The sequence below is a fragment of the Rhinolophus sinicus genome, chromosome 15 (genome assembly GCF_057876585.1).
Source record: "Rhinolophus sinicus isolate RSI-liver-muscle chromosome 15, RSI-T2T, whole genome shotgun sequence".
NCBI classification, from domain to species: domain Eukaryota; kingdom Metazoa; phylum Chordata; class Mammalia; order Chiroptera; family Rhinolophidae; genus Rhinolophus; species Rhinolophus sinicus.
The window spans coordinates 94,994,378-95,264,210 of NC_142515.1; the positions used below are offsets into that span (position 1 = coordinate 94,994,378).

Here is a 269,833-nt window from a genome sequence, read left to right on the forward strand (position 1 = left end):
TATAGCCCCATGCCGCCCAACTGTGACTGCGGGTAAATTAACCTCCCTGTTACATTTTCCCCAGCTAGAAAATGGTTGCAAGGATTTAAGGAAAAGCACTTAATAAGTTGCCTAACCTCTCTGTGTGCCTTTCCCCAACTAGAAAATGGATATAAAGATTTAATATAAAGCACTTAATTCCTCCCCTAATGCTGAATAAGCTCCCTACAAACATTATTAATTCTTGTTATAACCTGCAGAGTCACTTCCTTCTTTCTTAAATTATTTTAAAACTTTCCATTTTTAAAATGTAGCATATATTAAGAAAGTCAAGTAACTCACAAACTGAACCCATCTGTGTAATCACAATACTGTTTCCAGTCCTCCAGAAGCCACCCCGGGGCCCTGCCAGTCACTACCTCCTGCAAAGGCAACCGCTGATCACCTTCTGGTATCATAGATTAATTAATTATCCCTGTTCTACAACTTCATACAAAGGTGTCTGCCCTTTTTCACCGGGCATAAAGCTTATTTATTTATTTATTTATTCATTCATACTGTTGCACTTACCAATAGTTAATTCCTTATTATGGTTAGATGGACCAGTTTGAACCACTCACCCATTGATGGATATTTGGGTTGCTTTCAATTTTTGGCCATGATGAATAAAGCTGTTATGAACATTTGTCTACATGTCTTTGTGGGTTTTTATTTTCTTTCTTTTTTTTAAGTAGTTTTATTTTTCTTGGGTAAATACCTAGGAGTACAATGGCTGGGTCATACGGTAGGTGCCCATTTGACTTTATGAGACACTCCCAGACCTTCTTGCAAATGGTTGTGTCATCTTACATTTCCACCAGCAGTGGAGGAGAGTCCCATTTGCCCTAGATCCTTGACAACACTTGGTACTGTTTTTCTTTTTTTATTTTTATTTTTATTTTTTTTAAGATTATTATTGGGGAAGGAGAACAGGACTTTATTGGGGAACAGTGTGTACTTCCAGGCCTTTTTTTTTTTTCGAAGTCAAGTTGTTGTCCTTTCAATCTTAGTTGTGGAGGGTGTCATTCAGCTTCAAGTTGTTGTCCTCAGTTTTAGTTGTGGAGGGCGCAGCTCAGCTCCAGGTCCGGTTGCCGTTGCTAGTTGCAGGGGGTGCAGCCCACGAGTCGAACTGGCAACCTTGTGGTTGAGAGCTCACTGGCCCATGTGGGAATGGAACCGGCAGCCTTCGGAGTTAGGAGCACGGAGCTCCAACTGCCTGAGCCACCAGGCCAGCCCCTGTCTTTCTTTTTAGTTTTAGCTATTCTGGCGAGTATGTAGTGGTATTTCATTGAGTTTTTTTTTTTTTTTTTTAATTTCGGATGATCCTTTTTATTTAGAAACCCTGCCCCTCTTTGTTTTGATCAAAAGTCACATAGCCTTTCTTCAGCTTATTAAAAAATATTCTACCTAAATTATAGTTGTGTTTTTTAAATAACAAATAAATATATTGCCAGCTAGTAAAGATCTGGGGTACTGGGTGTTGTATGCCAACTTTCATCATTGTTTCTCTACAAACGCTGCTGCTGCCATCGGTGTCCTTATGCTCCCTCTTGCCGAAGCCATCAATTCTTCAGTGTCAGCATTTAATTTATGTTACTCATTTCATTGCTTTTCAGCCCTTATTAGCATTTGAAGATATCGTACTTGCCATCCGTCCTTCGAGATAACCACTGAGACTGACTCCTTTCACAATGACTGAGGCTTCTTGAGTCAAAAGTTTTTTTCTGGGTCCTGAGGATGTGGTTTGTTTATAAGTCTCTTATCTACTGAAACCGTATTTGTAAATGAAATACTAGTGGAATTTAAGTTCCATTGTTTTCTCCACAGGCTCAACTACAGAATATTTTTGTACATGTTTTGGTTCTTGCTACACAAGAGATGTAACAATGGAAGGCGGGGCCCACCCGGTGGCTCAGGTGGTTGGTTCTCCTAATGCCGAAGGCTGTCGGTTTGGTTGCCGTCCAAGGGATGGTGGGCTGCGCCCCCTGCAACTAACAACAGCAACTGGACCTGGAGCTGAGTAGCGCCCTCCACAACTAAGATTGGAAAGATAACAGCTTGACTTGGAAAAAGTCCTGGAAATACACATTGTTCCCCAATAAAATCCCATTCCCCTTCCCTAATAAAATCTTTTAAAAAAAACCACAACAATGGAAGGCAGTTCCCACTCTGTGCTAAGTCTATGAGTGTGCAACTTTGCAGAAGGATCTATATATCTATCCAATACATCAACTCCAACCACACTTGGATTCATAGAGTTTGGGTATTTCTGCACTGCAGCTGTTGTAACAGTTTCCCATGGGTGGTCAAAGGCATGCTCCCAAGTCCAGATCTTCATGGTGCCAGCAGACTGAGAGATACATGGGCCGCACAAAGAAGCAAACAGCGGTATTCCATTGAGTTTTAATTTGCATTTCGCTGATGACTTCGTTGTTTTATCTGTTGCATGGTATCCCCTCCTGTGACCCTACCATAGTGTTTATGCAGTCCTCTGTTGGTGGCCATGTATGTCTCCCTCATTTTTCACAGTAACTATCAAAGCTGCAGGTCACACTCTTTGGCATGGACTTCCAATGCACACATGCCTGTGATGGCAAAGAGGAATCGCACAGGATGGACACCATTTGGATTTTATTTAATCCTTCTGCCAGATAACATTCTGACCCACAGCATCTGCTTACCCGGCTTGATGTTAACCAAACTCAAGTTCTTGCCAATGTGATGAATGAAACATGGCATAATCATTTAGTCTGTTCACTGGCATACAGTCAGCAAGCGCTCAATATCTATTTGACGAATGAATGGGTGGATCGATGAATGAAAGACGACTGCTCCTTTTGCACCAAACACATCAGGAGGGTCTTGCCTGAGCCTATTTGGGAAACAAAGGTTGAGGCCCCACCCCCTCCGCAGCCTGCCCCCGCCCCGGGCCCCGCCCCAGCCCGCGTGGGGCTCCCATTGGAGAGGACGCGCAGAGCAGGCCAGGAGGGCGGGGCCCGGCCCGGGGCGGGGCGCTGCAGCGGGCCGAGCCTCCCGCCCTCCCGGGCTGGGGTCGCGCTGGCTCGGACTCCCCTCCCCGCCTGCCTTGGCCATGGAGGACGAGCGGAAGGACGGAGCCTACGGTAGGAGCCGCCTCTGGCCCGCGGCCGCCTCTGCTGTTGTGGGGACCTTGGGGAAGGGGGATGTCTGATATCTTAAACACCCGCGTTGTAGTTGGGGCTCGCGTGATTCCCGGGCCTGCATCCCTCTCTGCGCCGAGCCCACCTCCCGTTTTCCCGCCAGGTCGCCCCGTGTCCTCTACCTGGAGCCCCTGCTCTCCCTCGGGCTGATGGGCCGGGATGCATGGCGCATGCTCCTCCCGGGGAGGTCCGTTATCTGGGCGGCTCAGATGCCAGGTGGGGGAGGGGATGCGCGGCGACCGGGGCCCCGAAAAGGAGCTGGGCCCCAAACTCCTCCAACCCCTCTCCTCTTCCAGTCCTTTTTGTCCATTTCTTCCTCCTACTCACATCTCCTTGGAAGTCGCTGTCCTGGGGTTTCGGCCCGTTGGGGAAACTGAGGCAAGACTGGGCAGACTGAATGCAAGGGAGGGAACCCATCAGGTCTCCAGAGCACCTCCGCTGAGGAGGCAGGTAGAAAGCCGGAAACAATTGGGAAACTTTCCTCACCCTGTGCAAGCGGTTGGGGGGTGCCTGCTGCCATTTTGCGGGATCCAGGCGACCGGGACCCCCCTCCCGCGAATCTTTCATGGCGGCCTTCTCGTCGCGGCCCAGGGAGTGGGGCCAGGATGAGGCCCCTCTCCAACCACACCCTCCTGTGCGTTTTTCTCCCTTTTTCTCACGGCGGGGGGAGGGGTACGGCCCTCAGTTTCCTTCTCCATTTTGGGTCCCCACGGATGAGCTGGGCACGGGCCCCACGAGACACTGCCCTAGGGCAAAGGGGCCCTGCGACCCCTTCTTGAGTGACAGGAACTTCCTGGAAACTGTGAGATTGCGTGGCTTTGGGGAACGTGCCGGAAACCGCTCAAAAATAAAGAAAAACCTGCTAGAGCTGTGCCTCCCCCACAGGGAACTGTCGCCTCAAGAGGCTGCAGACAGAGACAGTTGGAGGAGGCTGCGACCCTCCCTGCCCAGAGGCCAGGGACCTGGCTATTGCCCAGCCACTGCTCTCCTTGCTTGAAGCTACATACCAGCCTCCTGAGGGGCCCCCTTGTTCTTGGTTTTGGCTCAAGCCCCAGACCCTGTGACTGCTCATGCTGTGCATCCCTTGGGTGTGGCCAGCTGTCTCTGATCTAGAAATTTCAGCCTGCAGTCCAGGTCAGGCCCTGCCTGCTTGTGGGCAGCACCTGAGGGATCTTTCTTTGGTCTACATGAGGCTGGACTGGGGTGAGGATGGAGGACAGAGCGGACAATGATGTGATTCATTCAGCCTTGAATTTGGCCAAAGGGAGCCAGCCATGGATGGGCCTGAGCAAACCCAGGCCCTGCCTGGCTCACACCCGAGACAGGGGACCTCTATGCCCAGCACACCTGGTGCTGGGTGCTGGGAGCACATTCCATCAACAAGTATTTATTGAGCATCTCACAGGTAGGGTCTAGACACTGCGAACACAGCAGTGAACAAAGCAGAATCCTTGACCTCAGAGACAAGGGAATAAATATGTAATTGTAGGTTGTTGTTAGTGCTGTGGAGCACAGAACGGGACACCATATATGTGGGGGAAATCATCTGGTGTTATTTTAGGTGACGAAAAGCTGGAGGTTGAGTCGATGGCTGTGGGAAAATTTGGGAGAAGTGTATTTCAGGCAGGGGGAACAGGAAACAAACCATACAGTTGCTTAATCATTTCTATAAGACTCAGAGGAGCCTCCAGTGAATGCTGTAGCTGAATTTTGCAGCCAGGCCCTCACCTCTCCCAGGGAAGGCCATATGGCTTGTGTCTTCAAAGTGGGTGAAGGTCTTGCTTAGCTTATAAATAGTTCATTCTCATCAGAATAAAAAACCTGGGCCCCTTGGGCTGCCCCATGAAGACCCTACCAGATAATGAGGCCCTTTCCTTTAGGAACAGTGTGCAAAAGTGGCTCCCATATCTTTCCCTTGTACCCCAATGTCTTCCATGAATTTACAGGTAACATATGGCAGACATAGGCTCAAATCCTGGCTCTAACACTTACGCGTGGTGTGGCCCTAAGCATGTTGGTGACCTTTCTGAAACTCTGTATCCTCATGTGTAGGGTAGGGTGTGATGGGAAGCATTTTGCCCGATTTCTGGCAAGCTCCAGGTGCTCAAGAAGCCTCTGGGGCTGGTAATACTGGGGACATAGATTTTCTGTGACCTGATAGAGAAGCAGCCTTGTCAGGACATAGAATGTGCCGGGCCTGGGCAGGGCAGGAAGCTCCCTTTTCAGCAGACATTATGTCTACAGGAAGGCAGCGGCTCCAAGAGTGATGGGGGCAGCGATGAGCGTGCCCTTCCTTCCCACCCTTGGCACAAGCAGCATGGGATAAGATTCTAGAACCTAAAACAATACACTGATGGGGGGAGGCTGGAAAAAAGTAATGGTACTCGTTTAAAAAAACGGATTCCATGGCCCAATTCACGAGAGTCTAACTCAGCCAACAATGGGGTTCTGGCATCTGATTAAAAAAAAAAAAATGTTAGGAGAGGGTATTTACTTCTTAATTACAACTTTTTAAAAAAGAGATAATATATAATACATTCACATGCTTCAAAATACAAAAGATACAAAAGACTTTATTGCTTTATCCTGAAAAGTCACCTTGTTTCGCTCCCAGCTCCACACTCCCTTCCTGGCATCCATCAGTACTACATCTTGTGTTTTCTTCCAAATGGAATCCAGGTCTTAGACCTTTGCATGCAAATATGTACATATTCCTTATTTCATGGCTGTTTTATTTTCTTATTTACTTATTTAACAAAACTTGGCAAATCCCTAGTGTGCTAGCTTCATGAGGCAGGAATGCATGCCTTTTGGTTTAGAGGTGTATTCACAGTGTGCTCAACAAATATTTATTGAATGAAAGGTGTTTGTTCCACGTGTTGCTTTTTTCCCCCCTTAATATATGTTGGAGATGATCTCCCATGTCAGTTCCTGGAAAGCTTCCTTAATCGTCCCCCGCCCCCCCCCGCCCCCCCCCACTCCGGTTCAAGCCGTTGTTTCTCAGTCTAGTCGTGTAGGACACAGCTCCCTGGCCCATGCTGGTATTATGAGCCTTGTGCTCCCCCCGTCATGGACGGGCGGTTCACAGCAGCTCCCTCACGGCAGCTCACCGCAGTTCTCGCTGGCTGCTGGCCCCTCATGGCAGTGCACGGTAGCCCACGGCAGCACACAGCATCCCGCCGCAGCACACAGCATCCCACCGCAGCACACAGCAGCCCGCACCAACCTCTGGCTGTTCACGCCAGCCCAGCTCCAGGGAAAGCTGTTGTTCACAATCTTAGCTGTAGAGGGCGCAGCTCACTGGCCTATGTGGGAATCGAACCAGTGACTTTGGTGTTAGGAGCACCGCGGTCCACCTGGCCGGCCCCTTAATCACTTTTGACAGCTGCATCAAATAGTGCATTTGTGAGTGGACCATCTTATCTTTAACCAATCGAGAGGAATATTTTAAACATTTTATTGAAGCAGAAAATTCGTACATAAAAGATACAGGTCCTAAATTTATGAGGCTCCAGGAGTTTTCACACCCATGTAACCAGCACCCAGCTCAGGAGAAAAATATTACCTGCACCCCAGGAGCCCCTCATGCCCAAGGAGGGCCTATCAGTATTATTTTATTTTTTGTGGTAAAATACATAACAAAATTTACCACGTTAATTGTCTTTAAGTATATAACTCAGTAGTGTTAAACATATTCGCATTGTTGGGCTGTGGCCTGTTTTTGTAAAACCAGCGGACGAAAAATGACGCTTATATCAGTAAATGGTTGTTTTTTTAAAAAAAGCATATAAATAGAGATAATATGTGAACCACAAAGCTTAAAATCTTTAATATTTGGCCCTCAACAACAACTACAACAACAAAAAAAATTGCAGATTTTTGGTAAGAGTCCTCCCATCACCCCAGAAAGTTCTCTTATGCCCTTGCCCCAGAAATCCTCAAAGGGAGGGTTATTTTTAAATAGGATTTTTAAACTCTTATATAAACAAAATTAATATATTCTCCGTGTGGGGGCTGAAGATTAAAAATAAGCCCTCAACTGCACACAGGATTTTAGTCTCCCATCTGAAAGAACCCATTACAAACCCTCAGCCAGCTGTCCTCATCCTAGAGGTAACAACCAAGAAGTCTCCAGAGCTTACTGTACTAATTGTGTGTGTGTGTGTGTGTGTGTGTGTGGCATTTGTATCCTTTTAAAGCTTCTGGGGCTGGTTTAATGAAAAACCATACTGTTTCCAGAGTAGGATACTATGCTGCCTTGTAAAAAGATGAAGTAGGTCTAACCTCTCCAATGGGAAACAATGTGCCATTATGCTAGTCTGTAAAGTAGCAAAATGGGAAAAAGTATGTATGACAAAACTGGGGGATAAATAGCTACAAATCTGCTTATGTATGTGAACTGTAGACAGTGTCTGGAAGGAGAAAGGGAAATCAGGGAGGAACTGCCTCCAGGGAGAGGAAGTAAGGGCTCCAGGCCAGGGGTGAGAGGAAGAGTGATTTCTCTTCCTCTGAATTCTTGCTGTGGTATAAGGTGTTTCTTTTTTGTTTTTTGTTAATCTTGATAAGCATATAGGTTACTTAATATAAACAAGTTCATTTATAACTTCCTTCAGCAAACATTGTACAGGCACCATGTACCAGATTCTGTTCTAGATGCTGGAGACACAGCAGGCACTGCACTTGTGGAGCTATAAAGAGCCTTGTGCACCATGGGAAGGACTTTGGATTTTATTCTGAGAATGATGGGAGCTATTGAGAGTTCTGAGCAGAGCAGGGACCTGGTTGGCTTAGGTGTTCATATGTGCCCCTGGCCTTTAGGGACTACAATGGCAGAAACCAGGAGACCAGGACAGAGGCGATAGCACTAGTTGAGGGACGTGAATTACCAGGTACTAAGATGCTAAATAAATGAACACATCTACCAAAAAGCTAACCGTAGAGTTTTGACTCTCAGCCAGGTTTTGGAACCCAGCATTGGCTCAGTTCCAGTGCCAGCTCCATTCTTCCTAGTACTGTGCTATCTTTAAGTTTCATATCCCTGAACCTTTCATAGCTATGCCTTTCATATACCCGAAAATCAGTTTCTTTATTCACAAAATGGGGTGAACAACAGTGTTGGCTCCCTCTGGGAGCTGCCTCAAGGGTTCAGTGAACTGATGTAGGTACAGCACTTAGCTCAGAGCTTGGTCCGTGGTAAATACGCAGTTAATCAGTTATTCATTGAGCATAGAGTTCAAGAGCATGGTGTCAGGAGCAGAGTTCAAATCCTAGCTCCTGCTGGCTGTATGATTTTAGGCAAGTCATGAAGCATTTCTGTGCCTCAGTTTCTATATTGTGCCATTTGCCCTCAGCACTTTGTAAGGATGACATGAGTTTCTAGAAATAAATGTCTGGTTGGTGCCTAGCACACACTAGGTACTCTATCTTTTGTTCTTAGCATTATGACCAGTAGAATTGCTTCCAGCTTTCCCACTCAGATGCTGTCCCCAAACTTTTTGTCAAAGGGACGCACCTGGGCAGCTGGGAAGCCCATTCCTCAGGAACATACTTCTGGGAAAGAGGTAGGGGAGGCTCAAGCCAGGCTGGCTGTGTGGCCAGGTCTTGAGCTGCTGCAGGCCTTGGAGACTTGGCCATTCTCCGGAAGCCACGTGGGCTGGGTGGCACTTGATGTCCTGGCACCAGCCTTGTGACTAGGTAGCCTGTGTTGATTCCCTTATCGCCTATGCCCGCCACGTTGGGTGAGCTGGCTGTCGTGCCCAGCCAAGCCAGAACCCAACGGCCACCTCCCCACTCCACCCCTGCTCTCAGCCAGGCCTACTGGCCCAACTTTTCCACATGTCCCTCCTACCATTGTCATATCTTTAGCTCTGCCTCTTCCAGTATCTGCCAAAGGAAATGCCTGGATTGGAGCCAGAGGGCCTTGGTTTGAGTCACAGCTTTGTCCCTCATCAGCTATGTGGTCTGGGCAAGCGGTCTCAGTTTGCCCCCTTTGTCAAATGGAACCACACTCCTGGTTAGTGTTTGTTGAAGCCTTGTACCCCAGACCTGTGCTAAGTGCTTTTTGAGTATCAAGTTCTGGCAACACCTACAAAGCAAATGCAAGTATTAGTCCCATTCTCCTGATAGGATAACGGCAGCCTGGGGAGGAAAAGGGCTTAATTGGTTTTCCCAACCGTATTGCAGGGGAATGAATGACATGCCTTACCATTTCTGGTTGTTACAAGGAGAGCACATGAAACATACTGGCACAGACTTGGATTCAGCAAATGTTGGTTCATGGCTTAGAGATCAGGAGGCGGCAAATTCCATAAAAGGCCAGAGAATAAAAATGTTCAGCTTTGCAGGCTACATACAGTCTCTATCACTGCTACTCAAGTCTGCCATTGTAGTGTGAAAGCAGCCAGACAGTATGAAGAGAAGCATGGCTGTGTGCCATGAAAACTTGATTGATGGCCACTGATATTTGAATTGCACATAATTTTCATATGACAAAATAGTCTTCTTCTTTTGATGTTTTTCAGCCATTTAAAAGTGTAAAGACCCTTTGTGGCTCTGGGTCATATGAAAACAAGCAGCGGGTGGATTTGCTCTTCTGGTGACATTTTGTCGACCCCTGGCCTAGATGGTAAAAACACTGTGATAGGCAGAATAATGGTCTTCCCCAAAGATGTCCACGTCCGAATTCCTGGAATTTGTGACTATGTTGCTTTACATGGCAAAAGGGAATTTGCAGAAGAGATTAAATTAAGGATTTTGAGGTATAGAGACTATCCTGGATTATCCAAGTAGGCCAAGGACAGTGGTCCTTCTAAAAAAAAGAGGGAGGTCGGTTTGGAAGATGGAGGAAGAGGCCATGAGCCAAGGAAAGAGGGCTGCTTTTAGAAGCGCAAGAGGAAGAGTCGGGGAAAGAGAATCTACAGAAGGAATGCAGCCCCGCCAACACCTTGATTTTCATTTTAGCCCAGTGAGATGCACTTTGGATATCTGACCTCTGGAACCTGAAGATGATAAATTTGTTACAGCAGCCACAAGAAACTCATACAGACACTGAGTCAGAAGTTGGTGGCCTGGCTCTATGTTCACCATCTTTGTGGCTATCTGCATGTTATGTCTCTCTGGGCCTCAGTTTCCTCATCTGTCAAATGGGGGTATAATGATAGGCTTAACCTCACAAAGTTGCTCTAAGGATGAACTGAGTTCAACTGTGTAACATTTTAGAAGTGTGCCTGGCACATGGCAAACAGGTCAGTAAATGGAGGCATTCGTACTTTTCTTATTACCTTGCAGCAAGGTTGCAAAGATTTCAGCAGGTTCCCATTGTGCAGGGCTTGGATCAGGCTCATCAGAAACCATCAGTAATTGCCTCACCCCTCCCTCTATCTCCACCTACTAATGTTAGTGAGAACTAGTGGAACCCATTGGATGACAGTACCAGTATCCGTCCCCTCTTGTATTTCCTAAGTGCCCACCAGGCCAGACCTGAGCCACACCTATGCCAGGTGCCCCTCTGCGTCTTTAGTTCCATCTTCCTGAGAGATAACTCAAGTTCACACAGCAAGGTCATGGCTCAGCTGTCCCATAGGCAGCCACCAATTTCCCTGAGAGCTGTCTGAGACTTCCCCAAGGGTCTTCCCTTCCCCAGCCTGGCCTTGTCATGCTCCTACTCAAACACCCTCAGTGGCTCCCACTCACGACCACTTGTTGCTAGGTGACGGGGCCAGCTGCTTCCCCTCCATGAGCCTTGGTTTCCTCTGCTATAAAATGGGTTGATGATAGGACCTCCAGAGTGGTGAAGAGCAGGGAGTCCGTGTCTAAAAGGTCCTCCTCTGTTAGCACCAGCCATTGTGTGACTGCTCCCATTCTGCCATTCAGCTGACACAAGAAGTTTTCAGTGCTCCCTTATCTCTCATCCACCTGCCTTACCGGTCTCACCTCCTTTTAGATGGTAGAAATATGCTCCTGTGTTTTCCCTTCATATTTGTAATCATTTGAGTTTTTATATATTTGCATGACTAATCTATGTGGAATTGTTTGGCTCTGTGTGCCTTTATTTTCTTCCAAATGCACAGTCAAGCCTACTGACTGGTTTATCTGTTTCTTGCCAACTGGAAATTTCACATTTGCCATGTATTAAATTCTTTTATGTATAAAATTCACAAATTAAGTTTTAAAATATGCACACCTGGAAAACTCTAAGCTACATTTTCATTTTCAGTCTTAGCTATGCAGTTAACCATGTGGGGATTAGGGGTGCCGACCCCCTGTGCAGTCAAAAATCTGTATAACTTTTGACTCCCCCAAAACTTAATATCCTACTGTTGACCAGAAGCGTTACCAATAACAAGCAGTCAATTGACACATATTTTGAATGTTATATGCATTATATACTAAATTCTTCAATAAAGTAAGCTAGAGAAAAAAATGTTACTAAGAAAATCATAAGGAAAACAAAATACATTTACCGTACTGTATGTATTTATCGAAAAATATCCATGTATAAGTGGACCAGCACAGTTCAAACCTGTGTTGCTCAGGGGTCAACTATATATACATGAATTACACATTGTGGTTACTCATTCAACAAACACTTCTTGAGTGCCTGTTCTATGCCAGGCACTGGAAACAAAGCCACAAACAAAACAGATATAAATTCCTACTCTGGCATGGGAGCAGACAGTGATCAACGTGCAAATGTATGACGGGTCAGATGGTGATAAGAAACAAAATAAAATAAGGTGATATAGGATGGAGGGGAAAGGGTGCTGTTTTAGATAGAATGGTCAGAGAAGGCCTCTCTGAGGAGGTGCTGTTTGAGTGGAGTCCTAAAGGAGGTGGAGCCACATGGACATCTTGGGGAAGAGCTTTCTAGGTGGAGGGAACAAGTGCAAAGGTCCTGAGGTGAGACCCTGTCTGGTGAGTCCGCGGTATAACCAGGAGGCCAGTGAGGCTGGAATGGAATGAGCAAAGGGGTAAGAGGGAGAAGGTGACAGCAGTGAAGGGCCAGGGCAGAGATGGCAGGGCCTTGTGGGCCATGGTGAGTTGGGCTTCGCTGAATGAGGTAGCAGCCATGGGGCTTCTGGGCAGAGGAGGGACCAGCCGACTCAGGTTTTTAAAGACGCCTCTGGCCGCAGTGGGAGGAACAGACAGTGTGGGGTAAGGGTGGGAGCTGGGAGACAAGGGTGGGGGCCAAGGAGGGAGTGAGAAATGGTTGGATTCTTGGTAGATGCTGAAGTCAGAGCTGATGTTAAGCAGAGTCCCGGGTTTCTGGCCTGAGTATTCTGGATAACAGAGCTGCCATTTCTGAGTCGAGACAGGTTGGAGGATGATCAGGGAGGGGCTCAGCTGTGGCATGCTGTGTGAGACACCCGTGAGGACCCCGTGTGGGGCACTGGGAGGTAGGTGTCACAGGGGAGTGCAGCTGGGGCGGGAGGGGGTGAGGGGGGGGCCAGGCCCCAGGGAGCGACATTTGGGAATCATCAGGATGGAGGATGGAGATAGTGGTTGAAGTCCTGAGTGCAGGAATGTCCTCAAGGGACCTAGTGTATCTGGAAAAAGAAGCTTCGGCCTGGGCACTGCTCAGAATGGGTGGGGTGGGACTAGCTGGCCTTTCAGCTGTCAGGGGAAAGGCAGGGACTTTGGAAACCGCAGGATTTCTTTAGGAGGCTTGGTCACTCAAGGGCATAGCTTGGAGCCTGGAGCCTGGCCTGTTTGCTGAAGTCTGGGCCAGGGGTCAGGTGTGGCCTCTACAACTAGAGGCCACTGTGGGGAGGTGGCCTTTCTCTAGAGATGAACGGAATTAGTGATCAGAGTGGGGTGGAGGTGGGGTGTGTTGCCTGACTCTGAGGTAGCAGCTGTAATTATTAAGCACCAACTGTATATGACCACACTGTATAATCCCATGCTAACTGTATGCCCCACACTGAATGTGTATTCCTGTTGACTATACCCTCATGCCGACAGCATATAGTTGACTGTACTGCATACAACTGGCTCCAGTGGCTTTTGGGAGATGCAGTCAATTGAGGGAATATATAGTTTACATGGGGGTGGATGGTTGGCATGTGGGGTACAGCCAACTGAAGTGCACCCTCTGCCAACTGTACATCCCTACACCTGTACAACTCCATGCTAATTGTATACCTCCCACCAGCTGTATACCCCCACCCCTACTGTATGCCCCACACTGATTAAACATCCCCATGGCAATTATCTACCACCACGTCATCCATATGACTACACTGATTATATAACGCCACCCTGACTATGCCCCATACTGGAGGTACCCCCATACCTACTGCATACTCCTACATCAGTTGAACACCCCTAAACTGATAATACAGTTGAAATACATCCATTCCAACTGTAAACTCCATGCCAACTGTGTACCTTCTGGCATCCCATGCCTGGTCTTTGACAAGTGTTGGTTTTATACTTTAGCCCCATTTCACAGTTGAGGAAACTGAGGCTCAGGGAAGGCAAGCTCCCGGCCTAAGGGTCCTCTAGCTCAATGGGGCAGAAGGAGCATTTGCACCCAGGGCCACCCAGTAGGATGTCGACTCCACAAGGACAGACTCACACGACTGAGTCTGATTTGCCACTCCAGCTGTGGGCCTGCTCCCCGTAGGTGCTCAATAAATACTTGTTCTATAAAACACTGGCTTCAGGATCCATTCTCACATTATGAGAGTGTGTAGGGATGATAAGCTCGTTCGGGTGTGTAGCCTTGGGGTCTACAAAGGGACTCCCTAGGGCAGTGCCAGGCCAGGATGTGGTATGGGGGCTGCTAGCCCCAGTTTGTTGGTTTTCAAGAGACTGGCCATGTGGTTTTTATATAGACTCTCCCAGGGTTTAACTGTTGCAGCCCTAAATAAAATACATTCATTTAATTTTTAAAAAAGTGCAGCCCTAAATAAAATACATTCACTGGTTTGAGAATTTTCAGCTCAAATACTCTACAAATGGGTGTTTGGGGCCAGCCACCAGCCAATTGACCTCCCTGGGCCTCATCCATATCTGGAGAGGGGGGGATATTAGGCACCCTTTCAGGGTTGAGAGGTGTGCTAAGCTGTGTGGCCTGGTGGGTGGGGAGGCAGGCCCAGGCCCCAGAGTGAAGTCACAGGGTTCCCCGGGCGCGGGGTGGGCAGGGGGCGGGCAGGGCTAAATTCGGCTCAGGAGTGAGTGGCGGGAGCAGCTGCCGCCCCACCCGGCTTCTCTTCCCACCTCCCTCTATCCTGGCCTACCCTAGGCAGCCGCTGGGCTGGGGCCGGTCAGACCGGTTTGGGCCGCCCCGCCCGGCTCTTTGCTGGGAGGAGCCGCGGCAAGTTGGTCCTTCGGTCCCTCCCTTGGGACGCCCGACCAGCCAGACCTCAGGGCCGAGGGGGCGCGGGAACAGGCGGGCTGCCGCCGGGGCTGGGCTCCCGCAGGGATGGGGGGCGAACGACAGCATTACTACGGAAAGCACGGTAGGTAGTCCTCCCGTACCGGGGCCTGGCCATTGGGAGGGGGCAGCAGAAATGTCGATTTCTGTCTGTAGTACCCCTACCATCACCTGCCAGCACCCCTCACCCAAAGGGCCTGCCCTCGAGTTCCCCTCCTGTGGGGATACCACTTTGGACCCTTTTCTCTCCTCCTGGCTCTCAGGAGGCCCCCATTCCAGCCCCCTCCGCAGTGGGTGGCCTCCAGCTGATGAATCCAATTATCAACTTCTACCCCATCCCTGACTTGCTCTGCTAGGGGCTTGGATGTGCTCGCCTGGAGGATGAGTGAGGCAGAAAATCCGCAGGGTTTCTGAAACTTACTTCTGGGACCAAAGATACCCCTAGGGGCATCTGGGAGAGGGTGGCCTCCCAGTCCCTTGGTTCACCCAGCTCAATCTTGCTGTTTTTCAGGAACTCCACAGAAGTATGATCCCACCTTCAAAGGACCCATTTACAACAGGTAAGGGCTTTAGGTTTCTGTGTATGTGTGGGGTGTGTCTGGTAATACTGCCCCCCCCTTTTTCTTCACACCTCCCCTTCTGTTCTCCAACAAACTGGTGATAAATGTTTGTGATTTGATTATCGCAATGTTTGAGATAAAAGGACTAATTTCTTTAATATACAAAGAATCCTTACAAATGTTTTGTGTATGCGCGCACGCGTGTGTGTTTTAATTCAGGCAAAAGACTAGAAAACATAATTTCTAAAACAAGAAATTGGTAGACAATGAAGTTATGGAAAAATGCTCAAACTTACTGGAAAGTAAAGGAATGCAATTTAAAAGAGCCAAATAGAATTTCCCATCACAGATTAGCAAAGATTTAAATATGTTGACACATGCTCCGCTCTGAAATTAATTGTTGCAGTTTTTTGGAGGAAATTTGGAAACATGAAGATTTTAAATGTGCAACTTTTTGTTCTAAAGATTAAAATTCTAGGAAGAAAATTCTCCATAAACCTTGCACACACTGACAAAAATGCATGAAATAGCTATCTTTTGGAAAATAGCAAAAATCCAACCATCTGAATGTCTGTCCTTTGGAACTAATTAGCTAAGTTACAGTGGATCCTTAGGTTGTCATATTACACAGCTGTTAATATGTACAAGAGTCCTAAGTAATGATATGGATTCCTAAATGTATTAAGCAAAAAAAGCAAAACAGAACAGTGGCTGTATCATATCACACTTGAGTTAACAAAAAAATTTTTTTTTAAACATTTGTACCTAATAGCCCAAAGGACACAAGAAATCATTAGCAGAGGTTACTTATGGGCAGGTATATGTGAAAGGGAGAATTATTTCTGTATTGTACACATTCCCATGTGGTTTTAATTTTTATTGTGTTCATATTTAATCTTATAAAAATAGCTTCAATTTTTAAAAACTATTTAATGCTGGGAAAGATGTGGGGAAATGGGCACTGTGAATCAAGAGAGCTGGACATTGCTGCAAACTTCTTTGAGGACAGTGTAGCATTAGGTATTAAAATTTAAAATGCATGTGCACTTTGATACAGCATTCGCACCTCTCAGGGACGCGTGTCCAAATAACACATGGATGTGAGTACGTGTGCAGGATACAATGGGTCCATGATATGCAGGGCACTAAGGCTCCCACCCTGACTGACACTGTCCCTTGTTCCCCAGGGGCTGCACAGACATCATTTGCTGTGTGTTCCTCCTCCTGGCCATCGTGGGCTACGTGGCTGTAGGGATCATAGGTGCGTAGACAGGCCTTGGAGTTCCAGTGTGGGAGGGCAAGCCACAGCCTCTGGGCAGGAGTGGGGCTGGTGCTGAGGAGTGGTAGCGCCTCAGTGTCCCTGGATCTCTCCACAGCTTGGACCCATGGGGACCCTCGAAAGGTAATCTACCCTACTGATAGCCGAGGCGAGTTCTGTGGGCAGAAGGGCACGAAAAATGCGTAAGTCTGCCTCCTTGGGCCCTAGTGGATCTGGGGAGGAGTGGGCTTTGTGAGCTCTAGGGAAATGGTTCTAGGTCCATTACTCCAGTCAGCAAGTGTTTATAAAACTCCCACCATCCCCAGCCACTTTTCTAGGCCTTGGGGACACAACATTAAGTGAGACATTAAGAGCCTTGTCCTATGGCGGCCCACGTTTTAGGGGAGAGACAGAGAGGAGACAGTATTGGATCTGATATCAGGTGGCCATGAACAGATGAGGTAAAAGAGGAAGTTCTTTTATCTCACCTGTAAAAGTGAGGGCTGCATCTCTTCCTTGCTGTGTGAGCTAGGGCAAGTGTCTCAACCTCTCTGGGCCCCATTTCCCCCATCTCTAAAATGGGTATCATAACAGTGCCATCCGCATTGGGTTATTGTGATGGTTAGATGAAACTATAGGTGTGCAGAGCTTAGAATAGCAACTGGCATGGAGTTGCTACTGCTGTGATTATTGTTATTATTGTTTTCATTCAGATATTTCATATGGGGTGGTTAAGACAGCTTGACAATTTCCATCTCCTTTCCCCAACCCCAGGAACAAACCTTACCTATTTTATTTCAACATTGTGAAGTGTGCCAGCCCCCTGGTCCTGCTGGAATTTCAGTGTCCCACCCCCCAGGTAACTTGTCCCCTTCCTGTTCCCCTCTCTATCCCCAATTTCTATCACCAGCTCCTTTTCCCCCTGTAGTGATGGCTTCTCTCCCAGAGTTTTCTTTTTCCCCATTGAATTGGAGATGGAACTTCTGTTCTGAGTGGGGACACCCACTTAACCCTGTCTCCTGTCCCCGCCCCCCCCCCCCCCAAGATCTGCGTGGAGAAGTGCCCCGACCGATACCTCACCTACCTGAACGCTTACAAATCCCAGGACTTTGAGTATTACAAGCAGTTCTGCGTGCCTGGCTTCCTGAAGGACAAGGTGAGGAGAGCCCAGGCAGGGCCAGGTAGAGAGTGCTGACCTGGAGAAATAACCACCCCTCTCTTGGCAGAGTGTGGCTGAGGTGCTTCGGGATGGCGACTGCCCTGCTGTCCTCACTCCCAGCACACCCTGTGAGTCCGGGGTCCTGTGAGCTTGGGTGGGGTATGGGGGGGGTTTCAGGGATTCCACTTGACTGCTGTCCCACCCCCTGCTCCGTGCAGTGGCCCGGCGATGCTTCCCAGCCATCCACGCCCACAAGGGGGTCCTCATGGTGGGCAATGAGACGACCTATGAGGATGGGCACGGGACTCGGAAAAACATCACAGAGCTGGTGGAAGGCGCCAAGTGAGGACTGTGGCCCACCATACTGGTTGCACTTTCCTGGGTGGGACAAGGCATCCCCTGGGACTGGCCCGATCAGGGAGGGGGTTTGACACTACCCTTGTCCACCTCACCCTAGGAAGGCCAACGGGGTCCTGGAGGCGCGGCAGCTGGCCATGCGGATATTTGAAGATTACACAGTCTCCTGGTACTGGATTATCATGTAAGTAGTGAGAGACGGTGGCCTTCCCCGGGCTAGGCAGTCTGAGGCTGGTGAGAGGGTGGGGCCTGCTCATGCCCCCATTTTATCTCCCAGAGGCCTGGTCATCGCCATGGTGATGAGTCTCCTGTTCGTCGTGCTGCTCCGCTTCCTGGCTGGCATTATGGTCTGGGTGATGATTGTCATGGTGATTTTGGTGCTGGGCTACGGTGCGTCTCCCCCTCCTTGCCCCCCCCACCATAGTCTGCAAAATGCCCATGCCCTTTGACCTGGCAGTGGCTCATCAAGAATCTTCTCCTAAGCCACCAGACAACCTCTGGTGAAGATTCGTGAAGATATTCATTTCAGTGTTGTTTATGACAGGAGACACTGAGAAACAGTCTCAGTGCTCATTGCTGGGGTGGGGTGGGGTGGGTTAAACGATAGTCTTCCAAACTAGGGTGTGGATCAGTATTTTATCAACACCAAAGGCATTCCCAAGGAGGCTACTTAGCACAGTAGCTAAAGATGTGTGCTCTGGCACCAGAAAGCTGGGGTTCAGTTGCTGTTTCTGCCAATTCCTTGCTCTGTGACCTTGGGCTAGTGACTCCTTGCGCCTCAATTTCTTCTTCTGTAAAATGGGGATAATTAGTATTTACCAGTTAGGAGGCTTAATGAAAAGAAGATAGTGTGAGGAGGAGATGGGGGGGGGCCTTGGAGAGGTGAGGCCTCTGGTATCCAGAGGCCAAGCTCAAAACCCAGTGCTTTATATTCTGATTATTCATTTAAACTTTACAAGGGGAAAGATGCCTGATATGCAACCCAATCTGAGGACACAGCCATTAAAATATTCATGTTAATAGTGGTTTCTAGCTGGGTACTGGCATTTTACTCGTAGCTGACTAGGCTCTTAACTTTATCTGTATTTTATAATTTTCTTCTATAAAGAGCTAAAGGGAATGCTAAAAATCCCTAATGCTACCCCACTGGATATTAACACCCATGTCCTCCCTCCCTACCCATGAATCATTGTTACAAGGTGGCAAGGGGGTCAGGAGAAAGCCTCAGGCCACACATCAAACATGTATTGAGTGTCTACTGTGTCCTGGGTAGTTTTCTAGGTCCTGGGCTTATAGCAATGAATAAAACAGGACAAATCATTGCTCCTGTGGAACTTATATTCCGGGCATGGGGAAGGTAGACAAGAAACAAACCAGAAAACCCTCTCGGACTCTAAAGCTGGAAGAGGGATAAGAAGTTGGCATGTGAGAGGGTTAGATTCTAAAAAGAGGAAGGTTTCTGGAAGAACTCTTGAGAAGGTGACTTTTCAGCAGAGACTGGAGGATGTGAAAGGTCTAGTCAGGGAGAGAATGTACCAGGCCATGGGAACAGCAAGTACAAAGGCCCTGAGGCAGGAGCAAGTAATGGTAGCCTCTCTCAGCCTCCATTTTGGCTTCTGTTAAATTGGGGTGGTTGTACCTGCTGTGCAACGTTGGGGAAGCAGTCAGGAGGCTGAGGTCAGTCACAGCATGGTGATTCCCCTGTGCAGGAATATTTCACTGCTACGTGGAGTACTCCCGACTGCGTGGGAAGGCTGGCTCCGACATCTCCCTGATGGACCTCGGCTTTCAGACAGACCTCCGAGTGTACCTGCACTTGCAGCAGACCTGGCTGGCCTTCAGTGAGTCCCAACCCCCCAGTCCTGTCGCCAGTGAGGCCTGGGAGGGAATGGGGAGCCCAGGCAGCTGGCAGACTCAGACACACCCTGCCCCCTGCAGTGATAATTCTGACCATCCTCGAGGTTATCATCATCTTGCTGCTCATCTTTCTACGGAAGAGAATTCTCATCGCCATTGCACTCATCAAAGAAGCCAGCAGGTGGGTGCCAGGGCTCTGGCTGGGTTGGTCCCAGGGCTGCTCAAGCCCTGATGCCCGTGTCTGTTCCTCCCCAGGGCTGTGGGATACGTGATGTGCTCCATGCTGTATCCACTGGTCACCTTCTTCTTGCTGTGCCTTTGCATCGCCTACTGGGCCAGCACTGCTGTGTATCCACCATCAGACCCCGACCCCCGACCCCGGGGATGGCTAAGAACCAAACTTGCCCAAAAGTGACCTGCAGCTTGGGGGCAGGGCCAAAACCTGGTGGGGGAAAGGGTCCTTTCCCACAAGTCCCCGGGGTCCCTAATCTCTGACCTCGGGTTCCTTAACGAGCCTCCAGCTTCCTGTCCACTTCCAATGAAGCCATTTATAAGATCTTTGGTGATGTCAACACCTGCCCAGTTGTTGGGAAAACCTGCAACCCTGAGGTGGGTGTCCAGAGATGGGGGGTGGCTGTTTCCCCAGCAGCCCATAGAGGATCTGAAACCTTTCATCCCTATTTGGGGACCATTCAATAAACATTTGGGGCCCGTTGTCTATCCTGTGCTGGATATGGGGGCAGGGAGGGAAAGAGATCCAACTTGGCAGTTGTCCCATCCCTGAGTGCTGGACCACCTGCCTTTTTCCCCCTTGACCTTATTTTCTGCCCCACACCCCTCTCTTAACTCAGTGATGGCCAGTTCTTGCTTTTAGAGCCCCTTCCTTGCTTTCCACAAACCCCTAACCTAACACCTGTGGTCCACATACTGATCTCTGCCACTCCTGTCCTGTCCACATAGTCATTCCACTGACACGTGACCCCACCCCGATCCCCAAAATAGCCTATCCTGCCTGACTGACACTCATTGAGTCCATGATCCCTAGGCTTGCTTCTAGAACCCCCCTTTTATAAGCTGCAATCCTGAGCCCCCAACCCCTTAACTCTGATCCCCATGACTCCTGACCCACCCCATGTTGTAGCTGACCCAGACCTGACGCCCAGAGCCCACTCCGAACCCCAGGTTCCTGGGTTGTGACTGGACTCTGTGTCCCTCCCACAGACCTTCCCCTCCTCCAATGAATCCCGCCTGTGCCCTGGTGCCCACTGCCAGTTTGCCTTCTATGGGGGTGAGTCAGGTTACCACCGGGCCCTGCTGGGCCTGCAGATCTTCAATGCCTTCATGTTCTTCTGGCTGGCCAACTTCGTGCTGGCTCTGGGCCAGGTCACCTTAGCGGGGGCCTTCGCCTCCTACTACTGGGCCCTGCACAAGCCAGATGACCTGCCTGCCTTCCCGCTCTTCTCTGCCTTCAGCCGGGCGCTCAGGTGGGACCAGTGGGCTGGGAGTGAGGGCGAGATGGAGTGAAGGAGGCCTGGCCCAGTCACTGACAATGCCCTTGGCCCACAGGTACCACACAGGCTCCCTGGCCTTTGGTGCCCTCATTCTGGCCATTGTACAGATCATCCGAGTGATGCTGGAGTACTTGGATCAGCGCCTAAAAGGTGAGGTGCACATGCTGTTGGCTTTGGCCTTAAATTGGGGAGTTGTGGCTCAAAGGCAGATTAAGATTGGGGGTCTAATGTGGTGGGATAGTGATTGGTTTCTGACGATGGAGAGGAGCAGGGAACTTAAGAGCTTGGGTGATTGGTTCCCATCTTGGAGGCGCTACTGAAAGCCCATTGGGTGGAGTTCTTATCAAGCCACAGGGACCAATGGGCGTGGGCCAGCTCACGTTCCTGAAAAGAGGGTTGGGATGGGATTTGTTTGCACAGAGGGGGGTGGGGCTAAGACTGCTTTCTTTTTTATAAGGGAGGGGCTGTGGGGCTGGGATTAGTTGTGCTATAGGTTGGGGCCAAGGAGTGCAAAGATTGTCTTCTGCATGGGAGGCGGGGCCAGAGCAGCAATGTGGGTTGTGATTGGTTCCTGTCTTGGAGGCTGGGCTGACAGGCTTCAAGAGTGGGTCCCTCATTGGGGGCACGACCTCCTGGGTCCTGGATCAGGATGTCTCCTCTCCCTGTCTCTTTGAGAAGGTGGACTCTGGGAGTTCTGGACTGTGCAGCAAGTACACATAAAGGGGAGGGGGGGGTCTCCCCTCATCTCCGTGTCCCTCCATTCTCTCCCAGCTGCGGACAACAAGTTTGCCAAGTTCCTTATGACCTGTCTCAAATGCTGCTTCTGGTGTTTGGAGAAGTTCATCAAGTTCCTCAACAGGAATGCTTACATCATGGTGAGTCTGTTTGGGACCCAGAACCAACCCACCGACTCCTGCTGGCTGGGAGGAGCCCTCATTCTCACCCAGGGGGCCTGATCCTTCTTCCCTCCTACCTCCTTCCAGATTGCCATCTATGGCACCAACTTCTGCACCTCAGCCAGGAACGCCTTTTTCCTGCTCATGAGAAACATCATCAGGTCAGGGAACACACCATCGCACCGCTTCCCTCTTCCCCTGGTCCCCGAGCCAGCATTCACACCAGCTCTTTACCTGTCCCCGCAGAGTGGCTGTCCTGGACAAAGTTACAGACTTCCTCTTCCTGTTGGGCAAACTTCTGGTTGTGGGTAGTGTGGGTGAGTGTTGCTCACCCAACCTGTGGTGCTGTGGCGTCCTCATGTCTTCTTCTGGGGTGGGTGGAGTCGTCTCGGGGATGCTACTTCCTTGAGCTAGAACTCACAACCATCTCGGTTTCCAACCCCTCTCCAGGAATCCTGGCTTTCTTCTTCTTCACCCATCGTATTAGGATCGTGCAAGACACAGCACCGCCTCTCAATTATTACTGGGTCCCTATACTGGTATGGACCTTTGGGTATGGGCAGAGGCGGGGGGAGAAGGTGTTGGGACTCACTGGTCTCCTTTGACTGGACAGATGTGGGCAGTCAGAAGTAGGGGATTGGTTGTTTAGTGAGCCCACAACCATTTATTAAGCGCCTACTATGTACCGTGCATAGGGGGAGAACGGGCTTCCCTCTACTGGCCTTATAGTCGAGAGGTAAATAGACATTAATCAATAATGATATGGGTAAATGTGTGACTGCAAACTGGTACACGCCACAGGGCAGAATTAGGGAACTGTTGGAACCTGTGGTGGAGGATTTGGACAGGTCTGGGAGTCCAGGCAGTGTCACTGTGGAAGCGATGTGAGATCTAAGATCTGAAGGAGATGTAGGCAACATCCAGGCAGAGGGAACATGGGCAGAGTCCCTAAGGCAGGACCATGCCAGGGCCAGTGAGGAAACCAGTGTGGCTGGTGTGGAGAGAGTGAAGTGGGGAGGCGGTAGAGGGGTTAGATCAGCACTTTGAGAAGCATTATATCTGAGTGCAGGCCTTGGAGCCCTATGACCTACATTTTTATCTCTTTTTGCTAGCTTTAGGATGTGGAACTTTGGGCAGTTTATTTAATCTCTCTAAGGTCCCCTCGTTTCAGTTAGTAAATGTGTATCAGGTACCTACCAAGGCCCTGTGAGTCACCAAATTGCTGGGACATAGCAATAATCAGGACAGACACAGTCTAGTGGGGATGGGGGCAAAACCTGGAATGCCCTAAACTTCCATAAAATGCAGCCAGATGAGGCCTCGGCGGAGGGGTACTCAGTACTAGGAGAGCAGAAAACGGTCTAGACATCAGAGGCGGCTTCTTGGAGGAGGTGGTACCTGAGGACTTGATTTTTGAGCTTAAAGCAGAACAATGAAGAGGCATAATCCACTAGACCAAGTCAGGGCAATATCACGTGCCCAGGCCCTGGGGTTAAAGAGAGTAAGGAATGTCCTGTGGATGGTAGGGCCCTGCCCCTGGGTGAGGAGTTAGGTGGTTATCCTAAGGCTTCTCAGTAGAGGAATGATGTGATCCTTTCCTCGGAGGGACTGGGTGGGTGGGGGTTGCTCTGAGAGGAGCTGGGATAGAAACAGCTCCTGTCCCATCACCCAGACAGTGATTATCGGCTCCTACCTGATTGCCCATGGCTTCTTCAGCGTCTACGGCATGTGTGTGGACACGTTGTTCCTCTGCTTCTGTGAGTGACCTTCACCCTGACCCTTGCTGGGTCTTGACTCACTTCTCCCCTCTGGGCAGAACGTCTTTCCCATGGGTCCATGTAGTCACCTGCCTGGGGCCCCTAGCTTCCCAGGGACTAGTTGTTCCTCGTCCTAGGGCCCTGGCATGCCCTCTCAGCTTCCTCCCTGCGCTCAGAGCTGCTCCATCCTATTGTCCCCTGGTCCAGGCTGCAGCTACAATGCTCTGCCCCTGGACCCTTGGCTTCCGAGTTTCCGGCTTTGTTGGGGGGGCAATGTGTGGCTGCCACTAACTCTGGTCTCTCCATCTGTGTTTTTTTTCTCTCTCTTTTCTCGTCCTCTCCTCCATGCCTGCTGGCTTCCCTGTTCTTCCTTGCCTCCCTCTTCCCCTCCCTTCCTGACCACCCTATTTTCCCCCTGCTGGTTCCTGGGGGGAGCCCAGGTGAGGACCTGGAAAGGAATGACGGCTCTCAGGAGCGACCCTACTTCATGTCGCCTGAGTTGAGAGACATCCTGTTGAAGGGGAGTGCGGAGGAGGGGAAGCGAGTGGAAGTCGAGGAGTAGAGAAGGAGGGAGGCCTGCTCCTTGCTTCCTTCCTGTAGACTGGGGGTGCATGCGGGGCTTCCTTGCCTGGGAGTGTGGGGAGCGTGTATATGTCCCGTTGCCGAGCCCACTATAGTCCGCTCCGCCAGCCCCAGTATGTCTTGCTTCCTAACCCTTTGGGACTTCTCTGTGGCCCCGCCTGCCCATGCTGTGTCCCCAGAAGCCCCTGCCTGTGGCCTTCCCTCATGCCACCTGCTCTGGGGTCTCTCTCCGCAGTGGAGGACCTGGAGAGGAATGATGGCTCGGCCGAGAGGCCTTACTTCATGTCTTCCAACCTCAAGAAGCTTTTGAACAAGACCAACAAGAAGGTGGAATCCTAAAGGCCCTGTCTTCCCCCACCTCCCTGGAAAGTCTCATTCTGGGTGCTTGGCAGCTGGGTCAGAACCCCTAGCCCATTGGGCTAACCTGAAGTCCTGTCACTGCCGTCCCCCATCATCCAATTACACCAGTTTCCAGGTACGTGGAGGATTTGTGGCATCTCTTCCCCATGCCAAGGGGCAGTCAGACTTTTCTTGGCGGCCCCCTCAAGACTGCACGAGTCACTCCAGCCCTCACTGGCCTGGATGGGGAGAAGTCCCATGAGGGTGTCTGGCATATGATGTAGCCGAACCTCTGTGGGCTGTTTCAAGCTTCCTGTTCTGTCTCATGGGTCAACTGGCATTTCTTTGCGGGAGCAGTGGTCACAGTAAGCTCCAGTTCCGAAAGGCTCTGTTCACTTGTGTCTGCTCAAGCCAGGACTGACAGGACTGTGCCCCTTCTCCATAGCTGAACAACTGGCTCACAGGTCGCCACATGCATTTCTTTATTATTTTTTTAAGCTGGACATGCATTAAAGTGTATATTAGCTTTTTTCTGTCTGTCTCAACAGCTGAGATGGGGCCACAGAGGAGTGCCTTCTGTTTATCTGGCATGGCGGGTGGGAGTGCGTGCCCAGGTGGGGGTGTCTCCTGGCAGGCGAGGCAGCAGCAGGCCTTGCTGATGGGATATGAGGAGTGAGAGAGACTATTCTGGGACCGCTGCGGGGAGCTGGAGGGAGGAGACTGCTAATAGCCGACTAATGGAAACCTGCTGGCAGCTAGAAGAGCTGGGCTGAAGTCTGCCCCCGCCCCGCCCCGCCTCCAGTTACTGACACAGCTCTCTTTGTAAGAGAGGAAAGAAACTGAATCCACCCAAGGGATGATTTCAGGGGAAGGGGTGTGGGGCAGATGCCACAGGCACACAGGCCCCCCTGCCCAGGCACCTCATCTTGAGGATCCTTTTGCCAAATTTGCTGAGCTTGGGACCTGGTCTCCTGGTTCCCCCTTCAGCATATCCTAAAGCCCCCGATTTCATGTCTTTGCTCATCAGCACCGTCCAGGATTCCGGAGAGGGAGAAATCCCTGCCTGGGGTCTCTGTACTGTGCCTGTTGTCAGACCTCCCACCCCCGTTCTGTCCACACACCCCTGCGTGTAACTGCATTCCAACCACTAATAAAGTGCCTATTGTACAGAGCCTGAGCCTGGAGTGTTTGTGGGGGCAGTGGGAGGCTGGGAGGGGAAACCCCGGCTTTGACTGCTCTGGGATTCTAGAGCTGGGGCGACTGTCCCCAGGGGAAGGAGGGGCAGGAAGCCCTGTCTGCTGGCCCCTGTCTCCGCCTGAATTCCATCATGCAGGCGGCTCAGGTTTCTCATGAACAAATGCCCTTTATTAGGTTCTGGTGCCTACACTCCAGAAGGCGGCCTTGGCCTCTCCACCTCCCGCCCCCCCTCCTCTCAGTCACATGGTCTGGACACGTGGTCCCAGGCTTGCTTTGTCCCCTGGCCCAGGCACCTGAGATGCCACAGTCTAGTCTAGCCGCTTTGGACTTGGAAAGCAGCGCCCAGCCCGGCTGCCTGGAGGCCCGCTGCTGCCCCCTGGTGCCAGCTATGGGTCACTCACCTTTGGGATGGCTACCCCACCATATTAACTGCCTTTCTACCCTATATATCTCCGCCCCTGGAATTTTTTTCTTAACTAGCCACCATGTTTTGAGTACTTCCTATATGCTTTCCATACCCTACTTCTATTACTCTCTCCATTAATTAAGTGAGGCAGGGAGGTTGAGCGACATCTCTAAATGTTGCCCAGTAGGAAAGGGGCCTAGACGGTATTTCAGCCCCGGTCTCCTTGACCCCAAAGCCCATACCCAGTGTCTTGTGTATATACTTTTCCTTACCCTAGCTCCTCTTAGCCCCGACTCCAAAACAGCTCCTAAGCCTGCCCACTTCTCCCCATATTTTCAGCTCACAGCCCCCTTTATCACTCACCGGGACCAGTGCAGCCCTCCCCTGGTCCCTAGCTCCTGCCATTAAGCGCCTTGCCTCCACTGTTCCCACAGGTGCAGGAGGGCACCTGTGGACACTTGAGTTCACGCCTCTTCTCTGATGAAGAACCCTCCATGGCTCCCACCTTACTCAGAGTGCAAGCCAGTCTTCACTACAGGGCCCTGCCCAATCTGCCCCATCACCTCCGCGCTGACTCATTCAGCCACCCTGGCCCAGGGCTAGTGACTGAAATGCTCTCCAGCTGGCTGTTTGCAAGGCTAGCTCCTCATCCTTCCATTTCCAGCTCAGGGATCACCTCGTCTAGGAAGCCTGTGCTCATCTAAAGTTGGCCTCTCTTGGTGATGACCACATCACCCTGTTTAGTTTTTCATGGCACCTGTCACAATCTCCAATTATTTATTTGTGTTTCCACACTTACTGTCAGTCTCCCCACTCAAAATGTCAGTTCAAAAAGGACTCAGATCTTGCCTCTTCTTTACCCTCTTATCCCAGGGCAGCAGGATAGAGTACACAGCAGGCACTCAGTATACAGGCAAGGGACAACTGAAGTAAAGGACTTAGCCCAGTCCTGGGCCCTGGGGAAGTGCACGGTGTTAGTGGTTGTTATGAGCATACAGCAGCCTTTAAGTTCCCAGTCTTTTATGCAGGCTCAAAGCCTGGCTGCTGTGTGCAAAGACTGTGACAAAGTAAGGAGCGCTGAGACCAACGAGGAGGCCACTGCACTAGTCTGGGTACATGCTGATGGTAAACTAGACTCAGGTGGTCTTGGATGAAAAGCATGCTGCTTTGGGATATAATGTGAAGATGGAACAGACCTGATTGATTATATGTGGAATGTGAAAGAAGAGCGAAAGAAACAGAAGGCAGGGCTGCAAGGGAGCAAGCTCAGCAGAATCCTGCAGAGGGCATCAAATCCTGCAGGGAGCTCTGGAGGGTGAGTTACCTCTCCAAGATGTTCTACACGGGTAAGTCCTTGACTAAAGGCGGAATCTTTAAGCTCCCAGGCATTTCTCATTCTCTAAATGTGCAACAAAGGTGCATTGGCAACAAGGTCCAGAGCCCAGGGTAGTGCCCTGAGAGTGGCAAGTGCAGGCTGTCATGCAAAAACATGCAAAACTCTGGTAATGACGCAAAGAAACTAAAGCAGATCCAAAGGGATCTGGATAGGACAGTGTGCTCTACAGGTAGGTGGACTTTGGACCTGCTGAATGCAGTATGGGAAGCTGTCATGTAGATGGTTAGATGTGCGTGTCTGGATTTCAGGGGGAAGTATCAGACGGGAGACATGCAATCGAGAATGCTCAGTGTTTTGATGGTCTTTCATGGTCTGTCGTGGGGTTGGTTGAGATCACCTGGGGAGTGAATATAGAGAGAGGCGAGGTCTGAGCCCTGGGGAAAGGAGAAAAGTGGGTGCAGGGGAGAACCAGAGAGGGACATCTGGGGCGAAGCGGAAGGCAGGTAATGTAGCACAAGTGCTCGTGGCTGTAGTGGCAGAAGAATATGGACACGAATGACTATTTTATCATGAAAGAAAGAAGGAAGGTCATTAGCTGAGAATGGAGCGTGGGGAGATGGAAGCTGTGGGAAGAAAGGAGGTATGAGATATCATCTAGTTGCATGGGAGAGCACCACATGAACGAGAAGTGTTAGGGAGGCTGTGGGGTTTTTTTCTTCTTCCTTTTTTTCCCAAACTCACCTAGGTGTGAGGTGCAAATAGAGAGTTAAATTTAGCTGGGGTTGGCGGAGAGGAGCAGAGACGTGAGGGTGGTGCAAGGGAGTGGTGCAGGATGGGTCGTACCCCTCCACTGCCCCAAACCCTTCCACAGCTTTCAGCACACCCAGGGTGAAAGCCACTGTCTGCATTGGGTCCACAGGGCCTTGTAGAAACTATCTGCCTTTTCCTAAATGTCCCTTCCTCCCATCTTCTGTCACTTGCCCCATTCCAGCCCCTGGAGCCTCCTTGCTGCTCCTTCCACAAGTATAGTCCACCACTGGGGCTTTGCACTGGCTATTCCCTGTGTTTGGAAGGCTTTCTCCTAGCAATTTGCTTGTCCTCTGTCCCTCAGCTCCCCATACTTTCCTGTGCACTGTCTGACTTCAAATTGCACCTGCCCCAGCCCTGCACACCCCTCACCTCACTTTTGTCCATTGCACTTACCACAACGGGACATATATTCCTTGCTTACTGTTTGTTGCCTGCCTCCCCCTCCAGGTCAGCTCCACGAGGGCAGGGTTATATATTGGTTGTTTCACTGTGTCCCTAGCAGGTGCTCCTGGTGGCATGGTCTTCCAGGCCAGCTCCTCCCACCCTCCTGCATGGTCTGGGAATTACCAGCAGGCTTTACCAAAGCTCTTTTCTGCTTGGGTTGGCCAGCATTCATTTCTGTGGTTTGCAACTCTGAGAGGTACAGATCCAGAATGATTCAGGATGAACCCAGACCAGGGGAAGGGGCACCACTGACCTTTTAGAAAGGAGGCATGCAGAGCACAGATGTGCTGGCCAGGTATAGGATGGCTGAAAACTCAAAGTGGTCCAGGCAACTAATAGACACATAGAAGGCCATGCTGTGTTTCCAATTCTGCAACTTTCTAGAATAGGTAAAGCTAATCTTGGTGATGTAAGAAGAGAATTGGATAGGAAGGGCAGAAAGGAACTTCCGGGGGTGATGACAGTATTCCTTATATTGATTGGGGTGGTGCTTACCCCGATGTATACTATAAAAACATTTGCCAAGCTATACACTTAGGATTGTGTATATTATACCTTATTCTTTTTAAGTTGGTTAAAAGAAGTGGGGCGTTCCCTTTTGGCGCATCTATCTGTAAGGTTGGACTGACTTGGGCACAGAGTGGGGCAGTGTGGTGGGTGACTCATGCACTCACTCACTTGCTGTTTCGAGTGCCCTGAGCTGGGCACTTCACATAGTAGACATATAGGAGTGAACAAGAACCTTGTTTACTGGTCTCAGAGTTTACCATCTAGCAAGGGAGATGGATAATATCAATATATACGTGGTGATAAACACTTTGAAGAAAATAAAGCAGTGTAATTGTATATTGCTCTTTAAGAAATGGTGGTCAGGGCAGGCAGGCCTCTCTGAGGTGACACTCGAGCAGAGAGCTGAGAGGAGGAAGTTCTGAGTATGGAGGGAAGAGTGTTTCAGGCAGACGGAACAGCCAGTGCAAAGGCCCTGAGGTGGGAGGGTGCTTGAATGAATGACTGTAATAAGGTGTGAAAGGACACAGCAAAGGACACAGCTGTATATCCTGGACTTACATCCTCCCAGGCCAGTAGCCCCAGCAGAAAGAACTTTCAGATGATCAGAGGCAAATCCCCGATCTGCCATTCCTTTGGCCCATTTTAGTGAACTGTCATCTCCGAACCAGTCATTGGACCAGGGGAGCTGTGGGTTTCATGAGCCAGACCCAGGTGGAGGCTGGGAGGCAGGAACAAAGAGGAAGAGAGGTGGTTCCCCAAAGTCAGGTCTCGGTTCTCAGAACAAGGAGGTCCAGCAGGCAAGTCACAGGTAGCTGCTCTGTGGGATGACAGAGCAGGAACTAGGGCAGCAGCAAGGGTCCTGGCAGGTGAGGATGATGACCTGAAGGTGATTGGGGTCCCACACGTGGCCCAAATGATAGCATCACTGTGTGGCTGTGTATTTTTTTCCCCCACAAGTCTCAACTTCCTGGAGCTCAAATGATGTGGCCACAACCTAACTTTCACTCCATTTTTTTCTTTTAATTTCTTAAAATTGTCATAAAATACACATAAAGTTTATCACTTTAACTTTTTTTTTTTTTTAAGGAGGGTGCAGCTCAGTGGCCCATGCAGGGATCAAACTGGCAACGTTGGTGTTATCAGCGTCACACTCTAACCACTGAGCTAACCGGCCACCCCTCACTAAACCATTTTTAAGTGTAGTTTAGTGGTATTAAGCACATTCAGTCTATTGTACAACCATCACCACCATACATCTCCAAAACTCTTTCATCTCCCCTAAGTGAAACTCCCCACTAAACAACTGCTCATTCCTTCTCCGCACCCGCCACTCTACTTCCTGTCCCGATGGATTTGACTCCTCTAGGAACCTCCTTTAAGTGGAATCATACAGTAGCTGTCCTTTTGTGACTGGTTTATTTCACTTCACATAATGCCTTCAATGTTCACCCATGTTGGAAGGAAGGATTTCCTTCCTTTTTAAAGCTGAATAATATTCCATTGTATGAATATACATTGGTTATCCCTTTACCCACTGATGGACACTTGGATTGCTTCCACTTTTTGGCTATTGGAATAATACTACGAACATGGGAGTGCAAACATCTCTTTCAGACCCTGCTTTTAATTGCTGGGTCATATGGTAATTCCATGTTTAATTTTTTTGAGGAAACACCATACCATTTCTCACTCCATCTTTTGGTTTAGTTTTCTTTGGGGCTGGTTTCATTCTCTGTCAAGTTCTTTCATCAAAGTATACCTCCTATCCCTCTAACCATACCTTACATTTCTCTGGCTTCAAGATCATTTCTCTGGCTTCTCTTACCCTAAAGTCCCAGGCCTAGTACTCACTGGCTCTGACTGACCAGATTTTGTCACTACTAAGCTACTCACTGTGGCCAAGTCATGGGCCTAATTTTGGAGTCAGGCAGTGGGGACCTGCCAACGGAACTACATATTTAGCAAGCTAGAAGGATGGTTCCCCCAAAACACTGTGGTCAACACATGTCTACTCTACTAAGAGGGTGGGAAGGCAGCTGACCTGGCTCAGAAAGCTTTCAAGGGGAGTTCTTGGGTGTGATCAAGGGAGTTGGGGGCAGGGCTGAAGTGGTAGAAATCTCTGAAGACAATGAGTGGAAGATGTTCATGAGGACATCAAAGTCCTACGGATGGCAAAAACTGTTTAGAGGGACTGCAAGAGGAGGGGACAAACCTTAATCTTCAACCAATGAAAGGGAAGGTGTAATAGGGAAGAGACGGTTATAGCTGGACGACAGGGGGTGTCAGTTAAGGCAAGGAGGTGACAGAATGGTTGTACATGCAGGGTTGTTAACCATGTCGTAATGGAAAGGCAAAGGTAGGAGGCTGGGTTAGGGTGGAGATACAGGGACGAGAGGACAGCTAGCCTCTTAGGTCTCCAACTTGTATGGTGACCAAGGAGAGAACACAGACAAGAAGCATGATAAATGCAGTGTCAGAAGTTGGGCTGAAAACCTCTTATCCAGCAGCTCCTGGTGAGTGCGGTAGGGTAGGGGTCGGCCCAGACAGACTGCACTTTTAAGGAAGTTGTGGTTTCCTCCACTTTAACTGCAACTCAGTGGATCCTCTGGATTTGATGGGCCATAAGTCCAGTACGTAAGAGTCACAACCATTAACTCTCCAGCATTCACTCCAGGCTGGTTACTCCAGCAAAGCTGAGGTTGAAAAACTCTCCAGATCTGTCCAGGGCTCCTCCATGGAGATTGTGGTTTGATCCAAAGTCGGCTTGAAATCAGGATCGTACCTGCCCCTTACTGTGCTTATTGCCCCTCTGATAGGGGTTGTCTTACAAGGTAAGATCCTTGAAAGCAAGTTCTTCATAAACGTTAACTGTGGGCCCCTCCCAAGAAAAGTTTTGTACTTGAGTCAGAAAACTAGAAACCTTCCCTGTTCTGCCACTTGGTAGCGCTGTTGGCTTAGTCAAGCTACTCTGCTTCGGATCCTGTTCCCTCCGGTCAGACACTGGTGATCTCTAACTTTAGTGTTAAAGTCAGTTGTCACCTTTATTATTAGTGACCTCGAACAATCTAAACTTACTTTAATCAACTGTCTGAATACATGCGCCATTAATTTTACCAAGCTTTTCTTCAATCTCAAGCTCTATTTGTTTAAGAAAGATCTCCAAGTTATGAAGGGAAATAAGATGCGAAATACAATTAAGCATCTCTGGGAGTAAAACATCTCTGGAGAGACAAAAAAACTTTACAATGGCTGCCAAGGAGGAGAGTGTCTGGGGGAGGAAGACTGTTTTCTCACACCCTTTTATATCACGTGAATAGATGATCCGTTCAAAATCCTAACTAGTGTAAATAAAAAAGAAATGCAGGTAGAGCATGCCCCCATTTCTGTAATATTTTTACACCTTACTTTTTAAATAATAGCAATCAATTGGGGACACTTGTTCTGCACAAAGAATTTTGTCAAGTGCTTTTTAAAAATATAATCATTTTGTGGATAAGGAAGGATAAGGAAACGGAGGCTTAGTCCTTGGCCAGGGGACTCAAACCTAGGGCAGGCACTGGATCTTGCATCCTTTACAAATTAGCTGCGCCGTCCCAACGTTTTTGCTAGGAAGACCCGCTAGTAGGCTGTAAGTTTTGAACGACTTCTCATCTCTTTCAGGTAGAAAACCTTTTCAACAACTCCTTGTTCCGGATCTCGGCAGCGTCTGAATCACAACCTCGCACCTGCCAACTTGCCTAGCAACGTCTGTCGAGCGCCAGCCAAATCCTGACACTGGAGGGGCGCGGGGCTTAGTTTAGGCACAAGTTGTATACATTGGGGATCTCACAAGGGGTCCGGGAGGATTCACCGACACGAGGCTTGCAAAGAAACGTTGCTCGGTCTATAGGACCTTTAGTAATGAGACCCAAGCTGTTGGCCGAGCGTCTGAGTCGCAGCACCGGTTCTCCAAAGAAGGGGCCGTGAATCCTCGTGTCAGGTCTCCTGCTTGACTGTGCCTCAGTTTCGCCATCTGTGAAACGGGCTGGAAGATCAGACTAGATAGGCTCTAACCTTCGGAGGCTCCAGGCCCGGCCGTGCCTTGTACAGGTAGGTACCTTGGGTCTTCACTTATCGCGGGTGATGAGAGGAGTGGGATGGAAGCTCCGTGGGTCGGCCTCCTTTCGAGGCCACACCTCCTCGACCGAGATCCGGCCACTAGGAGGACGCTAACTGGAGAGCCTCTCCGAGCCGTTTCCGCCAACGTACTCATGACGACGGGTGTGAGATGGCGGCCGCGCAGGCGCGAAAACTGGAAGGTGCAGGAGGCTCCGCCCTTCGCCCCGCATCACGTGATAATGGCGTCTTAAAACCGCCCTTGAAAAAAAAAGAGCCGACGTTGTCACAAGATACAGGCCGACCAATACGACAAAGGGAAAGAGAAAAGTCCTTGTCACGTGGCCCAGGATCAAGCAAGGCTTCGAAACGGGAGACGTCTCGATGCCACGTGACAAGCTAAACAACGTCTACGCTCCTGTCACGTGACTAGAGCCCGCCTCCTAATTCTCTTTTCGTCCCTCCCTCCGTCGTCGGCTAGGCCTGCGTCGAGCAGCAACGCGGCGGCGGGGGGGCGGGGCTCCGATCTGTCACGTGGTCCCGCACCTCCCCGGCGCGCGCCCGACCGCCCGCTCGCCCCCGGCCCCGGCTCCTCCTCCTCCTCTTCTCGCCATTGCAGTTGGACTCAGCAGCCCGGTGCGCACCGCGTGGCTTTTGGGGGGAGACCCCGGCGGGCTGTGGTAGGAGGGCGGCGGCGGCTGCGGTCCGGGAAGGGGACGCCAACAAGGTAAGCTCCAATGTGGCGGCGGCTGGGCCTGCTCCCGCCTTTGCCCCTCCCCCTCCCGTCTTCCCCCTCAGCGCGGTCCTGGCTGAGGTGTCGTGGTGACAAGGCCGGAGGAGCCCCGCGCTCCCCGCCTCTCCCCGGTCCCCTCGCCCTAGCGCCTGGTTCATTCCCCTCTCGCCAGCCTCGCTCCCGCGCTCGGCCGTTACTCTCTCCCATTGTGCCGAGGAAACAAAATGGCGGCATCGGCGGCGAGGACCCGGTGCGCGCGCATCCGTCCCCCCCTCGCGGCCCCTCGTCCCGCGGCAGCGCCTCGCGCCGGGGGTGCGCGCGCACCGGGCCCCCAGCCGCAGCCTCCCCCGGGCCGGGCTTTGTCTGTGGCGGCGCCCCGCGTGCGCGCACGTGCTGGGAGCACACACCCCCTTCGGGCCTGGAGCATCCAGGCCCGCGCGGCAGGGGCCACCCCTCCTCCTCACCCCCTCTTCCTCTTTGTCCCACTCCCGCCCCGGGTTTCAGGAGGGTCCCAGGTTCCGGAGGCGGGAAACGTGGCCTCCTTTGTCTTTACACGGCGCGGAGAGGCGGACCCCCTCCCTGGAACTCTGTCCCTACGCGGATTACAGAGGAGGCCTTTCTGGGTTCATTGGGTTCCCAAGTCTGTTCAGCCAGGCCTCCCCCATATCAGGATCTAAACTTGAGGGAGGGTTTGAGATTTCCCTTTTTTTTAGTACAGGTGCTTCATTGATGTTGAGCTTTTTCCACATTGCTTAGGATTTGCATCCTCTCCCAAAATGGTGGTATGGTGCTATATTTGAGTGCACCGTAATCTGCAAGTTTGGGACCCAAACATGAGTGTTAAAAACTCTCTTCTACCTTATTTCCTCAAGTAGTTGAATGACTGAGATTGTGCCCAGGTTAATCCTCCACCTGGATGAATTCGGGTCGTACAGTGATCAGCATGCTCTCCCCCAACTCAGTGTCTAAACTTGGGGAGAGTAAGCCATCTCTTCACAGTATTTTCAAAATTTATTTAAAGTTGCTTGGGATTCTGCTTAGGGGGCGTTAATTTCTGTGATAAGCTTCTCTCTTCTGGATTCACGTATTCCATATTGTGAATCTATTTCTGATGGCTTAGGAGTCTTTCCTTTTTACTAGTGGTCTGGTGGCATATTTGGGGTCCACGGGAAAACACAAGGTGTCACCTGAAAGTTAAGATTCAAATTTAGTCTCTCTTTCCTTCAGGTGTCTGGTTGGGAATCTCCAGGGATTGCTCACAGTGCTGCAACTGTGCATTGTATGTGATGCTTTGTGTGTGGTCTCGTGGGATGTACAGACAGCAGCCGCTCAGGCTGTGAATGAAGTGTGGGAACCAGAGGCTGGCTCATTCACAGCTGGAAAAAGGAAAATAAGATAAGGCTGTAGGGCACAGGCAGGTGCTACTATCCCTGTTCCTCCTCCTGGGGTCTTTGCTCCTGAGCTGTCTCTTGACCATGTGGGCGGTTCCGGGTCCCTGCCATTTGCCAGTGGAATCTGTGCAGACCCTAGTGTTGTCTGGAGCTGATTGGAGGCTGGCAGTTACTGCCAGGCTTGGCCTTGACAGCACTGGACACTGACCTACCAGTTTCCCTACCCTCCAGGAGCTTGAGCAAGCCTGGGAATCACTCTCTTTCTGGAGTGGAGTGGTGTCGAATTGTTTGCACTTTTGTTTTTCAGGATTGAACTCATCCAATGCCTACAGGCAAAAATTCCGTTAGCTCCTTCTAGTATACTTAAGAAGGCTTTGTTTGTTTGTTTGTTTGTTTTTTTGGAGACCCAGAGTCCTGGGAATGAGGAATTTAAGGCTTTCTTATTTTCTTAAATTCTTTCTGTCAAAAAAACCCACAGTGGGAAGAGTGGCTGCTAATATTCATATGTCATATATGAGGTGTTGGTTTTCGTGCTCCCCTGGTTAAGTTCCCTAGGTAAGGACAGGTGCAGTCTGTGGTGATGAAAGTCTGTAAGTCTCTTCTCTGGGTAAACAGTAGGTGGCATCTTGTCTGTCTTTAGGCTTCAGCGAGGTGTGAGGGTTGGAAATGTTCTCGCTTCTGAATAAGGCTTTAGAAGTTTTATTTGAGCTGGGACATCTCCCTCTTAATTACTTCTCTGACCCCCCCCCCCCCATCCCCAGTTACTCTTGATTTCACCTTTTATGGCTCAGAGGAATGATTCCTTTTCCCAAGAAACTTGGGTTTATACCTCCTTGAACTTGACCTGCTACATTTTGTCAGTAAGTTTATTAACCTTGTGCAGTTTTGAACGATATGTAAATGTCACATTCTAGTATTAGCATATATGGCCTATGAAATGGTGACATTTTATTCACATCATGCTTTGATTGAACCTTCACAGGAATTAGGATTTTCTAGACTCTCTATATTGGATGCAAAGTCCTGAGAGAGGAAGATTTGAGTTTTTGTTCCCCAGCGGAAGGGTTTGGAATGTGAGGCAGATGGTGGTTTGACATGAGTCTATACACAATTCGTTAGTGAAGGGTGTCGGGTCCTGAAGGGATGGAGCTGACTTCAGTTTCCTGCAGCAGCAGCATCTGACAATTTCTGCTGAAACAACTAGCTTCCCTCTTTGATTTGTTGTTTAGGATAAGTTGGTGCTGCCTCTTTTTGATGCTAGCAGGGTTGTAGAAATAATAGTGAAAGCCAGCCAGGCAAGTGTTTGCTAGGGAGCCTTGTAATTTTTAAAAATGGTTTCTTGCCATATTTATGCTCTGTTAAACCCCAGTGGAATTTTTCTAAGACAGCACGTTATAGGTGATCCCATTATAAGTTGCAGTTGGGAATTCAGACAGACTTTTAGCATCTGCTGTTTTTAGATGTCTTGAGCAAGCAATGTCCAGTTGAAATTTTTTTCTCTTGTCATTGAATGTCCATATAATGAAGAAATTGAAAATGTACCCACTAGTTTTAACAGGAAAATGAGTTTACTGTCTCGGCTGTTTCCTTGGGGGCCATATGTGATCACCAAGGAGCATTTAGTCACAGAGTTAAATGCGCATCCTTTTATTAGAGTTTAAGTTTGCTCCGTACTATTTTTATAATCTTGGGTGATCAGTGAGAAGTAGTGCTGTTGGCAGTTTGAGGTCCATGGCAATTTTTCTCGAACATTCCAAACAGCCTTCCTTCTTATTTTCAGTAGGATTGTGGTTCAAACTCAAGGGTAAGGCCTTAACTGGGATAATCTTCCAGGCCACTTGTTCTTCTGCTGTTTGCCTTTCAACTGATTTATTACTTTGTGTGTGTGTGTGTGGTGGTTAAAGAATGACATTTTGCAGGTTAGGTTTTCCTCTCAGTGGTACACGTGGATTTTTTTTGCAGGTTGATAAATCCTTTGTGTTCATAATTTAAAAAAACTGTCTGAATGTCAACAATATGGAAATACCAGCCTGGCCCCAGGGCTCATAGCGGTACTTAATAAATATTTGTCCTGTGAGTGACCTGTGCAGAATGCTTACAGGAGGGGATAATAGCTGCCCAGTAAACAGGGAGGTCTGTGGGCTGCCCAGCGAGAGCTCAACAATGACCACAGCTTCACAGAGCGGATGTGTGAGCTGACAGGGTTGGAGAGAAGGTGAATTGAGTTGAATTTGATGAAGTTACTTGAGTTTGTTTTTTAAAATCTAAGGCTTCAGCTCTGGAAAAACACTTTGGCAGTTTCTCACAAAACTAACAGGCAACTACCATATGACCCAGCAATTTGACTCTTGGGTGTTTATCCCAAAGGTGAGAAGATTTATGTTCACACAAAAACTGATGCACAAATACTCATAGCAGCTTTATTTGTATAATACTAGCCAAGAACTGGAATGTCCTTCAGCAGGTGAATGGTTAAACAAACCAAGGTACATCCATACCATGGAATACTACTTAGCAATAAAAAAGAACCAACTGTTGATACACAACTTGGATGAATCTTGAGGCAGTTATGCGGCATGAAACAAACCAATCATGAAGGGTTACATACTACAATTCCCCTTACCTAACATCCTTGGAATGCCAAAATCATAGAAATCGGGAATGGGGTAGTGTTTGTTAGGGGTTAGGCATGGGGGACAGTTGGAAGGTGAATGTGACTATACAGGGTAACAGGAGGGATCCTTTTGCCAATCGTCGGGATGTTACTGTATGAGTGAGTATCAGTATGGTGGTTATGACGTTGTACTCTAGTCTGCAAAAGGTTAACAGTGGGGGAAACTGGGTGAAGAGTACACTTAATCTCTGGTATTTCTTACAACAGGTGAAGTTACAATTATCTCAAAGTGGAAAGTTTTCATTTAAAAGTTCCCACTAAAATAATTTACGTCTGAGTGATAATGACTTTCGACAAGCAGGTTTTTTTTCTTAACTAGGGGGAAAACTGCTTTGAGAAAAGTAAAGAAGTTCAGTTGTATGCTACATTAGAAAATCCTCCAAGGCTTCCCACTGAGGATAGATGGATGGGTTGCCTGTTTCCCCAGCAGGTGTGGAAGATTTCCTGTGCTGGCTTCTTTCACCTCCTTGTTACCTGAACAGCATATTGGAAAGAGGGTTTGGTAATTCCCGCTTGGAGTCATGTTAAACCTTCTCCCTTATATCTAGGGTTTCCTGGCGGGAATTCGCTCCCGTTCTTGGGAATTGGTTCTTTACCATTCCTGAATCCTGAGATACAAACTGTTTTCTGTTCTCCACGATGAATCGTTTTCACAAAGTAGCGGCCGACACTACCAACCACCTGGGTTCAAAGAGCGGATTTTCCCGATTTCCCGACCAATTTTTCTCGGGATTTGGGAATGGGAAAGTGAAAAAAATTCCCTATAACAGGCAGGAATTCCCTCCCAGAAACCCCAGTTATATCCTCTCTCAGGCAAATTTTAAAACATTTCTATTGGTTCATCCAAGAGTAATTGAAATTACTCCTATGATAAATTGCATAAGTAGTTCTACAGTTGAAAAAGCATTTTCCCACATTGTCACCTTTAATCATTATTTGCATCTATGAGGCATTGGTTGTGTTTTCATGTCATTTGTGATCCAGCTCCAAAAAGGCAAGTGATTTGCTGGAGGTCCCACAGCTGCCAGATTGGGGAGCCCAGGTGAATGCAAACCTGGGGCTTCTGCTCTAAGACCTGTGGGTGTTCCACAATGCCAGGGGGTTTTGGGGGGGTGGAATATTGGGGAACAGTGTGTTTCTCCAGGACCCATCAGCTCCAAGTCGTTGTCCTTCAATCTAGTTGTGGAGGGCGCAGCTCAGCTCCAAGTCCAGTCGCTGTTTTCTTTTGTTTTGTTTTTTTAATGGGGAAGGGGAACAGGACTTTTTCCAAGTCAAACTGTTGTACTTTTAATCGTAGTTATGGAGGGCGCAGTTCAGTTCCAGGTCCAGTTGCCGTTGTTAGTGGCAGGGGGCGCAGCCCACCATCCTTTGTGGGAGTCGAACTGGCAGCCTTGTATTTGGGAGCCTGCACTCCAACCAACTGAGCCATCTGGCACTGGCCCATGTGGGATTTGAACCAGCAGCCTTCGGTGTTAGGCGCATGGAGCTCCAACAGCCTGAGCCACTGGTCTGGCCCCCCAGTTACCGTTTTCAGTCTTAGTTGTAGGGGACGCAGCCCACCACCCTGTGTGGTTATTGAACTGGCAGCCTTGTTGCTGAGGGCTCACGCGCTAACCAGCTGAGCCATCTGGCTGCCCCTCTGGAAGCTCGGCGGCTCGTTAGCTCGTTGTCTTCAATCTAGTTGTGGAGGGCGCAGCTCACTGGCCCATGTGGGAATCGAACCGGCAACCCTGTTCAGAGCTCGTGCTCTAACCAATGGAGACATCTGGCCGCCCCAAGGAAGATATCTTTTTAACTAGTTATACACCATCTTCATCTTTTCATAAGAAAAAAGGATATTTTAACACTGAAGATATAGAAATAAAATTAAGCTTAAAGGGTGGCCCTTTACATTGAAAATATTTGTGAAAATCTTTATTCCTAACTTTATACCTCCCTATGAACCAATAAAGACATTGTTGGAGACAGAACTCGGAACTATTGCACTAGCGACTTGAGATTTGTGTTGGCCTAACGCATTTCTCAGAGTGCTGTCCTTAACCAGACGTGAGATGGGCATCTTCTGCCTGGGTTGCTTTGTTGAAATCATTTTCTGTGTGTCCTTGGTGTGAATCTATAAATGTTTATGGAATCACTAAAGAGTAGTACATGCCTATCATTTCACTTCATACCCCAGGGTAGGATAGTTCCAGACATCACGAAGCCAGGAGCTGGGTTGGGTCATTGTATATTTCAAAGTCTTTTTAGGACCAGCATCCACTTCAGGACAATTCCCCAGTGTTGCTGGGATAGCTGTAAGGTTTTGTGAAATACTCTGGAAAGGGGTGGTCCACCCTCTAAGGTAAATGGGGCCATACCTGTTAGGGTGTTGCCACTACACCTGTTCGTTCTACAAACATTTGCTGATCCACATATGCTGACTTGGGCATGTTTCTTTCCCTGCAGCAAGTGCCATGAACGTCATTCTAATTAGCGAGAAGTCAGAAAGATGGTCATCACGTTGCAAACATATGTTTTGTGGTTTAAACTTCTGTTGTAACTCCATGCAGTGGATGGGCTGGTTTTGAGAACAAAAGAAAGAAACCTGGTTCCTGTGTGTTAGAACATCTCCAACCATGCAGGTCCTGTTTAAAATCCTGACCCTTCACTGTCCACTCATTCCTCCCGTGGGCTAGTGAAAATTAGGCTTTCCTCGTGCCCAGGTTTGCATCATGAACAGGGTTGCAGGAGCAGCTGTGTGCAGCCATTCGGAGCTTTTGTTTAGTTAGGTTGCTGCGGGCAGTGGAGTGTTGCGTGTGTGGGTATTATGGCTTCTCGGTAGCTAGCAGTGTTTCTGGTTAAAAAAGTTTGATGAGGTTTCTGCTCATCCAGAAGACCTGTTTGTTAATGAGATGGATTCCCCGGTATTTAAGATCAGAGCAGCTGGCTTCAGAGAGGCTGGCTTGGTTGACAGATCTGGGCTCACACAGAAGAGATGCAGGAGGTGGGTTTTGTTGCCCTGCAAAGGAGTGTTGGCTCCAGTTCTAAAACATTTGTTTTAGTTCAGGTGATGAGTACTCTTACTCGCTTTGTCCACCTGCATCAGGAGGCATCACCACCAAGGCCTGGTCTAGGAGGAGGGCTCAGGATGAATGGACCACAGGTGGGCCAAGAGGGGTGGTCAGAGCCAGCCACAGTGCCGGGAATCCCATCAGGGGTCCCTTCTGGGCCTGCCTGTTGGAGCAGAGGCACACCCCCGTTCCCAGTTTTAAACTGAGGTGAAAACAGCAGATGGAAATCTACATGCAGGACATTTGCTGAAAATAGGTGCATTTGAGGGGTGTGTGTGTGTCCGGAGACACTTTGCATTGGCTGCCATTTTGACACAATGAGTATCTTGATCCCCAGTGGGAGGAGGAGGCGTTTTTCTGCTGCTCACCTCTACTTGTCAGATGGTGTTTATAGCAGCGATTCCCCACACCAACTGGGTGTACTTCAGTACCTTTCAAAGTAATTTTCCGAGCATGGAGTTGGGATGCAGACATCTCCAATGGTGGCAAATTAGTGTGTTTTTTCTAATTTTTATTTTTTGAAAGATTTTACTGGGGAAGGGGAACAGGACTTTATTGGGGAACAGTGTGTACTTCCCAGGACTTTTTTCCAAGTCAAGTTGTTGTCCTTTCAATCTTAGTTGTGGAGGGCGCAGCTCAGCTCCAGGTCCAGTTGCCGTTGCTAGTTGCAGGGGGCACAGCCCACCATCCCTTGCTGGAGTTGAACCGGCAACCTTTGTGGTTGAGAGGATGCGCTCCAACCAACTGAGCCATCTGGGAGCTCAGGGGCAGCTCAGCTCAAGGTGCCATGTTCAATCTTAGTTTCAGGGGGCGCTGCCCACCATCCCTTGCAGGACTCGAGGAATTGAACTGGCAACCTTGTGGTTGAGAGCCCACTGGCCCATGTGGGAATCGAACCAGCAGCCTTTGGTGTTAGGAGCACGGAGCTCTAACCGCCTGAGCCACGGGGCTGGCCCTCGCAAATTAGTTTTTTTTTAAGTATCGTTATGGACTCATGGATTTGCATAAACATGATGTGCTGAATCAGTTTTATATATTTGAAACATGAAAAATTCAAACATTTTATTATGAAAAATTCAAAGGTGACACAGTTTTACAGTGACCACCTTCCTGTGTACACACCCTAGGTTCTGCCAGTGACATTTGACTGTACTTACGTTTCACACATCTGTTCATCCATCTGTTCTGTTCATTTTTCAGTATTTTTATGATGCATTTTAGAGTAAGTAGCAGAAAGTTAACAGTCTTTCCTCTGAATATTACCTACAGTCCAGTATTTACAGGTTTTTCTTTTGAAGTAATGCACATGTCTTGAGTGTACCATTCAATGAGTTCTGACCATTGCATACACCCAACCCCTACCAAACGTAGACGGTGACCAACAGAAAGCACCCTTGGGCTACTTTCCAGGTGTTCCCTGCTTCCGTTCCCCAAAGGCAACTGCTATTCTGAATTTTTTCTCATCTATTAGTTTTGCCTATTCTAGAACTTTCATATAGGTGGAAGGTGTTTTTTGTTTTTGTTTTTGAGACTCAGTTGCCTCAGATGTAGTGGGACAATCTCTGAGCGTTTTCTTGCTTTCGGACACTGCAGTGTGACTGACCCGTGCCCATCTGGTACAGTTCCTGTCTCAGGCACTGAATCAGCCACTTCTTCCAGGAGCTCCTTTTAGTAGATTTTAGACAACATCAACCCTACAAAGATCTGAGCCACCTGGAACCTTGATTTAAGCTGTGTTATTTTTTGAAATGGCTAGATTTGATATTTGAGGAGGGATGTGAGATGAATAGGTGGTACAGTGTTTCCTCGAAAATAAGACCTAGCCGGACAGTCAGCTCTAATGCGACTTTTGGAGCACAAATTAATATGACCCGATATTATATTATATTATACTGGATCTTATATTAATTTTGGTTCCTGCACCTCGTCAGACTTGCACGGAAGGAGTTTGTCCTTCAGGATGTGCTAGCTGGCCGCGTCTTAGGAAACGGGACTTGCGGGCCATGTCCCACCAGGTAGTCCAGGGCCTGGCACGGAGGAGGTACACACTGAGTACGTGTTGAATAAATAATTACGTCTTTAAACATCAGCTTTTGTTATCAGATTGATGAGGTTCCAGTGTAGATATGGCCAGAACTGGTGGCTGTTTAACATGGGTTCTCGCCATTAGGCTATGATTCCTGGAGGCCTGCTTCTTGTTGGTTTAGAATTGGTTTTCTGAGCTTTGGTTTGATTTTTAGATTACCTGCCATGGTTGCAGTTTGTAAGAGTGCTTAAGTTTACTGTGCATTAGAAAAAAAATTTATGGAAATTGTCAAATACATGCAAATGAATCCCAATATACCCATCCCCCAGCTTCAGCAGCTATCAATATTGTGTAGTCTTGTTTCATCCCTCTCCACTTCCTGCCTCACTGGAGTATTTAAGAGCAAATAGTAGGAATGTGCTTTTAGCCATAAAATTATTTTAAATATGCATCTAAGGTAAAGATGTTCTTTGCGAACACAACCACAGTATCATTTGTTCCTGACTGAACTGTGATGATTCCTGACCACAGAAAGCGCTTTTGCATGTGCATCACTCACCACTAGCTCCCGCAGCAGCCTGTTGGTGTAGATCGTACTGTGGGATCTGCGCTTCATGCGTTGCATAGGTTGACTCATTCACTTTTCAGTCTCCTGCAGAGGAATAGCGGCTGCTGCTTCGCGTTGCAGGTATAGAAAGAAGCTCCAAGGAAGCTTTAAGGCCACATGGGTACTGCGACTGGGCAAGCAGGGTTTCAGACCCAGGTGTGTGTGGAAGCTCCCACTTGGTGACAACCAAGTGGCTCACCAAGAGCCCACGCACAGCCAGCAGCTGAGCCCAGGGACTGGTCCTCCACTCCCCTCTCCCCTTCCTTCTCCCTCCCCTACCACGAAGCCTTTGATCCCTGAAGCCTTTGATCCCTTCGTCTTGTCTGGCTCTGCAGGGGCATCACCTTCAATTCCATTCTTAAATTTTTAAGTTCTACTTTGGAACCTTTAAATTTTTTATTTTGATTGCTAGGTCATCCTGAAGAATTGTGGGAAATTCTTGTTTTGGCCAATCACATCGATGTTTGTCCTAGAAGTGGCTGCCTTTCCAGGATGAGCCTGCTGCCCTGGCTGGTAACTGGCTTAGATTGAAGGAGCTGGCTGCTAGGTGGTTGGCATGCGATGGGTGCATTCATCTTTTGCATGTCATGATGATGGGTTTTTTTGTTCTTATTTGGAAGATTTCATTGTGGACCAGACTATTTGCACAGAGTGGGAATTGAGTAGGTTGTAGTCAGCATGCTATTTAAAGAGTCCAAAATTATAGTTATAATTGCGTTTGTCTTGAAGACTTCTATTGTGCATTTCAGTTGTCTCGGCTTCTGCAAAGCTGAACCCACAGGTGTGTCCATGTGGTTTAGTGGTCACATCCACCTGATGTTTCAGAAGGTTCTTGGCCTTTCCAGGTTGTAGAGGCCTTTGGGGCCCTGTGTCTCCTGCTTTCCTTATTGTGTCTTCATTATCCTCAAGGACCAGAGCTCCTTCCTTCTCCAAATACCACAAGATTTTGCTGAACATTTCTACCTGTACCATTTTTCTGGAGGCTTGTTAATATTTTTGTTTTTGTATTTGTAAGAATTGGCATACTTTATATAAGAAATGTTGAAAGACAGAAAAAGTAAAAATCATTTGAGTGTTGTGGGCCTGAAGTGAGACTTGGTTTCCAGAAACCAGTTTTCATTTTTAGGCAGTTTTATAATTGGTTGTTTATACCTTGGCTTAGTGGTGGTTACTTGGAAACAAAGATGTGTCCTGCTGTGCTAACAGGGCTCCTTCATGAGGCAGCACCGCTGTCTGGCTGCTAAAATTCATCCATCTATGAAATACTTGAAACTAAAAAGGTTTTCTGATCTTATAGATAGCCGAAGTATTGATAACACCAAGGAAATCTGTCATAATTTGAAAAGATAAGCAAAATTTGATTTCCAGACACTACCGAAGAAATAAAAATGGTAAGAAAGTTGTTTTTTAAATCATAGATGCTATTTCTTCGTTTGTGTACAAGTATTTGTAGTATTGCCTCAAAACGTTTGATTCTGTCATTTTTCATTAGACTTTTTAAATTATACTGCATAGTGTAACAATTAAATTACCATAGAAATGTATAATTACCCCCTTTCCCCACTGCCTAGAGAAAGAAAGGACACTGTTATATTTGGTGTACTTTTCTGATCTTCATTCGTGTTCATATACAGTAGTCCCCTCTTATCTGCGGCTTTGCTCTCCGCGGTTTCAGTTACCTGTTGTCAACCGCAGTCCAAAATTATTATACGGAAAATTCCAGGAATAAACAATTCAAATTCACCTCACTTCATCTCATCACGTAGGCATTGTGTCATCATCACATCACAAGAAGACGAGGAAGGGTGAGTACAGTACAATGAGATATTTTGAGAGAGAGAAATATCACATTTACATAACTTATAGCATATTGTTATAATCTTATTATTTATTGTTAATCTCGTACTGTGCGTGACTTATAAAAAACTATCAGAGCTTTATACACACAGGACAAAAACACAACATAGTATATATAGGGTTCAGTACTACCTGAAGTTTCAGGCATCCACCAGGGGTCTTGGAATGTATTCCCGCGGATAAGGGGGGACTACTGTAATCTTATTTTCACACGAATGATAAAGCATAGTTATGAGTTGTGCAGCTTAAAAGATAAGTGGTGGGTTGCTTTGTCTCTTTGCATTGTTTTTTACTGAGTTTCCACATTTTCAGCGTCCATTGCGAATTTTTGTGAATGATGATCGCCATGTGATGGCAAAGCATTCTTCCGTGTATCCAACCCAAGAGGAGCTGGAGGCAGTCCAGAACATGGTGTCCCACACAGAGCGGGCTCTCAAAGCTGTGTCCGACTGGATCGATGAGCAGGAGAAAGGCAGTAGCGAGCACGCTGAGTCTGAGAACTTGGACATGCCCCCGGAGGACGAGACCAAAGAAGGGGCAGGGTAAGTTTGAAGTTTTATGGGTTTCTTTTTTTTCTTTTTTCCCCCTAGGGAGACTGGCCAGTGTAAAGGTGAGCATCTTCTTTTCTAAAGAAACTCCAGCCTCTCTGGGTCCTCTGGGTTCTGGCTAGACTGAATCCCTCACCATGCATTGATCTGTCCCTCAGGGAGCAGAAGCCAGAGCATATGACCAGAACCCTGCGGGGTGTGATGCGTGTTGGCCTTGTGGCGAAGGGCCTGCTGCTCAAGGGAGACTTGGACCTGGAGTTGGTGCTGCTATGCAAGGAGAAGCCCACGACCGCCCTCTTGGACAAAGTGGCTGACAACCTGGCCATCCAGCTCACTGTGAGTGACGGCCTCCACTGGGTGGGGCTGGATGTTGCTTAGTGGGGATGGGGGCAGAGGAGGCGATGCCCAAGTGTGCCGTGCGCTACGAGGCACTCTCCAAACCCACCCTCGCACCTGTTAACTCGCACGCCTTCAGGATGGGTAACAGGCAGGATGCCCCAGAGCCACCAAGGTTCTGTGGACAGCGGCTGGCAGACTGCGATGGCCCCCGGCTGCCAGAGCGCGGTTCTAGGACCTCCCTGGGCGTGAGCTTCACATCCAGACACCATTGAGTAGAGGAATAGATTGTACAATGGTTAGCTCTTCCTCCCCGATCCAAACCTGGCCATAAACAAAAACTTTCTAAAACCATTTTAAGGAGTGGCCGGTTAGCTCAGTTGGTTAGAGCGTGCTGCTGAAAGCATCAAGGTTGCCAGTTCGATCCCAGCGTGGGTCACTGTGAGCCACGCCCTCCTTAAACACAACAGCAAAATACCAGTTTGTTTCATTACAAAAGTATTGCAGAAAGAATAGCCTATGACATTTCTTGAGCATTTACTGCACCCCATCCTAGGCCAGGCGTGCTCTTCACAAGTATCATTTCATCTTCACAACGCTCCTCTTAGGGCTTTATCGTCTAAGTATTTGAGAAGATATAACTAAGGTGCAGGAATGCTGAGTAACTGACCCCAGCATCCCCAGTTGGTGAGTTCTGGGCTTCATCACGGCCACATACTGCCTCTTGGGGACACAGTCACTCTGGATTTAATGACAGGATAAGTAAAAGAAGAAAGGAAAAACAAAAAAATCTCATTCCTTAGGAACACTATTCACTTTTTTATGTAAGCATGCATTCTGTCGCATGTGACTAACAATTTAGGTTTCAGGACAAAGGTCAGAATTGAAATGTGGAACTAATGCAATATAGTAGATACTTTTGGGGAGGTATTTAAGATGAATCCCTAAGCTTTCCTGTTTTAGTACTAAGTAATTTTTAACTTAATTTTATCCTCGTCTATAAAAAGCATACTAATTGAAGAAAATTAAGTTGGTGTGTTTCTAAACGAAGGACAATTTTTTATAAAGAGTTGGTTCTTTAGAGAAAGATATAAATCAAGTGTATTTTTGTTGATTTAAGTTAGTGTTTCTTTATGGCAGTTTTGTCCCCCAGGGGACCTATGGCAGATTCTGGGGACAGTTTTTGTTGTCACAGTATGACGAGTAGGGGTGCTAATGGCATCAGTTGGGTGGAAGCTGGAGATACTGCTCATCATCCTACAATACACAGGACAGCCCCACGCCCTAGAATATTCCGGCCCGAAGGCCAGTACTGCTGAGGGAGAGAAACCCCAGTTTAGATTTTTCAAAGTGCGGTTGTCCTCCCCACAACGTCATACTTTATGTTTACCTTTTTAAAAAACCATAAAAGCTTGAATTTTCTTCATCAAGGTATATAAGTGGTACAAAGAAGAAAGCAGAAGTCAGACTGTTGTAACCATCCTTGTAGACACATTCATTTGCAGCAAGTACATACTTTAATATGCAACATGTGATACAAACTACTTCACACCATTTTTACTCCACACAACTCCTCCAGGTGTGGAAATAGCGGTGGCTGGATGCCCATTCTGTGCTGGGCACTGCTTTCCATGTAGGGCCTGCTTGAAGCCTCCTGCAGCGTTGTGGTGTAGGTTATGTCATTAAGTCTATTTTACAAATTAGAAGCCAGTCTTAATGAGATTAATGCTTTGTCCAGTTATGCAACCAGCACATGACAAAATGAGGATTCATACTCTTGTCTCCTCACAGAACTTAAACTTTTACTTGTTGCATTATGAAGCTCCCTGTGAAAATCACTTCTCTCTTTACGAAATACCCAGAAAATGGCCAAGACATAGCCATCAAGAGGGAGGTCCTGACCCCCTGGATGAAGGGACTGCTATCTGTCATGCCCCAAGAAGTTGGCCTGTCTACTGCAGTAACAAGCAGGGCTAAATAGAAGTGTTGATTCCCTTGAGGAGAAAGTGTTTTGAAAGTTGCCTTTTCTTTTTTAGGCCGTTACAGAAGACAAATACGAAATACTCCAATCTGCTGATGACGCTGCGATTGTGATAAAAAACACAAAAGAACCTCCATTGTCCTTGACCATCCACCTGACATCTCCTGTTGTGAGAGAAGAAATGGAGAAAGTATTAGCTGGAGGTAGGGAGGCTGAGAAGGCCAGCAGGACTTGGGAAACGTGGTGTTCCCTCACTGTTCAAATGTGCTATTCAGTTTTAGACTGCGTTGCTAAAAGGATATCGGTGTAGTTTTGCCCACCTTTACTCTGAGATCATATCTCCCATTCGGTTTTGGTACTGGGGAGTTTGACCAAACCGTTGCACTAAAAGTGAGTAGCACTTTTCAGATGATTGCACCATTTTGGTTTATCTTAATCTTTGAATCTGTCATCAGTGTTATACCTGGGTTTTCTGTTGAGCCATTCTCTGGCCTTGGAAAGGCGTGTCTCGGGTGATGTTACAATTTTTAAAATACGGAAGAAAACCAGATGCTTTCTGCATGAACATCATGTTGGAGTTGTGCTAACAGCTTGTGGTGCCGCAGAACTGAGGGCCTCTTCGTTTGTTTTCCTTCCATTGGCTGCTTTTATCAGTGCAGTGATTGAAACACAAAGATACAGAGTTTTGGATAAAGTTTTAAACAGTTGTGTGATTTTTTTCAAAACAAAACCTCAGGTGCTAATAATTCTTTCACAACTTCAAGTCCACCCAGAGCCCCTCATGCGTCTCTTCTGTGTGGATGTTTATTAATCACAAATCTCACACCACAAAATAAAGGAAACAGGCCTTGTCCAAATCCCTGATACACAGCCGGCAGAAGGGACAAACACTTTGGTTTTGCTGCAGCAGAGGCTCACACTTGGCACTCCTGTTGCTGTTCTTTGATTACCTTGGTTCTGATATCTGATTTCAACTACCAAAGCCCTACTAGTTTATCAATTTAGGGACGCTGGACCTTTGACCAACAGGACTCTCTCTGTCAAGGGCTGGGGCTAGGGCAGTCCCGCCTGGTGGGCAGAGGTGGTCCCCTTTGCTGCAGATGCCTTGGGATGGCTGTTGTGGGAAGCACAGAGGGAGTTCATTTCCACTCCCCCCACCTTTTTTTGTGGGTTTTTTGTGTGTGTGTTGTGTATGTGTGTGTGCGGGGTCCCCCCTCCCCATTGAAATTTTTAGCATAGCTAATTTATTGGGAGATCATGGGAAGGAAGCAAGGTAACAGTCTGTTGGAAGATAGGATCCACCTATCTGTGTCCCATTCCCTATGGGATTATTCCTTGTAGAGTAACTTCCCACTTGTGTTTTCTTTTTTCTTTTTCTTTTGGGTTTTTTTTGTTTTTGTTTTTTTTGTTTTGCTTTGTTTTTTGTTTTTGTTTTTTTTTGAGGGGCCTCCGATTTTTAAGATTTCCTCTCTGGGCAGAGTTAACATACTCTGGCTTCTCCTTCCCTGGTCCAGGGTGGAGATGACTTGAGATTCTGGGAGCCTCTGCTGCCCTTTAGGAAGCTGCCACATCCCCTTTCCACCTGACAGAAACCCCTTGGTCAAACTGTGCCTTGTCTTCTTATTCCATCCATGAATAGAAACGCTATCAGTCAACGACCCCCCGGACGTCCTGGACAGGCAGAAATGCCTTGCTGCCTTGGCGTCTCTCCGACACGCCAAGTGGTTCCAGGTTTGCATTTTGTTCTTCTATTTGTCTTTCGGTAGAGAATTCCTAAGTTTTAACTTGGCTAACTTGCACCATAAACTTTTGGTAACATTGAAGAGCGCCGTGCTGAACTTAGCACCTGCAGGTGTGCAGTTGCTAACACAGCGCACATAACAATTTGACACCCCCAAGGAGGCTTGTGACTGAGTAGATGGGCTGCTGCTGCTTTGTGCCAAGAGTGCCATTATTCTCGTCCACATGACTGGCGACCACACATTTGATGGTTGTGAATATTCACCCTTCTACCCTGGACAAAGTAGCGCCCTGAGACTTGTGTTGTTCACGTTTGCCTTGTGTTCCGGGAAGTGTCTTGGTATAAAGAGCCTGTGCTTTGTTCTTCTAGGCCAGAGCCAACGGGCTGAAGTCATGTGTCATTGTCATCCGGGTCCTGAGAGACTTGTGCACCCGTGTGCCCACCTGGGGACCTCTCAGAGGATGGGTAAGGCGCTTTGTAGCTATGGCCCCCTGGGGGTCACGTGGGCAGAGACCTTCTCCCATAGTCCAGGAATACCTTATGGTAATGGCTGGAGTGGCTCTTTGGGGGTGTGGCTGATGTGTCCCCATCATAGCTGCTTGTTGAGCAACTACTGTATGCCACATCCTGGGTGGGAGGTGACAGTGAGACCAGGAACCCTCATGGCAAGTGCACAGCTCAACCTAGGGAGGTGACTGGCCAGGGCACACGTACCATGACATGCTTCACTCCATCACCAAGCCTTTGTAGCCGTTCTTGTTCAGAGGTCAGCACATGGGCCTACATACCAATTCAAGCCATTGGCCTATTTTCCTATACAGCCCACAGTTAAGAATGATTTTTTTATTTTCAAATACAAGTACCTACACAATAGCCTCAACTTGGCCTCCTGGCCTACGCAACCTAAAGGATGGAACATGTGCTTCTTTTAAGAAATGTCAAAAAAAAAAAAAAAATCTGCTGAGCCTGGCTCTGGGTGTCCTATCTTTGGCTTAGCCCTGACTTGTGAACTTGGACGGCTACGAGTCCCTGTGCCAGCCCGTCTCCACACACCACACGGTGACAGCTCCTCAGCATCAGCTGGCCCCCTCCTGGACACTGGCTAACTGTCCCTCTTACCTTTCAGCCCCTCGAGCTTCTCTGTGAGAAGTCCATCGGCACAGCCAACAGACCCATGGGTGCTGGCGAGGCCCTGCGGAGAGTGCTGGAATGCTTGGCGTCAGGCATCGTGATGCCAGGTTGGGGCCTTGTGCTTTGCAAGTTGCAGGGAAAGGACAGGGATCAAGGCCCCGAGGCCACTTCCTGGCGGGTCCCTCTGACTGGGTTAGGGCAGCAGCAGCACCGTGTCCCCCTAGGGCTGAAGCATGTGACTACCCTCTTGCACCATCATATCCAGCCCTGTGCCGGCTCCGCAGCTGTGACTCAGGGCGGATCCGGGACAGTGGTGACCCACTCCCACGTGAGCTCCTTGCTCTGAGACACATGTGGATTATTTCTCTCATGGGCTGGATGCTGAGTGGGTCACCGAGCTCGGCGTGTTTTCCAGAGCTGGGTGTGGATGGGGCGTGGGGGGTAACGCATCTGGTTCCCTCAGCCAGCACAACTCTTCCGAGATGCTAAAAGATAATCCTCTGCATATCTTCCTTGTTTCCTGCCTTCAGATGGTTCTGGCATTTATGACCCTTGTGAAAAAGAAGCCACTGATGCTATTGGGCATCTAGACAGACAGCAACGGGAAGATATCACACAGAGTGCGCAGGTATAGTCATCACCATTGCCACCGTGAGCCCTTACCCAGTCTGTAATCACTGGCTTCTAGTTCCATTACTGGGTATTCTCAGGGTCACCACTGGACTCACAGGCTCAGGTTGGGGATTGAAGGCAAAAGGATCATGCCTGATACAGGGCGCCCCAATCTGGGCTGCTTCTTTCCCCTGGCGCCACGCGTGGTTGTCGCCTGCCCCTCAGCCTGCTCGAGTGCTGTTTTCAGACACCGAGTTCAGCGGGGAGATGTATTTGCTGTGTGGACTGCTCCAGGGGTCCTTCCCTTGCAGGCCCCCCACGTGGCTCCGTGTGGCAACCAGTCCCCAGGTTGGGGTCTCCTGTATTCCTCTCCAGGCGGGTGGTCACAGGCTGGCCTTCCCCCACAGCAAGGCTGGGCCCTGGTAGTCAGGCCCTCCCCTGGCTGTTGGGGGACCCCTTGCTGTTGTAGGGGAGACTGTTAGCAAACCCCTCAGCTCCTGCCCCTTGCAGAAGGCATTAGCAAGCGCACACACGTTGGCCAGGAGTGCAGGGTGGCTGAGTCAGGTTCCTGTTCCTCTTCCCCTTTTCCAGCATGCTCTCCGACTCGCTGCGTTTGGCCAGCTGCATAAAGTTCTGGGTATGGACCCTCTGCCTTCTAAGATGCCCAAGAAACCAAAGAATGAAAACCCAGTGGACTATACGGGTAAGCGTGCCGAGGGGGCCTGGCTGGGCGGCCTCATAGACTCTCCGCAGAGTGCCAGACTGGACTCAGTCGCTTCTGTCCTCATCTCTTCTTTCAGTTCAAATCCCCCCCAGTACCACCTATGCCATTACGCCCATGAAACGCCCAATGGAGGAGGATGGGGAGGAAAAATCTCCGAGCAAAAAGAAGAAGAAGATTCAGAAGAAAGGTATAGGCGTTCGTTCTTGGGTCTTCTTTACTCTCTATCTGCTTCCAGTTAAGGTTCACCCCAAAGTGGGGAGATGCCTGCTTTTTAAAACCTTACTTTTGGGGGGCATATTTAAGTCATTTTTTAAACTATTAAGTACAACCCGAGTATGAAACACCAGTGGGGTGGATGTGCCCCAGCTGGCAACCCCTTGGGTGGCGCGTGCTGGGAACAGCACAGGGAGGCCTTGGCGGATGTGGCCGCCTAGTCCGCTTGTCCCACGAAGAGGTGTCAGCAGCCAGTGCCCTGCCACGGTTCCGGCTTGACTGATGTTGCAGAGTGATGTTGGTCTCTCTCTAGAGGAGAAGGCAGAGCCTCCGCAGGCCATGAACGCCCTGATGAGGCTGAACCAGCTGAAGCCGGGGCTGCAGTATAAACTGGTTTCCCAGGCCGGCCCGGTCCACGCCCCCATCTTCACTATGTCTGTGGAGGTCGATGGCAGCTCATTCGAGGCCTCTGGACCATCCAAAAAGACTGCCAAGCTGCACGTTGCTGTTAAGGTAGGGTGGGCGGCCATCTTGTGCAGCCTGTCCTTGTCCCCCGGACAGCAAAAGCATTTTCTTCTTCGGGCGCTCCTTCAGAGCCATTGTCCCCTATTTAAGCCCTTGGGGAAGGCATCGTGAGGGTGTGCATGTGAACGCTGAAATGGGTAGGTTTTCGAGTGTTTGCCACGTCACATGTGGCAGGCATGCCTTTGTCGTGGCTGATGGGCAGAAGGTGTCCACACATAGCTGGGCATGTGAGGAGCTAAAGGAAAAAACTGCCTCCATATTGTTGGATGCCACCCGAGGAGGTTCTGATTTGGGGTGCCCCAGTGCTGAGCCCTCCCTCACTGGCGTCCCCGTGGGTCTCCTTCCCAGGTGTTACAGGATATGGGCTTGCCTACGGGTGCCGAAGGCAGGGACTCCAGTAAAGGGGAGGACTCGGCTGAGGAGACTGAAGCCAAGCCAGCTGTAGTGGCCCCTCCGCCTGTGGTAGAAGCCGCCTCGACCCCCAGCGCTGCCTTCACTTCAGATCCCACTGCCGAGGTGAGCCCATGGTGGGCTCCGCGGAGTGCCTGACAGGATGGAGCAGGCAGCCATGTCCTGTGAGCCTGGATGGTTACTGGTCCTTTTCATTTCCCCTGAAAGGAGTCACCTTCCAGTCTGGGAACTTAGAGCTTGTGAGCCTTTGAGCCACAACTCAAGAGGGCTTTGCCGATGTTGACCCAGCACTCACATCTGCACTGGGGTGGCACTTGGTCGAGGACAGACCATTCCCCAGAGAGAGAGAGTCGGGGGGAGGTGATCGCATTGCTGGGAGGTGAGGGTGGCAAAGAACAGCAGGATACATGGAGCAGAGGGCTTCGGCCAGGACGTGGGTATGGCTGTCCTTCACTTGCTGGACAGCCCTTAGCTGAGTGTGTTGGTTTTCTTTTCTGTTTCCCCTGAGAACGTAAAACAGCAGGGGCCGATCCTGACCAAGCATGGCAAGAACCCTGTCATGGAGCTTAATGAGAAGAGGCGTGGCCTCAAGTACGAGCTCATCTCAGAGACCGGTGGCAGCCATGACAAGCGCTTTGTCATGGAGGTGAGTGGCCCTGGGGCCATTCCCCTGAAGGCCTGTGGTCTTTGGAGAACTCCCCTGACATTTAGGGAGGCGTTGAATCACTCTGGACATGTGTCCGTTCTCCCCAGGTCGAGGTGGATGGACAGAAGTTTCAAGGTGCTGGCTCAAACAAAAAGGTGGCAAAAGCGTACGCTGCCCTTGCGGCACTAGAAAAGCTGTTCCCTGACGCCCCTCTCACCCTCGAAGCCAATAAAAAGAAGAGAGCGCCCGTGCCTGTCAGAGGTGGACCGAAATTTGCTGCTAAGGTAACTGGTTGCCCTTGCGATCTCTGGCCTCAGCACAAATTCTCTGGTTATTTTAGCATGAGGCGAATGTAACTTGTCTGTTCTCTCCTGTCCAGCCCCATAACCCTGGCTTTGGCATGGGAGGCCCCATGCACAACGAAGTGCCCCCGCCCCCAAACCTTCGAGGGCGGGGAAGAGGAGGGAACATCCGTGGTCGAGGGAGAGGGAGAGGATTTGGTGGTGCCAACCATGGAGGCTACATGAATGCTGGTGAGGACCCTTGTCCTGTCCTGTTCCCGTGGGCCAGGCTTGGTCCCTGGGGGGTGTGAGTCCCCTGGGGTCAAGCTGAGATGCTGGGAGAGGCAGGCACAGGGGAGACCTGTCTCCAGCCCTGGTAACTCTCTATTTCCTTCCAGGCGCTGGGTATGGCAGCTACGGGTACGGAGGCAACTCAGCAACAGCTGGCTACAGTAAGTGTGTGTTTCTCTTTGTCTGAGCTTGGGAAGAAGCTGCAGTTTAGCTCCTGTGCCTGAGTTAGAGCAGGGTGGCCCACCAACAGCCTCCCTGAGACTTCAGAGTGGTCCACACGTTCTTAGTGATTAGGTCAAGTGGTCCTCAAAGCCCCCTCCCCCACCCTCACCCCCCATCCTGCAAAAGTGTGATTTACTCTGTAGATGTTAACACACACGTGTGACTTGAAAATTTCTTTAAAGTCAAAATTTTAAATTTCTCTGCTTTAAGCCATGCGAACGAAGCACCAGTTCTGTGAATATGCTTTTCCTGACAGTGCACAGCTCTTGTCTTGAGAAGGAGCCTTCACTGGGGGGTTACAGGAGCAGAGAAATCTAAAACATGAATTTCAAATGTGGCGCTCTGTGCCATTTTTCAAAAGAATTCTAATTTTTTTTCTCTGCTCTGTCTCCCCCTTTTGTAGGTGACTTTTTCACAGACTGCTACGGCTATCATGATTTTGGGTCTTCCTAGAGCATCTAAAAGTATTGCACACAAAATCAACTTTTTACTCCAATTTTCTCGAACTCCAAAACCCAAAGTGTCCGTGCTGTGCCCCTGTGCTTCACTGGGTTTCTCAACCGTGGCTTGTCACCGCAGCTTGTCTGAAACTCTTAGCCTGCAGAATTTAAGACAATGGCAGTTTTTATCGTGATTTGCCTTTGAACTTGGTCATATTGAAGTTCACAATAAGTGGAAAGCAATTTTCAGAGTGCATTTTTTTGTGCAGAATTGCACAGAATTCTAGAGCCAGCGTTGGTCAGCATCAAGGCAAAAGCCCACCTTTGCTTTTTATGGAAAGCATTACTTTATTTAAGAGACATAATGATACATTTTAATCTACCTTTGTCTTAATTTACAGCAGGTTTTGTATGAATTTTTAACCTTTTAACAAATTCCCAAATCTGGTTGATGCCTTTGACAGTGATGAAAACAATTTCACCACATCTGTATCCAGAGCAACCGACTTTTTTTTTTTTTTTTTTTAATAAGCATGTAAAACGTTGGGAACATTTGGGAATTGTATCTTGTGCTAAGTTACCTCTCCCGCCTCTTGTAAATGCTCTGGTGGGTTTGTTTGGGGAGGCGATAGTCTATGGCTGGTTTAGCTAGAAGTGAACTCTCAAAGGTATCAAAACTGTGCTTCCATCATTTAGTGCAAGAAACAGACAGGCTTTAAGGGAGCGATAACGCAGAATTTTGCAAGTCTAATCACAGTTCTAAATGCATGGGATTCTAGAATTTCTGTTGTTAATCTTTTTATGGGACTTCCAAAGCAAGCAGAAAGAGCCTAGTATGTAGCTCAATTCTCCAGTGAAGAACTGGCCTCCGCAGGGCCTGTTGCCGGGGCGTGCAGCTGTGGCAGATTCCAGAAGCCCGGGAAGCTTCCGCCCTCTCACCTTAGGGTGCAGATTTGCATTTGTGACTTCTCCCTGTGTGCAGAGACACACACAGTGATTGGGCTCTTTATTTAGGCCCCTGTGTCCTGGTGGGAGTCCCTGGAAACAAGCCTGGTTTTGGCTCTCATCAGCAGATTTTTTTGCAGCAAAGTCTGCCTCTGCGTTGACTTGCAAGATTTTGCGTTTATTCAGGCAAAAACTGGTCAAAACGGTTACTGCATAATGTGTTCCCAGAGGTTTGAAACATTCAGTGAAACTTTTTAAAACTTTGATTGCATGATGTATTTTTTTTTTTTTTTTTTTTTTTTAGAAAGTTATTGTTTGAGTATAATGTCTTTTTATACCAGGAAATAGTTATCCTGAATGACATTGAAAACTTCCCCATCCCTTTATTTTTTTTTAATCAATACATGTTAAAGTAACAAGCCCTCACTACTCGGCGTCTTCATTCATTCCCGTGTTTGAGGAAGGGCCGCTGATGCGGCAGAGCTCTAAGAGGGGACCCAAAGAGGACCTCCTGTTCTCTGGCTCCTCGCATGTGTGCTCTCTTGCATTGCGGGGCACGTCCTTCTTGGTTTTGTGATGGGGCCGGGGGCGGGGGAGGGAGAGGGGAGGCAGCCCGCCTGAAGACATTAACCTATGGCGGAGATCAGTTTTATCCAAATTATTGTTCAAACAACCCAAGGCACGTTGTTGTGGGGCGCACATCTTCAGTGGGTGGAAGGCTTGTGAGGACTCCCAAATTCACTCCACCCAAGAGGCAGGGGACCCTTGGTGCTAAACATGGGGAGGGAGGAAGAAGGGACAGGCTGTGTGGGCGCATCCCCTCCCCCTCCCACCCACACTGGCCATAGCCTGGCTGACCAGGCACCAGCCCTGGCCTTCTGTGGAAAGAGGCAGAGCTACAGCCAGCAAAGATATGCCCGTGCCTACCTGCTCTGGAAGCCCAGGAGCTCCACTGCCGAGGCTGGATGGCCACCCACACAACCCTTGTTCCCCCTCCCCCCTCACCTTAGCTGACCTGTCCCCCACAGGTCCACCTGAGTGTCTGGTGGGGGCTGTAGCTTGATGAACGTGTGTTCTGGGGGCCTTAACGAATGACCAGAGGGGGGAGGGGCGCTCTCCGTGACATTCTCGGCTCCAGGGCCTGAGAATGTGGCGGCCTTGCTGCACGCTTGTCAGTCCTGCTCTCATTCCTGCCCGCGCCCAGCAGCTGTGCTGGGAACAAGGAGGGGCCCTTTGGGGGGCCCTGAGGCTATAGCCTGAGTGCCCACCTGGATCTCCTGATCCCAGCCTTAGTCAGTCTCCTTTTCCCACAAGGCTATTGAATTGCTCCTTAAGACATGTTTGCACAAGTCCCACCAGGGAGAAGCCCCAGGTCATGTGGCTAAGTCTCTACTCCAGGTTCTCCAAGAACCAGATCAGACCAGTTGGTCTTCCAGGAATGAAACCAGGTTTGGGGGCCTCATTAAAGAGCATTTCGTGGGGTCACCCAGGCCTGTGACTAATCCTCTTCCCAGCACAGCGGGGGAGGGCTAGCTGCTTCTCCGGGGCTTTGCTTTTCCTGTCACCGTTGGGGACATCTGGGTAGAGGTCAGCTAGTCGTGAATGTCATCCTGCACTCGGAGCCCATCTCATTGTAACATTGACATCCGCTGCAAAAGTTGCTCTCGTGCTGCTGCTTGGCAAAGATCCATTGTTGTCATCAGCTGACGGGTGAGTGGAGCTGAAGGCTGGGCCAGCCCAGACCAGGCTGCTTTAGGGACCGGAGCCGATGTTCCTCTCTCCTGCCTCTTACTTTGCCCCCGCCTGGGCAGTGGGCTAGTGGGTCAGCCTTCAGGGCCCACAGCTGCGACCTTCCCTCCTCTACGTTCCCCGTCTCCCCGAGCCTCCACCTGACCTGCTGCCTTCCTGTTTAGGTCAGTTCTACAGCAATGGAGGGCATTCTGGGAATGCCGGTGGTGGCGGCGGCGGCGGGGGCGGTGGTGGCTCCTCCGGCTACGGCTCGTATTACCAAGGCGACAACTACAACTCCCCAGTGCCCCCGAAACATGCTGGGAAGAAGCAGCCGCATGGCGGCCAGCAGAAGCCCTCCTATGGCTCCGGCTACCAGTCCCACCCAGGCCAGCAGCAGTCGTACAACCAGAGCCAGTACAGCAACTACGGCCCCCCGCAGGGCAAGCAGAAAGGCTATAGTCACGGCCAAGGCAACTACTCCTCCTACTCCAACTCCTACAGCTCCCCCGGGGGTGGCGGCGGCTCTGACTACAGCTACGAGAGCAAATTCAGTGAGTTGGTGTCCAGTCCCCCAGAAGTGCAGCACTGCCCCGCCTCTGGCTGAGAGACTAAAAGGGACTTGGCAGAGTACCCCTGGCCTAGCACCTGGCTGTTCCCTTCTGTCGCCTTCTCTGAAGGCGGGTCTAGCAGAGCCCCGGCCAAAGCCCCGGCGGCTGTGAGCTGAGGCTGGTTCTAGAGGCTGGAGTCAGTCTGGGCAGCCGCTGCGAGGTGAACTCTGGAGACTGGGGTCCGAGTAGCTCCTGCAAGAGCTTGAATTAACTTCGCTCCACCTCTCCCTCCCTCCTGTGCAGACCCGGTGGGCTACTGTGCTGGTGGCCCAGCTAGGGAAGCGTAGATGTTTGGTGGCTCATGATGGGACAGCGGGCAGCAGCAGCAGCGGCCAGGACTTGGGCTGGCTGCCCGGTTCCTGAACTGCTCGAGTTGGAGGAGCAGGTGGGAAGGTGGTTCGGAACTGGGCTTCTGAGTGTGATCAGACCCGCCCAGGGCGTGGTAACCTTGCAGGGCCCCAGCCAACCCCCAGCACTTCATGGAGGGACTGACATGCCAAATGTAAGCAGTTAGGACAGGGAAGTTTGCCTATGCCAATGTCTTGGCCAAGGGCCTGCCACGTCCAGGGCTGCAGTGCAAGGCCCCTTAACCACGCTGTCTTCTCTCCCCCAGACTACAGTGGTAGCGGAGGCCGCAGCGGTGGGAACAGCTACGGCTCAGGCGGGTCATCCTACAACCCAGGGTCACATGGGGGCTACGGAGGAGGTTCTGGGGGCAGCTCCTCCTACCAAGGCAAACAAGGTGGGCCTGGAGCTGCAGGTGGCACAGCATGGGGGGCCCTGGGCCACACACAGGCTATGAGGAGGGGTGTGGCAGCGTGGGCAAGGCTGCAGTGGCAGCTGCCTCTTGGCTTCTGCGTGGGGAGAGAACGAAGTAGAAGATGCGGGCACTTGGGGCCTTGTGTGAGCATGGACTTAGGCGTACTTCCAGCTTCTTGGCTTTTCAGAGGCCAGAAATTGCCTTACTCGTAAATGTTAACACCTACATGAAAAAATGCTGACAATACTGAGAGTCACACAGCCTGGTGCGGGGCGGTAGGCCCAGTCTGTACCCAGGCGGCCCCAGTCACAGCTCCCGCTGCTGCTGCTGCCGCCGCCTCTGCTGGGCTGATCGCATTCCCTCTCTCCCTTAGGAGGCTACTCGTCACAGTCGAACTACAACTCCCCGGGGTCCGGCCAGAATTATAGCGGCCCTCCCAGCTCCTACCAGTCATCACAAGGCGGCTACGGCAGGAACGCAGACCACAGCATGAACTACCAGTACAGATAAAGCCCCGAGGGTGAAGATTTGTACCTTCTGCACTTACCCCTCCTCGTTGTAAGATTCAGTTTTATGCATCACAGTTAACATGTCTGTGGCCCCTCCGGGCCCCCTCGCCCTACCCCGTCCACGTTGCTGTGTTGTGAGGTGCAGCTGGGCACTCTTGTGACCCGTCCTGTGACCCATATTTAGCCGTGTTTGGGACTCTGCGTCTTCAATGGTTTGTTAGTTGCCATTACAACTTTGTCTGAGTAGAGTTTTCTGAGTTCTTGCAGTTCAGTATCCCTCTGTCTATTTACAATTGGTGTTAGTGTTAACTCAGTTTGTCTTGAAATAGTTACAGAAGGGATACCTCATCTGTTAATGCTTTTGTGAAGTGAGTTAAACGAGCTTTCTGTATTTTAATGCTTTAGTGTTTCAGTTTTATAAGTGAAGATTTTATTTTAAAAACCAGTGGGAAAGAGTGGGTTTTTTGTATGTCTGGATCATTCAGGCAGTACATCTGAATTCAGCTGAATGTAGACAAATAAAGAAAAAGAAAGAAAACTCTGCACCGTCGTAGGCCTGGGTGTCTGACCCTCCAGCAGAGCAATGGGCAGGTTTCTCCACTCTGTTGCCAGCATGAGAAAGTGCGGCATGGGTGGCAGGACGGTCCCTGGTCACCAGAGAGGCTCCAGGGCCCAGCTCCAGGCCAGTAGACACCTTACTCTGAGTTGGCCAGGGCCAGCAACCAGTTCGTGTCCCAGCAAGCGCCACACCCCGTTCCCGGCCTTCTGCAGTGCGACCTCGTGGCCCATGCTGCTGTTTGGGGTTTGCTCACATAATTCAGCATGCTTTGTTTTCTCCATTCTAAGAATGGGTGTGGTGTAAGTGCAGTTCAAGTCACCATGGGGTAAAACGTCCTGGTGGGTTTGGCAGGTGGAACCTGATTTGAAAAAGCTCAACTGAATCTGGCTGAAGTACCCCAACATAGGAGAAAGCCCAGCCACAGAACCGTCTGTGGTGGGATGGCGCTCTGTGACAGCCGCAGCCTTCATTTCTGGTACTGCCGCTGTCCAGAATTTCAGTTGGGGTTCTTGGCAGTGGCCCAGCCCTGTTCCAGCACATTCCCCAGGAGCAGTGCTCTTAATCCTGGGCAATTTTGTAGTGCTTGGGGACATTTGTCACCTAGTGGGTAGAAGCCAAGGATGCTGCAGAACATTCTACACTGAAATGTCAGCAGTGCGGAGGTGGGGGAGCCCTCCCCAGAGCAGCGTTTCTCAACTCGGACCTTCCCAGGAGGTGGCTTCTTTTGGAAGAGCCTTGTGGGCAGGCAAGGCCTGGGACTGCCCCCTCTGCAGGGACCTCTCGACTTGCTGCCTTTTCACCCTCAGAACAGGCAGTGTTTGTGGCCTGAGCCCCACCCAGACAGCCCTTTGGCCTCCTGTGCTTGGTTTAACCGTGGCCCCTAGGAGAAGCACAAACCATTCTTGACGCAGGATCACTCTGCTGAAGCAGAAACTCCAGTGTGCCTTCAGATGTTGAGGATTTGCCTTCTTGGAGAAATGAAAGAAAGGTGTCCTGCACTCGAACATATTGGAAGAGTTGCTTTCTGCTGGTACAGAGGAGGCCCCAGATACGTGGTCCAGCCCGTCAGGAGAGGACACCTCCTATGAAGCCCGTCAGAGGTGGCTCACAGTGTGAACGTTTGGGTCAGCCTGAAGTGCCCTGGAATCCCTTGAGTGTGTGCACAAGTGGGGAGAGGAGACAGACCTGAGGGATGGGTACCCATCCTAGCTCCTCCCAAACACATCTAGGGGCTGGGGGAAAAGACCCACGTGAGATCTTTGGGACCTTGTCTTTGAGATGAGAGGATACAGGCTGTGGATAGAGCCTGTGTCACTCAGAAACCTGCCAAATGCCTTCAAACTCTACCTGCATTGTCAACACAGGTCTCTCCATCAGTTTCCCAAGCAGTGACCACCACCACATTCAAATTCCTGAACAAGATTCACTGTCTCAACTGTTCCTCTTATAAAGACCCCAGTCGTTGGATGAGGGCCCACCCTAATTCAGGATGAGCTCATCTCAAGATCCGTAATTATGCTTACAGGGACCCTATTTGCAAATGAGGTCTCATTCACAATCAGCAGTTAGGATTTGGACATAACCTTTTGGGGAACACTTCAACCCTCTACAGGCTGGATGAAGGCTTCACCCACCCCACCCTGGGCTGTTGGCACAGCCTTGGGGGTTGATTAGCCAGGATCACTGGTCAGGTCTGGATGGACAGCACAGAGCCAGCAGTGTCTTTGCAGCACAGTGAATACCTGTCCCAAGGGAACAGCTCATGAGCCCAGATCTCTTGGCACCCCAACTCTGCTTGGGGGCCTCTGGGAGAAGCACTGGTGGTGCTGATACGGTGATGCAGCTGGCCGATAGTAGTATCCAGCCTTCAGGACATGCTACCCCGAGGAGCTGGGTTCAGGAAGATGGCTTCTGCCTCGAGCACAGAGAAGGCCTTGCTGCTGGCGCATCACCCATTCAGAGCTGACCAAGGCTTTCCCGGGTCTGTTGCCCTTCAAGCCCAGGAAGCCATCCTGGAGGAGGGCCTCACTGAGCTGCTTCTCCATTAACTCCTCCTCGGCCAGGACTGTGGTGGGCAACAGCTGGCTGCTGGCTGATGATGAAGAGTTGCTTTGGCCTACACGTTGCAGGAGGACAGTGCTTGTGCATCTTTCAGTCACCACCAGAGATCACCAGGAGCTTGAGCAGGAGGAACCATGCAGTTCACATGCTTACTCTGAGTTGATCAAGTTACGGTACTCGGTGGATAGGCCGGGGGGTCAGTGACCCGCGACTGGATACAACACCTCCGAGGGCCCCAGGATGCCTTTGGAGGGAAGGAAGAAAGGACAGAAGAAAGATGACACAACCGGAACAGCTGGACATGGGCATGGTGGGTTGAGATGACATCCGAGGGGAAGTACAGGGCCTTTCCAGGAATTTGGACTGATTTTGGGGGGAGGGATTGGGAATTGGCTACCTTGGACCAAAGGCGGTCTCTGAGCAGCAATGGGGCATAGATCCAGGATTTCCACTTCCCCAGATGAGCAGAGTTATAGGCACCCTGGTGTGTCTGGGCCGAGGTCCAATCTGACCTGGAAGTTTTCACCGAGCTGCCCAGCTACCTTCTGCCCTGGCAGAGAAGCATTCACTCCCTCAGACCATTGACCATTCTTCCATAGTCACCAGGGCCTTTCCACCTGAGGCCTGGCTCTATGCAGCTGGGCTTTCAGCCTCAGGATTCAGTCTCCAAATGTGAGCCCCATGTTGGCTGCCCTTAGCAGCAAGCCTTCTTGACCCGGATGCTCATTCTAACCCATTCCAGAATAAATGGAAACTTCCTGTGTTCACTGTTTCATTCACTCAATATGTATTTATTGGGCATTGCTTATGTATCAGTCCTGCAGAGGGTGCTGGGACTACGGCAGTGGACACCAAGAGGGCCCTGTCCCAGCTGGGCAGGGAGTGTCGGGAAAGGCTTTCTGTGTTTCAAGTGAGACAGGACAGTTGAATCTGAACAAGGGGTGTATTAGGGAGGGGAAGGGAAAGGTATGCCATGTAGAGGGAACAGCATGCACAGAAAGTCAGCTAAGTGGTGGGAATGGACTTAAAGGAGCTGAAGTCAAGTGGGTGAAGCATTTTGGTTGCAAAAAGGCAAAAGTGTGGCTGTACCAGTGAGGGGCACACAGGGCAGGACCTTGAAAGTCAGCCAGAGGAATTCTAACATCTTAAGGTAATTGGGAGTCATGGAAGGATTCTGAACTGGGAAAACCCCAGGCTGAATGGAGCCTCAGAACAGTCCTTAGGTTGTTGGGCAGAGGTGTGTGGGAGAGGTGAGAATGGAGGCCAACAGGCCAATAAAGTGGCTTGAATTCTGGAACATCCAGGCTGTGAGGTTCAGAGGTGCTTAGGCGGCAGAGTCCTCTGGACTTGGTGAGGGAATAGCCCCCAGACTCAAGAGGGGTAAAAACTGCATGTCCCAGAAAGGGAAGGGAAGGGCATTTCCTTGCCACAGGATACAGCAAAGAGGGAGTGCCCAGACTGACAGGTCCTCCCCTCTGCTGTGGGGAAACAAGCAAAAACTAGCTGAAATGTCTAGGGAGTGGCCACAAAGGTTATTACCCAAGGGTCTTTAAGTCCTAGATACGTGGTCTTCCCAGTATATCCCAAGAAGCTGGCACCTAAGCTCAGCCCCTTAACACCCAGGAGGCGAAGGGTGTGTGTGAAAATATCACAGGAGTGCCCCCCTCATCCTCGGATGGGTAAAGCCAAAACAAAAACAAAAAACCCCAGGCTCCCAGGGTTGTAAGGACCCCCACTTCAATGTTAGAGGTATTCGAAACCCCCACTTCTCCAGAGGTTTCCGGATTCCCCACTCTGCTCAAAAATCCAGCTCTTGCCCTTCTGGGTCCCAGGACCTCAATACCCTCTCAAGGCCAGTTTGGGGGTCTACCCTGGGCAGCTGCAGTGATCCTTGGGAAGAGGAGGTCGGGGGGATTCTACTGAGCATCCTTAATCCCGGTCACGCACCTTGGGTGATGCGTAGGCCTCCACCTGAGGGGCGCGGATGTCGGCAGAGGCCCCACTTCTGCAAACAGCCCCCTTTTCAAAGCTGCTGTTCGCCCCTAGGCCAATGCGCTCCACCCCGCCCAGCTCTTCCGTGCCCAATCTATAGGCCCCGCTCGGAAAAGAAGCGTTTCACAGACTCCACCCCCAGCAGTCCTCGCCCCTTGACTTCGCCCGCTGCGTCTTTGTGTCGTCAACAAACGCTTGTAATAGAACGCTTTCACAGGCCCCGCCCTCTGTCACGCACAGCGCGCCGCTTCCAATAGGACGCCTTCGAAGGCTCAGCCCTCAAGGCGGCCGCTTCCCTGAGTCTCCAGGCAACGTGCGGGGCGCTGTCCAGCGTGCTGAAACCGCTCTCCCTACGCGTACTCAAGGGCCGACTTAATGCCCCCAGCCCACCTTACTGAGCGACGCAAAAATCCTAAAGTCGATGCCACTGAACCTCGGCCGCACCCCCTTCCACCGCCACCCCCCCTTTACCTTTAACTGATACAAAGAGCTCGCTTCAATCCACATCCCACCCTACCCTCCCATCTAGCTCAGACGAACGCAAAATTTCGTGGTTTGACCTCCCAACCCTCATCTTCTGCTCCTTCCCTCACTCTCTCCAGCTACGTTGACCTCCTTTCCACCGCAAACCATCCAGACAAATCCCACCTCAGGGCCTTTGCTCTCACTGTTTCCACTGCATGAAATGCTTTTTCTCAGTTCCCATCATGGCTCCTCCCTCCCTCACCTCCTTCAGGCCTTAACTCAAATGTCACCTCAGTGAGTCTGATCCTGACCACCCTACATAAAATAGTCACTTCTAACTCCTCCTCTCCTTCCCTGCCCTCTTTATTCTCCAGCACCCCTCACTACCTGAGACGTATGTTTTAGTAATTTTTATTGTTCACCCCTCCAGGGCAAGGATTTTTGTGTGCTTGTTCACTGCTATGTTGCCAGCAGTGAGAACAGTGCCTGACACAGAGTAGGTGTTCCGTATTATTTATCGCATGTATATTCATGCGTGTATTTGGGCATTTACTGTGCGACGATCCCTGCTTACTTTCATAATGACCCTCTGCCCCCATTTAAAGATGAAGAAACTGAGATTCAGAGAGTGACGATCACTTTACCAATCACCTGGCTTTTGAATGGCAGAGCTTGAATCCTCCTTCTCATGTTTCTCTGGCTGTAATCTTTCCACTCCTCCGTGCTGCAATCCCTAACACTGCCTCTCCTTCAGGTAAAGAAGTTGTATAAGAGGATGACTTCACAGGGCTCCACAGGACGAGATTTCAATGCCTGTTCCTTGGTCACTAGTCATGTGACCATGAGCAAGTCAGTTAATGTGTCTGCCACAGTTTTCTCATTCATAAAGTGGGGATAAAAATAATACCCACCTCATTGTACTGTGAGGGTCAAGTGAGGCAATGAGAGTGTAGCGCTTACCAGACACCTGACACATTGGCACCTGCTCCATTAATATTGGCGGTGTTGGCTGGTGATCATCATCATCATATTATTTTTATTTGGATGAATTTTAATAAAAACTTTTAAAAATTAGGATAATGAGGCCAGAAAAGCTACAGGAAGACAGTGTTTCAAGAAGGTGGGAGTAAAGGATAGATGCCAATCCTCAGTGGGAGTAAGAAAAATAAATGCACATTAAAACGACATGGAGTTACCACAGTTCTGTCAAGTGGACAGGTGAAATTGTGAGGGAGAGGCTGTGGGGAAACGGCTACTTCCATATACTTTTTGACCCCAGTCATCCAACTGCTGGAAGTTGTTCCTAAAGATATACTTGCTGCCAAGTGAAATTACTTAAATACAAGATTGTTAATTGCAGCCTTGTTTATAGAAGCAAAAGATTACTCAAAACTCAAGTGAGAATCAACAGGAGACCCCATAAGTGAGTGATGGTCTACCCCTACTTTGGGCTACAAGGCAACTGTTAAAAAGAAAAAGGAGACTATGTACTGACAATAGGACGGTCTCCAAAGTGTAGACAAAAAGCAAGGTGCGTCATATCAGTGTAACTAGCAAGGCCATTTTTGTGAAAAAATAAAAGGATAAATATAAGTATTTAGCTTTGTATTTGCTTCTGCTTGCATGAAGAAAGGTTGGAAAGACACAAGAATCTAATCAAACATATAACTAGGAAAGGCTGAGATGGAAAGTGAATAGGGGATGAGGTGGAAATGAGTTTGACTTTTATACTTTCTGAATTTTTTATACATTTGAAACTAAAATATTACAAATGCAGAAATGTGTAAAACATAAAAGTATAGGTCAATGAAGATTCTTGTAGTTACAACCTCTAAAAATTGCCATTTTGTATTTTTGTTTCATGTGAAAGGAAAAAAACATGTATATATATATATGTGTGTGTATATATATGTGTATATATATATATACATACACAAACACTAAATTAAAAAATGAAGTGCTCAGCAGCTCGGCCATGTTGATTTCTGCTGCCAAATAACCTAAGTTGAGTAATGACAGATGTTGATAAAATGGCTCCAACATCTGAAAAGGTGTTCAATATCAGTAGGACTCATGGAAATGCAGATTGAAACCCCAGTGAAATGCCATTTCACACACACCTGATTGGCAAAATTTAAGAATTCTGAAAATACAAGAGTTTGAGAGGATGTGACACAAGGGAGCTTTCCTATGCTGCTTTTGTGGATATCAATTGGTGTAATTAACTTAAAAGTAGTTGGTTCTGCCTTGTAAAGTTGGCTATCTACCTGGTCTAGTTTTCTGCAATTCCATTCCTAGGATTCTTGCCATGGAATAGAACAAGATGTGTGCACAAATGCTCACAGCGCTGTTTATAATGGCAAAAACAAACAACACAAAAAGGCTAAAGTGTCCACAAGTCCATTGATGGGAGAATGGATAGGTATGCTTTGGTGTATTTATACCAATACATAATGGTACATTGATTTGCAAAAGAAATGAATGAACCACAACTAAATACAACATGCATGAATCTTAGAAACACAATTGTAAAAAACATAAAGCAAGTCACAGGGACTAGGTGTGGTAAAATATAATTGTATTAGTGTAATAAATGTTGGGGGATGACCAGCAAAATTTCTCCCATACTTCCTCTTTTTGCTATTGAATTTTTAAAAACTATTATGAAACTTATATTGGAGTAAGTAATAATGTTTTGGGAATATTGTTCAGGCAATTCCATGAGTCAATGATCCATGACTGATGCAAAATGACAACTTAAAAACTCCATAAGTTTATAAAAAGTATTAAAGTATTAAAGTTTCCAGAAAATGAAAAAAACTCCATTGGTCTATATAAATGAATCAGTTGAAAACAAAACAACAGCAACAATAAAAAACAACATATTTGCTTGTATATGATGATAAACATGCCTATGAGTGTTACAAGAATGAATACTAAATATTACTTAATATTAGAGGTGAGAACTATTTGGACAGGAAACAGGAGTTGGAAAGATAATTCACAGTATACATTTTATCCATGTATTTTTAAACCATGTGGTAATGTATTATGTATTTTAAAACCTTGAATAAATCTATTTACTTAAAATTGAGTCATATGGAAGGAGAACTGACTCTGGGTGATGAACACACAATGGGATTTATAGATGATGTAATACAGAATTGTACACCTGAAATCTATGCAATTTTACTACCAATTGTCACCCCAATAAATTAAAAAAAAAATTGAGTCATAAGTAAAGCTTGTTAAACTCCTGTGATTTGTTTTTTAAAACTTTTATTTGGGAACAGTGTGCTTTTACCAGGACACATCAGCTCCAAGTCAAGTCGTTTTTTTTTTTAATTTCAATCTATTTGTGGAGGGCGCACCTCACTGGCCCATGTGAGAATCGAACAGGTGACCTGGGTGTTATGAGCACTGCGCTCTAACCAACTGAGCCAACCGGCTGCCCATATGCCTGTGTTTTAAAATTTTTCTTTATATTTAATTTTTTTGTTAGTGTACATGTGTTTTTATTTATTAATATAAATTTTGTACTATGTAAGGTATACAAAGTATATATTTTTTAAAAGATTTTATTGGGGAAGGGGAGCAGGACTTTATTGGGGAACAGTGTGTACTTCCAGGATTTTTTTTCCAAGTCAAGTTGTTGTCCTTTCAATCTTAGTTGTGGAGGGCGCAGCTCAGCTCCAGGTCCAGTTGCCGTTTTCTAGTTGCAGGGGGTGCAGCCCACCATTCCTTGCAGGAGTCAAGGAATCGAACCGTCAACCTTGTGGTTGAGAGCCTACTGGACCATGTGGGAATCGAACCGGCAGCCTTCGGAGTTAGGAGCATGGAGCTCTAACTGCCTGAGCCACTGGGCCGGCCCACAAAGTATAAAATTTATCTTTTTAACCTTTTTTCATATTTGCTAAGAGATTTATTCCCCCCCCATTTTGAGATATAATTAACATATAACATTGTATCTAGTTTTATGTGTACAATATAATTATTTGATATATGTATGCATTGCAAATGTATTTAACATTTTAAATGGGAAATAACATCAAAAAGTATTAAAAGGCAATCAATTTCTTGCACGCTAATGTAAGGAGCTTCACAGATCCACTCCCCAGTCAAGTTGGCAAAAACTATTCAAAAAACAACTATTTAAAGTTTCTGGAAATGGTCCTATGGCATATAGTAAATGAGGAAACATCTTTATTCAAGAAAATCTACAAGAAAATTTGGTTAGAACAGTGAGTGTCTGTGGTGTTTGACATCTCCTACCTGCCTTCTACCAGTTCAGTGAAATGGAAACTCCACTCCAGACTGGTGCAATAGGGTTTGCTCTCCCCCAGACCCCAGTCAGAGGGCTTTTTCCTCAGGAGGGGCAGCAAGACGTCAGAATTTCTCATCCTGCCCTCAGCTACCTGTGCTGAGGTTAAGTTCCAGGCAAGTGCAATTCTTCAAAGAGAAAATAACTGACAATTTTCCAAAATTAAGGAAAGACTCCAATCATCAGATAGGAGAAATTCAGGGAATCCAAAACAGGGTAAATTAAAAGAAATCCACAATTAGACACATCCTGTGAAATTGCAAACTGGCAATGAAAAAGAAATGATTTTTTAAAGAAACTAGAAAGACAAAAACAGATAATAAATTATACGTAGATTGTGATTCTACTTCTTAATAGTGATAATGGAAGCCACAAGTGGAATATGTTCAATGTGCTGAGAAAATAATTATCAATTTAGCATTTTATACCCAGTGAAATTATCTGTCAAGAATCGGGGCAAAATAAATGTATTTTTCTGTAAACAAAATTTAGTCTATCAATACAGGGTTCTTATTACTGAAAGAAGTCTCAAAGATGTTCTGCAGACAAACAGAAATTCATCTGAGATTCAACGTCTCAGTGAGTAGAAGTTACAAAGATATTGCTGTATATTGCACTGATTGTGTAAAACAGCAACAGCAACAACAACACCTAATTTGTGGGCAGAAAACCCAATCAAGATATCAAACACTGGACAAATAAGACTTTGAAGATCTGAATTAAAGTGTCTAGAGGCCTTATGTTGACTGGGATATGGTAGAGGTACTGGGTAATCTTTAATTTGTTAAGTATGCCATTTAATATGGCTAGCAAGTCCACAAAAAAAGACAGAGCATATAAGTTCCAGTAAAATAAGAGGAAAAAATAAATTGATAAAGGGGAAATTTTGTTTTGATCAATTCAGAAAAGGCAAGAGAGATGGGAGAGAAAAAGCAAATGAAAGAACACACAGATGCTACACAAGTAGAAAGTCTGTAAAAGATACTATCAGATACAAACATACCAGTAACCATTATAAATGTAAATAGAGTAAACTTGTCAGTAAAATGCAAAGATTATTGGAATAGTTAAAAAGTACAAAATCCAGTCCTTTGTTGTTTTCTAAAGACACATCTTAAACAAGACAGAAAATTTCAAAGTCACGGGATGTACAAAAATATTTCAGGGTTACCATAACATAAAGGAAACTGTAGTAGTTATTTTAATATCAAATAAAAAGATGTACAGAAATCCATAGGCTGTGGAGATAAGGATTAAAGAGAAGAAAGGAGGGAGAGAGAGCCCTTACATGGATCATTCTCATAAAGTGCCATCATTCAAGGACTATAAATAACTCAAATCTCTGCATTTGAAATCCACAAAGAGGGGATATAATAATGTGAGGACTTTAGGAGCAATTGTAGGCCAATAAATTAGACAACTTAAATGAAATGAACAAATTCTTAGAAAAACTCTACTTACCTGAATTGACTTGAGAAGAAAAAGAACACCTGAATAGTCCTTTTTAATCATTAGAAAACTTAAATCAGTAGTTTAAAATATTCCTATAAGGAAAATAACATACATAACCAGAAGGATTTACAGGTGAAGTCAATAAAACATTCAAGGAACAGATAATTCCAATCTTGCAGAATTTCTTCCTGAAAATAGGAAGAGTAAGGAAAACGCCTTAGTTTATTTGATGAGATTATCATAATTTGAACACCAGACTCAGGCAAAGACAACTACAAGCAAGGAAAATTATAGACCAATATAATTTATAACAGAGATGCAAAAATTCTAAATAAAATGCCAAAATATAGAAAAAGATACCATGATCAAGTTGGATTTATCTCAGAAAAGGAAATAACATCTATTAATAACTTAGAAAAGAAAACTTGTCATCAGGCATTTTAAATTGAATGAGACAAATTATATGGTTATCTCTCTATGGAAAAGTGTACAATAAAATTTTATTTATGATAAAAATCTGTGAGTGAACTAGGAATCGACAGGCCCTTTCTTTACTTAATATGGTGCATCTTCAAAAAACCTGCAATAGACATCATATTATGCATAATACTGAAATGTTGAAAACATTTGTTTTAAAATGCCTTCAGGTGTAAGGAGTAACAGAAACGAAAACAGTGAGGAGACGACTGCAATAATCCCAGCAAGAGCTGTTGGTATCTGGACCAGGGAAAGAGCTATGGAGGGGAGTGTGAAGTGGTTGATTCTCTCTAGATTTTGAAAGCACAGCCAGGATTTGCTGATAAATCAGATGTGGGGTGTGAGAAACAGTGAGAGGTCAAGGAGTATCCCTAAGTTTCTGTCTGAGCTCCTGGAAAGATTGAGTTGCTATTATTGAAAAGGGAAAGATGGAAGGGTGTAGCTTGGGAGGTAAGCTTGGGATGGGCAACAATCAGGAGCTCTGCAACATGTAGAGTTTGGATACCTATAGACACCCATGGAGATGTCAAGGAGGCATCTGTTAGGAGATGGGAGTTCAGAAGAGAGGAATAAAATTTGGGGCATTGTCAGTGTATAGAAGTTTTAAAAAGCTATGTGATACAGAGTTATGGAGAATGAACGGTTGTTAAGATTGGGGGAGTTAGGAGCAACTAATGGTGAAATATGATCCAGCCATGGGAAAAATCAGAAAAGTGATGCAGACAATGGCAATGCAAAGGCCCTGAGGTGGGCCTCCTGGGGGGGAAGGTGTTTTCCAGATGTAGTCCCGTGAGACTCTCCACCACCCTGAGAAACTGTCATCATTAACCCAAGGCTCCTGAAGGTCAGAATCTTGCTCAGATCAGCCGTTAGGCCAGTGGTCCTGAGAGGAAGGACTCTGGGCAATGGCGCACTCTGCTGGCCAGGATAACTATCAGCTCCGTTTCCAACAACGATCAGTGTTACGTATTTTTTATATTAGTGGAACACAGTCAGTGCTTAATAAATCCGTGACCCAGCCTCTCATCCCTGTGCAGCATGGAGGTTGGCATTAGTGGGGATGTATATGTAGGTGTACATTGATTGAATAGATATGGCCAGGTTCAGGACCTCAGCCTCCCCTTCTGTAAATCTGGGATTCCTGCTTCATTGAATAAGCTACTGTTGATTGAGCAGGTACTATGTGCTAGGTCCTATTCTAAGCTCTTGGGACAAAGCAATGAACAGGACAGACAAAAGCCTGTGCCAGGCAACGTGTAATGATCTATATACACATCCATCCTCCTAATTCAATCTTCACAATGTCCTTATACCACGATGCTATTATTCGCCCCATTTTATAGAGGAGAAAATTATGGCTTAGAGAAGCTTTGATTGTAGAGCGAGGAAGTGGCAAGAATGGGACTCGAACTCAAGACAATTTAAAATTTTTATTTTTCAATTACAATTGACATACAATATTATATTAGTTTCAGGTGTACAACATAGTGATTAGACAATTATATAACTTACAGTGATCACAAGACAATTTTTGATACGCAACAGTGCTCTGCGGGTGGGAGAGAACTGGCAACCCAGATAGGACTAGCAAACGACCGTAGTTGTTGCCATGGTCCCCCTGACGCTCTCCCAAGATTTGTGACGCATCACACGTCACGTGGCATTAGACAATATGGCGCCGCCCAGAATTCTGCCCACGTGGTTCTGGCAGGCAAGATGGCGGCGGCAGCGAGCCCGACTTCACTTGAGTCGGCCCCGCGGATCTTCCGTCTGGTGGCGGAGTGCAGCCTCTCTAGGGCTCGGGCAGGAGAGCTGCGGCTGCCGCACGGACCGGTGGCCACTCCAGTGTTCATGCCAGTGGGCACACAGGCCACCATGAAGGGCATCACAGCGGAGCAGCTAGACGCGCTGGGCTGCCGCATCTGCCTGGGCAACACCTACCATCTGGGTCTGAGGCCGGTGGGTGGGCTCTGCCTGTCCCGGGAGGTGGCGGTGCTTGGGGAGCCCTTGTGCATTTCCTAGACCCGGGCACTCCTCCAAAAGTCAGTCGACAAACGCTTATTGAGCGCTCCCGGTGGCCCAGGCCTTGTGCTGGGCGCGAGAAAACGGCGGGGACCGAAGTTGGCTATCCCTGTTCCCGCACAGGAGCTCTCAGGGTCGCGCTCACCCCTAACCTGACCCTCCCTTCCAACCTAGGGCCCCGAGCTGATCCAGAAAGCGCACGGTCTCCACGGCTTCATGAATTGGCCCCACAATCTGCTGACGGTGAGGTGGGATCGGGGCCGGAATGCGAAAGCGCTCCTCCGAGGTGGAGCTCCCCAACCCCTCTCCTGACTGCCTTGCGGTGGGGTTTCCCCCAGGATAGCGGCGGTTTCCAGATGGTGTCCCTAGTGTCCCTGTCAGAGGTGACGGAGGAGGGCGTCCGCTTCCACTCCCCCTACGACGGCGACGAGACCCTTCTGAGCCCGGAGAGGTCCGTGGAGATCCAAAACGCGCTGGGTGAGCAGACTCCGGGGAGCGGCCCCTTTCCCTGCCTTTCGGGGATAGAGGTACCGCGGGCCCAGCCCCTTGCGTGCTGCGTGGCTGTGGGCTAATCACTCCCCTTCCCTGAGCTTCATTTGAGCCAACTTAAAAGCGGATAAGCTCACAAGATTCATGTGATGTTGGTAAATCTCTTAGCACAGTGCTTGACATGTAGTAACTTTTATTATTATTACCCTATTGCTATTATTACTCAAATTGCAAATTAATTGAGCAAAGATATGTTGAAATAATGGATTCAACAAGAGGTGATTGGTAAGGCTTTAGGCCCCTCCCATCTCCAACAATATTCCCGAGTTCCTTGATAAGGACAATTAACATTTTCTCAATCTTGTAAAGTGCTAAAGAAACAGGTTCAAACTTTCCCATCTTCTAACCAGATGGTGCTTTTAAGTTCCTCCATAAATTCTTTGGCTTCTACTCATAATCATAGTGCTGGTGTTAACATTATTCATGGAACTTACATCCACAAGGGAGACAGGCATTGGTGAGAACGTCACAGCTAGAAAAGGGACTAAAACAGTACAGATAGAGTGCATTGTATGTTTCTATTTGTGTGGAAAAAACCTACATATATGACTTGCTTTTATTTGCATACAATATCTATGGAAAGAAACATAAGAAACTGTAATATAGATTCCCTGGGGGACAGGAAATGGGGAGCTGGTAGACGGGTGGGCACATTTAATTTTTTTTCCTTTTTTTAACTTGGGGTATAATGAACTTGCAGTCAACTGTGCATATTTAAGATGTGCTCTCTGATAGGTTTTGACTTATGTATCCACCTGTGAAACGTTCACCACAATCAAAATAGAGAATATATCCATCACCCCTAAAAGTTTACTTGTACCCCTTTGTAATTCCTTTCTTGGTGAGCAAGAGACTTTTCACTGAATATCCTGTTATAGTTTTTAAAATTTGGGGGTACTTCGAACATTTGGAATCGTGTATGTATAATTTTTTCAAATAAGTTATTTAAAAATTTCTAAAAGACACGTATAAATTTGGAACTATGACCATGAAGGCCAAGTACACAGAACTATTGGACATGATTCAGTCTGCAGGCTCAGTGGATGAGGAAGAATAAACTAGGTGTCCAAAGGGGAAAATATGTTCTGGAAAGAGGAAGCAGCCAGTGCAAAGGACCTGAGGTAGGACCAAGACTGGCATGTTGGAAGAAAAGTCAGGAGGCCTGTCTGGCTGGAGCAGAATGAGGGAATGGGGAGAGTGGGAGGTGAGGACAAGGAGGTGACTCGGGTATGTCCTGAGGGCCTTGTGAGTTTTGATTTGTCCTTAAAAAAACAATTGAACAAGAATACATTTTGTATACATTTCTAGACAAAAATGTGTACAGTGCCCTTCCCATGACTGTCCTCCATTCATCTCTGTCACTCCCACAGACCACCAGTATTTCTAGTTTCTTATACATTCTTCTAGAGTTTATGTAAATACAAGCAAGTTCAATTCTATTCTAATTTTTCTCATTATGAGAACATGTTATTTATGGCACAGTCTTCTTCTGTAACTTGCTTTTCTTTTATTAAATTCAAGTATATCCTGAAACAGACACAACCTCATCCACCTGTCACCCAGTTTCAACAATCACCAGGTCACGGCCATTATGTTAAATGTTTCATAAAATTTTCCTGTAAAGTCCCCTGGGCCTGCAGTTTTGTTGTAGGAAGTTTTTTGATGATTAATTCACTTTATTTAACATGGTGATAAGGTTGTTCAGATTTTGTGTTTCGTCTTAGATCAGATTTAGTAAGTTGGATTTTTCAAGGAATTTGGCCATTGAACTTTATTTCAACTTTCTTGGCATAAAATGTATGATATTCTCTTATTATCCTTTTAATGTCATAGGGTCTGTAGTGATGTCTCCTTTTTCATCCTTGATATTGGCAACTTGTGATTTCTTATTTATTTATTTATTTATTTATTTATTTATTTATTTATTTATTTTAAGGAGGGCACAGCTCACAGTGGCCCACGTGGGGATCCAACCAGCAACCTTGGTGAAGTACCATGCTCCAAACGACTGAGCTAACCGGCTACCACCTAATTTCTTTTTTTCTTTTTCAGTTTACTAGAGGTTTATTGATTTTGAGTTTGTTGATTTTTTCCAAAAACCAACTTCTGGGGGTGGCCGGTTAGCTCAGTTAGTTAGAGTATGGTGCCGGTAGCACCAAGGTCGCCAGTTCGATCCCTGCATGGGCCACTGTAAGCTGCGCCCTCCTTAAAAAAAACCCCAAAAAACCCAACTTCTGGTTGGTTTATTTTCTCCCTTTGTGTTCTGTTTTGTTTCTTTTCTTTTTTTTTAAACAACTTTATTGAGATATGATGAACATATAATTCATTCATTTAAAATGTACACTCGAGTGGTTTTTAGTATATTCACAGAATTATACAACCATTACCACAATCTAATTTCAGAGCATTTTTATTACCCCAAAAAGAGATCCCATACCCATTATCAATCACTCCTCTTTCCTCCTTCCCCAAGCCCTAATTAATCTACTTTCTGTCTGTATAGATTTGCATATTCTAGACATTTCCTGTAAATGAAATCATACAATGTGTCGTCTTTTGTGAATGGCTTCTTTTACTTAGTATAATGTTTTTGAGGTTCATCATATGATAGTGTGATCAGTACTTTATTCCTCTTTATAGTCAAATAATATACCATTGAACAGTTATGCTTCATTGATTTAAAATAATTGCCATCTTACATCTCCTGTTTATTTTTTAATTAATTAAATTTTTTTTGGCTTTGGTCTTTTTTTTCTAGCTTTTTTTTTTTTTTTTAAAGGCTTTCCTTTTTCTTTTCTTTTTTCTTTTTTAAATTTTATTGGGGAATGTTGGGGAACAGTGTATTTCTCCAGGGCCCATCAGCTCCAAGTCATTGTCCTTCCATCTAGTTGTGGAGGGCGCAGCTCACTCGCCCATGTGGGAATCGAACTGGCAACCCTGTTGTTCAGAGCTTGCATTGTAACCAACTGAGCCATCTAGCCACCCCATTTTTTTTTCTAGCCAGTTAATCGTAGATCATCTGTAATATATCAAACCAAATCCCAGACATCCTATCATTTCATCTATAAGTATTTAAATTTGTATCTTTAAAACATAGGAGTTGGATTTTTAAAAAAACATAACCACAATACCATCATCCTACCTAAAAACAATTCACAATTAATTGACATCATCATATATCTGGCCAGTGTTCCAAGTTCCAGTTGTTTCATAAATGATATATTTTTCTGTCTGTAATCTGTTTACTTCAGGCTCTAAATAATGTGCAGATACTACAATTGTTTGAAAGGTCTCATAAAGCTCTTTCATATATTATGTATATTACATAGTATATAGTTTCTTCTTTTTTTTGCAATTGGCTTCTTGAAGGCTGGTTTCTTTGCCTGTAGTGTTTCACACAGTCTGATTTGTGCTGATCACTTTCCCATGGTGTCGATTAACAGTTTTTCTCTGCCTCCTAGATTTCCTGTAGGTTGGCACATGGATCTAGAGGTTCCAGCCAAATTTAAGTTCTTCCTTTTGGCAAGACTTCACTGCTTATATTTCCATCAAGGGGCGCCTAATGTCTGCCCTTCTCTCCCAATGAATCATCCATGCTTCTTGCCTGGCACCATTATACCATTAGGAGATGCAAAATGGTGATGTTCTAATTCTGTCATTCTTTTTTCATTTATTATCCATATTACTTCTGTAAAGAGAACTGTCTCTCACCTACTCCTGGGAGACCAAGTAGTTCATTTTATGTAAGAAATGTGGGATTCATTCTTTTCCCTTATTTACTAGTTTTTATGGATTGATTACTTAGCATCTCTAGCAGGGACAAACTAATGTTTAGTTTTCTAGGATCACCATGAACTCATGGGTTTAAATGTATTTAATGCATCTCAGTCCACTGCAATTGGATCATTCTTTACTGATTGTCAAATAGCCCCATCTTTGGCTAATGTGGCGTACTGTGATAATTTCTATAATGATACGTATTGGCAATATTTCCTTGAGCTTTTCTAACATATAATATAAAAGTATACAATCCCTAATCTGAAATTCTCAGGGCCGGATTGGTGTCAGAATTTTCAAATTTTAGAAAGATAATAGAGGGTACGTACCATTTATTACACAGCATCTCAGTGGGGCAGTATCCTGTGGTATTACGTGTCACATTTTTTTTTTCCAATTGTGGTAAAACACATATAATATAAAATTTACCATTAACCATTTTTAAGTGTCCAGTTCAGTGGCGTTAAGCAAATTCACATGTTGTACAGTCATCACCACCATCCTTCCCCAGAACCCTTTTCATTGCAAAACTAAAGCTCTGTCCCCATTATACAATAACTCCCCATTCCTTTCCCTCCCCCTGTCCCTGGCAGCTACCCTTCTCCTCTAAGAATTTAACTACTTTAGGGACCTCATATAAATAGAATCATATAGTATTTGTCCTTTAGTGACTGGCTTATTTCACTTAACATAATGGCCTCAAGTTTCATCCGTGTTGTAGCAGGTGTCAGAATTTCCTTCCTTTTCAAGGCTGCATAACATTCCGTTTTATGTCTACATCACATTTTGTTTATCTGTTCATCTGTTGATGGACACTTGGGTTGCTTCCACTTTTTGGCTGTTGTGAATAATGCTATGAACATGGGAGTATAAGTATCTCTTCAAGACCATGCTTTTAATTCTTTTGGGTATATATCCAAATGTGGAATTGCTGTATCATACGGTATACCATTCACTTCACTTTCATTGGATTAACACTTTTTTTCTTTTCACTTTTTAAAATTCATTTTAAGTGTGTTTTTCCAGGACCAATCAGCTCCAAGTCAAGAAGTTGTTTTAATCTAGTTGTGGAGGGCGCAGCTCACAGTGGCCCATGTGGAGATAGAGCTGGCAACCTTGTTGTTAAGAACACGGTGCTCTAACTAACTGAGCCAACCAGCAGCCCCTGGATTAACGCTTTTTGAATCTTCATACTAAATTGGATTTTTGAAAGGGTTTATAACCATCTTGGGTTTTGCTACCAAATGAATGTGCCATAAACATTAGAAAAAGTCTTTTATTTTGAGAAGTGTCTGTATTTTGGAACCATGAAGAAGGTACAGGGATGTCAAGGGATGGACCATGGTTTGTTTAACGAGACCCCTGTTGATGGACACTTGGGTTTCCATCTTGCTATGTTTGCCACACCACGATGAATCACTTTGTACGCACAATGTTTTGTTCTTGAAGGGTAAATTTGCAGAAGTGGGATTTTATTCTATGTGCTGGGGGAGGCAAGAGCAGATATGTATTTTGAAAGCTCCCTCTGGCTGTTGTATAAACAGATTAGGGGGTTATGTGGAAGTCAGCAAGACCCAAGGAGGGACTTCTGGGGTCCAGTCTGTCCCCAACAGGAGGTGGGAGCTTTCCTAGTGATAGTGCCCCATTCTCACCCCTCAGGTTCGGACATCATCATGCAGCTAGACGACGTGGTCAGTAGCACTGTGACGGGGCCACGTGTAGAGGAGGCCATGTACAGGTGTGTGTGTGTGTGTGTGTGTGTGTGTGCGCGCTAGCCTTGTCTCCCTACCACTTCACCAGGTCCAAATTGCTAACTGGTCCTTTTGCAGATCAATCCGCTGGCTGGACCGTTGCATTGCAGCCCATCGGCGGCCGGACAAGCAAAATCTCTTCGCCATCATCCAGGGTGGGCTAGATGCGGATCTCCGGGCCACCTGCCTGGAAGGTAGAGCCATGTGCTGGCAGGAACAGAGCTTGTCACATCGCTGGGGGCCCCACAAGGGCCTGACATGCGATGGTGCTCAGACAGTGGTTGTTAATGGGTGAAACGGCACTCCAAGCAAAAGGAACAGCTGAAGCAAAGGCCGAGGCAGAATGGAGTAGAATGTTTGCAGAATAATAGTAATTCCAATAGTCATCAATTTTGGTGTGTTTACCAGACACTATGCCACGTTCTGATCATGGATCTGATTAAGTTCTGATCCACTGACTTTTCATAACCATCCTGTAAGGTGGGAGCTACCACGTTCCTGAGGTTACAGACCGGAAAACTGAGGCATAGAACTGTTAAGTCACTCAACCCAAGCCAGACAGGTCAGATGTTGCAGAGCTAGGATTTGGGCCCAGGCCTTGAGCTCTAGACTCTACAGCATTAATTGATACACTGAGGGCCTGGGGAACCATGGAGGACTGTTGAGTAGGAGTGTGATAGGAACCGATGGGGAACCATAGAAAAGTCCCAGTAGGACAGGAAGCACAGGCCCATGAGGAGGCTGGAGTGGGTGCCCAGAGGAAGGGTGACAGGACTACACAAGGCTATGGAGATGAAGGAGAGGCAGAGATGGGGACACAGAGGAGGAAGAAGAGGAGCAGTATTTCCTTTTGTCTGGCCACCCCTCACCTTGCCCTGTACCCCCAGAGATGACCAAGAGGAACGTGCCGGGCTTCGCCATCGGGGGCCTGAGTGGGGGTGAGAGCAAGGGCCAGTTCTGGAGGATGGTGGCGCTGAGCACTTCGAGGTTGCCTAAGGACAAGCCCCGATACCTGATGGGGGTTGGGTATGTCCAAAAGGGGGCAGAGAGCCCCCCTTTAGGAAGTGGATTTCTGGGCACCCCCTGCCCAGTGGTATGGGGGGAAAGACAGACCTGCCTGGGAGGGGACTAAGGACGACATGGCCCTCTGCTGGGGGTGGTTCTGAGGGTCTCAGTCCAGGGGGAGTCTGAGGGTCGGGAGGAGGACCTGGGTATGTGACCAGGGCTTGAGGTACTGTGCTCGTCTCCCCCCATGGCCCCACCCCCAGCTATGCCACTGATCTGGTGGTCTGCGTGGCTCTTGGATGCGACATGTTCGACTGCGTTTTCCCCACGCGGACAGCGGTGAGGCTCTGGGCAGTAGAGGCAGGAACCTGGGGGGGTGCTAAAGTGGGTGTGGGGGACAGAGGGTGAAAACATGGTTGACCTGCCTTCCCTCCCCCCTCTCCTCTCCCAGCGCTTTGGCTCTGCCCTGGTGCCCACCGGGAACCTGCAGTTGAAGAAGAAGCATTTTCAGAAGGACTTCCGCCCCATAGACCCCGAGTGTTCCTGTCCCACCTGCCAGAAGTAGGAGAGGATGGGATCTGGGGCCGGGGGGAAGTTGTGGAGGAGGCAGGAACCTACACTGCTGAGCCCTGACCTCCTGTCCCCAGGCACAGCCGGGCCTTCCTGCACGCGCTACTCCATAGCGACAACACTGCCGCCCTGCACCACCTCACTGTTCACAACATTGCCTACCAGGTGGGCCTGTGGCTTGGGTGGGCGAGGCAGGGTGGGGGCGGGGTCTTCAGGGCAGGCGGCTGACACTGACACTTCCACCCCATAGTTGCAGCTGATGGGAGCGGTGCGCGCCAGCATCGTGGAGAAACGCTTTCCCGACTTCGTGCGGGACTTCATGGGCACCATGTATGGGGACCCCACCCTCTGTCCCACCTGGGCCACTGAAGCCCTGGCCTCTGTGGGAATCACACTGAGCTGACCCGGCTTGGGGGACAGGGGGAGGGGCTGGAAGGTATTGAAGGATTTGGTTTTTTATTGTAACTCAGAGTGTGTCTGTGCCTTCTTGGGGCGGTGGCCTGTATTGGTCCCATTCCTGGTCTGAGTGTCATCGCGTCTGATGTCCCTTGCTTCCCTTTGATAGTAGTAACTAATAACCATAGTAACAGCTGGTATCTGGAAACCACTTGGCACAGCCCAGTATGTAGGGAGTGCCCCAAAGTGAGAGCTGCATTCCTTTTCCCGTTGCCCAGGCCCCCCAGCCACTCTAGGGGTGGGCACTCTTGTCCTCCCACTTTTTACAGGTGAGGAAGCAGGCCCAGGGAGGGGAAGTAGCTTGCCCAAGGTCACCACTGAGGAAGTAGCAGCCTGGCTACAGAGCTCATGCCCTTAGCCTTGTCTCTTCCAACATGTGGCTTAATCTTGTCAGAAAACACAGTGATAATGACAATAGGTGTGATCTAGCAAGTGCTTACACTGTGCCTGACCTTGTTCTAAATGGTTGTTATGTGTATTTTATTTTTGCAACTTTATGTTGCATGAATAGCTATGTTCCTCATTTTACAGATGAAGAAACAGGTTTAGGGGAATCAAGTCACTTGGTCTTTATCACCCAGCAAATAAACAGGCCCAGCATGTAACCCAGATATGGTCAATTACAGAGTTGGTGCTTTTAGAAGATAAGGGGTTTTAAATTGAAAAAGTAATACATACGTAGGATCCACCATTCAAATAACATAAAAATGCAACTATTTTGATCAGTTTGTGTATTCCAGAAATTTTCCATGTGTACATATTTTCATGAATGTTGGTATCCTTTATACAGTTCTTTACCTTGCTTTTTTCCCCCTTAGTATTTTTCAAATTGTTTACATGTCAGTACATGAGGAGTTCCTCATCTTATTTATAGCTGCTGCACAGTATTTATTTAACTAGCTCCATGGATGGGCAGTTAAGAGTGTTTCCAGGTTATTCTGCTATTCTAGCCAAGGCTGCAGTGCCAAATCTTGTTGGTCTCCTTTTGCCCATCTCTCTGAGACCTGAAGTTTGGGTCTTGAAGCAGTCATATAGTATAGGCCGCTCTGCCATCCTCCTCTCCAGTGTCTCTGAATCAGCCCATTTTCCCACCTCCATAGCTCCTGACTCCCTACTGGGCTCTTCTGCATTCTCCGAAGTCCTCAGTTTCTCTCTGATCCATCTATGCCCAGGAGGATCAAATCACTTCTTAACATGTCTTTTCATGGACAGAAGATCCGCTGAGTTTCAATAGGTACTTAAAAAGATCATGACGCGAAGTTAAAGAGGCCGGGGAACAACGTTGGATGCGTTAGTCTCATCTAGACGGGTGTGAGCGGAAGGTAATCCGAGGAGAGGATACAGCATTCGCAAAGGCGTGGAGGTGTGACTTTATATAGGAATGAGAGTGGGAGACGACAATGCAGAGCTAGACTGCCTCTCCTTAGGAACCATTAGCATCGCTGAACTCCCACCTTCGAAGCGCCCTGGAACCCCGCGCAGAGAGGTGGTTTGCAAGCCCCGGGCCGAGATGTATTCTGGGACTGGTAGTTTTCTTTAGAGCCAGGAAACCCTCAAGTGCTGATCACCACCGATTTCCACCAATAAGTGTCGCCCTTCGGAGGGTTCGATGGGCCTTAGCCGCTGCTCCAGAAAACTTAATAGACATACATACAGAATACGAGTAAGAACGGGATATTGTTGATTGACAGGTACAGTTCTCAATCAGAGTTAAGATTCGGAGGTTAAAGTCCGCCCTCTTTCGGTTTGTTGGCTAATGGAATGGAGTGATATTTATATAAGCCAATGGGAAATTTTTAGAGAAGTAGGTAGCGTCAAATGACAAACCCAGGTCTAAAGGATCGATCCCTAACATCATTGGCCAGCGTTGTTGACTGGAGGATCTTCTTGCCAATAAAACTGGCAGATTTTCATGCCTCCCTCTAGCAGGCGGAGCCAACATGCCTTTTGCCGAAACACCACCTACCGGCCTTGACATCTCGGTACCCGTCTCTATTGGCTTTCGCATAACAGCGACAGTTCTAACATCCAATGAGCCCGCGAGGCGGTCCCCAGGGGGAAGGCTCACTCAGCCTTAAGTCCGTGCCTCACTTTCATTGGTTCGTGCTCACAAGTGGCAGCTTGGCCGGCCAATTGAGCGTGGCGCGCGGGCTTTGGGCGCAGCCCCGAGGCCCGGGCGGGAGGTCGCTCGGGTCGGGTGTCGGCTGAGAACCGGATGAAGTGGCGACCGTGAGGCCGAGCCGGACCGGGCGTCGCGCCGAGGTCCGGGCGGGCAGGGAGCAACGGCCGCGGACGCCGCGGGGCCGCGTCGTTGAGGGCCGGGGGCGGACGGGGAGCGCTGGGCGCTCGGGCAGGGGCTGCCGGCGCCATGGGCAACCGCGGGATGGAAGAGCTGATCCCGCTGGTCAACAAGCTGCAGGACGCCTTTAGCTCCATCGGCCAAAGCTGCCACCTGGACCTTCCGCAGATCGCCGTGGTGGGCGGCCAGAGCGCCGGCAAGAGCTCGGTACTGGAGAACTTCGTAGGCCGGTGAGCGAGCGCGGCGGCGACCGCGGGCGGGCGGCGGCCTAGGGCGCGGAGGGCGGACCGGGAATGGCGCGCCCTGCGCCGCCGGCGTAACTGCGGCGCTTGCGTGCCTGCGGTGGGGACCGGGACTGGGAGGCGGGTCCTGTTGGACGCCCTGAGTGTAGGGCTCCCTGCAAAGGCTGGGGAGTCGGCGCAGGCCCAAGGAGGGTCTGACCGGCTGGGGGTCAGGGGGTGGGCCAGGAGCTGCAGTGGACCGCTGCCGACTCTGGTCCCCACTTTTAGTGGGTGAATTCTACCATCTGGTTGCCTGTGGGTCACGGATAGGTCTCTCTTCTCTGTCCAAAACCTAGATATGTTTTGGGCCGACCCCTGCGGTCTGGCTGGCTGCTCATTTATCTGGAGCAGTCCCTGCCGTCTGGTTAGCTGTCTCTCTGTCCTGGGTAGACCTGCCTGCCACCACCATTTGGTTGTCCATCTGTCCAGTTCTGCAGGGCAGCCCCCTGCTGTCTGGCTCGCTGTCCAGGATGACCAGTGTAGTCTGGCCGCCCATCCGTGCCCCTGAAAGACTTTAACACTTAGCCATCCTTCTGTTGGGTTACCCCAGTTGGCCTCTGCTATCTGACTGGCTGTCTGGACCTAGGGGAGCCTGTTGTCTGGCTTTCCTGGCCTGACTCTTCAGTTTGGTCTCTGGCAAACACTGGCTCCTCTCTTCCAAGTGGATCCTTTAGTTCCTCTGTCCTAGTGTCTGTCCGTCTAGTCTGCCCATCAGTGCCCTTAACAGCCCCTGTCTGGCCCACCCTCTGTGGTAGGGGGTGATAGGAATTTAGAGAAGAGAAGGGAGTTGAAGGATGAGACTTGAACTACTCCTTTGTCAGTTGGAATTAGGACTCTGGGGCGAATTTTCTCCAGGATTCTTTCCTGGCCCATGACAGGGTGTTCCAGGACCCCGGAACACAGGGGCCAGACACCAAGCTAAAGCCTGCAAATGGGGGGCCCTCTTGAAGCCTGGGAAGGGACTTCTTGTCTGATCAGGCCTCCGTGGTAAGAGCTGGGATAAGGTCTTCCCAGGACAGCCCTGAGAAGCCTCAGTTTGCCCATCTTTTCAGTGGGCAGATTTCACTCTCTGTGCTATTTCGGGGATTCAGGAAGCTAACATAGAGAAGTGGTCCTGTGGCCATTGAGGGCGGTTGATTCTCCCCTCTCCCTTCTTCTGCCTCTTGCTCTTCCGCTTCCCAGATGGGCGGCCACGTTTCCATTCTGGGAAGGACTCCATTTGTGACTGGCTGTCAAATGATAACGTCATAGTCATTGTCATGATTACTGTTCCTGTTATCAGTGTGAAAGAGTAATGTTCATCCAGTAGGCAACCAGGCTGAGTTCTTTCTTGGTTCAGAGTCTTGAGTTCCTTTATGAGCAAGTGGGGTGGAGGTTGTTATCCCCACCTTAGAGATGAGCAGGCAGGCTCAGAAAGGCCCTGCCATTTGCCCGAGGCCACCAGTTTGGTGCTCACTGGAGCCCAGCTAAACATGCGGCCCGGTCTCTGCCTTCCCGGAGGCCTGGGGTTTTGTTCCCACTGGCATGAATTTCCTCCTTTGCTGCTTTGTCTCTGGCACTTTGCCCTCTGTCCACTGTGACAGAAAGGTGTGGGGTCAGCTCGGCCTGGGTTGTGGGCCTCTCTGTCTGTCCAGGCTTCTGGTGGACATCTGCAAAGCTTTGTCCATTTTAGTTGCCTTTGACTTTGCACAGGTTTTTGACCTCTTTGAGCCTTGTTTCCCCCTCCTAAAAATGGGGTGATGGTCCCTCAAGACTGTTGGAAGGATGCAGTGACAAAGTGTGTTGAAAGTGCTTATTTAGCATAGTACCTGGCACACAGTAGGTCTATATGGCCATTATTCACTGTGCTGGTTCCTCTCATATTAACAACAAAAGCTAATCAAAGTTAAAGTGGTCTCAAGTTTCACACAACTTCATTTAAGCCTTATGAGGTTGGTACTGCTATGATCCCATTTTACAGAGCAGGAAACTGAGGCTTAGAGAGCTGAGCACTTTTGCTTGAGCCTGTTAAGTGAGGAATTGGGGGCTTTGAGGGGGAGAGTCTCTCTTCTCTCTCCACCTTTCTTCTGTCCCTCTGCCCTTTGCCTTTCTCTCCCATCCACGCTGGCTTCTGGTGACTGCCAACTACTACTGAGCTGGCTTTTGTAGCAACCTCCTCCCCTAAACCCGCAATGCGACATCCTTCATTAAGAGCATTAATTTGGGGCCTGAGAACCAAAGTTGTCAAAAGGCCTCTCTTTGGGTAGGTGTGTTCTAACAGAACAAATTTCTTATTATTTCTGGAATGTGGGGAAGGCCACTCAGCTACAAAGCCCTGATCCAAGGGGATGGCAGATGGACTTCACTTTGAATTCCACTCCCTACTTCTTTCTGGGCATTTGGTCAAACTGTTGTTTTGTTCTTCTTATTGTGAACCAGTACAGTGGATGCCCCACTGATTTCGAGGAACAGACAAGAGAGGGTCCAAGGTATGTGCCTGGGGGTCAGCACAGGTTGCTCCATTTCATTGCCTCCTCCTCGTGGATTTTCTAAGAATGTGGTTGGAGTGGGAATGACCCAGTTAACTTAGTCCTGTATGGGGATTGCATATCAGTGGCCCCCGGGGCCTAAGTCTGGGTCTTTTGTTTCACCTGCACGGTGTTTAAAATGTTTTGTTTTTAATTAGCTGTCAATATTTAAAAGTTAGATTTTGCATAAAAATCCAGATTTCTGCAGTGCTAACAAACACCGAGAGATCTTTAGAGCTTAGTAGCGTAGGGCATAGGCTCTCGTCCCGAGGCCCAGCTCCACTGTGTTTGGCTGTACCTGTGTACCCATGGTTGCTGCTGTTACAATCAGTGTTTTCTGGCCGCCTGTTCCTATGTCTCACTTGGCACGCGCTGCCTGGATCTCAGAAGCAGCAGCCGCTGGCTGCCTGGTCAGACTAGGACTGGCCAGCCACTTGAGCTGCCAGTCTCCGCCGCTCCCTAGTGCTTGCCCAGGCCCATTTCACATTTGCCTCCTGGCCCTTGGCTTGTCCTGCTCTGCACCAGCAGATACCTTCACCCTTGTGATTTAGCCTCAGGAGCTGGTAAGAGGGGGCTTGGGAAATTTTTCCTTGGTAAAAGAGCTGGAGGAGGCCAGAGTTGAGGCCTCTAACTCCTGAGGCCTGTACGTTTTTCCTCTCTGAGCCTCAGTTTCCCCAGCTAGGAAATGGAGCTGTTAACAATATCTACTCATAGGCCCCATTCAGGCATCCTTGTTAGGTGTGTTTCACCTCTTAGGGCAGATAATGTCACGCACCGGGTGCCCCACATTGAGGGTGGAGTGAGGATTAAATGAGACCATTTAGAGTGCTTGAGAGGGTGTCTAAAACGCTCTGCATTTTTCATTCATTCATTGAAATGTGTTTCTTGCCCTGTTCTGGGGCTGTAGACGTAGCCCTGAGCAAGATAACCGTAACTCCTGCTCTGGGGGAGCTGGCTTTGCCGCAGGGGCCAGATAAAGAAGAAACAGGGTAGAAGGTGATAACTTATGGGGAAAAAAGAGCAGGATTAAGGAGAGCACGTGAAGGGGGGTGGGGGAAGGTTTACAGTTTTAAATGGGGGAGGGGTTAGGGAAGGCCTCCATGAGAAGGGGACATTTGAACAGGGACTTAAGGAGGTGAAGGAAGAGCCACCAGTGGAGATCTGCTGGAAGAGCATCTGAGGCTGTGGGAACAGCCAGTACGGAGGTGCTGAGGTGGAGTGTGCCTGGAGGCTAGTACAGAGGAGGAGATGACGTTAGGGAGGTGTTCTGGTCAGTGTAGGGGGGTGTAGGCCACGGGGAGGGCTCTGAGCTGAGGGACAGCTGCGGGGGGTGTCCTTACTACCTTTTGGGACCTACCTCCTGGGCAAGCTGAGGGCCTCGCCTTTGATTTTCAGCCTGACCTGGATTTTCTCAGTGAGTGGCTCCCATGAATGCCTGTACTAGTCTGGTACACCTAGTACAGAAAAATGTTTCTTTTAACAAGAAACAGCTGCCCGTGGGACTCTACCATCTCCAGCTGTGTTTCCATTTGGTCTTTGGTGATGTGTCCCTCCAGGGAGACATGGCTTCTGCCTGGCAGTGGGTGCTGGACAAATGCAGGATGACCGTTGGCTCATGTCCCTGCCAGACATGGGGCACATGGTCTACCCTTTGGGCTGGTTTGTTCCCTAATGGATCTTAAGTGTTTAAAGCCACTTGGAAATATGGCTGCTATTTCCATTGTCCTTTCTTTGGGGCAAAACCAAATTGCCTTTGCCTGGTGGTCTGTCACACCCAGGTCAGCCACAACAGGGAGAGTCCAGAGGTGCCTGTGGGAATGTGGCCGTCCACGTGCTGCTGCACATTAGTTGAATGATCTCAGGTCTCTGGGCCTCAGTTTCCTCCTCTGGAAAATGGGGATCACAGTGGTCCCTCTCTCCTGGGAGTGGGCCTAGGATCAAATTAGTTAATCCTTGTGAAACATTAGACCCCTGCATTTGGCATAACCCTGGGTCAGGACTCTGAGGGTCAGTTTTTAATTTCTTTTTCATTAAAGAAAAGGAATTCCTAATGACTTTGTTAACATAAGTCACAGTGCATTTTAGCACAAACACTAATTGAGTGCCTGTCAGTGAAAGGCAGACCCAGCTGGGGAATCACATGCACACCCATTCCCCGGGTCCTGTTCCTGGTTTGTTTCTAAGTAGGAACGGTGGCTGTGAGCAAATATTTGGCTCTGAAAATGATTTCCACTCATTTATTTATGGTGGTGGGAAATTGGGAGCAAGAATGCCCTACAGTAGGGAACTGGCTGGACAAACAATGTGTACAGATAACTGTTTGTGAAATCGCTACTCAGGAGTGATCTAGAAGAGGATTTAATGACCAGAAAGCCTTGTAAGACCTGTTAGGTCGCAAACCGAATGGCTTGTGATCCCATCTTGTTCGGAACAGTTGTATTTATGTAGTAAAAAGCCTTGAAAGATGTATGTCCCTGAGCTCCATGTGGGGGTTGTCTCCCCGTGGATTCTTGGTTTGTTTTTGCTCATTTTGGGATTATGTTCATAACCAGGAAGACGACTTTCTCTAAAGTTCAGAGTTATTTGTTTAAGGATAATGGCCTTTGCTACGTACACAGATTGAAATCCCCTGGTAATCAGCCAGGTCAGTCCTGGGTGAGGGCAGAAGATGGTCTCATGGAAAGTTCTGGAGTGAGAGTTTTCAAAGATACTGCGGGAGGAAGGGGCCTGTCTTAGAATGGAACCCATGCCTCTCTGGGTGTTTGCATGTGGCTCAGAGCCACATCTGCCAAGCTTTTGCCTGATTTGAATGAAAATGCCGAAATTACAGGCCCCTTGACTACAGAGAAAAATGGGAACATCAGCTAACCCTTAATTTACTGGGGTTGCCAAGTGCATGCTATAATTAAGCCCTTATTGTGTTAAAACTCTGGAAAAATACAAGCCAATAATGAGATATTTATAGGGCATTAGCTGCAATCTGAATAAAAGAACAATTGCCCTGCCTCCGAAGCTGGATAGAGAGGAAAGACTGCATCTGTGTATGATTGAGTTCCTGTTAGTACTGGTGGTGAGGCCCCTGCTGGGTGCTGGGGGGGTTTCCCTCTTGGAGTTACCCTGGCTTGAAGTCACACAGGGATGAGTGCAGGAGCCAGGACCTGAGCTGGACTTTCCTTATCCAGAGCCAGACAGACACCTGGGGACAGCAGGAACGGGAAGGTGTGGCCATAGCTCTTAGGAGCGGAGTGGACAGTGGACGCCATGGCCCTTGTGTCTAAAGATGGGGCTGAGGTCACAGATTGAGCAGCTTCTGGCGTTTGGAATCGTTTGATTCACTGTGTGTCCAGTTGGCATGATTAACACGTTGCATATGGATCATGAGAATCTTCACGAGGGATTTAAACCCCGCCGTACTCAACATGTTAAGTAGCATCTACTTGGTGCCGGGTGCTGAGGACCCAGTGGGGACAGAGATGGACAGAGATCAGGTGAATGGTTAAATGAGGAAGAATGTTCTGAGGATCAAGAAGTGCATCGAGAATGGTGGGAGTAGTGAGAGGGTGGGGTCTGCTTCAGGAGAGGTGTCGGGGTGGATGCCCTGCAATGGAACCAGCCCCTTGAAGACCCCAGAGAAGCGTGTCCCAGGCAGATGGAAAGGCACGCATGGACGGCCCTGCATACCCGGCCTGCCAGGTGCCGGCTGCACATGTGGAAAAGGGCCTGAGAGGGAGGCAAGAACCAGCAGGCACGTGAGGGTCAGGAAGCTGCCCGTCGGAGGCCTCCTTGTCCTAAATTTTAATTACACAAGTAAACACTGGTGACAGTGTTCTTATGAAAAGGGAAATCAGATGAGGGGAAGAACACACGGCCCACCTGTCCCTTCCTCCCAGCTCTGCGTGGGAACACCATCTCGGTTTGGGGTATAGCCTGCCAGACCCCCCATGCATTTATGTACATATGTACGTGCTGGCAGCTATAGAAGATACACCGCATTGCAGGGGTTCTTGTTTAGTATGTCTCCTTTCCCGAATTGGGATCACCCCATTTATACAATTTGGCAACTTGTTTTCCAACCACTCAAAACATCTTAGAGGTCTTTCCGGGTTGGAATGTTTGTAACGCCGTTGGGAGCGTCCCGGCTGTCCCAGGGCTCGGGAATGGAGGCCAGGGGCCCGCGAGGTCGCTGTGGCCGTCCTGACGGTCGATGACAGCGCCCTCCTTGTGCCATGGTCTGCACTGGGGCCTTGGCACAAGGTGCTCCACTTACTTTGAGGCCAGCAGTGCTGGATCCCTGTTTGTTGATGAGGAAACTGAGTCACAGAGGCTTGCCCAAGGATGATGGGGTGCAGGTAGTCAGACTTGAACCCAGGGCCTCAACCAGCCTGGGACGCCTCCTCCCCAGGCCTGCTGGCCTGCTCGTGGAGGAGCACCCTCACCCCTGGCTTTGTCTGTTCTTTTCAACTTCCTTTTCCCCTGGGCCTGGCTTCGTAGGGTCTAGTTTTCACTCCCCCTGCACTGTCTGTGCCTCAGCGTGGCCTCAGAAGTTTCTAGAACAAGGCAGGGGTCAAGGAGTAATGCAAACCCTTGTGGAGTCCTCGCAGTGCCCATTGGGGTGACCAGTGCTGTGCCTCCCCTCTTCGATTTGCCTCCTTCCGTGGTGAGCAGGGCGTGACTCTGGTTTTCCTCCCGCACTGAATGGCCTTCCCACGTCTTTGAGGCACCTCCATGTGCCAGGCGGAGTACTGCCGGCACATCCTCTTGGGTCGGCCTCATGTCACAGACAAGGCAGTAAAGGGGCAGAATGGGGCAGGCACGTGGGGGCTCTGAGCCCCCATACTTACCCACTTGTCCGCTCAGCCAGTATTTGTCCCCGGTGGAGAATGGCGCCGTCATAGCAAGCAGCAGAGGCTGTGTTCGCATGCGCCGTTATGGTGAGTGAGGCTCCAGGGGTCCTTTTCCTCTCAGAAGGCACGTTTCAGTGCGAAGTGAGTGGAGGCGCGTGCAAGCTGGAGGCCCCGATAGGGAGCCTTGGGACGGGGATGGCGGCCAGGGAAAGCTCCTGGGACGAGGCGGCAGGTCTTTCTGCTGAGCTGAGCGGGGCAGGCAGTTGCTGGTTAGAAGCAGACAGGTGGCCGCTGAACTCGGACCTGTGTGCTCACCTCGCCTGGCTGCGGGCCCCAGCTCGTGCTCACGCCTGTTACCCATCGGGCCTTTCACGATACGAAGGCATCTTTGTTTATTTACCAGCCCCTGGCGATGCATGTGGAGGCTGTTTCCAGTCGTCCAGCCCAGGATTTGCACGTGGACAGGGGATACCTGTGTAGAAGATTGTGGGAGAGGAGGACACGGGGAAGTTGATGGCCAGTACTGGGTGTGTGGCCCTCACCTACCTGGGGATGGTGTCCAGGATGCCACCAAGGAGCTGCATCCCTGGGGTTAAAGGAGCAGCTTTGGAACTGGTCAGCATGTCTGTACCGCCTCCTCACCTCTTCACAGCCTGGCTCGGTGCCGTCACCTTTACCCTGCTCTCCCAGTGCCTGCTGTCACCCTCCACTAGGGGTGTGGGACCGTGAATGGACCGGGGCATGGGGTGCTTCAGGGGCACAGAGCAAGTGCTTGTCTATATGGGGAGGGCTGTAATTTGCCCCGTTGAAACTAAGAGTAATAATAATAACAGGCTAAGACCCCTAGGTTGGCCAGGCATGGGTGTCTCTCTGGGTTGGCTTCCCACCTGTAGGATGGTGCCCCCTCCCCAGGCCCTGCACAGCTACCAGTCAGGTGCCCCATCTGACTCTTGCTTCCTGTCTGGGTGCCCCAGCAGGAGTGGGCACCGCTCTGCCCAGGCATTCTAGCACTCTTAAAACAGAGACTTGAGGTTTGAAGGCAACCTCCCTTCCCCCCAAGTGCCCACTTAGACCAAGAACCAAGGAAAGAAAGGAAGCCCCTGGGAGTTGTTGCTCCTCAGTCCTGGCAGCCCATTAATACCCACCACGGGAGATGCCGTAACATAGTAGCGCCCAGTGCCAGACCCCTCCCCACACCAACTTAAACTCCCAGGAGCCTTCCAGGCACGTGCCAAAGCGTGGAGAACAGCTGCTCTGTTTGTCACGGGAGACCTCCTCTGGTTAAACTTGAATCCACTCAAGCACAGACCCATGGGGCTCTGGACAAGCAGTCAGCAGAGCTGTCCAGGGCTCCGGTGACACTCCTATGTCCAGACGTAGGAGGAGGCGCCCCGGAGACTGTGCCCCATGACACGTTTTCCCAGTGATAAGAATGTTTTGTGGCTGGTAGGCTGGCAGGCGAGCAGAGCAGGCAGGAACAGTCCCAGCTGGGGTTACACCCGCCTGCTGGGTGATACGCCCTGGCACGGCCAGGCCAGCCCCCGCCGGGACACAGGCCCATCTGTCCCAGGCTCAGGACCTTTGTCTTCTGCACTGATGGGCAGGGTCCTTCTGGACCCTTGTATCTGGGCAGTTAGTGGCTTTGAGGATGATGCCTTGAGAAGTTACCTTTTACCTGGCAGGGTGATGAGTGCCAGCGATCTAGAAATCTAGACCAAGGCCTGTGAACAAGGCCAGCAGCAACCCACTCAGCTGGAGAGCCTTCCTGTGGTTTGGGCTGGCATGCCTTCATGTCTTTGCAACACGGAGTTTCCCTGGCCGGGGCGGAAGCCCTTTCGACAGAAGCCTGGCTTCTGCGGCATCTGGTCTGGTGGCATCTCCGAGTGGCACTGCCTGGCACAGATCACTGAGGAGCTCAGGGCAGGCTGCTTTCTGAGGTGGGGAGGCCCTACCTGGAACACACTCTCAGCACTAAGTGAAAAAGGACTGCTGGCATGATTTTTCAACTCTTTTTTAATCACAGAATAATTCTACTGTTTGTTCATTGTAAAATAAAATTCACTCCTTTAGGACAGGCACAGAGTAAGGCAGAGGTTCCATTGCCCTATGTGTGGGAACCACCTCCCTCAGTGTGTGGCTCTTGTCAGATCCTTCTTCTATAGTTCTATGTGTAAATGTCCCCCGTGCCCCCTTCAATGTGTTTGTAAGTCCATCTCTGACCGTGAAGTCTTGCCAGAATGTGACCACCTCATGCAAAGTCCTTGCTATTTAGTGTCTTGAGGGGGTTTTACCTTTGTTTTTAACAGACTTTTTATTTTGGAGTAATTTTAGATTTATGAAAGATAAATAAGCTTTAAATTTACAAAAACGTTGCAAAGATCCAGGAAGCTCCAATATACCCTTCACCTGTCTTTGTCTAAGGTTAACATCCTAACCTTACAATGGGACACTTCTCACAACTAAGAAATTAACCTTAGTATATTATTGTCATGGCTGAAAGCCAGACTTTATTCAGATTGTCCCAAGTTCTCCCACTATATATTTTTTCTATCCCAGGGCCACATCCAGGATCTCACATTGCGTTTCCTTTGAATGGCTCCTTAGTCTCTGCTGGTCTGTGACAGTGCCACCATCTTTTCTTGTTTCTCATGACCCCCAAATTTAAGGTTTTATCTAGTATTTTCTCATGCTTTACTGGGGCTGTGGGTTTGGGGGAAGACCACAGAGGTGAAGTGTCCCTCTCTCTGCATCCTATCGGGTCCATGGTGTCAACAAGGCTTAGTGGGGGAACGCTGACCAGGGGGACGCTGCCCGTCATCTCTTGGTTAGGTGTGGGGCTCAGCTTTCCCCACCGCAAAGTTCCTTTTTCTCCTTTGTGTACATTCTTCTTCTGAAGCATTGAGGGTTCGATAATTGTTTGAATATATGATATGTCCAACATGGCCCCAAGTTCAAAACCATCATAGAGGATGAACAGAGAGAGGCCTCTTCTCCAGCCAGCACCCCGATAGCTAACTACCCTTCTCAGTCTCCTGTGCATCCCCCCAGTTTCTCAATGCAAATAGAATCAAATAAGAATGTGTTTTGAATATCCCCTCCCCCATACTCAGCTTTACATCCTGTTCTGAGCAGTGAAATTGTTACTAACAGTACTTCTTGGAGATTTTAGTGTATTAGCACAGAGTGCTTGCTCGTTTGTTCTTTTTCTCTCTCGAGGTATAATTTACACATAGTAGACACACCCATTTTAGCGTGCAGTTTTAAGAGTGTTGACAAATGCAGAGAGTTGAGTAACCACCACTGCAATCAACACATGGAACACTTCCGTCATCCCCCAAATCCCCTGCCCTTTTGTAGTCATGCCTCCCCTTCCCTGCACTTGGAGCCCACTGCTGGGTACTCCACCCCGTGATTTTGTCTTGTAGAATGTCATGGAAGTGGGCTCATGCATCCCTGTCCCTCTGCGCGATGCATCTGAGAGCCATCCGCGCTGTGTGCAGCAATAGTTGGATCCTTCCTATTGCTGAGGCGTGTTTCTGCTATGGCTGGACCACCAACTCCTGAACCATTCACCCACTGAAAGACAAATGGATTGTCTCCCATTTTTTGATGATTATAAATAATGCTGATATAAACACTTATGTGCAGGTTTCTGTGTGGTTTATAAGTGGGATAACATTTTTGAGTGAATTTTTGTATGACTTACGAGGTATAGATTAAGGTTTTGTTTTTTTAAGATTTTATTGGGGAAGGAGAGTAGTGTGTATTTCCAGGACTTGATTGGGGAACAGTGTGTTTTTCCCAGGACCCATCAACTCCAAGTCAAGTTCTTGTCCTTCAATCTTAGTTGTGGAGGGCGCAGCTCAGCTCCAAGTCCAGTTGCCATTTTCAATCTAGTTGCCGGGGGCGCAACCCGCCATCCCATGCGGGAGTCCAACTGGCAACCTTGTTAAGAGCACAGGCTCTAACCAACTGAGCCATCCGGCCGCCCACTGAGATCTCAGCTCAAGTTGTTGTCTTCAGTCTAGTTGTGGAGGGCGCAGCTCCCTGGCCCATGTGGGAATCGAACCGGCAATCCTGTTGCTCAGAGCTCATGCTCTAACCAGCTGAGCAGTCCGGGCTGCCCCTAGATTAAGGTTTATAATTTGTTTTGCGTATGAGTGTCCAGTTGTTCCAGTACTATTATTGTAAAAACCATCCTTTCTCCATTGAGTTGCCTTTATCAGAAATCAGTTGGCCATGTTTGTGGGGGTCCATTCTATGCATCTGCCCTTTGACCAAAACCACATTTTTTTATTACTGTAGCTTTATATAGTAAGTCTTGAATCAGGTGGGATGGGTCTTTTTTTAAAAAAATTAAAGTTTATTGGGGTAACAATTGTTAGTAAAGTTACATAGATTTCAGGTGTACAATTCTGTAATACGTCATCTATACATGACATTGTGTGCTCACCACCCAGAGTCAGTTCTCCTTCTGTCACCATGTATTTGACCCCCGTTAGCCTCTTCTACCATCACCCCTCCCCCCTTACCCTCTGGTAACCACCAAACTATTGTCTGTGTCTATGAGTTTTTGTTTCTCCGTTTGTCTTGTTCTGGGATGAGTCTTCTTTGTTTGTCTTTTCCAAAGTTGTTTTGGCCACTCAAGTTCCTTTGCCTTTACAGGTAAATTTTAGAATCAGCTTGCTGATTTCCACAGAAAAGATCATGTAGCAGTACATCGAGAGCTTCGCTATTAGTATTTACAGTAGTGTTATTCCTCCAATGTCACTGCTCTCCTGTGCCAGTGCAGCCTCTTCCTCCTAGGTCTCGCATCTCTGGCCTTGCTGCCCACACCCCCCAGGTTGTTCTCCTTACAGTGGCCAAAGGGAGCGTGTAAGTATACGCTCCTCCTCTGCTCAAAACCCGCCATGGCTCCCAGCTCTGTCAGTGTGAAAGCTTAAGTCCTCACTCCCACCCACAAGGCCCTGTGTGATCTCCTTACCCTCCTCCCTGCCCCATCATTTGTCTTCTCTGGTCTCTCGCTATTCCTTCCCTTGCTCTGTTCCAGCCACCTGCTCTCCTCACTGTTCCTTAAACATGTCAGGCACAGATAGTCCTACCTCAGGGCCTTTGCACATGTTCTCTCTGCCTGGAAAGCTCTTCCCCTCACATGGTCCTATGGCTTATTCATCACCTCCATCAGGCCTCTGCTCAAATGTCCACTCCTCGAGAGGCCCACACTGGCCACTCTGCTAAAATGCCCCCACCCTGTTACTCTATCCTCGAGCCCTGTTTAATTTTTCTTGGAAGTACTTGTCACTCCCTGTCATTGTCCTGCCTATTTATTTGTTTATTGTCCATCTCCACCCAGTAGAAGATGAGTGCCCTGATGGCGTGGCTTTGTTCCTGTGGGTGCCCCAGTTCATTGCCTGGCATATTAAATGCTCGAGAAACCATCTCCCTCTTCTTGTAAATTGTTGTGCAATGACCATCACCACTATGTAATTTCAGAACATTTTCATGCCCCCGAAAGAAACTGTACCCATTAAGCAGTCACTCCCCACCCCCAGCTCTTAGCAACTACTAATCTACTTTCTGTCTATGAATTTACTTATTCTGCACATTTCCTACAAATGGTGTAGGGGAGGAGTCCAACTTCATTCAAATACAGCCTATCCTAGAGAATGTTCCATGTGCTCTTGATAAGAATGTGTGTTCTGCTGCTATTGGGTGGAGAGTTGTATACATGTCTGTTAGGTCTTGTTGATTTATGGTGTTTACATTTTATGTTTCCTTGTTGACTTATGTCTCTGGTTCTATCCATTGTTGAAGGTGGGGTATTGATGTCTCCAGCTTTTATTATTGAGTTGCTGTATTTCCCCTGCCCTGTGCTTTATTTACAGCTGCGTAGTGTTCCTCAGTCTGGCCCAGTGCCACTAAGTCCAGTCACTCTCCTACTCGAGCTTTTAGTTTTCTAGATTTCCCCTCCTGATAGAGCCTTGAGGGTTTTCAGGCTTATGCATCCACTATGCCCAGGGCTGATTCCTGGAAGGGGGTTGCTGTGTTGGACAGGAAGAGGATTTAGAATCATCTTGCCAGGTCTGCCAGGAAAGTCTGTGCCAGGGTCCTTCTTGAGGTGCCATGGAGGGGAGTCCCCTTGCCCTGTCACCTTTGTGAACTGTCCTGTTGAATAGGGCCTTACATGTGCCAGGTACTGGACTTCGCGTGTCTTATCCTTCTAGTCCTGCTGACAGCCTGATGGTGTGGGCACTGTTATCCCATTTTACAGGTGGAATAAGTGAGGTTTGGGGATGGGATGACTCTTGTCTGGGTCACACAGCGAGGCTGTGGCTGAGCTGTTCAGCTGTAGACTCGTCTCTCCACCACCACGTCTGCTTGCTAAGTTGTCCCTACAGGGCGATGTGACTGGCCTTCCTGTTTTCAGAATTCAGGGTCTCCTTTCCATCTTTGTTCCTGGATGTTAGATGTGGTGACCTGGATGGTGTCCTGCAGATGGGGACAGGAATGAGGCAGATTGGGTTGGTGCCTCATTGGTGGGGGCGCTGTTAGCTGTGTGACTTTGGTCTGAATGATCTAGCCTCAGTTTCCCCATCTAAGAAAGGGGTTAGCGAGAGCCCCTGTGAGGGTGAAAGAAAGACTTGAATGCATGGAGTTCAGCTCAGTGCTGTGTCATATGTACCCCAGAGACGGAAGCTGGTCCTGCCATTTACTCCTCAGCAGGCGTTTATTGAGCACCTGCTTTGTGCCAGACACTATGATCCGACAGTGAACAAAGCAGACAGAATCCTTTTCTTCATGGGGCTGACAGGCTGTGGGATTCGCGTCCAGGAGGCAGAAAGGGAGCTTATATGCTGAGATTAGAGCAATGATTGTGTAGGGGGAGGGGACAGAGCCAGGTCTGGGGAGGTGGGAGTCAGGCTCTCCCAGGAGGCAGCAGCCAGCCAGTGTCCTAAGGAAGAGTGGAGGGTGCTGGTGGGGGCATCTCGTGGCCAAGCAGCCCAGGCTGAGGCATCAGCCCCCAGGGCCTCGAGCAGGGAATGGCCGGGAGGTGACAGAGTGCTAGGACAGGGCTCTGTGAGTCACAGGGAGGAGACTGATTTTGTCCCGAGTGTGCCGAAAGCCACGGGTGGGTTTTAAGTACATGTGCAGTATGATCTGACTTGCAGTTTGAAAAGCTCTCCTTGGATGCTGGGCTGAGAACACATGGGGCAGGGCCAGGCCCAGGGAGATGGGGGGAGTGTGGCTGTGACCCAGAGAACTTAGCCTAAGGGTTGGGGCTGAGCAGGAGAGAAGGGGGTGGTCTGGGTATTAGGCAACGGACAGGATTGGCTGAGAGCTGGCTGTAGGGGGTGGGGAAGAGACGATGGGAGGACAGTGAGCCTGGTGTGTCTCTGTCACACTGCACTCCGTCTGCCGGGACAGTTCCTCACAGTGTGGCACCATCACACTAGAAGAGGCTCTGAGAAGGAGCTTGGCCCCAGGGGCCACTGCCCACTCTTCTATTGAATGAAAAAACCTGCAAGGAGGATGGTTCTGGAATGTCAAGAATGGAGTGGGGCGCTGTCTGGCTTTTTCCTTCCTGTATGTTCACTAACATCCTGCCTGGGTTCAGTTCGGCCCCTCCAGGTGGTGACATAGCAGAGCTGGGAGTTCACATGTGGCCGACCACCGTCTGGGGGCTGCAGAGATGGTGGTGCTCCCCAGTCCCCATCCCCCCCACCTGCACCCTCTCTTCCCATCCTCACCACACCCTGTTTTACAGATGAGGATGTGAGTGACCTCGCTGGTTAGGTCACGTGGCCAGCCCTTGAGTGATGCTGTGTAGAGCAATAAGAAGGTCCCTTAGGGGACCCTCAGCACTGAGACCTTGATCCCAAAATGCCAGCGGCTTTCCTGTCGCCCTTGAAAAGGCTGCTTGGCTGACCAGTTGCTTTGGGGCTTCTCAGTACAACTGAGAAGTTAAAAATTAATATTTGCCTGTTACAAAAGTTGTAAAAGATCACTTTGGAGACTCTAAAACAGGAAATTTTCCTTTCTCACTCCACAGACCACGTCTGTCAAGGGGCTGAGTGTCACCTCCAATTTTCTTGTCCCTATGTAGGCCAGAAACGTGCACAAGCATTAAAAAAAAAAAAAGGACATAATCGGTTCTGTGCATTGCACTTGGCTTTCAACACCGTAGCCTGGGTTGCTTCCTGGGCCAGTTCCAAGGCCACTTTAGCCAGTTCCCTACTGACGGACATCTGTGTGATTAATGCGTTTCACTGTGGAAAGCACTGCCGCAGGGAGTGGCCGTCCTTGTAAACCCACTCAGGAGAATGAAAACGGGGTGATGTAGGACATGGGGCAGCAGGGGACATTCAGAGGAGTTGAAATCTGTGTTGAGTCCTGAGTGAACAGAGGAAACCAGGATTGTGGAAAGGCACAGAGGAGACGTCTCGTTCCAGGCAGGGAATCAACACAAGCAAAGGCCCTGAGGCAGGAATAGGTTTGGACTCCTGGCTGTCCCTTGGTCACGAGGTTTGGCTACAATTAGTGAGGGAGGTGGGGGCTGAGGGTAGGGAGTTGACAGGGTGATTGCTCAGGGCCTTGAGGCCATGGGAACACTTAGCAGCAGAGAAGGGATGTGAGCTGGCTCACTTTGTATTGAGTTTTCCTTTGATTATATGGGTTAAATGCTCTCTTTTGGGTAAGAACTGTGCAGACTCTTCCAATTACCCTCTGAGGCATGTGGCATTACTCCCACTGAATAGACAAGGAAACCGAGGCACAAAGAGGTGACCCAAGCTGCCCAGATTGTCCACAAAGGAAGGGCAGTGCCTCGATTCCAGCTGGGCCCTGAGAAGCCCAAAGCCAGGGCTGCTTGTCGCCATGGGTCACTTCCTACTTTTGCTCCTGGCCTGGTCGCCAGATGAGACTATGGAGCAGGTGACACTAGGGCTGAGTGCCAAGGGCGGGGCTGGCTCTGGAACCTGCAGGATTCCTGAGCAGGGAGGAACCTGCTGGGAGTTTTGTGAAGGGGTGGCGTCCGGAGTGGGGTCCCACGCCACTGCTGTCTAAGCCTCAGTCTCATTTTTCCAGTGGCAGGTTTGATCCTTCATCCCACAAGCATTGGTCACCTGCCTCTTGCCTGGCTCTGTGTTAGGAGCTGGGGAGAGGCCAGACAATGTGCCAGGCAGAGGAGTGGCCATGGCAGTGGCAGCCTGTGAGGCTGCCCTTCTAATGGCTGAGAAGGGACAGATCACAGCCGTGGGAACAAATCAGTAACCTGGAAGTTGTCAGTTGGGTAGAATTGAGCAGGATGTTGTGTGACAGATGGGATCTGCTTCATTGGGGGTGGGGGTTGGGAAGAGACAGTTTGACTGGGAGTTGCCTGCTGGCCTTGGGAATGCTGTAGGGAGAGGGTTCCAGGCACAGGGAACAGCCACTGTAAAGAAAGGTCCTGAGGCAGGACCCTGCCTGGTATGTTTGGGGAACATGGAGGAGGCCAGTGTGGCAGGAACCGAGGAAGGGGAAGAAGAGGAGGAGGTGAGGGCAGCGCCGTGCCTGGGCAGGTCGTGCAGGGCCTTTTGGGAGAGGGAGGTGGTACAATGAGGTACCGCCTCACGCCTGTCAGAATGGCCATCATCACTGAATCAACAAACAAGTGTTTGTTGGCGAGGACGTTAGAGAAAAGGGAACCCTCGTGCACTGCTGGTGGGATTGCAGGTTGGTGCAGCCACTGGGGAAAATAGTATGGAGGGTCTTCAAAAAATTGAAAATGGAACTACCTTTGACCCAGCAATTCCACTCCTGAGTATTTATCCAAAGAAATTAGAAAGTATATATACACCCCTATGTTTATTGCCGTGCTATTCACAATAGCTGAGATATGGAAACAACCGAAATTCCCATTGATAGGTGATTAGATAAAGAAACTGTGATACATTTATACAACGGAGTATTACTTGGCCATAGAAAAGAATGAAATTTTACCATTTGCAACAGCATGGATGGACGTGGAGAATATTATGCTAAGTGAGATAAGTCAGACAGAGGAAGACAAATATGATATGATCTCACTTATATGTGGAATCTAAAGAACAGCATAAATGAGCAAACAAAACAGAAATAGATTCAGAGATATAGAGAAAAAAAACTGGTGGTTGTTAGATGCGAGGGGGGAGAAGGTGAAGGGATTAGAAAGCACAAATTGGTAGTCACAATATAGCCACAGGGATACGAGATACAGTGTGGGGAATATAATCAATAATGTTGGAAAGATCATGTAGGGTACCAGATGGGCACTGGACTTACCAGGGGGATCACCTCATAGACTGTGTACATGTCTGACCACTGCGCTGTACACCTGAGGCTGAAGTAGAATAGTATTTAATGTCAACTATAATTAAATACATACATATATGTAGCCATGGGATGTAAAGTACAGCATAGGGAATATAGTCAGTGGTATTGTAACAGCTATATATGAGGGGTAGTAGATTGGGGGGGTTATCACTTTGTGAAGGGTGCAAATGTCTATTACATTGCTTTGTACACCAGAAACTAACGAAAAAAAAGAGCGAGAGGGAGGTGGTAGCCTTGGGAGGGCTCTGAGCAGGAAGGGACATGCCCTGACTTGGCATCCACAGGTGCCCTGTGGCCACTCTGGGGAGAGCCGAGTGTGGGGCTGAGGGTGGGCTGCCTGATGTGGCAATTGGTCCAGGCAAGCGCTGATGGGCTGAGCCGGTGGCCTTGGACACGGAGACAAGTGGTTGCATTTGGGGGTGGAGGCAGCGTGGGGGCTGAGAGGCAGGATGAGCCCTGAGTCCGTGCTCTGAGGCTCCACAGGGGTGAAGTGACTCATGCCAGGTCACACAGCCAGGCAGGCCCTCTGCGAGGGATGAGTGCCCAGAGAGGGTGGGGACCTGTCCAGGGCTTCACGGCTCACAGGGGCCGAGCTGGGCTTTGAACCCAGGCTGTCTGGCTCCAGAGTCCATGTTCCTTTTGTCCATTCGGCACGTATTATGAAAAGCTGCTGTATGCCAGACACTGTTGTAGGTACTGGACACCCAGCAGTGATCAGGCCAGGTGAAGAAGTCCCAGCCTGTCACAGGCCTCCATTGGAGGCTGGGTTGGAGGAAGTAGGAAACGTGCATTTGGGAGGGAGGGGTGCAATCGACTGCACCTGCCCACAGGTGGGCAAGCAGGGCCTGTGGGGAAGGGTTTCCTGGCAGAGGGTACAGCCCCCCAAAGGCTTGGAGACCAGAAGTGCACCCTCTTAATGGAGGGTGCAAGGAGCGGTGGGATGGGCAGATGGGGGACCCTGTCAAACCTGGGGTTGGTCAAGTGGTCTCTGCACAAAGGAGATTTGGAGCCCAGATCATAGATAGCCTAGGAGAAGGATAGGTCAAAAGCCTCGGGCCAGGCCTGGACCCATGGATTAGAGGCCAGGTGCTGAAATAATCATAGTTAACACTTACTGAGCACCTGCTGTGTCCTAGGGAACAGAATAAACCCAAGATCCTGTCTTAGGGTGCTGACATGGGGGAGGGGCAGACAAGAAGCAGATAAGTGATACATCGAATGTTAGTGCTGGGGAGAAAAATGAGGCACAGAAGGAAGGTGGGGTGGGGGTGGAGCTGTGAATGAGGGTGGGAAAAGTCTCCCTAGGGAGGTGTTTGAGCCAAGGCTGTGGGGAGCAAGTCATGGGATGCCTATTTTTCTGGTACCCAGCTGCCCTGTGAGGTGGGTGGTGTTATCCCCATCTTACTAACCAAGAAACCCAGACCAGAGAGGCAGGGAAACTGGCCCAAGGTCACACAGCATGAAGGGCATTGTGGGAGGAGGAGGAGGAGGCAGGTGGATGCTTTGAGTCACAGGGAGGGATGTGGTAACCCATGGAACATAGGTGGGGTCAAGAGGAGGAAGCAGATGACTGAGGCTTGAAAGTCGCCTTCAGATAAGTGGACAGTCAGTGTGCTGGGTAGAGCTGCTTGGGAGGAGGGTTCCTTCCACCATGCCACTGGAAAGGTCCCAAGAGTGCCTCTGCTGCTGTGTGCCAGGAAACCCTGTGGGTAGCCTTAAGGCACAGCTGGACAGGCCTCTGCTCACTGAGCCCCTTGGAGATTTCTGGGGGGCTGCTTTTTGGGGGCTGCCCAGGCCAACGATGGGTGTCCCTGCCCTTTCTACTCAGCAGCCCGGGAGCTTCTAGAAACACAGTCGGACGAATCCCAGGGCTCCTGGCCTGCGAGGCCCCTCACACCTGCCCAGCCTTCTCCCCTTCAGGCTCTGCCTCCCTCACCCAGGCCTTGTCTTCCACTTGTCCTTCCCGCTCTCCACCAGGTCCCAGCCCCAGAAAGCCGACTTCCCCTGCGCGTGCCCAGAGCCCTCGGTTTTCCTGGGCATCACACTTGCCCTCGTGTTCTTCTCAGGCTCTCACTGTCCATGTCTGTGGTGTCACCGCTGTGCTCGCGGTGCCTTTCCCCCACCCACACACACGCACAGGACAGCACGTGCCAACACCAGTGGCAGAAGGCCTGGCCCCGGCTCCGGAGACGCCGGCAGTTTCTGCGTCAGCGGTGAGGGCCCAGAGGCCTGGTGACCTGCTGGTCAGAAGCTCAGACTCCATGTGTTTCCGTCCACGCTGTGCCGCCTGGACAATGGGTGACCCTACACAGCTGCGCGTCCTCTAGGCCTATTTACATCTGTAAAGTGGGGCTCAGACCATCCTGGTAGATTGTGTCACAGCTAAAGGTGATAAATCCCCAGGAAGTTCTCAGCTCCTCGCCTGGCATACAGTGAGCACTTGACAAGGGTTAACTACTTTAAAAAAAAGTAACTTTTTAAAGTCATGAATCCATGTGGGTGATGCACAATTCAGAGATGTTCCAGAACATGCATCGCCTCCCCCCCAGCAGGCTCCGCTTCCATGGGCTCGGGCTTTTGTTTGTTTGTTTGTTTGTTCCTTTCTTCCTTCAGTCGCAAAACAGACACATTTCTTCACCTTTTGTTTTCCTCTGTATATATAGAAGGAAGTTCCACGTCAGGAGATAAAGAGTTTTGTTTGTTTGGTTGGTTTTTGGTGGCTGCACAGTAGTGTGGATAGGCCATAAATTATTTAATTAGTCTACCCCACCCCCATGGGCTTTAAAGTACTTTGGATCTGAGCTAGTCTTACGGGGAAACTAACCAGACGGTAATGATTCTCCTGTGGGCAAATTTTAATGCTCTGCTCTCTCTGTACTTTCCTATCTGAGTCTTCATGAGCTTGTCCTCCTGGACTTGATTTGTACTTGTGACCTTATTGAGATGTAACTTAGATGCAGGAAGTCACTCAATCTTAAGTATACACCTTGATTTTTAAAGTAAATGCATGCACCCCGGTAATCGCGGGGCAGATCAAGACAAGGGACACTGTCATCATCCCAGAAAGTCCCCTCGTGCCCCTTCCAGTCCGTTTCCCCACAGGGAACTATCTGCTCTGTGATTTCTATCAGTCGAGACTAGTTTTGCCTGTTCAAGTTCAAGTCTACCCTATGACTCAGCAGTAGGAACGAGGGCATATGTCTACAAAAGGCATGTACGAGAATGTTCGTAGCAGTTTTCTCATGGCCCTGCACTGGGGAGACCCCAAATGTCCCATCAGCTAGTGAATGGATGAACAAACTGTTGTCCATCCATGCAGTGGAACATGGGTCAGCAAGGAAAAGGACCCAGCTTTGGTCGCACGTGTCAGCATGGGGGTTCAGTCACACACTGCTCCTGTATTGTTTGCTCACTGACACGTTCCAGTCGCACGGAAGAGGTAGAGTGGGAGATTCTTGTGAAGGGCGCGCGAGTGGTGTCACTGCTGCGGCTGGGGGTTCTACGTCAGAGGGCTGGCTCCCAGAGTCTCTGATGTGCAAGGTGCCTCTGTCCCTACCTGTCAGGGCCCTGCCTGTGAGCCAGGTGGCCTGCAGCTTCAGGGAGCCAGGGTCAAGGTCATGTGTGGTGCTCTAGAGGTAAATAGCCCCCAGCAGACCCGCTACCTCCCTGGGAGAGCTTGGCATCCTTTATGAAAGGGCGCTGCTCTCCTAGAGACACTGGGTACCCCCCTTTGGCGAGGGCTGAGATAAAGCCTACCTTGGGGTCTGGTTACCCGCATGTGGCCTCCTTGCTGTTTCTCTTGCCCTGCCCACCGCACCCCTACATGTAGCTCGCCCCTCATTTTCCCTTCTCAGAGGGGCCTTTCTTGGCCATGCCAGCCCCAAGCCCTCTATCGCCCATGGCTGGTCTTCTTTGTCCCCACCCCCACGTCTCACGTGGTCCATCTCAGGATGCTGGTGTGGTGCACCAGCGCCTCCATCGTGCTTTGTAGGCATGAGTCATACTTGTGTGAGCGAGCGTGTGACTTTGGCCAGGCCACATTGCCTCTTTGCACCTCAGTCTCCTCATCTGCCAAATGGGAGAATGGGAGTCGGTAGTTTAATGTGTCACGCTGCGTGAAGTGGGTATGAAATGCTTCTCGAAGGGCAGGCATAGTCCGTGGGGTCTTCGTCACCCTCGGGAGCTAGGTTGCATGGGTAGCAGCGTAGGTGTGGAAGGTTGACTATGTCACCAGGAGCTTTGGGCTCCCCTAATCCTAGAGGGGCTTGTGCATGTCCTGTGGATGTTCTTTCCTCTGTTTTGGCCCTTCCCGCCCTCCATGGTTCTTCTCAGTCCAGCCTGGCCCCCGGTCATGGCCGCGCTCATCTCTTAAACTCCTCTTGACTGTATCCAGTGTCTGTCCACTGCTGTTTGGGTCCCTACCACCCCCTGCCCCGGGTTCAGCCCCATCCTCCTCACCTGGAACAGCGCAGGTGCATTCTCCCTGCCTCATGGCTCCACTCTCATACCTGCAGCAGCCAGAAGGGTCTTTTCAAGTCACACACCTATACAAGTGCACACAGTTATAACCCCCTGAACCCCATTGAGTGGCCTCGCCCTAATAATGACGACCAGCCTTCTCATCACGACTGCCAGCACCACCCTCACCTTACCCCTTTGTGGGCCTGTCCAGTCGAGTGCCCCGCTTTGCTGCTTGCGTCCAGCACCCCTATGGAGGCCCCTCATTTTGCAGGCTGGGCTGCAGTTCCACATGTTGTGTGGCCACTGCTGTGTCCCTGCTCCCAGCCGGGGGGCGGCGCCGCATGAGTGTGGTGGGACAGCCCACAGGGTACTGGGGCACGGATTCCATTGTGCAGAGTGTGGTGGCGCAGGTGCACTTCCCACTTCCTCCTTCCTTCTGCTCACTGGGTGTGCACATTCTCAGGGATGCTGAGGCCCTGCTCCAGCTGAGGGCCGCCTTTGGCGCCCTCCAGGGTCCCAGATGGGGTTCCCAACACGGGTCGGGTGCCCCCTGAGACAATGGTTGCCACAGTACTGGGGAGTGAGGTGGCACCAGTGACACTATGCTAGGAACCCAGGGACACTGTTGTCTTGGTGCATATGAGACACACCTGTCGAGTCCCAATTGTTCTGTGTCCTGCACAGATTTCAGATAATCCAGACGTTTACCTGGGTGCAAACCTTGTTTGACATTCCCTGAGCCTAGACTCTTTCTCCACTTTACATGAAATGACAGGGTCCTTTGCATAGCTTTAATAATCTCTGAAAATGCTGCTTCTGCTCCAGTGCCTACCTGATCCCTGCTCCTTTGCTTTCCTTTCTTACTGGTCCGGGGCGGCTTCCGGTCTTCCCACTCTGCCTGAGTCCACGCGTACTAGTGTAAATTGGTGCAGGTAGTATTTCCGTATAGAAATACATAACAGGTATTTTTTTTTATTAAAAAGCTGTATCGAGGGATCACTTACATGCTAGGAAATTTGCCCATTTCAAATGCAGTGACTTTTAGTAAATTTACAGTAAATATTAGCAAACATTGCCACAGTCCAGTATTAAAATATTTTCGTCACCCCAGAAAGCTCCCTCGTCTCTGTTTTCTACCCCTGGGCAACCACTTGTCCTCTTCCTGCCTGTATAGCTGGTTTGTTTTTTTGGGATACAAAACACATATTTTGTCATCAACTACTTTTCCTTTCAGTCTTTCTATCGTATACATGGCCTTCTGTTAATTTCAAACATGTATACTAATCTCTTTGGAATCTGGGGGAGATGGTTCAAATATTTGTTAAGGAAAGCGCCCTTTGGTTGTGCTGGGGCTGGAGCATAGCCAGCTGGGGGAAATGGTTCCATTTGCCACCAACCTCCCATCCAGTCCTCCCGTCCCCCACCCCCTATGATCTCAGGACCCTCCAAGGCCAGAGTATTCCCCAGTGCCCTGCTGGGGTTGGTGTCTTTGCTGAGGTCGCCCAAATTGCAAGAGGGGATTGCTCCACCATGTGTGGTCATACTTCCTGTCCTGCAAAACCAGCCTCGTGAGTAATTTCTGTCCCTTTCCCCTCCCACAGGGACTTCCTTCCCCGAGGTTCAGGAATCGTCACCCGGCGGCCTCTCATTCTGCAGCTCATCTTCTCAAAAACAGGTACAGTGGGGTGCGTCGAAGCTGTAGCAGGAAACTAATGTAGATACCATGTCCAGCAGGAGCCAGAGGGCTTATGATAGAGTCTCTGATGGCTGGATTTGAATTCACGTTTTCCACATGTGCAGGGAAGTTGAAGCACAATTCACTGAACACCCACCCCCACCCCAAGAGTCCTCAGCCGTGAACAGGCTGCCAGGTGCCATGTGTGCTTGCTGTATTGCAAATAACATGTTTTTGCTGAATGCTTTCAAAGTCAGTAGCAGACATTGTGACATCGACCCATAATGCCTCAGTGTGCCTTCCCTTGCAATAAGGTCACTCTCCTGCAGTCATAGACCACACCCAAGAAAGGTGATCATTCCTGCACGTTATCTCATGGCCAGTCCATACTCAGGTTGCCAGTTGTCCCCCAAATGCCTTCCATGGCTGGTTTACATGCCCTGATCAATTCCATGCTACACTCCATTGCCATGTTTCCTGTGTTCATTAGAGCAGCATCCCTGCCATTTCTTTTTTAATTATGACATTGACTTTTGGGAGAGAACTTCCTGTTGAATAAAGAATGGCCCACATGTAGATTTCTTTTTCTGTCTTCCCCTGGGTGGCCTCAGTTTATTTCTGCTCTTCCCATGTAAGTCTGACCTGACATGGGCATGTCTTCCAGCTTGAAACCCACTCAGGCCTCCTTGGAAAGCATCTCAGGTGAGAAGGTGGAAGAGAGAAGGGAGCCATCAGTGGTGGGTCCTCTCTTCTCTCCACAGCCCTCGGGAGGTCTCCATTCAGGGTCTCTGTGCTGCTTCCCCACTGACCTGGAGTGCCAGCCCTGGCCGGTTCAACACTGAGAAAGCAGCTGATATAATCGTATTTTACGGACGGGGAAACTAAGGCCAGGCCAGGTTATCTGCCTTTTTAAGAAGCTGGCACCAGATCTGGGATCTGATTTTGCAGCTGTGCCCCAGTCTAGTCCTCTTGTCTTCTTCTTCTGACTCCGCCCCACCCACCTGTGGGAGGGCGTGGCTCCAATGAGAGGCAGCAGTGGATTGGCGGGGTGTCTCCTCTATGTGAGCTCTGCCATGTCATAGGCCATGGACGAGCCAATGGGCTGCCTCCTGTGGGTTCAGCTGTCCAATCAGCTGTGCTGCAACGAGCAGCCCTAGAGCTGCAGGTTTCAGTCTGTGGATCAGAGCCTCAGGGGACTTGGCTTGTTGGGTTTCTGCTTCCGGTTTGCAAGTTGATGGGGAAGAAGGGTGATAATCTGCATTTGAATGAGTTCCCTGGTGGTGCTGATGCTCCGGGCTCCTGGCCACACTGGGAAACCTCTGCCCTGGTGGGTAGGGGCTGGGAGCTAAGATTGCCTAGATTCCAGTCCTGGCTCTGCAGCTTACTGGCTGGCTGGCCCCTAGGGAGGACTGCTGCTCACAGCCGTGTTTCCTGTCTGGACAGTGGAGATAATAATAGCACCGCCTTTGTGGGTTGCTTGCCATGAAGACAATGTTATTTAATATAGGTACACCCTTAAAACAGTGTCTGGCACACTCAGGGGCCCTCACTGCGGGGTCTGTACCAGCCGCTGTGGTGTGCTTGTTGCCAGCCTGTTAGGGGTCAGCTTGCTGGGAGAACAGGTTGGCTGGCTTCCTGCACTGGAAGGTCAGGACCATGTCATGGTGGGAGGGCTCCCTCCTCACCTCCATAGTGGCTGTCACCCAGCACTGGTCTACTGAGCACTTACTGTGTGCCATGGGCTGGTCCCGGGCTGGGACACTTAGAGAAGCAGGACCAGGACCTGCCACCGCCCTCCTGGCACTCCCATTAGTGCCTGGAGACAGATAAGGGAGACTTAGGGACAGACCAGGAAGGAGACACACAGGCCTGGCCCTCATCAGATGGGAGCCTGTGTGGTGGGGGGATGACAACTAACTCCATCACAGCAGGTGGGGACATTGGGGAGCTTTTCCGAGGAAGCGATGTGTGCGCTGAGGCTGACAGTGCAATGGGTCTGTCGGGGAAGGAGGGACTGCCCTTCCCAGCAGAGAGCACTATGTGTGAGGACCATGAGGCCTCAGGCCCAGGGGCCTCTTGGAGGAACTGAAATTCCTTCTGTGGGGAGGGAGGAGAAGCACATGATGAGCAACAGCCTTCAGGGAACACCAAGGGCAGGAACTTGCGGGCGCATATGTGCCCAGTGCCTGACCCAGATTCATGCTGAAACCTCTATTCTTGTTATCCCCACTTCACAGAGGACTGAACTGAGGCTTCTGAGCTGAAGCCACTTGTCTGAGGGCACAGGGGAGGGTCATCTTGAAAGCCCGGTCTTAAACTCACTCTTGGGGAGTATGGCCTTAGGCTGAGGTGTGACTTAACCAGATCCTTTAGCTGCTGGTGGAGAAGAGACCAGAGAGACCACTGCAGGGGCAGGTACCCCTAGGAGGAGGAGGGATCAGGTGCCCAGGGGCAGGTAGGGACAGGGTGGCAGCCATGGAGATGGAGTTTGATTCTGTTGGGCTGGAGTGGGGGTACAAGTGGGGGAGAGGAGCCAGGTGTCCTACATGGGCTTGCATACTCCCCCTTCCCCACCTGATCATGGCATTCCAGGTCTCTTAAGGGAGGTGGGTGGGGGGTGGGACACCCCACTGACTGGAGGGAGGAAGCTGAGTGCAGTGTGGGATGCAGTGATGGCTGGGGCTCCTGCTGCCCTCTAGGGGCTACGGGGGCCATGTTGTTCCTAGAGATTGAACTTTTGTGTCCCTGGCTCTCTGGGACATGACTTGGAGCCAGGCTGCCACTCTTTACTGTCTGGGGCCTTGGACAAGTAGCTTCACTCTCTTGTGCCTTGGCTTCCTCATCTGTAAAATGGGGTGGCAATGGCGCCTCCCTTGTAGCCCCGGCACCCCCTGTGGTGTGGTGTGGCCCTGAGGCTGGGGCTCAGTACTCCTCTCTGGCTCCTGGGACGCCCAGTGGCGTCCAGCTTCTCTTCCTCCAGACTGGTCTTGGTGAGACATTACTTTTCATTGGTTTAGTTTAAAAATTACCTCAGACCTCAGCCACTAGGAAGTTTGGTGGCTCACAGGTGAATCCTGCTCCTCCTTGGGAACAACGCCTGGGCCTCATAAACCCTGGGTGCTTAGGACTGTTCTTCTGTGGATGCAGATGACCGGGGCCTCTTGGGCCTCCCCTCCTGGCCTTGACCTTGGCTGGTACTCACAGGAGCCAGAGAGGGGATGTCAGGACTTGGCTCCCGGCCTCCTCCTTGTGGCTTTGTGTCCCTGATGTGGCCTTGCTGGCCCCTGGTCCCCAGCTGCAGCCACAATCTCCCTTCTCATCCTCAGGCTGTGCGCGTGTTCACTGTGCTCCCTGCCCGGCACACGCTGCCATCCTCCTGCTCCCCTGGGGGACCCCCTCCCTCACCCCAGTCACGGCTGCCTTAGTTCCTATGCAGCCCGTGTTATGTGACATCATCCTGTCCTTTTATTTTCTTAATGGTCTTTCTCCCCCTGCTCCAACTCCGGTGCCACAAGAGCAGGGGCACTGATCAGCTTTGTCCAGCGCTGTCCCCCCAGTGGGGCTGGGTGCCCCTTCTCTTCTGTGGGTGGGATTATCAATGGCTGTGTTTCACCTTTACCTGTGAGCCAGGCCCTGGCAGGGTCCTTTCTGTAAAGCCTATAGACCTTGTGTCTTGATGAGGAAACCAAGCTGGGAGCTGGCTGGGGTCAGCCTGGGGGCTGGTCAGGATGCCAGCCAGGGCTGTCACCTTCTCGGTGTGTCTTCTTTTTCCACACCATCAAGTACTTACCCTAATTTTAAGCAGACACTTACCAGGTGTCCTACAGTTTAGCTCAGTTCTGATTCTACCTACCTGGAGATAGTGTCAGGTCCCACAGGTTAAGGGCTCGGTGCCACAAGAACCCTCTTCAGGCACCAATTGCAAGTTCAGGTTGTCACGTGTGTCTCTGACCAGCTTGGCTATAGATCGGAGGTTCCAGTGACGTCTTCCTCGGGTTCAATTAATTTTCTTTCTAGAGTGGCTCAGAATTCAGAGAAGCATTTTATTTATTAGATTACTGGTTTATTATGAGTGGATATAAGTCAGGAACAGCCAGATGGAAGCGATGCGTGGGGCAAGGCGTGAGGAAGGGGTGGAGCTTCCATGCCCTGTCCCAGCGCTGCCGGTGCTCACCAGCCTGGAAGCTCTCCAGACCTGTTCTTCTAGGTTACTATGGAAGCTTCGTCATGTAGGCACCATTGATTAAATCATTCCTCATCGGTGGTTGATTCAATCCCCACCCCCAGGAGGTCAGGGGGTGAGGCGGAAAGTGCCATCCCTCCAATCACATGGTTGGTTCCCCCGATACAAACTCAGGTGTGGTTGAAAGGGACTTACGAGTATCTAGACTCTTCTATGGCTCTTATCACTTAGGACTTGCCAAGAATTTTAGGAGCTCTGTGCCAGGAAAGAAGGGAAACCAAATATATTTCTTACTGTAAATCACAGGCCCTGGGTGGCAGTGTGTCCTAGACTGGGACATGTTTGCTTGTCTCAAGTCAGAGGGAGCTTGAGGACCAAATGAACTTCAGAGATGCCATGTGCTTTGTCCCTTCTTGGTTGGCTAAAGGCTCTGAAAAGTCCCTGGAGATCAAATCTGCCCCACATAATTCCTCCCGGGCCAAGTCAACCAGACCTGCACAACTGCCTGCGCCAGGTTTGGGGAAGGCAGGCCCCGTGTCCGGCTGCCATGGGTGGTCCTGGTGGTTCTGCTCTTTGCTGGGTTCTGAGCAGAGAGAGGATGGGATCTGTCCATGAAGATCAGGGCAGAGCCCTTCCATGCAGAGCACTGAGGCTCCAGGCAGCCTTGCAAGTGCCTTTAGACCAGCATCTAAGCTATTTGTGGGCTCCCCGTGGGCCCAGCGCTGTGTTTGATCGCTTTCTCCTGTCGTCTCAGCGCTGGGTTCTGTGTCGTTTCATTGTGGGACACCTGAAGCCCCCATAGATGGGTGTGGCGAGGCACCCCACCTCCGTCTTTTCTTCTTGTCGGCTCCTTACATCACGTGGTGCCTGAGCTGCGGGGTTGGGCTGAAGTCAGGTTGTTCCAGCAAGACATTTCACAATTCTTAAGAAATGCCAGCAGGCATGTGACCTGGTCTGTGTTTGGGGTAGAGAGGGTGATCTTCTTACCTTGCTTTCAGTCCTATGGGTCTCCTTGAGCGCCTTTCAAACAGGAGAGTCCAAAAGCCAGGTCTGGGGCATGGCCTCTGTCACGGGGGTGCTTCCTCATGCCCCAGGTAGCCTGACCCCCAGAAGGCAGTGGTATGCACTTGTCACCTCCCTTCTGAGAACACCTTCTTGAGAGGCCGAGGGGATGCCCAAGCTGGGGGATGAGCTGTTTAGCACAGGGGGGACCCACTTAGCAGTCATGGGGTGATATCTTCCCAGGCTACAGCACCTAATACTTTGTAATAGGCTGTTCAATAAAACTTTATTGACCAGCTACTCTGTACCACACACTAGGTAGAGTATGACTGAAACCAAATCCCTCAGTCCCTCTCCTGAACTCCAGCTTTATCAGGGGACACACATGGTGTATCAGTGTGAGCAGTGCCAGGCAGGGGTGCTGCTGGCATCAGGAGGTCAGGGTGGGCCTCCCCAAGCAAGGAATTTAGAGCCGAGACCTGAAGGAGGCAGGGAACAAATTCTGTGGGGAGAGCAGAACCTCCTTCTGGAAAATAAATGCAAGTGCATTCACTGACCCCACAGTTGGGCTGAGGGGGGAAGCCCTGTGGTGGGCAAGGGCGCAGGCTCCTCAGGCTTGGCAGTGTGACTTCTGGATGAGGGCCTGCTTTATTCCTTCATTCCAGCTGTGCTGCAGTCCCACGGAGCCCTGAGGCCTGAGTACACATGCTGCCCCTTCTTCCAGGGAAGCTGCTTGCTTGTCTGCCAGGAGTGCAGGGGTGTTTGTGTGGCTGTCGAAATGCTGTGGCAGGGACCAGGGACCGGTGGGACTGGCTTTGTTACCTGCACATGAGAAACAGAAGGTTTGAAAACACTGCGGCTGGGCGTTGACAGGCGCAGCTCTGCAACAGGGACTGGCCAGGCAGAGTGGGCAGGGGCTTGCCCTTGTCTGCTGGGGATGAGTTGAGAAGGAGCCGTTCGGGTATTGCAAGCTAGGGGCTTCGTCCTAAGACCGCCTCTGACTTACTGAGATGGTGTAGTTAAATCGTCTCCAGTATCCAAGCACGTACAGCGCTGTGGGGGCCCAGGCTAACCCCTCCTGTCTGTTTCTCCTGTGTTTATTTTCCTCACAGGGAAACCAAAGTACAGAAAGTGAGGCTGGCCAGTGGGCAGCCCCCCTCCCTGCTCTGTAGTCTCCCCCTGGTCCCGAGCATCCTTAGGACGGCGGAAAGGTCGCCCATGAAACAGATGGCTTGGGCACGGGCTGTCTGCCTATCCCCGCCCTTACTTCCTCCATCATCTTGGGGTGGGCTGGGGCTGGAGTTGGGTGGGCCACCCCTCCCGGTTCCTGGCTTGTTGGGTCTCTGTCGTACCTGCTGTGACACATCTGCGCAGTGTCCATCTTCCCCGTCAGACAAGGAACCTGGCTGGGGCTGGGCCTATGTCCTCAAGTAGTAAGTGCTTGGGGAAGGAGGGAGGGAGGGAGGGAGGAGAAGAGACAGCAGGTGGCTCGCCAGACCCCGTCCCCATGCAGCCTCCTATATATCCAGCGTGGTGGCTTTGGAGGTGCTGGGCCACCTCACAGAAGCTGAAGTAGGGACCATGTTCTTACAGAATCATTCAGTCATGCATATAATTATTAAGCGTCTACTGCATGCCCAGAGGGAGCCCTAGGGACCAGAATGAACACAGATTTCTTTTCTGGTTCCAGCTGGGAACCAGAGAAAATACACAGAATAAGAAGGTAAATGATATTAGAGCTTGGAGGATGATAAAGCATAAGGATAAGACACTGAACGGGGAGCTCTGTCATCTGAGGTGTGGGCCAGGGCAGGTCTCACAGAGAAGGTGACACCTGAATGAGGTGACTGAGCCATGAGTTTGCCAGCAGGCAAACAGAAGAGCCCTGAGGCAGGAGCAGTCCTGGAGTGTGAGCCGGGAAACCAGCATGGCTGGACGGGAGTGAGTTGAGGTCAGAAATTGGAGGGGAAGGAAATTTTGTAGTCCCCTGTGGGATGTAGTAAAGACTTTGGCTTTTACTTGGGTGAGGTGGGAGCCATGGAGGGTTTTGAGGAGAGGGGGGCCAAGGTTTGGCTTTAAGAGGGTCAGTGAGATGGGGGGAAAGCAGGCTGGGTGAAAGCTTTTTAATGTTGGTATAACTGGAATTTAACACATGGTTCCAAAGTGACAAGGAAGCTAGTAAAGAAGGCAGGTGATGCGGGATGGGCCTGGCTGGCTCCTGAACCTTCCTGCTGCTCATTGACCTGCTGAGGAAGAAGCAGAGCTTTCCAGCACTGTCTCCTGCATATCCTTCACCCACACAGATAGGAGGCTGCCAGCACTCACTGGGGTATGGGAAGCCACAACTGGCAGGTTCTGGTCCCATAAACGTGATCCACAGTGACCTGGCTCTGCAGGGGTGGAGGCCCAAGATGCAGGATGGGGTGCCAGGTGGTGTGGAGTCAGGGAAGGCTCCCTGGAAGAGGTGACAGGCAGGCAGTCCCTGAAAGAGGAGGTGGTGGGGCTGGGCCTTCTAGGCAGCAGGCCTGGCGGGGCAGACATCTGCAGGGGGAGGGCCCATGTCGTGGCACCCAACCCCTTTCTCATCCCACGCCCCCCTGCACTCCTCCTGGAAGGGAGATGATCTCTTTGGGGTGCTGAGCCCAGGGTTTAAGCAGGTAGAAAACTGAGGTTTGCTGTAGGGATTGGAGGACTGTTCCATTTTGGGGTGGCTGCTGCAGGAAGAGCAGCCAAATGTTTCCTCTTGCCCTTGTGGAGGGCTGTCCTTGGGACAGCATGACTGTCCTTGGGACCTGGGTCAGCTGATGGGGGTGGGGTGGGTGATCCTGGATCCTCCAGCTGGCATTGCCTCTGCTGTCGAGTGGCTGGTGCCCATGCTGGACAAGGTCCTCAGAGATCTGAGTCCTTGGAGTCCCCCTGACGCTGGCCACAGCGGGGAAGAGCCTGCAGGTGGCCTCAGAAAGGCCAGGCGACTTGGGAGCTACTGCCTGGACATAGATGATCTGAATTTCAAATCCCAGCTCCACCACTGAGCTTGGGCTGTCACTTCACCGCTCTGGGCCTCAGTTTCCTTATCTGATGGGCATCACAGAGATGCCTGCCTGCTAAGGTCCTCACTCATAAGGAGCACATGGGACCACACGCTGGGCCTGGCCAGAGCGAGCAAGGGCTGAGTGTTGGCCATACCGTGTTTCCCCAAAATTAAGACCTAACCGGAAAATAAGCCCTAGCATGATTTTTCAGGATGACATCTCCTGAATATAAGCCCTAAAGCATCTTTTGGAGCAAACCTTAATATAAGACCTGGTCTTCTTTTCGGGGAAACACGGTAGTTTGTTAGGTTATTGTGATGGATGGCGAACCTCCCTGCACTCATTTCTTTCTGTCTCGTTAACACCTGTGGGTGGAGATTCTAGACCTGCCTGGCCTTTCCCTGTCGCAGGCTTCCATGACCATCCTTTCTTTTGAGGCAGCTGATGGCATGTCTGTGCTCTGATTTATGTAGCCAGGTCTCCTCCTGGTGGACATTGAGACGATTTCCAGGTTTTCCCTTTTTGAAAGAGCACGGTTTTACACGTCTTTGCATCTCTGCAGTGGTCCAGTTCTTTAGGCTGTTTGCCACATGACTTCCCTCTTTCTAGCATCACTGCAGGAGCTGTGATCTTTGAGCCTTGTTTCCAATATTTACTATGAAAGTTCAAACATAAGGAAAAGTTGAGGAATTTGTATCGTAAACACCTGTAAACTCAGCACCTACATCCTACAGTGAGCATTTTTCTTCTTGCTTTATCTTACACTGGTGCTTCGGATTACTCTGGCCTAATGATAAGACCAGCTTTGCCTCTTTAGTCACTGATTTATTTCCCTTTATCTCAGGATCAGTATGGCTTTCAGACACCCTGGGCTCAGAAGAGATCTCTTACATCGACTGGAGGCCCTACCTAGAAAGTATTTCTTCCGAGCGGTTCATGTCTAGGTGGGGGACCACTTGAATAGCCAGAAGGGGAGGAGGGGCAACGAGAGGCTTTGCTGAGGCCAGCAGTTGTGCCCTGTTCCGGTACTGTGTGAGTGCCTTGGGGAAGGACAGATGAGTCCCAGGGACATATGCCAGCTGCGCTGGTGGCTTGAGATCCCACTAGGATAGCAGCTTGTGTCTCTTTTGACTGTGACCCACAGCGAGGCAGGTTCTACCTCACGACTCAGGGCTCAGTGACACATGACACTACAGCAGAAGTTTCATCAAATGTACATCACCCACGTTCTGAGTGACGAATACCGATGTTTCCTCTTCTGTTCCTCAAAAAAGAATAAATGCTGGATAGAAAAAATAAATAAATAAATAAAAGAATAAATGCTGGTCACATCCACCTGTTGATTTTTTTTTCTTTGACACCTATTACCATGTGTAGTTTTGCAAAATGCTTCAAGAGAATGTCCGTTCCATGGGGACAGGATCTTTGCCAATTTTGTTCCTTGTGGAATCCCTGAGGACGGGAAGGGGGCTCGGTCTATAGGAGTGCCCCCCTCAAATGCTTGTCACGAGGAGGAATCTATTGCTCCCCAGATTCCTAGAGCAACTGTAACTGATTCTTCACTTTCTCTGCTTGCAAAGCGCCTGTTCCACAAGGCTGTCTGCTCCCCACCTACTGCAAGACCACTTCTCTTTCTCCTTTTGAGCACCTTTTTTCCCTTTGCAGAATATGCCGAGTTTTTGCACTGCAAGTCCAAAAAGTTTACAGACTTTGATGAAGTTCGACAGGAGATCGAAGCGGAGACCGACAGGGTCACGGGGACCAACAAAGGCATCTCCCCAGTTCCCATCAACCTGCGGGTGTACTCTCCACACGGTAGGCAGCGCGGGCACAAACCTGTCATGGGGGCTCAGGAAAGCTAACAGGTCGGCTTGGCCTCGCTATTCCAAAGAACATGTGCCCCCCATCTTCTTCACACACACACTGTCCTCTTGACCTGTAGCTTCCCACTTTTGGTAGGAACGTGGCACTGAGAAATTGATCTCAGCTCTAAGAAAAATGGCATGCCAGGCAGACTGTTGGAAGCCGTGGGGACCGGGACAAACTGCAGCTGTATGCTTCTCCTTTTGTTTGTTTTAAATTGTGTTCAATTACGGTTGACAGTCCATATTTTATTATTTTTCAATGTGCAGCACAGTGGTTAGGCGTTTATATAACTTATGAAGTGATCCCCTCATAAGTATAGTACCCACCTGACACCGTACATGGTTATTGTTGTTGACTATGATTATTATTGACCAGATTCCCTTTGCTGTACTTTACATCCCTGTGGCTATTTTCTAACTGCCAGTTTTGTGTGGTCCTTTAAAGAGGCAGACAACCACTTGACTCCCAGGTGATGATGGCACATAGTGGCTAGTGAAACCAGCCCAAGGTAGCCAGGATTTCTGTTTCTCAGGAGGATCCAGAAGGACAGATTTCTCTGCAGAATGTCCTGATTTTAAAAGTGCTTCATTTATACAGCAGCCTCTGGCCACATACAGCCTCTGGCCCAGAGCACAGATCGCCAGCTCAGACAGCGCTTGGGGAATATTCCAGCAGACTCTTAACTCCTCAGTGTGGGTTCCTTGCGATGAGTTTTAAAATTTGTTTTTGAATAAATGATCCCTACACATGACTCGTATTAAAAAATTACAAAAGAATATGGAGCAAAAACCTACCCTGGCCCCCAATATTACAAATATTTTTCATGTTCTTCAAATGATAATGCATATGTAAGCATTTCTGAATATATACATGTGTTTATTACATATGTAAGCATTTCTGAATATATACATGTGTTTATCATATATGTCTGTTTCACCACGTATATTAAATTGTAGCATTATATAAAAATGATTTATTCCTGCTTTTTGTATGAATGCATCTCGGAGTGTGTTTTTTTAATCAGAGTGTCATCTTTTTGTTTTTAATGGAGTCTTGGTATTGGCTGAATCTTTGTGCTGAATTAATTTAGCCATTCAAAAGGATTCCGGTCTGCAAATGCAGATGTCCTCATTTAAAACCATCACTGAAATAGAGTGGATAGAGGGTGTCTGTAGGATAGGATCCTAGGAGGGAAGTTACTGGATCAAAAGTGGTGATCCAGTTGTTGCTGCAGGAGGAATGCTGAGGCCTGACCACCTGGCCTTTGGGGAAATGGGCTGAGTGGCTGCAGTGGCTGTGTGTGCCTCCCCTCCCCAGGCTCTGATGACCTTCCCTCTGGTTTCCCTCCCAGTGTTGAACCTGACCCTCATCGACCTCCCAGGCATCACCAAGGTGCCCGTGGGGGACCAGCCCCCAGACATTGAGTACCAGATCAAGGACATGATCCTGCAGTTCATCAGCCGGGAAAGCAGCCTCATCCTTGCCGTCACCCCTGCCAACATGGACCTGGCCAACTCGGACGCCCTCAAGATGGCCAAGGAGGTTGACCCCCAAGGTAACCGTCAAACCTCACAGCAGCAGCAGCAGCTCCCTCTTCCAGGTGCCTCGGAGCATTGCCACTTGTCCAGCATCTTTAATTCCAAGTCATTGGCATTCTCTTCGGCACTTCGCCTCTCTAGGAAAAGGCCATCTGGGACATGGCATTTCCCATGCGGACCCGTGGTGCTGGAGGGCGTCCCCTGGGAGGCCGTTGTGTGGCAGTTGGGCAGTCCTCCTCGGACAAGGTGGTCCCCACTTCGCCTGCACTGAAAGCTAGTTTAGGGAAATGGGAAGAGCCCAGGTGCAAATCCAAATCCCACCTCTAGAAGTTATTTACCCTCCCGAGGCTTGGTCCCCTTTCTCCCCAGATGGGAGTAGCATTCCCCACCTGCAGGGTTGTTGAGAAGACAGAGATGTCTCCATCACTGCTCAGGGCCGGAAGGGGAGATGAAAGAATGACGAGTTAATGAAGCCAGTTGGGGCAACAGAGAGCAGTGGGGACGACTGTGGCATCTCGGGCTCAGGCCATTCGGGTGAAACTTTGTTTTTTTCCTTTATGCAAGAATTTATTAACATTATTTACGGAAATCGTGTAAGTTGTTTTTGTTTGTTTTTTTAAGTTTCAGGTGTACAAAACAATGTAATAGACATTTCACACCTCCCAATTTGTTGCCCCTTTTAACATTGTACTGGGTCAAACTTTTCCAGTGGCTATTTATTCAATAAATCTCAGTTAAGCACCTGCTGTGCCAGGCTCTGTTAGGCCTTAGGAACCCTGCAGGGGACAAAATTGACAGGGTCCCGGCCACTGGGTGCTATTCCAATGGGGAAGACAGAATCCAACAAGGAAATAAGCAAGTAGGATAATTTCTGGTAGAGGACAGTGCTGGAATAAAATAGAACCCTTTGAGAGTGCCTGGGGTGGGAGGGGTCAGGGGTCTGTAAAGATGTGAGGTTTTAGGCAAGACCAGAAGAATAAAAAGAGGCAAAACCCAGGAAAATGGACAGTGGATACCAAATAGGCTGGGTGTGATTTGAGCCTGGGTGCCCCAGACACAGCAAGGAGGCCTGGGTGGCTGGAGTAGTGAACTGAAGGGAGGGTTGGGGAGGGGAGAGCGGGGCTGTGGCCAGGGCCATGTCCTCGTGGGCCACCGTGGGACCTGGCTGGATTCTGAGAGTGTCGGAGGTTTAAAGGAGTGTGATACAGACTGAAATACATTTTACAAAATGTCCTCCAACTGCCTGATTCCATAGTGGTTTCGAGGGAGTCGGGAACCAGCAAGGAGCTGGGGGAGACGGGGCCTGTGGCTCACGCTCCCCAGTTTCTAGCTCTGAGTCACGTCCAGGGGGTGATCAGTGTTGGGTGGCTGCCGATGACCCTTTCCCTCCCTGGACTGCAAGCTCTTCAAAGTCTAGGGCTGTGTGTTAAGCGTCTTTGTTCTGTGGGGGACCGGCTGTGCTGGCTCCACCACCCCCCAAAGTCATCCCAGGCACACTTTCCCAGGAGGGCCCACCCCTGCCGACAGCCTCCCTATCCCCACAGTCTGGTCCTACCAAATGGGGTGTGACTGTGACAGAGACGCTGCAGAGGATTGATCAGGTGGTGAGAAAATCTGATTGAATATCGTTGAGCACCATTTGTGAACTTGATGCTGGCATTCTTCCTTAAAAAAGTGTTTTTCTGCCTTTAAAAGTATTCATAATCGCTTCTCGGCCTTTTGGCTAAGATCAAGTGTAAAAGTATTCATAATTACTACTCAAAAAATGTCACCATTGTAGAATATAGAACCCAGAAAGTGACAGCCCCTCTCCCCCTGCAGAGATACTGGTGACCACACTTGGCAGATATCCTTTCAAAGTTTGTTCTTCCATTTAAACGCACATTTTTAAAATGGGATGATCTTCATTTATTTTTCTGTGATGTGTGCATGCATTCCTATTACCATAGGGACGTATATACACAGCCATCCACCAGGCGCCCCATTGTTGCCTTGTTTGTTTTCGACCATTTGGGTTGTTTCAGGTCTCTAATAAACAATGTTCTGGTGACATTGGACATTTCCAATAGAGTTGATACCCACAGATCCCCTCCCCCGTCACATCTCTTTACCTTGCTCTGCCTCTCCCCTCCCCACCAGGCATGAGCTTTGTGCATATGCACACCTGTGGCCTCTGAAGAGGTGATGCCAGCTCCCAACCTCACAGCAGAATGGGAGCAGGCAGGGGCCCCAGGGAGGGCATGCTGTCATCCTCTAATTGCCCAAGTTAGCACCTACCGGAGATCTCCCTGGGCCTCCCTCAATCCCGACACGTGTCAGGCTTTGCTAGGAGGGCCCTCTGGATTCTGGGTGACCTGGGGAGGAGTGGAATTCAATAGATGGCGTCCAGAGTGGAATTTTGGCCATTCAGGTGAAAGGTTACCCTAGAAACAGTCACCATGGTTTGCACTTTCTGTTGGGACTTTGCACACAGAGAGCACAGCATGGCGCCTCTGACCCGCAAGTGTGATGAGGTTTCCCCTGATGCTGCAGCCGTAAGATGCGGTCACTGATCATACGAATGACGATGACGGTGGCTAGGGTTTATTAATGAAACATTTGCCATGCTTTACTAAAACCTGCCGTGCCAGGTTTATTGTTATGGCTAACCTCCTGAGATTGGTGCTGTTACTGTCTTCATTTGACATGAGGAAAACTGGTGTTCAGGCAGGTGACATTACGGCTTGTGCCAGGTCGCACAGCCTGGAAGTTGGGGGGCTCGGTTGGGCCCATGGTGGCCTGGGGCTCCTTCCTCATGGCGCCCTTGACCTCTGGGCTCTTTCAGGCCTGCGGACCATTGGCGTCATCACCAAGCTCGACCTGATGGACGAGGGCACCGATGCCAGGGACATCTTGGAGAACAAGCTGCTCCCCTTGAGAAGAGGTGTGGCTTGGTGGGGTCTGGGGGCCACGAGGTGGGGCCATAGGGTGGGGCAGTGGGAGGCCACAGGGCCAGGGAAGGGAGACCTGGGGGGCCAAAGGGCCACAGGAGGGCAGGGAAGATAGGTGGGGTTGAGCAGAAGAGCTGGTGCACCCCTGCTTTTTGTGAACAAAATTTGTTTTTCTTGTTCTCGTTATTGAGACCTTGGCAAGTGCTCCCAGATACATTCCCCTGTCACCTGTTTCCCAGCTTTTCTAACTCCTTTTTTTCTGAGTGAACATACATGTCTTTTTGTTCCTGATTGTATACATTCATTTTTCAATTACACAGTTAACACCGCTCATTTGGGGAACATGGGAAAACAAATAAAGTTCATCCTTGAATAACACAGGTTTGAACTGCGTGGGTCCAATTACATATGGATTTTTTCCGTTGACCCACACAGTTCAAATGACCACAGTTCAGTTGACCCATGCGGTCCAAACCCGTGTTCAAGGGTCAACTCTGGTTGGGAACCTGCTCTGCAAAGGGCCAGCTACAGTTTTATGTGGATTGTTGACTGCACTGGAGGTCGGGATCCCTAACTACCGAGTTGTTCAAGGGTCAGCTGTTTATGATTTTTTAGATAGTCACTAGTTACCACTTTGTGGCTCTCCTTCCAAAAAGTTTCCCAGAATTTGTAACTTTTATTAATTTTCATACTTACTACAGTGGTATCGCGGGTTTTTGTTTGTTTATTCTTTTTAATCTCGGTTTTTTTAACGTAATCCGTTCCGGAAGACCGTTCGTGGTCTTCCCCATAGAAAGTAATGCAAAATGGATTAATGCCTTCCAGACCTTTAAAATCAACCCCGAAAACTTCAAATTTAGCATGAATTCTACTATCTATTGATACCATAGACCCATAAAATTTACGGCATTCATAAACCGAAATATTCGTCGACGGAGACATTCGAAAACCGAGGTACCACTGTATTATGAACATTTTTCAACATTCTTGAAAGTAAAGAAGTGCAAGAAGCCCCTATGGACTCAGCCTCAGTGGTTATCAACACACAGCTCATCTTGAATCCCCCGCATGTCCTTACCTTCTGTTGTCATTGTCTTCCTGGGGGATTATAAAGCAAATCCTAGGCATCATATCATTTTACACATAAATACCTAAGTTTCTGTTTGAACAGTTCCCCCTCCCAGGCCCTTTGTTTTTTCTATAACATTCATTTGTGGAAGAAACCAGATCACATCCCACACTCGGGGTTTGGCCAATGGTAGGTCCATGTAAACTGCTAATTAGATCTAGACAGAGGCCTGATTAGGCTCAGTTTCAGGTTCAGATCTTTGGACGGGTCCCCTAAGTATTTTCCTTTCCAAAAAATGAGAATAGCAAACATTTATTTATTAAGTGTCTGGTATTTACCAGGCACTGTTCTAAGCTCTTGATGTGTAAGAGCCCACTTCATTCTGATAACCAACACGATGGCTCTATTCTCATTCCCACTTTATGGATGAAGAAGCTGAGGCAAAGAGAGGCTAAATCTCTTGCTCCAGCTCTCACGGCTAGCAAGTGGCAGAGCTGGTTTTGAACGCCAGCCCTCCAGCACCGTGCTGCTTTGTGACTTGATTTTCCATTTCACATAGCAGAATAGCAGAACATTTTCCCACAACAGGGAATTCAAAGATGAATTCAAAGATGTTGAATTCAAAGATGAATTCAACATCTTTGATTTCATCAAGACGATTTCAAAAGGTCCTATGGATTCCCTTATATGGAGGTGTGTTGGCTGTTTCTTACTTATTCCCCATTTGTTGGACACTTAGGTTGGTTATGGATTTTCACTGTGGCGTAGTGTTGACTGTCCATCTAGGTCTTTGTTTTTTTTTAGGCCATTTCTTCCCTAATTACATTCCTTCCTTTCCCATTCCTGCCCTCTGGGATCAGCTCTCAGCTGTGGGCACCTTCTGGCTCTCGTACCTTGCCAGCACCATTTAGGTCTTATCTTTTGCTCCCGGAGTTTCCCTCTGCAATATCTGGTATAGGCATGGGGGAAACATTCAGACCTTGATTGCCACCTTCCCTCAGCACTGCTGAGACACTAAGTGACATGGGGTGGCTGCAGATCAGGACAGAATGTAGTTAGGGACAAAACCCAAAAACCTGCTTGGTTGCAAGGATCAGAGGCTGAAGAGCAAATTGATGTCAGAGGTTTAGGAAGGAAGGGTCAGTGCTGAAGAGGGAAGCAGATCCCATTTGCCCCCATGCTCCCTCACACACGTCTCAGGCCACCATCTTAGACTCCGAGGGATATTAGTGGGGCTCAGCATTGCTGCCAGATGACATGAACCTCCTCACCTTCCTTCATCCTTACTCACTGTCTCTGCCTCCTCTGCCTTCCTGTTTGTTTCCAGGAAAGTGGCTCTTCCTGTCTCCGTTCACTTATATGCTTCCTCTTGACTTACGACCTCAGGCTCTCTTTCAGCTTTCTCCTTTGTCCTGTGGCTTTCACAATCCCTCCAGCTGGATCCTTTTCTTTCTTTTTTTTTTTTTTTTTTTTTTTTTTTTAATATTTAGGGCATTCCAATTTTATTTTATCTTTTATTTTATTTTATTGGGGAATATTGAGGACAGTGTGTTTTTCCAGGGCCCATCAGCTCTAAGTCAAGTTGTTGTCCTTCAGTCTAGTTGTAGAGGGCACAGCTCAGCTCCAAGTCCAGTCGCTGTTTTCAATCTTAGTTGTTGGGGGCGCAGCCCACCATCCCATGTGGGAATTGAATTGGCAATCTTGTTGTTGAGAGCTCAGGCTTTAACCAACTGAGCCATCCAGCTGCCCACCAGCAGCTCACCAGCAGCTAGTTGTGTTCAATCTAGTTGTGGAGGGCGCAGCTCACTGGCCCATGTGGGAATTGAACTGACAACCTGTTAAGAGCACGTGCTCTAACCAACTGAGCCATCCGGCCGCCCCGTATCCTTTTCTTGGCTTATGAAAGACTCAGACCCCTGGCACCTTTAGAGGAACCAAAACCCAAGCCAGATGCCTCGCTCTGCCCCAGCTGCTTCCTTCTGCTCACGATGACACAGGTGATTGGAAACTTTGGGCTTCCCATGGATCTAGGTTCAGATCTGGGATCTACTGATCCTTTCTGTGATCCTCTCTGGGCGTGCCTTGGTTCCCCCATCTGTAAAGTGGACATACTGACAAATATGGAGTGGACAAAAAGCAGTCAGGTCTTCACAAGACTCAGCAGGTGCCACTCCCCTTCTTCCCAAGAGAAACGTTGAAAGACCCCCACTGCTGAGAGAACAGGCCTTTTGCCACCTATCCCCAGTCTACTTTTCCAACTTTAATTATATTAATAACAGTGAATAACTGCCTCTGTTTATTGAGCACCTACCAGTAGGCTGACTTCATTATTTCCCATGACACCCATTCGTACACCCGTAGCGCTCGGTGCATCATGCCCACGCCCGGGGGCTCCTGGCGGTTCTGGCAATTTGAACACCAACCATCCTGCTTCCCCTGTCTTTTTTCTCTTCCTTTTTATGTTTTTGTCTATCTATTCTTTGTGTCCAAATAGTACAGATCTTTTCTTCACACTGGCATTTTTAGCCTGAAAAATATAGTTTCTTACATTTGGAAAAAAAATTCCAAAATAATACTGAAGGTTCTCAATTGAGGAGACACTCTCTCAACCCATTTCCCCAAGTCCCATTTCTCATGTACTCATGGTTAGCTGTTAAGATGTTTCATTCAGAGTATTTTAATATAAATACATTTTTAAAACTCACCCATGTTTTTTCCCAATACTTCTGTAGTTTCATATTTTATGTGTAAATCTATGATCCCTCAAGAATCAATTTTGGGAAGCACCCAGTTTTGCCAGCAGCAACCATTGAATAATCCAGCTTCCCTCCTCCAGAGTTGGAAGTGTTAGCTGTTAGCGCCCACCTGCTGCTGGGTGGTTTTGGACTTTCTGTTCCATTCATCTCTCTGGACTTACATACCCCAATGTACCCAATCTTTTGCAGTATAATAGCTTTAGAATAGGTTTTAATGTCTGTCAAAATTAGCTGTCCCCAAATTGTACTTTTTGAGACGTTTTTCTTACCTATCTTTAAAGCTCAGTTTGTGGCTTTCAGCTTCTCCAAAGCTTGTCTCTATCTACCCCCCTCAAACCAGGCTGGATGTGATGTAATCTTCCTGAAGACACTTAACGTTGCTTTTCGATTGCCCGGTATTTGCATTCTCTGTATTTTTTTCTAAGTAATACGTACAGCCTGTGACTGTCAGTGACCTGTAGGATAGAATCCACGTCTTCACCTGCACCTTGCTTGGCCCTGTGTGCCTGGGCTGCAGTGGGCACCTGGGCACTTTGGCCCCCCTGGCAGTGCCTCTACCCTGACCCTCTCTCCCCATAGGCTACATTGGTGTGGTGAACCGCAGCCAGAAGGACATCGAGGGCAAGAAAGACATTCGCGCGGCGCTGGCGGCCGAGAGGAAGTTCTTCCTCTCCCACCCAGCCTACCGGCACATGGCTGACCGCATGGGCACTCCACACCTACAGAAGACTCTGAATCAGGTAGGGCAGTGGTTTTGTACAGTTGTGCATGCTGTACACTGCACAATAGCTATCGTCCACGATGGCACTGGCCTTGGTCTAGAGCAGTTCTTGTTTTAGCAGAATGGGTTCAATCCACTTTTGATTCAGGGCCTAATGAAGAGTAAGTTGGTACCAGTAATGTTATTACCCTTGCTATTATTATTTCTATTTCTATTATTTTAATTATCATTGTAATGATTTAGTCACATATCCAGAAGTTTGCATACAGTTCCTGAGGTTGGTGACCTGGGTTATGAACACCTGGCCTGCACCAAAGCAGAGCAGCTAGTAATAGCAGATAGTTGCTAAGTGGGAAGACTTCAGAGCCTGACCCTCTTGGGTCCAAAAAAAGCCCAGGTCAGCTTCTGACCCAGTAGCCCTGGACCAGGGGCCCACCCTCTCCAAGCCGCCCTCCCTTATCCATCAATCGGGAATCATCACCATCCCCGCCCCCTCAGGCTGGCGTCTGCTAAGTGCTCAGTGCAGACGCTGCGTGAAATGCAGGACGTACCAAACGTCAATAACTCCAGCATTTCACTATTTTTCTCTCGCTATTTGTGTGTGTGTGTATATATAGTCACAGGGTTCCTAAACAAAACCAGTATAAAAAGTGTACAGTGAAGTGCCTCTGTCCAACCCACAGGGCACCACTGTTAGTACTACACAACTTTTTTTCTGTCCATAAAAGCAAAAAGGACTTTTGCGAATCACACTCTTACCATAAATGATGACACAGTCATGGATGCCGCCCTTGCTTTTTTCTACTCAGCAGTTAGTTTCTCCTGGAGCTCTGTTCCTGCAGGAAGAGCCCTCCTCTGTCTGCTGTGGCTGTGTAGTGTTTCCTAAGCACATGGGCCCCAATCTGTTTAACCAGTCTCACTTTGGAGGCCACTGGGATGGCCTCTCCTCTTCTAGTCAATGAAAGGCAGCCGTTAATAACATCATTTTGCATATGTGCTGATTTACTCAACGTCCCTGATGGGGGTTTATGTAGCCACAGTGTAACAGGCAGTGCTTGTCCTTACGGACTGTCCTGATTTGCCTGTCTGGGGTTGCAAGACATTCCCTCCTTGATACTTGATGGCAGCTTCCTGGATGGTGGCAGGGTCTCAGAGCTACAATCTAAGAGTCATTCCTTCATGTATACCCTGAGGACACAGTGGCAACATGAGAGCAGGACCCTGTCCTCTGGGAAGGCAGATTTCTAATGGGGGAACAGACTTGGAACAAGTCACCAGATAAATGCTTGATCAAGTGTTCGGTAGTGATGGGTGCCAGGAAGAGAGCGGGCTCCAGCTTAGGGGAGCAAAGAGGGAAGGAAGTGTCCAGTAGGAGGGGCCCTCCAGGAAAGGAAGCACGTCTGCCTGGGCAGCGGCGTGGAGGAATGGGACGGGAAGTAAAACTCCCTGGAAGTAAAATCCCCTGCAGGTCGCTGCAGCCTCCTCTGAGGGCCTGCAGCCCCGCTGGCCTCCTGGGGGCCTGGCTCCATATCAGGTGCTTCCTGGAGCAGTTGTCCTTCCACCCCTCCGTTTCCCCAGGAGTTACTTGGAGTTGCTGTAATGCTCTAGGTTGCTGTTGGAAACCACAGTGGTCTGCAGAGCATGTAGCATGGCTCCTGACCTTTAGAGACCTTCCGCTCCCACGGGGGGGGGGGGGGGGGCGGGGCGGGGCGGGGGGCCTGCTTAGGCCACTGGTCACTAGCCCGGATTCATACCACAGAGTATGATGCTCCTTCAGCCCTATGTCTAGCTTGATGGACACTTTGTAACTTCTTTACTGTTGTAGGTCAGATGGCAACAAAATGCAGGTTTTAGCTTTTGGGGTATTAGCTGATTTTGTGGCTTTTGTTTTGCCCTTCCTTCCCTTCTCCCTTTCCCTGCCCTCCTCTTTCCTTTTCTTTTCCCTCTCTTTCCCTCCCCCACCTCCATACTAGTTAAAAAAGAAAAAAGTGAATGCATATGGCCCAAATTTAGTGAATGTTCCACTTCCTCCCATCCCATGATGGGTCCCTTCCCCAGAGGTGCGAGTGGCATCATTTCCTGGACTTCCTTCTAGAGACACTCGGGGCCTGGAGGGCCAAAGTATCTGTATCGCCCCTTCCCTCCTTCCCGCCTTTCATTCCTACCTGGGCAGTAAGGTGTTTACCCACTATTCTGTACCTGGCTTTTTCTCTAAGGACACCTCTTGAGATTCATTTTGCCCTGGCCTTTTTTGCAGTGCTGTCTCCTTTTAAAATATGTGACTAATAAAACCACATGATGCAAAAGCAGAGCAGTGGAAGGAAGGGGGCTGCGGTGAAAGGTCTCCTTCCTGGCCCCCTGCTCCGTTCTGCCCTTTCCTTCTGCATTTGTTTCCTGTGAAGCTTCCCTCTCTCTATTTCTGCAAATGAAAACATGTTCTTACTCTGTTTCACAGAGGGAGCACTTCATGCATCCATTCTGTATCTTTTTTGGGGAGTCGTGTCCAACTTAGTTTGTCAGGCCCATCCCCATGCCTGCACACCCACCTGGTGTCCTGCAGTCAGCGTGGACGGTCGCCTGTCAGTCGGTCCTTCAGTCCGTGGTCCTGCGGTGGCCTCCTGGGCTTTTCACTGAGCGGCGCTGGTGGGTGGCTGTTCTGGGTCAGCACACGCCGTTCTGCCCAGTCGTTGCACACGGTTGCGTGTCTTCCATGGCGTGAGCACCCTAGCTGGTCGGTGCTACAGAGGCCCTGCGGGCTGTTTGCAGTGTGTCACTGCTGTGGACGGCCTTGTGCCGCCTCTCCCTGCCCCATGGCACAAGTGTGACTCCAGCTGGATGTTCTCTCGAGTCTCCAGCTTTCTCTTGAGGCTGTGAGCAGGGTGCTGGGCTCAGAGGCCATTGTGGCATGGCCCTCGGTGGGCAGAGCGGGCCTGCCCCTTCCTCATGACTACACTGACCTCTGACCTCTGGCCTCTCTCCTACAGCAACTGACAAACCACATCCGGGAGTCCCTGCCGACCTTGCGCAGCAAGCTGCAGAGCCAGTTGCTATCTCTGGAGAAGGAGGTGGAGGAGTACAAGAACTTCCGGCCCGACGACCCCACACGCAAAACCAAAGCCCTGCTGCAGTATGTATCCTGCAATCCCCCAGCCTGGCTCACTGGGACCTCCACCCAGCCACAGGGTCCTGGGTCGGGCTGGGCACCGATCCTCATTTATCCATCCGTTCACTCAACAAACATTTCCCAAGGGCCTCCTGTGTGTCAGGCCCTGTCCTGAGCACTGCGGTCCCTGCAGTAAATAGGGCAGATGCCCACCCCTGCCCTATGTGCTCACAGAGGGGAGAGGGAGGGATGAGACAGAAAATAAGTAAATCAGAAAATGGACAGTATGTGAAATGGCAAAATATTAAAGTGGGGAAGGGGCCAGAGAGTGCCAGGGTGGGCAAATAGAGAGGTCAAGAAGAGCTCTCTGACAGTGAGAGTCAGGCAAAGAGGTGAGGGAAGAAGCTATGTAGAGTCCTGGGGCACGGGGCTTGGCCAGTGCAAAGGCCCTGAGGCAGGACTGTGCCCGGCAATGTTGGAGGAGGGCCATGGGGCTGGCACACAGTGAATAAGGAAGGGTTGGGAAGAGGTAGGGAGCGGGGGTGTTCAGGGCCAAGTGTGCAGGGCCTTGTGGGCCATGGGGTGGACTTGGGCTCTTGCTCTGAGTGAGGTGGGAGCCATGGAGGCTTCTGAGGAGAGGATGGGCATGGGCTGGCTCAGGTGCTCACAGGTGCCCTCTGGCTGCTGCCAGGAGGACATGCGGGGGGGGGCGGGAGTGGGGGCTGGAGCCGGACCCTGTGTCAGCTGCTGCTGCTTGGTCTCGGAATCCACAGCCTGACTCTCAGTCCAGATCAGAGTCATGGGGGACCCACTGCAGCTGTGTAGCTGTGAGGCTGGGGAGTGGGTGTGCCTCTTGGGGCCCCTCCTGCTCCTGGACTCCTGGTTTTTGCCCTGCCGGGGACCCTGAGTGCTGGAAGGGCTTGGCTATAGTGGGTTCCAGAAAGTCCCTGGCAGCTCATATGGCAGATGGTTCCATGCATGAGATTCCTCTCACAGACACACCAGAGGGACACTGTCCCCTGTGACCATGGTAGGCTTGACATTCCCCTACCCTCTCGGCCACATGGCAGTGCATGGTGGTAGGATTAGGGTGAGAATGCTTTTAAGCCCAGATAACCTCAACTGCATTCTGCAAAGCTTTCTACAGAGCGAACCATGGTCTTGTGCAGATTTTAAGAGGAGATTTAGAGGCCACATACTGCAAAAGCCATGGCCTGGGAGTAAGCCTGGGCCTGCTGGGCAACCACTGGCAGGTGACCATGTCTCTCTGAGCCTTACTTTCCTTGCCACTAAAATGACAGCAGTGGCTGTTATCTCGTGGCCATTGCGGGATCTTGTGGAAATACTGCTCAATGCTGTCCGAGAAGCCTGGTAGGACTGGGCCAGGGGATGCTTTCCAGACAGTCCACATCCTCCGGGGCCTAGCACATTAATTGTCCTTTTCCACCAGGGCCCTGCAGGTAGTTTTGACATCACAATGGAAGTGCTCTATTGTCACTCTGCAGCCTCCGGGAGGGCTGGGCCTTTCTTCCTTAGCATCTTATCCGTGGGTCCTGGCTCCTGCAGGCCACACAGACAGGCGGAGACCCTGTTTCTTCCTTTTCCACTGGTGGTTGTCCCTTTGAATGGCTTGTTGCATAACTTTCTCCTCAGCCTTTACTATAAAAGAGATGCAGAGGCTGAAAACTCCCTGCTCTGCACCCTGGTTCCGTCTTCAGGTTGTTGCCTTACAACAGAATAAGCACAAATGACAGAAGCATCACTGAGAACCTTCCATTTCTTCTGGCCCCCTGGCCCATCCCGTAGGTTATTTTTGTGATCCAACGCCTCTCAGGGACATTTGGGTATTTTTTGCTTCAACAGATGCTTCTCATATTCATCGTTGAGCGCACATGGGAGGATTTCTGCAGGGCAGACTCCTAAGAGGGGTCGCTGGGTCGAGCAGCACTTAAGTTTGAATCTGTGTCACTTACACCGTCTGCAGGAAGGTGTTACTGATACCCATGTCTGCAGGCATGTGCAGTATGTGGCCCACAGGAAGCCAGTGACAGAAAAGCTGACCGTTTTTACTTTTGTCACCAACGTTATGATAGATTGTCCTGTATTTGGCTTCATCCCCCCCCCCCAGCACAGCTTGGTCATCACTCCGTGTCAGGGAATGAAGTTGTACAACCTCTTTCTTTACCTACCAGCTGTGACTAGAATGCAGATCATTTAAAAGACCCCGGCAGGTTCTTTCCCCAGTCAGAGGGGATGGCAGCATCTCTCAGGCTTACTCTCCTTCCTCAACTTTTCTGCTTTGCACATGGATCTCTCTCCTCTAGAACTAGAAACAGAAATGCTTGTTTCCTAGACGTGCAACTATGGCTATACACTCAGGACCACTCGTCTCTGGTGACTGCTGGTCATCTGTCAATCTCCCCTGCCCTGGACAATTGCTGTATTCCTTCGCTATGGCTGCTGTGATAAAACACCACGAACTGGGTGGCTTAAACAATAGAAATTTATTGTTTTGCAGTTCTGGACACCAAAAGTCTGAGATCAAGGTGTCAACAGGGTTGGTTCCTTCTGGAGGCTTCCGGTGGTTTGCTGACAGTCTTCGGTGTTCCCAGTCTCTGCCTTCAGCTTCACATGGCTTCTCCCTGGGTGCATCCAAATTTCCCTTTTTTCTAAAGACACCAGTCACCTTGGCTTAGGGTCACACTCTAATATGACCTCATCTTAATGAATTACATTAGCAACGACTCTGTTTCCAAATAAAGTCACATTCAGAGGTCCTGGAGGTTAGGACATCAACATGAGCTCGGGGGACACAGTTTAACCAGTGACAGATGGTAAGGGTGCTCTGTGAGCGTGGCTTGTACTCTAGGGCCCCTGGGAGACTGGCGCTCATAGCGCTGGGTCTGGCCACCCCAGCAGTACACTGACATCTCCTGGATTTGCTCGTAAGAGCTAGATTTCTCTCTGCTAGAGCACTGGGGGCTCCATGCTGCAGGCCCCGTGGGGGCTGGTCCCCATTGAAGCAGCTCCCCTTCGGAGAAACCCCGCACAATACAGGCATACCTTGTTTTATTGAGTTTTGCTGATACTGAGTTCTTTACAAATTGGAGATTTGTGGCAACCCTCCATCATGAAAGTCTATCAGCACTTTTGCAGCAGGTTCAGATGATGGTTAGCGTTTCTTAGCAATGAAGTATTTTTTAATTAAGGCATCTACATTGTTTTTTTAGATATAATGCTATTGGACACTTAATAGATTGCAGTATAATGTAAAGGTCAAACTTGCCATGGGAAACCAAAAAATTCGTTGACTCGCTTTGTGGCGGTGCTCTGGAACGGAACCTGCAGTATCTCCGAGGTGTGCTGTACTTGAGTAGATCAAGAATTGGAAAGACAGAAGTAAGGAAATGATTAAGGCAGACAGTGCAAGGGACTTGTGGGGAGTGATTAGAAAGAAGTGCTAAGCAAAACCAAGACGCTACTAAAGACCTTAGTTCTTCTCTGCTGCTCACATTATCACAGTGCTCCTCGGCGACGCTTTTTACGATCTGGATTCTAAGGGGCCACACGTGGTATTAGCACATTTTGTCAATTATAGGAGCACTTTTTAAAAATAAAAATTTCACTTCTCTGAATTTGGAAGTTTTAGGTGAATTACCATCAATAGACAGCATTTTTTTCTCTTTTTGTGGGTGCATAGACTGATGGTACAGTTTAGGATCGATGACTTCTTGGAGTAGATGAAATCTAGAAACTCCTTGACTCCTCACAGTGACCCTGGGTGGAGGTGCTGTAACAATCCACCTACTTTGCAGATGAAGAAATTAAAGCTCAGAGGACAGAGCCACCCATCCAAGGCCTCACAGCCCATGGTGGTGGTGTACCACCCCACACAGGTTGGGGATGGTGGGAACCAGCGGAAGCCCCCCGAGTTGTGTGGAGGGGCCATCGTCCTGTTGGATCAGGCCAAGCCTCAGGGTAGAGATGACCCTTGTACCTCTTGTCATCTGCAAAGTGGGAGTAGTAACCACCCCCTTTGATTCAATGAATGAATAATCATAGCAGGAGTACAGAGTAGGCCTGGTGTATAGCGAATGCTTGCCACCTACAGCCCCTGAATTTTGTTTCTTTGTTTTCACCTGTGTGTACATTTTGCTGCTAAAAAGTGAAAAGATGTAAATTAGCTTGATGAGGGACATAACGCTGGAGCTGCGTCCAAACCTCTGCTTTGACATTCAGCTTTTCTTTTTCCTTGTAGGATGGTCCAGCAGTTTGGGGTGGACTTTGAAAAGAGGATCGAGGGCTCTGGAGACCAAGTGGACACACTGGAGCTCTCTGGCGGTGCCCGCATCAATCGCATCTTTCACGAGCGGTTTCCTTTTGAGCTGGTGAAGGTAGCGTGGCTGGGCCCTCCTGTCTCTGCCAGGCACCCTTCTGCTCAGTCTCGAGCCCAGCCTCGTCCCAGGGCTTGAGGTCTTGAGCTCCTGCCTCCAGGCCGGAGCCCGCTGAGAGCAGAGTGGCCTGGGGGAGGCGTCCCCTTCGGGCTTCCTTCCCTGAGCAGGCAGTTTACAGATTCCTGGCAGAGCTATACAAAATGTTCCATTTTTTTCCCTCTGACAAAAACCAGTATGTGTTCTTTGCAAAATACATAGAAAATAGAGGTAATTTCATATGAGAAAATGTCCCCACCATGTTGAAGAAAGAGAATACAAAAAGGCAAGTTATGGAGCCAGCATGTGCAATGGATAATACGTATAATATCCTTCCATATGAAATCGCACATGTATGTCCGGATGTGTGTCTTTGCATACCTCTGCAAGGATGTTCTTAATACTTCTTGATGCTGGGATTTGAGATTTATTTTTTTAATTTTGCTTGAAGTTTTACTTTTTATGGAGCCCACGTAATCGTTTTGATAAAAACCACCAGTAAAATTCTTTTCAACTAAAGATCAATGCTAAAAGCAAAAAAACTCTTATAATCTTAATACCCACAGACAACTATTAGCACCTGGATGTGTATCCTTTCAGAATTTTTATGCAAATGAGGAAGCCCCCTGCATACACAAGCACGGCACATATATTCACTCATCCGTACTTGTGTGCACATATGCAGAGGGTGTCAAAAAAATGTATACACGTTTTAAGAAAGGAAAAAACTGATTAAAATTAGACTGATGATAACCACTTTGAGCACCTCTTGTAATTGCAGAAGTCAAACGTGACTTGTATTCATCTTTTGTTATCGGTATACAGTTTTTTCCTTTCTTAAAAGGTACATACATTTTTTTGGCACCCTCTGTATATTTTTAAAAATTATGTGTCTCTGCCCCTGCTGTTTTCGTGTGGTGGCCATCTTTTGAAACTAGTTATAAACATTTCATGCATTGTCAGTGACAAAACAATATTTTATTTTGTTGATGTCTTATTATGCATTTAACCAGTTTACCATTTTTGGATGTTTAGGCTGTTTTCATATTTTTCAGCAGTTATGAATAGTTCTATGAATGGAACTAATTATTAATTCCTCAAGATAAGTTTCTAGTGCATTAAAAACTACCAAGTGACAATATAGATATATTTTAGGAAGTTCTTGATTTGTACTGCAAGTAGTTCATAAAGTTTATATGAATTTATGTTTCCTCTAAAAGAACAAGAGTGTTAGTTTCACAGAATTGTTGCTGATACTGAGTTTTTAACACGTTGCGTATGGCGGGGTTTAAATCCTTTGTGAAGATTCTCGTGATCTGTACGCAATGTGTTAATATTTTTAGAAATGTTGACCAGTTTAATATTCTGTCACGTGAATGCAGATGCACACGGGAGGTAACATTCCCTGAACACACACCTATTGGGATTACCTGTACGTCCTTGCATACGTTTGCTTTCTCTGTTCTCAGATGGAGTTCGATGAGAAGGACTTACGACGGGAGATCAGCTACGCCATTAAGAACATTCACGGAGTCAGGCAAGTTCCACAGGGAGTGTCGCCACTGTTCCCTTCACCTCCGCGGTGCCACCCTCCAGCCAGTTGGTCCCCCGAAACCTCTGGGTGCCCTGACTGTGAGGCCTTGATAGGGTTCCTGGGTGGTTCTCAGTAGCTGTAAGTCTGTCCTTGTGTGTCTCCTGGTGTACTCGAAGGCGGGTGTGCTCGGTCCTTGTGAGTCTGTCATGGGCCACAGGACTGCCTGCTGCCCTTGGATTAAACATTGGTTAAGCCCCCCAGTCGGTTGGCATGAGCCCTAGTTACCATGGTCAGCCAAGGAGGTTCACTTCATATTTGTCCTGGGAGTTGAGGGTGGGGAGCCAGACTTGAATCCTGATGACAGGAACCCAGCATCTGTCCCCTGTGAGCCTCCTGGGTCCCCTCGTGTTCCTACAACAGCCGTCACTTCAGTCGTCCACTCCCACATCTCCACGGGGTCCTCAGCTTACCCTGGGGGTTTTCAGGTAGTGGATACAGGCGTCTGACTTGCCATGACCTTGGTTCTTTCTTGGGAACCTGCCCCGTGCTTGTGAAATTGCTGACCGTGCTTTGTTTCTCTCTGACTTATCTCCCTTGCCCCCGGGTTCGGATGGTTTTAGGACTGGGCTCTTCACCCCGGACCTGGCATTCGAGGCCATTGTGAAAAAGCAGGTCGTCAAGCTGAAAGAGCCCTGTCTGAAATGTGTCGACCTGGTTATCCAGGAGCTAATCAATACAGTTAGGCAGTGTACCAGTAAGGTATCGGCCCCTTGGCAGGGGACTCCTGGCCGTGTGGAAACTGGGGTTCGGGGCTTTGGTATCAGACTCCCAGTGCTGCTCCAGCCTGTGTCCCATAGTGCCTTTATCCCCCATATTGCCTCGGTTTCTAAGAACAGGGCCTCTTTCCAGAGGCTGGGGTGGATGCAACTTGTGGGGTGGTGGTGCCAGACCTCCAGAACTGGCCATATTGGTGGGTAGGGCTCCCTGGGACCCTGATACCAAGCCAAGCATGTGTCTGATGGAATTGGGGGTGTCGTTGGGCTATTGCTTTGCTGCCTTCTGGGAAGCAGAGAGGGACCCCGCGTCAGCTGCTGGAGGCCAAGCTCCCTGAACCTCCTTGGTGGTCACCCGTTCTTGACAGATGCCTAGAGCGCTCAGGCTGCCCTGGTGCCAGCCACTTCTCTGTCCCTAGTTACCAAGCAAGGCCCAAAGACCAACAGCATAATAAGTTCTCGGGTCCCAAAGTGGGCTTGGCTCCTGACTGCCTCTGCCATTCTCCTTGCTCTCCCTAGGAGCAGTGCTGTCCCCCAGGCAGCCCGTCGTCAGATCCACTAGGTCACAAGCGCCTGTGTTCACAGGCCACGGCCTCCACCCGGCAGGATGTGCTGGGATCCCCCGAGGGCTTGGTTCCCAGGGCAGCATGCTTTGGCCAAGCAGCTGAAGCTCTTCCCCGTGGGCGGTTTATGCTTGCACGTCCACGATGGCTCTGGGTCGGCCTCCCAGGCAGGGGATTTCTGCTTGAGCCTTCTGTTCTCAGTCTGGAAAAGCCCACATTTGCTTCTTAAGCTTCTTCGATTGGAAAAGGGAGGGGAAAGAAACGCAGATGGGTTGGAGATTATCATCCTGCAGCCTGTTGTCGCAGATACGAAAACTTAAGGCATCCGCATGCCCTTATCCGTCTGTATGATGATACCGATAAAGCACTTCTATAATTAAACCCCAGACCAAGCCCACCCCTCGGACCCAGGACGCCTCTTTGATCCGAAGCAGCTTCCGGGGCAAATGCGGGCACAGGCTCCTTCATGCATGTCACTAACCAGCTGACTCTCGTTTCTCTCTCTCTCTGTCTCCCGTCCCGGGTGTGTGGCCTGCACTGTCCCTGGGTGTCTTTCTACTTGGTCCCACCTTCCGCATGACCCAGGACGGGGCTCTTCACCCCCGACATGGCCTTTGAAGCCATTGTGAAAAAACAGATTGTAAAACTCAAAGAGCCGAGTTTGAAGTGTGTTGATCTCGTGGTCTCAGAACTGGCCACGGTCATTAAAAAGTGTGCCGAGAAGGTAACAGAAGGTTTTGTTATTATCACCTATGCATTTGTCTCCCATCTTCTCCCTTTGTTGTTAGTCTTAACCTACGCATCTGGGAGACTCTGCCTCGGCAGGAACCCCCTTCTGTGGGCCCCTTGTCATTTAGTGACATCTCAACTTTGCATCGGCAGACAAAAGGGGGGACATATTGCACGTGTGCCCACCTTTGCAGATTGGGCTACTAAAGGGGCTGGGAGGACTTCGGTGTTGCCAAATGCGATTACTAAGTAGGCGGTGGGGATGAGAGTCAGTGCCCGGTCCTGGAACCCTTAAGGAAAGGGGGTTTCTGAACTATCACCAAAGCAGTGAAACATTGCAATGTGCAGACCTGTGTTCTTATGTCATGGGACATTTAATAGGTTTTCCATGAGTTTTTGACTGTTCACTCAATTTTCCCCAACTTGGGGACTTAACCCAAACTGTGGAAGGTGGGCTCCCCATGTGTTTGGTTTGGTTACTGCTGTAAAGGCTGAGGCTCTGGGGGTGTTGGAGGAGTGGATTCCAAAGGTGAGATGATGGGGAACAGTTTTCCACAAGGGGGTCCCTCCGAGGTAGATGGCCCAGATGCTGACCCACCATCCTAGAACAAGCACTACACACTCACAAGCTCGGTGAGAGCGCTCGCCCCAGTGACCTGGCGGCTTTAATTACACTCAGTGCCCTTGCTCTTACCCAGTGCGGGGCGGGAGGGGGTGGCTGTCACCCACTTTTTCTGCCACTTTCCACCTCCAAATTACATTCCCGAAAAGCCTCTCTGCTTATGCGTGTTCACCCTGTCGTTCTTTCTGGCCCACTGTCTCCCCACTGTCCCCCTGTCTCCCAGCTAGAGCAGCTATGAGACAGGAGTGGGGTGGGGACTCAGTGGGCCCACCCCATGTCACCCACCTTCCCCTGTGTTTCTGGTGTGGTTCATGTTTCTCCCCATTCCATGAGGACCTAGCCAACGCTGCCACTCTGCTTTCCCCCCAGCTCAGCTCCTACCCCCGATTGAGAGAGGAGACAGAGCGAATTGTCACCACTTACATCCGGGAACGGGAGGGGAGAACCAAGGATCAGGTATTGGTTTTTTGTCTTAATTTTCAGGTATAATTTACTTGCAGTAAATCTTGAGTGTACAGTTCTTTGAGTTTTGACCAATGCATACAGTAACCCCACCTCAATCAAGATATAAAATGGTTCTATCACCACCACCCCGCTAAAATTCTCATCCTTTACGCCTTTGTTGGCAACCCCTCCCGTCACCTCAGGCCGTGGCAACCACTTGGCTGCCCCTATCCCTGTGGTTTTGACTTTTCCAGAATGTTCTGTGAATGGTTTCCTGCGATATGTAGCCTTTTCATTCTGACTTCCTTCTCGCAGCATGCTGTATGTATTCAGGATTCATCCCTGTTTATGGTTTATCAAAGTTTGTTGCTTCTGATCGTTGAATGTGTGGACCACAGCTTGTTTATCTATTTGCCTGCCAGAGGCGTTTTAGTTTTCTTGTGAAGACCATCTAACCACACACAAAGGTAGAGAGTCGGACTCCTCCACGTAGTCAAGCGTGAGTCTCACATGTCCCCTGCTGAATGCACCCAGGGCCTTCATTCTGTTTGCACACGGCCCAACACCTGTTCTGAGTCACTTTCCCGAACCCAGTGGTCTCTTGGCAGCCGTTTGTTCAAACTAGAACCGAAACAAGCTGACGTGTAGTATTTGGTTGTGATATCACCTTGTTTAGAATGGTTCCTTTTCCCTTGACATTGATGGAAAAGAAACCCGCTCATTTGTCCCACAGAGGATTCCCCTAGCCATCTTGTGCCCTGTTCCTTCGTAGCTTCTGTAGATTGGAAGCTGTATCAAAAAAGCTTGAGAGATTCCAATTTGTTTTGTTGGCATTGTTGGCAAGGGTCCTGCTGTCCCTTCTATACACACCACAGCCCCTCGTTGCCTCACTGTCAACACTGCCAGGCTCGATCCATGGGCTCCAGGGTGACAGGATTCAGGTTTTATAAAACCAGCGACAGTGGATCCTACGGACAGAGCACCCCAGTATTTTCCTGCAGCCCCACAAAGTCTGACTAGTGCCCGGCCCGTTCTATGCTCGAGGGCTCGGAGGCACAGTGAGGTGACAGGAATGGACATTGTATGGTTTGTTTAAGGGCCTGCCCCTTATCTGAGATGACATCCGACTGGCTTACGTGTACCTGTGTGTATGTGCGTGTGTTTCATTTTAATGTTCTTCACTGACCACATTATCTTTGCTGTCTAAATGCGGCACTTAGGAAATGCTAAGTGCTAGCTAAGACTTTACATACTGTGAATTATTTAAAGTATGGCTTTTGTCTCCCCCATTCCATGGCTTGGTAACATGAGGGCTGGGGTCACACAGCCTGGCAGTGGCTGTGCTGAACCTGCAGCCCAGGTGATCAGCCCCAAAGGGTGTGCCCGTGACCACCACGCTGAACTGCCTTGCTCTGCTCTGTTGGCCCAGTCTTACTTGTGAGGCCCTGACGCCTGGAAGCTCCGGTGTCCCCTTCCCCAATATGTATGTGTTACCCTTGTTCTTCTGCTTGGGAAGCAGTGTGGTTCTGGGCTCCCCCTGCTGGCTGGTGCGAGAAGTGCTCCAGCTGCTGTGCTCAGCTTAGAATGGGGTTAGGTCCCGATAAACCTATTATTAGTTGAAAATATTGTAGGTTGGAAATGCATTTAACACCTACCCTACAGAAAATCATAGCTTAGTCTAGCCTACTGTAAATGTGCTCAGAACTTACATCAGCCTACGTCATCTAACACAAAGAATACACTGCAGAGTATTGGCTGTTTACCCTCGTGATCATGTGGCTGACGGGGAGCTGCGGCTCACGGCCGCTGCCCAGCGTCACAGGAACGTGTCATACCGCATGTCGACAGCCTGGGAAAAGATCAGAATTCAAAATGGGAAGTACGGTTTCTACTGAATGTGTATGGCTTTCACACCATTGTAAAGTCATAAATCAAATCATAGGAAATCAGGGACCGTCTGAACGTACAGTGACCCCTTCTTTCCCTCAGATTCTTCTTCTCATCGACATCGAGCAGTCCTACATCAACACAAACCACGAGGACTTCATCGGATTTGCCAAGTACGTGCTTTTCAGAATAGCGGCTGGTGGGTGCCTCCAGTGTCGCTCCCACACAGTCGAGTTCGGACTCCCTCGGTGGGCTGGGGCACGAGGGTCTCTCTATCAGGGGTCCTGGGGTGAGAGTATCTGGAAGCTTGCCTGGGCCAGGAGCGGCCCCGTCCCCACTGTCCCCAGCACACCTCCTATGGGGCACCCTGTGGTTAGGTGAAGGAGGAAAGGGCAGTCCTGGGGTGAGACTCATTAGGAAGGGGCAGGGCTAGCCAGCATCCCGTGCTTCCTCTCCCACGGGACTTCTCAGAACTGTTCGTAGACTGGTGCAGCTTTTCCAGACTCCCCACACTTACTTACTTGTGAGTGTCTCACGGGTTTAGGATTGCCCATGGCATCCATCCGTACAATATAGGTTTTAAACCAGAACCTTCCGTGGGACCTGGATAAAGGGCCAGATCAGGGAGCTCTGATTTTAGCTGGATATAGATATAAATGCTGGTGGTCTCAGGCGTCATCCAGTTATTCCATCAGCTCCTGGGCCCTCCTCAGCGAGCTTGGGTGCCATGTGGATTGTTCTGGTAGCTCACAAAGATCTTGCCTGAGCCCAATAAAATAACAGACCGTTGGATAGCCAACTCCCTTGCATGATTTAGCAAATATTGCTGGTGTGCCTTCTCCGTGCCAGGCCCTGTGTGACAGCAGTGAGCAAGCATAGATCCAGATCCCCACCCTTCAAGGAAAGTCCTGTGCTGGGGACACACATGCACATGGGCAGTTAAAATACAGTGTGCTTAGTGACAGGGCGGGACTGTGGAGGGCCCATGGGAGTCCAGAAGGCGGCCTTCTGGCATGGCCTTGAGAGTGCGTGGGGGCTTCTTTGAGGAGGGGCCTGCTAGAACCCAGTCTTGGGCTAGCGGCTGGGGCAAGAGGGTCTTTCTGTCAGGGATCTCTCTGTTGGGCTAAGTAGTTACCTGGGTAGAAAATTCATTAGTGCACTCAACACAGTTGATTGGGCAGCTGTTCTGTGCTGAGCACAGGGTAGGTGAGTGGAATGAATGAATGAATGAATGAATGAATGAGGGCATGATCAGAAGCTTTGGGCCCCAGCTGGGCTGTCCCTGCTGGAGTTGGGCTGAGGGGCCCTAGCCGTGGGCCGCCTCTCCGGTGGGGTTCTCAGAGCCTGGGGAGCAGCCCCTCCTGCTCCTGTCCCCTAGCAGCCAGATGTGTGTGGGCTGAAAACGCCGGTTCCCCCTCTTTGGTTTGCTGCTGTTTTCCTCACCTTGATGTTTCTGCTTCTCACACTTCATCCACAGTTCCTTCTCACAATCTCTCCTGTTTTTCCTTTGACCACTCCACTCTTTCCTCTGGATTCCTGGGCCTTCCCACCTCCCCCAGCTGTTACTATACTGAGCAGCTGGTGACCTGGTGGGTATTGCCTGCTGTGTGCCTTTTCTCTGGTGTGTGAATGGCTGGGGGTGGGGCCCAGGTATAAGCCAGGACCCCAGCTCTGGGTGGGATATCCCAGGGGCCCACTGAACAGCCATAAAGTGCTGTCTCAGAGCCTTTGGCCTAGCACAGTGCACAAGCCAGCTTGGGCCTGCCCTTTCCGAGCCCAGAGGCTCAGGACGCCTTGTCATTGAGCAAATTGTCACAGGAAAATGAGAGTTGGAAAGTAGAGTAAGTGAGGGGTTGTGGGAAAGGGGCACAAAGGACGAGTCCTGGAGAGACCCTCTTGAGGAAGTCATGACAGCCAGATGACAGGCAGGGGACCCCAAGAAAGTGTTATAAGACAGGGAAGGAAAGCTGAGGAGCAGGGAAGGAAAGCTGAGGAGCAGGAGCCTAGCGAGACCTATGCAAGGAGGAGATGAGAGGCCAGGCCCCATCACCAGGAGGCCCCTGCAGACCAAGGGAAAGACTGGACTTAACCCCTGCCCAGGGAAGTGAGGACTCCCTGATTGGGCACAGGCAAGGGACAGGTGCAGCCACGGTGGCTGCCAGGAAAAGGAGGGAGCCAGGAAGCCCTTAGGAAATAGCATATCTGGGACCTCTCTAGCACTGAGCCATCACCATGTGTGGCTTAGCTTGGTCCTGTCTGCTTCAGACATTGATCAAATTTCTTGGTTTGCTCAGATGTTCTGGGCTGCCTTCCCACTGTCCTCTAAACATTAAAAACGGCCCTGAGAAAAAAACCCTATTGAATAAACTCATTGTTGGGAAAATCATTGGGTAAAATTCTGCCTCCATTCTTAATGTTTCAACTTTTATTGAAACAGAAGGCTTTTTCCTTTGCGCGTGCACACACACACAGCTTACCCAACAGCCCGCTTCATCTTTAAGGTAAAACCCCAGAGGCAGTCAGTAAAGGAATGAAATAAGGTGGTTTGCCTTTTCGTATTGTTCTGAAGTCCAACTAAAGCAATACGATAAGAAAATATGACGTCTTAGGAGATGTCAATTGTTTGCAGATGGTGATGTGATTGTCCAAGTAGGAAATATATTAGGACAATAAGGGAGATAAGTAGGTGCCCATGTGCAAGATATGCGGACTTCATCTGCACTCATTTACTCATTTTCTGGCATGAACTAGCTAGGAAACAGGATAGATGAAAAAAAGATCTGAGACTGTAGACAAATAAGAGACCTTGTAGAAACACACCCTGTTGACCTTGAGTGTCCTCTGGTTTGGGCCAGCAGCCATCCAGGATGAGTGATGTTTTATTGGCGAGCAGCTGTCCCACAGTCTGACATCTCAGGTCAGAACCACTTAGGATTTGGTCTGGGGTCAGGGGCAGGGTTGAGAGTGGGAGGAACCCCAAACGGCCCAGCGCTCAGGTTACTCTGAAGCCACCATGGTTACCTTCCAGCCACCTGTTAATCCAGTTTCTCATGCCCACTCTTTGAGGCTCCAGGACCCAGTGATTTCTGGAAATAGCTGGTACTCAGGAGTGGCTAATGTCAGGGCCTAAAAGCCTCAGTTTAACTCCGTACGTTTTCCCATCCCATGAACCTGAGCTCTTTCCCTTGGGCAGCCCTTTGTGTGCAGGGGGTCTTCTCTCTGACTTGGCCCTTAACTGGTCACTGGCCTCCTCATGTGGGAGTGTAGCCCACGCGGCCATGAGAGCCTCTTGCTCCTTGTCCTCCCGGTGTCTTGCCCACACGAGTCTCTCTGTGCTTTGGTTTCAGCGCCCAGCAGAGGAGCACACAGCTGAACAAGAAGAGAGCCATTCCCAACCAGGTAGCCACCCATCCAGGGCCCGCAGCTCCACCCTTGGGCAGGGGCGGGAGGGCAATAAGGGACTGCTGAGCCTGGTGATGGCACCTGGCCTGTGGCCTGTCCCACCAGATTCTGAGAGCCAAAGAGAGCTCTGGCAGGGTCAAGGGGGCAGATTTTATGCATCTGGAAGGCCCTGTCTGAACATCTAAGGCCATGGTTAGAACTTCACCCTCAGGGCAGCTCAATCACTCATGGTGTGTGTGGCCATGTTGGGTTACCATCTCCGAGGACTTGGAGCCTATGGGAGGCTGCATTGTGACAAGCAGTTCTGAGGAGACTGGAGGTGCTTTGACCCCCACACCTGGAGAAACCCTAAGCCACACACAGGGTTTTCTTCCTTGATGTTGTGCCCAACCAGAGGCCTGTGAAATAGGAACAGCCTTATATTTGCGAGTATTAGGTACTTTATTTTTGAGAAAATCATCATCTTTGTGAAAATTTCTGCCAATATCCCCCACTTCTCCACATCGTTGGGGGAGGTGGGACTCTGCTGTTTATCTTGCACGATTATAGAGCCCTCTGTAAAAGAAGGCTGTAACCACTGCATGATTTTTTTGCGCTTGCTGTAGGTAATACATATGTTGTTGCTTTTTTGTTTCAGGAGATGATAATGAATTAAATATTAACACCATGAATATAATTAATAGCATGTAATTTTTTTTCTTTTGCTGTTTTTTTCCTCTGCTCTTCTCTCCTCCCATTTTTGTGCTTTTCCTGCTTTTTCTCCATTCCTTCATGTCCCTTACGTCTCTTTTCCTCCGCCTGCTCTTCTTTGATTTATCCACAATCCTAACTTTGCATTTTCAAAGGGGGAGATCTTGGTAAGTACCCACTTAGTGTGGTAGCAAACATTAGAGAATCTAGTAGGGTGGACATCCTGCCACCCCTTAACATTCCCTTCCCCCCAAAATAACAAAACAACTAAACATCTAACTTTAAAACCCCCTGCCACAGCTGATGCCCAATGTCATGTTGCCCTGGGCATAAGCTGACTCACACAGACACTAACATGCCCTGGTGAGAGGCCCACCCCTCCAGCCCATTCCTGACACGTTGACCTGGTTTCCTGTAGGTCAGGGATGGCAAATACTTGGGTAACACCACACACTTCCCTCCCCTCACATCCCTGGCCAGGGAAGATTTTATTCAAGCCCTGCTGGAACTTGCCACTGCCGCCACTCCAATTCCAGTGCAGACATCACCATGCAGAAATTTCTCCTCTCCTGTGCTCATGGCAGACATTACTAATTGATCCAGCACTCTTTCCCTTGTGCCTCTCTTCTTTCATGTGCCCATCCATGGCAGACACCACTAATCAATCCTGCCATTCTTTCCTAAACATGCCACCACTCCCCATTCTGTGGCAGATGTGACTAACTGGCAAGAAAAATTTTTTCCCCATGTGATAGTTTTGTATGTGACACAGTCCCATGACAGACATGACTAATTGATCAGGGAACTCTCTTCTGGATGCTGCCACTATCCTGCCTCCATGGCAGATACGAAGATGGATTAAGCTCTTTTGTTCCTCTTGTCCCCGTCCCATACCTTTGCTTATGGCAGACATCACTAGTTGATTCTAGCAACCTTTCCCACTGAGCCTAGAATTCTCAGTATAGGACTCCGGGCAGTTCTTACTCGTTGATTGGTGTGGCCCCCACATTGAGTGGTATTTGCCATCCCTGTTGTAGGTTATACCTCCTCTCCATGTGTGGCCCAGCCCAGTGGGGAGCAGGTACTGCACATATCTGAGAGTTGAGTTCTTTTCAAGGTGCCCACCTCTGGGCAGCTGGCTTCAGCCCCAGCTCTCCACCTCAGAAAGCACGGCCTGGGCCTCCAGCCCTAATACAGGCCTCCTTTTCCAGAATACTCTCCTACCCCCAGCCACTGAGGCAGTGGTCTGGCCCCACTGCTGCCCTGTGGCAGGGATCTTGTGGAGGACCCAGGATCTGTCTAGTAGCTGATCTGATACTGTGCTTGGGCCTCACTTGTGCCCAGAGCCTAGAATTCTCTCAAAAGATGCAGAAAGGGCCAGAGTTTGGCCAAGTGGGGTGTGGGTCAGTGGCAGGATAAATGGATTACCGTTGGCCCATGGTTCCCATTTTCCCATGTGTCACCCCCAACCCCCTTTGAACTTGAATGATTTCCTGCCTCTAAAGAACCCAGGGGCCTGCTTCTCCCTACACCCCCTCACCCGAGAGGCTTAGTCATTCTTTTCCTAATGGATTCCACACCCCTGGCCACAAAGTGTGGCTGGTCCCTGAGTCTCCCAGCTCTGGTTGCCATCCTTGTCCAGGCGACAGGGGCTGGGACCCTTACCCAGTAGGAGGCTGGTACACCCTGCTGGTGGTCCCTAGCTGTGTTGCTTCTTGCCTGCTGCCCATGCTTCCTGTCCCTGTGGCCCTTGCACCCTCCCCGGCATGCCTGTTGCTATACACCCTAGAGTGTGGGAGCCCCACCTGCTTCTTCTGTCTCCCCTGCCTACCCCACTCCCATCCCCCACCTCGTTCTAAGCCCAGTCCCCTTGGGCACAAATCTGGCTTTTGGATGAGGAGAACCAACTACTCCTTTTCCTCTAGATTCAGCACCTGTGTCCACCACCCACAGCTTGCACCATCCCAGGGTGGAATTTAGTCTCTGACCCCAGTTGGGCCCCCATGAAGGTATCTCTTTGGGTGGCTTGAGGGAGAAGAGACCTGAGGGTTTCTCCAGGCTTGACAAGCAACCTCCTTCCTTGAGGCTCAGATGTACCATTCCTGGCGTGGCCTCCACCCCGTGGCCACATGCCCTATAGCACAGCCAAGGCCCTGCCTGCCAGCTGTGGCAACTATTAACCAATAGTGGATGCAGGCAAGCCAGGCCACCAAGGGGTGGTCAGGGCACATTTGCCCTCGGGAACCAGGTTGGACCCGGGAATGTGGAGGCCTCGCCATGGGAGGGCTCTGGGGAGCACTGGAAAACCTGTTTCTCCACCCCGCCTCTTTCCCTCCCCTGGCTATCAATCAGTGACTGAACTGAAGGTTAGAAGCACCCACTCTGTGGGCCTGGACTAAGTCAGGGAAGACCCTCCACCTGCTGCTGGGGGAGCAAAGGAACAGGCATGACCAGAGCCACACAGCTCTGGGGTTGGCACTGGTGGCCAGATGCAGGGGCTCCTTCCCGGGTCCTACGCAGAATGGCCTTGGGCCTACTTCTGGAGATCAGCCTTACCCCCAGCATAACCAGCTGTCCTGCTTTGCCCAGCAGTGAGGGTGTTCCCAGGATTCGAGACTTCTAGTGCTAAACGGGAGAGTCCTGGGCAAACCGGGGTGAGTTGGTCACCCTGAGTCCCGGGAGGATTCCATGATCTTGCTGGGGCTGATGGCCTCTGCCCCCTCGCCCACCAGGGAGCCCATGGGTGGGTAGGTGCCAGAGGTCACTGCCTGTTTCCTGAAGGCCACAACACTCAAGTGCTATCTCATCATCCCAGATGTGGAGAAGTTTATACTCTTGGCCTTAAGGGCTCCTAGGTGGAGCTCATGCTATCCCCAGCCTGGGCAGGGACTTCTGGGCGCTCTGTGGCCACCTCCACCTTCATGGGCTCTGTGCTGAGAGCCCCACACTCAGCCCCAGGAGAGATGAGGGCCGGGGACTGGGCACCTGTTAAGATTTAACAGGCCTGGGGACAGATCAGAGTAGGCAGGGTGAAGCCCCTCCTGAGACCCACCCACTAGGAAGGTATGTGGGCCCCAGAGGCATCCCTGCAGCCCCATCTAGTGTGCTCCTGCCCCACCCCAATCTGGGGTCACAACACTTTCCCAGCTGTCTAACCACATGCAGCCCACCCTCTGCAGCTTGGCCCAGTCTGTTGCTGCCTTGGCCTGGGGCGACCCTTCCTGTGCCTCCATGTGCTTCCCACTGCCCCGGGGTCCCCAGTCCAGAGTGGTGGAGGGCTCTGGCCCACACATGCCTCCATGGTCCAGGGAACATGGGAGCATGGCCCCCCAGGCTGCTTGCATTTAACTGTCAGGTGAGTTTCCCGCACAGGCCTGGGTTCTGCCTCTCACTCAGGTGACAGTTATGGCCTGATAAGCCCCCTCCATGGGGTCTCCCAGCCCAGAACCCCAACGTGTCAGGCAGAGAAAAGTGGGACGTGGGGCTTGAGGCCAGTATGGAGCATATCCCATGCAGTTCCCCCGGGCTCAAACCTTTGTCCCCAGCCCTCTGGGTATAGGCGTCCCTGCATCGTTATACTCTGAAAAGAGCCTGTGGGGAAAGGAGCCCGGGGATGGGGGAGGGGTCGGTTGTCAGGGCAGGTCCCTGTGCCCACTGAGTACCCACCCCGGCGAGCTGAGCAGATAAGCTGACAGAGCAGGCAGCAGAATTGAAGCTGCGAGTTGAGCATCTGCTGGTTGGCTCCTGAAAAGAGAAAAAGAGCCAAAGAGAGAGAAAAAGAGCTGCTTCATTGCATGGGTGACTGTCTACTCGAGTGCCTCATGCCAGTTTCCAGCGGGAAGTACTTGGGGCAAGGCAGAGTTGGGTTGTCTGTTTTGGGGCTGGAGGTGTCTCTGCCATGGTCCCCTGGCTTCCCGCCTTGCTGGGGACGAGGGCACTGGCTGCTGTGCTGGGGGTGGGCCGGGCTGGGCGATGGGTCCCCCACTGAGCTGCACCCTTCCCCCCAGGTGATCCGCAGGGGCTGGCTGACCATCAACAACATCAGCTTGATGAAGGGTGGCTCCAAGGAGTACTGGTTTGTGCTGACGGCCGAGTCTCTGTCCTGGTACAAGAATGAGGAGGTGAGTAGCCGGCAGTGATGTGGCCATAGGGCGAGAATGGGTGGTCTGGGTGGTTGCTTACTTGTTCACACACTCTTTTACTCATTTACTTACTGGCTTGTTCTTTCATTCATTCGTTCATTAAAGAAAGGTTCCCCAAGTGCCACTGTGCCTAGAGCTCACCATTAATGGAGGGTGTGCCAGGCATCGCACATCTCCAGCCCTTCGGAGCCACTGGCAGGCTGGAAATTAACCTCAGCCTCCAAAGTCACAGCAAGGGGGACCCTGACTCTGAGGGGACACAGCCTGATGTCAGGGACTTAGGCTCACAGGCAGGCTGCTGGGGTACTGGGATTCTGTGCTCTATAACCTACATAGACTCAGCCAGGCCCTTAGTCTCTCTGGGCCTCAGTTTCCTCATCTTTGAAGTGGGTAGAGTGGCCCCTGCCAACTGCGAAGTGCTTAGCCATACTGTCTGTCTTTAGAACATTGCACATGTGCTTGTCCTTATCAGAAGGACAGAGGGAGGCTTCACAAAACAGCACCAGGAACAGCACTGCATGCTGCGTTCTGCTCTGGTCTCCATACACCTGTGGGTAGGCGGCTGTGAGTGAGTGCACCCCCGGCCCAGTGAGCAGTTTGTCTGTCCGTGTCCCTCCTCCGCTTCTGCCCTGGCCCATCCTCCCATCCTGAGTGTCCTATTTCTTTACTTAGTTCTCTTAAGGGAACAACATAAGTGTGGCATAGTGGCCGAGGAGTGAAGCCACTCCTTCGGTTCCTGTTGCCACTGTCACGTGCTGAGGGTCACCTGCAAGGGGCATTGTGCTTCTGTCATTTTCCTGCGTCACCCTGTTGGCCAGGGCATTGGTAGACGTCTGTGACAGAAGCCCAAAGTGAAGGCACTTACAAACACAGAAGTCTGTTTCTTGCCGGTGCCCCTGGTGAGCTTGGTGGCCCTGTACTTCGATGCTGTCCAGAGCCTGGGCTTTGCCTCCCCTCACAGTCCAAGATGGCTGCCCCCATGCCCATCACCACGTGGCCTCTAGCAGCCCCAAAAAGGGAAATAAGAGTGCTCATGCGTTCCTGACCAGAATCTAGACACATGGCCGCTATGTGTCCTGCTCAACTGGGATGGCACTGGCACCAGGTGCCCTTGGAGGAGAAGTCAGTCTTCTCGTTGCCCCTGGAGCCATCCTACCTGGGGTTTAGGAAGACCCCCTGCAGAAGTGGCTCACACCAGATGCCTCACTGACACCATCCAGGATCAGGCAGGCCTGGGTCCAACCATGTATACTTCCGCCTAGGCTCCGACAGAAGGCAGGTAGAGATCTGTCAAGGCCCGTCTGTGGCCCTTTCGTTTATGAAGCCCACAGTCTGTTCCAGGCTCACTGGCTGGGGAACCCACCGAGGCTGCATGTAAAGGGCACCGTCCTCCTCCTCCTCCTCCTCAGGAAATCCTCACACTTTGTCAGTGAGGAAACTGAAGCTCCAAGCTGTGACTCTGCCCATTTCACAGAGCAAAACTGGGTTCCTATGATGGATAAGAGCATGAGCTCTCTGACCCATGAGACACCTCAGCCCAGGCCTGGACCACTGCCCCACAGCCTAGGCTGGATGTGGTTCCTCCAAAGGGAGGGTGTAAAGGGTAACATCATCCTACTCCACACAAGGCCAGAAACTCAACCCTAGAACATTCTGGAAGCGTCAGGAACTCTGAGACCCCAAAGGGAGGGACCCTGCCTGGGTAGCTGTTTCTAAACGAGGGTTGGGGGTTGTCCATGACTCCACAACATCGTGGTGTTGGGATGTGGAGGGAGGGCAACCAGGCGTTCCTCAAGGAACTTATGTAGCCAGATTAGCTCCTCAAAATGGCCGGGTGAGGGGTGAGGTGACGCTTTTACATTTTCCCGTCTCTCCGCCCCCGCAGTCTGAAACCCAACCTGCTCTGTGGTTTGTCAGCTGTCAGGCAAGCCCAGGGCTGGTCCCCGCCTTTGGGCTTGGGGGTCCCCAGGGCTTGACACCAGCCTTGAGCAGCTGTAGAATAATTTCTGGGCCCAAACCCCAGCTTAGTTCGCTGCATGGTGCCATTGTGTGTCCAATTTTCAGAGCTTCTTTTCTTGAACTTAAGGAGGGACCCTTTGTTTTCCCCTCATCTGGGGGTTGAAAGCAGGAGCGCCAGACTCTTCCCTTGGGGCCCCAGACCAGAGGCAGGGGCAGTGTTGGGAGGAAAGTGGAGTGCCCGCCGGCAGTAATGAGAACCAGCAGCCCGTGAAAGAGGCCCTATGTGTGCCCCAGACACAAAGCAGGCTCAGATCGGGAGGGGCAGGAGTGAGGTCCTGTACCCCTCCCAAGTTAGTGTCTCAGTTGGGACCCTCAGTCACACATGGCGGCCATCCCTATGGCTTAGAGAAGCGTTGGAGAGGGGCAAGGCGTCTATCCACATTGCTTTATTTAAAAAATAAATAAGAGGAGGTGGTTACAGTACAGGGTAGGAATAGGAGGGTGGTTCAGCCAGGGACCCCCAACCTCAGTGTTGGGGCTCCCTGCCTTCCCTGGTGCCTGTTCTCCCCCCCCCCCCCCCCAGGCCCTTCTGGAATGCAGAATCTTCTGTCCAAGTCTCCACCCCGGTGGGAAATAGGGTGGTGGGCGATGACACTCACCTCCAGGTCTGCCTCTCTGAGGGGGTGGCAGCAAGTTTGGGGGGCCCAGTCCTGACGTGCTGCTGGCCCGAGCCCAGCCTAACCAATGTGCAGACTACTGTACACATTCAGAGCCCCCTGAACAGGTAGTCTGAACACTGGGTTGGCGGGGCCGGCTGTTCATCCCATGGGCCCCCCAGGCAGCAGAAGGGCCACCATGCCTCAGCACCTCCAAGCAGGCGAGGAAGCCACCGCTCTGCCCGTGACAATCTGCTCTGGCTCTTCTGACGTGGCAAGGCTGGGCCGGCTTGCATCTGGAGAAAGTTGTGGGTTTTCAGGAAATCCTAAGGAGGGGGTGGGGAGAAGGGAGGGTTTGGATCTGAAGCCTCTGTGTGCAGGAGACGGTCTCCTTGGGGGTCAGGGTGGGGGCAGGCGCACACATGCCTCTGTGTGTGCATGCGTGCCTGTGTGTGTGTCGCACACATGCCTCTGTGTGTGTGTGTGTGTGTGTGTGTGTGTGTGTGTGTGTGTGTGCGCACGCGCGCGCCAGCAACATCAGGGAGGCAGCCGTCGTACTCTGGGTGGAATCACTATAAACAGTACCAGATGTGGCGTCTCGCTTGGGGTCTGAAAGGACTGACTCAGTTCCTTGGCCTGTCTGGCTGACGAGAAGCTTCCTTCCTCATGACACAGCAGGGTGGGGGCAAGGGAGGCCCTTCTAAAACTTCTGGTCAGGCCCCTTCTAAAGCCCCCAAAACTTCCCTGAGAAGTAGGAGGACCCCAGGCTTTGCCTGGGATGACTGGTCCACCATTTCTTTACCACCCTCCCTCCCTTGGACTCCGAGTCCGCAGCCTGAATGTAGGGACTATTATCTCAGGGGCCGCCAGGCCCCTCTTCCTGTCTGACTGTGGCTCAGCCTGAAGAGTGCTCTGCCCTGCTCTGCCCCCTGCCTAAAGCCTGGTAGGCCGATCCTTGAGCCACGAGAGCGAGACAGACAAAAGAAAACCCCTGGTGCCTCGTAAGCACCAGCTTTACGGTGGGCTCATGCTTAGCACTTTCACACATTGTGACATTGTGTGAATCCTCACCTCAAACCAGGAGGGCACGACTCCTGTCTACCTTTGACAGATGCTGAGGCAGAGGGGAAGTGACTTGCCCAAGGACACATGGTCAAGGAGGGACAGAGCTCACTGAGCTTCTAACGCCAAAGGACTGAGCCCACGCACCAAGCCTGCAGCTTGCTCCTGCCTCCCTGCCCATAATCCTGAAACTCAGCCAGCCCCCACCAGCCATGGAGCCCCGGCCCCCTTCCCTCCATCACTCTCTGCTCTTAAATTTGGAAGCAGCAGCCATCTTGGGCTTCTTTCTGGGGTCTTACTGTGAGCCAGGGACAAGAGAGGTGAAAAGAAGTGAACTGCTGGGTGAGGGAGTGGGTCTCCAAAGTTGCCTAGAAGGTAAAAGGCCAGGAGGGTGGTGGAGAAAACCTGGCATTGGGGCACATGTCCCAGTGTGGCCCACTCTGCCTTCTGTGTGTCCCTGGCAGCCAACGTCCTTCTTTGAGCATCATGCTTCCCTGGCAGGGATGGGGAGGTTTCTGTGAGCTGATAGACAAACAGCACTTCTCATTGGTCCTTGAGGGCTGTTGTGGGTCACGTGGCTCTGTGCTCTGGTTTCCTCATGTGAAAACCTAGTTAGTATGTGCATGCGTACCACACCCACAGGGGGCTACTGTGAGGACTAACAATGATGCACCAGCCCCATGCTGGACACACAGTAAGTGCTTGGTGGGTGAGCATTGGACTCCGGAGTATGACTCACCAGGCCCATGCCCTTGGCCAGGGGACCCATCCTCTCAGACCTGCTTCCCCAGAAGCCATTAAGACTGCTGTGCCCCGCCGTTGGTTGGTATTTCCTGAACGGGGCTGCCCTTAGGAAGCGAGTGACACTTCTGTGGTTTCAGGCTTCAGGCATCAGTTTGGTGGGGCCTTGCTTTCTAGCTCTGGGCTCATCCGAAATCCCAGCCCTGCCCCTGACACCCTGCTGCCCCTCTGTGTGCTTTAGTCTCCCCTCTGTAAGTGGGAACATAGTGGTAACGCACTCCCAGTCTTGTGGTGAGGCTGTAGCCAAGTTAATGGTTTCATTCCCTCAGCCTGAAGGGGAGAAGTGGATTCTGCATAGAGTCAGAGCTGGCCAGTTTTGAGCAGTCACTGTGTGTAAGCAGTGACTAAAATAGGAGTCCCTGCCCTCGAGGATCTGATGAATTCAGTCCGGGTGACAGATGGCAACCTAGGTTAATGAGCAAGATATATAGTGTGTTGTGTCGTGAGGGGAAGGGCCAAGGGGAGAACTGGGAGTGGGAGGGAGATCCAGGCAGGGGCAGGGCAGGTGTTGCCAGGAGGGTCCCCTCTGCACAAAGACTTGAAGGAGGCAAAGAGGGAGCCACAAAGGCATTGGGAGGGATGAGCATTCAAGGTAGCAGCCCCAGATGTGCAAAGGCCCTGGGGCGGGAGCTCGCCTCAGATGTTCAGGGAACATCAAGGAGGCTGGCATGGCTGGGGCAGGGTTGAGCCAGGGGATGATGGTGGCTGATGAGTTAATCTGAGTAAAGCAGCCAGTATGGGAAGCATCAGGTGTTAGCAGTGGTCCTCATGGTCGAGTCCAGCCCTGCGCATCCTCACATCCTCAGTTAAACAGCCCAGGATGACCTTACCCCTTCCATCCTCAGGAAAAAGAGAAGAAGTACATGCTGCCTCTGGACAACCTCAAAATCCGTGATGTAGAGAAGGGCTTCATGTCCAACAAGCACGTCTTCGCCATCTTCAACACAGAGCAGAGGTGAGGGCCCATGAGGTCCCAGGGGGGAAACCGATGTTTCCCCCAGTCATTCCTTCAGTCATTCACCACCATCCATTGAGCACTTCTGAGGTTTATAGTCCCTGGCCTGGAGTCTTACATTCTAGAAAGGGAGTCAGGTGAGAAACAAAAATGCCATGGGCGGTCAGGGAAGATGGGTGGTCAGGGAAGACCTCTCTGTACAGAGACTGGGATGAAATGATGCAGCCGTGGAGAGTTCTGAGCAGGTGAGAATGGACCTGACTCCGGTGCTCACAGGCGCCCCCGTCTGTACCACCAATTCCAGTCAAGCCTCCTGTTTTGTGTAAGAAAAGCTCTGTCCTGCTTTGTTCTGGACAGGCCTAAAGCTCTGAGACCTACTTTGGCCATCAACTGGTTCCAAAAACCTTTATAGCTCTTTTAGGCTCATCCGCCTCCCCCCTCCCTCCTCTGTCTAAGAAGCCCTCGGGGGCACGTGGGAGACCCTGCCTCTGCAGTGGGACAGGCCTATTGGGAAACTCTTCTGGGCTGTGTGACATCAAGGCAGCTATCCCACCTCCCTGGTCCTGTGCCCCCAGGGCAGGGGGTGAAGATATTATCGAATGTATTATTTAAGAGTTCAGAAAATCCAGAATAATAGTAGCAGAAACAAGATAGCAGTTTTGGGGTTTTATATAAATCAACTTCAGACTTTCCCATCCAGGGCAGCTCCACAGGCATCTGGGCTTAGGCCCTCCTTACGCCTCAGCTTTCCTTCTCTGTTCAAGGTGGCTGCCCAAACTCCAGCCATCCTGATTATTTGCCAGGCAGCACGGAAGAGGAGGAATAGCAACAAAGTCATGCCCCTCCCTTCACAACTCCTTCCAGAAGTCTCTCAGGGCAGCCACTTACTGATCACCAGTTGGCCAGAGCTCTGTCACAGGGCTGTGCCTAACCTCAAACCCAAATCTCACACCAAGGCTTTGGGGCAGCTTGGCCATCTCAGCCATGCCTGCCCTGTGGGACAGGACAGGGTACAGGTGCTGCTACCATCCTGGAGTCTCTGGTGTGTGTGTCTGGTTTAAGTGAATCCCAGTCACTCAGACTCCAGAGCTCACTGCACCCACGGTCAGGGTCAGCACGCGCGTCTCCCCCACAGGAACGTGTACAAGGACCTGCGGCAGATAGAGCTGGCCTGCGACTCACAGGAGGACGTGGACAGCTGGAAGGCCTCCTTCCTCCGAGCTGGCGTCTACCCCGAGAAGGACCAGGTGAGGAGCCGCCCGCTCTGTCTGGCTGGCATACCTTTGGCTAAGCGAACCCCATCTTGTAGAGGATGGGGACTGGGGTCTCATAGGATGGGTTATGTCCAGGCTGTATTTGCCATAACTCTTTGAAGGCACATAGCCCAATGCCCTCGAGCAAACAAAGCAGAAAGGTAGGGGAGGGTTTTGTTATCAGGGTCCAGAAGATTCTCCAGCTGAAGGCAAAGACAAGGATGCATAGGGACTGCATCCTGTCTGATCTGTTTTCTCTCCTCCTGTCCTTGAGGCAGAGTGAACAAATTAACATGTTGTTGCAGTCCCCCAGTGAGAAGAACTAGTCCACTTTGTGCCGTGGGCCCCCCGTCTGGGCAGCTCAGGCCAAGGGTAGGCAGGGCCACATTGTGCCAAAGTGGCCATCGGGGGCCAGCCCTGGAGGGTTGGTTGTGGGTGGGACAGGGCAAGCAATTTCCAAAGAAGGGAGACTCCCCACACTCGCCTGAGGCTGATGTCACCCCTCACCGCCTCCCCTCCCCACTTGCAGGCAGAAAACGAGGAGGGAGCACAGGAGAACACCTTCTCTATGGACCCGCAGCTGGAGCGCCAAGTGGAGACTATTCGCAACCTGGTGGACTCGTACGTGGCCATCATCAATAAGTCCATCCGCGACCTCATGCCAAAGACCATCATGCACCTCATGATCAATAACGTGAGTGCCTGTCCCCCAGGGCCACCGGTCTCGGAGAGGGCCTCAGGCAGCTACAGCTATATTTGACCTGAACACACTATCAAATTTAAAATTAGTGAGTCACCACCTTTTAACCATCAAAATCAGGATTCCTAGCCTGTCCTGGGAAATTGGAAGGTGCAGGCCACATGGAGCCCACCCTCCCATTAATCCGGTAATTGAAGCTAATACAACACGTATGCACTTTCTCTAAATTATTTTTTTTAGTCTTACAATAACCCTAGAAGAGGGACTGCTATCACCTCCATTTTGTAGACTGGAAAACAGAGGCCCAGAGAGGTCAAGAAACCTGTCCAAAGCCACTCAGAGGAGTGGGCGGTGGGATTCAAAGCCAGACTGAGTCTGTCCCCAATTTTTGTCTGGTATTGGCAACCTTGGCCCCCTGGTGGCCTGTGGCCCAGCCTACCTTTAGGGAGTTACCTGCCTGCCCTTGGGCTCGCAAGCCTCTCAGCGCTTTAGGCCTCTCTGGTGAAATGCAGCTATACTGTTTCCCACTCTAGGCTGCTGGGAGGGTTCAGTGATTCACAGTTTCAGGCCTTTTGCTCGGCAGTAGGTATTCAGGAAGCTATATAGACCAGGTTTGATTTGTGTTATGACTAAAAAGCTCTAACTACCGTGTTTCCCTGAAAATGAGACTTAGCCGAATCAACAGCTCTAATGCATCTTTTGGAGCAAATATTAATGTAAGACCTGGTCTTATATTATGTTAGATAAGACCCGGTCATATATTACAGTAAAATAAGACTGGGTCTTACGTTATTTTTTGCTCCAAAAGATGTATTAGAGCTGATTGTCCGGCTAGGTCTTATTTTTGGGGAAACAGGGTATAACAGCATCTAAAGCAAAAATCCTGTCTCTTCCCTTCGCTCCTTTCTTCACAGTCCTTTCTTAAGTGTCGTGGGTGCCCTGGTATATTCTTCACATATGGATGAGATTTCTCCCTCCCTTCTTCCATTTCTCCCCCCTACCCCCACTCCGGTTCAAGCCGCTGTTTCTCAGTTTAGTTGTGTAGGACACAGCTCCCTGGCCCATGCTGGTATTAAGAGCCTTGCGCTGAGTCAGTCAGCCCCCCCGGCTGAGGCAGTCGGTCGCTGGTCATCGGTCGGCTGTGCACAGGAGCTCATGGCAGCTCTTGCTGGCGGCTGGCCGCTCATGGAGGCACATGGTAGCCCACGGCAGTACTCAGCAGCCCGTGGTAGCAGTCAGCAGCCCAAGGCAGCTCACACCAACCTCTGGCTATTCATAGCAGCCCAGCTCCAGAGAGAGCTGTTGTTCACAATCTTAGCTGTAGAGGGCGCAGCTCACTGGCCCATGTGGGAATCGAACCGGCAACCTCGGCTTTAGGAGCACGGTGCTCCAACCACCTGAGCCACTGGGGAGGCCCTAAATGAGATTTATGATATAAATCATTCTGCAGCTTTGAAATTTAAATTCATATATGTTTTGACCCTTCAGTTTTACTTGCAGGAATTTCTCCCACAGAGACATTTGCCACATGCCAGTTGAACACATACATGATTATTCTTTTCCGCATTGTTTTGTAGTGGCCAAATATTGGAAATTTCCATCCATTTAATATACTCTGTTTAATGAATATCCATTCTATCAGACACAAAAAAAGAATGAGGAATATCTCCATATCTATAATTACTTTCATTATTAAGTGCAAAAGGTATGGAGTAAACAGAATATACAGGAAGGCTCCATTTGTGTAAAAAACGGAGGGGAAATACATACATATTGTATATACATAGAAATCTCTGGGAGTTTGTACAAGCTTCTTAGAAGGGGAAGTTGGGGGCTAAGGCCAGAGTGAACAAAGGAGTTGTCACTGTACCTTAAGATTATATTTTATTTTTCCTTTTACTAGTTTCTCAAAATTTAAGTGTTTAAATAGCTGATGCATTCACATGGTTCGCAAGTCAAAAACTATGAAGTATGGCCATCTTTGCAAATGTTGAAAGTTTGAGAAAATTTCCAATATAGACAATTTATAGGAGTCTTCTGTTATGAGGTGTCATATATCCACTGAATTTATGTATTTACAGCCTCAGGCCACTCTTGACCTTAATGGGGACACTCTGGAAGCATCCCCTCTAAAATCAAGAACGAGTTGGCCATTTCTACTTTTATTTAACTTTCCTGTAAAGTTACCAGCCAATGCACTTAGACAACAAAAATAATTTAGAGGTGTGAACATTATAAAAATAGGAAAAATGTTTCCTATTTCTTGAAGCTCATGTACACAGGAACATGTTTACCTAGAAACCCCAAGAAGAGTAACTGCAAAACTGCTGTACCCTGTAGGAGGATTCACGAACTAAGTATAAAATTAATGAACAGAAACTAGTACAGTATGTCCTCACTTATCATCAATAGGTTCTGCAACTTTAAGCAAAATAAGGTATAACAAAACCAATTTTACAATAGGCTAATTGATGTACACCTGAAACTAATGTAATTAATATAGTATTGTATACCAGTTATACTTAAATTTTAAAAAAATACTATGGGCTAATTGATATAAATAAATAAGAGTTAGATTCCTACGACATTGCATCAACAGTATAAATAAATATTATTGGAAAACCTGCTGTTGTTTTTGAACAAAAGCCAGTTTGAAGACAAAAGGATAGCAGAAAAGATAGCAATAAAAGAGGTAAGAGTCTAGGAATAAGTTTAATAAGAATCTCCTGAAATGGGTTGGAAGAACACTTGAAAGCGTCCCTGAATCATTTGGAACACTGCTGGGTGGAAAGCTCACCTGCATTTTAAACGTGTTCTACGATAAATTAAAGACAAAGACTGCCCGACCCAGTGTGGTGGCTGCTTTTCCAGCCAGTTGCAATGGTCGGCTGAGTTCACGGGCGGTGTGGTGGGAAGTCCTGACTTCTCTGACCTTTGTCCCCAGACGAAGGCCTTCATCCACCACGAGCTCCTGGCTTACCTATATTCGTCGGCGGACCAGAGCAGCCTTATGGAGGAGTCGGCCGACCAGGCCCAGCGGCGGGACGACATGCTGCGCATGTACCATGCGCTCAAGGAGGCGCTCAACATCATCGGGGACATCAGCACCAGCACCGTGTCCACGCCCGTGCCCCCACCTGTTGATGACACCTGGCTCCAGAACACCAGCAGCCACAGGTCCGAGAGGTCTGGTCACCCACCACCCACATGCTACAGAGGCTGCTGCCTGGGGGCTCCCAGCTCCCTCCACCCCACCCCATGTGTTCGTCAGGGTACAACCCGCGGGTGGGCAGGTTGAAGGGGCCTGATCCGGATGGCACAGCACCCAGGGCTAGTGAGAATGGGAGCTGCTAGCCCACCTAGCCTGAAGGGACCAGAAGAGAGAAGGGGTCAAGTGCCACCTGTCTCCTGGTGCCTTCCATTTCTTTAGCCCAAATGGAAGCCAGAGAGGGCAAGAGGCCTGGGCGACACCAGCCTTAGGGGTCAGTCTCCTGAGGCACAGAGTACAGCCTACAATCACATGTGCGGGGGGGCCGGGAGGGGCATAGGACATAACAAGCACATCCCCTCCCCTCTGCCCCAGAGCTGTTGGATGGAAGTGAGACACTGGCGTGGGCAATTCACAGAGTATCCGGCAGGGACACCTAACCAGTGGAAGGGTTAGGAGGCAAATGGTAGGAGGAGAGGGTAGGTCAGGGAAATCTCAAGGTATCAGCCTCACTGAGACTTTAGGGAACCATGGAGTTACTTAGGGAGAAGACACAGTATCCAGCCTGGGAAGCAGCAGGTGCTCAGACCCAGGGGGATCCAGGGGGACACCTAGGGCAGGGGCTTGCGGCCTCTGGAAGCATTTGGACTGGATTTGCAGGGCAGGGCTGGGCTGTGGTAGGATCTTGGACTATGGAGGGTGGATTAGAGGAGTCATGGAGGTAGGGAGGCCCGAGCCAGGCCGGTGAGAGGGAAATGTCTGCGGGAGTGAGGTCAGAGGGAAGCAGGAGCCTTTGGTGGCCAAGCATTTTGGGCGGGAGGACAGGTCGGGGAATGGGCGGAGGATTGCAGTGCATCTGTACTACCCCTTGCCCAGAACCAGGCGCTTACTCGCATCTCCCTGGGTGGTAGCTGGTGCCTACCCGTTACAGAGGCGGCCGGGCATACTGGCGTGCCTGGTGCTCCTGCTCACCATCTCCAGCTCACACCCTCTCCTTCCTCCACAGCCCCACTCTGCAGCGCCGACCCATGTCCAGCGTGCACCCCCCAGGCCGGCCACCAGCAGTGAGGGGCCCCACCCCGGGGCCTCCCATGATGCCTGTGCCCGTGGGGGTAGCAGCCTCCTTGTCAGCACCCCCCATCCCATCCCGGCCTGGACCCCAAAGCGTGTTTGCCAATAATGACCCCTTCTTGGCCCCGCCTCAGATCCCATCTCGGCCCGTTCGGATTCCACCCGGCATCCCCCCCGGAGTGCCCAGGTAAGCTAGCCCCCTCTCACTACCTGCCATCTAGAGCCACCGGCCTACACCCTGTAGGAAGTGGAGTCACCAGCATCTCCATTTGACTGGTGTGGAAACTGAGGCCCAGAGAAGCCAAGTCCCTTGCCCAAAATCACGGGGTGGTGGAGTCAGGTGACTCCAGGGCTCCCGGCCTGTCCTCTGCCTGAGTGGGTGGACCCCCCACGGATCTTGGGACTCCTCACGTGGGGACTCTCGTGGTTTTGGCCTTTGCTTCCTCAGGACACACACACGTCAGTCACGGCACAATCCTGGCCTTCCTCTCCCCACCCTGCATGCCAGACTCCCACATTTGTCCCATGAGGAACCTGAGTCCAGGGTGGGTGGGGGACCTGCCCAGAGTAGCAGAACGAGTGACGGCGAGGGTACCGATGCCTAGGCTTGGCAAACTCCTACCTGGCACCCTGGCAGCAGAGGGCAGCACCCTGGGGCAGGGTGGTGGGGCCTGGGTCTTCATTGTTGCCCTGCTTCCTGCCTCACTGGCGTCTCCCCCTCCCTGTCTGTCTTTATTCTCTTTGCAGCAGAAGACCCCCGGCTGCGCCCAGCCGGCCCACCATTATCCGCCCAACCGAGCCGTCCCTGCTCGACTAGGCTGCGGGGGGCACGTTCTCGGGGGGTCCTTGTGCACCTTTAGTGCCGGAGCTTCAGTGGTCTGGGCCCCTCTGCCACTCCTCGCCCTCCCATCCCCATGTCGGGACCAGGCTCCCTGACTCTTTCCTTACCCTGCCCAGTCGGGCTGGCCTGGCCCCCATCCCCAGCTGGACACAGCACTGAATGAAGGGGCCCTGGAGCCCCGGGGCAGGGGCAGCTGGGGTGTTGCACTTTGGGGGATGGGGCATCTGGTAGCAGAGGAGGGAGCTGTACCCCGAGCGCCATCTTGAATGAGGAATCCCAGCTGGGATGGGGAAGACTTGCCCAAGGGGCTTCTCTGGACTAGAAAGCCTGAGTAGACCAGGCCTAGGCCTTCTCAAAACTGGGTACCAAGGGTGCCTGTACCCTCAGTCCTTGCTGGGGCGCAAGGAGTGTGTCCGATTCTCAGCAGCGGGAGTGCCTGGTGGCAAGCCAGGCCCACCAGCCTAGCACTACCTGCCCTGCCCGAGTTGTACATATTCCTTCCTTGGCCGTATTAACTGCACGGCCCAGCCTCGGCTGCCAGAGGTGCCTTTGCCAGGTCCGGAACCCTCAGCACTGCCGGCCTCGCTGTCTTTCTCCTCTCTGCCCCTTTCTCCTCCTGGGTCCCCAGGGTGGCTTGGGCTTGGGGCTGAGTGGGTGGGGAGGCTGGGGGGCCTCTCGGCTTCCACCAAGGCTTCCCCCATGGGGCGGGCCCCAGGCGGCCACTCTCTGAGCAGACCCTTGCTCGCTCCTCGCTCGGTTTGACCACTGTAAGTGCCTGCACTCTGTATCCTATTAATAAACTAAAATAAAGGGAAGAAGCTTCTGGTGGCTGCTGTGTGGGCCTTTTGTGTTGGTGTTCAGGCTGAGGACGTGGGCTGCTTGCCTTCCCCCAGCAGGGCCTTCCCCCGGAGACCTCTGAAGAGGACTCCACCCCTCCTACCATGGGCTCCCCCCACACCTCACTCATGGGGCCTCTGCTCTCGTGCAGAGGGTTCACTTCTAGAGGAATCTATGCTCTACAGAGGACAGCTTTTGCTTTCCTTAATACTCAGGAGTTGGGGCAGATAACCCCCACGACCCCACCACAGTACACACACAAAGGCCTGGGGCAGGTGCCAGAATCACTGAAGGGAAAAGGGATCCTGGCCCGCCACCCCAAACTGCAGTGGTCAGGCCCCCTCTCTACCCTGCAGTCCTGAGCACTTCCCCCTCTCAGGGCCCCAGGCCTGGCCCAGCCGATGACACAGTTAAACTTTGCTTTCTGATTTTTCTCTTATGCCCAGGCGACCACCTCCATCGGCTCCCGCCAGACCCTTCTTCTGAGCTTCGTGGGAGACCTCTCCCGCCTGCCTGGCTGCCCCCTTGGGGGCAGGTCTGTCCCAGCTGGTTTCCCTGAGCCCCAATCACCAGGCTCTGTGATTTTATGATCATAATTTATTGGCTCCAGTCCCCAGGCAGACTACCCTTTGTTCTGTGAGGCTCCTGTGCAGGCTGGGCTACCTTTCAACCCTGTCGGGGCCCCTTCAGGGAGATTGGGAGGGGCGGGTGGTCTTGCAGGCCCCTCTCCTGGAATTCTGTTACCAGACCTCACACCCACCCCTGCTGGGCCGAGGGGCTGGGCCCCTTCCTGTTAATAAAGTGACTGTCCTGGCAAGAACACTGCAGTCTCGTCTCCTTCCCAGCAGCAGCAACAGGCTTCAGGTTGAGCGGCAAGGAGAGGAAGGCATAGGGTCTCATGAGCCGCCAGACCCCTCCCACCACCACCTGGCTCCTAGGGCCAGTGGGGAAGGGAAGGGGAAGTTTGCTTCCTGGGCCCGTTCCTGCACCAGACAGTGCTGGTGCAACTGAAAGGCTCAGGCTAAGGCACATTTACAGTAGGGGACAGGTGGGGCCAGAAAAATCCCAGGGTTGCATTCAAGTGCTACAATCCCCCCTGTGCATAATTTCCAGGAAAGCAGGTGCAACCGCTGAGCCACCCATTCTGGATGGCCCATGCCTGCAAGCCGGCTAGTATTTCCGGCCCAGAAGACAAGACACGCATATGGGCCCCACTTCAGGCCAGGACTACACAGCCTTCCGAATTCCGTAGGAAACTAAGTTCAGGAAGGGACCTCCAAGTCTCACACGCATGCACCGTGCTGCCATTCCTTTTCCCTGTACTTCATCAGGGGCAGGGGCTATGTAGGCACGGGGCGCTTGTCCTGGAAGAAGCGCTTAAGTGTGCAGACCTGTAGCACGGCCACCAGCAGCAACACAGCCACGTTCACAGCTGACCAGAAGTTGACCCGCTCCAGATTGCCTTCCTGCAGGTTGCGGTCACGTGCCTCAAAGGCTCGCAGCAGTGTCAGCATCTGGATGCTGCGCTCTAGCCGCGTCCTCATGGTCTCGATAGACTCCTGTGGGGCATAGGGAGGAGCAGAGTCAGGCCTCAGTCCTTTGAGGAGCAGAGACCGATAAAACTGGAGGGAATGGGGTGAGTCCATGTTGCAAAGGGGAAGAGAGCTGAGAGCACAGACTCTGACCAGGCTACCTGCCTGAGTCTAAATCATCATTCTGCCATTCACTGGCTGTGTGACGATGAGCAAGTTAATTACCCTCTCTGGGCCTCAATTCGCTCCTCAGGATTGCTATGAGACCTGAATGCTTAAGTAAGTGTAAAGAATATATTTACTAGTGGTTAAAGCACAGTTGCTGAAGCCAGACTGCCTGGATTCAAATACTGGCTCGGCCAGTTGCTAGCTGTGTGGCCTTAGGACAGTTACTTAGCCATCCTGTGCCTCAATAAAATGGGTGATTAAGTACATTACCTACTTCTTAGGATGGTTATGGAGATTTAATCAGTTATTTAAGCCCTTAAAACAGGGTTTAACCTAGAAATGTGCTACTTTTAACTGAGGTGCTACTGTTAATATAACATAGTTGGGAACACCACTACTAGAGGAGACTGGGTCAGGTCAAGGAGGACCCCAGCCAAGGTGGGAGGGTAGGGGTATACTGCTGTCCAATGCCAGAGATCTGGGAGAGGTGGCCCCAGCTCAGCCTGGGCACACCTTGATGTCCTCCATCTTGACATCCAACATCTCTTCGGGCTCCACAGCCTCTACCCAGCCTTCAACCTCCTCATCATCCTGCAGGCTGTCAAAGATGAGTTCGAAGAACACCAACTTCTCGGAGATTGTGCTGAAGGAGTTGTCAAAGCACAGCTTGTAGTCCCCGGCCTCAGTGGGCTCCACCCTGGGCAGACAGACAGACATGACCCTGAATGGCCAGCCTGCTGGACTTTGTGAACAGTCAGGTCGGTAACCCGAGGCCGCTGGGAGGGGCAGGGCTGTAACCGAACCCCAGCAGGCAGCAGGACTTAACTCACGTGTGCACCCCATCTGCCTTGCGGGACTCACTGACCAGCAGCACTCCCTGAGGGCTCTCCAGCGTGAAATCCACATCCAGCCCAGCACCTCCTATCACCTGGGGGGCAGGTAAGATGGGTATAGGGCTAGGCTAAGGGCACTGGTCAGAGAAGGCCAGGGCTGAACAATCCGCACAGACCCATACAGACCACCAGGGGCCTACCTGAGTGCTGACACCTACACCTGCAACCTGGTCCTGTCCCTACCCGTCCTTCGGGCCGCGCCCCTTGCTTTGGCTCCGCCCCCACTGATAGGACAGCTTTGGGATCGGCTCTTTCATCTGGTCACGACCCCGTCGGGAGTCCTTGATCGACGTTTACCTGGCCACACTCCGTACTTGGCCACGCCCCACATAAAACCACAGGGTCCAGCCTTCAGCCCAATCCCGGAGAAAAACCGCGCCCTTTCTCGTAGCGAATCCTGGTCACTCCACCAACTCAATCTTACACAACCCTTTGGCTACGCCCACCCGCGAGGGTCCGATCCCCTGAAGGGCTCCTCTCTTCTTCCCTATGGCCCCGCCCCGAGGGGGCGTCTCACTCTAGCCCCGCCTTCCATTACTCCCACCCCTTCCGCTCCCACGCGCTGTCCCCACCCTCTCCGTCTCGCTGTCCCGGGCTCCGCCCCCGTGTTCCTAACGTAGGGGCTCCTCCTCCTTCCCTCTTTAATGCAAGCCTCGCCGCAGCTGCTTGGCCACGCCCCCTCCCCTAGCTCTACTCGCTGGCCCGCCCGGGACCCCTCTACCTGGTACTCGGTCTCGAGGCTTGCGTTGGCCGGCGCGGACTGGTAGAAACACTGCTTCCTTCCTGCAGGCAGCAGGAACGTGAACTCGCCGTCCTGGATTGGTGGGGGTCCTGCACCTCCCACCCCTACTGACGGTAGTAGCCACAAGGCCAAGGCTAGGGCCGCGCCGGCCGCCATCATCCGGGTCACCCTCCGGTCTGCTAACGGGTAGCGGCTCCTTTAAGGGCTAGCCCTGCCCCTCTGCTACTCGGCGGAGCTCATTGGCAGCCCCTTCTCGTTGTCCGAAACCAGCGGAGTCGGGAGTGAATTACCTCTGAGAGTGTAGCTGCCCGAATGAATCCCTGATGCTCTCGGAAAAGTTAAACCTTTTAGAGACGTTTTTCTGAAAAGCCTCCACTTCTAGTCTCAATTGCTAGTGATGGAAAAATAAATAAGTACCATAATGATGCGTTCTTCTCAGGCAAACCTTAAGACAACTAAAGTGGAGGCGGCCGGGTCCTTCTATTAAGGCACAGCCCTGCGGTTTTCCCAGAATACGCCTCGGGTCCGGACAGCTGGGCGATCCGGACTATGGAGCCCGGCCAAAAGAGAGGCAGGAAGCGTCCCTGTACGCGACCCGTAGGGCTCGTGTATAAAAAGACTCAGCTGGGGCCGGGCAGAGCCTTTTCCAATATTAACCGGGTATCATGTTTCCCCTGTTCTGTAAGCGTGTTCCCCAAATTGGAATCCAACCCCTCATTATCTTTGCTCCTTAGAACCATCATTCTCTGGTTGGAAATGATGCGAATTTAGTGAGATGAGAGCTGGCCCGTAGCGCTTGGTTTTCCTTGCAGTCAATAGAGGGGCGTGGGCCCACCCGGCACCCCAAGGGTCTCAAACTCAGGGAGGGGCCGGCAGGTAAATAGGGTGACTGAAGTGGCCCAGGGGAAGAATAGCCCAGGTGCTTAGAGTCAGCAGAGAAAAGGTGAAAAGTGGGCCTGGGAGCCTGGTTCCCTAGTTCAAACCATGCCCCACCCTTTACTTGAAGCAGTCACCCAACTGTGCCTCAATTTACTCATCTGTAAAATAGGGGTGATACTAGGCCTACTTAATTGGACTGTTGTGATGATTGAGATAATGCTTTTTCAGTGCTTGGCACGTTATAGGCGCTCAGTAAATATTATCTGTTATATTCCAGGTTTATCATCCAACCATTTAACCTGTCCCTCAGTCTGGCTTAGAGGATTTGGAGGCGACCTTCCTCTGGGAAGCAGACAGATAAGCAAAGAAGTCATTGGAGAAATGGACTCTGCTGGTTGATTCTGTCTAAATATAAGAAAAAATGTTTAGACAGAAATTTTGAGTCTTTTAAAAAAAGATAGGCCTGGGAGAAGTTGACAGGTGGTGACAGTTACTCTTCAAATACAGCTGGTGGCTGTTAGCTCCTTCCTGTACTTGGAGAACTTGGGGAACATAACGCCACTTTTAAATGTCAAAGTTTATGTTCAGTCATGTTTGTGGAACTTAAAGTTTTTCTGTTGTTCAGACTCTGCTTGGACGTTTTGAAGTAGTTGTGGAGAATGGGTGATTTTTTTTTTAATGGATTTTTCTTAATTAGGTGAAATTCACATTACATAAAATTAACCCTTTTAATGTGAATAACTCAGTAGCATTTAGTACATTCACAATGTGCAATTACCACTGCTACCTATTTCAAAACACTTTCATCATCCCAAGAGGAAACCCTGTACTCATTAAGCAGTTATTCCTCATTCCCCCACTTACCCCAGTTTCTGGCAACAGCCAATCTCCCTTTATGGATTTCTTGATGCTGGATATTTTATGTAAGTGGAATATGATCATTTGTGACTGGCTAATTTCACTTAGATAATGTTTTCAAGATTTATCATCATAGCATATATCAGTATCTAATTCTTTTTTATGGCTGAATATTCCATTGTATGGGTATACCACCATTTGTTTATCCGTTCATCTATGTGTTAATGGACATTTGAATTGTTTCTACGTTTTGGCCATTGTGAATGATGCTGCTATGATCATGCATGCATGTGTATTTGTTTGAGTATCTGCTTTCAATTCCTTAGCGTATGTCCCTAGGAGTGGGATTCCTAGATCATATGGTAATTCTGTGTTTAATGTTTTGAGGCACTGCCAAACTGTTCCACAATAGCGGCACCATTTTACATTCCCACCAACGATGTATGGAGGGTTTCAGTTTCTCCACATCTTCATCAACACTTTTTATTTTCTATTTTATTTTTATTATAGCCATCCTAATGGGTGTAAAGTGGTATCTCATTGTGGTTTTGATTTGCGTTTCCGTAATGATATTGAGCATCTTTTCATGTGCTTGTTGGCCATTTGTATATCTTCTTTGGAGAACTGTCTGTTCAAGTCTTTCATCCATTTTTAAATCAGGTTGTCTTTTTGCTGTTAAGTTATAAGAGTTATTTATATATTATGGAGAGAAAAAGGAAGAAAAAGAAACAATGAAAAACCTCTCCCACTCTGCAGACCTATGAAGCATTCCTTCAACTCTTCACCAGAGCATTTTTCAGCTCTGCCTTAACCTTCGCTTCCTGTTTGTGCTGAACCTAGAGATCCGCCAGAAGTGAAAGCTTGTCTTCTCAAGTCTTTTCTGAGGATTTGTTTTGCTCCAGGCATGCATGTTGCTTTCTAAGTTCCCCAATATATATGGGTACTTTTGAAGGCTCTAATTACCCAAAGCAACTCTCACCCCAGCTTTTCCTCCCAGCTTCTGGCATGTCTATCATTGTCCTCAATTGTAATCTTTTGCCCAGGTGGCTGTGGGTCTCCCTTTGCCTTACAGCATTTTCTAGGAGTGCATTCTGAATTAAACAGACAAGTATATGGAGTCAGTGCTGAAGGTAGCTTCCAGACATGTCAGAACAGACAAACAATACTATGAGAAGGAGGGCTGCTCTGCTCACTCAGGAAGGAGGGATCAGGGCCCCATATTGGGGGCACAGGCTGCTATCTTCGAGACCCACCATGCTGGGAAAGGAGATGAGAGAAAGGGAAATCACCACAAAGCTTCCCTGCCATGTTCACATTGCCTTTTTCCCAGATGAGCATTTGCTTGGTTGGCATAAACCTTTGGCTCTTTTCCAGAGTTCAGATAAAATTGATTCTGACTGTTTTTGCTTGATTTGTCAGTGTTTCTGGAGGGACTTGGAGCTAATGACTCCTTCATTTTCACTGACATCTGGGCTCTGAATGGGTGATTCTTATTTCCTTCAATTAAACAAAAACAAAAACTCTTCCCCTCCCCCCATTATTTAACAAATATTTACTGAGGTCTGACATTGTGAATCAAACAGACACTGTCCGTGTCCTTGTGGAGCTATCATGCTAGTGTCACTCCACTAAGATGATTTCAGGTAGTCACAGGCACTAAGTCAATGCTGGGTTGTAGGTGGTATGGCTCATATGGCCTGGATGGAGTCAGAGAAGGCTTCCCTGAGGAGGTGGCATTGACACTCAGACTGGAAGTAGAAAGGACAGGAGAAAGCGAGGAGAGAGAACAGTGCCCTGAGGTCAGAAAGTATTCAGAGGGCTCCAGGGGCAGAAAGGAGGTGAGGGGGTGATGAAGGTGAGAAGAGTAACCAGAGAAGAGATGGGAGCTGTCAGCAGAGGCCACATCATGTAAGGTCCTTTTGTAGTATTGGCCTAGAATCTTAGCCTAGGGTTCTTACAATAATGGGGAGTTTGCAGACTGGCTTCTGAAGTTCAGGGATCCCCCGAGATTATAACCAAATATTCCAACAGTATGTGCTCAGCAGTCATTGTGTACCCCACACCAGAGCTGCTCACCCTTCCCTGCACCACTCCGTGCCCCAGGAGGGTGATCTCTATACACTGGATCAACCTGGCCACTTGGGTTCAGCCCTGGCAGGAGATCTGAGGCCTGGAGGAGAGGTAAGTCTAGGTATATATCCCCTGGCTCCCACCCTGTTGGTCTGTATCTCTACCAAGGCCTACAATCCCAGCTTTCTCCAAATGCCAGGACTGCTTCCTCCCCAGCAACTTTGGCCTGAGCTGGTAACAGCCCCCAGGCCCCCAGGAGTCACCATCCATTGTTGATTTCCCTTTACCCTGCCCATGACTCCTCAGTTGTCCCTCTTAAGGGTGACAGCAGTGTGAGAGCTGACCAATACAGGCATAAATCGATGTTTTTCTGAACTCAGAATTCCAGGTTACAGATTCCTGCACCATACTAAATGCTCTCAAGATGAAGTCTTTACATATATCTAAAGCCCTTTACATAAATTATTCCCTCTACCTAGAATGCCCCTCCTCCAGGCTTTTGGAGTCAGAAATCTGGAAGGAATCTCAACTCTGTCTTCTACACCCATAGGATAGGACCACAAAAATAGACTGAATGAATGTTTTTTGGCTTTCAGGTCACACAATCGAGATATTTATGGTTCACTGTGTGCCAAGCACTGGTAGGCATTGGGAAACTGCAGGAGACAGCAAGGACCCCAGCCCTGTGCCTCTGGAGGAAGAGCGCTGGATGAATTCAATACATTCAAGCATGTTCTGTGAACCACCTTGACCTAATCTAATTGACATTTATAGAATATATCAAACAACTGCACATAGAATTTGGATCAAGATATGCTGGGCCATTAAAAAAATCAATGCATTTCAAAGGATTGAAATTATATGGAGCATATTCTCTGACCACAAAGGAATTAAATTAAAAAACCACTAACAGTAAGTTATCAAAAAAGCCCAAATATTTATAAATTAAGCAACGCACCTTCTAAATGAAAATGGGTCAGAAAAATTCTCAAGGGAAATAAGATAACCTTTCTAACAATGATAATGAAGCACAATATATCAAAATGTTAGATGTAGTTAAAGCAGTGCTGAGATGGAAGTGTATAGCTTTAAATGCAATATAAAGGTTTAAAATATAAATATTAAAAGGTTTAAAATATAAAGGTTTAAAACCAAGCTTCCATCTTAAGAAGGTAATAAAAGAAGAGCCAATTAGACACAAGATAAATAGAAGAAAGAAAAAATAAAGACCAAAAAGCAAAGAAATGGAAAATTGGAAATTGAGGAAAAACAACAAAGTCGAAAGTTGCTACTTTGAAAAGATTAATAAAAGTGATTAACGCATAGTAAGACAAAGCAAGAAAAAAGAGAGAGAAACACGTTATCAACAGGCATGAAAGAAGGAATATCACTACAGACCCTACAGACATTAAAAGGATATCAAGGGACTATGAACAGCTCTATACCAGTACATTTTGACAACTTAGATGAAATGGACAAATTCCTTGGAAATAACAAGCATGCTAATTGCAAGAAAATAAAATTACAAGGCACTATGGGAGATTTTAGCAAGGTTTTTTTTTCTAAGTTCAGAAGGATCTGGGAAGATTTCCCAGATGTAATACCGTGTTTCCCCGAAAATAAGACCTAGCTGGACCATCAGCTCTAATGCATCTTTTGGAGCAAAAATTAATACAAGACTGCTATTATATTATCCGGTCTTATAATTATATAAGACCGGGTCTTACATTACTTTTTGCTCCAAAAGATGCATTAGAGCTGATGGTCCAGCTATGTCTTATTTTTGGGGAAACGCGGTATTTAAGCTGAGACTTGAAGGAAAAGTGAGATTTGATCAGGGTGATAGAGTTGTATCTCAGGCATGGGAGACAGCATGTGCAAAGGCCCTGAGGTTGGATGAGCTTTGTGTGTCCAAAGAAAAAAGGCTACTCTTATGCCCTTTTTGGTGATTGGTGACCACACACTTGCGTCCTTCCTGGGTGTAAACCTCCAGGTGGACCTGCTTGATGTGAATAGAAATGTTTAGAGACCTAAGCAAACCTACTGGTCAGAGAGACCTTTGGAAGTTTCTGTAAATGGGAGGCAATTTATCCTGCAAAGTATATCATCACCTCAGTTCTGGAACTAGTATTTCTCCTGGCTGGTGAAGCTCCTGAGGCTTTTCTTTCCTGTGGCTTCACATTGGGAGGGCTCACACCCCACTAGGCATTGCACTTCATACCATGAGTTCTTTGGATCTTCTGTCTGCTTATTTTAGCCCCATTCTACAGAGCAGCAAGATGAGGCTTCAAAGAAAGACCATGTCTTGCCTGAGGTCACAGAGGCCAAGCTCTAACCACCATGCCTAACCACCTCTGCCCAACGTGTGTATGAACTTTGGCACTGGTTGGGTTGCAGTGTGTCTTGGGCATGAGTCAGTTTCCCAAACAGTCCACGGCCCTTGTCCTTCATTTCCAGCAGTCCTCTCAGGGTTAGGAAAAATATATACACACCCCCAACCATCTCATCTGTTTGTCCCTCCTATCAGCAGAACCATGGCCACCAAGGCACGGAGAGATGCCAGGGTCTTCTGTGTGTCCATGGAAGGGGTGGGGAGAGGAGAGAGTCCCTTTCAGCACCCTAGTGTGTGTGCAACTTCCTGCCAGTGACGAAACACTCGACTCAAATTAGCCCAGCTTCTCCTTTCCCTTCTCTGGCCTCACAGGAGGAGTTGTGGCGAGCTGTGGGCTGCGCTGGCCTCAGCCAGATTGCTCGGCCAAACGCAGGAGGAGCTATGCCCTGGACTGTCCTGCTCTTTGCAGCTGGTGAGCCTGCCACCCCTGCACCACCCCGACACCGCTCCCCCTGATGCCCACCCACCTGGCCTCTGCTCTGGGGGCAGAAACCAGTGCGGGGCTGCCCTCCCCAGATGTTGGAGAAGGCTGAGCCCTGACAGATTTGCCCTAGAGCCTTGGAAATGCCCCAGGAGCATGGCTTTCTCTTATTGGGCTCCTCATTACCCCCACATCACGGATATCAGAAACAGCACCCCGCTGGAGACAGTGGGGCCATGCCCTATGACTCAGCCTGCTGGGCCCCTGAGGCCTCCAAGGCCAGGGCAACGGGAGATCTGCCGGGGGACAAGGGAGGGCTTGTGTAGCCCTCACCTGAACCAGACACGCTGCTCAGGAGACTTGTGCAGCTGGGGAGACATTGGTCCCTCCTGCAGAAAACCGAACTCGGAAATCCATATTCCTCACCACAGCCTGGGAAGCAAGATAGAAGCCCTCTGTCCTCCCCTCCCGCTCTCTCCCTACTCATCCCCTCCAGCCACCCTGGCCTCCTGGAACACCCCAAGCCCCTGTCAGTCTCCCAGCCTTTGCCCATGCTGTTCCCTCTGCCTGAATGCTTTTCCCCAGCTCTTTCTGTGTCACCTCTTCAGGGAAGCCCTGCGCGGCCACCCCAGCTAACGCAGCCTTATTACTCTGATGTGCTGAGTAGCATTCCTTCTCTCCTTGAGAACTTCAGCTCCCTGAGGTGGGCATGTCTGTCTGCCTGCCTGTCTGTTACACTCACTGCTCTGTCCCCAGCACCTAAAACGGGGCCTGGCATATAGTCAGTGCTGTTGATTGAAGTAACAAGAGTGTAACTGCATTGCTGTGTAACAACCATTGTTGCTATAATAACATGGCTCAAAAGCAGTGACCCCTCACCACATGCTAGGCACTCGATTTCCTCAACACCGCAGTGGGGGTGGGATGACTAGCCTCCAGTAGGACATAAAAACCGAGGCCCAGAGAGGGCGAGCCCCCTGCCCAAGGACACAGCCAGGTTGGCCTCCGCTCTAGCTACCCACCCACCCACCCTCCCTTATTCTGCATTGCAGGCTCCATGGCAATCCCAGCGCCATCCATCCTACTGGTACCCCCACACCCCAGCAGCCAGGAGGACCCCATCTACATTGAATGCATGGCCCCCAGGGGCTTCCCAGGGGCCAATTTTACGCTGTACCAAGAGGAGAATATGGTCCAGTTCCTGCAGGCCCCTGCAGACCAGCTTGGGGTCACCTTCAACCTAAGTGGCAGCAGGGAGGCTGCGGGAGGAACATTCTACTGCCAGTACGGTGTGCTAGGCGAGCACAGGAAACCTCAGCTGTCAGACCGCAGTGAGCCCGTGAATGTCTCCTTCCCAGGTAAGACCCACCCATTGGCGTTCACTGCCCGGGGCTCCATTTTCTCACTGCCAAGCCTTTCCATGTGCCATTCCCTCTGCGTGGAAGTCATCACAGGATGAGCCAGGCTTCCAACTTGCCAAGACTTACTCACCTTTTCTTTAATCCTCATGCGATGGGTACAATGATTCTTCCCATTTTGCAGATAAGGAAACCAAGGCACAAGAGATGAAGGGACTTCCCAAGTCATACTGCTAGCAGGAGGCACAGCTGGGGTTCCACTGGCCTCCAAACCCCAGGCATTAAACCTCCATGCTCTGCTACTCCCCGGCTCCTGGCCACATAAATTTGTGTGTCTGTGTGCCAGGCACTGTCCTTAGCAGTGCAGTTTCAGCAGTAAAAGAAACAATGTCCCTGCCCTCTTGTAGCTGACATTGTGACGGGATGGGAACAGACGATAAACAAGGAGTCCAATAAATATACAACCTGCCGGCACGGGGCAAGTAAAGTGCCAAGGATGAAATACAGCCTGGTGAAGAGTGTCATTTTAAGTACAGAGGAGAGTGACCAGGGAAGCCCTCTCTGAGGAGGTGATTTTTGAACAAAGACCTAAATGATAAGGAGCCAGCCACATGGGTGTTTGGGGTAGGAGGGTTCCAGGTAGAAGGAACAGGCTGTGCAAAACCCCTGAGGCTGGAGTGCACCTGGTGTATTTGAGGAACATGGAGGCGCCCTTGGCTGAAGCCTAGTGAGCATGGAAGAAAGTGGAGAGAGACGAAAGCAGGGATATGGCCAAAAGGATTGTGCAGGGCCTGTGGCTACAGCAGAGACTCTGGCTTGTTATCTGAGTGGAACAGAGTCCTGGGAAGACTGCTGTGTTTCTGTGGTCTTTCCAGGATGAGGAGGAGGGTGGGCTCTGGATCCAGGAGTGGGAGGGATGGAGGAGCCTCCAGGTGGAGCCTGTGCTTCACCATCAGCTGGGACTTTCTAGCTGCAAAGAGAACTTTGTTGCCAGCAGAGGCTCACATGTTGTGATGACAGAACAGTCTCTGTGTCTTTTCTGGCCTTGAGTTCCAATGTCAAAGGCCCCCTTCTATCACCTTGGTACTGTGGTCTCAGCGTGGGGAGGTTATAACTCCACTCCTGCCCCAGATGAATGAATGAACAAGGGCTAACACTGTGAGAATACCAAGTGTGCGTCTCTCCTCCCCCCTCCTGGCTTAGCTCCTGACCTCCACTGGGGTCAGGGCATCTGCTCCCGGCTGCTCTGAGAGATCCCTTCTCTCTCCAGGGAAGGGACCCAAATCCTTTGCAGAGAAGGAAACTCAAGCTGGGGCTTCATTGCTTTTGCGGCTGACCTCTGCGTGGGCCTCAGGGTCCACTGTGAGGCTGGGGTGGATGTCCTCTGACCCCCTGATATCCAGACTGAAGCCAGCAGGCCTCTTCAGGCTGCAAGTAACTGAAAACTTGATAGAAACTGGCTTCAGCAACAGAAGTGGATTTGTTGGTTCACTGAACTGAAGTCAGTTCACGATCTGACTTCAGGCATGGCTGGATCCAGGTGCCCAAAGGTGTCAGGACTCATTTACCACCTCTCAATTCTGCTTTCTCCTGTGTCTTATTCTCAGGCAAGCCCTACCTCTCATGGTGGTAAAATCGTGCCCAGCAGCTCCAGAAGTATATATCCTACCAGCTTTGTAATACTGGCCAGAGGAGTAAACCTCTCTTCCCAGTGGTCTATCCAAAGTCCCAGAATTAGCTCTCATTGGCTCAGCTTGGGTCACATGCCCATCCCTGAGAATCATTCACGATGACCAGTAGAGCGACTATGCTACTTGGCTAAACACAAGGTTTGCTGTCTCTAGGGTCCAGCTACATCCAAGCCACATAGTTGGGGTTTATGGGAGGTAGGATGGCTCCCCCAAGATAACCTGCAGGAATGACAGGTATCCCTCCTCCCTGTCACAACTCTATGACCTGACCACTCTCTCTTTTTCCGTTTTCCTCTAGCGACCACATGGATCCTGCCATTCTCCTTGAGCCTGGCTGGAGCCTTCCTCCTTGCTGGACTGGTGGCCATTGCCATGGTGATCAGGAAAGGTAACCAGTCAGCAAAGAAAGCGTGGTCCACCGGCTTCAATGTGCCACCCCTGGAACATGTGAATGCACTCCCACTCCCACTTATTTTTTAGGAGCATGGAGTTGAGGAGGTCTTACTCCAACACTTAGCCGTGAAGAACCCTCCAGAAATACAACATTGGTGCTGGGCAGGGGAAATTTATATATATTATTGTGGTAAAATATACATAATATAAAACTTATCATTTTAACTCTTTTTAAGTGTCCACGTCAGTGGCATTGAGCACGTTTACACTCTTATGCAACCATGACCATCATCCATCTCCAGGACTCTTTCATCTCCCAAAACTGAAATTCTGTCCCCATTAAACACTAACTCCCCATCTCCCTACCCTGCCCTTGGCACCCACTAAAATTAATATTAAAAAAAAATTTTGGAGGGGGGAAAAAAAATTTTTTTTTACATGCTTGCACCTTATTTCAAGTATTTAGCAACAAACATTACTCATGTAGTTGGGGAAAATAAATGTTTGCAGTAACTCTCCTGTTGAGTAGCAAATTTGCCAGTGGAGAAAGCAAGGCTGGGTCAGAAATGTGTGAGAGGGGCTTTTGGTTTCTTGGCTTTTAGAAACTTGCAACCAGGATGCACCCAGGACCAAAATCTAACAAATGCTTATTTATTTTTTGTCCCCAGTGAAAGTTAAAAAATTGCAGAAGAAAAGGTGAGACCATCTCTGGAGACCCTCAGAGGGTGGTTTGGGGGAAAGAACTAATCAGGGGCGGGAGTTCCTGATGGGTGTTAGGGATGCTGAAAGCTGGCCAGGTCCTGGCAACATAAGGGCACTTCCCTGGTTGGGTGACAGCTCCACTCCAAACAGTGCCCTCAGATGGGAGGGCCTTTTGATAAGAACTGGTGTGTGGGGCACTGTGCTAGGAGACTCTGAAACTGGAGCTCCCACTATCTTCATAGCAGCCCTGGAAGCAGGCATTATGAATAGTCCCATTTTACAGACAAGGAGACTGAAACACAGCACTCAGTCACACAGGGAGCAAGTAGCTGAGCCTTCCGCTTACCTCCAAAGGGTCTAGTCACTCTAGAAATTGATAGTGAGGTGAGGCGAGTGGTGTCCCCTGGGGTTGTGCAGTGCCCACTTTGATGCCCTGGTTCCTCGACATTAGGGTGTCCCATCTGGTCCTGGACTTAGTTTCTCCTACGGCCAGGACACCCTGCTGCCTGGTGGCAGAGAGCTAGCAGCAGCCCCAAGATCTAATCATGACTTCATCAGGCTTGTGGGGCTCCTGCAAGAGAATTTCCGTCTGATAGGATTCACAGAGGATACGAGAGTATGAGAGTGGGTGGGGAGTGAAGGTCAAGTTGAGGGCCTTGGAACAAGCCTCCTGCCTGAGATGGGTGAGTCATCACTGTCTCCTGAATCCCTTTGCAGAGAGCAAGAATCCTGCTGGGCCCAGATCAACTTCACCACCACAGGTCTGTGTTTCCTTCTCCCTCCTGTACTCGCCCTCCACCCCCAGGTGGGGGGTGCCTCCAAATGCCATCAGGCCTCACTATTTACTACTGAACCTCTTCTAGGGCTGATGACTTTCCTTAGGGTCAAGAATACACCCTTCCCCTTTCCTACTCACCTCCTCCCCCAGGTTTCACCTCTCATCTTCTCTCCTTGCCCCATCTTCAGGCATTTCACACACTCTGCCTCCTGCCTAGAGCACTCTTCATCCCTCTGGTCTCAGTCTGAAGATCACCTCCTCCAGGAAGCCTCCCCTGACTCCCTAGACAGGATCTGCACTTTCCACTTAGTAACCATGCCGCCCTCTGGCGGCTGCTGGGCAGGCACCGTGTCATTCTTACACCTCAGTAAAACACAATCAAGTAATCATTGCTTGTTGTGTATGTAATGTACGCCTCCATCGCGGGACTGTCAGCTCCACGGGGACAGACTGAGTCTGTGTTGTCCACCAGGGCAGCCGGGTGCTTTCACAGTGCCTGGCGCCGTCCTTAAATGGAGCCCTACTTGTGGTCCAAACATGTCGTTCTGCCGGCTTCCACCAGGGGGCGAGGGGCAGCCAGACTGTGATGTGCGATGCTCAGGAAGAGGCCCTAACAGAGAAACACCGTTCTCTCTACTTGTTTCACTGCCCCATACATTTGTTGAGCACCTATTGTGTGTTGAGATCTGGGGGAGCTCTGTCGATGACCAAGACAGAGGTGGTCTCTGCCCACATTCCAGTGGGAGAACAGCCTATGGCCTGCCAGACCTGTCTGGGGCTAGGCGGGTGATTCCCCCCAAAAATGATGTTTAAGCAGAGACATGCATGAGGCACTTTGGGGAGAAACTGTGGTGGGGGAGGAGCTGAAAGGTGTTCCAGAAAGTGGGAGTTGAGATGAGGCACCCATTTTCTGGAGGGCAGTGAGAGGCTGCTGAAGGAAGGCTTGGAGCAGGAGAGGGACACGATGCAATTTGCAGCTGTGAATTTGCAGCTGTGAATTTGCAGCTGTGAACGGTTCACCCTGCAGAATGGGCTGGAAGGGAACAAAGAGGATTCTGGGAGATGGATCCCATCCCTTCCTCTGGGTTGACATTGAGCCTGTGGCTTTGGGGGGAGGACACGGAGCAGGTTATTTAAACTGGCTCCAGTCCTGGTTTTCCTCTCTCTTTATCTTTCAGACATGTCCTTCGATAACTCCCTGTTTGCCATCTCGACCGTAAGTCATTTCATTTCTTAGTCCCTGTTTTCTGCTGATTGTCTTAACCCCAGGGAGGTGGGGGCCACCACCGGGTTTGGTCCACCTGCTCTCTCTGAGTTTCAGGGGCCTGGAAAAAGCCCGGAATCGCTGAGCAGGGATTTGTTTGTGAGCTCAGAGTTGGCTCTGAGAAATCCTGGGGTATCGGAGGCAGCCATGTCCAGGCCTTCATGTGGCGATGGGCAGAGCTGTGGGGGTGCTTGCTGTCAGGGTCAGCACTGCCTTTGCATTCAGTTGGGCCAACCCCCCAGAATGGTGACAGAGGGGACTCAGGGTGGCCTGGTAGTTTTTGGGGGTCATGGAGCCTTGTGACAATCTGATGCACACTGTGGTCCCCTCTTGGTATAAATAAAAGCGTAATTTTGCATTCAGTTTCTGGGACTTCAGCTTAAATGTCCCAGTTGTGCATTTCCATTTTAGTGGGGAAGGTCTCTCACTGCACACACACTGCTTATCAAGGGGTGTTGCTCCCCCAGATCACACGGGCTGGGATTTGAACCTGGGTCTATAGGACTCCTCTGCATAGCTGAATCTTGGGGTGGCCTTGGTCTTTGTACTTTATTACTATTTTTTGTTTAAACTAAATTAGAGACATCTAAGCCATGGAACACCATGGATCAAGAAAATGTTCAGCTGCTCCTCTCCACACAGAGAGAGGTACAGGTCTGGGGAGCAGGTGGTCCCACTTGAGGTGGCCTCAGAGGTCCCATTTGGACAAGTGGACGCCTTAGGACTGCTGTCAGGGCATCTGGGGTAGAGTTAATCAGCTTGAGGCACCGTGATGGGAAGTGGGGGTGGGGGTGGGGGTTGAGGCGGGGGGAGGATTGGATTGGTCAACACACCCTTCCTAGGTGTCTGGACAAGAACAGGACGAAGCCGCACTCCCTCAGAGCTTCTTAATTCTGTGGGGGGAGACAGATGATAGTACACGGGCTAGGAGTGACCAGGAAGCTCATTTCTCACTTAGAAGATCCAAGATGTCTCAGAGATGGGCAGCAAACAGGAGGTAGCTATGGAAGATTGATCCAAGCTCAGGACACGTTCTTGGCCCGGCCCATATAACTGGGATGGAACGAAGTGGGGAGTTGAGGACGCCCGCGGAGAACTTTAACTTTTACCCCAAAGTGAGGTGGGAGCCATGGAGGGTTCAGAGCAGAGGAGGGTAACCTAGGCAGGTGCTCACAGGCGCCCTCTTGCGGCTGCTGGAAGGAGAGATTTGGAGAGTGTGGACGTAATGGGCCGGGTACGTGAAGTGGTTTGATCCAGCGTATTGGCAGCGGAGGTGGAAGAAGCAACAGATGCAGATCAGGTAGATTCTGCGGATGGGAAACACGGCACTTATTTTGGATTCGATAAGCGGGCTGAGGGAGAAGGAGGGGGCGTGGAGGAGTTCTAGGGAGGGGCAGGCTTGGAGGGACAAGGGACTGGCCACCTCACCCGGTGATGACCAAGAGCAGATGGAGACGTGAGTCTGGAGTTCTGGAGCAAGAAGCAGGGAAGTTTAAACTGACCCCCCAGTCACTAGTAAACAGGTGGTGGCAAGGAAGGAGCTTGGCGCCAGTCTGTTCAGCCCTCAGAGGTCTGCTCAGGGAACAAATCCTGAACTGTTAAGAAAAAGCCAGCAGGCAGGGCAAGTTCTAAAATTTTCCGTGAGAAGCCACGAGGCTTAAGGCACTAGCCTGGTGATTTTTCTTTTTTTACAAAGATATTTAAAATGAAACAATGAAAAACAGAAAAACAACTTATTTCTCAGTATTTTTGTTCTTATATATATAATATACATTAATAATATTTTACATAGTATATATATATATATATATAAATAATATGTTTATATTTATTTATTGGGGAACAGTGTGTTTTTCCGGGACCCATCAGCTCCAAGTCAAGTAGTTGTTTCAATCTAGTCGTGGAGGGTGCAGTTCACTGGCCCATGTGGGAATTGAACTGGCAACCTTGGTGTTATGAGCACTGTGCTCTAACCAACTGAGCCAACTGACTGCCCATATTTTTTTTTAATTAAAAATTTTTGGGAAATACATCCATATGTCAAAGTTATATATACAGTAGTATTTTCTTCTATCACTTAACCCTTCTCCACCCACTGGTCTCCCTCTCTGCCCACACATAGTGACTAACCATTGTTAGGAGCTTCTTGGAAAATGCAAGCAAAGGTGAAAATAGCAAATGTGTATGCTCACCCTTTTAAACACAAATGGGAGCATGCTAGACACACTGCACGGTGCTTCTTTTCCTTAGTTGTAAATTCTAGTGATCTTTTCTAGTTTCTTTTTTAGAAGTGTGGAAAATATACATAACAAAATGTACCATTGTTATCATTTTTAAGTGTGCAGTTCTGTGGCATTAAATACATTCACGTTGTGCAACCATCATCACCATCCATCTCCAGGCTGCATCTTGGAAAAACTGAAACTGTCACCACTATACATTAACTTCTCAATCTTACCTCCCCCCAGCCCTTAGCAACCACCACTCTACTTTCTGTCTCTGGGGATTTGCCTTTTTTGGACATTTTATAGAGAAATAATGCCATACAATGTTTATCCTTTTGTGTCTGGCTTATTTCATTTAGCATAACGTCTTCAAGGTTCATTCATGTTCTTTCATGTTTTAACTCGTGTCAGAATTTCCTTCCTTTTTAAAGCTGAATAGTGTTCCATTGTATGTATACGCATTTTGTTTATCCCGTCACCCACTGATGGACACTTGGGTTGCTTCCACCTTTTGGCTATTGTGAATAATGCTGCTATGAAAATGGGTATGCAAGTATCTATGCCAGTCCTTGCTTTCAATTCTAGTTTCTCTTACAAGTGTTAGAAAGCTGTGCTGTTGGCTGAAATGAAAATGAAGCAGCTGTTAGGTCTCCAGTATACTGTGCTACTGCACTGATATTGACTTTGTCACACCCTAAGGGGTGCGGCTGACTTTTTTTTTTTAACAAGGTGACTGAAGCTGTCTATGGGCTGTACTGTGGTCACCTAGCTAGGGAGGAGCAGGACTGGGAGTGGCTTCAGTTTTAGCAAACTTCTCTCTTTTTGACTAACATTTGGGATGAGGAGCCTTCAAGGTGGAGGAAGCCCAGAACGGGAGGGGCTGGAGATAATAGTAATAACTGTGTTCACTTAACAAACGTTTAATGCTTATGATAGGCCAGATGCTTGATCTATTTAATTCCTTTATGCTTTATAGCAACCCCAGGAGGGGGTATTAGCGGTCTCTCCATTGTGCAAAAGGTGAAACTGGGCACAGAGGAGTTAAATCACTCGACTGTGGTCGTACCATTAGGAAGTGCTGGACCTGGGATTTGAACCCAAGCTGCCTGTTCCCCTATTCAGCAGAGAGGAAGGCAGGAGGACAGAAGGCAGATAAACGCCCTGAAGCTGTGGGGTATGTGTATGTGGATGAGATGAGACCTGATGGACTAGGGAGTCTCAGGCTCAGAACATGGGGAAACCTAGACCCTGAAACCCCAAATCACCCGGTTCTCTCTATTTTTCTTCCATGGACAAAGAAAATGACTTCAGAAGGAGATACAGCCACCCTGGATGCTCTCTCAGGCTCCACTGCGACTCCCAGCAACTTTGGGCCCCGGAAGAGGCCCACCTCCACATCATCTTCACCTGAGCCCCCTGAATTCAGCACCTTCCGGGCTTGCCAGTGAGGCTGAGAATTGGGTCCCCCTCTCTCGCGTGCTCTGCCCTCCATTCAGCATTCTCTCATTTGAACTGGCTGGGCTGCGTGGGGCCCAAGGTCCCTTCAGCTCCTTTGAGGGGTTCTGGCTGCTGCTTTCTCAGGGAACTGAACAGTGACAAAGGGACCCCTGGCTTTGGGACCTTCCTCACAGAGGAGCAGGAGTGGGAGAGGGGGTGCAGGCATTAGCCCAGAGGCTGGACAGAATGCAGGAAGCCTCTCTGGATTCCCAGCTTCTCAGATCTCCAAGGAAGGAAATGTTAGGATCCCTTCTGACCCCCAGCTGGGCCACAAGAGGTCTGAGCTCTCCACACAGCCCTCTGGTTTCCTCTTCCCTTGGCACACCTGCCTTGGCCAACCCAACTGGGTTTTTGGAACATAGGGTACTTGAGGGTGTGTTCTGTGTGTCTGCCTTGCTGGCATGCCTAAGTTATTAATTATAGCACGTGTTGAGCTGTTCCCAAGGCCTCTACGGAGTATAATCCTTCAAGCCGGGGACTTCTGGGGTCCAGCAGATGGATGCCTGGTGGGTGAGGGGAGTACCCCTCAATTGCAGGCAGGGTGGTGTGTCGGGAGGCCCATGGGATACAAGGAGGGGACAGTGCCCCACGGAGTCTCTGCTGAAGTCCTAGAACTGGTGGGTACAGGAAGTGGAATGATGGGGTGTGGGGGCAGAGGGACATTAGGAAAAAAAGAGTAGTAAATGAGGAGGTATGGGAAGGGTGGGAGCTGAGGAGATGGAAAGTATCCACAAGCCTCTTTGGCTCCCCCAAAAGGGAATGGGGCCCTGGAGCAGTGAAGGGGGGTACTTGGAGGGAAGATGGATGTGTATACGTGTGTGTATGAAGAGGGTCACTTGGCCATGTTCTGGTGGACCAACTAGCCAGCCATCATTGGGGGGAGAGTTAATTAGGGGAGGCAAGGGGACAAGTGATGGGCTCAGAGGGAGGGGGTCCAAGAATGTGGGGGAGGAGACAGTGAAGACAGTGAAGGGCCAAGGATGGGAGAAAGGAGCGCAGTGGGACGGGAATGGAGATGATGGGGAAGAGAGGAGTGCTGCAGGAGGGAGCATTCCCAAGAGGTTTAGGTGCGGTGTAGAGACCAAGTCCCACCTGGAACTGCTTTTCCAGGAGGGTGGGCTGGGGGTGGGGGTGGGGGGTGGGGGTGGGGCCACAGGTTGGGGGCGTGTCCCAGGCCCTGGCCCCGCCCCTCACTCTGGTTCTCCCCAGGAGCCGATGCTTCACAAAGCAAGGCCCAGTGGGAGGGAGCAGGGCCGGTACAGGGGCGGGGCCCCGTCGCAGCTGGACTCCGCACTTCAACGAGCCGCCTCACAAAGCCTTGCAGGACCAGGGGGCGGAGCCCAGTCTCAGGGGCGTGTCGGAGTTGTCGGGCTTCAGGCTCGCCCCTGCTGTTCCAGGGGCAGGGGAGCCGCCTCACAAAGCGCTGCGGTTTGCGCGAGGCGGGACCCGGAGCGTGTCACACCTCCGTGTACCGCTCCCTGGCGCACTCCCGCCCCTCCCAGGCCTCCGCACCGGCACCGCCTTACTAGTGCGGCCGTTCCAGCCGCGCCGCACTGGGGGCGGGTCTCAGGCCTAGGGGCGTGTCCTCGCGTCCGAGCACCGCCCTCTGACGCACGCTCCCGCCCCCGCCGTTCCTGGGACGCGGAGCCACCTCACAAAGCGGCGACCGTTCGCGCGGGGCGGGGCGGGGCGGGGCGGGGCTGGGCTGGCCCCATCCCCCGGCGTGCTCCCTCCCTGCGTCCAGGGCCGCCGGCAGAGGGCGCTGCGCCACGGGCCGGGCCGTCGGCGCTATCAGCGAGGCGGCGCGTAGTCGGCAGGCGGCGCTGCCGGGCTCGGCCTCTGCCTCGGCCTGCGCGGCGGCAGCGGCGGCGGCGGCGGCGGCAGCGGCGGCGGCCTGGGCCCGGGCGCGGCGGCGGCGGCGGCGGGGCCTGGAGCCGGGTCTAAGATGGCAGCGGCGGCGGCGGCGGCGGCGGGGCCGGGCACGGGAGTCGTGGGGGTGGCGGGCACGGGCGTCGCGGGGCCCTGCGCGGCCGTGTCCGTGTTCACCGGCGCCCGCCTGCTCACCATCGGCGACGCGAACGGCGAGATCCAGCGGCACGCGGAGCAGCAGGCGCTGCGCCTCGAGGTGCGCGCCGGCCCGGACGCGGCGGGCATCGCCCTCTACAGCCGTGAGTGCGGGGTCCCGGAGCCTGGCCGTGGGCCGTGCGCCGCGCGTGGGCTGCGCACGAGGCCGGGCGGGGGGCCCGGGATGGGAGGGACGCGGTGGGTGAGGGGCCCGGCGTCCGGAGGGTAAAGGGGCCCCAAGCCGTGGGGGCCTGGTGTGGGGTGCGTGGGGCTGTGCCCAGGGAGCCGGGTGTGGGGGGCCCCGAGTGAGGGGTGTGGAGGAACGTGTCAAGGGGCAGAGGGAGAAAAGAGGGCGTGCGTGGTGGCCAGAGGTGAGGTGCCCCGAGTGCTGAGGGAAGCGGGAAATCGGGGAGTGAGGGCCCTGAGATTGGGAGGGGGTAGGCAGGAAGTGGGGGGCCGAGAGTGGAAGGTGAATTCGGAGGAAGCCGGGGTTGTGGGGGCTGGATGGGAAGGAGGGGGCCCTGGGAGAGGTAGGAGTCTCGCGGGCGGGTGTGGCCACCCTGGCGGGCTGGAGGGAGCGGTGTGGGCAGCCTCTGGCCATCTTGGGGGACCCCCCTGGACTACTAAGGACAGTTGGAAAGTGGTGCCCAGTCTGGGGCGACATAGAGGAACGGTTTCACCCTTTTAGAGGGCTTGGTGTGCGGATGGCCTGAGTGGGAAACTTCTAGATAAGGGGAGAGGGGCCCACGCGAGGGTGGTGCGAGCCCCTGGATGTGCTCCTGGTAAAAACGTGGACCAGTGGGGCCCCTTCATGTTGCCGTGCTTCGAAGAGGTAGCAGTTTCCTCCCCCGCCACAAGTCCTCTGATCTTTCTTTTAGGGGATATGCGAAGCTGGGTATGTTTTCAGAAGCTGGTTTCAAAACTGACATTTCAGGGGGGAAAAAAATTACAAATGTGTTTGCCAAGTACCCCGAGTTCATCCTTTTTCTTCCTCTAGTTACTCTTTCTTATCCCTTCTCTCCCATTCCTGATTCCTCCTTCACTTTTTGCTATTCAGTTTCATTCAGCCTTGTCTCTCAGAGTTTCTTGCACTGATGTGTCGGGTCCCTTAATTTGCATTGGTCTGTGTGATTTTTGTTTTACACTTTGGGAATGGGGTGTGAGAGAAGTTTGTGGAGCAGTTGATTCACACAGGGTTCTCCCTGTGCCTTGACTTGAAAAACCCAAACTAGAGGAGCTAGGTCTGTTTCCCCAATGTCGCACCTCTCTTTGCTGGGGCAGAGCTGGGTCTTTTGGACCAGACGAGGAGAGGGTGTCCCAGGTGGGCATCGGAGCTCAGGACAGACACTTAAACTCCAGCTTAAACTTTTTCTTTTACTTTAAAACAGTTCAAAGTTTATAGGATTACTGAGAAGATAGCACAGGGTTCCATATACCTGCTCCATACCCAGTTTCCCCTATTCACGTCTTTGTCCAGGAGAGCTTTTACTTTTTTGCTTTTGTTGATAATCTTGAATTGTTACAAGCTATGAAGATAACACTTCTCTTTTCGAGGTAATTCGTAACTGATACATTGTTTGTAAAACAAGAAAAAGTCTGTGTTTCTCAAACTGAGATCCTTAGTCTGGGATGATAGAGTCCCAGGAGTCTGAAAGATTTTCTTCCCTTTTATGCTCACATAACATTGGTGTGTGGTTGAGAACAGGGTTCTGGAGTCAGCTGAACCTGCTTGTATTAGTTTCCCAGGGCTGACATAACACACTTGGTGACTTAAAACACCAGGAATGTATTCTCTCATAGTTCCTGGCCAAAAGTTCAAAATCAAGGTGTTGGCAGGGCCACGCTCCGTCCAGAGTCTCTGGAGGGGACCCTTTCTTGCCTCTTCCAGCCTCTGTGGCTCCAGGTGTTGCTTGGCTTACAGCAACAGAACTCCAATCTCTGTCTCTGTCTTCATACAGCCTCTCCTCTGTCTTTGTGTCTTTAGCTATAAGGACACTTGTCTTTGGATTAAGGATCCACCCTAGACCCAGGATGATTTTATCTCGAGATCCTTAATGACATCTGTAAAGACCCTTTAACAAATAGGTCACCTTCATAGGTTCTGGAGGTTAGGGCTTCTGTGTATTTTTTATTGGTCTGCTACGTGGGCTAGACTGGTGCCCTTGCAGTGGCCGTGTGTCTTTGTGCCTCAGTTTCCTTATAGATAGAATGGGGGTGTGGCACAGTGTATTTCCTCAATAAATGAAATGAACACTTCTTTGGAGGTAGCACCTGCTCCCATAATGGGCTGGCGATGGCCTCAAAGTTGGCTGGGTTATTGCTGAGGGTGAGGCAGCACTGATTCCTGAGCAGGCCTGGAGAGGGTGGGTGCACAGAACACGTTGCTCTGAAGGGTGTCCGGGAGTGCAAAGTCCCAGGGCTGGGGTGTGGGCTGCATGCTGCTCTTGGATGTGAGAGCCTGCCTGCAGGGTGTGGAGTGCTGGCCAACAGTCCCCTGGAGAAGGTCAGAGATGGTCAGCCACTGGACGTGTGGGGACGTGACAGCTGGGGAGGACTTGTGGGTGAACCGGGCTGCTGGGAGCGTTAGGCCTTCTTTTGGGATGAACTTATTCCTTCCCTGGTCTCAATTTTCCCACCTGGACCCTTCTGGGACCTGAATGCTTTGGCCAGGTGAGAAGGCGTCAGGAGCCCAGTTCTGCTCACCTGTCTCTCATGAGGTGGGGGTCCTGTTAGCTGCTTGTGCTTCCAGGACACCCCCTGGGATTCGAATCTGTGTTTGGGTGAGGACGGGGCATTGGCCAGGACACCTGCGTGACTCTCCCGGTGGCTCACATATGGGAGGTGGACCAGAGGCAACCTTGAGTATTGGCAAGGGTTCTGAATATGCAGTCTGACTGGTGTGGCCTTAAACTAGCCATTTTACCTCTCCAAGCCTGTTTCCTCACCTCTAGCAACACACACCTGCACAAAGCCTTGCTTTCCTCATCTGTAGTGGGACTCCTGCCACTTGGGACCTGGGAATGTGGGTGAAGTGGACCGTGGGGGTGTGAAGCAGGGTGTCTAGCAGTAAACAGTCGATGTTTCTAAGATATTATCGACAGTGGTGTGATTGTTGTGAAGTGGTGAAAAGCTGGCTTTTCTAGGAGGGAAGACCTTAAGCTGCAGGGCTGCCCAACTGTCTCACTCCCCCAGCAGATGGGAGAGGGACCCTTGGGCTGCCACCTCTGCCTCAGGCGGCAGGGCTGAGAACTGGCTGTGGGTAGTAGGACATCCATCCCTGTTCCTTGATGTCTGCACCATCCATGTAGGAGCAATGACATCTCCAGAAGGCCCTGTTCCAGTCACCCTGCAGTGAAGGGTAACTCTCCCCATCCCTTCTTGCCACCTGAGGTCACCCTGGCCTGTGTCCATGGCACTGGCTAAATGGGAGCTACCAAGAGCAGGCCATTTTCCCTGGGCAGAGGTGCAGGCTTCCTGGGCTTAAGGAAGCTTTGGCACAGCCTCTGGAGTTCTTGGATGCAGGCTGCCCTCCCCTTGAAAGGAGGCAGCTTTTCGGGAAAGCCCACGATGGGGTGGCTGAGGAGGAGAGCAGAGTCTTCTCTCAGTTCCTCAGCCCCACGGCGGCCTTTCTGGAGATGACTGTGTCACTTTTCTTTCTTGGTCAGCACGAGTCAGTAAGGCTGGTTCTCTGGACTCTCTCTTCCCTCTTGGCTAGGAAGAGCTATAGAGCAGCACTTGCTCTGACAGGGGCTAAATTTCAGTTTGTGGGGGGGGCATGCCAGAGTGTGGAAACCCCAGAGAAAAACCCCCTGTGAAAACAAGGTGAAGAATGGCCTGCTCCCACAGATCGGGAACCCTTGAGACTTCTTCAGTCACGCTCCTGGTAGTCCCCCTGACAGCTGGGGGAGGGGGAGTGGGCACAGAAGAGTTTGTCCTGTGTGCCTAGCCTTTAGGACGTTCAGTGTCATGCTGAGGTGACAAGTTAGGGCATTCACTGGAAGGACATTCACATTTATCATTGGTGCCTATGAGTTGCTACTGGCTGCTGTCCCTTATTGAGCATTTACTGTGTCCCGGGCTCTACATGAACTTGTGTTGGCAGACTGAAGTACTTGACCTTGGGGGCAGCTGGGGAAAGGATCATGGTATAAATTAGGGCCTGTGGGCACTGTGGGCTGTGGGCCAGGCCAGGCCTGCAGTCAGAGCTAAGGGAGGTTTGTACATTTTTGAAGGGTTGGTTTAAAAAAACAAAAACACAGAAAACAAAAAAAGGGGGCGGCCAGATGGCTCAGTTGGTTACAGCTTGGTGCTCTTAGCAACAAGGTTGAGGTTCAATCCCCACGTGGGACACTGTGAGCTGCTGCACCTTCCACAACTACCTGTAGATTGAAACAACTACTTAACTTGGAGCTGATGGGTCCTGGAAAAACACACTAAAGTAAATTAAAAAAATTAAAAAAAAAAAAATGCCTAGGGCCGGCTCAGGTGGTTGGAGCACCCTGCTCCTAGCGCCAAGGTCGCGGGTTCGAGTTCCACATCAGCCAATGAGCTGCGCCCTCTACAGCTAAGATTGTGAACAACAGCTCTCCCTGGAGCTGGGCTGCAGTGAGCAGTTGAAGGTTGGTGTGAACTGCTGTGGGCTGCTCTGTGCTGCCAGGAGCAGCCGGTGACCAGTGTGAGTGGCCGGCAGCTGGCGAGAGCTGCCGTGAGCTGCTGTGAGTGTCTGACCGACAACTGGCGACCGACTGCCTCAGCTGGGGGGAGTGCAAAGCTCTTAATACCTGCATGGGCCAGGGAGCTGTGCACTACACAACTAGACTAAGAAACAATGGCTGGAACAGGAGTGAGGGGGGAGGCGGAAAAAGGGGGAGAAAAAAAGCCTAAAGAATATTCAATCAAGATCATAGTATTGTGCAAAACTAAAATATTTATTTGCTAGCCCTTGACAGAAGAAGCTTGTGGACCCCTGGGATAAATGAATGAAGCGGGCAGGAGGAGGGGGCACTGTGGGAACTTGACCTCAGCCAGGGGTGCCACAGCTTTAAGAGAAAGCAGAAAGCCTTTCATTGTGTGTGTTTCTGTTTTGATTGTGCTGGGTGCTGATTGCCCAGGCCAGATAGAGTACACTTTCTGGACTGCGGGCCAGTTGACCTGACAGGTAAGGCCCTTGCTGTATGTTACCAGTGGTCCTTAAAACAGTCCTGGGAGGGGCCGGCCCAGTGGCTCAGACAGTTAGAGCTCCATGCTCCTAACTCCAAAGGCTGCTGGTTCGATTCCCACATGGGCCAGCGAGCTCTCAACCACAAGGTTGCCAGTTCAATTCCTCGAGTCCCGCAAGGGATGGTGGGCTCCTCCCCCTGCAACTAAGATTGAACACAGCACCTTGAGCTGAGCTGCCGCTGAGCTCCCAGATGGCTCAGTTGGTTGGAACGTGTCCTCTCAACCACAAGGTTGCCGGTTCGACTCCCGCAAGGGATGGTGGGCTGTGCCCCTTGCAACTAGAAAACGGCAACTGGACCTGGAGCTGAGCTGCTCCCTGCACAACTAAGACTGAAAGGACAACAACTTGACTTGGAAAAAAAGTCCTGGAAGTACACACTGTTCCCCAATAAAGTCCTGTTCCCCTTCCCCAATAAAATCTTAAAAAAAAAAAAATGTCCTGGGAGGTCAAGGACACCACTCACATTTTATTGGAGGAAAACCAGAGGTGGAAAGGCTTGACCAAGTGACATGGCTGGCAGGCAGCAGAGCTGGCTTTGGAGTTCAGAGCTGTTGGACCTGCCGTCTCACTGCGGAGTGATTCAGTGAAGAAAGGTGATCAGGGTTCAATTTGTGCATAACACAGACCCAAAACAGCAGTGGCTTAAACAAGATGGCATTTTATTTCTCATGCTCTTTGTATTAAAGTCTGGAGATTGGCAGACCAGGGCTGGTGTGGAGCCTCTGCTCAAGGAACTTCTCGGACCCAGACTTTTTCTGGAGTGACGTCTTGTCATTGCGGATCAGCATGGTGGCTGGAGTCTAGCTATTACACCCTGGTTTCCAGGCAGCAGGATAAAGAAGGGACAAAACATACTAAGGGCACAGGCGGGGTGTCTGTTAAAGGAGGTGCCCAGAAGCTGGCTGAGGGGGCTTCTCCTTTCATCTTATTGCCTAGAATATAGTCATGTGGCTACCACTAGCTGCAAGGGAGGCTGGGAAATGTAGTCTTTAGTCCGAGTGACTATGTGTTTAGCTAATTTCAGGATTTCTCTCCCTGTAGGTAACAGGGAGAACAGACACTGGGAGATAGTCCCCTTGGCCACAGTGGGTAGGATGTGGATGTAGCCAGAGTGTTTGGGGAGCACATTCCTGGTTTATGGAGAGATGGTCAAGTGGATGGGGGGTGATGACAGCAGACTGGCACGGAGGAAAAGGGATCCCTCTGAGGAACGGAGGAGCTAAAGAGGAGGTAACAGGATTGGGCCCAAGTCACGTTTTATAAGTGACAGGGCCTTTTCCTGTATATGGTCAGGAATTGTCTGCCATTTTTCATAGGGGCCTAACATGATAAAAATGGTATTTCTGAAGATTACTCTGGTAGCAGGTTATGCTGTAGATGGGAGCAGGGAGAGAGAAGCCTGTGGAAGCTTCCAAACTAGAGAACGCAACAGGAATGTAACCAAATAAGTTTCACCTTAGCCTGCCCCAGAAGCATGTCAGAGGTCTAGAAGTTGTGATATGGAACAAAAGGTAAATTCTGCCCAGGGCATTGGGGACAAGATGGCAAAGGCCCTGACCCTTGATCAGGGTTGTTGTAAATGACCTGCCCGCAGAGTTTGCTTGGCTGTGCGATTAAAATAAAAGTAGACGTCCAATATTTTTTAAATTGGGTGACTTCTCATCAAAATCTGTCTTCGTACTTCTGAAAAATCAGAAAGCCTGGCAGCCTGAGTCCTACATGCCCTGAGACCAGGTAGATCATGGTGCCACCTTCAGAAGGGGCATGCCACCCCAGTTGGCCCTGGTCATGCTGCCCCAACACAGTCCTCGCGCCAGTAGCCGTCTGTCCTGTCACTTGCAGTGGTCTGTTTCTTCAAATACAGAAGAATTTCTCTGAATCGAGGGCTCCATTGGGTGTGGGAAGCCATCTTTCCCTTAGATTACAGCCTCCTTTGGCCCCCAGACACTCCATCCAACGGCTGAATTTGAGCCCTGTGCAGGTGAGGGCTATTACCCCAAGTCCTAACTTGGTCTGGTTTCCAGTCTCAGGCCCCACCCACTGCCCACCTCCCAGCCCCTTCCCCTCCTCACCTCCACCTGCACCTGTTCAGGCCCACAGCCCCTCCTTGGTAATTTGGAAATCCAGACGTTAAGAAAACCTAGCCTACTATTCATTTGACAGCAGAATCTAACCTGACCCGAACTCTGCCACGTGGGGCTCTTTATTGTCTCCACGTATCCTATTTAGTGTGACTGGTCCCATGTTTCCCTGTGAAACATGGTTACAGGCCATGCTCTGCCAGGGACGGTCTGCGTCCTCTGTACCTTGTTACCTTTATAAAACTGAAAAGTTTGGTATGGGCGCACCTTATTTGATTGCACTTTCATTTATTGCACTCCACAGGTGTTTTTTTTTTTTTTTTGCAAATTGAAGGCAAAACCTTCCACCAGCAAAAAGGTCACGACTTGCTTTATTGTGATCCTCGCCTTATTGGTGGCCTGGAACTGAACCCACACTGTCTTTCAAGTCGGCCTGTGATCCAAACACAAGGGGCCGCGGACTCGGCATGCTACCCCTGTAGGGATTGTTGGGGCCTGTATGTGAGATCACAGCTGGAAAGAGAGTAGGCATCACGTGGCACGCAAGCCAGCATTACATGTGGGGGTCTGGACTTAGTGGGGGTATAGGGCCTTTCGGCGGAAGGAGGAGGATTGTGTGAACTTACGATGACTCAGGTGGCGGACTTCGGATCAGGCCAGATTTAGCAGAATGGAGGAGGCTCAGGAACCCTTAGTGGCAAGTGGGGTTCCTTTTCTGGGGAGCCCTCTCTGGGATCTACCTGCTACCCAGGGAGGGGGTAAGTTCAGTTTCCCAGGGCATTGGGCAAGATGTCTATCCCAGAGAGGGTGGGCTGGAGGGCCAGACCGGGGCCAGAGCTAGCTGCTCCTGGTGGAGAGTGGAGCCTCAGAGCTGGGGCTCTTAACCTGAAGTCTGTGCAAGGCTCCTGGGGTGGAGAGGTGACTCATGATCCCCTGAAATGGTGTGCCGTTTTGCATAAGGGTAGAGGGACAAGAGTTGGTGGCTGTGACCTTGGAGGAGCCTTCTTGATTGTAGAAAAGGGTGACAGAAAGGGCACCTTTCTGGAGGGAACACATGTAATACGCTTCACTCCATTTGTATCTGGTAAACTGGGGCCGTAGCGTTGCCATTGGTTCTCTCTGCATTTGGTGGGAGGCAGAAGTTCCCCTGCTTTTGATCTCCTTCTAAGGGATCTGTGACCCAAGAAAGGCTGACCGCCCTGGAAGGACAGGACCAGATTGGGGAGTGGAGACTGTGCCGCTGGCTTGTAAGGGATGGGGTGGGCAGTGGGAGAGGAAGGCACTCTATGTCTGTGGTCTGGGGCAGTGGCTTTCATTGGGTAGGAATAAGGTCTGCAGTGTGGGCTTGTGCTGAGAGGCCCCCCTTGGAGGGCTGGGGTGTGGCGGGGACCCAGCCAGATGGCAGATCTGGGGTGGGGCACAGAGAGAGAGGTAGAGGAGCTGACCTCACCCAAGATGACAGGACCCAACAGTTCTTTGAAGATGGGGAGACCCGATCTTTCATTCCTTCAACTGGAAAAATATATGGGGAGTGGGCTTGCTGTCGTTCTATGTGGTAGTTACCATGCGTCTAACTTTAAATAGCAAAATTTTTACTGAGCTCCTGCTGTGTGCCAGTTACTGTTTTAGGAGCTCGAGATACAGTGACACCTGAGTAAGCACGTGGCCCCACATTTTCGGGCCTGGCGGTGTTGTGTGACATGTGCTAAGTAAGTACCTGAATGTGATTGTGCTCCTAGTGGTCTGTGCCTGGGAGAAAATAACATGCGCTGCAGTTCTGGGACGCCAGGGGAGGGTGGTGGGTCCGGGACAGGGTTGTGGAATCCCCAGGTCCTGCTCAGAATGGGGCATTAAAGCTGTCAGGGGGAAAGCAGGTGGGGGCTTGCGGCCAAGTCCCACCCCCATGCCTCACCATCCGCATTTCCTCTCTCTGCCTGTTTCCTCCACTATAAAATGGAGATCTTGATGGCATCTACCTTGGGGGGTTGTTGTGAGCTAATAGAACTAAAAGTGCTTAAAATAGGTCTGCTCTCCAGCAGGAGGGAAGACCTTCTCTAGGAGTGAGCCTGGGGGCTGGCATGGCCAAGAGGAGCCAGTGGCCAGCGTGGTTGGAGCAGCACACCTGGGGAGGGGTGGCCCCAGAAAAGGGGCTCGGCGTTTATTCCAAGAGTGTTGGGAGGGAAATGACCCCTGTGACTGTGGGCCAGTCCCATTCTGTCTCCTGTTCTTTCCCAGCAGGGTGATCCTGGGGAGCTTGAGACGCCCGCATCTCAGCTCCCTTGCCTCACTGGGGCTGAGCTGGTGGCAGGTGGCCTTGGCGAGGGTGGACGTCTGTGCTTGGACTGTAGGCACAACCCTGCTGCCCAAATCAGACGCGATCCCCACCCGGGCACACGTCCAGTCTTGGGGAGCAGAGAGAAGGCAGAGAAGGAGCCCCATCTCCCACTGTGGGGCTCCTTCTCTGCCTTCTCTCTGAATGTGGTTCATGGGCCCAGGATGAAGAGAATGGCAGCTGATGAGCTTAAGTGTGGGGCCAGGAGGCTCAGGCCAGAGAGAGAGCTGAGGCGGGAAGGAGGGAACTAACTCTAGGATAAGAGGCCAGTGGCTCGGCTGGGGGGCCAGCCTGCTCCCAGGCAGCTGGGGTCTGCAGTGTCTCTAGGTCAGTCCTGCTGCTCTCCTGGGTCCCTGTCTCTCCCCTGCTCTGCATTCCCTGGCTAGAATATTCTCCCCCCTCCTGGTGGAGTCTAGCCACTGCTCTGAATCAGAAGCTGCTGGATGATTAGCATAGGCTGGGAGCCTAACCTTGATGTGACTTTGTGACCCTGGCCAAGTGACCCTAGATCTTGCTGTAGTTTCCTTTCTGGAAAATGGAGGATGGTTTTGTGCGCTAGTGTCAGCCCAGTACACACAGCAGATGAGTAATACACAGTATAATATGTATTATAAATATCACCTCAAGCTGCTGGGTGGCCTGGAAGAGAAGATGTGTCCTAGGTGGGGGGTGGTCATTCAACCCCAGGACAAGTAGAGCCTGGGCTGGGCACAGAGAAGTGGCCTTGGAGAGCCTGCCTGAGCCCCTCCTGGTTTGCAGTGACTCCGGAGGGAGCCCCTCCCTTTGTGTGGTCACCCTCCTGTCCTCTCTTCAGGGACTGGTTTGGGAGTTTCAGGATTCAGGACCTAGAATAGTGCAGGGCGGGGACATGGGCACCTTCTGCCCAGGGAAACCATGGCACCTGCCCTGACGCTTGTTCCTCTGCCCAGCTCTGCCTTTTGGGTGAGAAATCTGGAGTTCCCGACTTCCCCCCACCCCCATTCCCTTTGTTCCCAGAAAACCAGTTATATGAAGGAAATTGAGACCGAGCCCCACCCAGGCCTGCGGGAGTCGGATATGGAGACTCTGTGGCCTTCGTGTGTCTCCTGGGGGGGGGGGGGGTTATTCTTTTGCTTATTTTAAATGTTTAGTCACAGACACCCAGGCCTTAGGTGCTCTGTTTGGCGCACTCGACAGCTGTGTCCACCTGTACACCTGCCACCCGACGCCAGATGAGAACTCAGGCCACTGCCTCAGCCTCTGGGTACTTTTTGTCAGGTCTGTCCCCGGCCGCCACACTGGGCATTCATGAAAACAAGTCCAGACCTTTTTTGGGGCAGGGAGGGGCTCTGTCTTCTTCTCACTCCTTGCATAGAGAAGAGAGAACCCCCTTTTATTCCGTGTTTTTGTCTGTCTCTTTCAAGTGATTCATCACTGACAGCTTTGGCAAGAGTGGGTCTGGGCTGATTTTCTTTTAGCTTGTTAGTGGATTTGCTCCCCCGCTAATTGTGTTCCTGTGGCTGTGGCTGGGGTTCATTTTTACTGGATGCGTTACACATGTCAGAGGGGAATGGTTTTATGGATAGAAACCTGCATGACAACCAGGCACGGGTGGGATTCTGAGCGAGGAAAGCGCCTTAATGAAAAAGGGATGCTCTTGTGATCCCCCGCAGGGGGCTTAGGAATCCATAATCAGAGACAGATTCGGGGGGCCTATTGCAGACCCAAAGGGACATTCCAGAGGTCTCGCCACATTCTTCCTGGAGCTGGAGGGGAAGGCAGAGGCAGGCTGCAGCTTTCAGACTTCTGTGTGCCTGCGCGGCCTCTCCTCGCGGGGTGGCTCTGACTCCCCTTAGCTCCAGGCCATGCTCATTGAGCTTCCAGGCCCTCCCATGGCTAATGTTTACCGAGCACAAGCATGTGTCAGCCAGGCTCTGTACGTTCATTGACTCACCCAACCAAAGAACAGCTCTGAAGGGCGCTGACTGCTGTGTGCTGTTGGCACAAGGGCGCTTGGCACAGGTGTGATTCGGCTCACCCCATTCTCTGCTCCCTACACTATGTATAGCCCATCGGGAGCCACAGTAGCCACAGATCTTACCCCCGTTTTGTAAACGAGGAAACTGAGGCACTGTGTGGTGGTGGGCAGCAGAGTTGGGATGCCCCCCAGGTGGGCTCAGGGGCCTCCATCAGCCCTGCTGCCTCTGGGCCGCCGGTGAGCCGTACCAGGAGATTCCGCACCTGATGTGGAGGAGGTACCTACCTCGTCCTCGGCCTGTGTCAGGGCAGTGGCCCCTGGGCTCTTCTGGAGCCCAAAGCCAATCTTTCCTCATTCCTGCCTAGTTGCCGAGTCCTTACAGTGTCCCCTCTTGCCTGTGCTACATCTGGAGTCACATCTGGTGAGGTGGGTGGGAGGCAGCCCTCCTACCTCAAACATCCTGTCCTCTGAGCCTGCTGTGCAGCCTGCGGAACTCCTGGAGCCTCAGGGGTCTGGCGGGGGCCCTTCCCCCAGTGGTGCAGCCTCAGGCCCTCCGGTTTCACCTCTGCGCCAGTGGTCACACCTTTCTTTCAACACGGGCCCTTGGTGAGGATTCCAGTCGCCTCAGCCCTGGGCTGCAGTCTCCTTTGTCACTCATTTCCCTTCGAGGCTAACCCTGCCCTGTTCTCTGGCCTCTACCAGTTTTGCCTCTCCCCAGCCGGCTTCGGGTTGAGGCCCCTCAGCTGCCCAAGGCAGCTCCCCACTCCTAGGAGCCACATTCCCACTCCTCCCGGCTCCACTTCCTGCTCTGGGTACTCTGTGCCCAGCAGCGGCAGGAGCCAGAGTGTGGAGTATACCCACTGCCCTGAGGGCCAGTCCCCCAGCACAGCCTGGGTGGCATGACACACCTCATGCCACCCCGGCTTCCCAGGCCTCCTTAAGTGTCTCTCCTGCCAGGAGCCTCCCCTGCCCACCTCTGTCCCTGCAGAGCACTGTCCTCCCCGCTGCCATGTGTCGCAGGTGGTGGGGACTCTCGGGTGCCCCCTCACAGCTGTAGGAGGCAGGCTCACTGCCTCCCTGTCGTGGTGGCTCGGGGACACCGTCTGCAGCCTGGCTCTGCCCAGACGTGGAGCCTGTGTCCTTCCCAGCGCCCCAGGCTGGCCTTCTCTGGCCTCCCAGGCCCAAATCTCCCAGAGGTCAGGGTGTGGGTAGGCTGTCTCCTACAGGCTGCTGAGCCACCCGCAGCATGTCATCACTCTGTGCCTCAGTTTCCCCTCTTAGATACAAGCTAAGTGTTCTGCTGAATGTGGTTGGGAGCATTACCCAGCACACTGCGTGGCAGTAGGTGTGCCTAGTATTGCATAAATTACAGCTTCAAAGTCATGGCTGGAAAAGAGAGGTCAGGAGAAGAAGGAGGCTGGAGGCCCAGCTTGTGGAGCAGCGAGGGGCTGGGGCGGCCTGTTTGTTTCCTTGCTCACCCCACCCCCGCCTTCTTCATAGTTATCCGCTGAGCCCCTGTGCTTGCAGGGGCCGAGGAACTGGCGCACATCTGCCATCCCTTTTGTAGCTCACAAAGCCAGGCTTCGGCTGATTAGCATGGATGGGGAGACATTTGCATGTAATAGCTCCCGCCCAATCGGTGCCCTGGGATTCTTTTCAGAAAAGCCAGGCCCTTTCTTTGTCTGGGCCTCCTTTGCTTGGAGTTGCCCTTCCAACACCCCATAATTAGACTTGTTTTCGGGCCCCTCCAGACCAGGCCTACAGGGCCCGAAGCCTTTAACCCCTGAAGGCAGAGGTCTTCACCCCCGCCGCCCCCCCCCACCCCCAGCCTCCCCATGGAGAGGAGCCCCTGCTGAGTATCCCTCTCTGGCCTCTGACTTTGGGAAGCAAACCATCGCTGATTTATAGACTTTGGGTGTCTCTAGTGCAGGGGCCCTTCTCCATCCTGTGGTCAGCCCGGGGGCAGCCCAGGGTGGGCCTGCCTGCCTTTCTCAGGTGTCGTCACCCCACCCCCCATCCTCAGCCAGTAGCTGAGTTGAGACCCAGCAGGAGGTGGGGAGGCCTGTGGCCTGAGTAGTGCTGGGCCTGCAGGGGGCTTGCCTTCCCCAGATGCCAACAGGAAGCCCCAGGTAGGCCGGGAGTTGCTGCCTTCTTCACCCGCCAACTCTGCACCCCCTTTCTGCCCCCAGATGGCTACCTCTCAGTCCCAGAGCTTCCATCCTCAGCCCTGCTCATGCACCCCCCGGAGTTCTGCTGCTGGGTGACTTTGGAAATGATTAGCCCTCATGGGAAACTTGTATTCTCAGGCCCCTCCTGGAGTAGATTGAATTGTTTGATTTTTTTTTTTTGAGTTGCCCTGTAAATTGCCAACGCTGGACCTCAGTGTGAGCCTTTTGGGCCAGCAGAGGTGGCTGTGTTGAGTTATTGCGAAATATTTTGAAAGGAATGAAGGATAATACGGCAAACACTGTGTTTCCACCCCCACCTTAAGAAATAAAACGCCACTAAGAGGAAGGCACCCCCCATCTTGTCTCCTCCCAGGGAGGTAACCTCATCTTCCCGCAACTCGGGGGTATCAGCCTTTTCCAGGAGCTGTTGTGACCTGGCCTGAAAACCCAACCTAAGTGAATATGTGCCTAGGTACTGTGTGAGGCCAGTGTGTGTCAGCCGCTGCCCCGTGGCTGCTCCCGTGTTCCTGAGGAGCGTCCCGGAGCCTGGTCTGGTCACCAAGGCTGGGGACAGGGCCAGATGCTTGGTCTGCGCCCAGCATGGTCTTGTGGCCAGAATTTTCTCTGGGTTTCTTTCCATCTGGCCACAGTGCCTTAGGGACATGGTGGCCAACGCCACCTGCTGTGGCCCTTGTGTCTTGGGGTGGGCACAGGGTGTTAGTCTTTATGACAACACTGAGAATGCGTTGTTATTTTTAGACGTGAAAGCTGAGGCTTTGGGAGGGGTGACGGTCCCCTTGTTTGCAGCTGGCAGAGCTCAGTCAAACCTTGGCCTAACTGACTCCAGAACCAGGGTTCTGGTAACTGGACCCTGCCATGTGGCCTCCCTTCCAGGTAGCAGTTGTCGGGCATGGAGGCCCACTGCCCCAGGCTTAGAACCCAAGCCTCTCATGGCCGTGGGCGCCCCGACCTGGCCAGCCTGCTGCCCCGCCTCCATCATATCCCAGTTAAGAGGGAGTGGGTGGGGGTGGGCCTGCTCTGGGAGATAGCATGGCTGCAGGCTGAGATACCCAGTGTCCTCCACCTTCCAGCCGAGAAGGCCCTTAGGTCACACAGGGCCCGAGGCTGCACAGGAGAGGGCACAGAGCCTGTTCCCACTATGTTCCCGGCCCAGCAGGTTTGGGAGGGGCACCTAGTCACACCTGCTCACTTCTGGGAGGGTCTTGGCGATGTAATGATTGCCTTTTGTCTCGTTATCTTTTGAGTACAGAATGAAAAATTCCAACCACTCAGGAGGATGTAATGTGAAAAGCCTGTCTTTTCCTCCCTACCGAGTTTGGCCTGTCCCTACACTTTGGTCTTGTGGTGGGACTGTCCTGCGCGGTGTTTTAGGCGCATGCAGGCATGCATGCATAAATCTGTCCCAGAACCCCACTGTGCTGAAAGTTCTGCAGTTTCAACAATGGGAGAGGAACGTGTCCATGAAAAGTGTCCCTCCTTTCCTGAGGCAGCCACTGAAGTCATTCTGTTGTGTTTCTAGACAAGCCCCAGGTGTGCAGTGCCCCTGGCTCCTCCCCCCCCCCTCAATTTTACACCTATGGCGCATATGCCGAGGGTGCCAAAAAAAATGTATACACATGACTTGTATTCATCTTTTGTTATTGGTATATATTGAGTGTTACAATTTTAATACAATTTTTTCCTTTCTTAAAATATATATTCATTTTTTTGTCACCCTCTGTGTTTTACACTGTTCCGTCCCTGACGGTGTGGCTTGGTCGTCTTAACGCGGCTGCCTCTACAGATTGAAGTCTGTGTCTTCATTGGCTGCACCCTCATTCACTATTCAGTGGGTGTTTAGGTTTGCTGCTGCTCTGAGCAGTAGATCCAGTTAGGTCCTGTGTGACATTTACAAGTAGCGCTGTGGAGGAAGGCGCTGGGATTGCTAGGTCGGGGCCTGACAGTTTGTCCTGGGAAGAGGTGCCTAGATGCAGGCTGCAGGTGCGTGGGGCCGGCCCACGGAGCCTCGGGTGACCTCATGGTCCTCAAATACCCAGGCTCTGGGCAGTGTGTGGCAGCAGCTGCTCGGCATGTCTCTGAGGACAGCACCAGAGCACCCGGCTTCGGTTACTGCTGGAGAGGGAGGCCGGGTTGGGTTAGGATTCCCGGGGTGGGATTGATCTGATGACAGCCATGATGGCCGCTCCCGGTCCCTGAGTACTTAGTATACTTACTGTCACCTCTACTATCTCAGCGAATTCTCACAGCAGGGAGGGGCTTTATCATTATTTCATTCCCATTTCACAGATGGGGCTCCTGAGGTCGGGGGTGCAGGCAGGTGGTGGGCTCAGCTTCCAGGCCTTCCATGCGGGTTGTGTCATCTCACCGCACGGGCTGTCATGATCGCCATGTGACAGGAGGACACAGGCCTCCAGTCACAGGAGAATGGCAAGTCCGTTCCCGAACCCAGGTCCATCTTCATGCATCATTTTAACCACTGCCCTTTTTGGCCTTCCCTGCTGGGTGGTCGGAGAGTGACTTATTCCCTCTCCTGGCCACGGAGGCGCCATGCCACGCAGGGACACAGGGAAGCTTCCAGGGCCCACAGTTTGGAAACTCAGTTGCTGCCGCCAGGGCAGTGGGGCCTGTGCCTCTGGGAGGCGAGAGGCCCTTCCAGGATCCGAGCCCTGTGTCACCCAGCACCTGGCTTGACATGGATGTTGCCAGCTCCCCGAAGCAGTCCGCAGTCTGCATCGTACCCCACATCTGTGACCAGACCCCCCCACTCCAAGTTCTTTCCAGCTCCTCTTCCTACCTTCTCACTGGTGTACCGTATGCCAGCGGCCTCCCACTGCTGCCTGCGAGCGTGGGAAGTGGGAAGGCAGGGCCTGGAATCCTGTTCGCCGCTGGGGTCCCTGTGCCTGCATTTGGCGCGGGGCAGCTGGAGGCAGGAGCTAGTGCCTGGGGGCCCTGAGCAGAGGGAAGGCGCTGGGCAGGTGGGGAGAGCACCTTGATTTTTCCGTACCTCATCCTTCTTTTCACCTAACTCCCCCCTTTACTTGGAATATTTTTCCTTTAGAAGGTGAATGGCCTATATTTTATTTGGCAGCAGGAGGCGACTTAATAAAAGACCTCACATTTGGACAAGTGTTTCTGCTCCCTCCACCACTCCCCCAAGTCTGCCAAGATAAATAGCTTTAATTATTTCTCATTTGGTGGCTGTAATAGTTTTCCTGCTAGAGAATCAAGGACTTGAAATGTGGCTTTTTTGTTGTTGTTTTTCCCCTGAGCTAGAGGCTGTTTTCCCATCTCGTGCTCCACCTCCCTGTTCTCCATGAGAGAAAGAACTTCCCCCATCTTGCATGAGGATGGAAGGTTCTCCGGGAGGAGAGTTTAATTCCAGGCATTTGTCCCTGTTTTACAGGGTCCCTCTGACCTAGGTCTGTCCAGCCTGAGGGCTTGAGCCCCCCCCCCCCATTGTTTTCCAGAAGCCAGCGGCAGGGCAAGGACATTAGGAGCAGAAAGGTTACTGTGTGGGGCTCCCCAGTGTCCAGTGTCTGAGCCGCTACGGGACCTTCCCCGGCCGCGTACCAGGTTCCCCACACTGGCTGCCTGCCTCTTGCATGTAGGGAAGCCTCCTGACTGCGTGGCCTCGCTCAGCATCCCTGAGTGCCCCCACGCCCGGAGCCCTGGGTTTGTACAAGACGGGAGGTAAATATGGAGCCATCCTGCTATGCGGGCTTGTGCAGGAAGTGCTGAGGGACCTCCAGCAGTAGGTGACAGGGACACTAGGGAACAGAGGAAGGGTGCTCTGGGTCTCAGGAGCATGAAGGCCAGAGAGAAGTCCTTTTGCCTGGGGGTGGGGTGCGACAGGGAGACGGAGGGGTGTGGTGAAGCTGCAGACGTCGGCAGGGCTCATGGTCCCTGTAAGGAGTTTGGCCCTGGGAAGCCATGGAGGGGTCGTCAGCAGGCAGGAGACCACAGCAGATGAGCTGCGTTAGACGCTGTGACTGGGGGGGACTGGAGGCTCGCACACTCCCTGGGACCGCTGGTCAGTGCCCCTGAGCCGGGTGTCCCTATGTCCCCCTCTTCCTAAGGACGCTGGCTCCTGAGGCCCTTCCGGGGGCCGGGCCCAAGGTGAGATGGTGAGCAGGGAGTTTCCTTCAAACCAGGCCCAGGGAGCCCCCTTCCCCTCAGGGTCCCCCAGATTCTGCTGCCTGGATCGCAGGGTGCTGTCTGGGGAGCTGACAAGGAGGTGGGCTTTGGGGGGTGGGGAGCAGGCAGCCTGTGCCCCCTGGAGCTGTCTCCTTCCCAGCCTTCCGTCTCCTCCTCCCAGTTCTGTCCCTGTCATCTGTCTGTCTCAGTGCATGTGGCTGTGGGAGGAGCCAGACGCCTGAGCCACGCCTCCCTCAGCCTCTTGCGACCCAACAACCCTCCCACAAAGCACCTGTCTTGCCTGCCAGTCTGTCTTCGCAACCTCCCCGGGCCCCCGTCAGTCACCCCCATTCTCCCTATTGGCGCCCTCCCAAGGAAAACCACTCCTCCTGTGTGTCTCACTGAACGCTTCTGATCACCAAGTATGTGTGTGGGTGTGCGTGTGGGGGGCTTCCCACACCCCAAGCTCGGTGCCCTGTAATTCAGTTCAGTCCTGACACTGCTACCTGGAGGTAGCATCAGCTGCCACAGGTGAAAGGCTCGGTCCCACAGGACTCCCCGCTCTCCCCGCACCAGTCACAGATCCAGGCTGTTACCTGCACTTCTGAGCGACGGGTTATACGGCAGGTTTTTCTATAACCCATCCTCAGGTTTGACAGATCTGCTAGAGTGGCTCAGAACTCAGGAAAACATTTTATTTACTAGATTACAGGTTAGTACAAAAGGATATAACTCAGGACAGCAGATGGAAGAGACGGATAGGAAGGTATGTTGGAAGGTCTGCCACTGTCTCCGATTCTCCCTGTGTTCAACAGCCCGAAAGCGCTCCGCACCCAGTCCTTTTGGGTTTTTATGGAGGCTTCATTATTGATTAAATCATTGGCTATTGACAGCCACCGGGTGGAGACTGCAAGTTCCAACTCTGATTACTTAGTTGGTCCCCCTGATTCTTAGGGGCTTTCCGAAAGTCACCTCACTGACAAGTTCTGCAGTGCTTGAAAGTGGCTTGTTATGAATCAAAAACGCCTTTATCACTCTTATCACTTAGGAAATTCCAAGAGTGTTCGGAGCTCTGTGCCAGGGACCAAATACATATGATATATCACGGTACCACAGCCCCCTTTCCCTGCCAGCCCACGTGCCGTTTCCTCTCAGTGGAGGATTCCTTCCCAGTCCGTTTCCCAGTCTGGCTCAGGTGTCACCGCAGGTTCCCTTGTCCCCCAGCCCCAGCACTCATCACGAACTCAGATCCTCGTTCCTGTCACTGCCACCCACTCTCCGCACCTTCTCCGGGATGGGGACGGTGTCTCCATGCTCATTGTCTGGTGAGCAGATGAGGAAGTGGGTGCAGAAGGGGGCTCAGCGCTCAGCCCCTTTGCACCTGCAGTTCCAGATGCCCCTGCTGGGTTTGTGATAAAATTTTATTGGCACAAAACCACACTCGCTTGTTTGTGCCAATAAAACAAGTGTCCTCCCAAGGAAAGGCGCTTTGGCTGTGGCAGGGTTGAGTTGTAGTAGCAGAGATTATACGGCCCGCAAAGCTGAAAATATTTCTGTCTGGTCCTTTACAGAGACAATTGGCCAGCTCCTGCTCTAGGAAGCACAAAGGTTGGACAGCACATTGGGTAGGAGCACAGACCCGAGAGCCAGTCATCTGGGCCACTCACTTGCTGTGTGACTTTGAGTCCGATACTTAACCTGTCTGAGCCCATTTCCTCATCTGAACCCATGTGGGCAGTGACAGTGGATACTCACAGGGGTGCTCTGAGGGGTTCAGGCAAAGCGTAGGAACAGCCTGCACTGGGAGAGTATTGCTTGCAGTGTGACATCCTCACATCCCCGCCCCCGGGTGTGTCTGGGTTTCGGGCCTGGCTCTCCGTGGGAACTCTGTTTTTGTGACATGGATGTACAGGGGTCTTGCTTCTCACGGAGCAAGGCAGGTGGGGCAATTTTCCGACCTCACTGGGGTTCCCCTTGGGCAACCCAGTGGTGGTGTCCCTGGTGATTCCAGGCCTTCATCTGCGGGCCCCCGAGTTTTAGCAGCACAGACGTGGCCAGCTGGCAGGTGGGAGGCCAGCCCATGGTGCGCAGCTGGGCCCAGGAGCAGGGCACACATTATGGTATCCATGCCATGGCTAACGTCCCTCGGTCTGGGTTGGTCTCTCTCACACTGTGCGTTCACACCCTACCTTGGGAGAGCCTCTTGGGAGAAGATTGGGTCCCCTGCAGGCCTGGTCCCAGCTCCGCTGCTGTTCCTGTTACTGCAAGGAAATGAACCACAGCTCTGCCAACTCCCGTTGGAGGGACCCCAGCACAGCCTCCTGGCCTCAGTCCCCTTTGTGGTCTGTCTCCCCCACTTATATTGTCACAGCAGCGTGCTAACCCCTCTTGCTTCCCTGTCCCTCACCTCTCCCAGCCGTGTGCACACAGCCCCCGAAAACACTGGCTGATGGGATAAGGCCGGTGCTTTCTAGATTGGTGTCTGGGGGCAAGGCACAGAGGCCTCAAGTTCCTGCCTCTTCTGTGGCTTGCCCACTGATGGCTGAATAGAGGGTGGCGAGAGGATCGTGCCTTTGCTGGGACCTAATCATCACTGCGGGCCAGGCCCCGTGATTTCTGGGTCCTAGGCCCCCTTTCCTAGGGGGACGCTCTCCCCTTGGGGAGCCGTTAGGGAGCCGGGAGGCAGGGTGTACATTCCAGCTGTGCTCTGCCCAGCTGCAGGTCACGGCAGTGGGTGAGCCTGAGCGCCATGTGCAGCTGGCAGAGGCATGTCACCACCTGTGCCATCATCCTGAGGGCCGGCTCTAGTGAGGGAAGGGCAGAGGGGAACAGCACGTGCCAAGGCCCAGAGCTGGTCTGTGGGACGGTTGAGTGTGGCCGTGGGAAAGGGTCTGGTGAGTGGAGAGGTGGGGGAATGAGGGGTACAGGCCACGCAGAGCCGTCACTGCCAATTAGAGAGCTTGGTCTTCTGAGGCTTTTCAAAGCACGTAGGAACATGGTCCAGCTTTTTTTTTTTTTTTTTTTTTTGGGGGGGTTTGTTAAATATTTATCGAGTACCTCCTATGTGCCAGGGACTGGCCTGTGGGGTGGCATAGCTTTGACTCTCACAGAAGGATGTCTCAGGGCTTTGGGAGCCACTGCGATGATGGGACAGGTGGCTTGTCCTCAGCTCCAGCTTCCCAGGCCCAAGCCCAGGCCCTCTGGACGCAGCCAAGCTTTGCTCAGCCACGGGTCCTGTGGCTGCCTGCCTAGTGCCAGGTTGCAGGGCACCTAGGGCAACTGATCGGTTTGCTTCGTAAACAGAGGTCCTCCCTGGTCTGCTTGCTGTCACCCTGGCGCAGCTGACAGATTGGCTTATCTCCTGCCCCAGAAGGGGTGTGGGTGCAGGCACCATGCCAACATGTGGGGCCCCTTCCTGGGATCCGCTTAGAGCTGGACTTGGGAGCACCTTGTTTGGGTCCCCTGTGAGCCTGCAGCAGTGCCCTGCCAATATGCCCTTCCTACCTACGTGTGGTCAGGAGGCTGGCCATACTCGGTGCCCCGACCCCCCAGCAGGGCGGCACCTGGCTCCTGAGGTGTGAGGCGGTTTGGCAGAACCTGCACTGTGGCCCTGGGAGCCCTCCTTCAGGGCCTAGCCCCGGCCCAGTCCACACAGGAGGAGAGCAGGGGGCCCAGTGAACACCCTTCATATCTGGGCCACCCATTGGGAACGTTTTTCTGTTGAGATAAAATTAACATAACATAAACTTTTTTTTTTAACATAAACTATTTTAAAGCATACAATTCAGTGGCATTTAGTACATTCCCAGTATTGTGTAACTGTCACCTCTGTCTAGTTCCAAAATATTTTCATCACTCTGAAGAAAGCCTCATATTCATTAAGCAATCATTCCCCATCCTCCCTCCTCCTAGCACCTGACAAGCACCAGTTTACTTTCTGTCTCTGGGTTCGCCAAGTCTGGATATTTCATATAAATGGAATCATATATATGTGACCTTTTGTGTCTGGCTTCTTGCACTGAGCGTAATGTTTCTGAGCTTCATTCATTCTGTTAGATGTGTCAAGGCTTCATTCCTTTTTATGGCTGAATAACAATTCGTTGTATGGATTACACCGTATTTTTTTTATCCATTTGGCAATTGATGAACATTTGAGTTGTTTCTACTTTTTGGCTATTGTGAATAGTACTGCTTTGAATATTTGCATACAAGTATTTGTTTGAATACCTTCTTTCAGTTCTTTTGGGCATATAGCTATGAGTGGGATTGCTGAGTCAAATTGTAGCTCTATGTTTAACTTTTTGAAGAATCTCCTCTGTGGAAAAGAGACACTGCACCATCTTCCATTCCTACCAAGCAGGGTACGAGGAGGGTTCCGACTTTTCCACGCTCTTGCCAACACTTGTTATCCCCCCACCCTTTTTCTTGTTTTAAATTATAGCCATCCTAGTGGGTATGAAGTGGTATCTCATAGTGGTTTTGATGTACAATTCCTAAGGACTAATGATGTCTTTTCATGGGCTTGTTGGCCATTTGCATGTTGTCTTTGGAGAAACCTGTCTTTTCAAGACCTTTGCCCATTTTTGAATTGGGTTTATTTTGTTGTTGTTGAGAGTTCTTTGTATATTCTGGACTCTGGATCTTAATCAGGTACATGATTCGCAGATATTTTTTTCCCATCCTATAGGTTGTCTTTTCACTTTATAGTGTCCTCGATGCACAAAAGTTTTTAATTTTGATGAAGTTCAATATATATAGTTTTTCTTTTGATATTCTTGCTTTTGGTTTCATGTCTTGGAATCCTTTGCCAAATCCAAGGTCATAAAGATTTACTCTGGTGTTTTCTTCTAGGAGTTTTATAGTTTTCACAATTACATTTAGGTCATTAGTCCATCTGAGTTAGGTTTTTTAATATGGTGTGAGGTAGGGATCTAACTTCATTCTTTTGCAGGTGGAGATCCAGTTGTCCCAGCACCATTCATTGAAGATAACATTTTCTCCTCATTGATTGTTCTTGGCACCCTTGTTAAAAATCAGTTGACTTTAAACATAAGGGTTTGTTTCTGGACTCTAGTTCTATTCCATTGATCTATATGTTTGTCCTTTTGCCAGCACTTTTCTGTTTTTATTACCGTGTTTCCCCAAAAATAAGACCTAACCGGAAAATAAGCCCTAGAATGATTTTTCAGGATGATCTCCCCCGAACATAAGCCCTAATGTGTCTTTTGGAGCAAAAGTTAATATAAGACCCGGTCTTATTTTCGGGGAAACACAGTACTATACCATGATAGTATGTTTTGATATCAGAAAGTGTGAGTCTTCCAACTCTGTTCTCTTTCAAGACTGTTTTGGCTATTCTGGGTGATGGGGAACCTTTTGCCACATCTGTACTTGTGCTTCTCTCTATACGTGTGTTTTATTGAGGATTTGATGAGCCACTTGAAAGCAAGTTGTAGACATCACAAGAATCCACTCAAAATACTTGCACATGTGTCTTCTAAGAATAAAGGCATTCTTATTTTTCTGCAGAACCGCAGTGCTACCGTCACATCCAAATCATTTAAAATGATCGCATCTACAGTCCACATTCACATTCCCCACTCGTCCTTTATAGCTTTTGAGAAAGTTTTCCTTCAGCTCCAGTCCAGTCACACTTGGCATTTGATGGTCAACGTCTCTATAGTCTCCCTCCCTCTGGAATAGTTTCCAGAAACTTTGGTGTTTACTGACATTGGCCATTTTGAGGAGACCAGGCAGGTTGTATCGAAGACTGTCCCACGATCTCATACTGTCTGGTGTCCCCTTGTGATAGGACCAGGGTAAAATTTGTGTCAAAAACGCATCACAGATGCCACGTCTGTCCTGCTGCATCACATCAGAGCCACAGCGTCCTGTGGGTTTGTCCTGTGCCTGGTGATGCTGAGTTGGGCCAACGTGGATGTACTGTGTGCCAGTGAATAAATAACTGGTGACAGTAATAGTGGTGGCACATGACGCAGTGCATCCTGCAGGTATGCTGGGCCCTGTGCCTCTCCCACCATTAGTCCCATTTGACAGATGAGAAAGCAAGGCTCAGAGAGGCTAAGTGATCTGTCCTAGTGACACACTCAGCGGCATAGGCAGGACGTGGATCCAGGCTGTCTGCCTCCAGTGGCCACACTTATAATCACATAAATGCAAGGAGGAGAGGGCTCAGCTAAATGAAGCAGAGGTGTCACCCAGAATTCTTTCTTGACCCCTACCTACCCCAGCCACGCTCAGCCCTGAAGGCTGCTGGTCCCCTGCCTCCATGTGACACCGAACATTAGGAGAGTGAATGCCTGACGCCCTCACCTGGGCCTGGGCTTCCTGCCAGGTCCTGGGACCCTCTGACCCTGCCAAAGTTGCCCTTTTGTCACTGTCTTCCCACCTTAGTGTCTGTTGGATGGACAGGGGACCTAGTACCAGGACTCGCTCCAGAAGGGAATGTCCTGGGCCAAGATGTCTTGCTGGGCCCCACAGCTTCTGGCAGCCCCCCCGTCTTGGTCCTGGTCCCCTGAGGGCAGCAGTCTTCTCCCACTGGACAGGCTGTGTCCTGTGTCCTAACTGCATGGGTGGGCAGCCAGGGCACACGGCAGCGCTTCCAGGGAGGGGTTTGTGGCACCGCGGAAGAAATGGGGGAACCAAGGAAGGCGGAGGGTGGTGAGGAGAAGACTGAAAGGCCGCCGGCAGGAACCTTGCTCGCTGGCCGGGGCCGTCGGCTCACGCCCGCCTCTCTCCTTGCAGATGAAGATGTGTGTGTATTCAAGTGCTCGGTGTCCCGTGAGACAGAGTGCAGCCGAGTGGGCAAGCAGTCCTTCATCATCACCCTGGGCTGCAACAGTGTCCTCATCCAGTTCGCCACCCCCAACGGTATGTGCCCTCCTGTCCCGGTAGCACGCACAGTGCCCAGTGCCAGTGGCTTAGGCTCTGGGCCGCGGCTGCTGGGGGCCTGGCGCCCCGTTAAATCCCAGGCTGCCCCTCTGTCCCAGCGAAGGCTCTGCTGCCGTTCAGAATCACATTCCCACATGGAGGTCTGTCCTGGTCAGAGCACATTCTCGATGCCTGGAACGAATGCCATAGAGCCTCCCTCACTGGCTCCTTTGGCTCCTTCTGGGCTTAGCTTATAAGTCCCCTCCTCTGAGAGGCCTTTCCAGACCCCCCAGCTGGGCTGCACCCCAGGCCTCCAGGAGGAACCTGTGGGATGGGGCCTGGGGCCCGACTTTCCTGATAGCACAGGAGGGGGCAAGACTAAGGCCTGAGGCAGGTGGGGGCTCTGTTCTGAGCACAGAGAGAAGCCACTGGAGGGTCCTAAACAGACCTGTCTGCAGGGACAGAAGTGGACACATGAGCTTACTGAGGAGGGCTTGGGTGGCTGGAGGGGGGCAGGTGGAGGAAGTAGGATGCCCAAGACTGGAGACTGCTTGACGGTCCAGCAACAGGACTCGGTCACTGCAGAGCGGAAGGCAGTGGGCCTGGTGGTGGCCCTGGGGCTGGGGAGAGAGCCCTAGTCGGAGAGGCCATCTGCCCACGGCCACCACAAGCGCCTCAGAGCCCCCTCACTTGGCTCAGTGCCACCATGGAGGGGACTCCCCATGCCTGGGCCAGCCTAGGGCCGCCCACCCTCCCCTCGTGCACTAGGTTTCAGAGCTGCCCCCTGCAGAGAAGGTCAGGATGTGGAGAAAGCAGCTAGGTGGGGACTATCCCCCACCCGGAGGCATTCTTATGCTCCATACTTCCTTTCCTTTTTTTATATACATAAAAAATTTAAATTCATTGTTTAAAAAAATAAGAAAAAACACCACCACTAATAACCTTTAAGAGTTGGTGTTGTCAACTCCTGTAGTCTTTTTCTACTCCGTGGATGTTTATATTTTACTTTTTTTCTTTCATTCCTATCAGTTTTTAAAATTGTAACAGAGATGTAACAAAACAAATTTACCACTCTAACCCTTTTTGAGTGCCCAGTGGCATTAAGTATACTCAGGTTGTGCAGCTGTCACCACCGATTCATCTCCAGAACTTTCTCATCCTTCCAAACTCTGTCCCCATTAAATACTAAGTCCCCACCCACCTCCCCTAGCCCTGGGCACCCACCATTCCACTGTCTGTCTCTCATTTTGTTCTGCTTTCTTATACTTGATACAGTTAGTGGTCACCACTCTGTGTTAATAGAGTTCATTTTAAAGGCTGGATACCATCCCGTCCGGAAGACCCATGGCGATCGTTCCCTGACGTGCTTCTCTGTGTCCACTCGGGTCTGACCAGTCCTCTGTTACAGGACACAGAGGTGGCGTCCCTTGTGTCCACTGCTATGCTCAGACACTGCCGTGTGTCACTTGCACTTACTCGCTGGGGTGAATCCCTGAAGTCTGACACCCTGGTCTGGGGGCTTATGCCCTGTGAAATTTCTGTCCACGCAACCATGGGGAGCACGTTCGCCTACCTTCTTGTGTCAGCCACCAAGTGGCGGGTTTGGCAGCCCTTCTTTTCCTTAAGTTTCAACATTGCTTTTGGAAAAAAGAAATTGCCAAGTCACACATGCTCAACACAAGACAGTCAGGACATAGCTAGACAGAAGTCCACTGAGACAGCCATGCCTGACCTGACTCCCCCTTCCAGATTTCTGTTCCTTCTACAACATCCTGAAGACCTGCCGGGGCCATACCCTGGAGCGGTCGGTGTTCAGCGAGCGGACGGAGGAGTCCTCCGCCGTGCAGTACTTCCAGGTGGGTACGTGCAGTCCCCGGCCAGGCCACCGCCACCCAGTGGCCCCCGGGAGGCCGCGCAGCACAGGGCAGGCCCATCTGCGTTCACCTCCTGGCTCTGCCCCTTACTAGCCGCGTAACCTTGGGCAGCTTTCCTCCATTTGCTGGGCCTCAGTTTCTTCATCTGTGAAACAGATGCCAGGACCTGTCTAGGAGGGTTGCTGGAAGGACTTGAGTGCAGGTGAAGTTCAGGTGCACAGGCTTTTCTGAGTACTGGTAGCATAGTTAGACTGTACTGACCACGTAGGGCACGCCAGGCAGTGGTGCAAGCGCTTTCACAGGTACAGAAGCACTTGAGCCCTCCCAACAACTCTAGGAGGTAAGTACTATTATTGTCCCCATTTTGCAGATGAGAAAACTGAGGCTCAGAGAGGTTAAGTGACTTGCTCCAAGTCACACAGCTATTATGCAACAGAGCCAAGATGGGAAGCCAGGCCTGCCTGATGCCAAAGCCTATGCCCCTGCCCAGGTGCCACGCTGCCTCCCGATCGCCCGTTGTCTTACAGAGAGACCCCGCAGCACCTCGCCCGCCTGGCGCTCTGAGTCCTAGGGTTCTGTTTTGATCTACTCCACTTTGGGGCCCCTAAGATGGGGCAAGTAGCCCCTGATCCCAGAACCCTGCCTGTGGCAAATCTTGAGTTCTCCTGGTGGCTTCCAGGTGCAGGTAGCATCCAGCTGTGTCCTTTGGCCACGGTGATGGTGGCGGTGTCCCTCCTGGGGGCTGCCTCTGGCTTCCCGGTCCCTCTCCCAGAGCAGCCAGCAGCTGCCAGTAGGGTCTGGGCTGGCAGAGGGGGTGCGGCCTCCTCGGGAGGTTTGTGCCCAAAGTGCGCCCTCCTCTATCGAGGGCTGGCCAGGGCCTTGGCCGTTTGTGCCACCGCGTGCCCTGTGCCATTGGCGTGTCTCTGTTCCAGTTTTATGGCTACCTGTCCCAGCAGCAGAACATGATGCAGGACTATGTGCGGACGGGCACCTACCAGCGCGCAATCCTGCAGAACCACACAGACTTCAAGGACAAGGTGAGCGGGACCTGCCCTGCATCCCCCTCCTGTCCCCACACCCTCCCTCAGGCTCCTAGCGCGCCCCGCCATGGCAGTGCCTCTCTCGTTTGCCTTTGCTTATGGATTTGATCTTTAATTGTTTCAGATTACAAAAGCAAAATGCACTTATTGTAAAAACTCAACCCAGCATGTACAAATGTAGACATGAAAGGTCTCCGTCACTTCCCTCCAAAACAACCACTGCCCGATGTTTCCCACGCATGTACGACATACATACTTTAGAGTTCTTTAATCTTGTTTATATATGTACAGAATCAGATTGTGTTCTACTACATGCTCGTCCGGCAAAATACTTTTTTACCCCCTAACGGTGTGTCTTGAGACATACTATGAAGTCACATGGATATAGTGTAACTACCTAGTTATTTCTGTTGTTCCTTTTAATATCTTTTCAATATTACCAAGTAGTGTAAAGTGAGTCCTCAGTGTTGCTAAGTTCTCCGACTTAAAGGCGAAAGGACGTATAAGGAGATCAGCTTTATGTAGGCTAATGGTATAAATGGGAGTTAGGTTCCTGCAGCATCTCCTCAATGTCGTAATGAACGATGTTGAAGGAAATCACATTATTTGAGGACACGCAATATACTCATGAGCAGTAAAAAGAGCAGCACAGGGCACCTGTGTTCAGAAGTGAAAGTTTATTCTCTTCTTTTCCCCCTTTGAACTAAATGGGAGCTTGTGTTTTTCTCGATTTATCTTTGGGGGCTCTCAGCATGGTCTGGGTGGATCTGTCTCCTCCATTGTCTTGGTTATACCCCCCCCCCCGAACATTGCTGAGAATTCCCTCAGGACAAAGCCCCCTGGGCCTCAGGGCTTGACCCCCACAACCTGGGGAGGGGTTGTCCTGGACACAGCAGCAGCCTCTTAGCACTCCTGGCGCCCCAAGCTTCCTGGTGTGTGCTGGTGTGTGCTGTGCTGGAGCAGCGTGTGGGGCCCGGGAATGGCACGACGCTCCTTCAGCAAAGTACCTTCCAGCTCTCCCAGGACAGGGATCCACTTATTGGTTCATCCTGAGTTCTGAGAGGCACCCTGAGGCCCTCCTGTCCGACTGTCCCCGTGCCCCTTCTGGGCGCTCGCTCTGCCCGCTGCTGTGCCCAGAGCAGTTCTGCTTTAGAAAGCAGGTGCACATGTCCACCAGGCACTTTTATCCAGGTTCCGTTAACACAGGAGCAATCAGAGAAATCCAGAATAAGCGATGCTGTACCATACACTAGCCTGGACTCTTCCAAGAGCCGACATTATGGGGGCCAGCAGCTCTTGAGACTGTGCCCAGTAGCCTCAGGGCTTGGGCAGCTCACCTGCCCCAGCCCAGGCACTGGCTGCTTCTCTGGGCTGGGGTCAGCATGCAACCAGGAGATACTGTCATCAACACCCCCAACACCCCCCTTTGAGGGCTGCAGAGGCCCCAGAAGGACACTTCTTAGCTCCCAAGCCAGTTTCTAGGGAGGACCACAGCATGGCCTGGCTGATTCAGAGGCCATGGAGCCTGTGGGCTTGGGGTTGTGTAGGCTTTCCCCGGGGGCTCCTCCCAGGTTGTGGGGAAACCCTGAGGGGCCTGGGGTCGGAGGCTGCCCACCTCCTGCCCGCTGTGTGGACCTCGGTGGTCCCATTGAGGGGCTCAGAGGTGTCCTTCCCTTGTGAGCGCTCTTTCCCAGAGAAACTACAGGATCACGTTTGACAGCCAGGTGTCCACTGTGCTACACAGATAGTTCACAGCTCAACTAGTCCTTTTTTTTTTTTTTTTTAAGGAGGGCACAGCTCACAGTGGCCCGTGCGGGGATCGAACTGGCAACCTTGGTGTTATTAGCACCACGCTCTAACCAACTGAGCTAACCGGCCACCCCTCAACTAGTCCTTCTTGAATCGGGTCCAAGAGCATGTGATGGTCTTAACAGCCTAGCTGACTTCAGAAATCCTGTTCTACCATCTCCAGATCCAGAACCGGGGACCCCCGTGTACTCCAGGCCGCTCAGAAACCACGCTGTGGGCAGCTGCACGTGCTGTGGGAGGCGGTCTGCAGGGCCCGGGTGCGCTCGGCCGCGTGGGTCTGCAGGAGCCCGGGCCTGGTGATGTGCACATCTGCGACCACCGCTGCTTCATCGGGGCTTCCTTCTCACTGGCCTCTCCTCCCTTAGATCGTTCTTGATGTTGGCTGTGGCTCTGGGATCCTGTCATTTTTCGCCGCCCAAGCTGGAGCGAGGAAGATCTACGCGGTAGAGGCCAGCACCATGGCCCAGCACGCAGAGGTCAGCAGCCCACGCGAGCCCAGCCTGTTCTCGTCCTGCAGCTGGTGCCCGCTCCAGCCTGGGGAAACTGGCCCTGCTGGGAGCCCCCAGGAGACCTGAACCCCAGATCCAGGGGAACCTGAAGACATCATTTGTCTACTTTGGTCTCTTGTCCCCAAAACCAAGTGGTTACAGGAGGGAGAGGCTTGCTGGACCTGAGGTGGTGTCCCTTCCATGACTGGTGGTCACCTACTGGGTTCAGGGGATGTTTGGGGTTTTCAGAGGCTGGACAGCCTCGTGCTTCAGGGGACTATGGACTATGCAGTCACACAGACCAGGGTGGGATCTCAGCCTTGGCGAACGCCCCACCTCTCTGAACCCCACTTCCCACACTTGTGAAATATGAGTAACAACAGGGTTTCATTTCATTAGTTTAAGCTGTCATTTTGTTGTTGTTCCCTTTTGCGCTGAAACCATTCAGAAGGTTCAAAACCTAAAAGTCACAAAAGGGTGAGCAGTGAAGGTGCTTCCTTCCCCACCCCTGGCTCCCAGCTGCGCAGCCCTGTCAGAGGGAGACAAAATACTTTTTTACCCCCTAATGCATCGTGAGTCTGCAGAGCTCGTGGGGGCTCCGGAGGCGAGCGTGTGCTCCTGCCCCGCCCGGCTCTTACGCAGATGGTAGCCCACCACCATCCTGCACGTGCTCTGCTCCCTTCCTGCTTGTTGCAGCTGTCATCATGAAGCTTCCTTACCTTTCTAGTGGTCACAGAGTGTCCCTTTGCCTGGACGGACCACTTTTGTTTAGACACAGACTATTATTGCCACTCGGGCTGCTTTCCAGTTCTTGTAGCACAGACAGATTCTGTACTGAACTCCTCATACACGTGTCACCTCCCCTGTGTGACTGTGTCTGTAGGGCAGATTTCTAGCCCTGGAATTGCTGGGGTGGAAGGTGTGTCCCAGTTCGGCTTTGGTGGCTGTAGCAAAGCCTACCATCCCCATCTCTCCTCCCATTAGTAGTTGTCATCAGGGGACCTGGAGCTGCAGCGGGGAAAGCCCTGAGGGAGGGCTGGGCCCGTGACTGGTCATGGCCGTGGGTAGGGTGCCAACGGAGGCAGAGGGACTTGGGTGGCTGCATGTGGCCGGAGGCCCTCCTTCCCCTGGGGACGCGTGGCAGGCGGCTGGCTCGGGGACCCCTTGACCCAGCAGCCCTCTCGCCTGCAGGTCTTGGTGAAGAGTAACAACCTCACCGACCGGATCGTCGTCATCCCTGGGAAGGTGGAGGAGGTCTCCCTCCCCGAGCAGGTGGACATTATCATCTCGGAGCCCATGGGCTACATGCTCTTCAATGAGCGCATGCTCGAGAGCTACCTCCATGCCAAGAAGTACCTGAGGCCTGGCGGTAAGTGTCCCTGCTGGCCCTGGGGCCCCCGTGGGGAGCCCCTGGCAGCTGCTCAGTGGGCACAGTGGTGATTCAGTGCCCTGCTAGCCTGTTTCAGTATCCTGGGGTGCTAAGGGCATTGGGGCCTTGGCCCTGCCCCCCACACCTCCCCTCCCAGCCGGCTGTGGCTTGGGAACCCTGGGCCCCAGACAGACTACACATCCATCTGCCAGTTCACCTGGTCAGGGTCCAGAGGGGCTGCCTCCCGTCTCGTGCCTTGCCTGGTGTCCGGGAAGTGGGCAGGTGCAGAAGGTGTTCTGTGGGGGGCACAGAGGAGCTGATGGGTCGCCTTCCTTCCCAGCCCTGTCCCCTGGCCTTCAGCCGGACAGGCCCCTGTGCTCCTCTGGGCCAGGGAGACAGGGTGGGGGTTGGTGTGTAGCGGGGGCAGCTGTCTGGCATGCCATCTGTGGCTCCTGTTTGTGTCACTGCCTGGACATGGGCAGTGGGGCATGGACAGTGCTCCTGGGTCATCAAATCACTGTTTGGACTTGCCCATCTGTCCCGGGGGTCTGCGCCTGATTCTGAAGGTCTACTCGTGTGTCCATTTTTCAGTTTGGGTGTTTGTATTTGAGTATTTCTATACAAACAAGGGTGTGTGCGTGCACGTGTGCGTGTGGCACAGGAGTACCTGGCCAGGACATGGGTGGGAAGCCAGGGGACGGTGTCCTCATGGAGGGTAGGGGTGGTTTAGTCTGCGGGAAGCGCCCACTTTGGTCCTCCAGTCTTCCTGGATCCAGGCTGCAGGGACCTGCCTCAGGCCCCACTCCTGGATTTCCCACGGCCGTGTCCTGTGTCTCATGTCCCAGGTGTAAGTGTGGGAAGCCAGGCTGCCCGGGGGGGGGGGGGTTGTCTGTACCCACTTTCCTCCCATTATGCCCGTTAGGTGGCTAAGCCTGGCGAGGGGTGGAGGCCCTGGCAGAGTGGGTCTTCCTTATGGAACATAAGGACGGACAGGAGTCAGGCTCTCCGCGCAGCTGCACACCCCCCCCCCCCGTCAAGTAGCCCGGGACCAGCGCTGACCCCTGTCTACCGCATGAGTGTGGCTTCCTTCCATCTCAGGACGCGCCCCTTTAGGTGCCTTCAGGGCTGGGGCACTTTCCCATGATGTCGCCAGGGGTCCTGCAGACTCCTCCTTGGCAGGTGGTCCCACAAGTGACCTCTGGACCAGAGTGGAACAGCTCTCCTCCCTGCCTGATTCCTGCTAGTGCCTCGGCCCTTTCCCTGCAGAGGGGGAGGGAGGGAGGCCCACAAACCTGAAGCCAGGTGACTCGGTGCCTGGGCTTCCCTAGGGAGCCCCGTATCTCCGTGCTGCTGGCCCTGACTCACCTGTTCCTTGGGCCACGCAGATGGAGACCCTGCCCCGTTCCCCTTTCAGGCCATGGGCCAGACAGGGTGGCCAAGCTGCCCACCTTCCTGCCAGAGCCTGTCCCAGCCGCGGGGATGCAGCTGACCCCCTTCCCTGCCTCCAGCCTCAGCTAAGGCCCCAGTGTTACAGTCTGGGGCTCAGCTTCACTCTGTCCAGGCCCCCTGCTTCACTTTCTCAGGCTGCACGGCCATGGATGCCGGTGCAAGAGGCACTGCCTGGCTTATGGAGCAGGGCCCTGGAGGTGTGGTCGCACCCTGGGCCCCACTTGCTTACCCCTGAAACTAGTGGGTAACTTCCTGTCTCAGCCATAGTGATGGGACATAAGGACAGGCCCAGCTGACTGTCCAGGTTCAGTGAGACGCTGCATGTCAGTGCTCGTCACAGCCGCTGGCAGAGTAGGTGTCCAGTACCTCTGTCACACGAACGCGTGAATGAATGAGGGACTGGGAAGAGGCTTCTGGGGCCCTCTGGAGGCTCTGCCAGGCCTTGGCCTTAGGGATGTCCCACCATGATGCCAGCACCCCTCCCTGCCTCCCAGGAAACATGTTCCCTACCATTGGTGATGTCCACCTCGCGCCCTTCACGGATGAACAGCTGTACATGGAGCAGTTCACCAAGGCCAACTTCTGGTGAGAGCCCGTTTGGTGCCTTCTCGGGCGGCCCCGCCTCTTTCCCCCCTTCTCAGTAGGACTGCAGGACGGGGGCCAGCTGGGAGAGAAGGCAGGCTGCCCCACCTGGCTCTCCTGCTCTGGTGACCTTGCCGTGGGGGGCGGGGGCTTTCTGCAGGTACCAGCCATCCTTCCATGGAGTGGACCTGTCGGCCCTTCGAGGCGCCGCTGTGGACGAGTATTTCCGGCAGCCTGTGGTGGTGAGTGGGGCAGCTAGGCTGCTGTCGCGTTAGCACTGGGGATGGCCCTCCTCGGCGGTGACAGGTCAGGGGCACAGGCTTTCCTTCAGGCCTTGTGCAAGCTGTGCAGCCCTAGGGAATCCACTTTCCTTCTCTGAGCTCTCACTTCTGCCCCTGCACAGAGCTCTCTCACAGAGACGTCAGGAATAAAGTGACAGGCATGTAGAGGGCTCAGCACACAGTAAGCACGTTAACTATTACTAGATGAATTGGTCCTTGGTCAAATGATTTTATTTGATTGACTTTAATTATTGAGATTTTTGAACTGATTATATAGACCTATGGTTAAAAATCAAAAAGTATAAGTGTGAAGCTTCCTGACTCCTGTCCCCAGACACAGTTCTCCTTCCTATTGGCAAACAGTATTTCTTGTAGCTTTCCAGAAGTTTTATACGTAAATGCGTGTGTGTGCGCGCGTGTGTGTGTAAACCTTGCTTTCTCAATATATATATATATATAGCATAATCAACATACTGTTCTTACTTTGTGGTGAGAGAACATGCACTGTATAATATTAGTCCTCTGAAATTTGAGAGTTGCTGTATGCCCAGTATATGGTCTCTTGGTGTATGTTCTGTGTGTACTGAGAAAATTGTGTATCAATCGCTTGTTGAGTGCAGAATTATATTACTGTCAATTAGCTCGCATTTGTTAGTATGTTGATCAAATCTTCTGTCTCTAGTGATTTTTCGATCTCCTTTTCCTATCTATCAGTGATTGTAGATTTATTTCCCGATTTAGTTCTGATAGGTTTTGCTTTATATTTTTGGACACCACATTATTAGGTGCGTACAGGTTTAGGATTATTATGTCTTCCTGTTGGGTTGATCCTTTTGTCATTATTAAAAATGGCTCTTTTTATCTTGCGTGGTATTTCTTGCCTTAAAGTCTATTTTTTTCCTGATAGTGGTTCAGCTACTCTGGCTTTATTTTGGTTAATTTTTGTATAATATATATTTCTCTGCCCTTCTACTTGCAGCCTTTTGTCTTCTTACGTAAGTAGAATATATTTGGGATTTGTTTTTGAACCAGATTAATGTTTTCTGTCTTTTAATTAAAATATTTAGAACATTTACATTTACTGTGAATACTGCTCTTTATGGGTATAAATCTGTCATTTTATTGTTTTTCTATTCTGTTTTTGTTTTTAACTCTTTTCTTGCCTTCTTTTGTTTTAATATAGTCTATATTATTGCTTTCTCCTCTTGAAGTCTTTCACTATTTTCGAGAGATTCTCAGGCTGTATCTCTTTTAAATATACCTCCATACCATTCTCTTTCTTCTTCCAGGATTCTAATTACATATACATTAGATCTTTTCATCATGTCTCAGATGAGTCTTACACTCTGTTCTGTGTTTTCCATCCTTTAGTCTCTCAAATGCGTCATTTTCCTATTTTCTACTGATCTACCTTCCAGTTCTAATCCTCTCTTCGCTGTGTCTAATCTGATTTTCTAATTCTTAATTTCGGTTCTAGAATTTTATTTGGCTTATTTTTTATTATTTCAGTTCTCTGTGAAATATTTTCACCTTTTTTCTTAAATATATTAATTATAAGTCTTTGATCACTTTTAGTATCTGGCTAAGTATTAAGTGTATTTCTGTTGTTTTATTCTCTTGGTTTTTTTGTTCTCATCCTTTGGTGTCTCTTGGTGCCTGGTCATCCAATGCTAGAATGAGAAAGTATAGAGGTTCTGGATGGTGTTTTTCCTTCCAAGGATTTGTTTTCTTTAGGCCGTTAGCCATATGGACAGATCACCTTGGTCCTGTCATGCACTTAAGATATTTGGTGGTTGCTTTTCAGACTTTACTTGGCTGGTATATTTCCTGGCTTCCCTGTAGGGCAGTGGTTCTCAAAATTTTGGTCTCAGGACCCCTTCACATTGTTAAAAATGGAGGATCCCAAAGAACTTCTCTGTTTAAGTGTGTTGTGTATATTGGTAACTGTCAGTATCTATGGGTATTAAAAACTAAGCCCAAGAAATTTAAAAATATTCATTTAATTAACATAAATAGTATTTTTAAGAAAAAATTATTTTCCAAAACTTTTCAGCGAGAATAGTGGGTTTTTAAAGATTTGCAAATCTTTAATATCTGGCTTAACAGAAGACAGTTGGATTCTGCTTCTGCATTCCTTTGCTGTGATATCACAGGTGAGCAAATGAATGGAAAAGGCAGAAAACATCTGAGTCTTATTATATAAATAGTTTTGACCTTGAGGGTGCTCAGTCTGGAAGGGACCACACCTGGAGAACCAGGGCTTTGGGCAGGAGCTTCAGTGGTCTCAGTGAGCCTGGGGGTTCCCAGAGCCCCTCATTCCAGCCTCTCAGCACCAATGCTAAGCCTTTCCTTGGCTTTTTAGCGTCTTAGAAGTGGTCTTCTGTTTGGTGTCTTGGTCTCTAAACCCCATCCCATACATAACTTATGACTTGGCAAATGCCACGATGTGAAATCGCATACAGAACGTCCACCTTGCATTTCCACATTTACCTGTTCTTTTAACTCTTGGCCCCTTGAGTCCCAACTGCGTTGGTAACCTGGAGCCCCCACTTTGCTTTCCCTATGCAGGGAGGCTGCTGAAAGGTCCCACCCCAAGGGGGAAAGGCGCAGGCCAAAAAACATCTCCTGTCTCTCTAGGTTCTTGGTCCCCAAAGCTGTGGCTGCTGCAGTCCCTCTCCAGTGCTTTCAAACAACTGGGGCTTTTTCTCTGTATTTTATTCGGCTCTTATAGTTCTTGGCCGGAGTGTTGTCAGTCTGATAGAGAATCTCCATCGTAGCTGGGAACGGACATTAGCACACAGTTCTCTAACTTGTGTTTTTTTTTGTGGACTTGCTTAACAATTTATCTCGGAGATCTTTCCCCATCTGTTCACAAAGAGCCTCTTCGTTCTTTTGTATGTACGCACAGCCTTTTATGGATGGGCCATCGTTGATTTAATTAGAGGATTGCTAGTACGTCACTGTTATAGACAATCTTATTATGCGTGTGAGTTTGTACATGTGCATATCTACCCATAGGTTAGACTCCTGGAAGTGAAACTGCCATATCTTTAATCCGTATGAACACTTGTCATTTTGAGAGCTGTCACCTAATTGTCCTCCATGGTGTCGTACCTATTCATCCTTCCCAGTATGGTTGAGAAGGGCGAACTGTTTAAGCTGCTGAATGGCCTAGAGGCCATAGCCACACTCGAGGATAGGGCAGGGCTCTCCCGTGCCTCGTGCCTCGCTGGCCCTGAGCCTGAAGCCAGGTCACCCCTGTGGTCTCTTCCAGGACACATTTGACATCCGGATCCTGATGGCCAAGTCTGTCAAGTACACAGTGAACTTCTTAGAAGCCAAAGAAGGGGATTTGCACAGGTACCAGCCCCCGTGCCCCTCCTCTCGGGCCACTGCTGGCTCCCATAGGCATCCTGCTGCCCCAGGGCAGGTGGGTGGGCGGGGTCCAGGACTGCGCACCGCCAACCCCTCTACTCTCCTAGCAGCCCGTTCGGCTTCCCCGGCAATCACTGCCCTTTGCCTTCCAGGATAGAAATCCCATTCAAATTCCACATGCTGCATTCCGGGCTGGTTCATGGTCTGGCTTTCTGGTTTGACGTCGCATTCATTGGCTCCATGTGAGTGCAACAGAGCGGAGCATGCTGTCCCCGGCCCCCCAGGACTTCCCTGCAGCTGTGATCCACAGGCCTGGCTGCTTCGGAAGCTGAGCTGGGGGCTGGGAGGGCAGCACGCAACCCCTCCAAATTCCCCCGTCCCTTCCAAAAGGCAGTGAGAGCTTGCCTTTGAGCCAGAGGTGGTTGTGGGAGGGGAACGTGTCTACCCTGTTCTGAGTGACTGTCCTTCACAGGGCCTGGTCTGTGTCTTAGCACAGATGTCAGGGTGGATGGGCACCCATGGCTGGTTCCCCGTGTGTGTGTGTGTGTGCGCAGCTGGGGCTGCCTGCGTGGCCAGCCTCTTAGCTGCAGGGCCCCAGGGGACCCCTGTCAGAGGCAGACACCTGGGGAGAGAGAGCTGAAGGTGCACAGGGCAGCAGCTCCAGCCCGGTAAAGTACATGCCTGTCCCTGCTCGGCAGAATGACCGTGTGGCTGTCCACGGCCCCGACAGAGCCCCTGACCCACTGGTACCAGGTCCGGTGCCTGTTCCAGTCACCACTGTTCGCCAAGGCCGGGGACACGCTCTCAGGGACATGTCTGCTTATTGCCAACAAAAGGTGTGAGCTGCCGCCCAGGGCTGGGGGAGGCAGGGGCCCGGCACCCAGCAGCTCATAGCCACTCTCCCCTGCCCTCTCCACAGACAGAGCTACGACATCAGTATTGTGGCCCAGGTAGACCAGACGGGCTCCAAATCCAGTAACCTCCTAGATTTGAAAAACCCCTTCTTCAGGTACGATGGGTCCTTGGCCTGCGTGGGGGGCGCCTTCCTGGCCCACAGCCCCTCGGCCCTGCCCATGGGTCCATCTCTGCCGCAGATACACAGGCACGACACCGTCGCCCCCGCCTGGCTCCCACTACACGTCCCCTTCGGAGAACATGTGGAACACGGGCGGCAGCTACAACCTCAGCAGTGGGATGGCCGTGGCTGGTGAGGCCCCCATGCGGGTGGGTGGCAGCAGGTCCACTTCCTGGTCACACCTGCCTGCATTCCCAGGGCAAAGCTGGCAGTTCTGGCCCCTCACACCCCGCCCAGGACCCTGTCCCCTCCCCTGACGCCTCCCTCTCTGGGCACAGGGATGCCGACCGCCTATGACCTGAGCAGTGTTATCGCCAGTGGCTCCAGCGTGGGCCACAACAACCTGATCCCTCTAGGTGAGTATCCCCAGGTCTGGGTGCGGAGGGGGGGGGTGCCCCCCAGGATACCTGGGTACTTGGGCCTCTGTATCACCATCGCCGTTATCCTTTTCCTCTTCCTGGGGCTCCTGGCTGAGGTCCTCCATTCCTCTCTGCCTCGCTCTGCCGCCACTGTGCCCACCCTCTCTGCACCCTGGTGTGAATTCGCGAGTGGGAGCGCCCACTGCGGGCAGAACGTGGGCTGGGGCTGGCCGGGGGCGGTGACGCCGTCTCCCTTCCTTCCTCCCTCTGCTGCGCAGCCAACACGGGGATTGTCAATCACACCCACTCCCGGATGGGCTCCATAATGAGCACGGGGATTGTCCAAGGTAACGAGGGAGTGGGTCCCGCGGGTGTGAGCGCTCTGAACGCCGGGCCACCCACCCGCCCTCTCGCCTGCTCTCTCTCTCCCTCTGACTCTGCTGTGGGGCTGGGCGGGCGAGGGGACAGAGCCAGCCCTCAATGTCCACGCCTCGCCCCACAGGCTCCTCCGGCGCCCAGGGCAGCAGTGGCGGCAGCTCCAGTGCCCACTATGCGGTCAACAGCCAGTTCACCATGGGTGGCCCCGCCATCTCGATGGCCTCGCCCATGTCCATCCCAACCAACACCATGCACTATGGGAGCTAGGCCCCTCCAGCGGGGAATGGACTGACAGCACCAGGAAACCAAATGAAGACCCTGCCCACCCACCCCTCCGCCCAGGCGGCTTTCACCCCTGTACTGGAGAAGCCGAAACACCGGTCACAGCCTCTTTGCTATGGGAACTCGGACACTTTTTTACACAATGTTGCCGCTACCACCCTCACCCTACCGCCCACCCACATCTTGGCCCTCCATCCAAATATGGCGTGTCGCTGCCATGTTTTACAGAAGATCATGTCGTGGGAGCCCTGTTTCCCCCTCCTGCCCTCCACCCTGACCTGGGTTTAACATCACCCCTAACAGGCGTGTCCAGGCCTCACAGCTGTGGGCCCTGTGGGGAGCAGCTGCCGCCCCATCCCCGGCGCCTGCCCCGCTCGCCTGTCTCCAGTGGGAAAGCAGCCCTGGCCAGGCAGGGCCTTCCCTTCAACTACCAGGCCTTGGTCACGATGGGCGTGACATGCTGCTTTTTTTAATTTTATTTTTTTACGAAAAGAACCAGTGTCAATTCACAGACCCTCTGAGAAACCAGGCCGGCCGGGCCGAGCCAGCATCCCCTCCCCAACTCAGAGGTTAGTGGTGAGGGGTGGCCCTGCCGGATCTTCAGGACAGGGTGGGGCTGGGCCTGCGCAGCCCCACAGCCCCTCCCACAAAAGGGTTCACCTCACACTTGAATGTACAACCCACCCTGGCTGTCGGGAAGGCCCTCCGTCCTTGGCCCATGCCTCTTGCTGCTGTCCTGTCCCCAAGTCCCTGCGGGTCCCCCACCCCCAAGAAGAGCTAGAACAGGCAGGCCTGGATGGGGAGGGTCACTGTTAGCCGCTGGGGGCAGGCACAGAAACCTCAAGGATCTGTCATGGAAGGCGTCCTTTTCCTTGTAGCGAAAATTAGGCCTGTGTATTTCCCTCCATATTTGTAGACGTTTCAGTCCCTACTATAATGATGGCATTTTGGTCCCTTCCCAGGCTGGGAAGGGACCTTGCAGGGACCTTTCCCTCCAAAAAATAGAAAAAAACAAAATAAACAAGGAAATGTATGTTTCAGCACAGGCAATTTTCTTCTACTTCTGCCCCCCGCCCTGATTCTAACAACCCTTAACTTGGATGTGGTGGAGCTGAGGTCAGGCCCTGCGAACTGGGCACGCTGGGAAGGGTGGGCACAGCGGAGGCTAGGGTGGCCCTGTCTGCTCTCCTGCCTGTCCTGTTGGGGAAAGCAGCATGCGCAGTAGGCGGCCCGCGGGCTGACAGCTGCACTGGACGCTCCCTGCTCAGCCACCCCTCTCCCGCCTTTATATAAATTCTCTGAATCACCTTTGCATAGAAAATAAAAGTGTTTGCTTTGTAAGAAAAGTGTGGAAAGTAGCAGAGTGATCTCGAAGTGTCAAGGGAGCCTTCAGTCATCGTTGGGGGGCAGGGCAGGCAAGGGCATCCCTCGTGTTGGACCTGAAAAAGAGAAACTAGCAATGACCCTGTGACTTCTCAGTTGGAGGGGAAGGAGAAGGCCGGAAGCCCTTCAGCCACAGCTGGAAACAGTTCCTTACCTGCAGGCTCGTGCCTTCCTAGGTCACCATGGTCCTTGGTGAGGTGGATGCCAGGAGTGTATTTGGGGACAGAGAGATGACCTGGGGTGGAGGTGCTATGTGCTCCGGAGGCAGCGGCTGGAAGAAATAAAACTGAACCGAGACCCCCTGGGGTCAGCGTCCGGGCCAGCAAGCTGACCTCCAACCCCAAGGCCCAGCTGTGACCACCCCAGACCCGTACCTTACAGCCCATGGCCAGGAGGGCATGGAGCAGCACGACGGCAGACAGCAGCACAGCGGCTACCAACCTGGTGTCCTCGCGGACGACGGGCCAGAGGGTGAAGACCAGGCCAGAGGCTGACAGGGCCAGAGCCAGCGCCCCAAAGAGCCACTGCAGCCACGGGACAGGGATCAGCCACAAGACCTGGGGGTGACATGGCAGCTAGCAACAGGTGTCTCCACGGTACCTGCCCCCCGCCCCCCGAGGGCCACACTCACCACGGTGGGGATGAAGACAAAGAGGGAGTAGCCGTAGACGCATACGGTCTCCAGGAAGGTGTACAGCCCCATGCGCTCCCGAACGCCCTTGCGCCACCGCAGAAAGCCCCACAGTGCCAGCGGCACCAGCCAGGCATAGCAGTAAATAGTGATGCCAGCCACCGTCACTGCAGGGCAAGGCAGGCAGTCATCCCCGGAGCCTCGCCTCCCCCCCCCCCCCCGCCTCTTCCCTCCCCCAGGGCTGGGCCTTGCCTGCTCTGCTTACCTTTGTGGAACTGGGGGCTGTAGTGGATGGAGGGGTCCTTCCTCTGGGCCAGCACCAGGGTCAGGTTGCCGGTAATGGCCAGGACAAAGGCCAGTGTGGCGCAGATCCAGAAAGGGCCTGCGGGTGGGGTGCGATCAGGGTCCCAGGCCCAGAGCTCCTAGGACAGCTGACTTGCCCTGTTTTGTCCCAGCCTCTTCCCAAGCTCTGGGCTGTCTCCACCCCAACTAACTCAGCTCACACCCATGACAACCTGGTGGCTGAAGCCAGTGCTGGCTCTCAGTCCTCACTTTTCTTGGCCTTTCAACAGTGCTGTAGCTGATCTTCCCTCCTTCTGGAAACACTCTCCACATTCTTGGCTTCTGTCTCATGTCACCGGCAATTCCTCAAACTCTTCAATGTCCTGATCTCTTTAACAATAGGGAGCCAGAGGGGCCCAGTTCTCGGCCCCCTCTCCATCTGTATTCACCCCTCGCATGACCTTATTCAACCTCAGGCTTTGTGCCACCTCTGGGCGGATGACTCCCAAACGTCTCAAGTCCGGGCCTCTACCCTGAATGTTGGGTTTATAGTCCGTGTTTCCACATGGGCACCTCCTCCTCCACGCTCGCACTTGCCTCTCAAACCTACCCAGCTTTTCCCATCAATGAACTCCATCCTCCTCATAGTCCAGGCATAAACCTTGGTGTCGTCCATGACTGTTCTCTGGCCATCCCACACCACGTGGGTAAGCAAATCCCATCAGGTCTACCGTCAAGACACAGGCCCAAATCCAAGCACTCCTTCCCCTGGAGCTGGGCCCCAGCACCATCCCACACCTGAACCAGGGCTGCCACCCTTGCCCTGCACAGTGGCCAGAGGGCACCTGAGAGCACTGAAGTAAGATCCCTTCTCACTGAGGCTTAGGAGGCCTGTGCCATCTGTCACCCTGGTGGCCTCCTGGCAGGTCACTCTGCTCCAACGACAATGGTGCCCTGCAGTTCAGGTGTGTTTTGGCCACGGGGCTCATGCCCCTTCTGGAGTGTTCTTCCCCTAGATCTCCCCACCCCCGAGCCCTGACACCAACAAGGCTCATTCCCTCACCGTCCTCAGAGGGGCCTTCCCTGAGCAACCCATGCAAAGTGGCAACTCGCATCCTCTACACCAGCTGCTTCTCTTCCTGCACATCACTCTCTGCAATCGTTTTGTCTCTGTCACCCTGCACAGTATAAGTTTCATGCTCTCCGTGAGTGATTCTGTTTTCTTCTCAGCTGTATTCTAGGGCCTGGCACTCAGTTCCCAGTTGCTGAATGAATAATTGAATGAGCTGAAAGCACAACCTCACTCACCATACAGGTCCGGCCGATTCCGCAGATGGTGCCGTACAAAGTTGTGGCCGGGTCTGGGCAACAACGAGCCTTTGATCCGGTCGAGAACCTGGAGGCGAGGCCAGGGCCCAGGATGGAAGCCTGCCAGGGCTCCCCACCACCCACAGAGGAAAGGGGCCAAGCTCCTCCCCTGACCTTAGGGGCTTTCTGTTGCCCCCCCACCCCTCTCCATACTGCTTGAAAGGAATCAGTTCTTCCCTCTGGGATTGTAATGGGCTGTTCCCATGGCCTGGAGCCCCTTCCCCTGGCCAGACCCCACTCAATATTCCAGTGTTCCATTACTCTGAAAGACTTCTGGGCCTGCCATCTTCCTCTTTACTAGGCCGCCCTTGCTGCCTCCTCTAACCCAGGTATGGTCAGTCAACAAGTCCTGAGTATTCTTCCCACATGTCTCTCCTACAGGTTTCCTACTCTAACCCTGGCTTATTATCTTCCACTCTGGCCTGGGGCCTCTGATCCACCTTCCACATTGCGTATCAGCTCGTTCCACTCAATCTTCTGCTCTAGACCCATAACTCTCCAGCACTCTCAGGATAAAACCCAAACTCCTTAACACAGCTAACAAGGCCCTTTGTGATCTGGCTTCTGCCTACCTATCCCCCACCTCTCTCTCCAACCAGATTGAGTATAGTTCATGCCTTCTGTCATCTTTTGATCCTCTGTATATGATGTCCCCTGTGCCTGGAACATACTTATGCTTCCTTCCACTCTGCCCTGACAAGTCTTCCTTTTCCTCTATGTCTCAGCAAATCTCTCACCTCCTCCAGGAGGCCTTTCTCTAACCTACCACATCATGCGCATCATGTTTCCAAAAGCCCCGGTCATCACGTCATAATCCTTATAGCGTCATAATCCTCACAGTGCACCTGTTACTTCTGCTAGCCTGGGTGCAAGCTCTTGTTCTCCACGTGTGTATCTCCAGCAACTTGCCCAGGTGCACAGGAAGTGCTCAGTAAATAGTAGCTGAACCCTAAGCGTGACTCCGAGCCCATCCCACCAAGGCTCCCGGGCCTGACCTGCGAGGTATCCACGTCAAAGAAGCTCTGATAGTAGTCAAAGGTCCAGAATCCGGGCTGCTGCTTCTCCTCCTGTAGAAGCTGCACAGTGCGGGCTGTCAGTGCCTGCCCTTCCACCCTGGGTCAACGGGGGGCTGGACGGAGGCGGGGCACAGGGACTTATGTGACTCACCGAAGTCTTGTCACTGTCGTCCACCTCGTCCTCAGCTCCCAAGCCCACAGCCACAGCCACGTGCCCCTGTGGGGTCAGCTGATCACTTCTGCTGGTGGTGGCCGCATCTGGGGTCTCGGCCAACAGATTAGTAGCTTCCTCAAACTCTACCGAGAATAAATATGGGACACAGGCATGTGTGTGAGATCAAGACAATTTGGTTTGGTCCACTGCTCATCTGGGGTCCAAGACTAACCAGGGTCATCCCAGTGCTCTCCCCAACTCAGGGCCTGGCCCAGCTGCTTCAGTTTTGGGGAGTAGGAAGGTGTGTTCTCACTCCAAACAAGGGACTGCAATTGAGGGCTGGTTCGAGGATGGGGTCAGGTCTGGGGTAGTGGTCTGGGTTTGAGGTCACAGTTCAGGGCTGGAGTGGGGTTTGAGTTAGGGCTCAGTTTCATGCCTGGAGTCAGGGTTCACAACAGACTGCCGCTCCTGTTAGATATGGGCTGGGACCTGGATAGGAGGTTCTGGCCAGGTCGCAGCCGCACTCACCATGGAAGGCTAGTTCGTCGGCCGCTGCCATGGTCGCTCAGGAGCATCACCGCACCTCGCTCTGAGGACAGAGGCCAATCAGGCCCTCCCGCAATCCCACGCGGCACCCTTCGTGGAGTCAGCCCCGAGCCGGGTCTGGCGGCTAACCGCACTCACCCGGGCGTGAACTCGCCGTCCCTGCCCCACAGGTGCAACACCCCCCTCTTTACCTGAGGCCGTCTCAGCTCGCGTGGCCAGGGGTTTCTGCGCCTGCGCGGCCCGCCTACCGGTCAATCAATCCAGCTCGGCCCAGAGAGCAACATCCGGAGTCTGTCCGTTTTCTATCCTCTTCCGATGGGAAGCCACTTCCGGCAATTTTAGCGCTTGCGCAGATAAGACTGCCCGGACCATTTACTTTAACACCTGGCGTTTCTCTTCGGAGAACGGTCGCTAAGCCGGAAGGGAATGGCGGCGGCCGCTCTGAAGAGACTTTGGTCGCGAAGCCGCGGAGGGGTGGAGGACGCGGCGGCCTCTAAGCCAGGCGCGTGGGCGCGGTTGGGTGAGTAGCCGCTAGCGGAGGGAAAGGTAGCCGCAGCGGCTGGACCTCTCTCACCGCGCTTCTCTCCTTTTAGGCGTCTGGGCCCGCGCGCTGCTCCGGGACTACGCCGAGGCCTGCGGGGACGCGGCAGCGGCTGCGCGGGCCCGGCCAGTAAGGGCGGCCGTGTACGTGGGGTTGCTGGGCGGTGCGGCGGCCTGCTGCTCATTGGCGCCCAGCGAGGCATCCTTCGAGGAGGCGCTGCTGGATGCGTCGGGGACCCTTCTGCTGCTGGCGCCGGCCACGCGCAATCGCGACTCAGAAGCGTACGTGCAGCGGCTGCTCTGGCTGCGGGGCCGCGGTTGCCTGCGCCACGTGAACCTGGGCCTCTGTTCGCTGGTGTATGAGGCGCCCTACGACGCCCAGGCCAGTCTCTACCAGGCCCGCTGCCGCTACCTGCAGCCCCGCTGGGACGAGTTCCCGGACCGGATCCTGGACGTGGGCTTCGTGGGTCGCTGGTGGGTGCTGGGGGCTCGGATGCGCGACTGTGACATCAATGACGACGAGTTCCTCCACCTGCCGGCACATTTGCGCGTCGTCGGGCCCCATCAGCTGCACTCGGAGGCCAACGAGCGGCTCTTTGACGAGAAATACCAGCCTGTCGTGCTCACCGACGATCAGGTGGACCAGGTGCTGTGGGAGGAGCAGGTGTTGCAGAAGGAGAAGAAGGACAAGCTGGCCCTGAGCCAGGTCGACTTGCTTATGCAGTCGGAGGACCCAAGATGAAACAGTGAGGGCAGGGTCCCAACACAGCTCCGAGCCCTGGCAGACTGTTTGCCCGGATTATGCAGTTGGTGTGAGTGAGCCTCAAGTGCAGAGTGACTGAATAACATGCAGAGTGTTCCCCCGCTGGGTTTTCATAAAATTAGGGGGTCTTTTTTTCCTTTCACATCGTTCCTTGTTAGCTGAAGCTAATTCAGCGCCTTCTTGGTCTAGGAGTTGGGGAGAGCAGAGCAACAAGACCATATGTTTATCACTGCCAGAATTTGTAATGAGCCTTACACATGTGTAAGCCTTTTTGATTGGGCCTCACCATCCCCCGGAGGTATAGTATATCTCTCAGGCCTTTCAGATTGTTTTAAATTTTTAGCTGTAATGTTTATACTCTCATGTTCATGAGTAACTTTTTTTTTTTTTTAATTTAATGTTGAAATAATTATAGTCCCAAAGGAAACCGGAAAAATAATACAGAGACATCCTGTGTCCCCTTTGCCCAGCTTCCCCCAAATGATAACATTTTACATAAGCAATACCAAACTAGAGATTGACATTGTAGGACTGTTTGGATTTTACAGGGAAACTTTTTGCAAAAACAAGCTGCTTTGTACCATTTGCGTATTGATAGTGATGTTAAAGAAACTTGGAAGGATAAAACTTGGAAGTTTTCTGAACTGGAAGTCTATATGGAATCAGACTCTGCCTTTGTTATACTATAGTAATGTTGAAAACAGAATCCTATGGAAAGGAATATGTTAGTGTACATAGCTGGTACTTAGCTAGGTTATGGTAATCATACTTTAAAAACTAAGTTATTAGAAGAATGAGACTAACTAGGTGGCCTGTGGCTAGTTAATAAAACCAGGAGATGAAACAGCCAGCTTTGTTACCATGTTTGTATTCGTGTGCTTTGCTATTAAGTTTTGGTAGTTGAACCTTCCTCCATTTGTACTATGGGTGCATTCGACACGTGGTAATTTTTATCCTTATTTTGGGGGCAGGGGAGTGTTTTCCAAGTCAGCATTTTCATTTTACAAAGGAAAAAGTGAGGTTCAAAAAGTTTGTTATTTTTCCAATACTGTGGCAGAGCCAAGGTTCAAACTGTAACTCCCAACCCTCCCACTTAATTCTCAAATTCACAGTGCCATCCTTGATCTTGATAATATCCTGCCAGAAATTAAGTACTGCTATCATTAGCCATAAATAAAATTTGAATACATAAATATTTAAGAACGCAATGAAAACAAAAGACAAATAATATTGTACTGTATTCTAATCCTACAGTGTGACATGCCAAAGGCTCTGAACTTAAATCCTGACATTTTTGTTCAAGAGAAAGAGAGAGAGAGATTAGCCAACTTCAGGGAAGTGTTTAAGCCACATTGGCATCAAAGTGAGACTTGTTCCTCACTGTGATCAGAAGTATTGGAGGACTGCACGTCTACATTGCTTGAGTCAGTTATTAAGTGCCCCTTCTGACTTCCTGCCCCGGTGTGTTCCATGCAAACCCCCTGTAACAAGCTCAGCAGTGGTTGGCAACAAACTAAACAATTTTCAAAGTGTTCATAGGAATTAAGGGGCTTGCTATAGACCTGAAGTCCGTGTGGCTTTGTCTCTGGTAGGAGGGTTGGCCTTTCCCAGAGGAATCCTACCATATTTTTACTCCCCACTCCAGTACCTCTGGCCTCCTGAGTTTGATGGAAGGCGTGTGGACCGGGAGCTGTTAGACTGGGGACCAGGTATTCCTCATGCTCTGCGTGTTGGACCATACACAGGCTCCCACAGGACAGGTCCAGGTCTCCTTGTTCATTGATGAGTTCCCATCTCCCCACAGTGCTCAGCCCAGTGTGAGCCCCAGCAAATGTGGAAAGACTTAAATGAGATACTACACATGGCCATTGTGGGTGGGAGCTGGTATCGTCAGGCTAGCAAGTGGCAAGCGGACCGAGGTTGGCTCCCCTTCCATTGGCCAGCCCAGGGAAAGAGGCCTTCTGGTCTCAGCCCTGCCCAGAGCCACAAAGAGCAAAGTGGACATACTGTCTCGGTTTCCATAAGGGCAGTAGGATCTGGGAAAGAAATGGGCTTTAAAGTAGGGTTTGAACCTCAGCTTTCACACTCATAAGCTTTGTAACTGACCTGGGCCAGAGCAATTAGGCAAGAAAAAAGGCACGCAAATCATAAGTAACACTGTCACTATTGTCATGTGCCACCTAATGATGGATGTGTTCTGAGAAGTGTGTCATTAGCAGATTTCGTCATTGTGCAGACATCACAGAGTACACTTCCACAGACCTAGGTGGTATGGCTGACCACTCCTAGGCCACACGGTACAGCCCACTGCTCCTAGACTACAAACCTGTACAGCGTGTCACTGTACTGAATACTGTAGGCAATTGTAAAAGTGGTAAATACTTGTGTATCTAAACATAGAAAAGGTATGTTAGCTAAACACGGTATAACATGAAAAACGGCACACCTGTATAGAGCACTTACCATGAATAAAACTTGCAGGACTGGTAGTTGCTCTGGGTGAGTGGTGAGTGACTGAAGGCCTAGGACATACTGTCCACCACTGTGGACTTTGAAACACTGTACACTTAGGCTACACACGGTACCGTATTTTATGTTTAGATAAACATACCGTGTTTCCCCGAAAATAAGACCTAGCTGGACTATCAGCTCTAATGCGTTTTTTGGAGCAAAAATTAATGTAAGACCTGGTATTGTATTAATATTATATTTATATTATATAAGACCCGGTCTTATTTTACTATATTTTACTTAGTTTACTTAGTTTACTATATTACTTATTACTCTAAGACCGGGTCTTATATTACAGTAAAATAAGACCAGGTCTTATATTAATTTTCGCTCCAAAATACGCATTAGAGCTGATGGTCCTGCTAGGTCTTATTTTCGGGAAAACATGGTACCTTTTCTCTGTTTAGATACACAAATACCATTGTTACAATCAAGTCTTTAATCCATGTGACTTGATTTTTGTGTATGGTGTAAGATAATGGTCCAGGTGCATTCTTTTGCATGTAGCTGAATAGATTGTCCTTTGCCCATTGTGCATTCTTGGCTCTTTTGTCACAAATTAGTGAATCTATAAAACTAGAAGAAAATAGGCAAGTTCCTTGACATCGATCTTGGTGGTTTTTTGGATTTGACACCAGGCAACAAAAGAAAAACCAGTGGAATTACATCAAACTAAAGAGAAAACATAAACTGAATGAAGAGGCAACCTGATGAATAAGAAAATATTTGCAAATCATGTATATCCAAAATATATAAAAACTCATACAACTCAATGGCAAAACACAATCCAATTAAAAATTATGGGCAGAGGATCTGAATAGACACTTGTCCAAGGAAGACATACAGATGGCCAGCCAAAAGGTACATGAAAAAGTGCTTAATATCACTAGTCTGGGAAATACAAATCAAAACCACAACGTGATACCACCTCACATCTGTCAGAATGGCTATTATCAAAAAGATAAGAAATGACGTGTTGGCACATTGTTGGTGGGAATGTAAATTGGTGCAGCCGCTATGGAAAACAGTATGGAGATTCCTCAAAAAATTAAGAATAGAGCTACCATATGACCCAGCAATTACACTTCTGGATATTTAGCTGAAGTAAACACTTGAAAAGATACCTGCACTTTCATGTTCACTGCAGCGTTATTTACAATAGATACGGAAACAACCTGGGTGCCCATCAGTAAATGAATGGACTGAGAAGATGTGGTGTGTACACACAATGGAATGTTACTCAGCCATGAAAAGAAGGAAATCTTGCCATTTGCAGCATATGGATAGACCTGGAGGGCATTATGCTAAGTGAAATAAGTCAGACAAATGCCATATGATCTCCTACGTGTGGAATCTAAAAAAGAAAAACACGAGCTCATAGAACAGATTAGTTGCTGTTGAGAGGGCGGGGGTAGATGAAATGGTGACGGGAGTCAAAAGGTACAAACTTCCACTTATAAATAAGTCATGGGGCTGTACTGTACAGCGTGGTGACTACAGTTAATACTGTGTTGCATGTTTAGAAAAAAAAAGGCACTTGAATCTCAGCTTTCACACTAGCTTTGTGACTGACCTGGGAGTGGTGAAGTGACGTCTCTCTGCCTCAAGTTCCTTACCTGTAAATGGGAATGATTCTGCTCAGGACTGTTAGGGAAAAAACACACGAAATCATTTGCAGTCCGTGGTGTAGCTGTGTGTGGAAGATTGAGGCTCTCAGTCCATCCCTGCCCTTCCCCCTTTACCTTGGAGGGGCAGCTGCTCCTCCCCAGCTGTGGACAGCCTAGCCTGCCGGCGTGGAGCTGGCTCAGGACCGCCCCCTGGGGAGAGCTCGGTGTATGGAGGACCCATCGAGCCCGGAGCCTGGGTGTGGGCGTCGCTCGGAGCCAAAAGACACTTGAATCTAATATGAGCACGTTCCAGTTCTCCCTTCCTCTTAAAATGTATTCTTGATTCGCTTTCATCATTTGGCCCGGCCAGGCCAGGCCTGCAATTGGCCTTCAGAATGTCCTTAGTGCCGGCTGTTGTAATCAGAGAGACCAGCAGAGGGCACCCGAGGTTCAGTTCAGAGACGCCGGCTGGCTCTTCAGGCTTACCCCGTGGGACCCGCTGACCAGTTAGTTTGCTTTTGTTCTGCGAAGCAGCTTTGTAGGTAGTGCTGTCAGCACACATCCGTGTACTGCTCTTTAGAGATGGTAGGTAGATGGTGGCTGAAGTCAGGGCTGAAGTTTGATCAGAATCCCGTTCATGTGTTCCAGCACGGTCCTTCCTAGAGGGCGCTGCTGCTTACTATTGCATCACATGGAGAGCACACCATGTCTCGGTGTCCCACTGTGTAAGACTGGTCCCTCCCATTAGGTTTCCTGTCAGCTTTTCTTCTCACAACTTTATCCTTTCTGATAAAATGCGTGTATCATGTCACTAGGGGCCCAGTGAAATGGAGCCCAGTACTTTAGTTCTTGCAATCTTAGGTGGAATTAATGAGGCACAGGCATCCATCCATATGCTGTCATTGATTTACCATGAGCTACCAGATGGGACTTTGGGAGAGATCGCTGCCACCCATGACAAGTCCCAGATTTGCCCTTTGGAGAATTCCCGGAGGGCGGCTGCAAGGGTGCCGTGTCTCTTCCTCCAACTTGAGGCAGAACAGACGGCTGCTACTAACAGTCATTCATTATTGCAAACAATATCTGTGAGGAGGGCCACCTCTGGACCAGGTGAGGCCAGAACAAGGGCAACAGCCAGGAGCCATCCTAGAGTCAGCTGGAACCAGAAGCTGCCTGGGAGGCTGCAAGCATCTTACTTGTGTGCGGCCAAGGAGGGCCTGCCGACAACTGTTTCTTAGATCCACTGCAGTTGACAGAGATGTGCCAGGGATTCCCTCCCTACCCCCTTTTTTCTTACGCGACTCACTTTGAATCTGGGAAAAAATGCTAGGATAGTTGGCCTAGGTAAGGCTGTAAGTTTTTTTATTGTTTATTTTTATTTTTATTGAGGTAAAACTCACATAATATGAAGTTAACCACTTTAAGGTGTGCAATGCAGGGGTATTTAGAACATTCGCATCATTGTGTGAGCACCACGTCTATTTCAAAAACATTTTCATCACCCCAAAATAAAACCCTGTACCCATTAAGCAGTCACTCCCCATTCCCCCTTCCATCTAGCTCCTGTCAACCACCAATCTGCTTCCTGTCTCTAAATATTTACTGACTGGATATTTCATATAAATGGCATCATATAATACGTGACTTTTTATGTCTGACTTTTTACTTAGCCTGTGTTTTCAAGGTTCTCGTATAGTGTGTGTCAGGGCTCTGTACCTTTTCATGGCTAAGTAACATTCCACTGCGTGGATGGACCACATTTTGTTTATCTGTTCATCCAAAGATGGTCATTCAGGTTGTTTCCGCCTTTGAGCTATTGTGAATAGTACTGCTGTGAGCATTTGTGTGCAAGTATTTCTTTGATATCCCTTGTCATAAAGCTTTTTTTAAAAACTCTTCTTTTTTCCCAAGGCAATATGCTTGCTGTATAAAATCAAAACAATACAGAAATTAGTAGGAGAAATTCAGCCTCATAATCCCATCCCCCTGAGTTAACATATTCTTCCAGACTCTCGCCAGAGCCTTAAAACACACACACACATATATATATATATATATATACACACACACACACACACATATTCTCATATATATACATGTATATATAACGAAAAACAGGAAGTAAAGTTAAATTGACCCCCAAAAAAACTACCCACGTAAGCTGTTTGGTAGATATCCCAATGACAGCATATCACTGGATAGGATGTAATAAGAAATGCTAATTAGGTAATCAGACTTTTTTTCCTTCAGAAAACTGGCTCAGTGTTTGATCTTTGTTTTCTTTAAGGCTTTGAGAGGCTGTTGACAGAGGCTCCTGAGAGCCGCTGTCCCAGCCTCCGGTCAGTCTCTGGAAGAGGCAGTGGGACTGGTCGGGTGGAGACCACAGCCACATTGTCTTCTGGCGTGCCCACATGGACCTGAGTCAGCTTGGAAAAGGAGGACGGTGATCCCAACACAAATGCCATTTCACAGGTATCAGACTGGCAAACGTTAAAGTCGGACAGTACCAAGTGTGGAAAGGTGTGGAGAAACCAGGAGTTCTTACAACTGGTGGGATGGAAATTGGTGCAGCACCTAGAAGAACTGTTTGACAGTCGCGTCAAAGCACGTGTGTGTCTTCCGCTGCTGTGAGCACAGGTATGATATTCCTAGAGAACTCCGTGGATGCCTGGAGACACTCAAGATTGTCCAAAGGAAATGATGACGTCTCCGTCAATGTATATATAGATAATGTGTGGTATGTGCAGACGCTGGGGGCGGCCTCAGTCTGTCGGGGCTTCTACAGCAAAATACCTTAGAGCGGGTGGTTTATAAACAACAGAAACTTATTTCTCACAGTTCTGGAGGCTGGAAGTCTGAGATGTAAGTGCCAGCATGGTCAGCTGAGGGTTCTCTCCTGCGTTGTAGACTTCTCTTGGTGTCCTCACGTGGTGGAAGGGCCAAGGGAGCTCCCTGAGTGCCTTTACAAGGACACTGATCCCATTCAGGAGGGCTCCTCCCTCGTGACCCAACCACCTCCCTGAGGCTCCACCTCCTAATACCATCACACTGGGGGTTCGGATTTCCACGTATGAATTTGGAGGCACATGAAGATTCAGACCCTGTCAGACATCATTCGGCAGTGAAGATGAATGAACCACCTCTATGTGCCTCTATACCCCTGACCCAAACATAACGTGGGGTGAGATCAAAGCAAGTTGAAGTTGATTGCGTATGGCATAATGCCTTCTAGCAAAAGTTTAACAACAAGGCCGGCCCGGTGGCTCAGGCGGTTGGAGCTCCGTGCTCCTAACTCCAAAGGCTGCTGGTTCGATTCCCACATGGGCCATTGGGCTCTCAACCACAAGGTTGCCAGTTCAATTCCTCGAGTCCCGCAAGGGATGGTGGGCTCCAACCCCTGCAGCTAAGATTGAACACGGCACCTTGAGCTGAGCTGCCGCTGAGCTGCCGCTGAGCTCCTGAATGGCTCAGTTGGTTGGAGTGCATCCTCTCAACCACAAGGTTGCCGGTTCGACTCCCAAAAGGGATGGTGGGCTGTTCCCCCTGCAACTAGCAACGGCAACTGGACCTGGACCTGAGCTGCGCCCCCCACAACTAAGATTGAAAGGACAACAATTTGACTTGGAAAAAAAAAAAGTCCTGGAAGTACACACTGTTCCCCAATAAAGTCCTGTTCCCCTTCCAAAAAAAAAAAAAAAAAGTTTAACAACAGGTTCAAACAACCTCAAATAAAGCAAAACTTCAAAGGAAAACAAGAAACAAAACCAAACACACGGACAACAGTGATTGGATTCATTACCAACAATACCAGAGCGATAAGCTAACAGCCGGCTGAGCCTTAGGAGAGCCTCACAAGGTCATGACCTGGACAGTTTGCAGGAGAAGCTTTAAGAATATTTGTGAGGAACCAGCCTTTTAAAATGGAAATTTTACTCCTCCAAGTAGCCAGTGTTCAGTGGATTTCAGAGATGAAACCATGCATTGAAAGGATCAATCAAACAGGAAGGCTCACATTCAAAGAGCAATAAAGTTTAAAAGCCGACAAAAGCCACTTCTCTGTAATGATATAAAATCGTGCCAGGGTAGGTTAAACCCCAGATTTGGGACAGTCACTATCTCTGGCAGGGTCCAGGGCAGGAAATGGGGGAGGAGCACGCTGGAGACTTTAGCTATAGTGGAAGATCTGGGTGGCGGGTATTTGGGTATTGGTTGGGTTAGTCTTTATACATTTTGCATCCCTTACATTGTGTAGAGTAAAATCTGGGACATCAAACAAAACTGGGAGTGGTTCAAGGAACAACAGCTGAGTAGCCTGCTGGCCTTACATTTTTCAGCAGATGGGGTCAGCCACTCGCCTTGCCCAAGCTTGGGGTCACGGGAGAATTCCAGTTTGGAGTTAAAGATGAGCATGGAACCACCTTTATCCCCTTAGCAGATATATTAGCACAGAAATTTGGGTCATTTTGGAGGAGAGTTTTCAGAGACCAAACGACTCTGCTTGAGAGCACATAGCCCATGGACTCCTGTCTTTTATTTATTAAAAAAAAATTTTTTAATTGGATAAGAGTGTTTTTTCCAGGGCCTATCAGTTCCAAGTCCAGTCACTGTTTTCAATCTAGTTGTGGGCGGTGCAGCCCACCATCCCATGTGGGAATAGAACCGGCAGCCCTGTGTTAAGAGCTCGGGCTTTAACCAACTGAGCCATCCGGCCTCCCCTGGACTCCTGTCTTTTAGTGCAGTTTAGCAAATTAAGAGTGAAAGCTGGGTTTTTGAAAGTAGGTTATGAAGACTGTATTTCTTGGAGTATCACCAAAAAAAGTATTTGTCTAAATATGTATAACTCTAAAAATTGAAATCAATAAAAATGTCCACAAATAAACAACAGTTAACCCCAGGCCCACCCCCTTATGGAATACCACAGAAACTAACAAGAGGGCAAGATTATCTGCACCAATATGGGAGGGTGGCCAGGGTACGGAATGAACTAACAAATGCAAGTTTCAGCAGAGGGTGAATGTAAATGCCCCAAACTGGAATTGCTGGGTTATAAGATGGGTGCCTATACACCCATCAGGGAGACTATACTCCAAACACCAGAAATGAAAAATGTTGGTGAGGTGTGGAGAAACTGACATCCTTGTGCACTGTTGATGGGAAAGCAAAATGGCGCAGCTACTGTGAAAAACAGTTTGGTGGTTCCTCAAAAAGTTAAGCATGCAATGACCATATGACACAGGAATATGACACTCCTAGGGATATACCAAAAGAATTAGAAGCATGGACACAAACAGCTATCTGCACACCCATGTTTATAGCAGCGTTATTCACAATCGCCAAAAGGTGTAAACAGTTCAGTGTTCATTGACAGATGAGTGGATACACAAAATATGAATACATCCACACAATGGAATATTACTCAGCCTTAAGAAGGAGGGACATTCTGACACCTGCTACAATGTGGATGAAGCTTGAGGACATTATGCTGATTGAAATAAGCCAGTCACAAAAGGACAAATACTGTATGAATCCTCTTATACGAGGTACTTAGTGTAGTCAAAATCATAAAGACAGGAAGTAGAATGGTGGGTGCCAGGGGCTGGGGAACGGGGAATGGGGAGTGAGTGTTCAGTGGGGACAGAGTTTCATACTTATAAGATGAAAAAAGTTCTGGAGATGGATGGTGGTAATGGCTGCACAAAAATGTGAATGTGCTTAATGCCACTTAAAAATGGTTACGATGGTAAATTTCATGTGTGTGCATTTGTCATTTTGGTCAGTATTGCCATTTCCCTACAGGAGTCGGCCCATTTTCCCCTCCCACCAGCAGTGTATGGAATGCCAGTTGTCCCACAGCCTCTACCACTGGGCCTGTTACCAAGCTTTGGGAATTTGCCAATGTGATAGTTGAAAAATGCTAATTGTAATTTGCATTTCTTTTAGGGGTGAGGTTGAGCATCTTCTGATAGGTTTAAAAGCCATTTGCATTTTGAGGCGTGGTTTCATTTTGCTTTCTGTGAAGTGACTGATCACATCCTTTGCTCTTTTCCTCTTTGGTTACTAATCTTTACTTACTGATGAGAATTCTTCATATTAGCCTGTTAGGCTTTTCCCTGTGGCCTGAGTTGTAAATATTTTTTTTCCCCACAAAAAAAGTTTATTTCTATGTAGCGGCATTTATCAATACTTAATCAATACTTTATTGATAAATTAAATAAATTAGAGCCATAGTTAGAAAGGCTTTTCCTATGTCAAGTTTAGAAAGGGATTTTTCCAGTTTCTTCAAATAATTGTATGATTTCCCATTTTCCCCTCTCTAAGTTTTTTTAATTGTGTTAAAATACCCCTAAAATTGACCATCTCAACCACTTTTAAGTGTCCAGTTCAGTGGCATTAAGTATATTCACATTGTTGCATTTCGCATTGTAACTGTCTTCACCATCCAGCTCCGGAAACCGAAACTCTGTTCCCACTAAACACTCACTACCCGTCCACCCCTCCCAGCCTCTGCCACCCATCCTTCTTCTTTACATCTCAATGAATTTGACTCCTCTAGGAACTTCATGTAAGTGCAATCATACAGTATTTGTCCTTTGGTGTTAGTTTTTATGCCAGTTATCCTCAATAAAGCTGTTTTTTAAATAGACTTCCGTTTTAGGTTTACACAAAAAATGAGCACACAGTATAGACAGCCCCCCCCCATACTCTGTCCCTTACCACCTAGTATCACCTATTATTAACATCTCGCTTCAGTGGGGTGACATTTGTCACAATTGATGAACCAATATTCATACATTTATTATTACCTACAGTCCATAGTTTACATAGGGTTCACTCTCTGTGTTGTACAGTCTGTGGGTTTGGACAATTGTATAATGAATGACATGTCTCCACCATATGGTGTCACACAGAATTGTTTTACTGCCCTAAAAATCCTCTGCGCTCTATGTGTTCATCCCTCCCCACCCCAACACCTGGCAACCACTGATCTTTTTACTGTCTCTACAGTTTTGCCGTTTCCAGACTGTTGTGTAAGTTGAAATCATACAGTATGGAGCCTTTTCAGGTTGGCTTCTTTCATGTACTAATATGCATTTAAGGTTCCTGCATGTCTTTGTGACTCGATCACTCAGTTTTTAAAATCACTACATATATTCCATTAGTTGGATTACCACAGTTTATCTATTCACCTATTGAAGGACATTTCGGTGACATCAATTGACTTGGGCTATGGGTGGCGGTGGAACTGACAAATGTGTGGCACGTGGTGACCACCAGAGGGCATCAGATTCCCCCCTTTTCTATCTCCTGGGGTGGGCGCCAGCCACCTCCTTATCAGTTTTTTTGAAAGATTTTTATTAAAAATATAGTTAGCATACAATATTATACTGGTTTCGGGTGTATACAATAGTTGTTCAACATTTTTATACCTAAAGAAGTGATCACCATGATAAGTCCAGCAACCCTCTGTACCACGCTATTACACTGTTACTGACTATATTCCTTATGCTGTACATTACACCCCCATGACTTATTGGTTTTATACCTGGAGATTTGGACAATTTATTCCCCTTCACCTTTCCTCCCCTTTTAATTTTTCAGTTACAGTTGACATTCAATATTATTTTATATTAATTTCAGGTGTACAGCATATAGTTAGACATTTATATAATTTAAGAAGTGATCCCCCTGACTAGTCTAGTGCCCACCTGGCACTATACGTAGTTATGACCATATCTTTGGCTATATTCCCTGTGCTGTACTTTACATCCCCATGATTATCTTGTAACTACCAATCTGTACTTCTTAATCCTTTCCCCTTTTACACCCACTCCCTCAATCCCTCCCATCTGGCAACCATCATATTGTTCTCTGTATCTATGAGTCTGTTTCTGTTTTCTTTATTTCATTCTTTAGATTCCACATATAAGCTAAGACACACTGCATCTGTCTTTCACTGTCTGACATACTTCACTCAGCACAACACCCTCCAGGTCCATCCATGTCACTGCAGATGGCAAGAACCCACTCCCTTCCCTGGCCGAGCAATATTCCACTGTATACAGGTACCACCTCTTCTTTATCCATTCATCCATCAATGGACACTCAAGCTGCCTCCACATCTTGGCCATTGTAAACAATGCAGCAACGAATATATGTATGCACACATCCCCTCGAAGTAGCATTTTGGGTTTGTTTCTTCAAATAAATACCAGGAAGTGGAATTACTGGGTTCTTCTTTGTCTCTTGTTATAGCCTTTGTTTTAAAGTCTATTTTTGTCTGGTATAAGTATTGCTTTTTGCTTGTTTGTTTCCATTTTCATGAAATAACTTTTTCCATCCCTTTACTTGCAGTCTGTGTGTCTTCCAATCTGAATTAAGTCTCTCGTAGGCAGCATATGTAATGGTTTTGTTTTCTTATCCATTCAGCCACCCTATGGTTTTTTTTTCACCCTATTTTTTTTTTTAAGATTTTATTGGGGAAGGGGAACAGGACTTTATTGGGGAACAGTGTGTACTTCCAGGCCTTTTTTCCAAGTCAAGTTGTTGTCCTTTCGATCTTGGTTGTGGAGGGTGCCGTTCAACTTCAAGTTGTCCTTTCAATCTAAGTTGTGGAGGGCGCAGCTCAGCTCCAGGTCCAGTTGCTGTTGCTAGTTGCAGGGGGCGCAGCCCACCATCCCTTGAGGGAGTCAAACTGGCAACCTTGTGGTTGAGAGGACGCGCTCCAACCAACTGAGCCATCCCGGAGCTCAGCTCAAGGTGCCGTGTTCAACCTTAGTTGCAGGGGGCGGAGCCCACCATCCCTTGCGGGACTCGAGGAGTTGAACTGGCAACCTTGTGGTTGAGAGCCCACTGGCCCATGTGGGAATCGAACCAGCAGCCTTCGGAGTTATTAGGAGCATGGGGCTCTAACCGCCTGAGCCACCGGGCCGGCCCACCATCATCACCATTTTTAAGTGTCCAGGTCAGTGGCACTCAGCACATGCAGCCATCACCACCACCACCACCTCCAAAACCTTTTCATCTTCCTAAACTGAAATTCTGTCCCCACGAAAGATATGTCTTCTTTTTTATGCAATTTAAAAACCTGTGGTAAAATACACATATCATACAATTTACCATCTTAACCATTCTGGAGCGTACAGTTCAGTGGTATTAAGCATGTACAAATGTTGTGCAGCCATCACCAACCATCCATTTCCAAGACTTTCTCATATTTTCAAACTGAAACTGTCTCCATTAAACACTCACTCCCCGTCTCCCCCACCCAGCCCTGGGCCCCCACCATTCCACTTTCTGTCTCTATGAATCTGACTCCTCTAGGGAAATCACATAAATGAGTTCACACAGTATGTGTCTTTTTGTGACTGGCTTATTTCACTCAGTATAATGTCCTCAAGGTTCATCGACGTGATTGCACATGTCAGAATTCCCTTCCTTCTTAAAGCTGATGGATAAGAAGGGACTTAACCTCTGTCACGCTGCTGTTTGTTTTCCACGCACCTGATAGCTGTTTCTATATTCCGTATTCCCTGCTTTGCTGTCTTCTTTTGTATTTTAATTGATTGTAGTGAAACATTAAATTCCTTTCTCATTTCCTCTTGTGGATAGTCTAGAGCTATTTTCTTTGTGGTTACCACGGTGATTACATTTAACATCCTAAAGATATAACACTAATTTGGATTTATACCAGCTTCCTGTCGATAGCATATGAAAACTGTGCTTCTTTACATCTCCACTCCTTTCAGTTGTTAGTGTCAAAAAATTACATTTTTATACATTGTGTGTCCAAAACCAATAAACAATTTAAAAAATGTATTAGTCTCTTAAATTATGTATAAAAATGTAGAGCTTACAAACCAACATTACAATAATACTGGCTTTTAGACTAATAATTCATTTTTTAAAAAATGTATTAATCTCTTAAATCATGTAGAAAACAAACAGTGGAGGTACAAACCATTGTTAAAATAATGCCAGTTTTCATAACTGCCCATGTCATCACCTTTATTGGGCTCTGTGGTGCACACCACCCTAGGACTTCCTGGTTAGTAGCTACCTAAGAGGATCCAAGGCCCAGGGTGCAAGAGACCCCATCAGATGACATGAGTTAAAGTGAGACCATGTATCTTAGCCTACAAAAAAAATCCAAAACAAAAGATACAACAAAAAGTGGGGCTGCAGGAGGAGAAGATACCTGAAGCAGAAGAGCTGACCTTGCAGGGACTATTTTGTCCACTCCCTCCCCATTCTACTCTCCGGCTGAGTTGTCTATGTTTGTTCCTCATGCTGACTCTACTGCTGAGTGTCCTTTGCCTGGTGCTGGCCCAGTGGCCAATTCCACTGCTGTCTGGAGACCCAGTGTGGATTGCAGTGGCGTGCAGCTCCTGATGGTCATTACTGGGCCCACGGGTCTTCTGGAGACAGCACCGAGCTCCATTCCCCTTCACTTGAAGGCATCTGCTTTGCCTCTCCTCCCACTAATGAGCGTCCTGTGAATGTTTACCTTATGATGCAGAGGATAGCTGGCACCGGGGACCAATTTGGGGTCTGGATGCTGGTTGGGTTTGCTGTCGACTGCAGCTCTGAAATCCAGCACAGCCTGGCAGAGATTAAGGGTGATCAACCCCCACTCAAGTCTAGGGCCCAACCTGTAGACCTTGATCCCAGCAGTGCCTGTACACCTTCCATTTGACACCATCATGCTGAATGCTTGTGGGGACAGACTCCCAGAGAGCAGTTTCCAGGCTCTCGGCCTCACATGGAAAGGTGCTGGCTCAGGTAGTAAATGGCCATCAGCTGTAATCAGATGGCCAGCCACTGTGGCTAGTTGGCCATCAGCTGTAACCAGTGAGCCATTGGCCACTAATAAAACTGCTGTGGCTATGCTAGGGGGTTGGTGGGTTGGCAGAGAAGTGGACGGCAGGTTGCGGATCGTGTGGTTCCTGCTTTCTGTGTCTCCAACCCAGCCGCCAGTGAGAATATAATGGTATGAACCCCCTATCCATGGCTCTGTGGGTGTTCCTTTTTGGCCTCACCATATCCTGTGTTCTGGTGCGGGGAGCGGGACCAGAGACCCTGCAGGACAATGCTCTCTCATCCCCCTGCACAATAATGGCGAGAACTCATGACTACAGGGAGAGCTGGGCCTCCTATGGGATGTTGGGGGAACACTAATAGAGTCGTGCTTTGTGAAGGATGTGTCTGCTGTTTCTCATCTCCTTTTTTTTTAAGATTGTTTACCTTTTAATTGTGTCTGTAGCTGCTTACTGGCTTAAAAAAATTATTCAAAGAAACTAGAAAAAGAAAAGAAAACCTCTGTCTATCTTGTTCAGAAAGCAATTTAAGGTAACTAATTTTTAGTACATACCACACTGTGGGATAAAAACAAGATGGCCTCCTTTTCTTCAGCCCTCAGCACTTGTTAAATGCTTCCTAGGTGCCTGTGAGGGCAACAGATTATCCAGTAACCACCAAAGTCTTCACAGTGGCCTGTAAACCCCTCCTAGTTGATGTGTCACTACTCTCCCCTTCCCCATGCAGTACCTAGTGCCTTTCAAACACAAGTACACAGAGCATGGTCAGACCTCTGCATTTGCTGTTTCTTCCACCCCAAAGCTGTTTTTCCCACATAACTGCCTGGCTCCGTCCCTTCATTCTGGGCTCTGCTCAGCATCACCTTATTAAAAAGGTGTTCCTTGAGCACCCTGTCTGAGATCACTCTCTTGCCTCTTGCCCTGCTTTGCCTTTCTGGTTAGTACTTGTTAATGTTTTCTCTGTCCGTTACCCACACTGGAAGGTGTGAAGGAGCAGGTGGCTGCCTGTAGTACACAGTCAATGTTATGGTCTGAATGTTTGTGCCCCAGCTCCATTCATGTTGAAAGCCTAACTCCCTAGGTGGTGCTAGGAAGTGTCGCTTTTCGGAGGTGATTGGGTCATGCAGGAGGAGCCCTCCTAAATGGGATTAGTGCCCTTATAAAGGGACCCCAGAGAGCTCCCTTGGCCTCTCTTTCCACCATATGAGGACACCGTGTGATGTCCCTCCATAAAGCGAGCTCTCACCAGACATCAAATTAGCCAACACCTTGATCTTGTTTGTACTTCCCAGCCTCCAGAGCTGAAATAAATGCCTGTTGTTTGTAAGCCATGCAGCCTATGGTATTCTGTTACAGCAGTCTGAATGGACTAAGGTAGTCATTACTTGTAGTTAAATGCATGAATTCAGATCCTGCAGCATATCTTTTATAGGGAGGGATTTGAGGTGACCTCAAATGACAGCCTGATTTGCTGCAAATGGAAAATCCTGTCCAATCATTGAGCGATGAATGACACTTAACTGGATCCCAAGCATTAGATCCTGGTGGCCATAGATTATATTTAGGCTTCTTACCATCATAATGCTTTTTTTTTTCCCCCCAAAGAGTAAGATTCTTTATTGTCTCTGCTCTTGAGACCATAGCTTGAAGGTTATTCCACGTTAGCATGTGGTCAGGGGAAGGTCCCTTTGCCTGTTGGATTTTAGGCCATTCATTGCTCCATGAAGCTCTGCTTTGAAATGCTACCTTGCAAAACAATCAAAGCCCATTGTGAGTCTTTCTGCTCATAAAGCATTGTAAACTTGACCTACAATGCTTTAAAAGGAGCTTTAAAAACTGTACCAGTATTTTTTTCACCTCCTGGCTCTCCCTGGGCCCCTGTGTGACCATGTTCTTGTAGGGATGACAGTGACGTCGATATGGTGTAATATTACCAACGAGACAGCGGGGCCTGGATCTATTAGCTGCAGTCATGGCAAGAAAGGGTAGGAAGCAATTAATATGCCAGCAGCTCCTAGGATATCTACTGCCAAAAGTCTGTGTTAGTTTGTGTTTCTACTGACAAATCCGTGAATATTGCCTGGAACCATCATGAAAATGAAATATACAAAACTGACAGAAAAGATGTCAGGAAAAGCTTCTAGTTTACCCCTTTGTTGGAGGTTTGTCCCATATTAATAGCAGGATAAAGCAGAAATGTTTGCATCGTTAATTGTAAGCATAAATGAAAAAAGAACAAAAACAAAACATAAGGCAAAAATAAAAAAAAGCCCACCTGGAAAGTTCATACTTGGTCTATAAATCACCTGAAGCAGTCAGAGAGCTGGAGCTACGCCTCTATATGCTCTACACCCAGATTTTTTAGCAGAATTTTATTTTTATTTCAGTAACTTCACCATTTCATCTAATGAATTTTCTCAAAGTAAATTTTCTATTGTCATCATACATGGCAGACAGCATCACTTGTTCTAATTAGAAGATAACAGGGAAAACAGATGTGATGATAGCCACTATGGGAAATAGTATGGTGGTCCCCAGGAAGAAAAAAATAGAATTTCCATATGATCCAGCAATTCCACCTCTGGGTATATGCACCACAGAATTGAAAGCAGGATCTTGAACAGATACTTGCTTGCACACCTGTGTTCATAGCAGCCTGTTCACAATGTGAAATCTCTCTTCTGGGTTGTAGATGGCCAACTTTTCAATATATCCTCACATAGCAGAAATAGGGCCAGAGAGTTCTGTGGGGTCTGTTTTATAAGGGCATTAATCCCATTCATGGGGGCATCACCCTCATATCCTAATCACCGCTCGAAGGCCACACCTTCTGATGCCATCCCACTGAGCATTAGGATTTCAATGTAAGAATTTTGCGAGACACAAGCATTCAATGCACTGCAGTGGCCATTATCATCAAAGGAAGAACCTTTACTATGGACAACAGCTAAGAGGGCAGCCGGAATTTAGCAGCCTCTGATTCCTGCTGAGGACCCAGGCCATCATTGGTGGCACATTCACACCCTGTCCTTTGATTCAATACTCAAAGAAATCTTTTTTTAAAAAAGAAATGGTTCCCACTCTTTATATCCAACAAACTCCCTGGCACTGGGAGACAGCAAAGATGGCTCCAGTCCCTGCCTTCATGGAGTTTACCATTTTCTGAAGAAAATGGACTGGGAAACTGTGTAGTAAGAGTTTAACCTCGCCCCAAAAGAGTTCTGGCCTTTGTCCCCATCTTCCGGGAGTTCAACTCTAAGATGGCATGCCTAATAGGAGTGTCTTTGTTTGCCTCGGAGCCTTGGGATGATTTTGGCCAGAAAGATCCACAATGTCATTTAAGGGGGGGCCTTTGGGTCATGTGGTATCAGTGGACCTGGGTAATCAACCACTTAAGCAATTGTGCCCACATGATGGAGCCCCAGTAAAAATTCGGAACCCTGTGCTTGGGTGAGCTTTCCTGGTTGGTCATAATCTGTGTGTATTGTCACAAATGGATGCCAGGAGAGTAAAGCTCAACAGAAACTGCACATTTGGTACTTCTCCTGGACGCTGCCCTCTGTTCCTCTTTCTTGGCTGATATCAATCTATATCCTTTCCTTGTAATAAACCATAGCCATGAGTATAAGAGCTTTCGGTCAGTTGTGTGAGTCTTTCCAGTAAATTATCAAACCCCTGGGTGGTCTTGAGGACTTCTGATCTTGCAATTAATATCAGAAATGAAGGCAGTCTTGAGTGGACTGTATCCTTAAACTTTGTAGTTGGCTCTCACCCTTCACAGCAAATAATTAAATGAAAAATACTGGGGATGCCAAAAAACGTACACAACATTGACTTTGGTCAACGTTACTCAAGCAGTAGTTGGCCGTAATCAGAAGTGTCTGGACGCTGATGGTAACCACTTTGAGCACCTCTTGTAATTGCAGAAGTCAAATGTGACTTGTATTCATCTTTTGTTACCGGTATATATTGAGTATTACAATTTTAATCCAGTTTTCCTTTCTTAAAATGTGTATACATTTTTTTGGTACCCTCTTGGTATTTAATTGAAATTCTCATAGTCCTTTGAATTGAAAACAGGGAGGGGTGCTCTGAGAAACCAGCACTCCTGGATGCTATTCATGCTTGAACTTTTAGAATGTTCCACTGTTTGGGTCCTGCTGAGCACTGGCCAGGCACAGAGTCGGCAGTGTGCTATGTGGGCCGGTTCTGATGTCACTCCTGGGACAGCGTCTGTGGGAGGTGCTCGGCATCCCTGCAGGGACGGCGCTCGTCTTCGGCGAGGCCATGATGTCTGCGGTTCTGTTTTTTCCCAGCTTCACTTCTCATCTGTGGCCTTCAGTCCTCTGAAAAGTCTCCCTACTTCTCCTGAAAAGTTAAGCATTTGGGTGTAGGCTTTTGAAATAATCCTGTAAGTCTCACCCTTTGGGGGTTTATGAAAGCTGTTACAGAGTTAAAACACTTTTCAAAATATGAGGATGGCCAAAATGAGTTCTCATTTCACATGCATCAGGATGGCCAGTGTATATATAGTAAATAACAACTGTTGGTGAGGATGTGGAGAAATTGGAACATTTGGCACTACGGGTGGGAAGTAAAATGCTGCAGCCACGATGGAAAATAGTTAGGTCCTCAAAAAATTAAACATAAAATTACCATGTGATCCAGGGATTCCACTGTTGGGTATGTACCCAAAAGAACTGAAAGCAGGGTGTTGACCAGATATGTGAACAGCAGCATTATTCACAAGAGCCAAAAGGTAGAAACAACCCAAGTGTCCATTAATGGGTGACTGGGTAAACAAAATGTGATATATGCACGCAATGGAATAATATTCAGTCTTAAGAAGGAAGCAAATTCTGCCATGTGCTACAACAAGCTGCAACTGTTTTCCACAGCGGCTGCACCATTTCACACTCCCACCCGCAACGCACAAGGGTGTCAAGTTCTCCACATCCTCCCAACACTTGTTATTTTCTTTCATTTAAAAAAATAGAATAGCCACCCCAAGGAGAAGTGGTATCTCATTGTGGTTTTGATTTGCATTTCCCTAATGATTAGTGTTGTTGAGAAAATATGTTTAAGTTAGGAATTATTTCAAGATCACAGAAGTACCCAAATTACATAACAGACAGCCACACGTTGTGTTCAGAGATGACAGCGACGCTCAGATTGGTTCTTACCCGTCTTCTGGGCTGAAGCACAGCTTCTTTCAACTTAAAACAAAAACAAATGGCACACTTCCCTGCACACAACACCAGCTGTGCAGTAGCGCCACACACCTGTGCCAGGCTTTGAATGCAAACGGAGCCGGCCCAGTGCACACAGACACAGAAGTTCAGCTGGTGCATGAGGGCAGGTGGCAGTCTGCACAACCACGTCGGACACGCACCATGTTGTACGCTCACAGGCTTCATTTTCACAGAAACCAGTCATCCTGAGAGGCCAGCTCTCTCTACACAGTCTCCGCCCATCGCGACCTCCTTAACTCCAGTTCCTTCTTCAGCTGTCCCTGCAGCATCATTCTAGAGAACTTTCCGGGGCCCAGCCCCTGCTCAGACCCTCAGCCTTCAGAGCGCTTGCCACAAGGAGATCACACAGGGATTCGTACATTTATGTTTGCCGTGTCACATGACACATAAGCGTCAGGGATCTGGTCTGTCTCCTGTGCTGAGGAAACATTGGCTGAACTCTGGCCAGCATACTACTTAAAAAAATAGTGCTAACCTGTGTATTTTTCATTATTACTAGAATTTCAAGTTCAACATCCATTTATATTTAACCGCATTTACCGTTTTTCATTCAATGTTCCTCCTTGGGTCTTGGCCCTTCCGAAGTTTGGGGTAAATTTTCTTCTGCTTGGAGAATGTTCTTTAAAATTTCCTTTGATGAAAGTTGGCTGGTGGCAAACTATTTTATTTGCCTACAAATGTCTTCATTTCACTGTGTTCTTGAAAACGATTTTTGATGCAAAGTTGACTCTGTTTTTTTAAAAATCAGTATATTGAAGATATGATTCCCTGTCTTCTGGCTTCCAATGGTGCTTTTGCAATGTCAGCTGTCAGTATAATTGTTGTTTCTTTGAGGATAATCTCTTTATTCTGGCTGATCTGAAAGTCATCTCTTCGCTTTTGATGTTTTACAATTTTATTACAATTGATCTAGACAGGAGTTATTATTTTGACAAATTTTAAATTCAACTATAACATTGTATAGTGAAGAATTATCCAAAGAAAGTTCTGGCCTCTGTCTTGGCTCCTGGGAGGTAACCCCTAAACCCTTGGGATTTCCCCTGTAACACGAGTGTGTTGGCTTCATGGTGGGCCCCTTGGGCCACACTTGGTAGTTTGTGCTGTTTAGATGACTCATGGTGGGACTCTGGATCACTTAGGCTAAGGAGATACTCAGAATGAGGGCTGGCCACACCAGGAAGACCAACCACGTGATTAGATGGATGAGCCACGTGATATCAGCTGGAGCTCCAGAAAAGGGAGAGGGCGCCAGAGACTGAGCCACGTGGAAATGCTTCAGTGAGTCGTGTAACAAATCAATCAGTGATGCTTGTAAGGCTTGCGGTGAGATAATGAGACTGAGAGAGTCAGGCGGGTTGAGCAAAGTGAGTACTTTATTCTCCACAATCCAGCGAGGTTCACCGGTCCGCAGAGGTGGGGCCGGTAAAGTCGCGCCCAGGGTAGAGGGAGGGAGGTATATATGCAGTTTTTGGGGTGGGGGTTGGCTGAGTGAGGTGGCAGGTGAGCAGGCACCCCCAGTGCAGATCTGGCGTGAGCGGCTGCATCCGGAGCTGTTTATCGCACCAGGGTCTGCTGCCTTTTCTGGGAATCACCAGGGGCCCCAGTTTCTATCATGCGAGGAGGGGTCTGACTTGGCAGAGGGGTATTTTTGGCTCCTGGCCACTTTGACCATGCCCGCAGCTGACCTAACAATGCTTACCTAACCCCAGGAAAAACTCTGAACACTGAAACTTGGTTGTGCTTCCCTGGTTGGCAATAATCTTCGCTTATTTTTGCAAATTGATGTGTGTGGAGGAGGATGCACCCCTGTGCCCTACAGAAACTTTTCAGTGTTAAATCTCCAGTGTCTGGCCATGGTCAGTGCTGGGGAAACATCTGCTAAGAAATACATGGGACTATTTTCTTTTCTCTATGTCTCATCTCTTTTTTGTTCCTTCATTCTTCTGTTCCTGCCTTCTTTTGTGCTCGATTGCCTTTTTTTTTCTAGTGTCCCATTTTGATCCCACCCTCATTTCCTTTTCATAGGCTTTTGATCTGCCTGTTGCTTGGTCCTTCTGCCATCCTTTGACCCAGATGGCGGTGGGTAGCATATGTCTCTATAGCTTTTGGCAGATGCCACCTGGGAAGTTGCCTCACCCTGAACGGCTCTGAGAGGATAAAACAAAAGCAAGCTTCTGTGCTAGTCCCTGGGTAGAGGGCCCTGAGGACAGACCAAACTGCACAGCCACAGTTTGAGAATGAGATCCATATTGCACCCCCCACCTGGGGCATCTAGCCCCACAGGTTAAGGGCTCTATCGCACAAGACTAATACGACCTCCCCACCCCTTTGATGCCAATCACCAAGTCCAGGTCGTCACCTGTGCTTCTGACCCTCCAACTATAGATCAGACGTTCCCATAAGCTGGGCCTCGGGTTCGATGAATTTGCTAGAACAGCTCAAAGAACTCAGAGAAATATTTCACTTATTAGATTCTGGTTTATTACAAAGGATATTAAAGAATACAAATCAAAAGCCAGTTGAAAAGATACACAGGGCAAGGTCCTTCTGTCCCCATGCAGTTTGGGGCTTAGTATGTGGATGCACCTGGTTCACCAACTGGAAGCTCTCTGAACCCTGTCCTTTTGTGGTTTTTACGGAGGCTTCCTTACATAGGCACGATTAATTAAATCATTGGCCATTGGTGGTTGATTCAGCCGCCAGCAGTTATTACCACGTGCGCGCTGACTCAGGGACTGGCTGGCACTTTCATAGTTCCATCCTGTCAGATGAGACAAAGTCTATGAGGGGATCTGGAGGTCCCCTTCACAATGCTCTCTTCAGGCTGCTGAAGAGAGCATTGTGAAGGGGACCTCCAGGTCCCCTCATAAATATGACTGTCATGATCTTGATCAGATGAAAATTGTCTCCATGTTTTTTTCAGGGTGACCGGATAGGCCAGTAGAGTCGATTCTTAACGATCGAGTTGATGCTTCTCATTTGGAGATTCTTCACATCTCTCAGCCTGCATCGGAGGTCGGTCATGACGACCTGGCTGCGCTCAGCGGAGGTGAGATGGGTGACTTGGATTTATTATTGCTTATGAGGTTTTCAAAAAATTCAGGTAAAATATGCATAACCTAAAATTTACCATCATAACCATTTTTAAGTGTCCAGTTCAGTGACACTCAGCACATTCCCATCGTTGTGCAGCCATCACACCATCCATCTCCAGGACTCTTTTCATTTTGTAAAACTAAAACTCTCCCCATTAACACGAACTCTCCATCCCCTTCCCCCAGCCCCTGGCACCCATCATTCTATTTTCTGTCTCTGAATTTGACTCCTCTAGGGACCCTATAAGTGAAATCATACAATGTTTGTCATTTTGTGTCTGGCTTATTTCATTCAGCATAATGTCCTCCAGATTCACCCACATTGTAGCAGGTGTCAGAATATCCTTCCTTTTTAAGGCTGAATAATATTTTATTGTGGATATACTCATATTTTGTTTATCCATTCATCTGTCAATGGACACTTGACTGTTTCCAGCTCTTGGCTATTGTGAATAATGCTGCTATGAAAATTAATAAAGGAAACCTAAGATTGGAGTAGGGAGGGCCTGTAGGGGGAGCTTTCATGTGCTACCACTCATCATTGGTTGCCTCAAACAGGAAGAGATGTACCTTGCATCTCCAAGAGGATAATGTTTTCTACTCTGTATCCCAGCAGGAGGAAGGAAGATTTTTCTCTTTCCTGGCAACAGTTCAGCCAATGTGAGACTGTCACAACCCAGCCAATGAAAAGCCACTGCACTCCAAGCTCTCAGTTTCTTCCAATAGGCACTTTGGTTATAAAAGTTCTCCCAACTAACCCCTTTCCTCTATAAAAGAACAGTTCTTCTCCTTTGTTCTTTGACTGGCCTAGGTGTTGCTATAGTTTGCATATCCCAAATTGCAATTCTCTGCTATTTCTGAATAAACCCATTTTTGCTGGTAAAATAAATTTTATTTTTAAGGCCAACACTGCTATGAACAGGGGTGTACGAATATCTCTTTGAGACCCTGCTTTCGATTCTTTTGATCATATACGCAAAAGCAGAATTGCTAGATCATATGGTACTTCTATTTCTAATTTTTTTGAGGAACCGCCATATTGTTTTCCACAGTGGCTGAACCATTTTACATTCCCACCAACAGTGCACAAAAGCTCTGATTTCTCTACATTCTCACCAACACTTGTTATTTTCTGTTTTCTTGATAGGAGCCACTCTCATGGGGGTGAGGTGGTAGTCACTTCCCAGTGTTGAGTCTGCTTCTGCCTTCCTAGAAGTGTTTTGGGTTTATAAAGTCATTAGGACTGGTGAGCAGCCCCAGGGAGAAGTAACTGCCAGAGAAACCCAGGACAGTGAAACCCTTCCCCTGGGAGAAACAGAGCCACTTAGGCCCCACCCACTGTGCCTTTCCCAAGGTCACCCTGCAGACAGGAGCACAAGTGCAGGTGAGGTTCATGGAACCCTCAGCTCTGGCAGAGACAGGTTCTCGTTTCTCCAGTTCAGGGTTGGACAACCTGTTCTGCCACAATCTCACAGATGCCACTCCCAGGTTTAATTTGCACAGCAAATGAGGTCAGTGAAGAAAGGGAGGAGATATTACAGGGGAGGCAAAGAGGAGGTGGATGGAAAGGGGTGGATGGGACAGCCACTTGGCTCTGTAACACCCCTGCTCTCCTGCAGGGTCTGCACAAACCCCGGGGGCAGGGTGATGAGTCACTCCTGCTGTGATCCTCCAAAGAACAGGTGAAGGTGAAAGGATGGTTAGCTACCCAAATCAGGGCTTCTCAATTTTAACCTCCAAGGGACATCTGGCCATGTTTGGAGACATTTTTTTGGTGGTCAGAACCCAGGGGTCAAGGAGGTGAAATTTTTTAAAATAGGAAATATTTTTATTTCAGAAACTATTGAAGGCATCCTAAAACCTTAAACAGGATTCTGGACATGTAAACATGGACATGGACTACATAACAGACAAATAAATATGCAAATCTGTCCCCCCTCTGGAGTTGGAACTAGACATTGGACACTGGAGGGAGGGTGTCCTTTATTACATAAGAGTTTCTGAAGTCATATAAATATAGAATCCTTTTTTCTTTTTTTCCTATAGAATACTTTATAATAGTGGATCAGCGTTAAATACTAGTTATTGAATTTTTATAAGTTAATTAGTCTTGTGGACTGATAAAGTTCTGTACATCAACATGTAGAGACAGTCCCATCCCCCGTGGGCCCAGCATCTGTACCCAAGTCAGTGTACAGACATCTGTAAGTGGTGAGAGATCGGTTTAGACCCATGTCCAGGGAAGTGGGGAGGGCAGAGCAGGGCAAGGGAACAGATGTCTTATAGGGTTATCCCTGCTCCTGGACCCCCAGCTGAAGGCTGAAAGGAGCTGTTGGGCCTAAGACTGTCTCCCCTTCCCATTCTTAGTCTTTTGAACAACCAACGGGGTCCTGGTGGTGGGGACATGGGCAGTTCTAGAGAGAGGACATGGAGGAGAGTGGACACAGAGGAGAGAGATAAAACCTAATCCTATCTTTCTTCACTGGCTCACACCAAACCAATCATCACTGAGCAGCCACCAGACAGTGAGATGGTCAATTACAGTAAAGGACCAAACAGAAGAGAAAGAACAGGAACCCAGGACACTGGGCCCCCTGTCGTGAGGAAGCTTCTATAGGGAAGGCCAGACAAAGCCTGGGCTCTGGCCTCAGTGCTGAGCAGTGATGGGTGGAAGCCAGGGTTGTTGCTTGACATCCTACAGTCACAAGATGGTCCCCGCAACAGAGGATTACCTGACTCAAAGTGTCACTGACACTGTGGTTGAGATCCTCGCCTTAGATCGTCTTCTGACAAACCCTTGAGAAAATGGACCCAACGTGGGCCAAACCCCAACATACACCTCCTGCTGATTTTCTCCTCAGAGAAGGGGGATAGATGCTACATTTTAGCTGTTTCAGTTCACACTCCCTGTGGCCAGCTTCACCCGGCAAAGGAGAGAAAACAGAGCTCCTCTGCCAGCCCTGGGGACGAAGATTGAATTTGTTGGTATGTCCACTTTAAGAGACATTTTGGCAGTTTCTTACAAAACAAAACATATGACCCAGCAATCATGCTCCTAGGTGTTTACCCAAATGAGTTAAAAACTTATGTCCATGCAAGAACGTGAACGTTTACAGCAGCTTTATTCACTGATTGTAAAAACTTGGAAGCAATCAAGATGTCTCTCAATAAGTGAATGGATACACCAAACCTGGTCCATCCAGACAATGGAATGTGTCCACACCAAAATTGTCCCGAGTGTCCAGCAAACACAGTCTCCTGTGCCCACATGTTTCTAGCCTATGTTGATGCTGTGATGGTTAATTTTATCTGTCAACTTGGCTGGCTACCGTGCCCAGATATTTGATCAAACATTATCCTGGATGTTTCTGTGTGGATGTTTTTGGATGAGATTCGCATTGAAATCAGCAGACTTTGAGGAAAGCAGATTGCTCTTCCTAATGTGGGTGGGCCTCGTCCAATCAGCTGATGGCCTGAATCGATCAAAAGACTGGCTTCCCCTGAGCAAGAGGGAATTCCGCCCGCAGAGGGCCTTGGGGCCTGAACTGCAGCATCAGTTCTTCCTGGGTCTCAGATTTTGGACTTGTCAGTCTCCATCATCACCGGATCCAATTTCTTAAAATCAGTCTTGTATCAGTCTGCTCAGGCTGCCACACCTAAATACCATAAACTGGGTGGCTTTGAAACAGAAGCTAATTTTTTTTCACAGTTCTGGAGGCTGGGAAGTCCAAGATCAAAGTGCCAGAAACTTCTAGTGAGGGCTCTCTTCCTGGCTTATAGATGGCCACCTTCTCACTGTGTCCTCAAATGGCAGAGAAAGTGAACATGAGATTGCCCTCTGCTGTCTCGTGAGGACACTGATCCTATGAGATCAAGGCCCGCGCTCATGATCTCATCTAACCTCAATTATTTCCATAAAGACCCATCTCCAAATATAGTCACATTGAGGGTTGGGGCCCCAATATATGAATTTTTGGGGACACAACTCCATAGCAAATCTCTATCTATGGACACACCCTATTATTTCTGTTTCTCTGGAGAACACTGACGAATAATAGTATGTAAGATAAGACCTAAATAAACCAACCCCAGCACTGTCACAGACCATTAGGCACAAGTGACAGCGGTCACCTGGGGTCCTCTCCCTTCTATGGCTTCACCTGTCACCTGCAGGCAGGCTACTCCTGGCCTTGTCTCTAGCTCTGCATCTCCTTTTGCTTCTGTCATTTGTAGCAGGTGGTACAGTGCAGTGGTGAAGGGCACGGATGCCATAGTCCGCCTGCCCTCGTGTGAATAAGCCAGCTCTGCTAGGACTGTTAGACCTTGGGTTGATTATTACCCTATCTGTGCCTCAGTTCCAACTATAACATGGGGGCGATGGTAGATACAGCATAGGGTTTGGTGAGGACCACGCTCATATAAGTAAGTACATATAGTTTGTAAACGCATAGACTTTATTTTTCGGAGCAGTGTTAGTTTACAGAAAATTGAGCAGCAATTACAGAGTTCTCACATTTCCCGTTCCTCAGCCCTCCACCCCATTGATTTCAGCTTCTATTATTATTAACATCTTGCATTAATGTGGAACATTATTTACAATTGAAATTATTACAATCGAACCCATTTTGATTCATTCTGAACTAAATTCCATGGGTTTATATTAGGGTTCACTCTTGATGTTGTCCACTTTTTTTAATAGGCTTTATTTTTTTGAGCATTTTGAGGTTCATAGCAAAATTGAGCAGAAAGTACGGAGATTTCCTATATACCTGTTGCCCCTACAACTAGCATCACCCCACCAGAGTGGTATATTTGTTGCAATTGAGGAACCTACATTGATTGACACACCATGATCCCCCAAAGTCCATAGTTTACATTAGGGTTCACTCTCTGTGTTGTGCATTTTATGGATTTAGACAAGCTGTAGTGACATGTATCTATCAATATAGTATCATGCAGAATGGTTTCAGTGCTTAAAAATCCTTTGTGCTCCACTTAATTCCTCCCCCTGCCCTCTAACCCTGGAAACCCCTGATCTTTTTACTGTCTCCAGTTTTCTCTAAACATTCACATGTAGATTTTCCAGAATGTCATAGAATTTGAATCATACAGTATGGAGCCTTTTCAGATTGCGTTCTTTCACCTAGTAACATGCATTTAAGGTTCCTGCATGTCTTCTTGTGGTGGCTTGATAGCTTATTTCTCTTTATCACTGAATAATATTCCATTGTCTGGATGTACCAGGGTTTGTCAACCCATTCACTTATTGAGGGACATTTTGGTTGCTTCCAATATTACATTACATTATATTATAAAGACCCGGTGTTATATAAAACCTGGTATTATATTATATTATACCCGGTCTTATAGTAAAATAAGATTGGGTCTTATATTAATTTTTGCTCCAAAAGACACATTAGAGCTGATTGTCCAGCTCAGTCTTATTTTTGGGGAAACACGGTATGTACTGTGCACCTCCTCCGTCCTGATGGACGTCATACTTTAAAGAAATATCCAAAGACATAACATTGGCCTGTGTAGCGCTCCCCACATTCACCAGGTAGGTGAACTGCTGAGGGGGCTTGTTTAAAACACAGCCTGGGGAATCTCCTGGAGACTCTGAGACCCTCTTGTTGGGGCCCTGGCATGTGTTCTTAAAGAGTGCCCCGGGTGGTCCCACCATCCAGAACGTCTGTGAACAGCTGAGGAAGCAGGTTTCAGATCCACAGGCTCACAGACGTTCCCCACCTGCTTGCTGTGGAACTCCAACAAGGTATGCCCACCTATTGTGGCCACGTGATTAATTCAAAATGACCATTTTTTTTAAACTCTAGATTTAAATGTGTGCTAAAAAACACGATTTTAGTGTGGCTGTCAGAATCCCCTGGAAGACCCCTTAACACACAGATCACTGGGCCCCGCCCACAGAGCCTCGTAGTCAGCAGATCTGGGGCAGAGCCTGGGAACCTGCATTGCTGACGAGCTCCCAGGTGATGCTGTCACTGCTGGCCAGGGACCGTTTGCATCCTCTCGGCAATCTGGCAAGATTTCAGACGGTTGTCACCCTGCTGCCCTTGTCACGGGTGAGGCAGCTGAGCCCAGAAGTTCAGAAAGCTGTCCCGGCTCACACAGCAGGGCTGAGGAGCTGGGAGGTGGCAGGCTGTCTCAGCAGAGCTCGGGTCTGATCTCTGGGAGGAGCCATTGTCTAGAAAGGAGGAAAGACACCGACACCCCTCGGGGCAGAATGCCTGCCTTATCTATTTACATAAATCCTTGAATGGCTCAGAATAGGCCCTGACTATGTCTTAATATGGCCCACAAGTCTCTGCACCCCTCCTGCCTCCACCCTTGGGGTTCCTTCACCACCTGCTTCATAACAATCGTCATACACACCTAACTGCAGGTCCCCTGATGTTTGCACAGGATTGCTCAGCCAGAATGCTCTCTCTGCCTCCCTCCTTGGATCCTACGGATCTTGGAGGGAGAGTGACACAATCAGAGTTTAAACTGTGCCCTCATCATGAATGAACTGGGAAGGAGAAGCTGAGTGCACTCACCAGATCTCATTCCTGCTCCCGCTGTTGCCCAAAAAGGCACAAGAAAAGATGTTAATGTCATTAGCCATTAAGGAAATGTAAATTAAGAACACAATGAGAAATCACTACGTATCTATTAGAATGACTAGAATAAAAATTAGTGACAATGCCAAATGCTGGTGAAAATGTGGAGAAACGGGAATACATTGGAACACATGAATACATTGCAGGTGGAGATGTAAGTGGTACAGCCACTCTGGAAAACAGTTTGGTAGTTTCAGAAGAAACTAAACAGACATCTATCACATGATCCAGTCATTATACTGCTGGGAATTTATCATAGAGAAATGAAAACTTATGTTCATGCAGAAATTTGTGCAGGAATGTTCAGAGCAGCTTTATTTGTAATAGACAAAACCTGGAACAGGCCAGGCGTCCTTCACACAGGTGAATGGTTAAACAAACTAGTCCATTAGTGCCGTGGAATACTGCTCAGCAATAAAAGGGACGAATGAATCTCCAGGAAAGGAGTGTGATATTCTCTCTCTCTCTCTCTCTCTCTCTCGCTCTCGCTCTCGCTCTCGCTCTCGCTCTCACTCTCTGCCTGAATAGCAGCTTAAAGACATCCGAGGAAATACAAGTGATCCGAAGCTTTGCTTTGTTTAATCTCATCTTAATATTTTTATGAAAAATTTATCCCATCATATACACGTATATGTTTTAAAAACTTTGAAGGAGACTCTTACACTGCAGTATAAAACGAAATACTTGTATAGCAGTCAAAGCATAAAATAATGTTAGGATCGATTAATTACCTGCATACTGACTTAAGTTTTTAATGGAAAATTTTATTGAGATCATTGTTGATTTAGATGCAGTTGGTTTTTCTTTTCTTTTTTAACCGGTTTTGCAGTTGTAAGAAATAATACAGAGAGATTCTCACACACTTTCTCAGCTTCTTCCAGTGGTAACCCCCGTTTTTTCATGTGGTAAAATATAAATAACATAAAATTTACTATTTTTTAAGTGCACAATTTAATGGTATTAAGTACATTCACTTTGTTTTGCAAACATCACTGTTATCCATCTCCAGAGTTTTTTCATTTTCCTATACTGAAACTCTGTCCCCATTAAACACTAACTCCCCATCTCCCTCCCCTGTCCCCGGTAACCTCTACTCTACTTTCTGTCTCTATTTGCCTGGTACCTCATATAAGTGGAATCACACAGTATTTGTCCTTTTGCATCTGGCTTATTTCATGAGCATGATGTCCTCAAGATTCATCCATATGGTAGCATGTGTCAGAATTTCCTTCCTTTTTTAAGGCGGAATAATATTCCACTGTGTGAATGGACCACATTTTGTTTATTCAGTCACCTGTTTGGACACTCAAGTTGCTTCCATATCTTGTCTATTGTAAGTAATGCTGCTATGAACATGGCTGTACAATTATTTGTGTGAGTCCCCAATGGTAATCTTTTGTAAAACGATAGTAAAATATCACAGCCAGGATATATTTATATTTATTTCATGTAAATAACTCCATTATTCCCTGCCCAGCTTTATTGAGATATATGAGTCAGCATACTGACATTGACACAATTCTTTGATCTTATTCAGATTTTCTCAGGTTTACTTGTACTCATTTGTGTGTGGGTGTGTGTATTAAATTCTATACAATTTTATCATGTGTGTGGGTTTGTGCTTCCACCACCACAGTCAAGATACCAAACAACTCCGATGCCCCAAGGATCCCCACTGCTGCTTTTTAATAACCATGCCCACTTCCCTCCTGGCAACTGCTAATCTGTCCTCCATTTCGAAAATGTTATATAAATGGAATCAGATCGTCTTTAACCTTTTTGAGAATGGCTTTTTAAAAATGTTGTGCTCAGCATAAGTTCCTGGAGATTCATTCATCTGAATTGTTGCATAAATCAATAGTTCGTTGCCTTTTATTGCTAAGGAGTATTCCACGGTACTGACGGACCTTGTTTAACCATTCAAGGACGCCTGGCCTGCTTCCAGGTTTTGTCTATTGCAGATAAAGCTGCTGTAAACATTCATGCACAGATTTCTGCATGAAGCTTTCATTTCTCTACAATAAACTCCCAGCAGTATAATTACTGGGTCATGTGATAGTTGTCTGTTTAGTTTCTTCTAAAACTACCGAACTGTTTTCCAGAGTAGGTATACCACTTACATCTCCACCTGCAATGTATTCATGTGTTCCAGTGTATTCCCACTTCTCCACATCTTCACCAGCATTTGGTGTTATCACTAATTTTTATTTTAGCCATTCTAATAGGTATGTAGTAATTTCTCGTTGTGGTCTTAATTTACATTTCCTTAGTGACTAATGACATTAAACATCTTTTCTTGTGCCGCTTTGCCATCTGTATATCCTCTTTGGTCAAATGTCTATGTCAAATGTGTGTGTGTATAAAATCTATTGTCAATTACTCTTGATGGAGGCCCAAAGTGTAATGATTCAGAACTAGTGTTTTAGAAGAGTTTAATAAATTCAACCTAAAATAAAACATACTCTACCTAGAACAAAACACCTGTAAAATTATGACAAATGTGGGTAGATTTCCACCTGTAGTTGCAGGAAGTGGTATGGTTTAGTGCAAGTATAATGTGACATGCTGGTTATTTGCTGTGTTGAATTAAAATCACGGCTGCCTGCTAAAAGAAATCTATTGTCCTGCGTTTGTAATTTAGAAGAACTGCTTCTTGTTTTCCCATACTACATGTCTCACTGTCTGATTTGGGAAAATTACTTCCTTGTGAGGCCGTTTTCAGGGTAGTAGGTAATGTTTGAGGAATAAATACACATTTGGTTAACAAATAAGCGATTTCATGTTGCAAGGAAGATCTGGAGAGATTACTCAAATATTATTCCTTTATAGTGACAACTGACGAGGATGCATTTTACATTTTCACATGGGTGAGCTTTTTTATTTGAAGCCCTTGCTGCTGAGTCGGAGAGAAATCAATTTTTCTCTGTGATGGTTGGTTTTATGCATCAACATGCCTAGGCCACAGTGCCCAGTTGTTTGGTCAAACACCAGACTAGATATTGCTGTGAAGGTATTTTTTTAAGATGTGATTAACATTTAAATCAGTTGATGTTGAATAAAGTGGATGAACATCCATAACGTTGGTGGGCCTTGTCCAATCAGTTGAGGTTTTTACAGCAAAGACTGAGGTTTCCCAAAGAAGAAATTCTCTTTATGACTCTAGCATAGAAACCTTGCCTAAATTTCCAACCTCCTGCCTGGCAGAATTCGGACTCAAGACTGCAATATCAACTCTTACCTGAATTTCCAGCTTGCTTGGCTGCTCTGCAGATTAGATTTTGGACTTGCCAGACCCTACAACGTGAGCCAATTCCTTAAAATAAATCTCTACCTAACAACAACAAAAAAGGTAGAATAAAAACTGAAAATAAACCAACGAAAAAAATCTCTATCCTATCTAAATCTAAATATATGTATATTCTCCCCTCCCCCAAATATATATATATACACACACACATATATACACACACACACACACACATATATATGTGTATATATATATATATACACATACATATACATATATACATATTCTCTGTATATTTTGTTTCTTCGGAGAAATAGTATCAATAGTATCAATAGGATGTATATGCATATATCCAACATCTTATTGATTCTGCATCTCTGGAGACCCCCTAACAGATCCTCTGAGCCATGTGAAAAATATGAGAAACTCCCACCTCATAGGCCAACAGATACACAGGTTGGAGACATGAACACAGACTGAGATGGTAAAAACCAACAGTGAGTTTTATTTTTGCTGCATGGGGAGTGACACTGGGAACATCTGGTCTTTCACACACCTTTTTGTATTACCAGTACACCTTTCCCCATGCACCTCACACTACCCTTCCTGCCTGGGAAGGCAGTAGGGTCAGGTGTTATGGCCCCACAGGGCAGATGGGGAAGGTGCCGTGGCCAAGGACACGAGATGTGGGCAGAGCCCAGTGCAGTGTAACTCCAGGCCAGGGCCTGCGCATTCTCCTCGCTATTGGCACCTGGGAAGCTGGGGGTATAGTACTGAGGCCTCAGCAAGCATCTCATAGACCCAGATTCCACGTGAGGAGAAGCAGCATCCAGTCACCCCGAGAGCTCCTTCCTTAGCGCCCACCCACTCATTCATTCATCCTCTTCTTTGCACCAGGAATCTGGTGCTGTGCTAGGTGCTGGGGAATACGTGGGTGACAGAGACAGACACAAAGCTTATGTTCCAGCATGGGGGATGAGTACCACAGAGAAAAATGACCTGGGCATGCAGGACGGGGCATCCGCACATTACACGGCCTCTGGGACAGAGCCATGCAGGGGTTGGGAGCATACAGACCGAGGCCCCAGGGCAGGAATGTGCCAGGTTTGAAGAACAACAAACAAGCAAGGAGATGGGTGGCTGAGGTGGAGAGTCAGGAGGGTAAGAGGAGATGCTGTCAGGGAAGGAGCAAAGGGCCTGCCTGTAGGCCCCTATGGTAACTGACTTTGGCTTTTTTTGTTTACATTTTAAAAATAAACTTTTTTTTTTAGAGCCGTTTTAGGTTCACAGCAAAATCGAGCAGAAAGCAGTGTTTCCATATACCCCCTGCCCCACAGGTGTACAGACCCCCTCCCCCGTTATCCACATCCCTCACCAGAGCTGTGCGTTTGGTATCAGCGATGGACCTACACTGAATCAGCGTCAGCACCCAAAGGCTGTAGGTTACAACATGGTCACTCTTGGTGTTGTACATTCTATGGATTGGGACAAATGTATAGTGACATGTCTCTACCACCATTGTGGGATCTTACAGAGTAGTTTCACTGCCCTAAAAATCCTCTGTGCTCCACCTATTCGTCCCTCCCTCCCCTCTAATTCCTGGAAACCCCTGATCTTTTTACTGTCCACATAGTTTTGCCTTTTCTAGAGTGCTAGTATATAGTTGGAACGATATGGATAAACCTGCCCAGATTGCTTTCTTTCACTTAGTAATATGTAGTTTAAGGTTCCTCCATGTTTTTGTGACTTGATAGCTCGTTTCTTTTTTAGTGCTGAATAATATTCCATTGTCTGGATGTACCACAGTTTATCCATTCACCTTCTGAAGGATTTCTTGATCATTTCCAAGTTTGGGCAATTGTAATTGAAGCTGCTATAAACATCCATTTGCAGGCTTTTGTGTGGACATGTTTTCAGCTCCTTTGGGTAAGCACCAAGGTGCATGATTGCTGGGTCACATGGTAAGAGTATGTTTAGTTTTGTAAGAAACTGCCAAATTATCTTCCAAAGTGGCTGAACCACTTTGCATTCCCACCAGCAACGACTAAGAGTTCCTCCACATCCTCTCTAGCATTTGGTGTTTCAAGAGTTTTGGATTGCTCCCATTCTGATAGCTGTGCAGTGGTATCTCACTGTTGCTTTAATTTGCAATTCCCTAATGACACGATGTTCAACACCTCTTCATATGCTTATTTGCTCTCTGTGTATCATCTTTGGTGAGGTGTCTGTTCAGGTTTGTCCATCTTTAAATTGGGTTCATTTTCTTATTGTGGAGTTTTAAGAGCTCTTTGTGTATTTGGTAACAGTTCTTTTTCACGTGTCTTCTCATACACTGTCTCCCAGCCTGTGGCTTGCCTTCTCTTTCTCTTGATGGTCTTTGCCTTTTATTCTTGGCAAGATGGGAGCCATTGGAGGGTTCTGAGCAAAAGAGGGACACGATGGAACTGAAATTTTAACTCCTATATAATACTCAAGTGGTGGTGTCTGAGAGGTAATTTTCTGGAGCTCGAGGGTGAGGTCGAGGCAGGAAATAAACATTTGGAAATCATTAGCATGTAGACATTTTTCTAAAAGATTCATGTAACAAAACTGAGTATTTTAAACTGAACAATTTCATAGCATTTAGTACATTCACAATATTGTGTAAGCACCACCTCTATCTAGTTCCAAAATATTTTCATTGTCCCAAAATAAAACCCTTTACCCACTAAGCAGTTACTCCCATTACCCTCCGCCCCTGGCAATCGGCCGTCTCCATGGATTTGCATATTCTAAACATTTGAAATAGATTCACACACTGTGTGGCCCTTTGTGTCTGACTTCTTCTGCTTAGCATGTTTTAAGGTTCATCCACATTGTAGTGTGTTTTAGGACTACATTACTTTTTATGGCTAAATATTCCACTGAATGTATAACAACACAATTTGTTTATCCATCCATTTGTTGAGGAACATTTGAAATGTTTCCATCTCGGCTACTGTAAATAGTGCAGTAGCAATAAACATTTGTTTACGAGTATCTGAGTATATGTTTTCAATTCCTTTGGGTAGGTACTACCTAGGAAGTAGATAGTTTTTTCAGGTCACAAGACTGGAAGCCAAAGGGGTAAATGTAGAGAGAGGAAAAAGGTCTGAGTCCTGGGGCAGGTCATTATTAAAAGGCCAGTATGGGGCAGGCAGGTGGCTCAGTTGGTTAGATCACGAGCTCTGGAGAATGGGGCTGCCGATTCAATTCACACCTGAGCCAGCGAGCAGCGCTTCCGCAACTAGAATGAAGTCAATGGGCTGCCGCTCAGCTCCCGGGTGGCCAGAGGCACAGTTGGTTGGAGTGTGGGCTCTCAACTACAAGGTTGCCGGTTCGACTCCTCCTCAACTCCCTCCAAGGGATGGTGGGCTGCGCCCCCTGCAACTAAGATTGAACACAGCACCTTGAGCTGAGCTGCCCCTGAGCTCCCAGATGGCTGAGTTGGTTGGAGCGCGCGGGCTCTGTGGTTGCTGGTTCAACACCAACAAGGGATGGTGGGCTGCGCCCCCTGTGCCCTCCACAACTAAGACTGAAAGGACAACTTGATTTGGATGGAGCTGATGAGTCCTGGGAAAAACACACTACTGTTCCCCAATAAAAAGTCCTGGAAATACACACTGTTCCCCAATAAAGTCCTGTTCCCCTTCTCCAATAAAATTATATATATATATATATATATATATACTAAAGACATCCATTTTGCTTAACCCGGATTCCTATGTACAGCCATGAACCACTGGTGTATAGGATTGTTCCCAACAGATATCGTATCCTTCAAACAGGACTCCTGACCCTTCCTTGCCAGAGTTTCCATGTCCCCATTATCCCAGTTGCAGAGAAAGCTGGGAGTTCACTCTTGACCCTCCTTTATCTCTCAGGTCCACTCTTCCAATTTCTATCTATTCTTCCTCCAACTCTCTGTACCTCTACCACCTTCACACTAGTGCAAGCCACCACTTTCTCTACCCTGGGCCACTGCTACGGCCTAAAGGGACTCCCCACTTCCTCTCCTTACCTGCTGGCCCAGTCTCCACCCAGCAGCCGGAACAGCCATGGGATTCTCCTGATTAAAGCCCTTCAACTGCTTCCCACTGTGCTCCAGAAAAAGCTGAAGATGCTCACCAAAGCCCACAAGGCCCTACCTGGTATGGCTGCTACTCACCTCCCCCTGAAGGCCCCTTGGGCCTTTTTCTGTTCCCACACTCTTTTCCTCCTCAGGGCCTTGGCACATCCTGTTTCCTCTCTAGTGTCATCCTCCTCTTTGCTCTTGCTCATCCTTTGGATTTCGACATACGTACCTCTCCCTCAGAGAGGTCTACCTGACTTCTCAGTCCCAGGAAGATCCCATGGTATGACCTCATCACACCCTAGGCTTTTCTTCCTTGCACTTAGGTTTTTCTATTATGTGTGTGATCAATATGGGAGACTGTCAACTGAACTCACTGACTGTCCGCTCCACGGGCAGGAGCCCTGCCTTCCCAGTGTCATCACTGCAGGCCAGATCAGCTCAGTGCTTAGCAAGTTGAGGGCGCTTAAGAAATATTACTTAAAGATCGATGTTGAGACCCCACTTGCCCATTTACTGTGTATTACTCAACATTACGAGGTAAGGTTTAGGGAACTCCAAGGTGACCTGCATATGGACTCCTCATAACCAGCCTGTGGAGATGGGCGCCATTATTATTCCCATTTTACAGGTGAAGAACGGGTAGTGCAGATGAGTCCAGTGAACTTGCCTGGCACCCACCAGCTACTAACATGGAGTCAGGTTTTAAATCCAGGTCTTTCTGATTCCAGTGTGAGATCTCCTCTTCTACTCTACGCTACAAGCGGCTCAGGGTGGGCTTGGAAAGACTCAACAAGCTGATGCAGATATGACACACAATAGGCGACCTATTAGTCTTTCAATTGGAAAAAATGTGAAGTATGTAGTATGCGGCAGAGGGGAACAGCATGCTAGATGCTGGGTATTCACTAATGACTAAAATTAACATCTTTGTCATTTAAATTGAGGGGAGGGAGACAGACAACAGAAAAGAGGGTACACAAGAAATGTGAAGGGAAAAGGAATCAGTGATCAAAAAGGAGGTGAGGCTTGAGTTGGTGAGTCAGCTGACACCTAAAAAATGAAGAGCAGGCCTCAGAGGCAAGGTGGGGAGAGTGGAACCTGACGTTGGGGAGCGTTTGTCCAGTTGGGGGACTAAATGAGGTGGCGCTGCAGATACTTTCAGAACACAGAAGAGGCCGCCTAGAGTTCTGGGCCTTCACACTAGGAACAAGGCTCTCTCACTGCTTTGATGTCTTGACTCAAATGTCTTCTTCGCATCGAGCCCTTCCCTGGCTGTCCCATTTAAAATCTTCACGACCCAAGATGTCTCTGTTTCAACACAACGTATTTTACTTATTTCTCTTGTCTCTCACTTGCCTCCCTTACTAGACCGTGAGCACCACAGCGGTTTGAGATTTTTGTGTTCTGTGCCGCTGCACTTGCGCCTGGGACACAGGAGCAGGTTAACAAATATTTGCTAAACTAATTAATAGAACTAGGTAGGCAGAAAAGACAGCTATGGTGGCGGCCCACCTGGCTTCGCAACAGGCCCAGCCATCCCCCGA

General features: G+C 50.0%; 9 protein-coding genes, 1 long non-coding RNA gene and 1 pseudogene across 44 annotated transcripts; 8 read left to right on the plus strand and 3 right to left on the minus strand.

Moving 5' to 3' along the window:
- Positions 1–1,384: 1,384 nt before the first annotated feature.
- Positions 1,385–2,356, minus strand: LOC141572857 (PRELI domain containing protein 3B pseudogene; annotated as a pseudogene).
- Positions 2,357–2,989: 633 nt separating this feature from the next.
- On the plus strand, positions 2,990–26,022 carry SLC44A2 (solute carrier family 44 member 2 (CTL2 blood group)). Of its 4 annotated transcripts, none has more exons than XM_088792497.1 (22): positions 2,990–3,140; positions 15,086–15,134; positions 16,322–16,395; positions 16,511–16,595; positions 17,167–17,251; positions 17,438–17,548; positions 17,619–17,679; positions 17,770–17,893; positions 18,009–18,092; positions 18,186–18,298; positions 19,618–19,749; positions 19,847–19,946; positions 20,021–20,113; positions 20,287–20,374; positions 20,987–21,249; positions 21,332–21,426; positions 22,048–22,151; positions 22,260–22,333; positions 22,419–22,489; positions 22,623–22,711; positions 23,845–23,929; positions 24,370–26,022. In XM_088792497.1, exons 1-22 carry the CDS (start codon positions 3,110–3,112, stop codon positions 24,489–24,491), a joined length of 2,133 nt encoding a protein of 710 aa, XP_088648623.1. In that variant the 5' UTR covers positions 2,990–3,109; the 3' UTR covers positions 24,492–26,022. The 4 variants fall into 4 exon arrangements, with proteins under 4 accessions (XP_088648623.1, XP_088648625.1, XP_088648622.1 ...); XM_088792499.1 differs by having other exon boundaries at positions 2,991–3,140; positions 24,747–26,022; XM_088792496.1 differs by lacking the exon at positions 2,990–3,140 and adding an exon at positions 14,515–14,659.
- Positions 26,023–34,117: 8,095 nt separating this feature from the next.
- On the plus strand, positions 34,118–64,040 carry ILF3 (interleukin enhancer binding factor 3). Of its 6 annotated transcripts, none has more exons than XM_074338183.2 (21): positions 34,154–34,375; positions 44,542–44,642; positions 45,427–45,520; positions 46,299–46,528; positions 46,693–46,870; positions 48,907–49,054; positions 50,491–50,582; positions 50,962–51,057; positions 51,719–51,830; positions 52,254–52,351; positions 52,927–53,038; positions 53,136–53,246; positions 53,586–53,785; positions 54,146–54,313; positions 54,729–54,854; positions 54,962–55,138; positions 55,234–55,387; positions 55,534–55,587; positions 58,947–59,315; positions 59,986–60,114; positions 60,506–61,184. In XM_074338183.2, exons 3-21 carry the CDS (start codon positions 45,518–45,520, stop codon positions 60,640–60,642), a joined length of 2,694 nt encoding a protein of 897 aa, XP_074194284.2. In that variant the 5' UTR covers positions 34,154–34,375; positions 44,542–44,642; positions 45,427–45,517; the 3' UTR covers positions 60,643–61,184. The 6 variants fall into 6 exon arrangements, with proteins under 6 accessions (XP_019600503.3, XP_074194284.2, XP_019600502.3 ...); XM_074338182.2 differs by having other exon boundaries at positions 34,238–34,375; positions 54,717–54,854; XM_019744944.3 differs by lacking the exon at positions 44,542–44,642 and having other exon boundaries at positions 34,118–34,375; positions 60,506–64,040.
- Positions 64,041–73,651: 9,611 nt separating this feature from the next.
- QTRT1 (queuine tRNA-ribosyltransferase catalytic subunit 1) lies at positions 73,652–82,107 on the plus strand. Of its 2 annotated transcripts, none has more exons than XM_019744844.2 (10): positions 73,652–73,927; positions 74,165–74,233; positions 74,329–74,467; positions 79,976–80,054; positions 80,146–80,261; positions 80,955–81,093; positions 81,336–81,411; positions 81,524–81,633; positions 81,720–81,807; positions 81,893–82,107. In XM_019744844.2, exons 1-10 carry the CDS (start codon positions 73,685–73,687, stop codon positions 82,043–82,045), a joined length of 1,212 nt encoding a protein of 403 aa, XP_019600403.1. In that variant the 5' UTR covers positions 73,652–73,684; the 3' UTR covers positions 82,046–82,107. The 2 variants fall into 2 exon arrangements, with proteins under 2 accessions (XP_019600403.1, XP_019600404.1); XM_019744845.2 differs by having other exon boundaries at positions 80,955–81,054.
- A 2,143-nt stretch (positions 82,108–84,250) lies between these two features.
- Positions 84,251–164,094, plus strand: DNM2 (dynamin 2). Of its 21 annotated transcripts, none has more exons than XM_019744854.3 (22): positions 84,251–84,627; positions 108,442–108,515; positions 118,398–118,547; positions 119,950–120,153; positions 122,961–123,059; positions 127,471–127,631; positions 130,597–130,739; positions 134,974–135,109; positions 136,615–136,682; positions 137,300–137,438; positions 139,736–139,822; positions 141,800–141,870; positions 143,257–143,286; positions 145,045–145,096; positions 145,945–145,956; positions 149,797–149,910; positions 155,255–155,364; positions 156,500–156,611; positions 157,147–157,311; positions 160,262–160,503; positions 161,532–161,783; positions 163,721–164,094. In XM_019744854.3, the coding sequence occupies exons 1-22, from the start codon at positions 84,467–84,469 to the stop codon at positions 163,758–163,760; spliced, it is 2,622 nt and encodes an 873-aa protein (XP_019600413.1). In that variant the 5' UTR covers positions 84,251–84,466; the 3' UTR covers positions 163,761–164,094. The 21 variants fall into 21 exon arrangements, with proteins under 21 accessions (XP_019600413.1, XP_019600407.1, XP_019600406.1 ...); XM_019744848.3 differs by lacking the exon at positions 163,721–164,094 and adding an exon at positions 162,347–163,265; XM_019744847.3 differs by lacking the exons at positions 137,300–137,438; positions 163,721–164,094 and adding exons at positions 138,601–138,739; positions 162,344–163,265.
- TMED1 (transmembrane p24 trafficking protein 1) lies at positions 163,857–167,029 on the minus strand. Its single transcript, XM_019744866.3, has 4 exons — positions 166,589–167,029; positions 165,805–165,902; positions 165,488–165,671; positions 163,857–164,833 (listed from the first exon to the last, which is right to left on the minus strand). The coding sequence occupies exons 1-4, from the start codon at positions 166,766–166,768 to the stop codon at positions 164,615–164,617; spliced, it is 681 nt and encodes a 226-aa protein (XP_019600425.1). The 5' UTR covers positions 166,769–167,029; the 3' UTR covers positions 163,857–164,614.
- Positions 165,784–183,577, plus strand: C15H19orf38 (chromosome 15 C19orf38 homolog). Of its 4 annotated transcripts, none has more exons than XM_088792502.1 (10): positions 165,795–165,913; positions 167,766–170,527; positions 171,013–171,328; positions 173,121–173,220; positions 174,282–174,587; positions 176,577–176,666; positions 177,340–177,367; positions 178,091–178,134; positions 179,330–179,367; positions 182,939–183,577. In XM_088792502.1, the coding sequence occupies exons 4-10, from the start codon at positions 173,190–173,192 to the stop codon at positions 183,086–183,088; spliced, it is 687 nt and encodes a 228-aa protein (XP_088648628.1). In that variant the 5' UTR covers positions 165,795–165,913; positions 167,766–170,527; positions 171,013–171,328; positions 173,121–173,189; the 3' UTR covers positions 183,089–183,577. The 4 variants fall into 4 exon arrangements, with proteins under 4 accessions (XP_088648629.1, XP_019600424.3, XP_088648628.1 ...); XM_019744864.3 differs by lacking the exon at positions 165,795–165,913 and adding an exon at positions 167,132–167,269; XM_088792503.1 differs by lacking the exon at positions 167,766–170,527 and having other exon boundaries at positions 165,784–165,913.
- A 1,422-nt stretch (positions 183,578–184,999) lies between these two features.
- On the plus strand, positions 185,000–225,407 carry CARM1 (coactivator associated arginine methyltransferase 1). Of its 2 annotated transcripts, XM_074338176.2 has the most exons (16): positions 185,001–185,305; positions 209,881–210,006; positions 211,756–211,862; positions 212,813–212,917; positions 215,095–215,205; positions 216,409–216,586; positions 218,530–218,620; positions 218,778–218,859; positions 222,173–222,258; positions 222,426–222,515; positions 222,972–223,109; positions 223,193–223,282; positions 223,368–223,480; positions 223,627–223,704; positions 223,986–224,054; positions 224,210–225,407. In XM_074338176.2, the coding sequence occupies exons 1-16, from the start codon at positions 185,083–185,085 to the stop codon at positions 224,350–224,352; spliced, it is 1,830 nt and encodes a 609-aa protein (XP_074194277.1). In that variant the 5' UTR covers positions 185,001–185,082; the 3' UTR covers positions 224,353–225,407. The 2 variants fall into 2 exon arrangements, with proteins under 2 accessions (XP_074194276.1, XP_074194277.1); XM_074338175.2 differs by lacking the exon at positions 223,986–224,054 and having other exon boundaries at positions 185,000–185,305; positions 224,210–224,486.
- Positions 224,826–230,066, minus strand: YIPF2 (Yip1 domain family member 2). Of its 2 annotated transcripts, none has more exons than XM_088792505.1 (10): positions 229,939–230,066; positions 229,730–229,790; positions 229,199–229,344; positions 229,027–229,107; positions 227,972–228,059; positions 226,647–226,763; positions 226,382–226,548; positions 226,125–226,307; positions 225,905–226,036; positions 224,826–225,820 (listed from the first exon to the last, which is right to left on the minus strand). In XM_088792505.1, exons 2-9 carry the CDS (start codon positions 229,758–229,760, stop codon positions 225,923–225,925), a joined length of 927 nt encoding a protein of 308 aa, XP_088648631.1. In that variant the 5' UTR covers positions 229,761–229,790; positions 229,939–230,066; the 3' UTR covers positions 224,826–225,820; positions 225,905–225,922. The 2 variants fall into 2 exon arrangements, with proteins under 2 accessions (XP_088648631.1, XP_019600530.2); XM_019744971.3 differs by having other exon boundaries at positions 224,826–225,806; positions 229,939–230,064.
- A 46-nt stretch (positions 230,067–230,112) lies between these two features.
- TIMM29 (translocase of inner mitochondrial membrane 29) lies at positions 230,113–231,900 on the plus strand. The gene is made up of 2 exons (XM_019744972.3): positions 230,113–230,267; positions 230,341–231,900. Exons 1-2 carry the CDS (start codon positions 230,174–230,176, stop codon positions 231,027–231,029), a joined length of 783 nt encoding a protein of 260 aa, XP_019600531.1. The 5' UTR covers positions 230,113–230,173; the 3' UTR covers positions 231,030–231,900.
- A 20,558-nt stretch (positions 231,901–252,458) lies between these two features.
- On the plus strand, positions 252,459–255,080 carry LOC148755270 (uncharacterized). The gene is made up of 3 exons (XR_016019033.1): positions 252,459–252,598; positions 254,158–254,283; positions 254,943–255,080. It is a non-coding gene; the product is annotated as an uncharacterized LOC148755270 (long non-coding RNA).
- The last annotated feature ends 14,753 nt before the right edge of the window (positions 255,081–269,833 follow it).

Bases quoted from the DNA above. Each gene is read 5' to 3' on its own strand.
- SLC44A2 (XM_088792496.1), top strand. From the start codon at position 14,623: ATGGGGGGCGAACGACAGCATTACTACGGAAAGCACG. The intron at 17,252-17,437 runs GTAACTTGTCCC...CCCCCCCCCAAG, and splicing joins TTCAGTGTCCCACCCCCCAG to ATCTGCGTGGAGAAGTGCCC. The intron at 21,250-21,331 runs GTGGGACCAGTG...CTTGGCCCACAG, and splicing joins GCCTTCAGCCGGGCGCTCAG to GTACCACACAGGCTCCCTGG.
- ILF3 (XM_019744943.3), top strand. The intron at 49,055-50,490 runs GTAGGGAGGCTG...ATCCATGAATAG, and splicing joins GGAGAAAGTATTAGCTGGAG to AAACGCTATCAGTCAACGAC. The intron at 55,588-58,946 runs GTAAGTGTGTGT...CTTCCTGTTTAG, and splicing joins CTCAGCAACAGCTGGCTACA to GTCAGTTCTACAGCAATGGA.
- QTRT1 (XM_019744844.2), top strand. From the start codon at position 73,685: ATGGCGGCGGCAGCGAGCCCGACTTCACTTGAGTCGGCCCCGCGGATC. The intron at 74,234-74,328 runs GTGAGGTGGGAT...GGTTTCCCCCAG, and splicing joins GGCCCCACAATCTGCTGACG to GATAGCGGCGGTTTCCAGAT. The intron at 81,808-81,892 runs GTGGGCCTGTGG...TCCACCCCATAG, and splicing joins TTCACAACATTGCCTACCAG to TTGCAGCTGATGGGAGCGGT.
- DNM2 (XM_019744847.3), top strand. From the start codon at position 84,467: ATGGGCAACCGCGGGATGGAAGAGCTGATCCCGCTGGTCAACAAGCTG. The intron at 118,548-119,949 runs GTAGGCAGCGCG...TTTCCCTCCCAG, and splicing joins GCGGGTGTACTCTCCACACG to TGTTGAACCTGACCCTCATC. The intron at 136,683-138,600 runs GCAAGTTCCACA...CGCATGACCCAG, and splicing joins AAGAACATTCACGGAGTCAG to GACGGGGCTCTTCACCCCCG.
- TMED1 (XM_019744866.3), bottom strand. From the start codon at position 166,768: ATGATGGCGGCCGGCGCGGCCCTAGCCTTGGCCTTGTGGCTACTACCG. The intron at 165,672-165,804 runs GTGAGTTAAGTC...CTGTCTGCCCAG, and splicing joins AAGGCAGATGGGGTGCACAC to GGTGGAGCCCACTGAGGCCG. The intron at 164,834-165,487 runs GTGTGCCCAGGC...TATGCCCCACAG, and splicing joins TCAAGATGGAGGACATCAAG to GAGTCTATCGAGACCATGAG.
- C15H19orf38 (XM_088792503.1), top strand. From the start codon at position 173,190: ATGCCCTGGACTGTCCTGCTCTTTGCAGCTG. The intron at 176,667-177,339 runs GTAACCAGTCAG...TTTTGTCCCCAG, and splicing joins TGCCATGGTGATCAGGAAAG to TGAAAGTTAAAAAATTGCAG. The intron at 177,368-178,090 runs GTGAGACCATCT...ATCCCTTTGCAG, and splicing joins AAAAAATTGCAGAAGAAAAG to AGAGCAAGAATCCTGCTGGG.
- CARM1 (XM_074338176.2), top strand. From the start codon at position 185,083: ATGGCAGCGGCGGCGGCGGCGGCGGCGGGGCCGGGCACGGGAGTCGTG. The intron at 222,259-222,425 runs GTACCAGCCCCC...TTTGCCTTCCAG, and splicing joins AAAGAAGGGGATTTGCACAG to GATAGAAATCCCATTCAAAT. The intron at 223,481-223,626 runs GTGAGGCCCCCA...CTCTGGGCACAG, and splicing joins CAGTGGGATGGCCGTGGCTG to GGATGCCGACCGCCTATGAC.
- YIPF2 (XM_088792505.1), bottom strand. From the start codon at position 229,760: ATGGCAGCGGCCGACGAACTAGCCTTCCATG. The intron at 229,345-229,729 runs GTGAGTGCGGCT...TATTCTCGGTAG, and splicing joins CGACGAACTAGCCTTCCATG to AGTTTGAGGAAGCTACTAAT. The intron at 226,549-226,646 runs GTAAGCAGAGCA...CTTGCCCTGCAG, and splicing joins CAGCCCCCAGTTCCACAAAG to TGACGGTGGCTGGCATCACT.
- TIMM29 (XM_019744972.3), top strand. From the start codon at position 230,174: ATGGCGGCGGCCGCTCTGAAGAGACTTTGGTCGCGAAGCCGCGGAGGG. The intron at 230,268-230,340 runs GTGAGTAGCCGC...CTCTCCTTTTAG, and splicing joins AGGCGCGTGGGCGCGGTTGG to GCGTCTGGGCCCGCGCGCTG.